This window comes from Gavia stellata, chromosome 11 (genome assembly GCF_030936135.1).
Source record: "Gavia stellata isolate bGavSte3 chromosome 11, bGavSte3.hap2, whole genome shotgun sequence".
NCBI classification, from domain to species: domain Eukaryota; kingdom Metazoa; phylum Chordata; class Aves; order Gaviiformes; family Gaviidae; genus Gavia; species Gavia stellata.
The window spans coordinates 3637399-3895725 of NC_082604.1; the positions used below are offsets into that span (position 1 = coordinate 3637399).

The 258327-nt window shown below is 50.4% G+C and overlaps 9 protein-coding genes and 60 non-coding genes across 72 annotated transcripts; 6 read left to right on the forward strand and 63 right to left on the reverse strand.

Moving 5' to 3' along the window:
- The first annotated feature begins 13510 nt into the window (after positions 1-13510).
- On the forward strand, positions 13511-21016 carry SLC35G2 (solute carrier family 35 member G2). Of its 2 annotated transcripts, none has more exons than XM_059822737.1 (2): positions 13511-13524; positions 19223-21016. In XM_059822737.1, exon 2 carries the CDS (start codon positions 19245-19247, stop codon positions 20478-20480), a length of 1236 nt encoding a protein of 411 aa, XP_059678720.1. In that variant the 5' UTR covers positions 13511-13524; positions 19223-19244; the 3' UTR covers positions 20481-21016. The 2 variants fall into 2 exon arrangements, with proteins under 2 accessions (XP_059678720.1, XP_009806924.1); XM_009808622.2 differs by lacking the exon at positions 13511-13524 and adding an exon at positions 17989-18022.
- Positions 21017-21644: 628 nt separating this feature from the next.
- On the reverse strand, positions 21645-26669 carry SCLY (selenocysteine lyase). The gene is made up of 12 exons (XM_059822713.1): positions 26620-26669; positions 26429-26541; positions 26239-26339; positions 25937-26093; positions 25465-25592; positions 25190-25354; positions 24734-24840; positions 24353-24389; positions 23881-23964; positions 23612-23714; positions 23353-23428; positions 21645-22691 (listed from the first exon to the last, which is right to left on the reverse strand). The coding sequence occupies exons 1-12, from the start codon at positions 26667-26669 to the stop codon at positions 22532-22534; spliced, it is 1281 nt and encodes a 426-aa protein (XP_059678696.1). The 3' UTR covers positions 21645-22531.
- A 717-nt stretch (positions 26670-27386) lies between these two features.
- Positions 27387-30225, forward strand: LOC104261709 (uncharacterized). Its single transcript, XM_059822795.1, has 2 exons — positions 27387-27475; positions 28576-30225. The coding sequence occupies exon 2, from the start codon at positions 28609-28611 to the stop codon at positions 29455-29457; it is 849 nt and encodes a 282-aa protein (XP_059678778.1). The 5' UTR covers positions 27387-27475; positions 28576-28608; the 3' UTR covers positions 29458-30225.
- Positions 30226-35134: 4909 nt separating this feature from the next.
- Positions 35135-38228, forward strand: AIRE (autoimmune regulator). Its single transcript, XM_059822834.1, is given in 11 exon segments — positions 35135-35275; positions 35374-35548; positions 35657-35809; positions 35915-35986; positions 36328-36388; positions 36584-36692; positions 37028-37143; positions 37217-37426; positions 37520-37616; positions 37858-37974; positions 38148-38228. Coding segments are annotated over 11 exon segments (1332 nt in total).
- A 422-nt stretch (positions 38229-38650) lies between these two features.
- Positions 38651-38769, reverse strand: LOC132317776 (5S ribosomal RNA). The gene has a single exon (XR_009484177.1). It is a non-coding gene; the product is annotated as a 5S ribosomal RNA (ribosomal RNA).
- Positions 38770-38976: 207 nt separating this feature from the next.
- Positions 38977-39095, reverse strand: LOC132317767 (5S ribosomal RNA). Its single transcript, XR_009484168.1, has one exon. It is a non-coding gene; the product is annotated as a 5S ribosomal RNA (ribosomal RNA).
- Positions 39096-39773: 678 nt separating this feature from the next.
- On the reverse strand, positions 39774-39892 carry LOC132317801 (5S ribosomal RNA). Its single transcript, XR_009484201.1, has one exon. It is a non-coding gene; the product is annotated as a 5S ribosomal RNA (ribosomal RNA).
- Positions 39893-40570: 678 nt separating this feature from the next.
- LOC132317812 (5S ribosomal RNA) lies at positions 40571-40689 on the reverse strand. The gene has a single exon (XR_009484212.1). It is a non-coding gene; the product is annotated as a 5S ribosomal RNA (ribosomal RNA).
- A 518-nt stretch (positions 40690-41207) lies between these two features.
- LOC132317823 (5S ribosomal RNA) lies at positions 41208-41326 on the reverse strand. Its single transcript, XR_009484223.1, has one exon. It is a non-coding gene; the product is annotated as a 5S ribosomal RNA (ribosomal RNA).
- Positions 41327-42004: 678 nt separating this feature from the next.
- LOC132317834 (5S ribosomal RNA) lies at positions 42005-42123 on the reverse strand. Its single transcript, XR_009484234.1, has one exon. It is a non-coding gene; the product is annotated as a 5S ribosomal RNA (ribosomal RNA).
- Positions 42124-42641: 518 nt separating this feature from the next.
- Positions 42642-42760, reverse strand: LOC132317773 (5S ribosomal RNA). The gene has a single exon (XR_009484174.1). It is a non-coding gene; the product is annotated as a 5S ribosomal RNA (ribosomal RNA).
- A 677-nt stretch (positions 42761-43437) lies between these two features.
- LOC132317784 (5S ribosomal RNA) lies at positions 43438-43556 on the reverse strand. Its single transcript, XR_009484185.1, has one exon. It is a non-coding gene; the product is annotated as a 5S ribosomal RNA (ribosomal RNA).
- A 680-nt stretch (positions 43557-44236) lies between these two features.
- On the reverse strand, positions 44237-44355 carry LOC132317793 (5S ribosomal RNA). Its single transcript, XR_009484193.1, has one exon. It is a non-coding gene; the product is annotated as a 5S ribosomal RNA (ribosomal RNA).
- A 518-nt stretch (positions 44356-44873) lies between these two features.
- Positions 44874-44992, reverse strand: LOC132317794 (5S ribosomal RNA). The gene has a single exon (XR_009484194.1). It is a non-coding gene; the product is annotated as a 5S ribosomal RNA (ribosomal RNA).
- A 677-nt stretch (positions 44993-45669) lies between these two features.
- LOC132317795 (5S ribosomal RNA) lies at positions 45670-45788 on the reverse strand. Its single transcript, XR_009484195.1, has one exon. It is a non-coding gene; the product is annotated as a 5S ribosomal RNA (ribosomal RNA).
- A 678-nt stretch (positions 45789-46466) lies between these two features.
- On the reverse strand, positions 46467-46585 carry LOC132317796 (5S ribosomal RNA). Its single transcript, XR_009484196.1, has one exon. It is a non-coding gene; the product is annotated as a 5S ribosomal RNA (ribosomal RNA).
- A 518-nt stretch (positions 46586-47103) lies between these two features.
- Positions 47104-47222, reverse strand: LOC132317797 (5S ribosomal RNA). Its single transcript, XR_009484197.1, has one exon. It is a non-coding gene; the product is annotated as a 5S ribosomal RNA (ribosomal RNA).
- Positions 47223-47899: 677 nt separating this feature from the next.
- On the reverse strand, positions 47900-48018 carry LOC132317798 (5S ribosomal RNA). Its single transcript, XR_009484198.1, has one exon. It is a non-coding gene; the product is annotated as a 5S ribosomal RNA (ribosomal RNA).
- Positions 48019-48696: 678 nt separating this feature from the next.
- LOC132317799 (5S ribosomal RNA) lies at positions 48697-48815 on the reverse strand. Its single transcript, XR_009484199.1, has one exon. It is a non-coding gene; the product is annotated as a 5S ribosomal RNA (ribosomal RNA).
- Positions 48816-49493: 678 nt separating this feature from the next.
- On the reverse strand, positions 49494-49612 carry LOC132317800 (5S ribosomal RNA). The gene has a single exon (XR_009484200.1). It is a non-coding gene; the product is annotated as a 5S ribosomal RNA (ribosomal RNA).
- A 678-nt stretch (positions 49613-50290) lies between these two features.
- Positions 50291-50409, reverse strand: LOC132317802 (5S ribosomal RNA). Its single transcript, XR_009484202.1, has one exon. It is a non-coding gene; the product is annotated as a 5S ribosomal RNA (ribosomal RNA).
- Positions 50410-51087: 678 nt separating this feature from the next.
- On the reverse strand, positions 51088-51206 carry LOC132317803 (5S ribosomal RNA). The gene has a single exon (XR_009484203.1). It is a non-coding gene; the product is annotated as a 5S ribosomal RNA (ribosomal RNA).
- A 677-nt stretch (positions 51207-51883) lies between these two features.
- LOC132317804 (5S ribosomal RNA) lies at positions 51884-52002 on the reverse strand. The gene has a single exon (XR_009484204.1). It is a non-coding gene; the product is annotated as a 5S ribosomal RNA (ribosomal RNA).
- Positions 52003-52680: 678 nt separating this feature from the next.
- Positions 52681-52799, reverse strand: LOC132317805 (5S ribosomal RNA). The gene has a single exon (XR_009484205.1). It is a non-coding gene; the product is annotated as a 5S ribosomal RNA (ribosomal RNA).
- A 518-nt stretch (positions 52800-53317) lies between these two features.
- Positions 53318-53436, reverse strand: LOC132317806 (5S ribosomal RNA). Its single transcript, XR_009484206.1, has one exon. It is a non-coding gene; the product is annotated as a 5S ribosomal RNA (ribosomal RNA).
- Positions 53437-54114: 678 nt separating this feature from the next.
- LOC132317807 (5S ribosomal RNA) lies at positions 54115-54233 on the reverse strand. The gene has a single exon (XR_009484207.1). It is a non-coding gene; the product is annotated as a 5S ribosomal RNA (ribosomal RNA).
- Positions 54234-54911: 678 nt separating this feature from the next.
- On the reverse strand, positions 54912-55030 carry LOC132317808 (5S ribosomal RNA). Its single transcript, XR_009484208.1, has one exon. It is a non-coding gene; the product is annotated as a 5S ribosomal RNA (ribosomal RNA).
- A 678-nt stretch (positions 55031-55708) lies between these two features.
- Positions 55709-55827, reverse strand: LOC132317809 (5S ribosomal RNA). The gene has a single exon (XR_009484209.1). It is a non-coding gene; the product is annotated as a 5S ribosomal RNA (ribosomal RNA).
- Positions 55828-56499: 672 nt separating this feature from the next.
- Positions 56500-56618, reverse strand: LOC132317810 (5S ribosomal RNA). The gene has a single exon (XR_009484210.1). It is a non-coding gene; the product is annotated as a 5S ribosomal RNA (ribosomal RNA).
- Positions 56619-57296: 678 nt separating this feature from the next.
- LOC132317811 (5S ribosomal RNA) lies at positions 57297-57415 on the reverse strand. The gene has a single exon (XR_009484211.1). It is a non-coding gene; the product is annotated as a 5S ribosomal RNA (ribosomal RNA).
- A 678-nt stretch (positions 57416-58093) lies between these two features.
- On the reverse strand, positions 58094-58212 carry LOC132317813 (5S ribosomal RNA). The gene has a single exon (XR_009484213.1). It is a non-coding gene; the product is annotated as a 5S ribosomal RNA (ribosomal RNA).
- Positions 58213-58730: 518 nt separating this feature from the next.
- LOC132317814 (5S ribosomal RNA) lies at positions 58731-58849 on the reverse strand. The gene has a single exon (XR_009484214.1). It is a non-coding gene; the product is annotated as a 5S ribosomal RNA (ribosomal RNA).
- A 678-nt stretch (positions 58850-59527) lies between these two features.
- LOC132317815 (5S ribosomal RNA) lies at positions 59528-59646 on the reverse strand. The gene has a single exon (XR_009484215.1). It is a non-coding gene; the product is annotated as a 5S ribosomal RNA (ribosomal RNA).
- A 678-nt stretch (positions 59647-60324) lies between these two features.
- LOC132317816 (5S ribosomal RNA) lies at positions 60325-60443 on the reverse strand. Its single transcript, XR_009484216.1, has one exon. It is a non-coding gene; the product is annotated as a 5S ribosomal RNA (ribosomal RNA).
- Positions 60444-61121: 678 nt separating this feature from the next.
- Positions 61122-61240, reverse strand: LOC132317777 (5S ribosomal RNA). Its single transcript, XR_009484178.1, has one exon. It is a non-coding gene; the product is annotated as a 5S ribosomal RNA (ribosomal RNA).
- Positions 61241-61758: 518 nt separating this feature from the next.
- On the reverse strand, positions 61759-61877 carry LOC132317817 (5S ribosomal RNA). The gene has a single exon (XR_009484217.1). It is a non-coding gene; the product is annotated as a 5S ribosomal RNA (ribosomal RNA).
- Positions 61878-62555: 678 nt separating this feature from the next.
- Positions 62556-62674, reverse strand: LOC132317818 (5S ribosomal RNA). The gene has a single exon (XR_009484218.1). It is a non-coding gene; the product is annotated as a 5S ribosomal RNA (ribosomal RNA).
- Positions 62675-63192: 518 nt separating this feature from the next.
- On the reverse strand, positions 63193-63311 carry LOC132317819 (5S ribosomal RNA). Its single transcript, XR_009484219.1, has one exon. It is a non-coding gene; the product is annotated as a 5S ribosomal RNA (ribosomal RNA).
- A 678-nt stretch (positions 63312-63989) lies between these two features.
- Positions 63990-64108, reverse strand: LOC132317820 (5S ribosomal RNA). The gene has a single exon (XR_009484220.1). It is a non-coding gene; the product is annotated as a 5S ribosomal RNA (ribosomal RNA).
- Positions 64109-64626: 518 nt separating this feature from the next.
- LOC132317821 (5S ribosomal RNA) lies at positions 64627-64745 on the reverse strand. The gene has a single exon (XR_009484221.1). It is a non-coding gene; the product is annotated as a 5S ribosomal RNA (ribosomal RNA).
- A 678-nt stretch (positions 64746-65423) lies between these two features.
- On the reverse strand, positions 65424-65542 carry LOC132317822 (5S ribosomal RNA). Its single transcript, XR_009484222.1, has one exon. It is a non-coding gene; the product is annotated as a 5S ribosomal RNA (ribosomal RNA).
- Positions 65543-66220: 678 nt separating this feature from the next.
- Positions 66221-66339, reverse strand: LOC132317824 (5S ribosomal RNA). Its single transcript, XR_009484224.1, has one exon. It is a non-coding gene; the product is annotated as a 5S ribosomal RNA (ribosomal RNA).
- Positions 66340-67014: 675 nt separating this feature from the next.
- On the reverse strand, positions 67015-67133 carry LOC132317825 (5S ribosomal RNA). The gene has a single exon (XR_009484225.1). It is a non-coding gene; the product is annotated as a 5S ribosomal RNA (ribosomal RNA).
- Positions 67134-67813: 680 nt separating this feature from the next.
- Positions 67814-67932, reverse strand: LOC132317826 (5S ribosomal RNA). Its single transcript, XR_009484226.1, has one exon. It is a non-coding gene; the product is annotated as a 5S ribosomal RNA (ribosomal RNA).
- A 679-nt stretch (positions 67933-68611) lies between these two features.
- Positions 68612-68730, reverse strand: LOC132317827 (5S ribosomal RNA). The gene has a single exon (XR_009484227.1). It is a non-coding gene; the product is annotated as a 5S ribosomal RNA (ribosomal RNA).
- Positions 68731-69408: 678 nt separating this feature from the next.
- LOC132317828 (5S ribosomal RNA) lies at positions 69409-69527 on the reverse strand. The gene has a single exon (XR_009484228.1). It is a non-coding gene; the product is annotated as a 5S ribosomal RNA (ribosomal RNA).
- A 682-nt stretch (positions 69528-70209) lies between these two features.
- Positions 70210-70328, reverse strand: LOC132317829 (5S ribosomal RNA). Its single transcript, XR_009484229.1, has one exon. It is a non-coding gene; the product is annotated as a 5S ribosomal RNA (ribosomal RNA).
- A 521-nt stretch (positions 70329-70849) lies between these two features.
- On the reverse strand, positions 70850-70968 carry LOC132317830 (5S ribosomal RNA). The gene has a single exon (XR_009484230.1). It is a non-coding gene; the product is annotated as a 5S ribosomal RNA (ribosomal RNA).
- Positions 70969-71648: 680 nt separating this feature from the next.
- On the reverse strand, positions 71649-71767 carry LOC132317775 (5S ribosomal RNA). Its single transcript, XR_009484176.1, has one exon. It is a non-coding gene; the product is annotated as a 5S ribosomal RNA (ribosomal RNA).
- A 678-nt stretch (positions 71768-72445) lies between these two features.
- LOC132317831 (5S ribosomal RNA) lies at positions 72446-72564 on the reverse strand. The gene has a single exon (XR_009484231.1). It is a non-coding gene; the product is annotated as a 5S ribosomal RNA (ribosomal RNA).
- A 678-nt stretch (positions 72565-73242) lies between these two features.
- LOC132317778 (5S ribosomal RNA) lies at positions 73243-73358 on the reverse strand. The gene has a single exon (XR_009484179.1). It is a non-coding gene; the product is annotated as a 5S ribosomal RNA (ribosomal RNA).
- A 518-nt stretch (positions 73359-73876) lies between these two features.
- On the reverse strand, positions 73877-73995 carry LOC132317832 (5S ribosomal RNA). The gene has a single exon (XR_009484232.1). It is a non-coding gene; the product is annotated as a 5S ribosomal RNA (ribosomal RNA).
- Positions 73996-74673: 678 nt separating this feature from the next.
- LOC132317833 (5S ribosomal RNA) lies at positions 74674-74792 on the reverse strand. The gene has a single exon (XR_009484233.1). It is a non-coding gene; the product is annotated as a 5S ribosomal RNA (ribosomal RNA).
- A 518-nt stretch (positions 74793-75310) lies between these two features.
- LOC132317835 (5S ribosomal RNA) lies at positions 75311-75429 on the reverse strand. The gene has a single exon (XR_009484235.1). It is a non-coding gene; the product is annotated as a 5S ribosomal RNA (ribosomal RNA).
- A 678-nt stretch (positions 75430-76107) lies between these two features.
- Positions 76108-76226, reverse strand: LOC132317836 (5S ribosomal RNA). The gene has a single exon (XR_009484236.1). It is a non-coding gene; the product is annotated as a 5S ribosomal RNA (ribosomal RNA).
- A 518-nt stretch (positions 76227-76744) lies between these two features.
- LOC132317837 (5S ribosomal RNA) lies at positions 76745-76863 on the reverse strand. The gene has a single exon (XR_009484237.1). It is a non-coding gene; the product is annotated as a 5S ribosomal RNA (ribosomal RNA).
- A 678-nt stretch (positions 76864-77541) lies between these two features.
- On the reverse strand, positions 77542-77660 carry LOC132317838 (5S ribosomal RNA). Its single transcript, XR_009484238.1, has one exon. It is a non-coding gene; the product is annotated as a 5S ribosomal RNA (ribosomal RNA).
- Positions 77661-78338: 678 nt separating this feature from the next.
- LOC132317839 (5S ribosomal RNA) lies at positions 78339-78457 on the reverse strand. The gene has a single exon (XR_009484239.1). It is a non-coding gene; the product is annotated as a 5S ribosomal RNA (ribosomal RNA).
- A 678-nt stretch (positions 78458-79135) lies between these two features.
- Positions 79136-79254, reverse strand: LOC132317768 (5S ribosomal RNA). Its single transcript, XR_009484169.1, has one exon. It is a non-coding gene; the product is annotated as a 5S ribosomal RNA (ribosomal RNA).
- A 678-nt stretch (positions 79255-79932) lies between these two features.
- LOC132317769 (5S ribosomal RNA) lies at positions 79933-80051 on the reverse strand. The gene has a single exon (XR_009484170.1). It is a non-coding gene; the product is annotated as a 5S ribosomal RNA (ribosomal RNA).
- A 678-nt stretch (positions 80052-80729) lies between these two features.
- Positions 80730-80848, reverse strand: LOC132317770 (5S ribosomal RNA). The gene has a single exon (XR_009484171.1). It is a non-coding gene; the product is annotated as a 5S ribosomal RNA (ribosomal RNA).
- A 518-nt stretch (positions 80849-81366) lies between these two features.
- On the reverse strand, positions 81367-81485 carry LOC132317771 (5S ribosomal RNA). The gene has a single exon (XR_009484172.1). It is a non-coding gene; the product is annotated as a 5S ribosomal RNA (ribosomal RNA).
- A 678-nt stretch (positions 81486-82163) lies between these two features.
- LOC132317772 (5S ribosomal RNA) lies at positions 82164-82282 on the reverse strand. The gene has a single exon (XR_009484173.1). It is a non-coding gene; the product is annotated as a 5S ribosomal RNA (ribosomal RNA).
- Positions 82283-82960: 678 nt separating this feature from the next.
- Positions 82961-83079, reverse strand: LOC132317774 (5S ribosomal RNA). The gene has a single exon (XR_009484175.1). It is a non-coding gene; the product is annotated as a 5S ribosomal RNA (ribosomal RNA).
- A 2737-nt stretch (positions 83080-85816) lies between these two features.
- EFHD1 (EF-hand domain family member D1) lies at positions 85817-102385 on the forward strand. Of its 3 annotated transcripts, none has more exons than XM_059822743.1 (5): positions 85817-85897; positions 86030-86118; positions 93918-94065; positions 99507-99641; positions 100759-102385. In XM_059822743.1, exons 1-5 carry the CDS (start codon positions 85817-85819, stop codon positions 100891-100893), a joined length of 588 nt encoding a protein of 195 aa, XP_059678726.1. In that variant the 3' UTR covers positions 100894-102385. The 3 variants fall into 3 exon arrangements, with proteins under 3 accessions (XP_059678726.1, XP_059678725.1, XP_059678724.1); XM_059822742.1 differs by having other exon boundaries at positions 85817-85894; positions 85991-86118; XM_059822741.1 differs by having other exon boundaries at positions 85817-86118.
- Positions 102386-106828: 4443 nt separating this feature from the next.
- On the forward strand, positions 106829-187070 carry GIGYF2 (GRB10 interacting GYF protein 2). The gene is made up of 28 exons (XM_059822495.1): positions 106829-106862; positions 119430-119509; positions 122144-122273; positions 124534-124629; positions 128552-128660; positions 136422-136533; positions 137091-137131; positions 157518-157697; positions 163985-164202; positions 164291-164453; positions 164537-164737; positions 165252-165442; positions 166145-166304; positions 168265-168431; positions 168812-168900; positions 169935-170042; positions 170607-170704; positions 171197-171297; positions 172092-172253; positions 177110-177268; positions 178482-178718; positions 179326-179448; positions 180080-180283; positions 180411-180616; positions 180919-181073; positions 182407-182576; positions 182964-183111; positions 185291-187070. Exons 2-28 carry the CDS (start codon positions 119469-119471, stop codon positions 185356-185358), a joined length of 3837 nt encoding a protein of 1278 aa, XP_059678478.1. The 5' UTR covers positions 106829-106862; positions 119430-119468; the 3' UTR covers positions 185359-187070.
- Positions 142985-151391, reverse strand: KCNJ13 (potassium inwardly rectifying channel subfamily J member 13). The gene is given in 4 exon segments (XM_059822496.1): positions 142985-143607; positions 144484-144964; positions 151217-151360; positions 151362-151391. Coding segments are annotated over 4 exon segments (1278 nt in total).
- A 2532-nt stretch (positions 187071-189602) lies between the features above and the next one.
- Positions 189603-199407, forward strand: SNORC (secondary ossification center associated regulator of chondrocyte maturation). Its single transcript, XM_059822691.1, has 3 exons — positions 189603-189687; positions 198418-198603; positions 199298-199407. The coding sequence occupies exons 1-3, from the start codon at positions 189615-189617 to the stop codon at positions 199405-199407; spliced, it is 369 nt and encodes a 122-aa protein (XP_059678674.1). The 5' UTR covers positions 189603-189614.
- Positions 199408-202570: 3163 nt separating this feature from the next.
- On the reverse strand, positions 202571-241953 carry NGEF (neuronal guanine nucleotide exchange factor). The gene is made up of 15 exons (XM_059822793.1): positions 241664-241953; positions 238096-238210; positions 227774-227962; positions 227544-227653; positions 222510-222784; positions 215192-215352; positions 214818-214970; positions 212672-212801; positions 211826-211900; positions 209790-209879; positions 207932-208095; positions 206722-206877; positions 203957-204036; positions 203397-203501; positions 202571-202743 (listed from the first exon to the last, which is right to left on the reverse strand). The coding sequence occupies exons 1-15, from the start codon at positions 241929-241931 to the stop codon at positions 202571-202573; spliced, it is 2244 nt and encodes a 747-aa protein (XP_059678776.1). The 5' UTR covers positions 241932-241953.
- Positions 241954-258327: the final 16374 nt, after the last annotated feature.

Genomic DNA, 258327 nt, shown 5'->3' on the forward strand with positions numbered 1-258327 from the left:
GTTCCACGTATGCTTTCAAAAGCTTGACACTGAACAAACAAGGCAGCCTTTCTTCACTACTCTTCATGAATATTGAAGACTGCAGCTAATCAAATGACAACACAGACAACTGCATCAGCCAACAACATCAAAAAGGAAAGTCCTGATTCTCCTAGACAAGAGCAAGTAAGAAAGCCACAGCTCCTGTTTGATCAAATATCATCAGGCAAGAAACTAATAAAATGTTTATATTGTACATCTTGCTAACCACATAGGGGAAGCTGTTTTTACCAAGGGGCAAATATCGATTTGTTTCACCAGTGACAACTCTTTTCCCTGCTGGTTCCCATCCCGCTTTTCATTCCTCCATTTGTGAGAAGGATGAACATGCCTCTGCTAGTGACAGAAACCAACAGTGAATCCAGATACGCAACCAAGTACAGGCCAACGCAGAACCTCAAACACCGGGATTGTTTGCAAAGCCATACATGAACTACAGACAGAAGGGTAACAGTAGAGCAATGGAGTCTTGTGAAGAGCTCCTCAAAATAAATAAATGCAGAGCAATCCACCTAGCACAGTAAATCTTCAGCATTAAAGCAAGGTGTCCAGTTTGGAGTTCCAGGCTTCAAGATATGAACTGACAGGAGAAAAATCTACAAAGCAGTGAGCTGAATCAGAAGACAAGAAAAGATTTATGAGGAAACACTGGAAGAACCACAATATAAAGACACACAGTTTGTGTTAGAGAAGACATCAAGGGAAAAAATGATACATCAAATACATCCAGGTACATCAAAAATAGCTGGATATGACCAAATAAAAATCAAAGTTTACTGCAAATTGTGTCAGTTAAACATTAGAAAAAAACAAGCAGTAAGACTATAAAGCACTGGAATAAGCTGCTTAAGAAATGCAGTGGAATTTCCAGCAATTAAGAGATTAAACAAGCATCTGTCAAGAATATTGTAAATGATCTTCCCTCAAGACAGAGAAAGGGATTAACTCAAGGTCTCTCTTCATCCTTTTTTTGTTCAGTGTTCTTCCAGGAACAAAGAAAGCCCAGGCAGAATCACAAAAGTAAAAGTAAATAAATAACCATTCCAGTACAAGTCCATTGTTACAGTAAAAGACAAGACTGGATAGAAATCTCAGAATGCTACAGCTTTAATATCCCTTACTGGATGCAAAAGCAACATGAATTTGGATTTAGAATTATGTCACTAGGGATTCCAGCAATACACACCAAAAAAAAAAATCAGTGAAAATATTAAAATAATTAGATATAAATGCACTTTAATAGTCTCCCTAATACCAGCTATTTCATTAAATAAACTTCAACAGTAAAAATCTTTATAGTGTATATTCTCACAACACAGCATGTCCCAGTTAGCGGATGAAGACGTCGAAATGATAAAGATGCTGCAATTTTTCAAAAATAAACTACTGTTTCTAAAGGAGAAGAATTATAGGACAAAGCAATAGCATATTGCTGCTGAAAAGCCAGGTGCTAGAAGACTGCAAAGCAGATATTACATGAACCACTATTAACCACTTGAACATTTCGGGTAGTCCTCTTCAAGAAAACATACTGCAAGGTTAAATCTGTGTTGGTAACACAGGAAAATTCTTATGAGCTGAAGAGTAAGGAAAAAAGATTATAACAAACAGAATATGGAGAGGGCAGGGTGGTCTCAATTCTTCTCATCACATATGATCAGGATGTTTAGAATTAAAGGGGGGAAATATTAGAGCCACTGGGTTCCACCAGTGAGAGCACTGATACCCACACAACAAATGAAGTCACCAAACCGTTCCCCAACAGCGTAACCTCCCGCGTGGGTATTGTAGCAAAATTGAGAAGTTCTATATATGGACGCTTTTGCTCACCGTTATCATACGCTTTGAAGCACTAACAATTCTGATCTCGACATCATCAGCTAGCTTTGGGCCAGGTTAAAAACAGTTTACATTGTGCTTTTGCTTCATATTCCACTACGATACTTTAAACTGCCCAAGCACAAAAATGTTGTTATATCCTGCTAGTTTTACTAATTTTCCCATGCTGGTGTCTGTTTAAGTCCCTCTGGAAGATTTCAGCCAAAACAAATGTTCTCCCCTAAACAAAGCTAGGAAAAACATTTGCTCATTACTTGAGTTCTCAGTAACTTGCGTGCTTTGGAGGAAATGCAAATATAGCACAAAAGATAGCCCATTGGCAAGATCTGCCTTTTAGCAACTTCATGACAACAGACAAAGAATCTGAAGCCTAGTTTTCAAACCCTGGAAGTTATGCTTAAGTTAGTCTGGTGTTCAGGGAATGCCTTGTGTTTACATCCTAACAGACTGATGTCTGTCAAACTCCTGTCCTTCTCCACAAAGTTGGAAGGATATAGTGTAGGTTACTCTCACTGTGGCACAGGCAATCTGTTCCTCATGCAAAATAATGAAATCTGCTAAGTGCAGATCCACTCCGAAAAACATAGCTTGTAGTCCCTACCAAGATACCATTTGCTAGTTTGCAAACACTTATAAACTGATCAAGCTACGTGGATTTTTTTTTTTTTTTGAAGTAACAACTTACAGCTATCACACTAAAGCCACAGAACAGGTCAACTACAGGTCTTCACCCTAAAGCAGGGAAACTCACAGGAGTTTCCTACTGAAATCCTTAGAAAACTATGCTTATTTACAAAATTTTATTTGGCTGTGGTAATCTCATATTCAAGAATTAATTTGAATAATTTTTGTTGGAATACAACAAAAATAATCAATCTGCAGCTAAAAATTAATACAGGAATTTCCAGTCTGAACAGTTTGTTTGTCAGAGGCATATATTATTTGAAACAAGATTTGAATAACTGCCTAACAATACCCATCTCAACCACAGGCATGCTCGTCTGAGCCATCTATAACAATGTAATAACCACAGTTCCCCTTTAGGATTAAAAAAATCCCCAGCAGCTAAGACCCTAACTGCCTGAACTTACAGCTAAGAAAAAAATACAAACAAGGCTGTTCTGTGTCTTAAAGTTCTGGAGTTTCTTGCCATTAAAAAGGAAAGTCTGGTGAATGTAAAACAACATTCAGATCATTTCTAACCTTTTACCAACATGTTCTTCCCTTTCTTCACCACAGCCTTTTGTCTTCTTAACTTAAGCCTCCATTTCAGGGAACTCTGCCAGTAATGTCAGATGCAGGAGCTCGCAGGAAGAACAGAACGCTTCGTAAACTAACCTGAGACACACATTCTTCTTTTGAATCATCTCTGAAAGAGTCTGACACGCAAAGCGTATTAGCAATAGCTTGACCAGAGATGAAAAAGGCTAGCATTTTTTTATTTATAAAACACACTACTTCAAAGAAAAGCAGGGAGCTGCAGGAGTTGTCATTACTTTGCACGATACTTTCTCTACTAGCTGCCACCAGCATGCAATGGGAACAGTCTGGTTTGTCCACCCTGTCACCTCATTTGGTCCAAAGGGAGCCCACCGTGCAATTATGTCTTCTAGCGAGCTGCAAGCCAATGTTTTTGTACATTCCCATGTTCTTCAATTATGTCTTTGTTCCATCACTGCTTAGTTCCATAAGCTTTTCCCCATGTCACGCTCGCCTCTGCCAGCAATAGTGAACCTGCACATGCACTCAGGATTCAAACAGTATAAATAAATCTAATGGCACTTTGTAACATTTCGCAATGGTGCTACTTGCCATTTACCGGTCTTGGAGGTGAAGAGATCAGAACTGGCGAACTACAAATCACTACTGATTGTCCCACGTGCTGAATGCTTTCTGTGATTGCTGTCACAGAAAGTCATTACCTTTTAATATAAGCTTGAATGCAAACATGACTTACAAAGGAGCAACACGTTGCCTTTGGGACAGAGGCAGATACAATAGTTAAACTCTAGATATGGGTGTTATCAAAGCACGACTTCAGGTCAGGGAAGTCGTTTGAGGGAGAGACAACAAAAGAGCTGACTGCCAAAAATTTATGGGCAAGTAAGATGTGAAAGGGTTATTCTTAGCTGTGTATTTCACAATAAAATGAACTACATGAGGGACATAGCCTAGCAATACCTCAGAATTTACTACAGAAAATACTGGTGGTACATTCTGGCATTACACGGAGAGAGACTCAAGTTCTGCGCAAATACTATGGATGACACTGGTGAATGACAACATTCTTGCCAAAGGGCTGGTGCTCCTCATGGATGAAGTCCTGGCAGAAGTCTCTAAGAAAACATTCTGAAGGATTTGCAAAGGTGACACTTTCAAGTTTTAGCAGTTTTGTAACAATGCATTTGCCTAGGGAAAACAAAGCGTCTAGGAAATAACGGCAGCTACAACTGACAATTCCTCCCCCTGCCCCCAAATGTGACTTTCCTTCCCTTGATTCTTACTCCTCACTAACGCCCTTGTCTTTTCCCTCTCAACTTTCTGCCTGGACACCAACATGCTCTAAATCAACAAACAGTAATGAGAAATCAGAAAAGTAAGGCATACCAATGGAAAAAGTTTGGTTTACCAGCTTTAATGGCTATGACATTAACAAACATTTCAACTCAAAGACAAGAAATTCACAATTCAGTAGCCACCTCAGGCAACGAGAATTTACATAGGACAACCACGCACCAGTGCTTTCGGTCCCTAATGCCGATGCTCTACAGTTACAGACACCAACAGAAACAGAAGTGTGTAAAAACTTCCCTTTGCAAAGCAGCAGACAAGCAGCTTCTCTGGTTTCTTTTGGGGAGAAAACGAAGTATAACAGTACAATATTGAAACACACGTTTAAGAAAAATGCCAGAAGTGGGGCATTTCACTCCCATACCTTTTCTGACAGCCCTGGTAGCATAGGTTATACCTGAAACTTGACTAACTCTACGGCCTGTGTTCTCCCACTCACTCACAACACTGAAGAGTGAGGAAGTTTTCTGTTCCACTCTGACGGTTCCACTCGTCACACTCTAACTTTGGGGATATTTGATAGGACCCAACCGCAAGTCCGCACTGCCGGCCAACCTACCGTCCTCTCTTCCACCTCAGCAAATGGACAGCAGATTGGCCATTTTTAATGAAATAGTACGATACTACGCATGTCTCCTCCTCTTCAGGTTCTGAACGCATCCAGCACCTTGTACAATAGCATAATAATTAGTACTCAAAAATTCCCTAAAAGATTTTGAAACATGGATTCAATATCAGCTCCATCTTATCACTTTGGCAGAGAAAACTGTTCCAAATGGAGCTTACAGAAACAATACATATTAAAGAGAAAAAATCACCCATGTGACTGGGGAAGGCAAGAGATTATGCAAAAACCCACAGAAATTATGCCATTTCTTCTGACCCACTGTACCAACCCTTTTTAGAAGGATGAGAAAGGACACATTACAGGCGAATTTTACTTGATTTATGCAAATCCAAGTAGAACAATCAGCTAGTGCTAAAAGAGAAAAAGCCTCAAAGATCAGAAGAAAAATCCTGGAACTCTGGAATAGAAAGGAGATGACGAATAAACAAACCATGATCTGTAACTAAAAGGGCAGAGTACCCGAAATGTCGCAATCTTTCAGAGAAGTCCTTCAAAAGGCTTGCTAGCTATCCTTACCATTTTAATTCTCTACCTTCACTCACACTTTCATTCTCAGAGCATTATGTATGGCAGAATACAAATGTTACAGACTACTGAGCGCAGTCTGGAAGTAGTCAAAGGAAGGCAGACACTTAAACTTCAGCTCTGTAAGCAAGGATGATCTCTACAGTGGTGACTTGCACTCCCTGTACTGTATTATTTGTTTTATAGTATCACTGCAATCATGTTGTTTTGTTTGGGTTTTTTTAAGCTCAGTATCCAACAGAAACAGGCCTACACGGCTGTATTTTGTGTGCTTGTCCTTCTCTCTCCGTCCTTTTCTCTAATTCCCACTACCAATAATTGTCAGTCCCTAGACCAATTTCCACTGAACTCAGGAGAACAGAGATCCCAAAATACATAAGTTCCTCTACGTGTTTAAAAATATTCATTTCTTAGAAGAGAGATGCTTAATTCCTATCCCCCAAGCAGTGTCCTATTAAAATAAGGCTACAAGAAAAACAAATTACACACCAAAGAAGCCACGTAAGAGTGAATCAAAAGAAAACAGCCTTCAAAAAATTCTACTGCTTGAAGCAGTGCTTACTCTTAAGCACAATTTATAATTGTTTACTCTCTCACCTAACACTTTGTGATGCTACAGTCTAGTGAGCCTAACTTAGAAACTATTCTAGAAGACAGATCAGTAGACAACAGCATTTAGATGGGGAAATCAACCCCACTTTTGTACAGGAAGGTGAAATTCCAAACCTACAGGAGTTCTCTAGAAGATCTCCCTTACCCACAAACCGATGGACTCTGCTTGATAAAGTCTGCTTTTATTTCCAAGCGACATTTAACAAGATTCTTCACAAAAGGCTCTTAAAGAAATTAAGCTGCCATGGCAATAAAAGGCCTTGCATGGATAGGTTATCTGGTTAAAAGAGAGGAAACAAAGAGCAAAACAAACGGTCATTTCTGACAATAGAGTAAGGCCACCAGTGAAGTCCCACAGGAATATGAGCTGGAGCCCAAATTGTTTGAGACATTCCTACATCTGGAAAAGGAGGTGAATGGTGATGATTTGCTGATGACACCAAGTTGTTCATGGTGAGGCGGACAGGACCAGCCACAGAGAACGGAGGAACACTACAGGCTACAGACAGAAAAGCTGGCAGAGGGAATTCAGTAAAGTAAGAGAGTTACCCACAGGAATCCCAACTTTACACACACAGCCATGGGCTCCAAGCTGAACATTGCCACCCAGGGCAAGCGCACACAGCTGAGTCACTCTGAAGAAGAAAGAAGGAAGGGTCTCGAGCTCCAGAACCGTTTTTCCCCAAAACTTTCTTGCCACTGACCCTGCATCACCTCTAGCAATCTTACTCTGACGGCCTGATTCAATTCATTCACCTGGCAGAAAAACACCACTCCCAAGCAGATGGGTTTTGCCAGGTAGGGCATTCAGCTAGCTCAAGGAAAAAGGTCAAAGCAGCAGCACTAGCACAAAGGAAAGGGAAGAGCTGTGCAGCTGTGGAAAAAGAGATTCCTCTCTCAGCTGTGGCAGGCTGGCAGATCAGCTCAACCATCTTGTGCAATTCCACTGGCAAGGAACAAGTTCTTGTGGTCCTATTGAACAGATCTCAGAAAATAACAATGCAAAACTGGCATATTTATCACTCATTTAAGATGGAATTCATTACCCATTTGCAAATGAAGTTTTATTTTCCACTTATAAACACTAACACATTGGTATCTTCCTGGTCCTTGGGGATTCTAACTGTAAAAAGGAGAGAGAAAACCTCCTGCGGGGAAAAGCAAACAGATTCTCAGCTTGTCATTTGATTTTTGTTTCAAAAAAACACCACCACGTGCTATCCTCTAGTACATATTAAAAAATGCATCCAAGATTAATTGTTTTGATTTTTATTATTTTATTATAGAAAAATGTTTGACATTTGGAAACATTTCTGACGCACAGGTCTATTCCTATGTAACTCCACAAAGAAATATTTTTTTTCCCCCATGAGCTGTCAACACTGTTTTCACTCAGCTAACCTGCCAATATAATACAAGTCTGCTCTATGGAGAGTTACAGAATATAGAGTCATTAGATTTATTTATAGAATAAATAGCACATATTCTGGTGAACTCCTGCACAGCAAGGAACACAGTTGGCTGGATGTTGCCTCATGCTGCTTTCTAGTAAAACATTACTTTTGGGAATCACCTGAAACAACTTGCCTTTCAGTTGAAGGGGTAAAGACTCAAGAATTCAACCTCTTGCTCTTAATTCTGCAATAAATGATTAATAACTGTGAGACTGCAACTCAGAATGCATTCCCACATCAAGCTCTTGTGTCTAATGCTGGCAATGGTGGCTGAGAGGCCTGTCCCACCAAACAATGTCGTGCAACCAATGCCTTTTTGCATATTCTGAGTCTACAAATCCACCCCGGGCAGGACCAGCCTCATAATCATGGAACGAACAAGCATTTGGCAGTATCAAAGTTGAGTACTTGAATGCTTGGGGGGGGAACCCCCTTGTATTTGCACCAGTTGTACCAAATACGGCATTACCCGTACTTACAAATGGGCTTTTTCTTCCAAAATAAGGCGGCTTTGAGATTGCATAATATGAAAGCAGGGTTACCAAATTTATCAACTTTATTTTGAACCTACAGTTCAAAACAGGATACACGTGATACCACTTGGGCTCAGTAAAGATACCCTGACGAATCTATTGTCCAAGGCATCCCGCTATCGCAAGCATACTGTTATTATTAAAAAGCATTTTCCGAAATACTAAAATGCCTGCAGAGATGCAAATGAGGAAATGTTGCAAAACTGTCAAAACCAGAGGCATAGTTCCTTCTAATGCTAGCGAAAGGACCTGAGTTACTGGGTATTCTCTCTCGAATGATAAAAATCATCAAGTGGTGAAACTATTACCTCCATTCAGACCTTCAGAAATCAGCAAGTAGCTACAAAATCGGAACTAGGGAGAAGATTCCCTCTGCAGCTCCTTCTCTTCAGCTCTTTCAGCCAGCTGAAGGTGGTGTCTACCTTAAAAAAAAAAATTAGTGTGGACTTTCCCAAAACACCACCTTTTTTTGGAAGCATATTTTCAGACTGAAAAGTTGCAACAGAGGGTCATCATAACGTTCTCCCAACCCCTTATTTTCTAAGGAAACAAAGAAATATGTCTTCGTATTGTGATCACATACTCAAAACCCAAACCAACAAAGTGAAATCACTTTGGAAAAGCAAAATAAATAAAGCGTATCTCTAGATGCCCTGGATAGAAACGACAAAACAATTGTCTGCGGGTGAACTCAACCTTCGTATGATTTCTCTTTCTCTTCCAAGAAAGAAAACCAACTCTACTCCCTTCTATTCTTAGCCGAATGAGCGAACACAGTGGCACCGCAAGAGAAGATGGTAATTTGCAATGGGAGAGTTTCAGAGCTCCACGTGGTAAACTTCAAAAAATCTTTAAAATCATGAAGTATCTTACAGATTTCAGTTGACATTTCAAATCCCGAAGCCAGTACGTCAGATTTAGGTAAGGCACATCCTTATCTTGGCGCCAGACTTAAGTATCACCTTCTGGTTTTGACTCCAAGCGCCAGAAGCCAGAGCCTCACCCGAACAATTGGGCACCTGAAGGTGCGGAATGGGGAGCGCCAGATCTCTCAAAGGCCAACTGCCCATTCAATAGCACCGCATCCGAATTTGCTCTTTACCATTCCCGCACAACTTAAGTGGATGAGAAGACAAGTTCACTGCTTCCAGTATGTCTTGTGTGAACTACAGAACTGGCGCTTTCAGATTTTCAGCAGGGTGTTCGAATCTTTTGTGTTTTTTACCAGAAAACAGGTTACAGATGTTACGATAAAGACACGTTCTTATTACAATAAATGACTTTTCTTAGAAAGTCATCACAATTAAGCATTTCTCTCCCACTGCATCCTTACACTTCTACAGGTTCACTCGCCTACTAAAATTATATTTAAAATGCCACCTTATATCAGGGCAAATCTTTGCAACAAAGGGAAAGAAAGGAGAGAGACCAAAGTCACCAGAGCAAACTTGAGATACACATTCTTCTTTAGGAAAGCGTTCTTTCAAATCAAAAATATTCACTTGTTGAGTTTCCGAACATCCCGAGTAACCCATTTTGTCAATGCATCCAAATATTCAACGTTCATAAACATTCTCAACTACCAAAAGGTGCACTGCAGTTTCAGTAGATGTCACCTAACAATTTGCACAACACGAAGGGCAGGCTACGGGCAGAGACAGCAGCTGAAAAGCTTGGAGACCCCAGTCACAAAGCTCTAATATCAGGGTTTCAGCTGCCCTCACAACTTCTGTCCATATATCCAATATGCTTATTGGATGTGGACGTTTGGCCATAAATGCTGTCTCTCACAGTGACTTCATCGACTTCAGCACATTTGTAACATGTTAGGAACCACCAGAGACCGCGAGCTGCCAACTGCCACGTGCTCCAGTCCTTAAACGCGGGGTTTGTAGAAGAGGTACTTTGAACGTCCGCAGCGGGCGCTAACTGTTCGTTCAGCTTCAGGAAAGTACCATTTTTCACTACCCCCTCCGACTGCTGTAAATCCACCCGCGTGTCCATCAGCAGTAGCGACTGAGAATTTCAACTGAACACTCTGTGTCGAGCAGCCAGTAAAAACTACATCCTGTCAGATTAATCATAACCCTGGAGTTAGCCCCTCCGCTCCTGCTCACCAGGAAATCCTGCTGCATCACGGGCCGGCTTGTCATTTCAAAAACCTCTGCGCCCACTACGCGTGCTTTCTCAGGCTGTCCACCAAAAATTCATCACAGTTGAGTCAGAGAGAAAGAAAGAATAAACTGGCCTCTAGTTCCACAAAGGAAGAACTTCTTCCCGTAGCCAGGACACCTTTCAACAGACAAGGTATACGCTGCCTTGTGGTCCCGCGATTTCTTCATGGATTGATGGATTATACTGTAGAAACGCTCATCGAATGACCTTGCTATCTACAGATGAACAACAAAACTCACTAGATGAGGCAAAACCGCTTTGGATCCAGAAAATCTGGACTAATCCTTCTCCCATACCACCCCTATCGCTAGTGTAATAACATGGAAAAGTTAAGCAAGTCTTAAGATGTCTGAATCCAGACATTAATGTCATCCGTCATACCAAACACATGACACAATTCAAGAAGAGTTGCATTAGTGGTGTGATCTGGAGAAGGCTTTTCGTTCTGCAATAACCAAACAAACGCTATTACTAGACTAACTCTACTGAGCTACAAGTACCACAAAATTGTGGGGAACACAAGTGAAATCGATACTTACACGCAGCCGCTCAATTTAGTCTGAACTCACACTGTCTTACCAGAAACTAAGTTTTTTGACACCGATATTGGCAGTCACTTCCCTTTAAGTTGCTCTGTGGGCACTACTACTGTCTTCTTCCTCCCAAGTCACACTTCATCCCAAGAGCCGCCCGCACCCCAGGAGCGCACAGAAAGCCCCGTGTGTCTGCCCGCCACGTCCCAGTGTAGGCCAGTCACCAAGTCACCGCCACCCATGGCAAAATTCTCCCTACCAAGCAAAACCCTTCTTATTTTTGCTGTCCAACAGCTCAGGACCCCGGCTTGGTGTTTCTGTCTCTTCCCACCGCCCAGCAGCGGTCAGAGGGCATTGCCCACGCTCGGCTTCTCCCCGGTTCCCGGTTCCAGTACCACCAGAAGGTCCCACCTGCCCGCCAACCCCCCGTCCCCGGGCTCAGCACGCTGCTTCTCCCGCCCCAAAGGTCGGGGACAGACCACCGCTACACGGCACGGCTCTGCCGCCCCTCCGCAAGCCAAGGAGCGGCCTCTCGCCCCCAGGCCGGGCAGGCTGCCCGCCCCCCGCCCCGGTGCCACCGCACCAACAACTTGGGGACAAGCACCAGGAGCAGCGGGCCGGGGCGGGGGGGGGGTCCCCGCCTGCGGGGCTCCGGCCCCGCACTCCCCCCGGTTGGTGCCCACCCGACTCCGCCTGTCCCCCCCTGGACGCCAGCCAGACGCCGGCGGCGCTGGGGCGGCCCGGGCGCTCCCGCCGCCCTCCCGCGGGCCGGGCCCGGCCCAGGTGGCGGGTCGGGGCGCGCCGGGCCGGGCCGAACCGGGCAGCCCAGCAGCTCCCGCAACTTTCCCTCCCCGCGGCCGCGGCCCCAACTCCGCCGCCGCCGCTGCCTCCCGGGCCGGCCGGGGGCCGCCGCCGCCGCCGCCACCGTGCCCCGCGCGGCGGAAGCGCCACCCCCGCTCCGCCCGAGCATCCCCCGCCGCCGCCGCCCGGGCCGCCCCCGCCCCCGCGGCCCTGGGCCGCGCAGCGGGAGCGTCGCCGCCGCCCGGAGCGGGGCGCAGGCCCGGCAGCGGGAGAGGCCGCCGAGCTCGGCCCGGCGCCCCCGGCAGCCCCGGCGGGGACAATGAGATGGCGGCGAAGAGCGCCGCGCCCGGGGGACCCGTTGCTCCGGCAGGAGCCGCCCCGCCCCGCGCCGCCTCCTCTTCCCTCCCCTCCCCTTCTCCTCTCTCCTCGCACGGGCAGCGCCCGCTCCCGGCCCGGCCGCCGCGGAGACCGAGCGAGCGAGCGAGCGGCCCCGGCCCGCTGCCCCCGCCCCTCGCGCCTCCATCTTGGATCGGCGCCTCAGCGCCCTCCCTCCCCCGCGCCCCGCTCACCTCGGGCCGCGCCGCGCCGGGCCGGGCGGCACCCCGGGAGCCTGCGGAGCGGCTGGCGCGCGGGGTCCGGGCGGGTGCGGGCCGGGGCCGGGGCGGCGGCGCTGGCGGGGGCCGCGCTCACCGGAGCCGCAATCCTAAACCGCCATCTGGCGGCATTTCCGACCCGCCAATGGCGCAGCCGCCGCCGCGCGCCGGACCCCCAGCGCCCCCTGGCGCCCGCGCGCCGCCACTGCCCGCCCGCCGCCGCCGCCGCCGCCGCGCGGGGAGGCGGGGAGGGGGGAGAGCGGTGGGCGCCGCAGGTCGGGGCGGCCCCGCCCGGCGCGCGGCACGCGGGCGCCGCAAACGTCTTTCGCGCGAAAACGCCGCGCATGCGCCCCGCCGCCGCTGCCCGCGCGCGGCCGCGGGGCGGAAGGCGGCCGTTAGCGCGGCTACTGAGGGGGCGGGGCGTCGCCAGGGTGACAGGAAACCGCCCGGGGGCGGGGGGGCCACGCGCTGAGACGGGCGTCTGTCGCGACAGAACGGGGGAGGGGCGGGGCCGCGCCGCGCCGGGGGGCGGTCCCGGGCTCCGTGAGGCGGCGGGGGCGCGGCCCCGGGGCTGGGCCGGAGCGCCGTCCCAGCCGCGGCCGTGGCCGTGCGGGAGCGCTCGCCGCCGCGCTCTGCCTGCGCGCCCGCCCGGGCGGCGGAGGGGCGGCCCCTCCTCGGCGGCTCGCCTGGGCCGGGGTGGCGGCGATGCGGCCGGTGGGCTGAGGGGGGCCGGGGGCCTCCCGGCATGGGAGAGGCGGGGAGCGGCCGCTGAGGGCGCGGCGGGCTGAGGCAGCGGCGCCGGGCGGGTGTTTCGGCACCGGTAAGTGTTTCGGGGCAGGGGCGGGCGGGGGGCTGCAGAGGCGGCGGCGAGGGAAGGGCCTGGCGGGGAGGGAGCCCCAGCAGCAGCCGCAGCCCCTCGCCCGCCTCCCTCCCACCGCGCGGGGCTGCTGCTCGCCCTGGGGGGGGGTTAAGCCTTACGGCCCGTGCTGCCGCCTTCTCCCCATCGCGGGGCCCTGCCGCCGCTGCCAGGCGCCCTCCCGTTGGGGCTGCAGAGGTGATAGTTGCCATCGCAACTGGCGCCATCCTCCACGGAAAACTCCTGGGCCCCGTCTCCCGTTTTTCACCCGGCCGGCCCCGGCAGCGCTTCTGCACGCACCTCACAAGCACCGGCTTGCTGCCTCGCCAGGTTTTACGCGATGTGTTGGGAGAAGATCAAAAGCAGTAAGCTTTAAATAAATCTTAACCTGTAATCTCTTCTGGTAAACCTGCATGTCGCTTCTCGTGCTTTATTTCAGCCCACTGTAAGGTACCGGTCAAGGCCTTTCTTCTATCTAGCCAAGTTATTTTCGTATGCTGTAGGAGACTATATTTGTTGATGTCTTCTCCCTTCTTTGCCCCATGCCCGGAATTCCAATCTAAAGGGGTTTGTTCAGATTAGGGTGTTTGGAATGCGAAGTTTGCAGGCAAAGCGGCTCTTCTTCCAAAATCACTTGATGCAAGCGTTGCTGCTGCAGAGGTAGTAGTTGCAGCAGGCGACAGACACGAATGCAGAAATTAGAGGAGAGTGGTTTTTTTCATGGAACCAGACGCATTTGGAGCCCTTAGCAAGAGAACCGGTTAGTGAAAGCAAGGGAAATTAAAGGTGTCACATGTAATCCCACTGAAATCGCACGTGGCAGTTTTAGCAAGCTAGCACAAATACAGGTTGGTTTTTGGGTAGCAAAATATTATCAGGAAGGCCCTGACAATTTGTGGGGCTTAAGCGTAGGGTTTATATTTGAATTCTGTGAAGGGTGTACTGGCTCTTCACTTAGGCAGCGCTCTTGGACGTGACTCGATTAATTTGAAGACATGGGATACCGGTTTGTTGGATTGTGTATAATGTTTGCTCTTGTGCTTAAGTACTAAAAATTCCTTTCATATAATTGCTCTTTCATTTTCTTAAATACCTTTTATTATTCATTAAATTTTAATAAAGACTTGAGGTTCTTTGCATATATTTTTAATAAAATTGATTGATACAGTCAGACCATCTGGCTAAAAAGATAAGGGTGCTCTGATTTTCCAGCGTGCACCTTATCAAATAGTTTAAAAGCGTAGCAGAAATGTAGGCTGTTTCAATGATACCAACATTTAATTGCCTGCTGTTGCGCCTTATGCTGCCTTTTCTTCCCCCTCGGTTCATGTTGTGTTGCAGTAGTCAGACATCACCTGCGCGTAGATCCCTTGGCGTGTGCAGTTGCCTGAGCTATCAAGCACCGAAGAATCTCCAGCAAGGTTAAGGTGGTTTAATGGAGAGGGTGCTGAAACAGGAATTTGGGGGATTTTCCTGTACCTGATAAGGAATCAAAAGAAAAACCCGCGTTGTGAGAAGTCAGCGCACTCTACATGGAAGCGCTTAGTGAAGGTGGCACAAGTTCAGTCAGTTATGTGGGTTTGTAGGGATGGAGCGGGTCTTTCGTATATATAACGCTCAGGGAAAATTGTTAGTCTACAGTTATCCGATAGAGATTGCTTACAGCCCTCTGGTAATTGCAGTCTGACTTGGTCAGGATTCGGGGGGGTTTCCACAGAAGAGGTGAAGGAACATCCCTGCGAGGCCTGCCTTTCGGAGCATGGGGATAGCTGACTTCTCGTTTTCGACTTTGTAAGGACCGCAGTTGCCATGTCTGCAAATCTTTCGGAATAACATTTCAGTCGGATGGCTGATTTTGACCGATCTGGCAGAAGATGAGAGTATTTTTCTGTGAGTTTATTGAAAATTGGCGGTTAGAATCACCAGCCAGACCTCACAGCCTTAATTCCTTCAGACATGGCAGGGAGAGCTCAGCCTCCCACCCCACAGTAGTCAAGTGGCATATAATCACCTGTTTCTACCTTGCTAATCAGCATATGTGTAGCGACTGCAGGGGGAGGAGGGGAGTATTTGGGTTTTTTTCTTTTAAAAGAAATCATGGTGCGTATTCTAGTAATGATCTGTGACGTTTATTGAATCCATTGTGGTCATTTGTTCACCCGTGGTTCACACGTTGGTAGTCTGATTTCCATGAGCTGGTAATTTAAATGGGTGTCCCGGGTTGTCGTGTGGATTGGGAATGTTTGTTTTGTTATATAACGTGGGAATTTTGCATAGTGCTTAATCTTCAGCCTTGTATTAAACTCGATTCAAAATCAAATTATGTTTTTCATAGAAAATGCAAATGAACAGTTTTATGTTTCCAGATATGAAGAAAAATAAAAACTTCGTGTCATCTCCACAAAAGTCACTAGCAGAAAGAGAAGTAGCAAGTTTTCTGCAGAGGCTGTGCTGATTTCTGTTTATTTTAAATTTGTGTCTGGGACAAACATAATGGCTTTGGGATATGAACTAATCTCAGTCTTCATTGAAATTCTCACCGGTTACGAAAAGCAAGGTCACCAAAGAGTACAAATAAATGTACTGTGTGAGAGTTGGCGTAACATTTGTCATCTACTCAATATTTAGTAGAGAAAATTAAATTTTGGTTTAAGCACTCCTGTTATTTTTTGTTCTTTGCTACTTCTCAATTCTCATGTGTTTGCCCTTCCGCTTTCCAGACCTTCCAACTGTTAGCATTCGTAGTGCTGAGGAATACTGGAGGGAATACGGCATCCGTATAGGACAGCCATTTTGAGCTACGTGCTCATGATCTATTGTTTTCCTCCAGAGAGATCTCTGAATACATTACACAGGTCCAGTACTAAATTTGCAACTGCATTTTGTCTCTTTTCTACACCTTCTTCTATATTTGTTGGAAGAAAATGTAATCTAAACTCAAGAAGCAAGAAAGTTACCGTTGTATGCTAATGCTACAAAATTAGTTAATTTGGTTTTGTTTTCACGGACCAATAGTTGCAGCATGTACTCAGCTGTTTTTTGATGAAGTGACTGAGTTTCTACAGGCTAGATCCACCGTCACTCTAATAATAGTGCCTGTTGTGCACCTTTTGTCTTCTTTTCCTCCCAGTTATTTTATTCCCGATCCGTATATTGTGCCTTAAATCAAGAAGATCCTAATTTTTTTAAGATGTGGGGACAGCAAGGCAGGATTGTGAATTTATAACACAATGAAAATGCTTGGTAAGAAAAGCCTTGCTTGTGAAAATCACTGCCTTCCTGGACTCACTCAGTGCAGTTTGTATTTGCATAGTAAAAGAATCTAAAATTAGCAACTTATCTGAAGAAAAAGTGCAAGTAGCAGGTGAGGCTGGGGTAGATTCCTGGTAGGGTGTTTTTAAATGTTTGATGGGTTGTTTGATCTGCCCACTAGCGCAGCTGATACCCAGCTCTTACCCTCTTTATTTACCCTCCATGGCATTTCAGCTGTTCCTTCTCAAGTGTCTTGCAGTATTTAAATTGTACGTTAATGGGCACTCTGGAGTACTCCTCCACCATTTAGCGGCGTACTGGGTACGCTTTGTTTTTTCAGCTGAGCTCTGCTGAAAACGTGTTGGCAGCAGAAACGTGAACAGGAGCGGCGCTAGCACAAGGCCTCCTGCATAGACAAGGGTGTTTCTTGTCCTCAGACCCTCTAACGTCTACCGATCTCTGCTTTAGTGAGGTATCTCCGGGCTGGGAGCGTAGTCTGCCAAAGCAAGAGTAAGGTGGTGCCCCGGGATACCTCGCTTACTTGTGCAGGTCCAAACTGGCGCTGCTGCCTTCCTCCAGAGCTGGGACTGGGTGCCTGCCCCTCTCCCCACTCTCATTTATCGCGATCCCTACCAGGGATTCGCTCTGCCTTCAAGAAGTAGGCTACAGCTGAGCTTGGGTGTAGCCTGGCGTTCAATGAACACTCAGCCTGTGAGGAAAAAGGAAGAATGTCCCATTCTTATGTAAACTCTTTTTGCCGGGAGACACAGGCAGTGCTTGGCTGTCACAGATTACGGATGGCGAAAATGCAAAGGCTGAACCTGACCACGATATTTTGGAAGTATTTCTGTGAAGAGCTATTGCACCCGCTTTTACATTGCCTTTTGATCTGTGGTCTCCCTGACAAACCGCCATTGTGCCGTTCAGCCCAATTGTCCACTCGGCTGTGGTCTCGCACCTTCAGGACCCACCTGCTCTGGTGCTTGGGTACTCCCTGCGGACAAGGACTGCAGGGTTGTCCATGTTCATCCCCTGCTGACACCGCAGAGGCCAAACTGCTGCTGCCTGCAGGGCTGGGCTCCGCTCCTGGGGATGGATGACTGGATGGGGAGGATGGGTCCTCCTGGACATCCTCTCTGCAGCGCTGGAGAGGCAGGACAGCAGGCATGGGATGGTGAATTTTCTTGTTATTAAACTGCAGGAACCTTACGCTCACAAAAGCACCACTTGGTCTTTGGAATAGTTCTATCAATAATTCTGAGCGATGGCTGAGGAGTGGTTTTGGCAAGATGACACCGATTGCTTTCTCTCCATCTAAAGTTTTTTGGGTTTTGTGGTGGTGTTTTTTTCATAATGATGCACCAGGGTTGCCAGTTCCCAAGGAGCATGGCCTCAAAGGCATGCTAGCGCTTCTCAAATTTTCAACTTTGAAAAACAAGCAGAATGTTTAGTGCCTCCCTTAGGTATTACTTTCTGTGCCGAGATGATTGTAACCTTTTCTATTTGATATCTGAGAGCATCTGCTGTTTCTGTTTAGACACCCGGACAAAGATGTAGATGACCAAGAGGTGTTTTCCCCTTCTGGCTTGGGATTAAATCTCTCAGTCGCAGGTAAGGTCTGCGTGTGTTTATTTGCTGGGGCGAATAGAAGGCACGGAAGGTTGCCTTTCTCCTGCTGCAGCTTCATTTGGAAGGGCTCTGCGCAGATGGTAGAGGGCAGTGCATAAACAAAGTAATCAGTGACATCCCCGTGCCTGAATTAAACTGACCCGGTGCTGTCACACTGGGCCTGGGGACAGCGATGGCAGGCTCAGCGGAGAGCTGGAGGGAATTGAGGCCATGGGTGGGCTCCCTGTGGGCAGGCTACATGCAGCTGTGACAGCAGAAACCGAGCGGCGTTTGCGCTGGTGAAGGCCGGGTGTGTGAAGGGATTGCTTGCTTGTTTTGGGAGGCTGATGCCGCCGTTTTGACACATGCAGTGCCACGCGTGTTGCTGTGTGTGTCACGGTGGTGTGCTCAAATCAGGGGCATTGATGGGGAGAGCTTGCACCGCTTGTGTAGTGTGAAACGGACCTTCAATAGGAGACGGAAGGGTGGTCGTTTTGTTGCTGCGGTTTTTAAATGTCTGCTGCGGGAAGGTCTGGTTAGTAGCCTGGATCAGCCCTTCTAAATTGCCCCCGTTTAAAAGAAGAAATCAGATTTGAAGAACAAATCTGTTGCAAAATCACTGGAAATAAAAGGATGTGAAAAGAAGAAGGGATTTTTAACACTGTCAAAGTATTGTTCAAAAATGTGTTGTTTATTCATATGTTAACCATGCTGACTTGCTCAGGCATACTCCCTATTTCCCTGTCTTGCTGTCAGTTTAGAAACACGGCGATCATCTCCTCCAGACAAATTTCTTCCGTAATCTTGTAACATTAGTGAGCAATTAACAATAAGTAGAATTCATAATTACAGGGTATTTACTGTCCAAAAAGCTTAGCAAGCGAACGTTCTCATTATAATAAGAATATACTAGAATGCATTATATGTGCTATACATAATGAGAATATATGTCATTTTCAAAAACTAGTGACTAAAATGAAGTTCCACAGTTGGTTTTTAAGGAGATCCAAATGGCCTGACTATCAAAAACATTTAGCAGTAACTCACCAGAAAATTAAAGCAAACCCAAGAACAATCCAGTAGTACTTGGACTTGGTTGATAAAAATAGCTTGTAAACACTAACAGCATTTACATTCTAATGAATCTCTCACTATTCATTAAATAAAAATAACAGCGCATCTCCTTTTTTTTTTTTGCTTAAGGCCAGGACGTTTCTCTGAGGCAATGGATATGTCTTCCCAAAAATACCCAGTCAAAAAGCGAGTGAAAATTCATCCCAACACAGTAACAGTGAAATATACTTCTCATTATCCCCAGCCAGGAGAAGAGGGATATGAGGATGTTAATGAAGATACTGGAGTATTTATGGAGGACAATCCTAAGAAAAGACTACTGAATGATGGGAAAAAGAGAGAAAGGACATTTTTTGGCACAATAGACACCAAACTTCAGCCAGCACAACTGCCAAAACCCGATGAGATCGGGCAATCCCAGCATTTTTCTGAAGGAAATATACTGCAGTCGAGGAAAACATGGGTGGTCCTTTTTGGATCTGCTGTGGCTCACGGATGTGTGGCTCTAATTACAAGATTAATTTCTGATCGTTCCAAAGTGCCATCCCTAGAGTTAATTTTCATCCGTTCGGTCTTACAGGTGCTGTCCATTACTGTTGTGTGTTATCACCATGAGCCTCCCTTTGGCCCCAAAGGCTACAGGCTCCGGCTCTTCTTCTATGGGGTCTGCAATGTTATCTCTATTACCTGTGCTTATACCTCCTTCTCTATAGTTCCCCCCAGCAATGGGACCATTATGTGGAGGGCTACCACTACAGTGTTCAGCGCCATTTTGGCTTTTTTACTCCTAGATGAAGGAATGGCTTACGTCGACATAATTACTGTAGTAGGCAGTGTGTTTGGCGTTTGTCTGGTCATGATCCCCAATATTGTTAAGGAGGAAAGCTCTTTGCTGAGCACCTGGAAGGAAGCTTTTGGCTATACCATGACCGTTATGGCAGGTTTGACCACTGCTCTCTCCATGATAGTCTATAGGTCAATCAAAGATAACATCAGCATGTGGACGGCACTATTCACCTTTAGCTGGACGGGAACGGTGTGGGGAGCGTCCACCATGTTCCTACTTCAAGAGCCAATCGTCCCCCTGGATGGAGAAACCTGGAGCTATCTCCTTGCCATCTGCCTGTGCTCCACAGCAGCCTTCCTGGGGGTCTACTACGCCCTGAGCAAGTTCCACCCTGCTTTGGTCAGCACCGTACAGCACCTGGAGATAGTCATCGCCATGGTCCTGCAGCTTGTCGTGTTGCGGATCTTCCCAGGTGCTTATGATCTTGTTGGGGGAGCGGTTATTTTGGTTAGTGTTTTTTTCCTTGCGTGTTATAAACTGTCCTGGAAGAATTTAGGAAGGCAAGATTATCAGGAGATTGTGGATTCTTCCATTAAATGAATTGCGGTTTTGCTGGCCGATTCTGGCTATGTGACCAGGTGAAAGTAACATATTTCAACTCCGTGGTGTTCTAGCATAGTGGTCAGGTCCTCTCTCTACCGTTTAATTTCACAGCTGATGTAGCAATGTTGGTATTTCCAGACTTCCACGACAGGTCAATTTGTTCTAGTGCGTACAACCACCAACATTTTGTCATATGAGAAAAGCTCCAGCACGTAGGGTGCGTGAGTGGAAGCACAGGCTGGCCCACAGAAGTGCAGGCCAAGTCATAGGTATGTTCTTCCTCACCTTCCCTGCATAAGGCAATACAGAGACAGAGGGATTCACTAGTGACTCTCATTCCTGTGCAGTGTGGTAGTAGGAAAATGAACAGTAAAACCATTAAAATGGTCAACCAGAGTATTCATATCCTCTGTAACACTTCTTATGCTTTGGCTGTAATAGTCTAAATGAAGTAATGCTAATATTTCTGTGGTTAAAACTTGCATTTCCTGTGTGTATGAAGAGTAAGTCAGTAAAGCTTTTTGTGTTCTGTGGTTAAATTTCTGTCTGAATTGATGCAGGAAGCCCAGACCTCCTGCAGGGGAAAGAGAGCCCCAAAAACTGGATCTCCAGTTGTGCCACAGCTGTGAAAGAAAGGTCACCAAGAACTGTAAGGTCCATGACAGATAAAAGGTCTATCCCTGAAGCACAGCAATATTCTTTCTACAGAACCACTTTTTCTAAAAGAGGTTTCGACTATTATGCAAGGGAGGAAAAAAAAAGGAAAAAGAAAAGATTGCATTTAAGATTGAGATGTGAGCAGCGGCACTAACACTGAACAGCCCAACAGGCATCCAGTGACTTTAAGTCAGTGTGCTTGGGTCCTAACGCTTCGGTTAGAAATTATATTTATTAAAAGCCCCAGGGTTTTGTGGTTCCAAATAGTATTCCTGGCCATGCTAATGTATTGCTAGTAACGAGAAAGACCAGCATCTAAGAATCTGTGTCCATGGGCTCCATACCAACCAGGACCAGCGTGCACCTCCCTGCTCCAGCAGACTGTGCCTCTGTTCTGGGACACAATCATTTTCTGAGGGAGAAGACATTGCTCAGATGACCCCAACCAGTCCAACTTCCCCCACTGAAAACACCATGGAAAATACATTTTACTTGGGGAAAAGCCATGGCAGCAGCAATCACTTTTATTCCCATGAATACCCAGGGAGACCAGGTCCCCCGACATCAGTCAGCCCAGCCGGCAATGCTCCTAATCTGTGTGACACTTGTGTCCTCCTGTGTCAGTGATGAGAGCGACCACCTGGGCCACGCAGGGAAGACACGTTTCCTCAGGTGCTGGCAGTTATGGCTGCCCCAACAACTCTGTTTCCTTTAGGAGCACGTGGAGCTGGCAACAGGAGCTCTGCCCACTGTAGAAAGGACAGGAGGAAGGGGAGCAGGTCATGCAACACAGTGCTGGGAAAGCCGTGCCCAACACCCTCCCAGCCAAAAAAAGCCTTTAGAAGCTTAGGGCCCTGGTAGGGGCAGGCAGTTCCCAGCCCAGCATCTTGCTGTGCTTCTATCAACTCCTCGTTTCCCTCTGAGGCAGATGGTCTTTCTTCCTGTGAGGGATAAGACAGCAGGAAAGCTTCCTTTGTGGAAAACAACCAGGGCAAAAGGCTCCATCTCCTATGGCTTCCATGCCTGTTACACTCTGCAGGGAGTCGAGCTTTGAGACTCCGTCGTGCCAACACGCACGCATGTGTGCAGCCAGCTGGGTACGTGCTGGCAAGCGAGGAGCACCCAGCAGCAAGACTCCCCGAACGCCTGCACCGTGCAGTGGGGATGACAGAGTCCTGAGCAAGCTCTTGACCTGCCCCAGCCCCAAAGCAGCAAAGCCCCCTCCTCAGCACAGCTCCCTGCTGCCTCCAGCACCTGCGCTAGCTTCTCTGCTTGAGCTGCACATGCTGCAGAGCCGTGCCAGCCCCGCTGTGATCCCTGTGAGCGTAAGCCGATATACGGCTGAGCAGAGCTAAGAACCTGCGTGGTGGCCGGGGAACAATTCCCAGGGTCTACTGGGCTTGGTCCTGGTCCAGCTGCGCCACAGCCTGCACGAGGTCCTGCACAACCAGGTCCACATCTGCCCGAGTGGTGTCTCGCCCCACACTCAGGCGCAACGCGTTCTGCGCGACGTCGTAGGGGATCCCGCAGCTGAGCAGAATTGAGGAGGGCCTGAAACACAGACACAGGGGTGAGCGGGTTTAACTCGAAGGCTGAAGAAGCACATGCATCACAAGAAAGCTTCACCAAGCCGTAAGAGGGAGCACATCTGCAGATGCACTCCAGGCAAACCTGTCTCCTGCACAGCACCCTGCTCACTTTCCGAAGGCACCTGCTCCCACTGGACTTGTTGCCCTATGGTGGATCTGGCTCTTCCCCTCCAAGGAAGAACCTCTTCCATGTCCCCATGGGTTGGCGGCTTTGCCACGTCTACAGGGCATTGCTCTAGACCAGGCCAAAAGCACCTGCTGTCCCCACGCACCCCCAAAGGAGCCTGCTGGAGACCCAAATTGGGCTTGAGTGGGTGAGCCAAGCATACACGAACATAAGGCAGACCGTCTTCTGGCAGTGCCAGACGTTGAAGAGTACTTCCAAGCTCAGCTGGATCACCAAAGCCAGGAGGGACAAAGTCCTTCTGAGCAGCAGTCAAGCGTTCCAGCTGTGTCTCCTGCAATAACCTCTTTTGCAGCCCTTCAGCCCCTCTGGAAAGCTCTGCACCCTCTTTGCTCCAGGTGACGCTGCCCACAGCCACCCACGGTCCCATTCCCTGTCCTATTTCCCTCCCGCTCTCCTCTGGGAAGACGCCCTTGGCCTAGCAAAGCCAGCTGCTTACCGATCCCCTTTCTCAGAGTGGCAGGCAGCCCCAACGCTGGCAAGAAGCGTCTTGCAGCAAGACAGCACCCTTCGCCCTGCAGCACACACAAGCACAGGTCTCCCAGTGCCCAGGCTCTCTCCAAGGGCCGCTGCCTGCCTCATCTCCCTGCCCAAGCCACAGCCGAGCGCCTGCCAGCCTCTAGCCACAGGGTGCTGTGCAGGGCAGGTGCTTGGGCTCCGTGGGCACCATCACAGGGCAGCGGTGGGGTGAGAGCTACCTTGAAGGCCTGGACCCAGGATGGAGAAGTTAGAGGTGTTGCAGAGTCGCTTGGAGCCCGTAAAGTGGCTGTTGAGGTGGATCCTCTGTTTCCCAAAGGAGGCCTGGAGAAATCAGAGGACTGTGAACCACTCTGGGTTCGCGAGCAGCTCTGTCCTGATGAAGAAGTGTCAGGGCCAGAAGGACACACCCACCCTGGCTCCAGGCCCTGCACTCTGCAGGCTGAGACCCCGGGAGGGGAAGAGACAAACAGGAACCAGGTCTGCTCACCTCCAGCCTGGCCTCCAGGTAATCCCGAACATCCCGCATATGAGTCTCGTAGGCCTCCCAGTTCTTGCTCACTAACTCTGCAGCCTGAGGAGAGAAAACCCAGACAGGCTCTGTCAGCGACCCCCTGACACCTCCCTCCCTGCGCGGCCCCCTGGCATGTGAGTCCAGCCCGGGAACAGCCTCTGCAATTGCCAGGTCCCCGGCATCCCCCAACAGCCTCTCGGTGCCTCTCGCCACATGAGCTGCGGGACTGCCCACTGCCAGGGCTGCAAAGCAGCTGCAAAGCAGCTCCAAAGCACCTCCTTTGACGGGCACCAGAAAGCCCCATCTCCTTTCCCGGTAGTTCACCCACCCTCCCGCACCCCGAGTTTGTCACTTCTGATGACCGGGGAGCATGGGTGGCTGGCTCCGTGCTGGCTCCGCCAGGCAGCACCCCCGGGGAACTGCTCACCCGTGACCATCACTGACTCACCTGCCCAAGGCCAGCGATCATTGGGGTGTTCTCAGTGCTGTAAGGGAAGAGGGAGCCGTGAGTTATTTCTCCAGACCAGAAACCCAGCCTCAAGGCACAGACATTCCCCGCGTGGGACCCCTCACCGCTGGTAGGGGATCCTGGACACCCCTGTGAGGTAGTTGGGAAGGGGGCAGTTCCACACCATGGTTCCTCCCGTGGCAAAGCCTGTGCACCAGGCTCCTGCACTTCCCATGCACGGATCCACCTCCCTGCGCTGGGCTGCCCACCCCAGGGCTGGCAGGTGACACAGCTGCCAGCTCAGCTCGGACTAAGTAGCCACACATGGTTTGGCCACCAGCCCGAGGCCCAGCTCTCTGAGCCACCACCCAGCCACCTTACCCTGGCCGGAAACTCCTCTCCTGTCCCCCTCCAAAGAGCATGGGGTGCAGTGGGGTGTTGGTGCCAGGGCCACGCACGTACAGCGCGCCAATCCGTGGGCCGTAGAACTGCGGGGAGAGACAGCTGTGGTGACCCTGGGGAGACTGCCAGGTGTCCCTTTCCTGTACTCCTGCCCAAATCCGAGTGCCCTCCAGTGCTGACCCCTGCCCATCTCACAGGCACAGACTGCTGCAGAGCTGTCCCCCGCCCTTGGCCTCCTCCTGCTCCCCCTTCCAGACGTCCCCCTGGCTCGCCTCGTCACCCAGCTGAAGACTGTCTTCAGAGCATCACCCAGCAGGAAAACTTTGACCGCTGATGAGTTACCAAGCTGTGGGGGGCACCCAAAGTCTTCCTGGCACCCCAACAGAGATGTCTTAGAGGGCGAACAGCAGCTGGGCCACGTGAACAGGGCCATACCTTGTGTCCCACGATGGTGAGGTAGTCCACCCCCAGCTCCTGCACGTCCACGCGCCCCTTGCCAATCATCTGCGCCGCGTCCGTGTGCACCAGGATCCTGGGCAGCCCCTCTGCTGCTCTCCGCTGATTGAGGGCACGGACACGCTGGCTCAGCTCCGCGACAGGCTGGTGGGAGGGAAGAGGGTCTGCATCCCAGGAACGGTCTGCTCCCCCTTATCAAGCACCTTTTTGCGAGGATGTCCCCACCCTGTCCCACTTGCTGCTCACAGACTCACCATGATGACCCCAGTCTCGTTATTGGCCAACATGATGGAAACCAGGCAGGTGGTCGGCCGGATGGCGGCAAGGACGTCGTCCACCTCAGCCCGCCCGCTTCGTGGGGACACAGGCACGAAGGTAGCTTCTGCAAGCCAAGAAACAAGCCCTGAGGTTTGCTGGGAAGCCCGACAGCACCCAGGGCTGCCTGCGCCCCGCTGAGCGGGCAGGAGAGCTGTGCAGGCAACTGGCACGCAAGCAGAGAGCACGGCGGCTCTTGGGGCCGGCCTTGGATGCCAACAGGGTAACGCACCCAGCTTGAGGGAATGGGGGCACCGTGTGGGGAGTCAGTGCCCTTTGCAGGGGGAAAGGGGACCATCACAGAGCAAGCAGGTCCCCGCTCTCCTCCACAGAAACACCAGCGGAGAAAAGCTCCCCTCGCAAACCCCAGCCTGCGGCCAGACGTCCCCAGCCTGTCCCTCTGTCGCTCACCCGCCAGGCTCTCCTTCACCAGCTGCTCCAGCGGCAGGCGGACCGAGTCGTGCTCCACGCTCGACGTCACGATGTGCGGCGTCCCCCAGCTGTCCCCCGGCCTGGCCTGGCTCTCGTGGAAGTGCCGGCGAGCGCTGTGGATCACCATGTTGTTTGCCTGAAGAGAGGAAGGCAGAGGGGAAAATGAAGGCCCAGAGGGAGCGCGGCACCCTTCCTCCCCACCCTCCTCATCGCCGCTTGCTCGAGAGGAGGCGGCGGGCAGGGGGGTCACCGCCCTGCACAGAGGTCGCGGCCGCTCCCACCTCCGTGCCCCCCGAGGTAAAGACGATGTCCTCCGGCCGGCCCCCCAACATCCTCGCCAGGCTCTCCCGGGCGCCGCCGATGAGCTCCTTCGCCTTCCTGCCTGCGGGACGAGAGGCGGCGGCTCGGCCACGGGCTCCCTCGGCCCGGCCGCAGCAGGGAGCCGGCACGGCAGCTCCCGCGGGTCCCTACCTGCCGGGTGGGAGCTGCTGGGGTTGCCCCAGGCCTGGCGCATGGCGTCCCGCACGGCCCGGGCCGCCTCGGGGGCCAGGGGGGTGGTGGCGTTGTGGTCCAGGTAGACCCTCCTGCGGGGGGCAGGCGGCAGGTGAGGGGGCGCCGGGGCGGGGGGGGCACGGACGGGGCGCGGGGGGGGGGGGTCTCACCCCTCCGACGCGTCGCGCCGCGCCTCTGCCGGCTCCGTCCCGGCGCCCATCGCTGCCGCCGCCGCCGTCCCGCCGCCCTCACACCGCGGGGCAGAGACGTGTGGGCGCCCACGGCGGGGAGCTGCCCTGCCTGCCCCCCCGCCCCGGCACCGCCAATCAGCTCCCTCCCGCCTGCCCCGCCGCCGCTGGGCCCACCAATGAGCTCCCTCCCTCCTTCCCCCATCACGGCGTTAACCAATCAGCTCCCTCTCCCCTGCCCCAGAATAATAGCACCCGTCAATCAGCACCCGCCTTCCTCCCTTCCCCGCCGCCATGACCCCCGCCCGCCCGCCAATCCGCTCCCCGCCGCCTGGGCAGCGGCCAATCAGCTCCCGTCATCCTCGCGGCCCGCACTGCGCCCGCCCATTGGCCGGGGGACCCCGAGCTCGCGGGGCTCCCATTGGCCCCCGGCAGGCGGCGCCCGCGGCGCAGCCAATCGGCTCCGCCCGGGACCCCTCCTCCCCCCAGCCAGGGGGCGCCGGCGGGACCGCCAGCGCGCGGGATGGGCGGGGGGGGTGTCGGGGCCGCGGCACCGGCGCGCGCTCACTCTCAGGCGCCGCTCCCTCCCCCCCCCCCCCCCCCCCGCGCAGCCAATCCCGCGGCCGGTACCGCCGCGCCAGGCGGAAGGGGCGGGCGCGAGGCGGCGCTCACTTCCGGCGCGCACCATCGAGACGCGAGCGGCGGGGGCGGCCCTTCCGGGAGAGGGCGGGCGGGAGCCGCCGCGGCGCTGCCCCTCTCCAAGATGGCGGCGGCAACCTCGGCCTGTTCCCCCCGCTCCTTCCTGCGCAGGCTCCGCAGACCCCCCTCTAAGATGGCGGTGAGCCCCGGGGAGGGGAGGGGCCGGGCCGGGCCGGGGGCAGGGCGCGCCAGGCTCCGCCGACCCCCGCCCGGGGCCCGCGGCCCGCTGGAGGCCTCAGGCGGGGCGGCCGGGCGGCGCCCGGGGCCCTCCCGGCACCGCGCCGTGACTCAGCGCTGCGGGGGGCCCCGGGCCGCGGCGGGGGGGGGAGGGGGGAGCGACCCCGGCCCCGCTCCCCCGGCGGCGGTCCCGCAGCCCCCGGCGCGCCCCCGCCTCCGGGAGCCGCCGGCTGAGGGGGGGCTGTGGCGGCGGGAGGCCCGCGGGCCTGCCCGGGGCCCGCGGCGGGCCCTGTTGTTCCTCGGCGGGCCCGGGCCTCGTGGCTCCGCGGGCCCCCTCGGCCGGGGCGGCGGCGGGCGGAGAGGCCGAGCCGCGGCTGAGGAGCTGCGGGCTGCGCTGCCGCTCGCCCCGGCTCCCCGCGCCGCCTGCGCGGCCAGGAAAAGTGCCAGTCATGCTGCGGGGCAGGCCGGGCCTGGGCAGGGCCGCGGCGGGCTGCCACGAGTAATGCCGGGCCGAGGCCTCGGTGCTGCGGGCCGTGGCCCGGTCGGGGGGCAGGGAGGGGGTGGCGGGCACGGCGAGGGCGAGCTGGTGTTTCCCGGCCGCTCCCGGGGAGGGGGCCAGGCGAGGGGAGCCGCGGGGGAAAGGAGCCTGTCCGTTTTAGGCAGCCCCGTACCGGCGCAGGAGAGAGCGTGCGGTGCTGCGGCGCAGCCGGTGTTGTGGCGTGCCTGCCTGCGCGTGCCGGCGTTGGAGTCCCGTGCCCTAGGCGGCCTTGATTTACTGTAATTTACAAGATGAAGCCCAAAACCCAATTAAAAACTAATTAACATAAACAAACACGCTGTATTAGGCTTTGAACCGCACGGAGGAGCGAGATAGGCTCGACGTGCAGATGTTTAAATGGGCTGGGCTAACACAGCGGCCGTCCAACAGCAACGGAGTGCGCCATAAAATCCCAGATCTTATTGGTCTGAGCGCATTTTCTCATTTGTTTATTTTTGCTGCAGAAAAAAGAAAGCTTCATTTGATGTACTCCTTTTTTCCCCCCCCCCCCCTTCATCTTTCAGATTATGTCATAACCACAAAATAAACGAGCAGTGATGGAATCACTGGACACCGAGGTGAGAGCACGGAAGACTCTGGGGACTGTTGAATATGTAGAGTCTTCAGGTTTCACCCAGGGAATACTGCCAACCAAGAAGGATGTGGTTCAGAATATGCTGTATTTATTGCAGCCCAAAAGAGCTGGCCAGGCCCAGCGGTCCAAAGAGGATGCGGCCCAGTTGCTCGCTGAGCACCTGCAAGAGCACTGGTTGGTTTGCAACTTGCACACCATCGCCACGCAAAATATAAAGAAACTAATCCTCAAAATGTACGAGGAGTTTACCAGATTGTATCAGACCAGAAAGCAGAGACAGAACCAGGCTTTTACCGAGCGAGCAGACAAATTCAATGAGAGTTCAGAGAAGCTCTTTGACGTATTTTGTACAGACACGCAGACGAGAAATAAACTGGAGGAATACAGTGGAATAAAAATGACTAGCATCGAGTGGAAATTTCTTGAAGATCAAAGAAGCGAAAGAAAAATGTACTATGAAGATTTCACAGACAAGCAAGAACTGAAGATGATGGAAAGAAGACAAAAGATACAATGTCTGGAGCACTTCAGAAAACTCGCCAAGGAGGAGAAGGAAGGAAGCAAAGCGAAGGAAATGAAATATAAAAGTGACGAGCAATCAGACGAAGGCACGAGTGTGGATGAATCCTACCCTGCGGAGGAGGAGAACGGCGGGGCTCCGGCCTTTTCGCTGCGGGGCAGGAGGAAGCGCCGGTGCACCACGACTCCTGCGAGCGCTGCCATGCCCCTGGAGTGCCAGCATATACGGATGAGCATCAGGAGAGTTAGGCCTGGGTTCTACGAGACTGTGGAGAAGGTCAAAAACTGCTAGCGCATGCCGCGGTCGGCCGGCAGGGCTGCTGGAGTATGAGGTGGCAATGCACACGTTAGGCAAGTTTGAAATCCCACCGTCAATTGGAAGTGATTGTTGTAGATCCCCAAGCCAGAGCTCAGGAACATCCTGCCTCCGGAGGAGAGCACTGGGACGACGACAACAGCGGCAAGGACTAAAACCTGTGAACTTGGAAGGCTAAGTAGTCAGCGGCTAATGACGCGAAGGCTCAGACATAGCAGATGATCTAAGGTTACGTAGCATATAAGCCTCTTCTTCCAAGGTCCTGTCTACATCAGTGGGTTTTCGGAAGTCTCTCACCATTTCTGAGCCAGTGGTGGCCTAACAGTGCGAAACAGGACTCGGATTTACTGCAGGGAAATAACTTGGACTTGTTGCTAACAGAATATGGGTGTGCTGCAAAGCCCTAACTCCTGCTGGTTTCGGTGGGAGTGAAAGGTGCTCGGCCCCTTTCAGCAGAATTTGGCATTTCTGCAAGGAAGGAAGCTGGTTTTCAGCTTGTATTACCCAGTCCCGGGGAGGCGCCCTGCGGTTTTGTGAAGGGATTGCTCTCTTGCTTGAGGAGGGGGAGAGAGAGATCAGGAGACATTTGAGTGCTTTGGCTGTAAAAGCATTGTTGATTCTGAATGTTTTATTCTAGATTCTATTTTAATGACGTTTCCTTGATCAGGAGAAACCTTACCATAATTGGATGAGTTTTAACACGAAGTCCCTAATCTAGGATCTGAGGTGTGAATCCTAAATGAAGTGGTAATGTTTTTATTTTCCGGGGGGGGGGGGGGGGGGGGGTAAGATAGGGGGAAGGATGCAAATTGCATTATTTAGTTTTAAGATGGGAAGAGTTTTATAAACTGTCATCCTGCCTTCTTAGGATCCAGGGAAGAAAAAGCCTTCCCAGGTGTGGGTAGCTGTGGGATTGACAGCAAAAGGCACCTGAATCCGGGCTTGCTTTTCCACCCCCGAGGTCTGGAGTTTGTGTGAACAAAGTGTCACCCTCTTGCCCACGTACATCCTGAGCAGTGACGTGTCTGTGATTTTTTTTTTAGATACCCGCAGTCCAAGGGTGTCTGCCGTTTTTAGTTAGAGTTGCTTTACTGGTTTTTAAAGATGAGAGACTTGAACATTCAGTGAAACCCAGTGCTGGAGATCTCTCCGGTGAGAGTCCCAAACCTTGCCAGGCTACACTGAAAATTAAAATCCCCAAGTCTCTATTTGTCCACAGAAGGTCTCTGGTAGAAAGAGTGCAAACTTGCCTGGTTTTCAAATTTACCTTTCAGTGTGAACGTTGGTTTCCCCACTCCAGTATCTCAGCTTTTCCCCGTTTCTTTCCTCTCCGTCCTGCACATCATTTTACTGACATTAACTCGTGCTGTTTCATTCTTTGGCTTTTGCTCCCTTTAACAATAAATGCATGTACGAATAATTTTGACAGTTCCTTTACTTTTGATGAATCAGTTCTTGGACTGCTTTGAAGTCCTATGCCAAAGGAGGAATGAAACGCAAATTAGCTGCTGGTCCAGTTGGGACACAGCAGAGCTAGCGAGCGCAAGAGGCGGCGGCAGCCCCGGCCTGGCTGCTCAGGCAGGCTCCGGCATACCTGCGCTCCGTCCCTCCGCCTGCGGACGGATCCGTCCGGCTCCGAGCGATGCATCGGCTTCCCAGTGACCTTGCTCGTTAGTAATTGCCGGGATCCTTGTTCTGTGTCTCTGAGAAGTTCTTCATGGTAAGTTGCTCCAAAATATTTAGTGAACTCAGTGTATTCCGCATCACTCGTAGTGTCGTTACAGGTTTAATAGCACGCACCCACCTCCTGCAACACCCTTCAGCCTCCGCTGCTTGAGAGTTCGCAGCCCTCTCTCTCCTCCTCTCTCTGATGTGCTTCACTGACTTCCCCGTGCAAATTATGTCACGTTTAAACTATTTGCCTTCCAGCCCTGAGGTGCTGGACTTGAGCCCCTCACTGGGCTTCTACACCAGCAGCTCTGTTTCAGCAGGGAATATAGCCAAGCTCGGACCTCGCCGAAGTAGAAATTTTTTTCAATAACTGCTGTAAAACCCCCTTTGTATTACAAATATAGCTGACAGTATAAACGCTCGTGTGTAAAGCAAATCCACCGGGGTTGACTCGAATACGGAACACAGCTGTATAGCGCTTTATGATTTTCAGGGATTCAGGGAATTTAAGGTTGTCGAATCTGACTTCCTGTATACCACAGGGAATTACATTTCATTCAGAAGCCCCACACTCAGCCTGCTAGTTTCGGTTTAACTGATGTGTCTTACAGAAAGTCGAGCTGAAGGCGTCAGAAGTCTGCCGTCTTCCTCAGTTACACACTTAGTGGTTTGTCACCTTTGCTGTTATAAAAAAGAAGACAAAAAAAAAAGTCTGACCATCTTCTAGGCTGTGATTCTTTTCATGACATCTTTTACAGGCTGAGCAGTGTTTATCGCATTTAAATCATATTTGTTTTTTTAACTGGGTTTGACTGTGGATAGAGCCAAAGCCTGGCTCTGTTTCTGCTGCAACAGGGGGAAAATTTCTAAATGATGTATTCTGATTACTCTTCTTTGGGACCATGGTGCCTTTTTAATCAGGACAGTAAATCTTGTCCCAGGATTCTGTACTTTTGTACGTTAACAGTTGTTGACTTTCCTTTTTTGGTGTGTCCCAAATAAATTAATATAACATACCTCTGGGCTTTTGTTTCTTCTTTCTAAAGGGGGAGGAAAGAGGAAACTGAAGCTAAAATAAATCTTCTCTACTCCAGCTCTCTCCCCCGGGCTCTTGCAGGAGCAGCCGTGAAGCGTGCCGGTGGACCTGCTCTCATCCGGACTGCGTGGGGCAGCGGTAGGGAAGCTGCTAGAAATGGGAGTCTGGGATCGGGGCCCCACCCGGAGCCCTTTTTTTACCAAAAATGCTGGAGCCTGGAGCAGCCAAAGGTAAGGGGAGAGGGGTGAAACCTCTGCGCGCAGTGGCAGCCTTTCACTTCGGCTCTCGGTGTGCTTCAGACCGAGATGGAGAGATCGGTATCGGAGACAAGGGGTAGGGGGCACCCTGCCTTCCTGGGGTGATCCTATGGGTGGGTTCCCCACTTCTGCCTGTTCTCTCCTGACTGTGATTCAGGGGCGTGTTGTACGAGATGAGCGCGGGGCAGGTGGTGTCCGAGAGACACGCAGGGCGATGGTTCGCACCACGGGACCTCGGCATGGAGGGGACATGGGAAAGGAAGAAGTTTGCTTCGACAGCTTTTTGCGGGAGGAGGGAATCAAGGTGCATCCCAGGGGCTACAAATGCTTTTGATGGATGCTGAGTTGGTGGTTTAAGTGGGCGTTTGTGAAGAAACATCTTCAGCCTTCACAGTCAGATTTGAGCTCAAACTGAGCTCACCTGCCTTGAACCTTTAGCTCTGATTTCTGCAAGGGGGGCAATAGAAAAGAGAGGGCATCCCGATACCCAAGCGTGGCCAGGCTCCTCTGCGCCCCAGCCTTGGGCCCTCGCAGCCGGGCAGGGTTCGTGCCAGCCCCAGGGAGGGTTTTACACCTCTCTGCAAGCGAAAGCTGACTTTTCGCGGCCCTTACAAGTACCTTCCAGCTGCCAAGGTCTGCTCTAAGCAAGGTCATACAGAAATACCCGTCTGATCTCCCAGGACATATGTGCCTCTTCACACGGCACCTGGCAGCTGCTGCTCTGCCCCTTGCGTAGCGTCTCAGAAAGGGGAAGGAACATGAAAAAAACCAACCCAAAATGCAAATGAATGCACTACTGAGCGGCCTGGATGTGGAAAACAATCTGTCTGTGATTCAGAGCACAGAAACAGTCACGAAGATGGAATTTAAAACAAGTCCAAGCCCAGTGCCGCAGCACACGGCTCGCGGCTGCGTTGAGCAGCACCTGCCCACGAAGGGGTTCCCGTAACCGCGGGTGGGTGGGCACGGGGAGGGGACAGCACCGGCTGTCCCTGCAGCAAGCGCTGGAGCCTTGTCCTGGAGGTGCCGGACAGCTTAACGCAGGGTGACGGTGACAAATTGTGGCTCTGCAGGTGGGACACTGGGGAAAACGGTTTTCCTGGGAAGGGTGGAGCAGACCTGTGAAACCATGTCATGAGCGTGCTCGTGCTCAGCGCCTGTGGCCAGGCTGCAGGGGATCTCCAGGAGGGAAGACGAACCTCCCGTTTCACCCGACACTCATGTTTTGTCCCCTGGGCGGGTGCATCGAACAGGCAGCGGTGAAGCCGTCCCCACCACGGCAGCACTGGGCACCGAAATCCCAGCATGGGGCACAGCAACCTGGCACGGTGCCTGCCCAACCCCTATCCCATGGCTCCCAGTGCCTCCATAGGAAAAGTCACCCCAAACCCTGAAAGGAGCTTCAGGGCGAGCGTTTCCGTGGGTAAACACATTAATTTGTTAACCAGGAATATATGAGGGTATTTCCTGCTCTGGCAGAGGGTGTTGTCTTGTTATTCTTCCCGAGTTTCTGGACAGCAGCCGCCTCCTCCTGGCACAGCTTTGGAGCCAGCAAATACTGCTCCGGTCTTTTAGGATTTACCGGTAATTGTCCCTACCCGTATCGCCTGGCTCTGTGCAACGGAGTGTCCCCTCTTGCACCCCTTTCCCATCCCGCTCAGGTTGGGTTTTGCTGTACGACGGGCATCAGGCGCTGCCCTGCGGTATGGGTACGGCTGTGCACGGCCACGGCACCCCCGGCTGAGCCTTCCGGGCAGCAGGGACATGTCTCCAGAGGGAGAGAGGCTGGAAATTAATCCTGGGGAAATCCCAACTGTTTGGGAAGAGGGGTGGGGAGCTTTGGAGCTTTCTCTTTTCTGGACGCCTGGTATGGAGCGGCCAGACCCCCAGACTTTTGTCTGCCAGATGCTCCCAAGGAGCCAGTTTCCCCCAGCTGCAAGTTTTTTACATCTGCCTACTTCCAGTGAAATCACTTGATGGCCCAATTTCCCGGAGCGGGCGATGACAGAGCCACGGGCAGCACCTGCCCAGGTAATCCCCAGGCTCGCTCGTGGGGCTGCCGTCACTCTGGCAGGCTGGAATTCAGCGGGGCGATGCTTCAAGCGGGCTGTTTGCTTGCTCAGCACCCGTAACTGTACCCAAACGCACATTCGCAGGCTCTCTTTGGTGTCAGTGCTTTCCTGCCGGCCCGCAGAAGGCAGTTTGCAGGTAGCCAGGGCAAATATTCCCGTTTTCCCCCACTGTCGAGACATTACTTCCCACGCGCTCCCGTGGCCGAGTTTCTGGATGAGAGAGGTAGGTGCTGCGGAAAGTCCAGAAATTTTGGGGCGAGGCCTGGTTGACCGCAGGGACAGGAGAGGTGGGGGCCCCCGCGCCAGCACCCCGGCTGACCCCCTCACCCCGGGGTTGGGCGCCCTTCACCAGCAGCGGCAGCTAATGTCAGGCCGGCTGTAGACGCCCCTGGCTGGGGAGCAGCCCGACCCCCAACCGGGGCTGGGGACGCTGTGGGGACAAGCCCAGCCATGGGGCAGGGACAGCTGGCAGCTGGGGGGGTGATCTCAGGTTACACGGCCCCGTACAGAAATGAGTGGGGCCGCAGGATCCTGATGAAGTTCCCGCTGTCGCCGGCCGGGGCTTATTAAGGGGAGCGTCGGGAGCGGCTGCTCGGCCCCGGCAGTGTCCCCGCAGCATGGCGGGACCAGGGGGCGAGGGGGACCTGCGGCACCTGCTGAAGCTGCACCGCACCGAGATCGCCATGGCGGTGGACGACGTCTTCCCGCTGCTGCACGGCCTGGCCGACCACGACGTTGTCCCTGAGCACGTCTTCAAGGTGAGGCCGCGGGGTGGGAGAGGATGCCCGTGCCGCAGGGACTGGGGCTGGCTGGTGGCACCGGGACGTGAGCCAACGGGCCACGGTGGCACCGACAGGAGACGCTGAGCCGGACGGAACGGGAGGGCTCCCACCGAGCTTTCCACGCGCTGCTCACCTGGCTGCTGGGCCGCGACGCTGCCGCCGTCCGCGACTTCTGGGCTGTCCTCTTCAAGGACTACAACCTGGAGCGGTACACCCGGCTCCGGCCCCTCCGCGGCACCTTCCCCAGAGGTAGGAGGGGGACGGACGGGGGGCGACCAACACCCCCGGGGGCTGCCGGCAGGCAGGGGTGACACCCGGGGCCGGCTGTGCCTGTCCCTCTCCCTGTCCCCTTTGCAGAGGTGGAGCTGGGGCGGCAGCGTCGCAGCAGGCGCCTCTCCCCCAGCCCCACGGCGCCAGCCCCGCACAGACCCCAAGGCAAGAGGAAAGCCCCCGAGGAGCGGGATGGAGCCCGAGCAGTGCAGCCCTCCCCACGGCACACCGCCAGCCCTGGTATGGAGACCTGGCGTGGGCTGGAGATGGGGTGGGGCACTGGGGGGGTCCCCAAGGCGCAGCGGGGTGCTATGCCCCCTGATGCCCACCCTCACAACCCCACAGGGCCTCTGGCAAAGGCGAGGACCGTGAAGAAGCCGGAGGGTGCGGATGCCACCCGCACCGCACGTGCTGGCGGTGAGTGCCGAACCCCCCCGGGAGCAGTGTCTGCCTGAGCACCCTGTTTGCCTGTGGTCAAGGGCAGGGGGGCTGCCCGCCCCGCTGAGCCGCCCCCCCGCCTGCAGCCCTCCAGGCAGTGGCCACCTCGGTGCAGAGAGCGGTGGCCGTGGCGGGCAGCGAGGTGCCCGTCACCCGCGGGGCCGTCGAGGGCATCCTCATCAAACACGTGCTGGAGCCCGGTAGGTGCAGCCCAGCCCTGCAGATCTGCCCAGTTCAGCCCCCAAATTCAGAAGCCGGCCCCAGGCAGCGGGGGGGTGGGGAGGGGGCCCCGCCAGAGCTGCTCTTGGCCTCTCTTGCAGGCAGCTCCAAGATGGGCAGCAAAGCCGGGGACGAGCCGTACGCCCCGGCCGCCTGCGAGGAGTCAGGGGCCAGGAGCAGGAGCCGCAGCCTGAAGCCCCCCTCCCGGCCCAAGGCATCCCAAAGCGTAAAGACCCCACCACCACCCGCTTTCACCCCCGTTTTGCAGCTGCCCAAGGCTGTGGCGGGGGGGTTGTCCCTTCCTGGCAGCACGGCCATGGCCTGGGGGTGTCCCCCAGTGCCGGGCTGCCCCAGCAGCTCCCCCTAACCCCTCTTGTCTCGTCCGCAGAGCGGGGAGCCCCGACTGCATCCCCAGGGCCGGCTGCCGGCACCCACCGTGCACAGCCAGGACCCCGCGCCCCACCAGGTGAGCCCTGGGCATGGCGCCTGGTGCACCCCTGAGAGGCACCTCGTGAGCCGGGGATGTCGGGGTGTCCCTGGCGTGTCCCGTTGGCCTGGCCGGGCACAGGCAACCCGGGGCTCAGCTGCTGCGGGTCACTGGGCTACAACCGCCCAGAAACAGGCAATTTCCCCCCCCCGAAAGGGGTTGGTGTGTCTGGTGTGGGGTGGGTGATGCAGGGGGAGAGGGTGAGGGGGTTGACAGACTATGGGGTCCTCTGCCAGCGTGAGCCCTGCCGCAGCCACGGTCACAGCCTGCTGGGTGGTGGTGGCGGTGACCCCCTGCCCTGTCCCCCGGGGCAGGAGAATGAGGACGAGTGCGCGGCGTGCGGTGACGGCGGTGAGCTCATCTGCTGCGACGGCTGCCCCAGGGCCTTCCACCTTGCCTGTCTGGTGCCACCGCTGCCCCGCGTCCCCAGGTGAGTCCCCGGGGCACCATGGGGACCCTGGTGCCCCCCGACTATCCCTCACTGCCCCGCTCCGGCTGTGCAGTGGGATGTGGCGGTGCGGCTCCTGCGTGGCGAGCGCGGACGAGCCGGGCCGGCTGCGGGAGGCCGACATGGCTGCAGAGCGACCCGCCGAGATCCCGGGGGAGGAGGCGTGCAGCACCCAGAGGGGTGGAGGTGAAGGAGGCATCTGCGGCCGCTGCTTCACCCGGATCCCTGTACCCCGACACTGCCCTGCAGCCGGTGGGGACCCCAGGTGAGCCCACCGCCATCCCCCTACACCCCAGCCTTAAATCCCCCCCCGGAGGGGGGCTGCCCTGATGGACTGTGTCACCCCCGATGGTTGTAGGGGGCTGTTGCTCTGCACGTCCTGCGCGGGCACCCCGGACACGGGCAGCCTGGAGAGCGCTGCAGCGGCCAGCGACCACCCGCTACAGGCAGCAAAGGTCGGTACAACCAGCGCCCGGCCCTGGCAGAGGGGAACGGGCCGGATGAGGTGGCAGTGCTGGGTACGAAGGGAGCGATGGGGTTGAGGAATGGTGGTTCAGGCTGGGTGAGGGACGGAGCGACTGTAGCTGGAGGCAATTAGTGAAGCTGCGCCAGAGGGGACGCAGAGCATGAGCTGAGGCGGCACCAGGTGTGGGATTGAACCTGGTCACCAGCCCTGACCCAGAGGGGTGCAGGCAGAGAGCAGGCAGGAGAGCTGGCAGGACATGTCCGTGTCTCCTTCCGCAGGCAGAGGACGGCTCCCTCGGCGGTGACCCTGCGCTGAGCAGGGACGAGCTCGACGCGCTCCTGGGTGAGGTACGGCACTCATGGGAACACCAACGGGCAGAGTCGATCCACAGGGGACCATGGCTCTGATGTGACCCACAGGGTGACATCGGGCTGTGGGTGCGGCAGGGAGAGCCGGGACAGCGCGGAGGGGGCGAGGAGTGGGATGGAAAGAGAGACCGACCCCCCGGGCTGTCCCGCAGGGCACCTGGGACGGGATCCTGCAGTGGGCGTTCCAGAGCATGGCACGGCCCCTCGCAGACACCCACGGGCTCTTGGCCTAGTGAACACTGCCGCGGCAGCAGCCCCCCAGCACAGGCGGTGTGGGAACATGAGGGTGGAGGCTGTGCGGTGGGAACGACACAGACGGTGCGGCGCCCAGAAAAAAAAGTGACATCACCAGACACAACAACACCCCAGCAGCTATACAAGCCACAGGGACACCTGAAAAATGTGGGTTACTGGTAATGAAACTTGAAAAAGCATACACACAGAAAAAATGTCCACAAATAGCAGAGAAGGAAAAAACTGGAACATTAATTAAAAGTGAAATAAAATAGGAAAAGCAAAAACAGGAAAAAAAAAAAGGCACTGCAACCACCAGCTTAACTCTCAGCAACGCTCACACAAAATGACTTCACAGATGCGAAAGCGAAGAAACACCCCAACAACAAAATAGACATCGCTGCACCGAGAAAAGAGCAAAAGCCTACAGCACCCGATATTCCCAGGCGGTCTCCCATCCAAGTACTAACCGGGCCCGACCCTGCTTAGCTTCCGAGATCAGACGAGATCGGGCGTTCTCAGGGTGGTATGGCCGTAGGCACCCCCTCCCCCGACAACAGCCCTCTCGCCACCCGCCGCCACGCTGCAGCCCACCTACGGGGCGGCGCAACATGCAACCCCGGCGCACACCTGCCCCACCACCACCACCACCCCCCCACACCTGCCCTTCCCCGAGAGCCCAGCCGCTACACCCCAACACCAAAACGGGGGCCGCCCTGGCGGCTCGCGAGCCAATAGGGGGGCAAAAGCCTACAGCACCCGGTATTCCCAGGCGGTCTCCCATCCAAGTACTAACCGGGCCCGACCCTGCTTAGCTTCCGAGATCAGACGAGATCGGGCGTTCTCAGGGTGGTATGGCCGTAGGCACCCCCTCCCCCGACAACAGCCCTCTCGCCACCCGCCGCCACGCTCCCCAGCACCCACGCCGCCACCACCGCCAAACCCCGACGCACCCCTCAGCCACGGCCAACACCCACACCAACGCCTCCGCACACCCACACCCACACAACAGCCCTCCTGCCCCGACAACGGCCCTCTCCCCCGACCCCCGCCACGCTCCCACCACGCGCTACACCCGCCACCACCCACGGGGACGGCCCCGCGACACCCTGACGCACGCCCGGCACCCCACCACCACCCACTGCAACACCCGCACATACCCCCCGCTAACAACAGCCCTCCTGCCCCGAGCCCTCGCACCTAAACGCCACCACGCTCCCACCCCGCGCTGCAGCCCCACCGACCCACGGGGGCGGCGCCAGGGGCACCCTCACGCACACCTGCCCCACCACGACGACCCACTGCAACACCCGCACATACCCCCCGCTAACAACAGCCCTCCCGCCTCAACAACAGCCCTCTCGCCTACCCGCCGCCACGCTGCAGCCCACCTACGGGGCGGCGCAACATGCAACCCCGGCGCACACCTGCCCCACCACCACCACCACCCCCCCACACCTGCCCTTCCCCGAGAGCCCAGCCGCTACACCCCAACACCAAAACGGGGGCCGCCCTGGCGGCTCGCGAGCCAATAGGGGGGCAAAAGCCTACAGCACCCGGTATTCCCAGGCGGTCTCCCATCCAAGTACTAACCGGGCCCGACCCTGCTTAGCTTCCGAGATCAGACGAGATCGGGCGTTCTCAGGGTGGTATGGCCGTAGGCACCCCCTCCCCCGACAACAGCCCTCTCGCCACCCGCCGCCACGCTCCCCAGCACCCACGCCGCCACCACCGCCAAACCCCGACGCACCCCTCAGCCACGGCCAACACCCACACCAACGCCTCCGCACACCCACACCCACACAACAGCCCTCCTGCCCCGACAACGGCCCTCTCCCCCGACCCCTGCCACGCTCCCACCACGCGCTACACCCGCCACCACCCACGGGGACGGCCCCGCGACACCCTGACGCACGCCCGGCACCCCACCACCACCCACTGCAACACCCGCACATACCCCCCGCTAACAACAGCCCTCCTGCCCCGAGCCCTCGCACCTAAACGCCACCACGCTCCCACCCCGCGCTGCAGCCCCACCGACCCACGGGGGCGGCGCCAGGGGCACCCTCACGCACACCTGCCCCACCACGACGACCCACTGCAACACCCGCACATACCCCCCGCTAACAACAGCCCTCCCGCCTCAACAACAGCCCTCTCGCCTACCCGCCGCCACGCTGCAGCCCACCTACGGGGCGGCGCAACATGCAACCCCGGCGCACACCTGCCCCACCACCACCACCACCCCCCCACACCTGCCCTTCCCCGAGAGCCCAGCCGCTACACCCCAACACCAAAACGGGGGCCGCCCTGGCGGCTCGCGAGCCAATAGGGGGGCAAAAGCCTACAGCACCCGGTATTCCCAGGCGGTCTCCCATCCAAGTACTAACCGGGCCCGACCCTGCTTAGCTTCCGAGATCAGACGAGATCGGGCGTTCTCAGGGTGGTATGGCCGTAGGCACCCCCTCCCCCGACAACAGCCCTCTCGCCACCCGCCGCCACGCTCCCCAGCACCCACGCCGCCACCACCGCCAAACCCCGACGCACCCCTCAGCCACGGCCAACACCCACACCAACGCCTCCGCACACCCACACCCACACAACAGCCCTCCTGCCCCGACAACGGCCCTCTCCCCCGACCCCCGCCACGCTCCCACCACGCGCTACACCCGCCACCACCCACGGGGACGGCCCCGCGACACCCTGACGCACGCCCGGCACCCCACCACCACCCACTGCAACACCCGCACATACCCCCCGCTAACAACAGCCCTCCCGCCTCAACAACAGCCCTCTCGCCTACCCGCCGCCACGCTGCAGCCCACCTACGGGGCGGCGCAACATGCAACCCCGGCGCACACCTGCCCCACCACCACCACCACCCCCCCACACCTGCCCTTCCCCGAGAGCCCAGCCGCTACACCCCAACACCAAAACGGGGGCCGCCCTGGCGGCTCGCGAGCCAATAGGGGGGCAAAAGCCTACAGCACCCGGTATTCCCAGGCGGTCTCCCATCCAAGTACTAACCGGGCCCGACCCTGCTTAGCTTCCGAGATCAGACGAGATCGGGCGTTCTCAGGGTGGTATGGCCGTAGGCACCCCCTCCCCCGACAACAGCCCTCTCGCCACCCGCCGCCACGCTCCCCAGCACCCACGCCGCCACCACCGCCAAACCCCGACGCACCCCTCAGCCACGGCCAACACCCACACCAACGCCTCCGCACACCCACACCCACACAACAGCCCTCCTGCCCCGACAACGGCCCTCTCCCCCGACCCCCGCCACGCTCCCACCACGCGCTACACCCGCCACCACCCACGGGGACGGCCCCGCGACACCCTGACGCACGCCCGGCACCCCACCACCACCCACTGCAACACCCGCACATACCTCCCGCTAACAACAGCCCTCCTGCCCCGAGCCCTCGCACCTAAACGCCACCACGCTCCCACCCCGCGCTGCAGCCCCACCGACCCACGGGGGTGGCGCCAGGGGCACCCTCACGCACACCTGCCCCACCACGACGACCCACTGCAACACCCGCACATACCCGCCGCTAACAACAGCCCTCCCGCCCCAACAACAGCCCTCTCGCCCACCCGACGCCACGCTGCAGCCCACCTACGGGGCGGCGCAACATGCAACCCCGGCGCACACCTGCCCCACCACCACCACCCCCCCCACACACCTGCCCTTCCCCGAGAGCCCAGCCGCTACACCCCAACACCAAAACGGGGGCCGCCCTGGCGGCTCGCGAGCCAATAGGGGGGCAAAAGCCTACAGCACCCGGTATTCCCAGGCGGTCTCCCATCCAAGTACTAACCGGGCCCGACCCTGCTTAGCTTCCGAGATCAGACGAGATCGGGCGTTCTCAGGGTGGTATGGCCGTAGGCACCCCCTCCCCCGACAACAGCCCTCTCGCCACCCGCCGCCACGCTCCCCAGCACCCACGCCGCCACCACTGCCAAACCCCGACGCACCCCTCAGCCACGTCCAACACCCACACCAACGCCTCCGCACACCCACACCCACACAACAGCCCTCCTGCCCCGACAACGGCCCTCTCCCCCGACCCCCGCCACGCTCCCACCACGCGCTACACCTGCCACCACCCACGGGGACGGCCCCGCGACACCCTGACGCACGCCCGGCACCCCACCACCACCCACTGCAACACCCGCACATACCCCCCGCTAACAACAGCCCTCCCGCCCCAACAACAGCCCTCTCGCCCACCCGACGCCACGCTGCAGCCCACCTACGGGGCGGCGCAACATGCAACCCCGGCGCACACCTGCCCCACCACCACCACCACCCCCCCACACCTGCCCTTCCCCGAGAGCCCAGCCGCTACACCCCAACACCAAAACGGGGGCCGCCCTGGCGGCTCGCGAGCCAATAGGGGGGCAAAAGCCTACAGCACCCGGTATTCCCAGGCGGTCTCCCATCCAAGTACTAACCGGGCCCGACCCTGCTTAGCTTCCGAGATCAGACGAGATCGGGCGTTCTCAGGGTGGTATGGCCGTAGGCACCCCCTCCCCCGACAACAGCCCTCTCGCCACCCGCCGCCACGCTCCCCAGCACCCACGCCGCCACCACCGCCAAACCCCGACGCACCCCTCAGCCACGGCCAACACCCACACCAACGCCTCCGCACACCCACACCCACACAACAGCCCTCCTGCCCCGACAACGGCCCTCTCCCCCGACCCCCGCCACGCTCCCACCACGCGCTACACCCGCCACCACCCACGGGGACGGCCCCGCGACACCCTGACGCACGCCCGGCACCCCACCACCACCCACTGCAACACCCGCACATACCCCCCGCTAACAACAGCCCTCCTGCCCCGAGCCCTCGCACCTAAACGCCACCACGCTCCCACCCCGCGCTGCAGCCCCACCGACCCACGGGGGCGGCGCCGGGGGCACCCTGACGCACACCTGCCCCACCACGACGACCCACTGCAACACCCGCACATACCCCCCGCTAACAACAGCCCTCCTGCCCCACAACAGCCCTCTCGCCCACCCGACGCCACGCTGCAGCCCACCTACGGGGCGGCGCAACATGCAACCCCGGCGCACACCTGCCCCACCACCACCACCACCCCCCCACACCTGCCCTTCCCCGAGAGCCCAGCCGCTACACCCCAACACCAAAACGGGGGCCGCCCTGGCGGCTTGCGAGCCAATAGGGGGGCAAAAGCCTACAGCACCCGGTATTCCCAGGCGGTCTCCCATCCAAGTACTAACCGGGCCCGACCCTGCTTAGCTTCCGAGATCAGACGAGATCGGGCGTTCTCAGGGTGGTATGGCCGTAGGCACCCCCTCCCCCGACAACAGCCCTCTCGCCACCCGCCGCCACGCTCCCCAGCACCCACGCCGCCACCACCGCCAAACCCCGACGCACCCCTCAGCCACGGCCAACACCCACACCAACGCCTCCGCACACCCACACCCACACAACAGCCCTCCTGCCCCGACAACGGCCCTCTCCCCCGACCCCCGCCACGCTCCCACCACGCGCTACACCCGCCACCACCCACGGGGACGGCCCCGCGACACCCTGACGCACGCCCGGCACCCCACCACCACCCACTGCAACACCCGCACATACCCCCCGCTAACAACAGCCCTCCTGCCCCGAGCCCTCGCACCTAAACGCCACCACGCTCCCACCCCGCGCTGCAGCCCCACCGACCCACGGGGGCGGCGCCAGGGGCACCCTCACGCACACCTGCCCCCACCACGACGACCCACTGCAACACCCGCACATACCCCCCGCTAACAACAGCCCTCCCGCCTCAACAACAGCCCTCTCGCCCACCCGCCGCCACGCTGCAGCCCACCTACGGGGCGGCGCAACATGCAACCCCGGCGCACACCTGCCCCACCACCACCACCACCCCCCCCACACCTGCCCTTCCCCGAGAGCCCAGCCGCTACACCCCAACACCAAAACGGGGGCCGCCCTGGCGGCTCGCGAGCCAATAGGGGGGCAAAAGCCTACAGCACCCGGTATTCCCAGGCGGTCTCCCATCCAAGTACTAACCGGGCCCGACCCTGCTTAGCTTCCGAGATCAGACGAGATCGGGCGTTCTCAGGGTGGTATGGCCGTAGGCACCCCCTCCCCCGACAACAGCCCTCTTGCCACCCGCCGCCACGCTCCCCAGCACCCACGCCGCCACCACCGCCAAACCCCGACGCACCCCTCAGCCACGTCCAACACCCACACCAACGCCTCCGCACACCCACACCCACACAACAGCCCTCCTGCCCCGACAACGGCCCTCTCCCCCGACCCCCGCCACGCTCCCACCACGCGCTACACCCGCCACCACCCACGGGGACGGCCCCGCGACACCCTGACGCACGCCCGGCACCCCACCACCACCCACTGCAACACCCGCACATACCCCCCGCTAACAACAGCCCTCCCGCCTCAACAACAGCCCTCTCGCCTACCCGCCGCCACGCTGCAGCCCACCTACGGGGCGGCGCAACATGCAACCCCGGCGCACACCTGCCCCACCACCACCACCACCCCCCCACACCTGCCCTTCCCCGAGAGCCCAGCCGCTACACCCCAACACCAAAACGGGGGCCGCCCTGGCGGCTCGCGAGCCAATAGGGGGGCAAAAGCCTACAGCACCCGGTATTCCCAGGCGGTCTCCCATCCAAGTACTAACCGGGCCCGACCCTGCTTAGCTTCCGAGATCAGACGAGATCGGGCGTTCTCAGGGTGGTATGGCCGTAGGCACCCCCTCCCCCGACAACAGCCCTCTCGCCACCCGCCGCCACGCTCCCCAGCACCCACGCCGCCACCACCGCCAAACCCCGACGCACCCCTCAGCCACGGCCAACACCCACACCAACGCCTCCGCACACCCACACCCACACAACAGCCCTCCTGCCCCGACAACGGCCCTCTCCCCCGACCCCCGCCACGCTCCCACCACGCGCTACACCTGCCACCACCCACGGGGACGGCCCCGCGACACCCTGACGCACGCCCGGCACCCCACCACCACCCACTGCAACACCCGCACATACCCCCCGCTAACAACAGCCCTCCTGCCCCGAGCCCTCGCACCTAAACGCCACCACGCTCCCACCCCGCGCTGCAGCCCCACCGACCCACGGGGGCGGCGCCGGGGGCACCCTGACGCACACCTGCCCCACCACGACGACCCACTGCAACACCCGCACATACCCCCCGCTAACAACAGCCCTCCTGCCCCACAACAGCCCTCTCGCCCACCCGACGCCACGCTGCAGCCCACCTACGGGGCGGCGCAACATGCAACCCCGGCGCACACCTGCCCCACCACCACCACCACCCCCCCACACCTGCCCTTCCCCGAGAGCCCAGCCGCTACACCCCAACACCAAAACGGGGGCCGCCCTGGCGGCTCGCGAGCCAATAGGGGGGCAAAAGCCTACAGCACCCGGTATTCCCAGGCGGTCTCCCATCCAAGTACTAACCGGGCCCGACCCTGCTTAGCTTCCGAGATCAGACGAGATCGGGCGTTCTCAGGGTGGTATGGCCGTAGGCACCCCCTCCCCCGACAACAGCCCTCTCGCCACCCGCCGCCACGCTCCCCAGCACCCACGCCGCCACCACCGCCAAACCCCGACGCACCCCTCAGCCACGGCCAACACCCACACCAACGCCTCCGCACACCCACACCCACACAACAGCCCTCCTGCCCCGACAACGGCCCTCTCCCCCGACCCCCGCCACGCTCCCACCACGCGCTACACCCGCCACCACCCACGGGGACGGCCCCGCGACACCCTGACGCACGCCCGGCACCCCACCACCACCCACTGCAACACCCGCACATACCTCCCGCTAACAACAGCCCTCCTGCCCCGAGCCCTCGCACCTAAACGCCACCACGCTCCCACCCCGCGCTGCAGCCCCACCGACCCACGGGGGTGGCGCCAGGGGCACCCTCACGCACACCTGCCCCACCACGACAACCCACTGCAACACCCGCACATACCCGCCGCTAACAACAGCCCTCCCGCCCCAACAACAGCCCTCTCGCCCACCCGACGCCACGCTGCAGCCCACCTACGGGGCGGCGCAACATGCAACCCCGGCGCACACCTGCCCCACCACCACCACCCCCCCCACACACCTGCCCTTCCCCGAGAGCCCAGCCGCTACACCCCAACACCAAAACGGGGGCCGCCCTGGCGGCTCGCGAGCCAATAGGGGGGCAAAAGCCTACAGCACCCGGTATTCCCAGGCGGTCTCCCATCCAAGTACTAACCGGGCCCGACCCTGCTTAGCTTCCGAGATCAGACGAGATCGGGCGTTCTCAGGGTGGTATGGCCGTAGGCACCCCCTCCCCCGACAACAGCCCTCTCGCCACCCGCCACCACGCTCCCCAGCACCCACGCCGCCACCACTGCCAAACCCCGACGCACCCCTCAGCCACGTCCAACACCCACACCAACGCCTCCGCACACCCACACCCACACAACAGCCCTCCTGCCCCGACAACGGCCCTCTCCCCCGACCCCCGCCACGCTCCCACCACGCGCTACACCTGCCACCACCCACGGGGACGGCCCCGCGACACCCTGACGCACGCCCGGCACCCCACCACCACCCACTGCAACACCCGCACATACCCCCCGCTAACAACAGCCCTCCCGCCCCAACAACAGCCCTCTCGCCCACCCGACGCCACGCTGCAGCCCACCTACGGGGCGGCGCAACATGCAACCCCGGCGCACACCTGCCCCACCACCACCACCACCCCCCCACACCTGCCCTTCCCCGAGAGCCCAGCCGCTACACCCCAACACCAAAACGGGGGCCGCCCTGGCGGCTCGCGAGCCAATAGGGGGGCAAAAGCCTACAGCACCCGGTATTCCCAGGCGGTCTCCCATCCAAGTACTAACCGGGCCCGACCCTGCTTAGCTTCCGAGATCAGACGAGATCGGGCGTTCTCAGGGTGGTATGGCCGTAGGCACCCCCTCCCCCGACAACAGCCCTCTCGCCACCCGCCGCCACGCTCCCCAGCACCCACGCCGCCACCACCGCCAAACCCCGACGCACCCCTCAGCCACGGCCAACACCCACACCAACGCCTCCGCACACCCACACCCACACAACAGCCCTCCTGCCCCGACAACGGCCCTCTCCCCCGACCCCCGCCACGCTCCCACCACGCGCTACACCCGCCACCACCCACGGGGACGGCCCCGCGACACCCTGACGCACGCCCGGCACCCCACCACCACCCACTGCAACACCCGCACATACCCCCCGCTAACAACAGCCCTCCTGCCCCGAGCCCTCGCACCTAAACGCCACCACGCTCCCACCCCGCGCTGCAGCCCCACCGACCCACGGGGGCGGCGCCGGGGGCACCCTGACGCACACCTGCCCCACCACGACGACCCACTGCAACACCCGCACATACCCCCCGCTAACAACAGCCCTCCTGCCCCACAACAGCCCTCTCGCCCACCCGACGCCACGCTGCAGCCCACCTACGGGGCGGCGCAACATGCAACCCCGGCGCACACCTGCCCCACCACCACCACCACCCCCCCACACCTGCCCTTCCCCGAGAGCCCAGCCGCTACACCCCAACACCAAAACGGGGGCCGCCCTGGCGGCTTGCGAGCCAATAGGGGGGCAAAAGCCTACAGCACCCGGTATTCCCAGGCGGTCTCCCATCCAAGTACTAACCGGGCCCGACCCTGCTTAGCTTCCGAGATCAGACGAGATCGGGCGTTCTCAGGGTGGTATGGCCGTAGGCACCCCCTCCCCCGACAACAGCCCTCTCGCCACCCGCCGCCACGCTCCCCAGCACCCACGCCGCCACCACCGCCAAACCCCGACGCACCCCTCAGCCACGGCCAACACCCACACCAACGCCTCCGCACACCCACACCCACACAACAGCCCTCCTGCCCCGACAACGGCCCTCTCCCCCGACCCCCGCCACGCTCCCACCACGCGCTACACCCGCCACCACCCACGGGGACGGCCCCGCGACACCCTGACGCACGCCCGGCACCCCACCACCACCCACTGCAACACCCGCACATACCCCCCGCTAACAACAGCCCTCCTGCCCCGAGCCCTCGCACCTAAACGCCACCACGCTCCCACCCCGCGCTGCAGCCCCACCGACCCACGGGGGCGGCGCCAGGGGCACCCTCACGCACACCTGCCCCACCACGACGACCCACTGCAACACCCGCACATACCCCCCGCTAACAACAGCCCTCCCGCCTCAACAACAGCCCTCTCGCCTACCCGCCGCCACGCTGCAGCCCACCTACGGGGCGGCGCAACATGCAACCCCGGCGCACACCTGCCCCACCACCACCACCACCCCCCCACACCTGCCCTTCCCCGAGAGCCCAGCCGCTACACCCCAACACCAAAACGGGGGCCGCCCTGGCGGCTTGCGAGCCAATAGGGGGGCAAAAGCCTACAGCACCCGGTATTCCCAGGCGGTCTCCCATCCAAGTACTAACCGGGCCCGACCCTGCTTAGCTTCCGAGATCAGACGAGATCGGGCGTTCTCAGGGTGGTATGGCCGTAGGCACCCCCTCCCCCGACAACAGCCCTCTCGCCACCCGCCGCCACGCTCCCCAGCACCCACGCCGCCACCACCGCCAAACCCCGACGCACCCCTCAGCCACGGCCAACACCCACACCAACGCCTCCGCACACCCACACCCACACAACAGCCCTCCTGCCCCGACAACGGCCCTCTCCCCCGACCCCCGCCACGCTCCCACCACGCGCTACACCCGCCACCACCCACGGGGACGGCCCCGCGACACCCTGACGCACGCCCGGCACCCCACCACCACCCACTGCAACACCCGCACATACCCCCCGCTAACAACAGCCCTCCTGCCCCGAGCCCTCGCACCTAAACGCCACCACGCTCCCACCACGCGCTGCAGCCCCACCGACCCACGGGGGCGGCGCCAGGGGCACCCTCACGCACACCTGCCCCACCACGACGACCCACTGCAACACCCGCACATACCCCCCGCTAACAACAGCCCTCCCGCCTCAACAACAGCCCTCTCGCCTACCCGCCGCCACGCTGCAGCCCACCTACGGGGCGGCGCAACATGCAACCCCGGCGCACACCTGCCCCACCACCACCACCACCCCCCCACACCTGCCCTTCCCCGAGAGCCCAGCCGCTACACCCCAACACCAAAACGGGGGCCGCCCTGGCGGCTCGCGAGCCAATAGGGGGGCAAAAGCCTACAGCACCCGGTATTCCCAGGCGGTCTCCCATCCAAGTACTAACCGGGCCCGACCCTGCTTAGCTTCCGAGATCAGACGAGATCGGGCGTTCTCAGGGTGGTATGGCCGTAGGCACCCCCTCCCCCGACAACAGCCCTCTCGCCACCCGCCGCCACGCTCCCCAGCACCCACGCCGCCACCACCGCCAAACCCCGACGCACCCCTCAGCCACGTCCAATACCCACACCAACGCCTCCGCACACCCACACCCACACAACAGCCCTCCTGCCCCGACAACGGCCCTCTCCCCCGACCCCCGCCACGCTCCCACCACGCGCTACACCCGCCACCACCCACGGGGACGGCCCCGCGACACCCTGACGCACGCCCGGCACCCCACCACCACCCACTGCAACACCCGCACATACCCCCCGCTAACAACAGCCCTCCTGCCCCGAGCCCTCGCACCTAAACGCCACCACGCTCCCACCCCGCGCTGCAGCCACACCGACCCACGGGGGCGGCGCCGGGGGCACCCTGACGCACACCTGCCCCACCACGACGACCCACTGCAACACCCGCACATACCCCCCGCTAACAACAGCCCTCCTGCCCCACAACAGCCCTCTCGCCCACCCGCCGCCACGCTGCAGCCCACCTACGGGGCGGCGCAACATGCAACCCCGGCGCACACCTGCCCCACCACCACCACCACCCCCCCCACACCTGCCCTTCCCCGAGAGCCCAGCCGCTACACCCCAACACCAAAACGGGGGCCGCCCTGGCGGCTCGCGAGCCAATAGGGGGGCAAAAGCCTACAGCACCCGGTATTCCCAGGCGGTCTCCCATCCAAGTACTAACCGGGCCCGACCCTGCTTAGCTTCCGAGATCAGACGAGATCGGGCGTTCTCAGGGTGGTATGGCCGTAGGCACCCCCTCCCCCGACAACAGCCCTCTCGCCACCCGCCGCCACGCTCCCCAGCACCCACGCCGCCACCACCGCCAAACCCCGACGCACCCCTCAGCCACGTCCAACACCCACACCAACGCCTCCGCACACCCACACCCACACAACAGCCCTCCTGCCCCGACAACGGCCCTCTCCCCCGACCCCCGCCACGCTCCCACCACGCGCTACACCCGCCACCACCCACGGGGACGGCCCCGCGACACCCTGACGCACGCCCGGCACCCCACCACCACCCACTGCAACACCCGCACATACCCCCCGCTAACAACAGCCCTCCTGCCCCGAGCCCTCGCACCTAAACGCCACCACGCTCCCACCCCGCGCTGCAGCCCCACCGACCCACGGGGGCGGCGCCAGGGGCACCCTCACGCACACCTGCCCCACCACGACGACCCACTGCAACACCCGCACATACCCCCCGCTAACAACAGCCCTCCCGCCTCAACAACAGCCCTCTCGCCTACCCGCCGCCACGCTGCAGCCCACCTACGGGGCGGCGCAACATGCAACCCCGGCGCACACCTGCCCCACCACCACCACCACCCCCCCACACCTGCCCTTCCCCGAGAGCCCAGCCGCTACACCCCAACACCAAAACGGGGGCCGCCCTGGCGGCTCGCGAGCCAATAGGGGGGCAAAAGCCTACAGCACCCGGTATTCCCAGGCGGTCTCCCATCCAAGTACTAACCGGGCCCGACCCTGCTTAGCTTCCGAGATCAGACGAGATCGGGCGTTCTCAGGGTGGTATGGCCGTAGGCACCCCCTCCCCCGACAACAGCCCTCTCGCCACCCACCGCCACGCTCCCCAGCACCCACGCCGCCACCACCGCCAAACCCCGACGCACCCCTCAGCCACGGCCAACACCCACACCAACGCCTCCGCACACCCACACCCACACAACAGCCCTCCTGCCCCGACAACGGCCCTCTCCCCCGACCCCCGCCACGCTCCCACCACGCGCTACACCCGCCACCACCCACGGGGACGGCCCCGCGACACCCTGACGCACGCCCGGCACCCCACCACCACCCACTGCAACACCCGCACATACCCCCCGCTAACAACAGCCCTCCTGCCCCGAGCCCTCGCACCTAAACGCCACCACGCTCCCACCCCGCGCTGCAGCCACACCGACCCACGGGGGCGGCGCCGGGGGCACCCTGACGCACACCTGCCCCACCACGACGACCCACTGCAACACCCGCACATACCCCCCGCTAACAACAGCCCTCCTGCCCCACAACAGCCCTCTCGCCCACCCGCCGCCACGCTGCAGCCCACCTACGGGGCGGCGCAACATGCAACCCCGGCGCACACCTGCCCCACCACCACCACCACCCCCCCACACCTGCCCTTCCCCGAGAGCCCAGCCGCTACACCCCAACACCAAAACGGGGGCCGCCCTGGCGGCTTGCGAGCCAATAGGGGGGCAAAAGCCTACAGCACCCGGTATTCCCAGGCGGTCTCCCATCCAAGTACTAACCGGGCCCGACCCTGCTTAGCTTCCGAGATCAGACGAGATCGGGCGTTCTCAGGGTGGTATGGCCGTAGGCACCCCCTCCCCCGACAACAGCCCTCTCGCCACCCGCCGCCACGCTCCCCAGCACCCACGCCGCCACCACCGCCAAACCCCGACGCACCCCTCAGCCACGGCCAACACCCACACCAACGCCTCCGCACACCCACACCCACACAACAGCCCTCCTGCCCCGACAACGGCCCTCTCCCCCGACCCCCGCCACGCTCCCACCACGCGCTACACCCGCCACCACCCACGGGGACGGCCCCGCGACACCCTGACGCACGCCCGGCACCCCACCACCACCCACTGCAACACCCGCACATACCCCCCGCTAACAACAGCCCTCCTGCCCCGAGCCCTCGCACCTAAACGCCACCACGCTCCCACCACGCGCTGCAGCCACACCGACCCACGGGGGCGGCGCCAGGGGCACCCTCACGCACACCTGCCCCACCACGACGACCCACTGCAACACCCGCACATACCCCCCGCTAACAACAGCCCTCCCGCCTCAACAACAGCCCTCTCGCCTACCCGCCGCCACGCTGCAGCCCACCTACGGGGCGGCGCAACATGCAACCCCGGCGCACACCTGCCCCACCACCACCACCACCCCCCCACACCTGCCCTTCCCCGAGAGCCCAGCCGCTACACCCCAACACCAAAACGGGGGCCGCCCTGGCGGCTTGCGAGCCAATAGGGGGGCAAAAGCCTACAGCACCCGGTATTCCCAGGCGGTCTCCCATCCAAGTACTAACCGGGCCCGACCCTGCTTAGCTTCCGAGATCAGACGAGATCGGGCGTTCTCAGGGTGGTATGGCCGTAGGCACCCCCTCCCCCGACAACAGCCCTCTCGCCACCCGCCGCCACGCTCCCCAGCACCCACGCCGTCACCACCGCCAAACCCCGACGCACCCCTCAGCCACGTCCAATACCCACACCAACGCCTCCGCACACCCACACCCACACAACAGCCCTCCTGCCCCGACAACGGCCCTCTCCCCCGACCCCCGCCACGCTCCCACCACGCGCTACACCTGCCACCACCCACGGGGACGGCCCCGCGACACCCTGACGCACGCCCGGCACCCCACCACCACCCACTGCAACACCCGCACATACCCCCCGCTAACAACAGCCCTCCCGCCCCAACAACAGCCCTCTCGCCCACCCGACGCCACGCTGCAGCCCACCTACGGGGCGGCGCAACATGCAACCCCGGCGCACACCTGCCCCACCACCACCACCACCCCCCCACACCTGCCCTTCCCCGAGAGCCCAGCCGCTACACCCCAACACCAAAACGGGGGCCGCCCTGGCGGCTCGCGAGCCAATAGGGGGGCAAAAGCCTACAGCACCCGGTATTCCCAGGCGGTCTCCCATCCAAGTACTAACCGGGCCCGACCCTGCTTAGCTTCCGAGATCAGACGAGATCGGGCGTTCTCAGGGTGGTATGGCCGTAGGCACCCCCTCCCCCGACAACAGCCCTCTCGCCACCCGCCGCCACGCTCCCCAGCACCCACGCCGCCACCACCGCCAAACCCCGACGCACCCCTCAGCCACGGCCAACACCCACACCAACGCCTCCGCACACCCACACCCACACAACAGCCCTCCTGCCCCGACAACGGCCCTCTCCCCCGACCCCCGCCACGCTCCCACCACGCGCTACACCCGCCACCACCCACGGGGACGGCCCCGCGACACCCTGACGCACGCCCGGCACCCCACCACCACCCACTGCAACACCCGCACATACCCCCCGCTAACAACAGCCCTCCTGCCCCGAGCCCTCGCACCTAAACGCCACCACGCTCCCACCCCGCGCTGCAGCCACACCGACCCACGGGGGCGGCGCCAGGGGCACCCTGACGCACACCTGCCCCACCACGACGACCCACTGCAACACCCGCACATACCCCCCGCTAACAACAGCCCTCCCGCCTCAACAACAGCCCTCTCGCCTACCCGCCGCCACGCTGCAGCCCACCTACGGGGCGGCGCAACATGCAACCCCGGCGCACACCTGCCCCACCACCACCACCACCCCCCCACACCTGCCCTTCCCCGAGAGCCCAGCCGCTACACCCCAACACCAAAACGGGGGCCGCCCTGGCGGCTCGCGAGCCAATAGGGGGGCAAAAGCCTACAGCACCCGGTATTCCCAGGCGGTCTCCCATCCAAGTACTAACCGGGCCCGACCCTGCTTAGCTTCCGAGATCAGACGAGATCGGGCGTTCTCAGGGTGGTATGGCCGTAGGCACCCCCTCCCCCGACAACAGCCCTCTCGCCACCCGCCGCCACGCTCCCCAGCACCCACGCCGCCACCACCGCCAAACCCCGACGCACCCCTCAGCCACGGCCAACACCCACACCAACGCCTCCGCACACCCACACCCACACAACAGCCCTCCTGCCCCGACAACGGCCCTCTCCCCCGACCCCCGCCACGCTCCCACCACGCGCTACACCCGCCACCACCCACGGGGACGGCCCCGCGACACCCTGACGCACGCCCGGCACCCCACCACCACCCACTGCAACACCCGCACATACCCCCCGCTAACAACAGCCCTCCTGCCCCGAGCCCTCGCACCTAAACGCCACCACGCTCCCACCCCGCGCTGCAGCCCCACCGACCCACGGGGGCGGCGCCGGGGGCACCCTGACGCACACCTGCCCCACCACGACGACCCACTGCAACACCCGCACATACCCCCCGCTAACAACAGCCCTCCCGCCTCAACAACAGCCCTCTCGCCTACCCGCCGCCACGCTGCAGCCCACCTACGGGGCGGCGCAACATGCAACCCCGGCGCACACCTGCCCCACCACCACCACCACCCCCCCACACCTGCCCTTCCCCGAGAGCCCAGCCGCTACACCCCAACACCAAAACGGGGGCCGCCCTGGCGGCTTGCGAGCCAATAGGGGGGCAAAAGCCTACAGCACCCGGTATTCCCAGGCGGTCTCCCATCCAAGTACTAACCGGGCCCGACCCTGCTTAGCTTCCGAGATCAGACGAGATCGGGCGTTCTCAGGGTGGTATGGCCGTAGGCACCCCCTCCCCCGACAACAGCCCTCTCGCCACCCGCCGCCACGCTCCCCAGCACCCACGCCGCCACCACCGCCAAACCCCGACGCACCCCTCAGCCACGGCCAACACCCACACCAACGCCTCCGCACACCCACACCCACACAACAGCCCTCCTGCCCCGACAACGGCCCTCTCCCCCGACCCCCGCCACGCTCCCACCACGCGCTACACCCGCCACCACCCACGGGGACGGCCCCGCGACACCCTGACGCACGCCCGGCACCCCACCACCACCCACTGCAACACCCGCACATACCCCCCGCTAACAACAGCCCTCCTGCCCCGAGCCCTCGCACCTAAACGCCACCACGCTCCCACCACGCGCTGCAGCCACACCGACCCACGGGGGCGGCGCCAGGGGCACCCTCACGCACACCTGCCCCACCACGACGACCCACTGCAACACCCGCACATACCCCCCGCTAACAACAGCCCTCCCGCCTCAACAACAGCCCTCTCGCCTACCCGCCGCCACGCTGCAGCCCACCTACGGGGCGGCGCAACATGCAACCCCGGCGCACACCTGCCCCACCACCACCACCACCCCCCCACACCTGCCCTTCCCCGAGAGCCCAGCCGCTACACCCCAACACCAAAACGGGGGCCGCCCTGGCGGCTCGCGAGCCAATAGGGGGGCAAAAGCCTACAGCACCCGGTATTCCCAGGCGGTCTCCCATCCAAGTACTAACCGGGCCCGACCCTGCTTAGCTTCCGAGATCAGACGAGATCGGGCGTTCTCAGGGTGGTATGGCCGTAGGCACCCCCTCCCCCGACAACAGCCCTCTCGCCACCCGCCGCCACGCTCCCCAGCACCCACGCCGCCACCACCGCCAAACCCCGACGCACCCCTCAGCCACGTCCAATACCCACACCAACGCCTCCGCACACCCACACAACAGCCCTCCTGCCCCGACAACGGCCCTCTCCCCCGACCCCCGCCACGCTCCCACCACGCGCTACACCCGCCACCACCCACGGGGACGGCCCCGCGACACCCTGACGCACGCCCGGCACCCCACCACCACCCACTGCAACACCCGCACATACCCCCCGCTAACAACACCCCTCCTGCCCCGAGCCCTCGCACCTAAACGCCACCACGCTCCCACCCCGCGCTGCAGCCACACCGACCCACGGGGGCGGCGCCGGGGGCACCCTGACGCACACCTGCCCCACCACGACGACCCACTGCAACACCCGCACATACCCCCCGCTAACAACAGCCCTCCCGCCCCAACAACAGCCCTCTCGCCCACCCGACGCCACGCTGCAGCCCACCTACGGGGCGGCGCAACATGCAACCCCGGCGCACACCTGCCCCACCACCACCACCACCCCCCCACACCTGCCCTTCCCCGAGAGCCCAGCCGCTACACCCCAACACCAAAACGGGGGCCGCCCTGGCGGCTCGCGAGCCAATAGGGGGGCAAAAGCCTACAGCACCCGGTATTCCCAGGCGGTCTCCCATCCAAGTACTAACCGGGCCCGACCCTGCTTAGCTTCCGAGATCAGACGAGATCGGGCGTTCTCAGGGTGGTATGGCCGTAGGCACCCCCTCCCCCGACAACAGCCCTCTCGCCACCCGCCGCCACGCTCCCCAGCACCCACGCCGCCACCACCGCCAAACCCCGACGCACCCCTCAGCCACGGCCAACACCCACACCAACGCCTCCGCACACCCACACCCACACAACAGCCCTCCTGCCCCGACAACGGCCCTCTCCCCCGACCCCCGCCACGCTCCCACCACGCGCTACACCCGCCACCACCCACGGGGACGGCCCCGCGACACCCTGACGCACGCCCGGCACCCCACCACCACCCACTGCAACACCCGCACATACCCCCCGCTAACAACAGCCCTCCTGCCCCGAGCCCTCGCACCTAAACGCCACCACGCTCCCACCCCGCGCTGCAGCCCCACCGACCCACGGGGGCGGCGCCAGGGGCACCCTCACGCACACCTGCCCCACCACGACGACCCACTGCAACACCCGCACATACCCCCCGCTAACAACAGCCCTCCCGCCTCAACAACAGCCCTCTCGCCTACCCGCCGCCACGCTGCAGCCCACCTACGGGGCGGCGCAACATGCAACCCCGGCGCACACCTGCCCCACCACCACCACCACCCCCCCACACCTGCCCTTCCCCGAGAGCCCAGCCGCTACACCCCAACACCAAAACGGGGGCCGCCCTGGCGGCTCGCGAGCCAATAGGGGGGCAAAAGCCTACAGCACCCGGTATTCCCAGGCGGTCTCCCATCCAAGTACTAACCGGGCCCGACCCTGCTTAGCTTCCGAGATCAGACGAGATCGGGCGTTCTCAGGGTGGTATGGCCGTAGGCACCCCCTCCCCCGACAACAGCCCTCTCGCCACCCGCCGCCACGCTCCCCAGCACCCACGCCGCCACCACCGCCAAACCCCGACGCACCCCTCAGCCACGGCCAACACCCACACCAACGCCTCCGCACACCCACACCCACACAACAGCCCTCCTGCCCCGACAACGGCCCTCTCCCCCGACCCCCGCCACGCTCCCACCACGCGCTACACCCGCCACCACCCACGGGGACGGCCCCGCGACACCCTGACGCACGCCCGGCACCCCACCACCACCCACTGCAACACCCGCACATACCCCCCGCTAACAACAGCCCTCCTGCCCCGAGCCCTCGCACCTAAACGCCACCACGCTCCCACCACGCGCTGCAGCCACACCGACCCATGGGGGCGGCGCCAGGGGCACCCTGACGCACACCTGCCCCACCACGACGACCCACTGCAACACCCGCACATACCCCCCGCTAACAACAGCCCTCCCGCCTCAACAACAGCCCTCTCGCCTACCCGCCGCCACGCTGCAGCCCACCTACGGGGCGGCGCAACATGCAACCCCGGCGCACACCTGCCCCACCACCACCACCACCCCCCCACACCTGCCCTTCCCCGAGAGCCCAGCCGCTACACCCCAACACCAAAACGGGGGCCGCCCTGGCGGCTCGCGAGCCAATAGGGGGGCAAAAGCCTACAGCACCCGGTATTCCCAGGCGGTCTCCCATCCAAGTACTAACCGGGCCCGACCCTGCTTAGCTTCCGAGATCAGACGAGATCGGGCGTTCTCAGGGTGGTATGGCCGTAGGCACCCCCTCCCCCGACAACAGCCCTCTCGCCACCCGCCGCCACGCTCCCCAGCACCCACGCCGCCACCACTGCCAAACCCCGACGCACCCCTCAGCCACGTCCAACACCCACACCAACGCCTCCGCACACCCACACCCACACAACAGCCCTCCTGCCCCGACAACGGCCCTCTCCCCCGACCCCCGCCACGCTCCCACCACGCGCTACACCCGCCACCACCCACGGGGACGGCCCCGCGACACCCTGACGCACGCCCGGCACCCCACCACCACCCACTGCAACACCTGCACATACCCCCCGCTAACAACAGCCCTCCCGCCCCAACAACAGCCCTCTTGCCCACCCGACGCCACGCTGCAGCCCACCTACGGGGCGGCGCAACATGCAACCCCGGCGCACACCTGCCCCACCACCACCACCACCCCCCCACACCTGCCCTTCCCCGAGAGCCCAGCCGCTACACCCCAACACCAAAACGGGGGCCGCCCTGGCGGCTCGCGAGCCAATAGGGGGGCAAAAGCCTACAGCACCCGGTATTCCCAGGCGGTCTCCCATCCAAGTACTAACCGGGCCCGACCCTGCTTAGCTTCCGAGATCAGACGAGATCGGGCGTTCTCAGGGTGGTATGGCCGTAGGCACCCCCTCCCCCGACAACAGCCCTCTCGCCACCCGCCGCCACGCTCCCCAGCACCCACGCCGCCACCACCGCCAAACCCCGACGCACCCCTCAGCCACGGCCAACACCCACACCAACGCCTCCGCACACCCACACCCACACAACAGCCCTCCTGCCCCGACAACGGCCCTCTCCCCCGACCCCCGCCACGCTCCCACCACGCGCTACACCCGCCACCACCCACGGGGACGGCCCCGCGACACCCTGACGCACGCCCGGCACCCCACCACCACCCACTGCAACACCCGCACATACCCCCCGCTAACAACAGCCCTCCTGCCCCGAGCCCTCGCACCTAAACGCCACCACGCTCCCACCCCGCGCTGCAGCCCCACCGACCCACGGGGGCGGCGCCAGGGGCACCCTGACGCACACCTGCCCCACCACGACGACCCACTGCAACACCCGCACATACCCCCCGCTAACAACAGCCCTCCCGCCTCAACAACAGCCCTCTCGCCTACCCGCCGCCACGCTGCAGCCCACCTACGGGGCGGCGCAACATGCAACCCCGGCGCACACCTGCCCCACCACCACCACCACCCCCCCACACCTGCCCTTCCCCGAGAGCCCAGCCGCTACACCCCAACACCAAAACGGGGGCCGCCCTGGCGGCTCGCGAGCCAATAGGGGGGCAAAAGCCTACAGCACCCGGTATTCCCAGGCGGTCTCCCATCCAAGTACTAACCGGGCCCGACCCTGCTTAGCTTCCGAGATCAGACGAGATCGGGCGTTCTCAGGGTGGTATGGCCGTAGGCACCCCCTCCCCCGACAACAGCCCTCTCGCCACCCGCCGCCACGCTCCCCAGCACCCACGCCGCCACCACCGCCAAACCCCGACGCACCCCTCAGCCACGGCCAACACCCACACCAACGCCTCCGCACACCCACACCCACACAACAGCCCTCCTGCCCCGACAACGGCCCTCTCCCCCGACCCCCGCCACGCTCCCACCACGCGCTACACCCGCCACCACCCACGGGGACGGCCCCGCGACACCCTGACGCACGCCCGGCACCCCACCACCACCCACTGCAACACCCGCACATACCCCCCGCTAACAACAGCCCTCCTGCCCCGAGCCCTCGCACCTAAACGCCACCACGCTCCCACCACGCGCTGCAGCCACACCGACCCACGGGGGCGGCGCCAGGGGCACCCTGACGCACACCTGCCCCACCACGACGACCCACTGCAACACCCGCACATACCCCCCGCTAACAACAGCCCTCCCGCCTCAACAACAGCCCTCTCGCCTACCCGCCGCCACGCTGCAGCCCACCTACGGGGCGGCGCAACATGCAACCCCGGCGCACACCTGCCCCACCACCACCACCACCCCCCCACACCTGCCCTTCCCCGAGAGCCCAGCCGCTACACCCCAACACCAAAACGGGGGCCGCCCTGGCGGCTCGCGAGCCAATAGGGGGGCAAAAGCCTACAGCACCCGGTATTCCCAGGCGGTCTCCCATCCAAGTACTAACCGGGCCCGACCCTGCTTAGCTTCCGAGATCAGACGAGATCGGGCGTTCTCAGGGTGGTATGGCCGTAGGCACCCCCTCCCCCGACAACAGCCCTCTCGCCACCCGCCGCCACGCTCCCCAGCACCCACGCCGCCACCACCGCCAAACCCCGACGCACCCCTCAGCCACGTCCAATACCCACACCAACGCCTCCGCACACCCACACCCACACAACAGCCCTCCTGCCCCGACAACGGCCCTCTCCCCCGACCCCCGCCACGCTCCCACCACGCGCTACACCTGCCACCACCCACGGGGACGGCCCCGCGACACCCTGACGCACGCCCGGCACCCCACCACCACCCACTGCAACACCCGCACATACCCCCCGCTAACAACACCCCTCCTGCCCCGAGCCCTCGCACCTAAACGCCACCACGCTCCCACCCCGCGCTGCAGCCACACCGACCCACGGGGGCGGCGCCAGGGGCACCCTCACGCACACCTGCCCCACCACGACGACCCACTGCAACACCCGCACATACCCCCCGCTAACAACAGCCCTCCCGCCTCAACAACAGCCCTCTCGCCTACCCGCCGCCACGCTGCAGCCCACCTACGGGGCGGCGCAACATGCAACCCCGGCGCACACCTGCCCCACCACCACCACCACCCCCCCACACCTGCCCTTCCCCGAGAGCCCAGCCGCTACACCCCAACACCAAAACGGGGGCCGCCCTGGCGGCTCGCGAGCCAATAGGGGGGCAAAAGCCTACAGCACCCGGTATTCCCAGGCGGTCTCCCATCCAAGTACTAACTGGGCCCGACCCTGCTTAGCTTCCGAGATCAGACGAGATCGGGCGTTCTCAGGGTGGTATGGCCGTAGGCACCCCCTCCCCCGACAACAGCCCTCTCGCCACCCGCCGCCACGCTCCCCAGCACCCACGCCGCCACCACCGCCAAACCCCGACGCACCCCTCAGCCACGTCCAATACCCACACCAACGCCTCCGCACACCCACACCCACACAACAGCCCTCCTGCCCCGACAACGGCCCTCTCCCCCGACCCCCGCCACGCTCCCACCACGCGCTACACCTGCCACCACCCACGGGGACGGCCCCGCGACACCCTGACGCACGCCCGGCACCCCACCACCACCCACTGCAACACCCGCACATACCCCCCGCTAACAACAGCCCTCCCGCCCCAACAACAGCCCTCTCGCCCACCCGACGCCACGCTGCAGCCCACCTACGGGGCGGCGCAACATGCAACCCCGGCGCACACCTGCCCCACCACCACCACCACCCCCCCACACCTGCCCTTCCCCGAGAGCCCAGCCGCTACACCCCAACACCAAAACGGGGGCCGCCCTGGCGGCTCGCGAGCCAATAGGGGGGCAAAAGCCTACAGCACCCGGTATTCCCAGGCGGTCTCCCATCCAAGTACTAACCGGGCCCGACCCTGCTTAGCTTCCGAGATCAGACGAGATCGGGCGTTCTCAGGGTGGTATGGCCGTAGGCACCCCCTCCCCCGACAACAGCCCTCTCGCCACCCGCCGCCACGCTCCCCAGCACCCACGCCGCCACCACCGCCAAACCCCGACGCACCCCTCAGCCACGGCCAACACCCACACCAACGCCTCCGCACACCCACACCCACACAACAGCCCTCCTGCCCCGACAACGGCCCTCTCCCCCGACCCCCGCCACGCTCCCACCACGCGCTACACCCGCCACCACCCACGGGGACGGCCCCGCGACACCCTGACGCACGCCCGGCACCCCACCACCACCCACTGCAACACCCGCACATACCCCCCGCTAACAACAGCCCTCCTGCCCCGAGCCCTCGCACCTAAACGCCACCACGCTCCCACCCCGCGCTGCAGCCCCACCGACCCACGGGGGCGGCGCCAGGGGCACCCTCACGCACACCTGCCCCACCACGACGACCCACTGCAACACCCGCACATACCCCCCGCTAACAACAGCCCTCCCGCCTCAACAACAGCCCTCTCGCCTACCCGCCGCCACGCTGCAGCCCACCTACGGGGCGGCGCAACATGCAACCCCGGCGCACACCTGCCCCACCACCACCACCACCCCCCCACACCTGCCCTTCCCCGAGAGCCCAGCCGCTACACCCCAACACCAAAACGGGGGCCGCCCTGGCGGCTCGCGAGCCAATAGGGGGGCAAAAGCCTACAGCACCCGGTATTCCCAGGCGGTCTCCCATCCAAGTACTAACCGGGCCCGACCCTGCTTAGCTTCCGAGATCAGACGAGATCGGGCGTTCTCAGGGTGGTATGGCCGTAGGCACCCCCTCCCCCGACAACAGCCCTCTCGCCACCCGCCGCCACGCTCCCCAGCACCCACGCCGCCACCACCGCCAAACCCCGACGCACCCCTCAGCCACGTCCAATACCCACACCAACGCCTCCGCACACCCACACCCACACAACAGCCCTCCTGCCCCGACAACGGCCCTCTCCCCCGACCCCCGCCACGCTCCCACCACGCGCTACACCTGCCACCACCCACGGGGACGGCCCCGCGACACCCTGACGCACGCCCGGCACCCCACCACCACCCACTGCAACACCCGCACATACCCCCCGCTAACAACAGCCCTCCCGCCCCAACAACAGCCCTCTCGCCCACCCGACGCCACGCTGCAGCCCACCTACGGGGCGGCGCAACATGCAACCCCGGCGCACACCTGCCCCACCACCACCACCACCCCCCCACACCTGCCCTTCCCCGAGAGCCCAGCCGCTACACCCCAACACCAAAACGGGGGCCGCCCTGGCGGCTCGCGAGCCAATAGGGGGGCAAAAGCCTACAGCACCCGGTATTCCCAGGCGGTCTCCCATCCAAGTACTAACCGGGCCCGACCCTGCTTAGCTTCCGAGATCAGACGAGATCGGGCGTTCTCAGGGTGGTATGGCCGTAGGCACCCCCTCCCCCGACAACAGCCCTCTCGCCACCCGCCGCCACGCTCCCCAGCACCCACGCCGCCACCACCGCCAAACCCCGACGCACCCCTCAGCCACGGCCAACACCCACACCAACGCCTCCGCACACCCACACCCACACAACAGCCCTCCTGCCCCGACAACGGCCCTCTCCCCCGACCCCCGCCACGCTCCCACCACGCGCTACACCCGCCACCACCCACGGGGACGGCCCCGCGACACCCTGACGCACGCCCGGCACCCCACCACCACCCACTGCAACACCCGCACATACCCCCCGCTAACAACAGCCCTCCTGCCCCGAGCCCTCGCACCTAAACGCCACCACGCTCCCACCCCGCGCTGCAGCCCCACCGACCCACGGGGGCGGCGCCAGGGGCACCCTCACGCACACCTGCCCCACCACGACGACCCACTGCAACACCCGCACATACCCCCCGCTAACAACAGCCCTCCCGCCTCAACAACAGCCCTCTCGCCTACCCGCCGCCACGCTGCAGCCCACCTACGGGGCGGCGCAACATGCAACCCCGGCGCACACCTGCCCCACCACCACCACCACCCCCCCACACCTGCCCTTCCCCGAGAGCCCAGCCGCTACACCCCAACACCAAAACGGGGGCCGCCCTGGCGGCTCGCGAGCCAATAGGGGGGCAAAAGCCTACAGCACCCGGTATTCCCAGGCGGTCTCCCATCCAAGTACTAACCGGGCCCGACCCTGCTTAGCTTCCGAGATCAGACGAGATCGGGCGTTCTCAGGGTGGTATGGCCGTAGGCACCCCCTCCCCCGACAACAGCCCTCTCGCCACCCGCCGCCACGCTCCCCAGCACCCACGCCGCCACCACCGCCAAACCCCGACGCACCCCTCAGCCACGGCCAACACCCACACCAACGCCTCCGCACACCCACACCCACACAACAGCCCTCCTGCCCCGACAACGGCCCTCTCCCCCGACCCCCGCCACGCTCCCACCACGCGCTACACCCGCCACCACCCACGGGGACGGCCCCGCGACACCCTGACGCACGCCCGGCACCCCACCACCACCCACTGCAACACCCGCACATACCCCCCGCTAACAACAGCCCTCCCGCCCCAACAACAGCCCTCTCGCCCACCCGACGCCACGCTGCAGCCCACCTACGGGGCGGCGCAACATGCAACCCCGGCGCACACCTGCCCCACCACCACCACCACCCCCCCACACCTGCCCTTCCCCGAGAGCCCAGCCGCTACACCCCAACACCAAAACGGGGGCCGCCCTGGCGGCTCGCGAGCCAATAGGGGGGCAAAAGCCTACAGCACCCGGTATTCCCAGGCGGTCTCCCATCCAAGTACTAACCGGGCCCGACCCTGCTTAGCTTCCGAGATCAGACGAGATCGGGCGTTCTCAGGGTGGTATGGCCGTAGGCACCCCCTCCCCCGACAACAGCCCTCTCGCCACCCGCCGCCACGCTCCCCAGCACCCACGCCGCCACCACCGCCAAACCCCGACGCACCCCTCAGCCACGGCCAACACCCACACCAACGCCTCCGCACACCCACACCCACACAACAGCCCTCCTGCCCCGACAACGGCCCTCTCCCCCGACCCCCGCCACGCTCCCACCACGCGCTACACCCGCCACCACCCACGGGGACGGCCCCGCGACACCCTGACGCACGCCCGGCACCCCACCACCACCCACTGCAACACCCGCACATACCCCCCGCTAACAACAGCCCTCCTGCCCCGAGCCCTCGCACCTAAACGCCACCACGCTCCCACCCCGCGCTGCAGCCCCACCGACCCACGGGGGCGGCGCCAGGGGCACCCTCACGCACACCTGCCCCACCACGACGACCCACTGCAACACCCGCACATACCCCCCGCTAACAACAGCCCTCCCGCCTCAACAACAGCCCTCTCGCCTACCCGCCGCCACGCTGCAGCCCACCTACGGGGCGGCGCAACATGCAACCCCGGCGCACACCTGCCCCACCACCACCACCACCCCCCCACACCTGCCCTTCCCCGAGAGCCCAGCCGCTACACCCCAACACCAAAACGGGGGCCGCCCTGGCGGCTCGCGAGCCAATAGGGGGGCAAAAGCCTACAGCACCCGGTATTCCCAGGCGGTCTCCCATCCAAGTACTAACCGGGCCCGACCCTGCTTAGCTTCCGAGATCAGACGAGATCGGGCGTTCTCAGGGTGGTATGGCCGTAGGCACCCCCTCCCCCGACAACAGCCCTCTCGCCACCCGCCGCCACGCTCCCCAGCACCCACGCCGCCACCACCGCCAAACCCCGACGCACCCCTCAGCCACGGCCAACACCCACACCAACGCCTCCGCACACCCACACCCACACAACAGCCCTCCTGCCCCGACAACGGCCCTCTCCCCCGACCCCCGCCACGCTCCCACCACGCGCTACACCCGCCACCACCCACGGGGACGGCCCCGCGACACCCTGACGCACGCCCGGCACCCCACCACCACCCACTGCAACACCCGCACATACCCCCCGCTAACAACAGCCCTCCTGCCCCGAGCCCTCGCACCTAAACGCCACCACGCTCCCACCACGCGCTGCAGCCACACCGACCCACGGGGGCGGCGCCAGGGGCACCCTGACGCACACCTGCCCCACCACGACGACCCACTGCAACACCCGCACATACCCCCCGCTAACAACAGCCCTCCCGCCTCAACAACAGCCCTCTCGCCTACCCGCCGCCACGCTGCAGCCCACCTACGGGGCGGCGCAACATGCAACCCCGGCGCACACCTGCCCCACCACCACCACCACCCCCCCACACCTGCCCTTCCCCGAGAGCCCAGCCGCTACACCCCAACACCAAAACGGGGGCCGCCCTGGCGGCTCGCGAGCCAATAGGGGGGCAAAAGCCTACAGCACCCGGTATTCCCAGGCGGTCTCCCATCCAAGTACTAACCGGGCCCGACCCTGCTTAGCTTCCGAGATCAGACGAGATCGGGCGTTCTCAGGGTGGTATGGCCGTAGGCACCCCCTCCCCCGACAACAGCCCTCTCGCCACCCGCCGCCACGCTCCCCAGCACCCACGCCGTCACCACCGCCAAACCCCGACGCACCCCTCAGCCACGTCAATACCCACACCAACGCCTCCGCACACCCACACCCACACAACAGCCCTCCTGCCCCGACAACGGCCCTCTCCCCCGACCCCCGCCACGCTCCCACCACGCGCTACACCCGCCACCACCCACGGGGACGGCCCCGCGACACCCTGACGCACGCCCGGCACCCCACCACCACCCACTGCAACACCCGCACATACCCCCCGCTAACAACAGTCCTCCTGCCCGAGCCCTCGCACCTAAACGCTACCACGCTCCCACCCCGCGCTGCAGCCCCACCGACCCACGGGGGTGGCGCCGGGGGCACCCTCACGCACACCTGCCCCACCACGACGACCCACTGCAACACCCGCACATACCCCCCGCTAACAACAGCCCTCCCGCCCCAACAACAGCCTCTCGCCCACCCGACGCCACGCTGCAGCCCACCTACGGGGCGGCGCAACATGCAACCCCGGCGCACACCTGCCCCACCACCACCACCACCCCCCCCACACCTGCCCTTCCCGAGAGCCCAGCCGCTACACCCCAACACCAAAACGGGGGCCGCCCTGGCGGCTCGCGAGCCAATAGGGGGGCAAAAGCCTACAGCACCCGGTATTCCCAGGCGGTCTCCCATCCAAGTACTAACCGGGCCCGACCCTGCTTAGCTTCCGAGATCAGACGAGATCGGGCGTTCTCAGGGTGGTATGGCCGTAGGCACCCCCTCCCCCGACAACAGCCCTCTCGCCACCCGCCGCCACGCTCCCAGCACCCACGCCGCCACCACCGCCAAACCCCGACGCACCCCTCAGCCACGGCCAACACCCACACCAACGCCTCCGCACACCCACACCCACACAACAGCCCTCCTGCCCCGACAACGGCCCTCTCCCCCGACCCCCGCCACGCTCCCACCACGCGCTACACCCGCCACCGACCCACGGGGACGGCCCCGCGACACCCTGACGCACGCCCGGCCCCCACCACCACCCACTGCAACACCCGCACATACCCCCCGCTAACAACAGCCCTCCTGCCCCGACCTCGCACCTAAACGCCACCACGCTCCACCCGCGCTGCAGCCCCACCGACCCACGGGGGCGGCGCCAGGGGCACCCTCACGCACACCTGCCCCACCACGACGACCCACTGCAACACCCGCACAACCGCACATACCCCCCGCTAACAACAGCCCTCCCGCCTCAACAACAGCCCTCTCGCCTACCCGCCGCCACGCTGCAGCCCACCTACGGGGCGGCGCAACATGCAACCCCGGCGCACACCTGCCCCACCACCACCACCACCCCCCCACACCTGCCCTTCCCCGAGAGCCAGCCGCTACACCCCAACACCAAAACGGGGGCCGCCCTGGCGGCTCGCGAGCCAATAGGGGGGCAAAAGCCTACAGCACCCGGTATTCCCAGGCGGTCTCCCATCCAAGTACTAACCGGGCCCGACCCTGCTTAGCTTCCGAGATCAGACGAGATCGGGCGTTCTCAGGGTGGTATGGCCGTAGGCACCCCCTCCCCCGACAACAGCCCTCTCGCCACCCGCCGCCACGCTCCCCAGCACCCACGCCGCCACCACCGCCAAACCCCGACGCACCCCTCAGCCACGGCCAACACCCACACCAACGCCTCCGCACACCCACACCCACACAACAGCCCTCCTGCCCCGACAACGGCCCTCTCCCCCGACCCCCGCCACGCTCCCACCACGCGCTACACCCGCCACCGACCCACGGGGACGGCCCCGCGACACCCTGACGCACGCCCGGCACCCCACCACCACCCACTGCAACACCCGCACATACCCCCCGCTAACAACACCCCTCCTGCCCCGAGCCCTCGCACCTAAACGCCACCACGCTCCCACCCCGCGCTGCAGCCACACCGACCCACGGGGGCGGCGCCGGGGCACCCTGACGCACACCTGCCCCACCACGACGACCCACTGCAACACCCGCACATACCCCCCGCTAACAACAGCCCTCCCGCCCCAACAACAGCCCTCTCGCCCACCCCGACGCCACGCTGCAGCCCACCTACGGGGCGGCGCAACATGCAACCCCGGCGCACACCTGCCCCACCACCACCACCACCCCCCCCACACCTGCCCTTCCCCGAGAGCCCAGCCGCTACACCCCAACACCAAAACGGGGCCGCCCTGGCGGCTCGCGAGCCAATAGGGGGGCAAAAGCCTACAGCACCCGGTATTCCCAGGCGGTCTCCCATCCAAGTACTAACCGGGCCCGACCCTGCTTAGCTTCCGAGATCAGACGAGATCGGGCGTTCTCAGGGTGGTATGGCCGTAGGCACCCCCTCCCCCGACAACAGCCCTCTCGCCACCCGCCGCCACGCTCCCCAGCACCCACGCCGCCACCACCGCCAAACCCCGACGCACCCCTCAGCCACGGCCAACACCCACACCAACGCCTCCGCACACCCACACCCACACAACAGCCCTCCTGCCCCGACAACGGCCCTCTCCCCCGACCCCCGCCACGCTCCCACCACGCGCTACACCCGCCACCACCCACGGGGACGGCCCCGCGACACCCTGACGCACGCCCGGCACCCCACCACCACCCACTGCAACACCCGCACATACCCCCCGCTAACAACAGCCCTCCTGCCCCGAGCCCTCGCACCTAAACGCCACCACGCTCCCACCCCGCGCTGCAGCCCCACCGACCCACGGGGGCGGCGCCAGGGGCACCCTCACGCACACCTGCCCCACCACGACGACCCACTGCAACACCCGCACATACCCCCCGCTAACAACAGCCCTCCCGCCTCAACAACAGCCCTCTCGCCTACCCGCCGCCACGCTGCAGCCCACCTACGGGGCGGCGCAACATGCAACCCCGGCGCACACCTGCCCCACCACCACCACCACCCCCCCACACCTGCCCTTCCCCGAGAGCCCAGCCGCTACACCCCAACACCAAAACGGGGGCCGCCCTGGCGGCTCGCGAGCCAATAGGGGGGCAAAAGCCTACAGCACCCGGTATTCCCAGGCGGTCTCCCATCCAAGTACTAACCGGGCCCGACCCTGCTTAGCTTCCGAGATCAGACGAGATCGGGCGTTCTCAGGGTGGTATGGCCGTAGGCACCCCCTCCCCCGACAACAGCCCTCTCGCCACCCGCCGCCACGCTCCCCAGCACCCACGCCGCCACCACCGCCAAACCCCGACGCACCCCTCAGCCACGGCCAACACCCACACCAACGCCTCCGCACACCCACACCCACACAACAGCCCTCCTGCCCCGACAACGGCCCTCTCCCCCGACCCCCGCCACGCTCCCACCACGCGCTACACCCGCCACCACCCACGGGGACGGCCCCGCGACACCCTGACGCACGCCCGGCACCCCACCACCACCCACTGCAACACCCGCACATACCCCCCCGCTAACAACAGCCCTCCTGCCCCGAGCCCTCGCACCTAAACGCCACCACGCTCCCACCACGCGCTGCAGCCACACCGACCCATGGGGGCGGCGCCAGGGGCACCCTGACGCACACCTGCCCCACCACGACGACCCACTGCAACACCCGCACATACCCCCCCGCTAACAAACAGCCCTCCCGCCTCAACAACAGCCCTCTCGCCTACCCGCCGCCACGCTGCAGCCCACCTACGGGGCGGCGCAACATGCAACCCCGGCGCACACCTGCCCCACCACCACCACCACCCCCCCCACACCTGCCCTTCCCCGAGAGCCCAGCCGCTACACCCCAACACCAAAACGGGGGCCGCCCTGGCGGCTCGCGAGCCAATAGGGGGGCAAAAGCCTACAGCACCCGGTATTCCCAGGCGGTCTCCCATCCAAGTACTAACCGGGCCCGACCCTGCTTAGCTTCCGAGATCAGACGAGATCGGGCGTTCTCAGGGTGGTATGGCCGTAGGCACCCCCTCCCCCGACAACAGCCCTCTCGCCACCCGCCGCCACGCTCCCCAGCACCCCACGCCGCCCACCACTGCCAAACCCCGACGCACCCCTCAGCCACGTCCAACACCCACACCAACGCCTCCGCACACCCACACCCACACAACAGCCCTCCTGCCCCGACAACGGCCCTCTCCCCCGACCCCCGCCACGCTCCCCACCACGCGCTACACCCGCCACCACCCACGGGGACGGCCCCGCGACACCCTGACGCACGCCCGGCACCCCACCACCACCCACTGCAACACCTGCACATACCCCCCGCTAACAACAGCCCTCCCGCCCCAACAACAGCCCTCTTGCCCACCCGACGCCACGCTGCAGCCCACCTACGGGCGGCGCAACATGCAACCCCGGCGCACACCTGCCCCACCACCACCACCACCCCCCCCACACCTGCCCTTCCCCGAGAGCCCAGCCGCTACACCCCAACACCAAAACGGGGGCCGCCCTGGCGGCTCGCGAGCCAATAGGGGGGCAAAAGCCTACAGCACCCGGTATTCCCAGGCGGTCTCCCATCCAAGTACTAACCGGGCCCGACCCTGCTTAGCTTCCGAGATCAGACGAGATCGGGCGTTCTCAGGGTGGTATGGCCGTAGGCACCCCCTCCCCCGACAACAGCCCTCTCGCCACCCCGCCGCCACGCTCCCCCAGCACCCACGCCGCCACCACCGCCAAACCCCGACGCACCCCTCAGCCACGGCCAACACCCACACCAACGCCTCCGCACACCCACACCCACACAACAGCCCTCCTGCCCCGACAACGGCCCTCTCCCCCGACCCCCGCCACGCTCCCACCACGCGCTACACCCGCCACCACCCACGGGGACGGCCCCGCGACACCCTGACGCACGCCCGGCACCCCACCACCACCCACTGCAACACCCGCACATACCCCCCGCTAACAACAGCCCTCCTGCCCCGAGCCCTCGCACCTAAACGCCACCACGCTCCCACCCCGCGCTGCAGCCCCACCGACCCACGGGGGCGGCGCCAGGGGCACCCTGACGCACACCTGCCCCACCACGACGACCCACTGCAACACCCGCACATACCCCCCGCTAACAACAGCCCTCCCGCCTCAACAACAGCCCTCTCGCCTACCCGCCGCCACGCTGCAGCCCACCTACGGGGCGGCGCAACATGCAACCCCGGCGCACACCTGCCCCACCACCACCACCACCCCCCCACACCTGCCCTTCCCCGAGAGCCCAGCCGCTACACCCCAACACCAAAACGGGGGCCGCCCTGGCGGCTCGCGAGCCAATAGGGGGGCAAAAGCCTACAGCACCCGGTATTCCCAGGCGGTCTCCCATCCAAGTACTAACCGGGCCCGACCCTGCTTAGCTTCCGAGATCAGACGAGATCGGGCGTTCTCAGGGTGGTATGGCTGTAGGCACCCCCTCCCCCGACAACAGCCCTCTTGCCACCCGCCGCCACGCTCCCCAGCACCCACGCCGCCACCACCGCCAAACCCCGACGCACCCCTCAGCCACGGCCAACACCCACACCAACGCCTCCGCACACCCACACCCACACAACAGCCCTCCTGCCCCGACAACGGCCCTCTCCCCCGACCCCCGCCACGCTCCCACCACGCGCTACACCCGCCACCACCCACGGGGACGGCCCCGCGACACCCTGACGCACGCCCGGCACCCCACCACCACCCACTGCAACACCCGCACATACCCCCCGCTAACAACAGCCCTCCTGCCCCGAGCCCTCGCACCTAAACGCCACCACGCTCCCACCACGCGCTGCAGCCACACCGACCCACGGGGGCGGCGCCAGGGGCACCCTGACGCACACCTGCCCCACCACGACGACCCACTGCAACACCCGCACATACCCCCCGCTAACAACAGCCCTCCCGCCTCAACAACAGCCCTCTCGCCTACCCGCCGCCACGCTGCAGCCCACCTACGGGGCGGCGCAACATGCAACCCCGGCGCACACCTGCCCCACCACCACCACCACCCCCCCACACCTGCCCTTCCCCGAGAGCCCAGCCGCTACACCCCAACACCAAAACGGGGGCCGCCCTGGCGGCTCGCGAGCCAATAGGGGGGCAAAAGCCTACAGCACCCGGTATTCCCAGGCGGTCTCCCATCCAAGTACTAACCGGGCCCGACCCTGCTTAGCTTCCGAGATCAGACGAGATCGGGCGTTCTCAGGGTGGTATGGCCGTAGGCACCCCCTCCCCCGACAACAGCCCTCTCGCCACCCGCCGCCACGCTCCCCAGCACCCACGCCGCCACCACCGCCAAACCCCGACGCACCCCTCAGCCACGTCCAATACCCACACCAACGCCTCCGCACACCCACACCCACACAACAGCCCTCCTGCCCCGACAACGGCCCTCTCCCCCGACCCCCGCCACGCTCCCACCACGCGCTACACCTGCCACCACCCACGGGGACGGCCCCGCGACACCCTGACGCACGCCCGGCACCCCACCACCACCCACTGCAACACCCGCACATACCCCCCGCTAACAACACCCCTCCTGCCCCGAGCCCTCGCACCTAAACGCCACCACGCTCCCACCCCGCGCTGCAGCCACACCGACCCACGGGGGCGGCGCCAGGGGCACCCTCACGCACACCTGCCCCACCACGACGACCCACTGCAACACCCGCACATACCCCCCGCTAACAACAGCCCTCCCGCCTCAACAACAGCCCTCTCGCCTACCCGCCGCCACGCTGCAGCCCACCTACGGGGCGGCGCAACATGCAACCCCGGCGCACACCTGCCCCACCACCACCACCACCCCCCCACACCTGCCCTTCCCCGAGAGCCCAGCCGCTACACCCCAACACCAAAACGGGGGCCGCCCTGGCGGCTCGCGAGCCAATAGGGGGGCAAAAGCCTACAGCACCCGGTATTCCCAGGCGGTCTCCCATCCAAGTACTAGGGCCCGACCCTGCTTAGCTTCCGAGATCAGACGAGATCGGGCGTTCTCAGGGTGGTATGGCCGTAGGCACCCCCTCCCCCGACAACAGCCCTCTCGCCACCCGCCGCCACGCTCCCCAGCACCCACGCCGCCACCACCGCCAAACCCCGACGCACCCCTCAGCCACGTCCAATACCCACACCAACGCCTCCGCACACCCACACCCACACAACAGCCCTCCTGCCCCGACAACGGCCCTCTCCCCCGACCCCCGCCACGCTCCCACCACGCGCTACACCTGCCACCACCCACGGGGACGGCCCCGCGACACCCTGACGCACGCCCGGCACCCCACCACCACCCACTGCAACACCCGCACATACCCCCCGCTAACAACAGCCCTCCCGCCCCAACAACAGCCCTCTCGCCCACCCGACGCCACGCTGCAGCCCACCTACGGGGCGGCGCAACATGCAACCCCGGCGCACACCTGCCCCACCACCACCACCACCCCCCCACACCTGCCCTTCCCCGAGAGCCCAGCCGCTACACCCCAACACCAAAACGGGGGCCGCCCTGGCGGCTCGCGAGCCAATAGGGGGGCAAAAGCCTACAGCACCCGGTATTCCCAGGCGGTCTCCCATCCAAGTACTAACCGGGCCCGACCCTGCTTAGCTTCCGAGATCAGACGAGATCGGGCGTTCTCAGGGTGGTATGGCCGTAGGCACCCCCTCCCCCGACAACAGCCCTCTCGCCACCCGCCGCCACGCTCCCCAGCACCCACGCCGCCACCACCGCCAAACCCCGACGCACCCCTCAGCCACGGCCAACACCCACACCAACGCCTCCGCACACCCACACCCACACAACAGCCCTCCTGCCCCGACAACGGCCCTCTCCCCCGACCCCCGCCACGCTCCCACCACGCGCTACACCCGCCACCACCCACGGGGACGGCCCCGCGACACCCTGACGCACGCCCGGCACCCCACCACCACCCACTGCAACACCCGCACATACCCCCCGCTAACAACAGCCCTCCTGCCCCGAGCCCTCGCACCTAAACGCCACCACGCTCCCACCCCGCGCTGCAGCCCCACCGACCCACGGGGGCGGCGCCAGGGGCACCCTCACGCACACCTGCCCCACCACGACGACCCACTGCAACACCCGCACATACCCCCCGCTAACAACAGCCCTCCCGCCTCAACAACAGCCCTCTCGCCTACCCGCCGCCACGCTGCAGCCCACCTACGGGGCGGCGCAACATGCAACCCCGGCGCACACCTGCCCCACCACCACCACCACCCCCCCACACCTGCCCTTCCCCGAGAGCCCAGCCGCTACACCCCAACACCAAAACGGGGGCCGCCCTGGCGGCTCGCGAGCCAATAGGGGGGCAAAAGCCTACAGCACCCGGTATTCCCAGGCGGTCTCCCATCCAAGTACTAACCGGGCCCGACCCTGCTTAGCTTCCGAGATCAGACGAGATCGGGCGTTCTCAGGGTGGTATGGCCGTAGGCACCCCCTCCCCCGACAACAGCCCTCTCGCCACCCGCCGCCACGCTCCCCAGCACCCACGCCGCCACCACCGCCAAACCCCGACGCACCCCTCAGCCACGTCCAACACCCACACCAACGCCTCCGCACACCCACACCCACACAACAGCCCTCCTGCCCCGACAACGGCCCTCTCCCCCGACCCCCGCCACGCTCCCACCACGCGCTACACCTGCCACCACCCACGGGGACGGCCCCGCGACACCCTGACGCACGCCCGGCACCCCACCACCACCCACTGCAACACCCGCACATACCCCCCGCTAACAACAGCCCTCCCGCCCCAACAACAGCCCTCTCGCCCACCCGACGCCACGCTGCAGCCCACCTACGGGGCGGCGCAACATGCAACCCCGGCGCACACCTGCCCCACCACCACCACCACCCCCCCACACCTGCCCTTCCCCGAGAGCCCAGCCGCTACACCCCAACACCAAAACGGGGGCCGCCCTGGCGGCTCGCGAGCCAATAGGGGGGCAAAAGCCTACAGCACCCGGTATTCCCAGGCGGTCTCCCATCCAAGTACTAACCGGGCCCGACCCTGCTTAGCTTCCGAGATCAGACGAGATCGGGCGTTCTCAGGGTGGTATGGCCGTAGGCACCCCCTCCCCCGACAACAGCCCTCTCGCCACCCGCCGCCACGCTCCCCAGCACCCACGCCGCCACCACCGCCAAACCCCGACGCACCCCTCAGCCACGGCCAACACCCACACCAACGCCTCCGCACACCCACACCCACACAACAGCCCTCCTGCCCCGACAACGGCCCTCTCCCCCGACCCCCGCCACGCTCCCACCACGCGCTACACCCGCCACCACCCACGGGGACGGCCCCGCGACACCCTGACGCACGCCCGGCACCCCACCACCACCCACTGCAACACCCGCACATACCCCCCGCTAACAACAGCCCTCCTGCCCCGAGCCCTCGCACCTAAACGCCACCACGCTCCCACCCCGCGCTGCAGCCCCACCGACCCACGGGGGCGGCGCCAGGGGCACCCTCACGCACACCTGCCCCACCACGACGACCCACTGCAACACCCGCACATACCCCCCGCTAACAACAGCCCTCCCGCCTCAACAACAGCCCTCTCGCCTACCCGCCGCCACGCTGCAGCCCACCTACGGGGCGGCGCAACATGCAACCCCGGCGCACACCTGCCCCACCACCACCACCACCCCCCCACACCTGCCCTTCCCCGAGAGCCCAGCCGCTACACCCCAACACCAAAACGGGGGCCGCCCTGGCGGCTCGCGAGCCAATAGGGGGGCAAAAGCCTACAGCACCCGGTATTCCCAGGCGGTCTCCCATCCAAGTACTAACCGGGCCCGACCCTGCTTAGCTTCCGAGATCAGACGAGATCGGGCGTTCTCAGGGTGGTATGGCCGTAGGCACCCCCTCCCCCGACAACAGCCCTCTCGCCACCCGCCGCCACGCTCCCCAGCACCCACGCCGCCACCACCGCCAAACCCCGACGCACCCCTCAGCCACGGCCAACACCCACACCAACGCCTCCGCACACCCACACCCACACAACAGCCCTCCTGCCCCGACAACGGCCCTCTCCCCCGACCCCCGCCACGCTCCCACCACGCGCTACACCCGCCACCACCCACGGGGACGGCCCCGCGACACCCTGACGCACGCCCGGCACCCCACCACCACCCACTGCAACACCCGCACATACCCCCCGCTAACAACAGCCCTCCCGCCCCAACAACAGCCCTCTCGCCCACCCGACGCCACGCTGCAGCCCACCTACGGGGCGGCGCAACATGCAACCCCGGCGCACACCTGCCCCACCACCACCACCACCCCCCCACACCTGCCCTTCCCCGAGAGCCCAGCCGCTACACCCCAACACCAAAACGGGGGCCGCCCTGGCGGCTCGCGAGCCAATAGGGGGGCAAAAGCCTACAGCACCCGGTATTCCCAGGCGGTCTCCCATCCAAGTACTAACCGGGCCCGACCCTGCTTAGCTTCCGAGATCAGACGAGATCGGGCGTTCTCAGGGTGGTATGGCCGTAGGCACCCCCTCCCCCGACAACAGCCCTCTCGCCACCCGCCGCCACGCTCCCCAGCACCCACGCCGCCACCACCGCCAAACCCCGACGCACCCCTCAGCCACGGCCAACACCCACACCAACGCCTCCGCACACCCACACCCACACAACAGCCCTCCTGCCCCGACAACGGCCCTCTCCCCCGACCCCCGCCACGCTCCCACCACGCGCTACACCCGCCACCACCCACGGGGACGGCCCCGCGACACCCTGACGCACGCCCGGCACCCCACCACCACCCACTGCAACACCCGCACATACCCCCCGCTAACAACAGCCCTCCTGCCCCGAGCCCTCGCACCTAAACGCCACCACGCTCCCACCCCGCGCTGCAGCCCCACCGACCCACGGGGGCGGCGCCAGGGGCACCCTCACGCACACCTGCCCCACCACGACGACCCACTGCAACACCCGCACATACCCCCCGCTAACAACAGCCCTCCCGCCTCAACAACAGCCCTCTCGCCTACCCGCCGCCACGCTGCAGCCCACCTACGGGGCGGCGCAACATGCAACCCCGGCGCACACCTGCCCCACCACCACCACCACCCCCCCACACCTGCCCTTCCCCGAGAGCCCAGCCGCTACACCCCAACACCAAAACGGGGGCCGCCCTGGCGGCTCGCGAGCCAATAGGGGGGCAAAAGCCTACAGCACCCGGTATTCCCAGGCGGTCTCCCATCCAAGTACTAACCGGGCCCGACCCTGCTTAGCTTCCGAGATCAGACGAGATCGGGCGTTCTCAGGGTGGTATGGCCGTAGGCACCCCCTCCCCCGACAACAGCCCTCTCGCCACCCGCCGCCACGCTCCCCAGCACCCACGCCGCCACCACCGCCAAACCCCGACGCACCCCTCAGCCACGGCCAACACCCACACCAACGCCTCCGCACACCCACACCCACACAACAGCCCTCCTGCCCCGACAACGGCCCTCTCCCCCGACCCCCGCCACGCTCCCACCACGCGCTACACCCGCCACCACCCACGGGGACGGCCCCGCGACACCCTGACGCACGCCCGGCACCCCACCACCACCCACTGCAACACCCGCACATACCCCCCGCTAACAACAGCCCTCCTGCCCCGAGCCCTCGCACCTAAACGCCACCACGCTCCCACCACGCGCTGCAGCCACACCGACCCACGGGGGCGGCGCCAGGGGCACCCTGACGCACACCTGCCCCACCACGACGACCCACTGCAACACCCGCACATACCCCCCGCTAACAACAGCCCTCCCGCCTCAACAACAGCCCTCTCGCCTACCCGCCGCCACGCTGCAGCCCACCTACGGGGCGGCGCAACATGCAACCCCGGCGCACACCTGCCCCACCACCACCACCACCCCCCCACACCTGCCCTTCCCCGAGAGCCCAGCCGCTACACCCCAACACCAAAACGGGGGCCGCCCTGGCGGCTCGCGAGCCAATAGGGGGGCAAAAGCCTACAGCACCCGGTATTCCCAGGCGGTCTCCCATCCAAGTACTAACCGGGCCCGACCCTGCTTAGCTTCCGAGATCAGACGAGATCGGGCGTTCTCAGGGTGGTATGGCCGTAGGCACCCCCTCCCCCGACAACAGCCCTCTCGCCACCCGCCGCCACGCTCCCCAGCACCCACGCCGCCACCACCGCCAAACCCCGACGCACCCCTCAGCCACGGCCAACACCCACACCAACGCCTCCGCACACCCACACCCACACAACAGCCCTCCTGCCCCGACAACGGCCCTCTCCCCCGACCCCCGCCACGCTCCCACCACGCGCTACACCCGCCACCACCCACGGGGACGGCCCCGCGACACCCTGACGCACGCCCGGCACCCCACCACCACCCACTGCAACACCCGCACATACCCCCCGCTAACAACAGCCCTCCTGCCCCGAGCCCTCGCACCTAAACGCCACCACGCTCCCACCCCGCGCTGCAGCCCCACCGACCCACGGGGGCGGCGCCAGGGGCACCCTCACGCACACCTGCCCCACCACGACGACCCACTGCAACACCCGCACATACCCCCCGCTAACAACAGCCCTCCCGCCTCAACAACAGCCCTCTCGCCTACCCGCCGCCACGCTGCAGCCCACCTACGGGGCGGCGCAACATGCAACCCCGGCGCACACCTGCCCCACCACCACCACCACCCCCCCACACCTGCCCTTCCCCGAGAGCCCAGCCGCTACACCCCAACACCAAAACGGGGGCCGCCCTGGCGGCTCGCGAGCCAATAGGGGGGCAAAAGCCTACAGCACCCGGTATTCCCAGGCGGTCTCCCATCCAAGTACTAACCGGGCCCGACCCTGCTTAGCTTCCGAGATCAGACGAGATCGGGCGTTCTCAGGGTGGTATGGCCGTAGGCACCCCCTCCCCCGACAACAGCCCTCTCGCCACCCGCCGCCACGCTCCCCAGCACCCACGCCGCCACCACCGCCAAACCCCGACGCACCCCTCAGCCACGGCCAACACCCACACCAACGCCTCCGCACACCCACACCCACACAACAGCCCTCCTGCCCCGACAACGGCCCTCTCCCCCGACCCCCGCCACGCTCCCACCACGCGCTACACCCGCCACCACCCACGGGGACGGCCCCGCGACACCCTGACGCACGCCCGGCACCCCACCACCACCCACTGCAACACCCGCACATACCCCCCGCTAACAACAGCCCTCCTGCCCCGAGCCCTCGCACCTAAACGCCACCACGCTCCCACCCCGCGCTGCAGCCCCACCGACCCACGGGGGTGGCGCCGGGGGCACCCTCACGCACACCTGCCCCACCACGACGACCCACTGCAACACCCGCACATACCCCCCGCTAACAACAGCCCTCCCGCCTCAACAACAGCCCTCTCGCCTACCCGCCGCCACGCTGCAGCCCACCTACGGGGCGGCGCAACATGCAACCCCGGCGCACACCTGCCCCACCACCACCACCACCCCCCCACACCTGCCCTTCCCCGAGAGCCCAGCCGCTACACCCCAACACCAAAACGGGGGCCGCCCTGGCGGCTTGCGAGCCAATAGGGGGGCAAAAGCCTACAGCACCCGGTATTCCCAGGCGGTCTCCCATCCAAGTACTAACCGGGCCCGACCCTGCTTAGCTTCCGAGATCAGACGAGATCGGGCGTTCTCAGGGTGGTATGGCCGTAGGCACCCCCTCCCCCGACAACAGCCCTCTCGCCACCCGCCGCCACGCTCCCCAGCACCCACGCCGTCACCACCGCCAAACCCCGACGCACCCCTCAGCCACGTCCAATACCCACACCAACGCCTCCGCACACCCACACCCACACAACAGCCCTCCTGCCCCGACAACGGCCCTCTCCCCCGACCCCCGCCACGCTCCCACCACGCGCTACACCTGCCACCACCCACGGGGACGGCCCCGCGACACCCTGACGCACGCCCGGCACCCCACCACCACCCACTGCAACACCCGCACATACCCCCCGCTAACAACACCCCTCCTGCCCCGAGCCCTCGCACCTAAACGCCACCACGCTCCCACCCCGCGCTGCAGCCCCACCGACCCACGGGGGCGGCGCCAGGGGCACCCTCACGCACACCTGCCCCACCACGACGACCCACTGCAACACCCGCACATACCCCCCGCTAACAACAGCCCTCCCGCCTCAACAACAGCCCTCTCGCCTACCCGCCGCCACGCTGCAGCCCACCTACGGGGCGGCGCAACATGCAACCCCGGCGCACACCTGCCCCACCACCACCACCACCCCCCCACACCTGCCCTTCCCCGAGAGCCCAGCCGCTACACCCCAACACCAAAACGGGGGCCGCCCTGGCGGCTCGCGAGCCAATAGGGGGGCAAAAGCCTACAGCACCCGGTATTCCCAGGCGGTCTCCCATCCAAGTACTAACCGGGCCCGACCCTGCTTAGCTTCCGAGATCAGACGAGATCGGGCGTTCTCAGGGTGGTATGGCCGTAGGCACCCCCTCCCCCGACAACAGCCCTCTCGCCACCCGCCGCCACGCTCCCCAGCACCCACGCCGCCACCACTGCCAAACCCCGACGCACCCCTCAGCCACGTCCAACACCCACACCAACGCCTCCGCACACCCACACCCACACAACAGCCCTCCTGCCCCGACAACGGCCCTCTCCCCCGACCCCCGCCACGCTCCCACCACGCGCTACACCTGCCACCACCCACGGGGACGGCCCCGCGACACCCTGACGCACGCCCGGCACCCCACCACCACCCACTGCAACACCCGCACATACCCCCCGCTAACAACAGCCCTCCCGCCCCAACAACAGCCCTCTCGCCCACCCGACGCCACGCTGCAGCCCACCTACGGGGCGGCGCAACATGCAACCCCGGCGCACACCTGCCCCACCACCACCACCACCCCCCCACACCTGCCCTTCCCCGAGAGCCCAGCCGCTACACCCCAACACCAAAACGGGGGCCGCCCTGGCGGCTCGCGAGCCAATAGGGGGGCAAAAGCCTACAGCACCCGGTATTCCCAGGCGGTCTCCCATCCAAGTACTAACCGGGCCCGACCCTGCTTAGCTTCCGAGATCAGACGAGATCGGGCGTTCTCAGGGTGGTATGGCCGTAGGCACCCCCTCCCCCGGCAACAGCCCTCTCGCCACCCGCCGCCACGCTCCCCAGCACCCACGCCGCCACCACCGCCAAACCCCGACGCACCCCTCAGCCACGGCCAACACCCACACCAACGCCTCCGCACACCCACACCCACACAACAGCCCTCCTGCCCCGACAACGGCCCTCTCCCCCGACCCCCGCCACGCTCCCACCACGCGCTACACCCGCCACCACCCACGGGGACGGCCCCGCGACACCCTGACGCACGCCCGGCACCCCACCACCACCCACTGCAACACCCGCACATACCCCCCGCTAACAACAGCCCTCCTGCCCCGAGCCCTCGCACCTAAACGCCACCACGCTCCCACCCCGCGCTGCAGCCCCACCGACCCACGGGGGCGGCGCCAGGGGCACCCTCACGCACACCTGCCCCACCACGACGACCCACTGCAACACCCGCACATACCCCCCGCTAACAACAGCCCTCCCGCCTCAACAACAGCCCTCTCGCCTACCCGCCGCCACGCTGCAGCCCACCTACGGGGCGGCGCAACATGCAACCCCGGCGCACACCTGCCCCACCACCACCACCACCCCCCCACACCTGCCCTTCCCCGAGAGCCCAGCCGCTACACCCCAACACCAAAACGGGGGCCGCCCTGGCGGCTCGCGAGCCAATAGGGGGGCAAAAGCCTACAGCACCCGGTATTCCCAGGCGGTCTCCCATCCAAGTACTAACCGGGCCCGACCCTGCTTAGCTTCCGAGATCAGACGAGATCGGGCGTTCTCAGGGTGGTATGGCCGTAGGCACCCCCTCCCCCGACAACAGCCCTCTCGCCACCCGCCGCCACGCTCCCCAGCACCCACGCCGCCACCACCGCCAAACCCCGACGCACCCCTCAGCCACGGCCAACACCCACACCAACGCCTCCGCACACCCACACCCACACAACAGCCCTCCTGCCCCGACAACGGCCCTCTCCCCCGACCCCCGCCACGCTCCCACCACGCGCTACACCCGCCACCACCCACGGGGACGGCCCCGCGACACCCTGACGCACGCCCGGCACCCCACCACCACCCACTGCAACACCCGCACATACCCCCCGCTAACAACACCCCTCCTGCCCCGAGCCCTCGCACCTAAACGCCACCACGCTCCCACCCCGCGCTGCAGCCCCACCGACCCACGGGGGCGGCGCCAGGGGCACCCTCACGCACACCTGCCCCACCACGACGACCCACTGCAACACCCGCACATACCCCCCGCTAACAACAGCCCTCCCGCCTCAACAACAGCCCTCTCGCCTACCCGCCGCCACGCTGCAGCCCACCTACGGGGCGGCGCAACATGCAACCCCGGCGCACACCTGCCCCACCACCACCACCACCCCCCCACACCTGCCCTTCCCCGAGAGCCCAGCCGCTACACCCCAACACCAAAACGGGGGCCGCCCTGGCGGCTCGCGAGCCAATAGGGGGGCAAAAGCCTACAGCACCCGGTATTCCCAGGCGGTCTCCCATCCAAGTACTAACCGGGCCCGACCCTGCTTAGCTTCCGAGATCAGACGAGATCGGGCGTTCTCAGGGTGGTATGGCCGTAGGCACCCCCTCCCCCGACAACAGCCCTCTCGCCACCCGCCGCCACGCTCCCCAGCACCCACGCCGCCACCACCGCCAAACCCCGACGCACCCCTCAGCCACGGCCAACACCCACACCAACGCCTCCGCACACCCACACCCACACAACAGCCCTCCTGCCCCGACAACGGCCCTCTCCCCCGACCCCCGCCACGCTCCCACCACGCGCTACACCCGCCACCACCCACGGGGACGGCCCCGCGACACCCTGACGCACGCCCGGCACCCCACCACCACCCACTGCAACACCCGCACATACCCCCCGCTAACAACAGCCCTCCTGCCCCGAGCCCTCGCACCTAAACGCCACCACGCTCCCACCCCGCGCTGCAGCCACACCGACCCACGGGGGCGGCGCCAGGGGCACCCTCACGCACACCTGCCCTGCCACCCCCCCCGACAGCAACACCTGCACCTTCCACCCCCAGAACAGCAGCCCTCCCGCCCCAACAACCGCCCTCTCGCCTACCCGCCGCCACGCTGCAGCCCACCTATGGAGCGGCGCAACCGGCGCCCTGACGCACACCTGCCCCACCACGAGGTCCCACAGCAACACCTGCACATATCTTGCCTCAAAGAAGAGACCCCCTGCCCTGCCACCAGCTCTGTCACATAGCCGATACCATGCTCCTACCCCATGCCACACCCCCACAGAGCCACAGGGCTCAGCCGCCGACAGCCCCCCTCTACACTTTCCCCACCACAACGACCCTCAGCAACACCTACATGTGCGCTTCCCCTAACGCCAGCTCCCTTGCCCCTACAACATCCCTCTCGCATAACCACCACCACACTCCCACACTGCGCTACACTGTTTCCAGCGCCTTTACTCACATTTCTACCCTGCAATGTATGCCAGCATTGTACTTCTATGCTTACACCCAAGTGCTATTCATACTCGTCACCATCGTCTGAAAGATTTCCCTATACTCATACTCCTGGTTCTTGTGCCCTCTCTCTCTGTACCCGTTATACTTTGCAGATGACTGCTGTTTTCCTCATTTCATTTACCATCCATCTCATATCCCAGAAATTTATTTCCAGCAGATGGCAACCTGGCTGTGCTGTTGCTGATTTCACCTTGGTTCTACTTAGGTCTCTGGACACCCTGGAGCAGCACAAGCAACTCTGGGCTAATGAGTGTCCAGGGTGGCCAGTGACTCTGCAGCACTTCCCAGCTCTCCTCCCCACGCCCCTCATGTGAAAGGAGTTGTTCTCCACCATGAATGTGGTACTGTCTAAGGGCAAAGCAGTGTGGGCCGAGCACATGCCATCCGTTCCACCCAGCAGCCGTGTTTTCAGGCAGTCGTGGTGCGCAACACCCGCAGTGGCCTTCTTGTGCTGACCCTGCAGCCATCCCAACCCTCACTGGGGCAGCCTCAAGCTGCCCAGGCAGCAGGTAGCAGGCAGGGTTGCTGCAAACGGCCTCAGCAGTCATTTTCTGAGGAGGTTTGGTGGGAATGAGCTTGCCCAAGAAGGTCAGCTGTAGATCACCACGTCATGGTAGGGTCAGAGAGCTCCTTACCACCCGCCTGGAGGTGTGAAACAGGCACATAACAGCTGCTGGGACAGGTTCCCCATGACACACAGGCTCGGGCACGCGGGAGCCATAAGCAGGCGGCGTGTCTGAGCTGGTGCTTTCCTCTGTCCCTCCTTCCCAGTGGGTAAATCCCATCAGTAGCCACCCTAAACCTCCCCACGCCAGCCCTAATCCCATCTCAGGGGATGCCATCAGCAACCTATCAGCCAGGCCAGGGAGCGATGGGCCCGGGAGGAACACCCCTGCGCCCTGCACAGCCCGGGGGACAGCAGGGATGGTGCCCAGGCCCGGGGAAGGGGAGCGGGGTACTGGAAAGGGGCCGCCTGTCTTCCATGCTGGCTGGAGAAGGAGGGGGAGCCCCGAGCTGAGCTGAGCTTTGTCCTGGGTTAATTTTAGCCTAAGGAGATAAGAGAGGGGAGGCGCATGGCGGGGCTTAAGGGGTCCCTCTGCCCCGGGACGGGGCAGGCCTTGCCTCTGCCGTTCCTGCAGGTGTGAGGTGGGCTGTGGGGTGCCTGGGGAGCCCGTGGTGCCCAACTGCTTTCCCCGGCTGTGGGGGGTCCCGGCCAGGCCTGGGGCTTGTCTCACCCCACGGAGTGGGGTGGTGCAGGCGGCGGCTGTGGGATGCACGTGGCCTGTGTGCCTCAGGGCCAGCCTAGGGCCCTGGTGTGGGGTGCAGGGGGGTCCCCAGGGGAAACCCTGCCCGTGGGGGGGTGCGTGGGAGGGTGGCCATGGGGTTGTACTTGAGTAGGGGGGGTTCCCCGTCTGGGGAGCTGGATGCCTGCGGGGAGATAGCCGGTGTGGGTGTACCCGAGTGGGGGTGATTCCTGTGTGGGAGAGTGTACACGTGAGGGGGTCAGCCTGTGGGGTTGCCCCCGACTGGGTGCACACCCGGGGGTACCCCCGGGAGGCAGCGCGGCCGCCCCACACCCCATCCCACGCGCGAGCGGCGCCCACCACCCCCAGGGCCGCCGCCGCCGCGCCTCCTTAAGCGCCCGCCCCGTCCCGGCCTCCCCCCGCCCCGTCCCGCCCCGTCCCGCCCCGCTCCCTCCAAGTGAGGGAATAAAGTTGCGGGCCGGGGCGGGGGGGGGGGGTGGCCCGGAGCGGAGCGCAGCGCAGCGCAGCCGAGCGGGGCGGGAGCGTGGCTGCCGGGCAGCGCCGGGCCATGGCCTCGGAGGAGCTGGCGCAGAAGCTGCAGCGGCGGCTGCAGCTGGAGGAGAGCGGGGCGGCGGCGGAGGGCGAGGCGGCGGCGGCGGCGGCCAAGGGCGAGGAGGCGGCCGGGGACGAGGCGGAGCGGAGCAGCCTGACGGCCAGCGCGGGCGCGGAGCTGAGCGCCAAGCTGTGCCGGCGGCAGGACATCAACGAGGGGGCGGCGCAGCCCCGGCGGGCCGCCGTCTTCAACCCCTACACCGAGTTCAAGGAGTTCAGCCGCCGCCAGATCAAGGACATGGAGCGCATGTTCCGCCTGTGAGTGGGGCGGGAGCGGGGGGGGGGGGTGCCCCGACCCGCGGGCTCTGTCGTCGGGTTTGGGGCTCTGCCTTCCCTCCGTAGACCCTCCCAGCGCTTTTCCCCGGGGGGACATCTGGAGAGAGGCTGCCTGCTCTTGGCGAGAGGTTTGCATTTCTCCGCGGTTTTGCGGTCGGGCTGGAAGAAGCTGCGGCCGGTTACCAGCGCATCTGATCCCCATGTCGTCCCTGTGCTTTGGGGCGGGGGGGGGGGGGCGTCGTAGGGTTCGCCTCAAACTCGGGGCTGGAGCTCAGCCTCGCACTTCACTCACGGCCTGGGGCTGCCTCTGCTCTACCTGGGTTCGGGATGACGGCTGTTTGTGGTGGCACCCACGAGCTGTGGCTTTGGGGGACGCTCCGGGTGGGGCAGGGGGCTGGGTGAGTACAGGCGCTGCTGGCCCACACCCGGGGCACCTGGTGGGTCTGTGTCCCAGGGCCTTGCAGCGACACTGGACATCTGCCTTCAACAACTGGGACCCCGAACATCCCCGGGAGCTCTGCTGGCTCTGCCTGGCAGTGCCGTAGCTCCGTCCGCGGTCCCCTTTGCCAGGCTTTGTGCTCCCTCCCATGCACCCAAACGAAGCTTCCTTCCTTTTGCTCCCTGCTTCCTGGGGGCTGGGATGGCCATCTCATCCCAGCAGGAAGGTTTGTATTAAAGTCAAGCTGCTGGTGACAATATGGAGAGCTGCTTTTGTAAGCAGAAAGGCTTGGCCCTTCCCGGGGCTGTGATCCTGCCCTTTTCTCTCCTCCTTGAGCCCTGTCCCTGCTTCTGCAGTTGGGCTGTGCCTGGGTAGCTTTGATTTTCTGTGCTCAGGTTTCCCTCTAGCACCACAAAACCCTGTGCTCTCAGCCCCAAGGAGAGGGGTCAGGCAGGCAGCTGCATGTGCCAGCTGGCCGGAGGCAGGGCTGCCGGACAGGGGGTGAGCTGCTGCTGGGCACGAGGAGGCAGGGCCGCAGAGGTGCTACGTGGGCTGTCCCAGCAAGGTGCAAAGACCTACTTGAGCTTACAGAGGTGACCACAGCAGGGTTTGTAACTTGTTAGGTCCTCCTTCTCCTACCTGAAAGCTGCCTTGGGCACCCTGGAGGCTGGGGTCATTGAGAGGAGACCAAGACCCTGGCTGAATGCTCCCAGGTCCTCGTGTTCCGGAGTGTTGCTGGCCCCAGCCGGGGCTGTTGCTGCAGGATGCCAGGCGATGGGCTTTTGTGAGCTTACCGGAGTTCTTTGTTGCATGGGCAGCGTTGCGTCGGCAGCTGGGCGCGGGAAGGGAGGTGGTTCGGGCAAGACTGCTGCTCCGCTTGCTCCTGTGCCCCTTTTGACGGTTAAAGGGGATGCCACTCTGCGGAGGACTGAGATGTGGCGCTGCGAGGGCAGGAGGACAAACAGTGCTGGCAGCTGCAGTGCTAAAAAGCTGCGGGTGAGAGCCCAGAGCGGGCAGCAGCAGCACAGCCTCAATAGGGATAAGGAAAGGAATAGCGGTGGTTTGGGAAATAAAAAGTGGAAGAGCTGAATTGCAGCCGAATTTTTCAACAATGAGCTCATTAAACGCCGGCCTTGTAAGTGGGGGAACCTAGGCTTTGCAGTTGAATGCTAATCAGCTGGTCAATGTAGCTGGAAAACATTGTGTGCCCTGTGAGGACTATTGCAGCTGAGCGCCGGCCAGCCGTGCCAAAATGGGAAGAAGCTGGGCTGCATGCTCCCCTGTGCTCCCCGGACAGGCGGACGGAAAACCCCGTCCTGGTTTTCAGTCTGTTTACAGGCACCTGGTGTTTGCAGTGGCAGAGGATCTGGTCTTTGCTCCATCTGCTGCCAGCGACCTGTTTCAAGTATTGGCCGGCACCACGTGCTCCATGAGGAGAGGAAATGTTCCCCTTAATTCCTGCCAGTCAGAGCTTGAGTTAATGTGATTAAGGCTTTTATGGCTTCTCAGCCCTGGCCACCGCAACTCAGGGTCTTTCTTACTAATGGTAAAAGTAAGTCTTTGACAGACAGGGATGTTTCTTCTCACTGCCACAGGATACCAGGTTTCCAGTATGAGACTTCCCATCCAAAAGCGTTTCCTATTAGTTTAGTGGGACTTCTAAATTTGTAATTCAGACTAAACTTAAGCCTGTGGGACCTGGACACAGTGTGGGCTGGGTCAGGGCGATCCAGCTGGGAAGAGAGAGTTGGTGGTAGTGGCTGCTCTGGTGTCTGTCTGGGCATCCCATGGTATGGCTGGTGGCTGTGACCACCCTGCGCCAGGGTGCAAGCAAAGGGCTCGTCTGAACGTGGGGCTTCCTGAAATCCAGCGCTCCATCCAGGTGCTGTGTGCTGCCTGCTGTGCTGGGACCATCCTTCCAAAGCAGAAACAATGTTCCTTGTTCCGGCTGCCATGGTTAGGCTTACTTTTCCTGCTCTTGTCCAAGCCTTCTCTTGGCAGCATCCCCCCATTCCCCCAGAGATGGGGCGCGGGTATCTGCTGTGGGTGCTGGGGCTGTGCAGCAGCACACTGGGGCTGCTGGGTTCAGGCAGCTCTTGGGTGGCTATTTTTTTTTGGCAGAGGGACCAGGAAGTCTGCAGCTCAGGCTAATTATAATGTGACCTAATTAGCTGCCTATTCTGACAATGTGTGAGGACTGTGGTAACCATGATAACCTCCCTTCTGCAACATTTTGGTAACATTGCCAGCAAACCCTCAGGAGCTCTGGAGTCTCACATCTCCCCTTGGTGCCATCTTGTCCCGGGAAATAGAAGGGAGTGTGAAAGCCAGGTTGTGCCTGGCAGGAGTGACCTTTCCGAGGGATGTAGGGGGGAGAAAAAACAGCCACCAGCTTCATTTGCAGGGTGCGAGGGAGTGGAGAAATTCCAGCCGTGCTATTGCATTTGTAGTTACGGAATTTCATGTGCTGCCCACACGTTTCACAAGTGCCTTGTGCCTGGCTGGTGGGAGAGGCTGTGATGTCCCCTTGCACTCCTGGAGCCACTTGTGAGTCCCTCGCCGGGTGCCCCTGTACTGAGGGACATGTGTGACGTGCTGCAGCAGACCTGCTCGCTCCAGGACTGCCGTGCTCCCGGTGTGACTGGCTGTCTCTGGAGTCCCAGCGGTCAGGGAGGTCATCCCCATGGGGACGCGGCCACTCAGCCTGTGCCCTGCAGGCTTCAGTGCCTCAGGGTCTTGCACAGCATCTCGGAGGAGATCTTGTTGGAGGAGACTTTCATCTCGCCCTGATGTCCCTCCAAGAGCAGGAGAGCTCCTGCTGCTGCCTGGGCTGGGGAGGACAGAGCTGCCTGTGGCTGAGCAGCCTGTTCCTGTCCCACCCTGGTATGGAGGAATTGTTTCCAAAGCTCTCGGCAACAGAATAGAATATTGCAGTTGGAAGGGACCTACAACGATAATGTTGTCTCAAACTGCCTGACCACTTCAGGGCTGACCCAAAAGTTAAAGCATGTTAAGGGCGTTGTCCAAATGCCTCTTAAACACTGACAGGCCTGGGGCATTGACCACCTCTCTAGGAAGCCTGTTCCAGTGTCTGACCACCCTCTCGGTAAAGAAATGCTTCCTCATGTCCAGTCTGATCCTCCCCTGAGGCAGCTTTGAACCATTCCCACCTGTCCCATCACTGGGTAGCAGGGAGAAGAGATCAGCACCTCCCTCTCCATGTAAGGTAAAATGCAATGCTCAGAGGGAATAAAGTACTATTTAAAAAGGATTGTGAAATATTTAAGAGGAGATTATTACTACTTCAGCACCATTACTCCAAGTGCTTTATTTCAAAGCCTGTATTGGGCCATTGCGGCATGCAGGAACTGCAGATCAAAGTACAGGTGCCTCTAGCATGTGGAGCAAGCTCAGGTACAGAGACCATGTACAGGGAGGGCAGGTTTTCTTTCCAGCCTTTCTCAAGAAGCGTGAATGTTTAGAAACTGCTCTTTGATCCTTCAGGATTGGGATTTCTCATTGAACTATCCTTTTTTTCCCTTCGGGTTTTTCAGGCAGCTGGGAGGTGACTTCAGAGTCAGTACAGGTGATGCAGTGCTTGGCATCTCCTTTCTCCTCCCTTCCTGATCCCTCTTTCTTCTGTGGTGTAACTCCCCCAGCTATGCTGTGTAACACCAGTACAATGATTGTACTGGGGCAGTAACTGTGCATAACACACTTTTAGCTCTTAAGCGAGTCTGTTCAGCAAGTATTCCCACCTTCCCCCCAAACTTCTGCTCCTGCTTTCCTCCCCCAGTGCTTCGGCAGCCGGGCATGCTCTGCAGCCCAGGTGGAAGTGAGCCAGCATGGGAATCTGGGCACATCCTTGTTGCAGCAGATTTTGGCAGCCGCTGCCTCTGTCTCATCTGCTGCCAGGAACGCTGCTGCGGCGGCACTGTGAAGCGTTATCATGCCGGCCGTGGTGCTTGTATCTGCCTGCGGCATCCCAGCCGTCACAGGTGGGGACCTGCCATGGCTGTGGCACTGACTTGCTGCTGGAGTTGCCTGCCTGTGATGCAAGAGCCCCTCTGTCCGTAATGTCTGCATGTCACTGGGGTGAGGCTTGGCTTGCGGCCCGGGGAGCTTTGAGCCTGAAGGAAGCAAAGCTCTGGTGTCATGGCAGGACAACGGGTGACGGCGGGGCTGGGAGAGCTGGGAAGGCAACCAAGTGCTGTGTACTCTTGCTGTGCCACTCCTGGAGTACAGGACAGGATGGGTCCCTGGGATGTGTTTAGGGACCAGACCTGCCATGGTGCCTTCCTCCAGCTCTGCCTGTGTTGCCCATGAGGGCTGACTGGTGTCCATCACCAGTACAGGGCTGCTGTGTAGGCAGTGAAATGGGTGAGAGTGGTATCGGGGGCTGGCTGGAGCCCTGGGCCCTGGAAGGGAGCTCTCAAAAGGCAGACAGTGAGGTTTTGGGAGCTCTCAAAAGGCAGACAGTGGGGTTTTTGGTGGGGCTGATGTGTGCCAGCAGCATCGACCGACGAACGAGGTGCAGCCCATGCCATGCCCTGTTGCGCCGAGTGCCTGTGCCTGCAGACGGGCGGCGGGGAATGAATTGCGCTGTCTCTCATGCCCTATAAATATGCCTCTCCCTAAATAGTCTGGCTGTGTGGCTCCGTGGCAGCCGAGTGGCTGTACCCAGGTCCTAAAATACTCAGGCTGTTTTAGGAGGCGAGGGGGGTGGGGAGGGAATGCAGCAGTTTGCAGGGTGATGCTGTTGCTCTGCGGGGCTGGCACCAAGTGTCCGGGGGCTTCAGCGTCCCTCTGCCTGGCTGCCTCCAACTGTAAGGGACTGGTAACCTGATTTCAGGGTGCATCTCGGCACCAGCTGTACCCCGGCCCAGCATGCTCAACACCCATTGTGTGGCTGGTACAGCGTGCTGCTTGCCGCCACAGCCCGCCACTGGCAAGACCCCATTTCTCACAATCCTGGCTTTGTGCTGCCTCTCTGCAGGGATGAGGAGCGACGAGCCCTGAAGCTGTGCCCCACGCTTAACCCTTTCGGGGCTGCGCCTTTGCCCCTGGGCTTAGTGCCGGGGCAGGCACCAAGGGACGGTATTTGCCTGCGGGTAGCGTCTGTAGCAGAAGAGTGAGATGAGCACAGCAGGTGTGGGCTGGGCATGTGCCCTCCTTTTGCTGTATCTCCATTATCCAATGCCTCTGAGAGGGGCTGGGAAGTGTCCTGACCCTGGATGGGCAGCCCTTGGTGCAGGTGTCGGTGTAGTCCTGCTTCTGCACGCAGTCAAAGGGCAGCATGAGCTTGCTGGGGCCAAAAAAATAATCCAGCCCCAATCCCAGGTGCCTCCCTGCCACGGTATGCTTTGCTGCTTTATCTGATCAAAGGCACTGCCTCTCCAGCTGCCTTACTCTGGAGGAACAGCTCCACACCCTTTCTCCCAAACTTAAAGGAAAAGCAAATTGACAATTAAATATTGCGCTTCTTATGCTTCTGTGAGATCTTGAAAGTGCGTCTCAGAGATGGGCTGGGTAACGCTGCAAACGTGTGCCTTAATTAACTGATGCCTTCCTTGCTGCGATGAACCTGCTGCTTTTCCTCCCCGTGATGTCTCAGGTCTGTGACCTGGTTTCTGCTCCAATGGAGGTTTCTTTCCTACTTTTCTAGAAAGCTGTCCAGCCTGGTGGGCTCATGGGTTTGCTGGCTCCAGAGCATGCAGACAGGTTGGTAGCAGGGCCTGCACGCCAGCCTGGTGGCGATGTCCCTGTCATTTGGGGTCTCTTGGGCCTGGGACCCTTGGAAATAGGGAGGCACAGAGAGTATAAAACCTGTTTATGGAGGGGTGTGTGTGTGGCCACGGAGGCCACCCCAGTTTGGGGGAGTAGCACCCTGTGCCCGTGCTGGTGAAGGCAGGGGCAGTGCTCTTGGCTGCAGCCCTGCCTCGCACTGCCCACACCTGCGAGCAGCTCCAGGCCAGCAGCTTTGTTCATGCCTTCCTCTGCCACAGCTTCCTCTGCGGCTGTGAGGTTTCTCAGCTGGAAAGGGCTTTCTTCCAGGGTAACCACAACTGTGCAGGTCTTGGTTTGGGATAGCTACAGTCATCATTTCTTTGGAAGAGAGCTAACTGTCCATGAAAGATGATGGGCGGGAGGATTTGATCAGCTCAGGCCAACAGGGAAAGCATCAGCACTGTGCCTATGGTTTCCTTTCTGAATGGTTGAAAGGATTTAACTCTGTTGGGGTTGAGATGGTGGCGAGGAGGGTGGGAAGCAAGGAGGCAGTGGTAGGCTGTGCACCGCAGCTGAGGCCAGCCTGCTGGGCCCTGCCCCATCCTCCCATGTGAGTCCCCAGCTCTGTGCTGGACCCTGATGGCAGGACCAGGATGAGGGAGGGCTGTTGACAGGCTGTCTGATAGCAGAGCGCCCATCCCTCCAGCCTTTGGACTTTGAAACCCAGTGATGGCCCTGATGGTTAGAAGCGCTGGTTGCTGGGTGGGCCGGATGCTTTACTCACACCTGCAGCGGATGTCAGGGGAGGAATTGGTGCACGGTCCCAGGCTGAGCACAGCATGTCACTGCTAAAGGACTCTGCCCCTTGCATGGGTGCTCTCTCCTCCTGTGGAGAGTCCTTGCCATCCATTGTGCTCCATTGGGAGTGTGGTCCTACTCCAGTCTTGCTCTGAGGTGGGCACTGGCTTTCTCTGCCAGCCTGGCCCTGTAGTGCAGCCCCTGGAACCAGCTGGGATTGCTGTGCTCCCCCAGGACTGCCTTTCTGCTCTGCCCGGGGACACTGAATAAACAGCTGCCCTGAAGCACGGTGCTTGTGTAGTACAAAACCATTTTGGAGAGGAAAGATCTTAACAGCTAGAGGGGGTGTGTTTTGCTTATAAAGAAAGACAGCCGCTTTGTGCTGGGAGGTTCTGTTTGGTCTCTGCTCTCTGTTTCTCCTCTAAATGAGCAGGAGACCTGGCAGCAGCTGGCTCTGGCATGCCTTTGCCTCACTGTGCTGGTGCATGGTGTAAGCTGTGTGTAAGTAACCTTAGTGCCAGACATGTAAGTGGGTGAGATGGAAATCCCACTGAGATAAGCTGAATTCCTCCATGCTCCTTCTGTGTGGGTGGTTTGGTCTGAGCTCCCCTGAGCACTTCTCTCTCTGAGACAGCTCTGAAAGCTGCTCGCCACTTCCCTGAGCTTAATATATCTCAGCACTGGCGTGTTGTGCAGCTTCCCTTCTCCCCCAAGCTTTGAACCATGCTGTGACTTTATCCATTTGCACAGTTCCTCTTCTGGGAAGATGGATATGGGGGATGTTGAGGGCTGACCCCCTCCGCTTTGCACCCTGCAGGTACGACTCAGGACGGGATGGGTATATCGACCTGATGGAGCTGAAGCTGATGATGGAAAAGCTGGGAGCCCCGCAGACCCACCTGGGGCTGAAGAACATGATCAAGGAGGTGGATGAAGACTTTGATGGGAAGCTCAGCTTCCGCGAGGTAAGGGTGGCTGCGGAAGCAGACAGGGATGTGGCTGCAGGATGAAGGGAGGAGTCAGCCAGGCCCTGTACTCCAGCTGTAGGTAGCACTGTCCCCTCCATGTTTCTCTAGCTGTGGGGTGCAGTGGAGAAGCAGGTGAGCTTCCCAACGCCATGGTGAGCTCAAGGTGTGGACCACTGTCAGCATCCATGTCCACGTGGCAGTAATGGTACCTGATGTCAAAGCTCTCTGACCTCTCTGCCTGCTTTGGGAGCACATTTGAGCCCTGCTGCAGCTGTCTGGGAGTGCTGACAGAGCTCCCTGCTGTAGCTGGAGATGCCGTCACTTCAGTCACAAGGTCTTGTTGGTGGGCTCCTGCAGTATGGTGGCCCAGGACTCATTTCAGGTGCAGGGAAGGGGCTCTGCTTGGAGCAGCTGATCTCACAGGGTGCAGGAGGCTTCCTCTTCCAGTTTATATTGGGTCCCTCTCTGCATCATGCAGTGACCAGCCACAGCAAGCTTCACGAGGGGTGGTCACCTCCCTGCAGTGAGGAATAAATATGGTGATGCAGCAGTTCGGTACTGCATGCTGGCTCAGCAGGGGCACACAGTGAACAAGTCTGTCTGTCACTGCTGTGCTGAGACGGCTGGGAGCAGTGTGGGCAGGCCAGGATCTGCTGCTGGGCAGAGGAAGAGAGGGAATTTGAGCAGTGACCTGCATGCACTCAAGGGTACCCAACTCAGCTCAGCAGGAAGGGGGAGCCCAGATATTAAAACCTCCTGTTACATCATCTCCTCCCAGGCTTTGATTGCTGTCTCAGTCAAAAGCGTACGTCACACTGTGGCTTTCTGAATTAACTGACAGCCCCTTAGGCAGCAGGAGGGCCAGCGCTGCTTGTGTCCTGCACCGGTTGTGAGGGTGCTGCAGTCCTGCTTCCTCCCGCCCCAGGGGGATGACTGTGGTGGGCCCCAAGCAGCTGGGCTCCCTTGTTTCTGTAGGGGCTGTGCTCTTGCCATGCCTCTTGCAGGGTGTGGGGGCTTGGTTGTGGAGAAGAGGTGCACAGCTCTCCACAGCTCAGGACATCAATTTTTTTCATCTCAGAAGTGCCGGGACCTTTGGCAGCGCCTCGGAGGGAGGATGAGTAGCCAGGGCCCATGACTAGCTGGGCTTGTTAGGGTGTGAGGGGTGACTGGCAGCTCACAGAGCTGCTGCACCGTCTCTTTGCTGGCATGTCACACCATCTCTCCCTGCTTTTGTGCCCCAAGGGTTTTGTTGCATTTTTTTCATTGCAAGAGGGCAGCAGTAGAAAACAGAGGCCAAAGACCATTGGGTTACAGGGCCTGGCCCACAGAGAGCGGGAAAGACAAGCAAATCTGGGAAGTGTGAGCCTGTCAGTTCACACCAGCAAAGCTCTAAGCCGGCAGCTCCACTGGGCAGGGAAGGAGACGTGCCTGGTCAGAGGTGAACTGGGGGTAGCAAAGAATCCAGTGGAGCAGGAAGAGCACCGTGCCCTTGGCCCCAGGTCAGACTGTGATTGCCAAATCACTGCATGGGCTGGAGGAGCCCTCTGCCTCTCTGTGTGTCCCCTGTGCCACCCTTCACCCTAGGTGAAGAGCTGGGGACAGCCTCTGGGCTTGCTGCAGGGGCTCTCTCCTGTGAAAGAGAAGTGCCTTTATTGCCAAGGCTCTGGAAGATGCCGTGGTGCAGCACAAGTGGCAGAGCAGCTCCTATTCTGCCACCACCTGTTTGGAGCACAGCCCCCTGCATGGCTGACTGTCAGCTGTGCTGCCAGCCTTTGGCAGACAGCGTGTGGCAGCTGGTGCTGTTGTAGCTTCTTGCCAGATGCAAAACGATGGTCAAGCAAATGCAAGCTTGAGTGGCACACGGGTTGGAATAAAGGAGCGTCACTGACAGAGCCAGGGGACAAATCACACAGCAGCTTTGGCATGTACCCAAAGCTTCCCATGGTAGAGAGGAGCAGGATGCTTCTTGCCTTGTTGCAGATATGCCATGTCCAGCTGCTGTGTTTGGGCAGAGGACTGGCAGGGAGGCAGGTTTCCTGGTGAGTGAGGAGGCCTGAACCAGTCTGTGGCCCTGTTCCATTCCACTTCCCGTTGGTGGTGACGAGCAAGCACATGGTGGGTGACCAAGCTGACCTGGAGTGCTCTTGACAACTCAAGGAGAAACCCTGGTTTAAATGAGTGTCCGAATTCAGCAGGGGGTAACTTGAGCACTGGAGGGTTCCTGTCTGCCTCTCCAGAGAATATAGTCGTAACATACCTGCCTGAAGATGTGCTTCTTGTGGCCTGGCCAGAGAATTGGTAAGGACCTCTCTAACTTGCAATAGGTCACCTTTTGTTGCTGCTTTGAGTAGTGTCATGTCCTCCCTTCCCATGTAAGCTGTCGCCTGGAAAGCAGGCTTGTATGGCTCTGACTTGCTGCTGATGAACTGCTGGTCCTGTTAGGAAAGCTGCCTTCTACCATTGACCTTTGAGCACCCATCAATACATCAACAATTAACTGCACAAGACTCCCTCTGTGACTGAAGTGAGGAAATTGAGGCTTAAAAAGATCGGGTACAGTGAGGGGTGGGGAGGAAAAACACCTCTGGCCATCTGGTTCCGTCATTACAAGAAACCGGAGTTAATTGCTATAATAGTAGTGTCTAATTGTAGCTGCTATCTAGAACCCGCAAAAATCCACCCACTGTCCCTGACACCCACACCAGCTTAAATGCTGACCCACGTCATGTGTTTACTAGCAGGGTTGGTGCAAACCACAGCCTTGGGTGGCACTGCTTTTCTGGCAAGCTGCTGCAAGGCTGCTGTTGCCAGTCAGTCCTGTACCTTCCCTTGCATCCCTGAGGCCAGCAAGGTGCCTGGTGGGGCTGTATAACCGCACCATTGCCCTCAGACCTGGCATTGTGGGGTTGGAGATTGGATCATGAAGGATGTGAGAGCAGATGCATCTCTTATAAGGTTAGTGGGGTGGAAAGTGTGTGTCATGTCCTCCTTGAGAGCAGGGTTTTTAAAGGTACCAACATCATTCACTTTTGTTTCTCTGACATTTCCCTGAGGCTTAGCTGCATGCAATGTGTCCTGGGCCCAGCAAGGGTGTGAGATGGGCTGGGAATGGGAACTCATCGGCAAACTGAATGCAGATTCTTAGCGTTCTCTAGTTATTGAGGACTGATGCCTCAGAGGCAAGTAACTGGTGAGGTGGGCTGCAGGCAGTGTGCTTACATGAGGAAGGGTCGCTCCTGTGGAAACCAGCATGATGCCAAATGGTCTGCCTTGCTGGGTCCTTGGGGCTGACATGCTGTGTCTGCCCCAACCGGTGGCTCAGTCCCTGGTTTCCTTGAGCTCAGCTTCCTGGCTGTGGCAGCCCATATTCCACGGGAGGATTGCTGCCCCATCCCCTAGATTTAGGATGATTCATGCCCACTTGTACTCATGCCTGGGTGTTTCCAGTCCCTCCCCAGGCGACAGCTGTACCAGACCTCAGGATTGTGCTGCCTCCGCTGGCCTTTTCCGATGCCAGGAAGTGGGACTTGCAGGGTGGAGCAGAAACTGTGAGGAGGAACCATGACTAACACCAGCTTGGCTGCCAGCCCTCTGTGTCCCATGCGTGGTGGTGGAGGAGGAGAGGAACTAGCCCAAGCCTAGCAGAACTGAGCAGAGGGAGAGGATATCTTGGGGAGGATTTGGTTTCTGAGCAGGATGTTCTGCCCATTCAGCAGAGCATCATTAAGTTTCTTACATGTGTTTGGAGGGGGAAAAATTCCCTCACCAAGCACAGCCTGCTTTCTGGCTGCTCTGTGCTGAGCACATACGGGTTATGAGGCCATTTCATGAAGCAATGCCTGGTGACACTGCCTCTACGAGAGGGCAGCCAGCGCTGCCGTCATCTCCACACCCTTCCCCGTGGGAGGCCTTCCCAAACTCTTGCATTTCCACCAGCTTCTGCAAGCAACTTGAAGCAGGCAAGTGCATTAGGGGCTGGCTCAGCACGGATGCTGGGACTCTGCTGCCCTCCTCCGGGACAGCTCGGGCTCTCTGTAGGAAGAAGCAAAGTCCCAAGCCTGGCAGTCTGAGGAGCTCAGCACTAGAGATACTTGATGATCCTGTGCAAATGGATTTCATGGCAATGCTATGTGGTATTTACAGCTCTCTGCCCTGGACTGAAGTGATGCAGTGGTGCAGCTTTGTTGCTTGTGCTCCTTTTGTACCCGAGTGACTTGTCCCCATCTCTGTTCTTTCCACACCGTGCCGAGCGTTGAGACACCTCCTGGGACGGCCAAGAATAGCAGGGAGTTACAGGACTGCTCAAATTACACGTAGAGCATCCATATCTTGACCTCGAGTTTGGTTAGCAGGTGGAAGGTGGTGCAGAGGTCTTTATTTTTAAGGAGGCAGGTCTTGTTTCTTCAGTAAAGAAGTGTGCTTTCCTGGAGGGTAATATAGCTCTTTTTTGTTCGTTTTATTTTAGAATTCACTTGCCAGTATGCGCTCTGCTGTAGTGACTCTGGATTTGTTAAACAAATGGTCCAGTGCAGGACAAAGGTTTCAAAACCAGTTGTTCTTGGGCATTTGTTCAAGCCACTCTGTCACAAGGGCACACCTCTGACCTGACCTCTGACAAGTCTTAGGGAAGATCTCCTGTATGTTATTTAATGGGCATGACAGGAATACATAGGCTTTGCTCACCTTAGTGAAACCAGCTGGGGTTCCCTGGAACAGGCAGAGGCATAGCTCCAAGAGTTGATTTAAATAACTTTTCCCATGCCCTAGACAAGGAACTGGTTGAAGTAAATATGTTCTGTTCTCCTGGTGCATTTGACCTTGATTTTGTTTTCCCCGCCCATACCGTATGGACCACAGGGCTTAGGAAGGACAGAAGGCAGGGTTCATAGCAGCTGGGCACTCCCCAAATCCCTTTCAAGTGCACATACTTGGGCTGCTGCTGTCTCTCAACAGGAAAGCCTGGGGTTCAGGTGTGAGCCAGGGCCATCTTTGCCCTGCTTTTGTTGTCATGGGATGTGATCTGAGCCCCAGAACACTGGGGAAGCTTGTGGGGGGCTTGTGAATACACCCCTAGGATGTGGGGACATAGAGGTGTATCTGGGCCCACCATATAGTTGTACTAGGCAGGTGGAGAGGTGGCCTCCTTCCTCTGGTCATGTAGCAGCCCGGGCTCAGTAGAAGCTGTGCTTCACCAGGGCTCTGCTCCTCAGAAAACCTTCTTCCTATGAGATTTCTACCTCTTAGTCCAACAGGGCTGTGTATTGGAACCAGGGCACTGGAGCACAAGTTTTATGGTGCCACTTAATTTATATAGACCTGGTTTTCTTTGCTCAGAAATGTAAATTCCAGCCCCCTCCAGATAAATGTCTGCGCTGTTTGCATTTTAAGTTGTTTGAGCCTCGGTGAAGAACTTGACTGTTTCCTCTCTGTCTTGCTAGTTCCTGCTGATTTTCCATAAAGCTGCAGCTGGGGAACTCGAGGAGGACAGCGGCCTGTTGACTCTTGCGAAGCTCTCAGAGATAGATGTCTCCATTGAGGGAGTCAAGGGAGCCAAGAACTTCTTTGAAGCTAAGGTATGGTGTGGCACAGAGGAACATGAAAAAGCTCTGTATGCAGGCCTTAATTGCCACTGAGACACTGACCCTGCTTGCTTTTCAATAGAAGATACTGGCAGATTTCTCCCTAACTAAAAGGATGCGTATTTCACGCCCGCCGCAAACTCAGCCATAGCTTTTCCCCTTCAGATTTTATGTTGGACTCTTGCTACAGCCTTCCTCTGCAGATCAGTCAACACTAGAATGGCTTAATTCACTGTCTCTGCTGTGGGTCTTACCCTGGTAGAGCTGACTGGCTGTCCTGTGTCCCTCTGGCTGAGAGCTCTATGGGATTAGCTGGCTGACCGCTTTTAAAGACAAAAGCATCCTGGAAACTAATGGGACTGAGTTTCTCATTTTGCAAAACCTCTCTCAACCTGAACCCTCCGAGTTCAGTGGTGAATGGAGTATTTTGGAGTATAGGATTTCAGACATCTCTTTCTCGAGCAGTTCTCTGTAACCTTCGGAATCAAAATTGTTCTGCAGGGTCCTGGGGTTGGCAGAAAGAGCTTTGCACCATTTGAAGCTGACAAAGCACCCTTTTTGAAAGCTCTCTTGGAGAGAAAATAATCCTGCTTGTTTATATAAGAAGTTTTTTCCCAAGAGCATAACACAGCTATTGCACAGCAGATGTACTGAGATGAAAGCTGGAAAAATAGCCAGCAAATAAACAATGTCTCTTTGATCTGCAGATTATCCGTGGTGTAGTATGATGTTCTTGGATTTGGCTGTGACTCAGAACTGTTTTCTGCGGTAGTTTCTCCCACTGTACACTCACAACTTGTGCTATGCTGCCTGCTTATGGAAAGAATGTATGTGACCCAGTACTGACAGCACTGTTTTGGTCACTTGTTAGTGACTTATTAGTAAATGACCTTTCTTTTATTGATGTTAAAGTCAAGTGAGCTAACAGGTATTGGGTGTAAATACCTAAGCACTGCAGTGTAATTAATACTTGACCCATCCTGACAGAGCTTCCCAGCAAGCGCTGTGAGGTGCAGCAAACTGTTCTGCATTGCTCATCTGGGAGTAATTCAGGCTCTGGCTCTCCCTCTGATGTGCAAGGCTTGACGCTCTTTTATTTTCTCTTGTAAAGGTTCAAGCCCTTTCTTCAGCCAGTAAATTTGAAGCAGAGATAAAAGCTGAGCAGGATGAGCGAAAGCGGGAAGAGGAGGAAAGGAAACACCGCCGAGCAGCTTTCAGGGAGTTAAAATCTGCATTTACCCAGTAACTGACCAGCCAATATGCACTCCGAGATTGCACATGACTTGGTACGTTTCCCAGATCAGGGCTCTACCTGGAGAGAACTGCCTGGATCCTGCCTAAAACTCATTACAGCTTTGCTAGCCTTCCTCTTCTGAAGATCCTCCTGAGTTTCTAAGGCCACAACTCTTGCAGTTACTACACATTTGTAACAATGTGAATTGTAAGAGCTCTGTACGTGCTGTTTGCTCTGAACTGTTGGGAGCACATCACCCTGAAGCAGAAACAGCAGGTTGCAAATCATGGTGAGCATTGACAAGTGTCGTGTTTGCCGACTTCATTCTTTCCTAGCCACCCTTTTTCTCTTAACTCCTTATTAATTCATTCCTTGCTTACAGGCAAGTAGTGAGGTCTTGTGTAAATCGGTGTACAAAGTACAGCTTGACTTCCTGTACGTTTGTACTGCTGTTGGGTGTTGTCACGCATCCTCGACTATCCCTTTTCTTCATCCTCAAAGCTCTGTGCCACAGGCACTGTGAAAACACTGTGAAGAGAGAAAGATAGTTACTAGGGTCATGGATCAAATTAATTATCATTTCCTGTAGCATTTGCTGCCACCCAGCATGTTGGAGGGTCTTCCAGTTTCTCTTTTCCGAAGTGCCATAGTAATAAACCTTTTGGTAAGAGGTGAGATTTCCCAAGACTTTGAAGGGAGGAAGCTGGCTCTCTCTTAAATGAGGAACAGAAAACTGAGTTGCCTGACCATGTATCTTCTTTCACATTCCATCACATTTAGTGTACTGTATGGCTTCACTGTATTTTCCAGCCTTAGGCAGCTGTATCTGTTTTCAAGGGATATTGCCAGCTGGATAATGCAATTGGATGGCACACTGGGGTTTTCTATTTGGAAATTTGCTCATATCCTGAATCATGAAGGTGACATTGTTTGATTTCATTAGAGCCACGACAGGTGACACCAACCCAGCATACTGAGCAATCCCTGCTCCAGAAGGGAAGAGCAGCGAGGTGAGCACATTTAGCTGAACTGAATTTGGAGGGCTTGCACTATATTATTAGCCATTTTCTTTTGCAAACACAGGAACTTGCTCACATGTTAAAATGTCCACTGCTTGTCTGGATATATATGCTGTAGGTCATGGCAGGGGAGCTGTGTTCCCTCAGAGACCTCTCTCAAAACATGGATTTGCTCAAATTCTGCCTCTGCTATTGCCCCAGTTTGTGCATTTTACTTTTTTCTTTCCGGAACAAAACTCACCAGTTGTCTTTTCACTTGTCTGTTTTGCTTCTTAAACTGTGAGCACTAAACTGTGAGCGTGGAATAATAAATAGAAAAACCTCTACTCTTTAATGTCAGGTGAAAGAATTGCTAAACAATTAAACTGTGTATATATATCTTCACAGATTATATTTTATAAATCACGCTTTTTTAGCTAAATATTTATAATTAAATGTTTTTATACTTTACAACAAAGCAGATAATTTCATCTTCAGTTATTTCTCCTGTTGCTGAAATGTACAAATAAAGCATTGTTATCTCTGGTCTTGTCTGTCGTTTATTTTTAGGTCCCTGAATATACTCTTTTCTTCACAAATTACAGTAGCAATCCGCACTCCTGAACGTGCCTGTGTTTGATCCCCAAAGTTCTTGGCATCCTGATTTGGATGAGTGGGAGAAGTGTTCAGCCCCTTCTTGATAGCACTTCCCCTTCTGTACAGCAGTTCTGGTGTAAAAAGCCCTGATGTTTGCAATTGCTCAGAAAGGGACATGGCTGTGTAAATATTTGAAATACTGTCCACTGCTAAATGTTGACATCTGAACGTTGTCAGCCTTCCCTTATCTTAAAATAGCTGCTGTGTCTCAGCCCCGGTAGTGTCCCAGCTGGGAGCTGGACAGGTTGCTTCAGCTACATTTCCCTTTGCATTTCCTCTTTCTGCCTTTATGGAAGGGAGGAAAAAAACCAAACGTGGGCATCTGAAAATGTGTCCAAATGTCTTGTTTCTGCTGTTGCTGATCTGATAAGCTTTGCTGGCATGGCCAGTTTGGGGTGGGGGGTGAGGTGTCTCAGAAGGAGGCCTAACTATGCATCGTTGCAGGTACGATCCAGTGATGAAACAGAAAACGTAAATATTTTACCTGGAGCAGCTCTGCTTTGCATGTTGTTGGCAGTCGATGCATTTGCCGTGTGTCTGTGAGCCCTCAGGTCTTGGAGGTCAGGTAAAATCAGGGTTAAGGTTCCTTAGTCTCTTATTTCCACAGGAAAATTGCAACACTGCAGCTCTTGATTTTTCTTTTTTTTTCTTCCGCAGTGTAGCAAGCACTGCTGACTCGTGCTGCTTTGCACGTGCGGCTGGGTGAGGAGCCTGGGGCAGCAGGAGGAGAGGGTGGAAAAAGGGCTTCTAGTGGTTTAACAGATTTGAGTCAACTCCAGCTGACGAGTTTCAATAAAGAAATGAGCAGTGTATCTGTAGCAGTTTTGTTCAATTCAAACAGGTGCTGTTAGTTGGGGCCTTTATTCAGTGCTGTGAACAGTAAGTGCTTTTGGATTTTGAAGTTGCAGCAATGTAAGTTTTGAAATTAGCTTTGCAAAAATTGACGTTGGGAAATTAATTGCTTTCTAAATGGTGCTGTTTTGCTGGCAACTATTGGCTTGACTAACAATATCATGTTACGCAGAATTACTAAAAAGAAATTGTCTAGCTCAATCTCCCATCTAATACTGGCTGACAATAGTTAATTTTATTTACCTATAATTAATATATTACAGTCCTTGACACTCTGTCCTCTGTTTATGCCTGATGTCACCACAGGTGGCTCTTAAAGGTCCTGGCAATGCCAGTTCTCTTTACTGATACCTGCTGGTACCTCAGTGCTGGTCTGGCACTCCTGATGTGCCCCAAGTGATTCTAAGTCAGTCTGTGATGGCAAGTAGAGAAGTCTGATGAAAACTTGTTGGTTTTGGGTAACTTCATGGTTATGGATCTTTCCCAGAAGGGATGAAGATTTGCCTCAAGTCGTTCATCTCCTAGAACAGGAACTCCAGGTAGTTCTTGATCCCTGGAGGATTTGTGTTTCAAGTTTTCCAGAGTAGATCATGTACAGTACAGGAGTCACTAATGCTTCAACCAGCACTGAAGATGGGCTCAGCCTGTCTGGATACTCAGATCACAGTGTGTTTCTCACTGATGCTTCTGTCACAGCCATCGTTGTTGGCTGTAGGGGACAGTGTGTGATGGCAGGAAGTCTTACCTAAAAAAGTGTAAACATAATCAAGAGAGAAAGGGAAACAGTAGGATCAGGTTCTTCCTGGCTTAGCGTTCAGGTTTTAGCTGCGAGGATTAAGGTGACTAAATTGAATTTTAACCTTATGGGAGTGTCCAAATAAAATCCCTTGGCAAGATAGATTGGAGTATCTGAAGTGCTTTACTGTTGCCTTTCAAACTCAGCTTGCCACATGTGGGAAGGATGTCTTAAAATAATTGGGTGTTGCAGAAGTAGCAGCGTATTTGTGGTAGTCTGTCTTTCAGCGTAAGCCATCTGAGGCGACAGATGTGTTGAAGTGACTGACTTTAAAAACTACAGTCAGATGTTCACCTGCCTGAATTGTCTGTTGTTTTTATTATTTTTAGGGTTGTGATAAATGAGGACATGGAAAACAGAGGCTGCTGAGATATTGACTCTTCTCAGACAAAATCCCTGGTATTTTGACAAACAGGGAAGCCGCTTTTCCAAATAACAAGAAGTGGAGGTGGCAAGGGGAGACGTGTCAGACCCTGCCACATCTGCTGGGCTGCTTTTGACAATTATTTGCTGTTTCAAAGCTGTGCTCTGTATTTGTAGCTCTTCTGCTGTACCAAGGGAGGCAGGCTCTTGCTTCCAAGCTAGGACAGGTGAAAGCAAAGGGTCAATAAAGAAGGTTTTTGGTTCGTTAGGGATGCCACTTCCCTGCACTTGGGTTTTTAATAGTAAAGATGAATTGGCATGGTAACACAGGGCTCTGAAGTACATCATGCCCTCGGTACCCTATTAAATGTCAGACTAGCTGCCAGGGTGATTTCACACCTAGACAGTATCAGCTGAAGTCCTGTAATTGAACCATGTAGGAATTTAATCACGCAGGTACAGTCTTGCATTTTCATGACAGTCTCCCTATTCTGCTTGAATGAGTGTTGTGGAGGATTTAAGATGCATCCGCTATTACCAAAAGAAGTAATCTGCATTTCCATTTAACAAAAATGTGAAGTTCTGCAGATGAGGCACGTTTCAGACACTCTCTTCTTGATTTTTTTTTTGTCTCAATAACATAAAGTTTGTGCTAACTGGCATAAAAAAATTTCCAGAAGTGCTAAAGTTCTCTCATCTCAGATAAAGCTTGTCTTAGAGCATGTGAAAATATTTTTCAGTGCTCAAACTCAAGTTCGGTAAGTAGAATAACAAAGCACAGCCACTTCTGCAGTGAAGTTGGAAGTTCTGACTGATGGCTTGAAATGCAGTGCTGCCTCTCTTTCTTACCATACTGTTATTAGTACTGGCTCAAGCTGTGTGACAACAACCAGGAGGATCAGATGTAGTTTATCAGAGGCCAGCCCTTTGTTCGGGAGCTTTGCTTTTGCATACCAGCTTCCTAAAGGAGAAATTTTGTTCTAAGATTTTCAGGTGAAGTAGTCCAGTCCTATGGTGCTCTCAGCTAAAAATATGTCCTAAGAATTACAGGTTTTCAACCCATTAGCTCAGAAGAATTACTTGTGTTCACTGTTGCATCATTTTTGGCTGGTGTTCAGTGCACAATGACAAGTATTTATTCACCTAGAGGAGGAGGGAGAAAGCTACATGGATTGTGGCTGAAATAGTGATTGGAGTGAAATTGTTTCAGCTGAAAACGGTTCTACCTTCAATAGTGTGCAACAGCCAAGAATAGGTTTTGAGGCTGAAGGAACCACATGGGGCTATTCTGCATCACGTACTAATTTGGGTTTTAGGACTAAAAATAAAACGGTATTCTTAGCTGAAAAAAAGTTTGCCTTGAGCTCCTGCTTTTTCCATCAGGAAATGGGGAGTCAAAGTATGTACTGCCGAATGCCCTTTCTCTGCAAGCAGCCGCAGCAGTCTCCTCTCAGGCTCTCTCCCAGAGCGGTGCATCCACGGGGCTCCTCCGGTGACCGGGCGAGAGCGGGTCTGACCCCCGGGGCACCCGTCCTGCCCTCGGTGCCAGGCCACTGCGCGTGCCCGAAAGACGGTCGCCTGTCGGGGTTAGACAGTTCCCTGTGGCCCGTTAGCGCCACCAAAACAGCTGAATTACCTACACGTATCCTAAACGGAGGGAAAGGGTAAGGCTGCGGGTGGTAACGCCTGTTCCTGAAGCGCGGACGCACAGCCCAGCAGCATTTTACCTCAGCGGCCGAGGCCCCAACCGCCGCTTTGCGCCCGGCCCTGCGCGCGCAGGCGGGAGACAGCGGCAGGAGGGTGACGCAGTAATTTAAGTGCCGGGGGGCTCAGGCTGAGGGGGACCCGCTGCTCTGGGAAAGGAAGCTGGGCGGGAGGTGCGGCGGGCTTGGCCGGGGACCCCCCAGCACCGGCCCCGTCGCCCACCCGCGCACCGGGCCGCCGGGGCCCCGCCAGCGCTCCCGCCGTCCCACAGCGCTGTGGGGGGGGGGGGAGGCTGCAGTCCGCGCGTGCCTCCAGCAGGGGGCTCCCGCGGCGGGAGTGGGGTGGAGGGACATGCGCGCGCAGCTGCTAGGGGACCGCCCCCTCCTTTCCCCGGCCCGTGTGCGCGACGCGGTGTCGTCACGCGGGTGGTGCCTGCGCGAGAGCGGGGAGGGGGGGGGAGGGGAGTGCCGTCGCCCATCCGGGTCCCGCGGCGGAGACAGGGGGCGGGGCCTGCTCTCACGTGACGTTGCGTGGCGGCGCAACCGCCATCTTGTGTTGTTGGGGCTGAGGAGTCGCTGTGGCCGTGAGGGACTCTCCGTCCGGGAGCGCAGGTAACGCCGTCCCGCCGGCTCCCTGCCCCCGCCACCGCTTCGGCCACCCCCGCTGCCTCCTCGCCGCCGCGCTCCGGCCGCCGCCGCGCTCCCCGCCTGCGGGAGCGGGCCTAGGCCGCGCTCCGAGCACCGGCCTTGCCGGCGGCTCCTGTCCGCCGCGGGTGCCGCAGCCCCGAGGCGCCCTGCGGCCTACCGGGGGGCGAGGCCGCCCCGGCCCGGCGGCGAGGGGCGCGCCCCAAGGGCCTCCCCTGCGCTCCTGGTGATGGGCTTTTACAGGGCTCGTTGGGCCTGGCCCCGCTCGGGGGTGCGGGCCTTGCCCTTTCCATGCGGCTCCTTGGCAGCAGGTCCCGGCAGGGGGAGATGGTGCCTGTCAGGCGACGGCGGGGCGCCCGGGGCTCCTCACGCCCCCCGGGGCTGGCAGCTGCGTCCCCGGCGTCGTCTCCCCTCACGCTGACCCGTGTGAACTCGCTCGTCCCCTCCCAGCCCAGAGGGAGTGGGCCTGTGTTCCGGCAGCGCCGCGGGCGGGTGCGCCCTCATTGAAGCCTATGTGTGCCCCGCTCCGAGCACGCCCAGCCCTGTCAGGTTACACAGGCTGAGGAAGGAGGGAGCTCGTCGAGCACTCGAGCCTTCCCCCCCACAGGCAGCAGGGTGTTGGGAGCAGCAATGACCAGCAGTGTTTGACTGGAGAGGCCTTGGCAGGCTGAAGAGAACATCGATCAGGATTGTGTACGTTTGGTATTGATCTAAGACAAGTAGTTTCAGTGTCAACAAAGCAGTCTCCGCTCTTTCAACTCTGTGTAATTGCACGTTGAAGTGGGACAAGTTGTAGGCTAAAAGGAGATGTTGCCAAGTAGTACTTCTGAAATAAAAGCTACGTTTTCCCCAGTAACCTTCAGCTCAACGTTCTTGGTTTGCTGTTGTAATGCTTTACTTCTTACTGTAATTCTTAAGTGTCTGTTTTCTTGGGTGGGAGGGGAAAGAACTTCTGAATTCTAATTATGTTCTTCTGTCTAACTTCTTGCTGCTCATTCTATTTTCTTGCTTCAGGAGCTGACTTGGGCAAGTTCCTGGAAAGTACGTGTGAATTTTTTTTTCCTTTTCCCATAACTCTGCTGGTTGCTTTTGTTCTTAAGAAACTTTTTAATAAACACAAATTAACTTGCTGCTTTGTGAATAGAACATTTGGTAGATGCACAGTGTGATAATTGGGAACCTTTGTAAACAAAATGGGTTGCAGTTGTCACCAGCAAAAGCTTTGTTCTGGTATTTTTGAGCTCTGTTATTGGGTGTTGGCTCCAATAGATAATAAGAGCTTTAGTATTACAAGACATCGGTATTCTTGCCATTCACTTGAATAGGCATCCTTTGAACAGTTAGCTGACGCTGAGGTAAAAATGTGTGCCCTAATCAGTCCTGGGGGTATCAACAGAAATGTTGGAGTGTCCATTGTCCCTTCTGCACCCCCTTCACTCCCCAGGCTCGTATAGGTCTGCAAGTTAACTGATGTCAACGATCATGTGTGTCAGTGTTAATTTCTTACTGAATGTGTGATTAAGAAAGAAGATTCTGTCTAATGGTCAACTGTATTAAAAAGAAGGTACAGATTTATTCATGGAAGTTGAATGTCACTTCCAGCAAGACCCACTACTTGTGTTGAGACTTTGATAGCCCCTTTCAGTATCTGACAATATTGCGTATAAATACTAGGTTTTCTTAATGATTTTAAGAGCTGCTCAGGCTCTCCCAGTCCCTGGATATATGAACATGCATGGGGGTACCTGGTCACTGCATTTTTTTCGGGACTTTTTCTGAATGGTTTCTTGAGACTGTCTTTTAAAGCAAGAGCATAGAACTAAATTGCAAAGTAGTCATGTTACAGTGATGACTTGTTTCACAGAGTGCTTACAAAAATAATTTGATACCACGGCAAAAACTTGGACTCTTGCAGAGCCTCTTTTAATCACAGATGTTGATCTTAGGAGAACTGTAAAATATCCTCAGATACTACTTTTAGTGTTTTTTCTTGCCTTCCTAAAACATACAGTAAATGAAAAATATGATCTTTATGCTGATGTAAGTGGAAAAAAAAATCTTGTAAATAGAGAATTGAGGGCTTTACAACTTAATTTTCCCAACTGTTTTAATCCTTGATTGAGGAAAAGACTTGGTGTGTAAAAGGGGAGTGCAAAGAATGTTTTGGGTTTGTTTTTTTTTTTTTTAAGGAATTCAGACTAAGCACCATTGCATCTCTTCTATGCTTGCTGTCTCCTAAGGCCAATTGTCTAAATGGAGCTCTGTCATAAACTGGGGTTTTTTATACCTGAATGTAAGAAAAAAAGCTGGCAGCTCTTTTAAGATCTATAGATACTTAATTTTAAAACAAACTAGATGTCAAAGTCACGTGGAACATCTCATTGGGGCAGCTGACTGGCTGAAGAGGTGGTTGGCTACTACATGCCTCTGCTGAAAGATCTAATTATTTAAACATGCAAGGGAAACGTTGGTTCACAGTAATGGATGAAGATGAGCTAGGTTCCTGGACCATGGTCTTCTCCTCTTCCCCCTCCTTTAAAGTAGTTCAGGCCTCCAGCTCTTTATAGATTTTTTTTTTTATTCAAAATACCAAGAATATGAAATTTGATTCTGCCTTCTTTTGTCTGCTTTTGTAAGTTCAAGTAACTGTCAAATGTATGTTTCTTATTCTTTCATTGAGGCCTTCAAAATTCCTTCTTGGGGCTTTTTAAGGTATGATGCTAAATCTTCTTATAGTCTGATTTAGGAAAAAATTCCTTTTCCTAGCATTTTTTTCTCATTTTTGTGTTCATTTTTTGTTGTTGTTATTTTCTCTGAGTGCTTCTGCTCCAAGATGAGTGGAGATAAGCTATATTTAATTCATGATTATAGATAGACTGAGCTAGGGGGCAGAGCAATAAAATTTCCACTCACAAGCATAAAAGCACAGATCTGATCTGCCTTCTCCTTCCTACATAGCTTGCTAGAGATCCATTGGATGCTTTGGTAAGGAGAAACCCATCTCCTCTTTGTTATTGAAGAAGCATTTGTCTGGAAAAGGACTCTGTTTCATTGTGTGGTTTTCTCATCAATTTATTTTAATTGAGTGGTGTTTGAAAACCTAGGTGTGTGAAATGCTGCAGGGGGGATGGTATTTGCTTTTACGGGAACAAAGTCAGTTATCAGCCAAGCTTAGCCTCTCCTTTCCTCTCTTGCAGTCAACTCCTGAATGTTCTTTGGTTGCACAAATGATCTAGCTTGAAAATTGTCAGAACTGAGAAAACTTAGCAAGTTTGCTCAAGGTGTACTTAAGTTATAAATGGAACTAAGAAGAATTAAGTGCTTTAAGTTATAAGGTCTATACAACATTGCCCCTCTTGTGGTTGTTGGTAGTGTGTGTGTATATATATATAAATAACCATATAGTTCTGATGTTTAATGCCATTTTTTTTTTATCTTTAGCTCAGATGGTAGTGGGGGATTGTAGCAGACTGAGGTCTTTGCATTGCTTTGTTAGTAGCTGAGATTGCCACAGTGTGTTGATTACAAAATGTGTCCACTTCTCTTTTTTGCTGAGGGAAGGCTGTCAGTCCATTCCCTCTAAAGGTGGTTAAATGTTCCTTGAATATAGAAACTGTAGCAATGGCTTGATGTCTGTGTGGGAAATAAGGCTGCTATTGAAATTTTCATGTCCCTCTTGCATTGTTTTAATTTATTTTTTTTGTACGGAAAGGATGCACGGAATTGTTTTGATGCGTCTGAGGTTTTTGGCAAGCATGAAATCAAAGTGTGTGTTTTCAGGAGTGAGCCTCTCCTGTAATACTTAAAGCTTGTAATATAAAGCTGGATATCTAGACCTCAGGATTGTGGAGAGAAGCCGAAGGGACAGCGGGAGCTCTGTAGAGGTAGTAGAGTGTATAGGTCAATGAGAACTTTTGATGGACATGTAGAAAATTTGTCTTAAAATACTGCCTTGTTGACAATACCTTTTGGATCACTTACTTTTTTTGATTCCCTCAGCTAATTATTAAAGCTGCACATTATAATTTTCTATCCTTTGCCTAGATTTTTGAAAACATACAGCCAAAATAAGAAAGAATGATTACTTGATGCCTTCAACAGTGGCTCTTGTATATGTAATTTGTCATTTTAAACAGATAAATGAGCTTACATATAACATGTTAGGAAAATAAACAGGTTAGAAAAATATTTTTGTATTTTAAATAGCTGTTATGGCAGTGAAAGTAAGCATGATGCATTTGCACTTTGTGAAGGTAGTATCTTACTGGGTATTTGGTCCTTTTTATTCAATAGTGAAATACTTGTTTCAAGTTGTGGTTACTATGAAATACTTTTTTTTTTGTCATCCTGTCACTGACAACAAATGGAAATACTTCGCATTCTGTTTATAGTATTTTATGATAAAGATATTGGTTTGTGTGACTGGGAGATTCAGATGCTATGGATCTACATGTGTATATCAGATTGGAGAGAAACAGGTTTGTGGTCTGCGTGTGGCAGTTTAGATTGGAAGAAACAGAAGGAAAAGGTGCGCTCTGTACATTGTGAAGATTACTTTGGGTCATGTTTTATGACGATGAATGGATAGCTGAGTTTATGTAACTTCAGACTTAAAATGTCATGTGGCAAGGAGCTGGTATGACTGGCAAGTAACGGATGTATAAGCTGATTGTTTTTGAGCCATGTATGGTAGAATCAGAGGACGATTTCGGTTGGAAGAGACCAGCCTTTGGTGGTCGTCTGCTCCAGCCTCCTGCTCAAAGCAGGGCTGACGTCAGTGTTAGCCTGTGAATAATGTGTGTGATGAAGTGAGTGAGGCTGATCATGGAAATAGCATATGGCAAGTATGGTTTTTAAGTAAAAGCATCTAATAACTTGATATAATAAGTTGGAGGCCCAGTTCAACTGCCATTAAAACCAGTGGAAGCTTTTACATTAGGCTTAGTTAATGCTGAATCATCTGTTTATGTAATTTTCTCTTTATGTTATGCTAGGCTTTAAGAGTGCTAAGGCAGGATCAGGATAACATCACAAGCCAGTTCACAAAGATATGGTTCTTTGATCAAAAGAAGTGAATATCTTCAGCAATATTAACATAAAGAGGAGAAAAGTGATAAGCTATTAAAAGGTGTTGTCATTCATGTGTAGTAACAAGTTACCTTGTGACTTCCTGGTTGATGAACATACGCAATCTGAACACATACTAATTCTCTCTTAGGATTTTTTATTAGACACTTTCTCACTGTTGAATATTCGTTTCCTGAAGTATAGGACGTCTCAGAACTGCATGCCTAGGAAACCTTAAGAAGGGGTGGGGGGAGAGAATGGCTACAAAGCCTGAAGAAGCTGCTTATGTAAATGACATTTAAAAACAAAACCAAAAAAACCCTCAACAACCCAGATCTGTTTAGTTCAATGAATGTTTTCAGTGGATGTAGTCTGAAGCTTTGTTCTACCATTTTGAATATATGTATGGGCTGCATAATATGTGTGATGAGTGGGAGAGAGGTGCTGCAGTGTGGTTTTGGTTGCATTCATGTAGTGTGGCTACTGGCCTTGCTGAGGAGCAGCTAGACAGGCTCAGCATCCTGATCTGTACATCTTGTGGAACGGCACAGACTAGATATTTACCTACCAACCAGTTTTCGATGTACAAGGTAGAGACAGATGTGGAAGGGATTTTTTTCAGCTGGAAAACAAGAGCGCTGGCAGGATTTTGGGACAGGATTTGGAATGAGAAGTGGTTTGTGTTCCAGCCAAGTGGCAGGGCCAAGGGTGTGGTCCCCTGACTTTGCTCGCAGCTTAATCGCTGGTGTCTGCCTTTGGCTGGAAGTCTTGTAATAAAGGTGGAGGTCACGCTGCTTTCTGGCTGAGGAACTGGGAAAAGCTTTCACGTTTGTTCGTGTTCGGGTGAAGCAAGAAGGGGATAGCTCTCTAACCTGCCTCAAACCACCAAGTGCACAGTAATAGGTAGGAAAGGAGGAAAATATCCGGAATTGTGATATTCAATGTTCCTTTATTTTTCTTGGGTTTTGTTAGGTGTGCTCGTCTCCTTAGTCTCTCTTGTCATCCTATCCCAGAAGAGCTTCGGTGCCTACTTTTTGTATTTGTCATTCCTGACAGCAGTGCACCATGTTGCAAGCTGCAGCACTCCATGAAGTTTTAGATACTTCTGTGTGAAGTGAGCAGAGGGTGGTCAGTTGGGTCCTGCCATTTGAGAACATCTTGGACAATTTTTGACCAGAAAACTGCTGAGGAATGGAAACATTTTTGCAATGATTTGAGACAGGAAAGTTATAAGACTTCAAGAGATCTAAAAATGTATCTGTAATAGAGGCGTAGTTTCTGGAGAAGTGGATGGTTTAGACGTTGTTCCCTTAGGAAAAACTTCCTGCTGGCATGTGGGTAGATAGGCCTTGAAAAATTCACTGCCTTTATCAGGATAAAGGCTTGGTAAGCTAGAAGGGACTACTGTGACTTGTCTGACATCTTGTGTAAGGTGAGTAATGGATTTTTTTAATTAATTTTCTGTTTAAACTAGAACATACTTTTTAGAAAAATCATTGTGTTGACCTGAAAACAACTTACTCCGTTGCTTATTTCTGAAGGCCTTGCTTCAGTCCTTTCACTGAATAAACTTGGGTCTTCAGCCTTTCTTACCTGCATGATCATTTACAGACTGAACAAGATACTTAAATTTTTCTCAAAGCTCAATAAATAGAGGTTTGGTGTGTTTTTTTTTCCCCACTGTAAGGCACATCTGTCATGTTTTATCAATTTTTGAACACCTGATTTATCAGCTTTCTTGCCTTTTGGACAACAGAACAGGACACAGTATCCCTGCAGTGACAAAATCCACTCTATATTTACTCTATATGTGTTCAGCGTTTTATGTTAGCTCTTCTAGTCAATGTTGTATCATATGTTCCTTTTCAGCTGATTAATGTCATAAATCTCAGATTTGTTTCAGACTGTGTTTTTCCAGAATAGTCTTGCATTTGTTGTATCTCACCTGTGTTTTCTGCTCATGAGTCTCTTGATTGTATGCTTGGCCTTATTAAATGCAACCTGCTATACTGGACCAAGTAATTGAATAATTCATAATGGTATTATTGATGATGTGTCATTTCCATTATTTACCATATCCGTCTTTGTCATCCTCATGTTTTAGAAGTTATGTGGGCCAATGTTACAGATTCGATAGAAGTAGAGTACAGCTTCTTACTTTTTACTCTGTTTTGAGAATATTTTGCCTTCTGAGATTGCTTGTTGTAGATTCTTTAGAAGAGAAGGTTAAAAGAAAAAAATAGGTTGTGATGATTGGAGACTTTGCATGTGGTTCTGAATGATTTTGTCCTTTTTAGCATTCTACTTAATTGAAATGTCCTGTAGAAGTTAAAATTTATTTCACCTACTTGCTTGAGCAATGAAATTTCTACTCTTACAAAAGTATATTTTTGACTGAATGTCTTCCATAAATCCATGTTGGCTGGCCATAATTATGGCAGTGTCCTTTAATCAGTGTTGTCTGCTTTAGCCAATTATTAATATAAAGCAGACTGATAGCGTAGCCACCTGAGTCATCCTGTTTACCACTGTACTTAAAAGGAAGCTTGCATATAGTTCTGGACCTTCTTTAATATTTCAAGAATGAGAGAAAATCAGCATTAATTATTCAGTCAACCTGTTATTTTTTTTTAAAAACACAGTTAACGGCACTGAAATTAGCTAGCTCTAGTAGCTGCCTGTGGAATGTTTACTTGCTTGTGGAAGGTGAAGTTTTATTGTCTTGATGTAATGTTTCTGCTGCATGGTGGAGTGCTGCTCTTAAATCCCTGTTCCACGTTTGTTTAAGGAGAACGCAATTCCTTGCTTTTAAATCTGCTCATGTTAGATTTCTGTTGTGTTCTTTGGTTCTCAAAATTTTCAGCCAATTTCTAGGTTAAAAAGGCTTTTCCAAACCTACATTAGCAACAGAACTACCTTGAAAGGAAAGAATACTTTTCTTCCTGAGCATCTCTGATAAAACAGCAGACCATTTCAAAATAAAGTAGCTGTGTAGAGGAAGGATCAGTGGTATATCCTTTTTTTTTCAAGCTTTAGGTTTCCAAAGTTAATAAAAAACCTAAGTAAGCAGCAGCCCCAAAGCTATAAATTGCAGTGACAGTCCAAATCTTTAATTTTTTTTGTCTGTAGGAAAGATTAGATGGGCAGACCTGAATGCAGTCATTGCTTAATCTGAAATCGGGATGCTAAGAATAAGTTCATCTCTACCCAAAACAGCAAAACATCTTGGTGAGACGGATTGCCATGTGGTACAAGTTGACAGAATTCTGTAATGGAAATGTAGGAATTTAACATAGCCTGAAAACCTGAACTCAAGTGCCTGTGAATAAGGGACAAACCTTATAATGGCAATTTAATGTAAATCCTGAGGTTGAGCTAAGGCTGGAAAACATGGCAGTTCAGATCTTTCAAAGTCTCTGAAAAACAGCTTTTTGCCTAGATATTTATTAGGTAGCGATATGTTTTAAAACAACAGAGCTTGTGGCCAAAATGTGCCACAGTCATTATAGACCTTCCTTAGATTTTTTTCAACTGAAATATCTTATGCATTTTAACACACAAACCTAGCTGGTAGAATCAAGTTCTGACTTGTGTCTGAAGCAGATGTTTCTGAGAGCTTTAATAGATTTGTCAGGTCCTAAATAGTGTGCTTGAAAAATAATTTAAAAAACTGCGAGCTTGCTAAAACAACTATTGTATGTAAAGCAAACCAATGAAATTAGTTGAGTGTTGCTGATAGCAGCTTCTGTACCTATAATATTACCTGTTAATTGTGAGTGAAAGCCACTTAAAGGCTTAAGGTTATTGGGTTACATTTTGTGTCTGCTCGGAGGACGGACTTCTGACTTCCAAAGTACTAAGCTGCTGACAAAATAGAAAGGATTTTTTTTCCCTTGCCAGCCCACAGGTTGGTGATGGGGTTGATGTGATTTCTTCTCTTTTCAATCCTGCATGCGGATAGGGGTCTGTGGCTGGGGTACCATCCCAGGAAAATGGGGTCTCAGTTCCAGTTTATGAAGCAATTCCATTTTTCCCCAAATATGCAGGAAAAATGCAACTGTTTGTAGGGTTGCACTGGCACCTTGATCGAGGATTGACCCAATTTGAAGAAAATCTTGGAGAAAAGGTTCCGCTTTGAAGGCGTGCTGGGAAGTCCTCAGGCAGCATTCTTGCCCAAGCAGTGGTGCTAACTGGACATGATCAAAATACGGCCTCAGTTTCTTTCTTCAACTTGAGGCTATCCTTGTGTGCTCTTTGCCCATATAATATCTGCGGTTGTGCAGATTCCTCAATCAATAGCCATTAATTTGTAGAAAATTTTGATTTACAAAACTCTGGCAGTTCAGAAAGGGGCTTTTCCCTTGTCAAATTACATCAGGGAGGAAATGTGTTAAGTGTGTATTATTTTTGTGATTTGCTATCCTTGATTAATAAGGAGGCAGTCTAGATAAAAAAAAGACCACAATTAACCTTTTAATTACTAATATTGAAGTTTAGAGCCTAAGAAAGTTATCTAGATAAAGATCTGATAAATTCATGCTTTTTCCTTGGCCAAAACATTTATGACGTGATCATTCATTCCCTTAATTCCTCACCCTTTCTCTTGCTCCACCCTGACTCTTCCCTCTCACAATGCAAGCGTCGCGTGGTCCACCCCAACTTGCCTTTCCAGTTAGTATAGCTTCTCCTTTGCGTACTGTGTGTGTTGTTCAGTCCCTGTCAGAGGTTCCTCCCCAGTTTGCCTTCCGTGCTCTTACCTTTTGGCTGCTGCTTTGTGAACTAGCAGAAGCAGCGCATGGTTTTTGCTTTCCCTGTTTTGTCTGCTGTGACATGGCTAAGTGTATTCCTCTTGTGCACTTGCTGTCTTAGCTTTCTTGAGTCTCTTTTTCCTGTTCCTCTGCCCCGCTCTTCCCAAATCATGACCTGTTTCCAGAGTGCCTGCTTTCCAAGGGTTTTCTCTCAGCTTTGCCTGTAATTTCTTTTTCATGTATGTTTTATTTCTGGGTAATGTTGCCTACTAGAGTAAATTCATCTGTTACACCTACTCAGATCATCTGCAGATCTATTTCTTGTTCTGTTTTTTTTTTCTTTCCCGTTCAGCTAAAATTTCATCTACTTACAGGTGTCTCGTTTTCAATTCCAAATTCATACAGTCAGAACTTCTAGGGACAAAGTAACTTTTCTGAACGCAACACAGAAGAGGAAGCCAGCAGAGAGTTCGCAAAACAAAGTGTTGGTGGCCAAAATGAGGGACAAGGAAAGCCGTTTTGCAGCTCAGTGGGATAAGATCAGCAGGCTTTGAGTATGCTTGTAGGTCCTAAAGTGCTTAGGAGTCTAGTAGAGAAAGATGACACAGTATCCTCAATTTTTGGGAAGGAAGCCCAGAGGCTGAAGAGAGTGGGGCCCAGTGGGTCCAAAACTAGTAAACCACTTGATCCTAACTGTTTTTTAGGGCTTTACCCTTGTATCTGATGTTTTTTCAGCTGTGTTTTCATTACAGTTTAACATTCAGTGCCAGCCTTTCTGGTATTCCTGATACTAAGCTAGCTTCAGTGTTAGGAGCTGAAGATCCGAGGTTCCTTGGTGATCCACACAGGTTTTTCTGAAAGCTCTCCCCCCCATACCCCCCAGCAGAAGAGTTACAGGCATTGCAGGAAGCGAAGGGACAGCCATCCAATTAAGGCTACTAGGAATTGTGTTAGAGGCTTGTCTCTGCCAAAGCGTGCACGATGGTTTGCTTGAATTGCCCCGCAATATTTTCACATGTGGCTGCTGTATGTCGTCTTTAGGTACTTAACCTTGTGTTCTCATTTGCAGAATGATGAATGGATATACTGTGAATGTTCTGATGAGCTGTTGACCACTTCAAAAAGGCAACCCAAATCAGACCAAAATCATCTGAAACTAGGCCTGTGAGAACAGCTGGATATATTTGTGTTAGCTTCTGGTGCATGTAGTGGGGATAATCCCATTGCATTATATGGGGTTATTGTGGAAATAAAAATATTAGGATTTGTATATAAATTATATTGTGTATGGGGGAAAAAGTTAATATGGCATGTAATAAAAATATATGAGCCAAACGTTGGTTGGTACATTTAGGCTGTGGGGAGTTTTACAACTACTTGTAATCTCATGCCCAAAAGATTTGGGTAAAATCTGCTCAAGCAGTTTTAGTATGTTTTTTTTTTTTTGGCATTTTCTAGCTTTCAGGCTGTTGATTTTTTTTTTTTAAACTTTAATATCATTATTTCAGTATCATGTATATAAGAAAAAATGTTTCCTTTGTTTGGTTTTGTCGTCTTCTTCAGTAACTAATGCCCTTTCAACTTCTATTTCCCCATATTGTGCTTTCCTTTCCCATCACATTTTCATGAAAAGTATAGACAAACTTATGAAGCTCTTTATTTAGTGCTCAGGTCTATTAAGGAACAGAGTTCTGATATGGCAAAGCTCCCTCCCTACTATCTGTCTTTATGGGTACTTGAAGTCTCATCAACAAGTTTTTGTAGGTAATGCTTCAAATCCTTTTTTGTTTGGGCTTTGGCTACAGTGTGGTGTTTGTTTTTTTTTTTAAAAAAAAAAAAACCCAAAACCCCTTCCCCTGCAGAGTTGGATTTTGCTGTTGTAGGAAGGAAAGAGGAGCTGTATTTTCTTACTGCGAAAGACATCTCTCCAGAACTGCCTGGGCTGGACTTGGCTCTGATAGAGAAAACTTCATAGCCTTCCCTTAGTCTTGTTCTTTCCCTCCAGTATGGCTTCATCTGCTGTGGTCCATACACTCTTGATATACTGGAACTTGACGTGACCTTCCCAAGTGTCTGCAGGACCTTGGCTGATGGGAATGAAAGTAGCTGAAGTCTTAAGTTATGTGTTTTTTGCTTAATAAAACCAAGAATAAGAGAAATACTGTCATATCCCTGCAGATTTAGGAGGGTGTCACAGCACTGGATGTACTCAATCTTTAGAAGGCTTATTTTTTCAAGAACAAGCAGTGGAAATTTCTTGAATACTCTGCCACTTAACTGGCAAATTTTTCTTGCTGTAATTCTAGTGGGTTTTTTATCCTCTTGTAATTGTCAGGAAGCTGCAATTCTGTTAATTAAGCATTACTGTTCTTACAGAAGAGGATTATGTATCAAATTCTCCATGTTTGGTTGTCTTGCAGTAATCACTGGTTTGAAAAGGGACTGTACAAATTATTTCTTCAGACACCCTGATCCAGTGTCCTGTTTGAGCTGTTAAGACTAATTTAGGGAAGATATCTTGGTGCAGTTACTGCTATATTAGTAAATTAATCTGTGTTGGAGAGCTGAAATGGATTCCTTAAAAAAAAAAAAAAAAATTGCACACAGTCAATTTTTTTTTACTTCTTTACACAAGCACACCTGGTCATGCATTGTGAAGAAATTTATGAAGTACTGTATTACTCCAGTTGTTTTCATATTAAACATTTTTGTTTTTCAGGTTCACGCTTTTTAAAAAAGAGGAATACAACAGGAAAAAATGGCAGCAGAAACTCAGACACTTAACTTTGGGCCTGAGTGGTAAGTTTTTCCTGTTTTGTGAGACTCTGGAACCTTGTCTAAAATTTTTAAAAAAAGCATTATGAATTTCTGACTGGGACTGAATTGATTATAAGACTGAATGGGATATAATGTCTTTGTTGTTCCATATTGCTTCACCTCAGTCCCTGGCCTGTGACTGAAAGCAATATAATAAAATTAGTCTTCACTTTGTAAATTGGCGTTGTGTATGAAATTAGTTGGGTTTCCTGTTATGGTAATGCATTACATTCACATTGCTACCAAGTATCTGAGGGAGGACTAATGTTTATGATCTTGGAGGTATACACAAAGTAAGTAAAGAAGACTTAACTTGTTTGGTTTTTCCATGTGATACATATTAATAAGGAAGTTCTTACACTGTCCTTATTGGACTTAAATCTGTAGCTAAGCAAGCTTTTTTTTCCAGTATTAAAAAACCATTTCTATATGGAATATGGTAAAAGTGTGTGTTTCATGTCATAGTCCTCCTGCATGTGCGCACTGAAAAGTGTCAGGAAAAATGAGCTATTGTGTTAAAGGGAATCCATGACATCGTATAATCTTGTGTCAGCTGTTAGTTTTCCAGCTTGTCTGACATGCATTGTCCTGGCTTTTGCTAAAGAGTAATGGCACAGGTGTGATTATTGTTCAGTATTTGTTCCAATTTCTTATTAAAGTGTTGGTGACTGCAATTACAAACAAGAATTCTGGATGGTGTGGTTTCTGAAGAGTGGTGGGATCCTTAAGCGTGTAAATGGGAGCGTGGAGTGGTTATAGGAAATAAAATTGCTACATAGCATGCATAAGACTATTACTGGAATAACGTATTCACTTTTGCTGACACATTTTTATACACAATGTACAAAAATTAGAGAGATTCAACAAAGAAGACAGACATGATTTGTGGCCTGGAAAACAATGAGAGTGCTCAGTCTATTTTGTTAGATTGAAAGAAGGTTAAAGAATGACTTTATCACTATCTATAAATACACCCACCGGGCAGATATCTTATGCTGGAGTGCTCTTCAGTGTAAGAGGCAGACATGATTAGATTCATTGATGGATTGAAGCCAAAGTTCTATTAAAAAAAAAAGAGAAGGGGGAAGGCAACTCTAAAAAAAGCACATATTTTAACAGTAACTTGATTGCTGTGTCATAGTGAGGGGACTTCATTCTCCATTTAGTTTAAAAACCAGATTAGATTATGTATGAAAGTATGTATTATACTTCAGTGAGTTACTAGATTTTTACAGGAATAATGGAATAAAATTCTAAGATTTAGAATTATTCTTTTGGGTTGCAGTATAGTCATGTCTGTCATGTATGCTGTTGTATCACTTAATAGTGAACCTCTCGGTCACGTTTGATCTGGATTGGAGTTGAACATTGGAGTTGAACATTGCGCTGAGCCATCTAATCCTTTGAATAATGCCTCCCCAGGCGTTTTTTGTTTGGAAGTGGTATGTAAAGAAACTGCCGCTGGGTGGCACCAAACTAAAAAAATAAGATAAACATTTGACTTGCAAATTACTTTTTTTCCTTTCTGTTTAAAGAACAATAAACCAAATCAAAGCATGCTTCAATAATTAGGTGAAAGGTAGCCTCTGAATCAATGTTTTGGTACAGAGCACCTTCCTTTCCAAGGATTTTTGCGATTGTTGGGGAGGAGTTTTCATTGCTTTACTTGTCTAATGCACATCAAGGAGAATGTAGGAAAATGGTTTGGGTTTTGTTTCTTGACACACATCCTTTTGTAAAACATTCCTCGAACTTAAAAATACAGGATATTTGGGTAGCTGAAGAAACGATTGTGTAGAATGAGACTAATCCACCTGTGGAGTGGGAATAATATCATACAACTGAAAGATGTTATCTGCAAGAAGTTGAGTAGCTTACCTGTATGGGATCGGACCAAACTTAACAGCATATTTATCCGTTGCAGTAAGTTAGACTACTGCTTGAAATGTCTCTGAAGTAAAGTGTGGCTGTATTTTGTACATCTTTTTTTGAGACGCTAAGCTAAATGATGTATGCGCTCTCTGAAAAATGCCATTAATTTTAAGTTTTGGAAAAGGAATCTGGAGTACAGTAGGATTCCAGCCATACAAGAAGAAACCTCATTGCAAAATTTACTGTTCTATGCTGTTTGCTAAACTTTGCGAAACATCTGAATAAACTTTTTCCTTAATGCTTGCCACACTGTCCCTCGTGTGAGAAGAATTTTTCCTGTCAAAAAGCAGCTGTTGTAATTAATAGCTATGGAAGATTACAACTGAATTTTGTGCAGCCAATGTAAATAGCTTAGTCAAGGCTTTAGGGGTGTAGCTAGCTTGCTATATAGTCAACATCAGAGAGTTCTCCAGGGGATGAGTTGAATTCCTTGATGTGCTTGTGGGATTTTTTTTTTTTTCTTTCTTTCTCCTGGCTATGGGGAAAAAGGAGGGAAGCTCCTTCACTCTTGTTGAAGCACCAAGTTTTAGCATTTTGAAGTTAAACTGTTAATGTCTTTCCTTTACTTTCAGTACTGGATTTATTTTGTTTGTGTCAAATCCATATATGTGCGGAGGGATGATTGTGTAGGTGAAGACACATTCTCCTCAATTCTGTTTTCATTGCTTTTCTGCTTTATTTTAGGCTGCGAGCTTTGTCTAGTGGTGGGAGCGTGACATCCCCTCCTCTGTCTCCGGCTTTGCCAAAGTACAAACTAGCAGACTATCGCTATGGGAGAGAAGAAATGTTGGCACTTTTTCTAAAGGATAATAAGGTGAGCAGGAAGAGGAAGGCGGCCTGATGTGTGTATTCCTAATGACAGTCTTGTGATTAGGAATAGTTAGTTGTATTTTGCGATTATGGACAAAGAAATTGTGTATCCCTTGGCAAAGAACTGAAGAGGTCCGATTGTGGGATTTTTGTGTGTGTGTGCTTATTTAATCCCACTCTAACTGCATTCATTATGCTTGATTATTTTGCCACTTTAGGGGCAACTTCCTGTACCCCTGAGAACAAAAAATCCTGATTGCCATATTCAGTCCCACTGCCACAGATGACTGAGGGTTAAAGTCTCTTTGCAGCTGTGCAGATTTGCTTGCCTCAGTAGGATTTTATTTAACATAGTGTAAAATAGTTAATTTGATTCAGCTTGAAAGTCAGGCAATAGATCATATTAGCAGATCATCTAAAAAAGGCAAGAGCTCCCCATCTATCCTGACTTAAGGCAGTTCACTTTAGCAGGTTACCAACCGAATGAGAGCAGTCCTCAAGTAGTTCACTTCTCTGGGACTCAGGACACAAATACAGTCTAGCACATGAAATACAAAAGAGCGGTGTAGAAAGTCAAGAACTTCCCTCTGGTTTAATTTCAAGTGAAGGTTCTCAGTGATACAAAAGTCACATTTCAGAGAGCATTTCAGGCAAGTGATTCATCCATTCTGTGTTTGTAAACATTAGGTTTTTCTGTAGATGGTGACAGAGGTTGGTTTACTGTTGCAGCAGGCACATAGTGACTTGCAAGTCTGAATCCCTCCTAGAGCCTTACCCTCGAGTCAGGGAGAGACTGCAAGAAATTATGTCAGGTTATGCCTTTAGCTTTGCATACCTCCATGTTCTTACCCTACCATGACTGTGCTGACATTTTCATACAGTGCTGGGAGCCCTGCATTGCTTATACATGGATTCAAGGGCGTTGAATGTAAAAGATTTTTCTAAAGCTGTTAAATGTGTTATAGCTTAAAGCCGTGCTTTAACGTGCAGAATTATCCTGCTGTACTTTGAGAAGCTGCAGTTTGAACTTTGATGTTATGCTTGAATAAGTCAGCCTGTCAGATGTCATTGTTTTTTGCAATGTGTGAATCCTATATCAGATGATGCTAAGACCTCTACAGTTGCGACTGATTCAGAACAACCTGTAATACCCTGTGTTACGGGAAGCTCTCCCATGGCTATGAATGGTCCAAAAGAGTATTTTCTCCCTGTGTGTTTGCCAGAAAGGCATTATTATTAGAGTATGTCTTGCTTTTGATATACACGTTTCCATGGTGTTGAGTAATTCTAGTTATTGAGACTGAGAGGACTCTTGACACTGTTTCTAGTCAACTACTAGATGCGATGTTTTTAAGCTGTATCTTGTACCCTAGTCCTTTTTTCACTGTGTCATCTTCAAACTTGGCTGGTTGAAGATTAGGCAAAGTTGCATCTCTGATTAAAAGATACTCTGATTGAAAGCAGGAATACTTCTGCTAGTGCATACCCAAATGAAATAAAACAGAACCCTAGGTTGCTTTTCTCCCAATTTTAATTGAAGCAGTCCTTATCTCTACTATTGTGAACTAGATATTTTTGAAACAGTTCTCTGTTGGCATAATTAAGCTCACTTGGCTGTAATTGCAGCTTCTTGTCCACATGCTCAAGGTCACATCTGCTGATGGAGCTTCCATCTGACGATGGACTGATTAAAAATTAGTGTTAAAATGTATTTCGATTTAAATCATCAGTGTTCTCTACTTAATAAATCTATACCTATAGTTTCACTTTACTTTTTTTTGTTTGTTTTACTGTCCTTGTTGGTTGTAAATTGGAAATGCTGACTTTAAATCAAATACAACCTCTGTGCTATATATTGTAGTTTTGTTAATGTATAAATAAAAATCTGGCTATAAAAGTGCATTAAAGTTAAAGCAATACTTTTTTAATTTACCAGATGAAATTTCACTTGGTACAGATTTGAGCTGCAGCCATGTGGAAGTTTGAATTCTGATGTGTATGATTTTGATACTTTACATATTACAGTTGTGGGTGGTGGATGCTTTGGGTGTTTTGTCTATAAGAGTTTATCATCTGGGGGCTGTGTGTAAATTTGCAGTGGAGTTACACCCACCCTCAGTAAATGTTATTGGAAGTACTGGTGTACCAGGTAGATGGAGACAGAGTTGGCAGGATAAAACATTTTTTGTAAATCAAAGTATGTGGCATCATCTCTGAAATGGAAATACTTGGGTATATTTGTATGCTATTTTCCTTTCATACAGATACCTTCAGACCTTCTGGATAAGGAGTTTCTGCCTATTTTACAAGAGGAGCCCCTGCCACCACTGGCACTTGTACCTTTTACAGAAGAAGAACAGGTTTGTATCCTTTTTTTTAAAAAAAAAAAATAAAGATCATTAGATTGTCATTAGTGTAAAGGCAAAATAAAGAGTACACCTCCATTAAAAAAACATAAAATTTGAGATTAGTGGATTTCAGGGAAAGAAATTATGAAAGCATACTGTGTTAGCATAAAGTTTAAGTTCCATGCATGCTCCATTATTATCTTAAATTTGAACAAATATTTTTCATATGATGTTCTGTTGATGGCAGACAGTCAACTTGTTAAATCCAGGATCATCATCTGGGAAGTATTACCTATTTTTTAAGTACACAGCATTTGCAGATTAGTGAAAATTTTTCTACAGTTTTTTTGGACCACCTTCTCTGTTGTAATAGAAGTGTCTAAGTTCCATAACTTCAGTTTTGTGGTCTCTGGAGAAGTGTTGAAGTCTTTTTGACTGTTAACATTTCTTAGAAAGTTTCAGTACTCTTAACTACTTTGTATGTAAGCAGTTGCTTGATTATTTCCTTGTTTGGTCTCTATAGGTATATAATTAATTGGTGAACAAGATAAGAGTGAGGACAGGTAGCCCACCCATTTCAGGGGTGCCTTATCTGAGTAGTTTGAAAGTCCTTGCTTTAAATTCGATTTCTAGCAGAGAAAACTGTCCCTGTCACTGTCCCTGTCACTTCCCCCCCCCCCCCCCCCCCAAATGCTTCTGACTTTTGACTATGAATTGATTCCTTCTTTATGGCTGTCAGAACTTCTGATTTTGCAGTTAGTCTCTGGTTTGTAATGTTTCTTAGCAGTTTTCTTACTTCAGAATACTGTGATTTGACTTTTTTTGTTTGTTTGTTCCTTTTCTAATAGCAAGTTGAGTATTTCTACTAACATGAGTGTAATTTGATATTTGCAGGAGTGGGGAGTGATAGTATTAGTTTTTTAAGATTTCAGAGCATCCTCCTTCCTTTGCCCCATGCTATTGTATTCTTGAATTTTTCATCATCTTTTTGTGCCTGGGTATTCTGGCATATCTTCTTCACTGCTTCTGGAATTTCTTCCTCTTCAGAGTTAATTCGTACCTCTTGTGTCTTTTTAGGATGCTATCCTTTGACATAAGATGCTAATAGTTTAGCTTTTAATCAGCAGTCATATTTAAGTTCATGTGAATACACTGTAGGCACTTCCTGTTATAGCTAGTCTTAAAAGGCAACTGAGATTGAGAATATGCTTTTATAGGAAATCTTAGCCCAGCTCCCATTCTCCAGTGGCAAAAGGAGGGATTCAGGCAGCCAGCCCAGGAAATGGTCAGCCAGACATACAGTAGCACACCAAAATATTGAACCTTGGTGTTGAATGTCTTTGGACGTATTTTTTTGCTGATGCATAGTGGAGTCCTTCAGAGAGTAAACTACAAGCCTTTTATGGTTAAAGGGGACGTTGACTTCTGGTGATTGTCAAGATACTGTCCAAGAGGAATAATGAGTTTAAGGCTATGGTATTGAAAATGTGCCGAGTAGCCTCTTGGTACAGATTGAGATGGTAAGTGCTGCTGAGCTTCAGGGATAGGTGGTCCTCTGCGGCAGTGCCCAGTGTTACATCAGTCTTAAACTTCTGAGGAGTTGGTGTGCACTGTGTCACTGTTTTTTCCTGCTCCTTTTCACCTGTAATCATACAGGAGTCTTCACGGTCAGTTTAACAGTTCTCTACAATCTCCACAAAAATCTTAATCTGAAAGAAGAGGTCCATATTCCCTTCTTAAGAAAGTCTTTCTTTTAATGTTTTCTGGGGACCCAGAGGATGTGAACAATCTGTTTTTTCCTGTCTGAAGATCTTTTTTCCCCCTTCATGACTGATTTGAGATACCAAGGGAATGGCGTTATTTAAGCTACCAGAAATTCCTGGTGTTTGTTCCCCATGACACAATAAACATTGTTCATCGTCAAGAATCATGTTCAGAAGTGATCTTGAGGTGAATGTTAATGGCTTTGCTGCTAGTTGTGGTGCAGGAAAGCTCTTTCACCAAAAGCTGATAAAAAGAGAGGCAAAGAGAGATAAAAAGAGGCACCTTTGTGCCTCCTCTGTGAATACTCAAGGTAGTATTATCCTCTCAGAACTTGAGGGAAGGAGATTTGGGAGTCCTGTAGAGGACAGGCTGATCAGAACACATGTACTTTGGGGTAGTGTTCAGCTGAAGCTGAACCTGTCAGGCTTACTCTAGGCTTGGATTCAGAGCAATTATTGCTTGCAACCTGGGAGTTACGCACCTGATAGCATTGTAGTTGTATGTGTAGTATGACCAGGAAGAACTTACCTCAAGCTGATTTAAAGATGTGTTATCTAGAGGATGATAGGTAATGTCAGCTATACGAATTTAAGCTTAAATTTGTTTAATCCTGTGGAATTTAACTAGTCAGATACGGCTACAGTATTCCCTATTACAGGACACGGATATACTTTGGACGGAATTGATGTTCCTTTTTACGTAGAACGTCACTTTCCTGGTGATAGGGCTGCCAAGCTAACCTAGAGCTCAAGTGATTCACCTTGTAGTAAGTTTTTTTTATATGACATCATAGATTTGTCTAAGATCTGTTTCCAAGGAACTGTCTTTTGAAGAAAAGAAGGTTTCTGCAGATAGCTTTAACAGAGATTTCCACCACCGACCACTGGCAATATGCAGCATATGTTCCTTTGCCTGTCCCTCCTGCCCTTACTCCTATTTGCATTAGGAAAGAATTCAGTTGTCTTAATCTTATCTGCTTGTGGAGTAAGGGAATCTCAAGCCCTAGCTGAATATAATGGAGACTTTTTTTTGTCCTCATTGATTATGTTTCTGACATTTGTTTCATGGGACATCTTCCGTTAATTGAGCCCCTGTTTGGGGACAGCTTTGCTCTTTGGTGTACATTGTCAGGGATGGATACTGAAGTAAAATATTAATCAATAATAGGGTGTTTTTTGCTTTTTTGACTTCGCTTTTTTGTTAACTTGTTGTGATCTTACCATGTGGATAATTATTACTGTGCACATTACAAGGATTGCATCTTCACCACAGCAAGCTCTACAGAGGGGAGGGAGAATTTGTTCAGAGTTTAGGCAGACAAGTCAAATAAAAAAAAAAACCAATTGGAAAAAAAGAAGTGAGACTACTCTCTTGTTCTTATTGGAAAAATAAGGCATCAAAAATTACATGAACATGCTCCTGAATTCTCTGGCCCGGTTTTCCAACTATTTGTGCTCAGAGAATGGGGCCAGAGTTGGTTATAATTATCCACTCTTTATCGAAATAGCTTTTTCTTTAGCAATTATTTCATATTAAAATGAAGTTGAATTTTACTGGTGTTTATTGCCTTACTAAAATTAGTATGACGCAAATTTCAGAAGACTTAAATACACTTAGTTTTCCCCAGAGCATGTTAGTCCTATTTAGAGGACTATTTAGAGCCCTATACATTTAGAGAAAAAAGAAGATTTATTTCTGCAAAGGAGACTGGTAAATACAATTTTATTCAAGTTCTGTTGCTCTTTATATGTTACTGCTTTGCTTAAGTAGTAAGGTTAGAATTGGTATTAATTAATGGCATCAGGTATAGGCAGGCGCTAATCTCTTTGCAAGTGAGTGGTTGTGTTTAAAGCTGCTGATGTTCTGATTACTTCGGTGCTGGAATCATCTGATAAAGGAGTAGGTGTTCACTTGCTGCCTTTAGAGCATGAGAATTTCAGGTAAGTAACTTGGAAGCACTAATATTGACCAAGATCCTTTTATAGACTACTTCAGCTACTCATGTCTCCAAGGAATCCTTTTGCTTGTTAGTGTTAGTCAGTTGTAGAGAATTTGTAATGAACATAAGGAAAGCAAAGCTGGTATTAAGCTAAATCTAGGATAATGGTAAGTGTTTCTGGTTTTGTTTTTTTAATAGAATCTCACTGTGGCTCTTTCTTCTTCTTGGCAGAGAAATTTTTCGATGTCTGTAAACAGTGCTGCTGTCCTGCGGTTGACGGGACGTGGAGGAGGAACGGTGGTAGGGGCTCCTCGAGGTCGAAGTTCCTCTAGAGGTCGAGGTGAGCTCTTAGTGGCATGTGCTGCAATGTATGCAGGTGATCCAGGTTAAAGTTTCTGAAAGATGTTAGATGGAGCTTGGGTATAGCCAGATTTTCTCAGGCCCAGTTTCTTTTCCCTTAAAGTTTTGAAACCTTTCCAATAAGGTGGTGTTAGAGAATGAATATTGTGTTTAGTGATTGTTCTGCACACCTTAGTGCACATCTGGTACCTGTGTTACGTGCCTTGGTCAGATTGGTGGGTGTGGAAAGCAAAAGGGGAAGTTAGTTTTGAGATGGAATAGGAAATTGTTTAGTGCAGAATTGTTAGAAATAACTTTCCTTATTGTCGTGGTTTAAGCCCAGCTGGCAACTAAGCACCACACAGCTGCTCGCTCACTCCCCCAAGGTGGGATGGGGGAGAGAATCGGAAGAGTAAAAGTGAGAAAGCTCATGGGTTAAGATAAAGACAGTTCAATAGGTAAAGCAAAAGCCATGCATGCAAGCAAAGCAAAACAAGGAATTCATTCACCACTTCCCATCGGCAGGCAGGTGTTCAGCCATCTCCAGGAAAGCAGGGCTCCATCACACGTAACGGTTACTTGGGAAGACAAACACCATTACTCCGAATGTCCCCCCTTCCTTCTTCTTCCCCCAGCTTTATAAGCTGAGCATGACATCATATGGTATGGAATATCCCTTTGGTCAGTTGGGGTCAGCTGTCCCGGCTGTGTCCCCTCCCAACTTCTTGTGCACCCCCAGCCTACTTGCTGGTGGGGCGGTGTGAGAAGCAGAAAAGGCCTTGACTCTGTGTAAGCACTACTCAGCAGTAACTAAAACATCCCTGCTTTATCAACACTGTTTCTAGCACAAATCCAAAACACAGCCCCATACTAGCTACTATGAAGAAAATAAAGTCTACCCCCAGCCAAAACCAGCACACCTATAAATTGGTTAATAAAGGGGAGAAGAATCCGCAAATGTATTTAAAACATTAAGATTGTAGTAGGTGGCGTTTAGTGTTCTGAAACATCATTTTTATTAACATCCTGAAAATAAACAGGAGAAGGTTAACGGAAAGACATAATTGAATTTGGGAGAAATTTGGGTCTTCACTATTTCAGTGCATCACTATAGTTGATGTCTCATCCTGGATCATTTCAACCATTTGCAAATGAATTGAGAAAATATCTTCAAGCCGTATCACTAGATTCAGAACAAATTGTTAAATCCAGAATTTATCTTAGCAGTTCCCTTTCAGTGTGCATACTGCTGCGAACATTGTTTTGGGGTTTTTGTATATAAATATGATGGGTTACATTTGGAATATGAAGAAGCTAATAACTTGGAAATATCAGCAGTAATTAGTCATGTAACCTCTGTCTTTGCAGGTGCGTAGGTGAGGTTTCTCTTAGGGTCCTTTCTAATTTAATTCTAAATGTCCTTAATTGGTGATATTTTCAATAACATCTTCAGAAATCCCTTCCATACATAATTAAATACTTTACCAGATTTTTACTCTGACTTAATTTGTTCTCTCATTTCTGTTCTCATTCCTTAATCCTGCTTTCTTCTTGACTTACATCTTTCAGATATTTGTAGATTGTTATCTGTCCTTTTGCGATGGCTTCCCAGCTAAGGCATATACATTTAAACTTTTACAAGTCTATCCCCGGATCTCCTTGTCAGTTCCCGTTCCTTATTTATCATTGTCTTTGCCCAAATGCTCAGGGCTTAATTAAAAAAAAAGTATGTGCACGTATACAGATGTGGGATGACAATTACTTATATATACCTTGTTATATTTCTGCTGTACATTTGAAAGCTGTTGCTTTTTTGTTGTGTGCTTTTAATGTGTGTATTGCATTGCTACCATCCATGTTTCACTTCTGCTAGGAATACATGTATTAGCTTTTTTTAGACGCATTAAGGCTTAATTCTGCAAATGAAATTAATGCTGCTTAAAATTGGGTGATTTGAGATCGTATGGCCACTAGTGTGCTCTCTGGTTTCAATAGCAAGATACCTTGACCATTTCTAATTTGCCAAACCCTTTATTTTTCTTTCTTTTGTCAAATTTTCCTTTCTTTTTCTTTTGTACCATTAACAATGAATGTCATCCTTATGCAGTGAGCAGTGGGTTGCTTTTTAATTGCCCCCACTAGTTTCAATGAGGTCATAGGGTTAAATGTGGCATAATATGGCTTCTAATCCCGTAATTCTATTATTGAATCTATTTGTATGCATGGAAATTTTGTTTGGCAATAAAGTTTGATTTATTACACTTTAGTGGACAGAACTTACAATTCATGCAGTATTATTAAGACTGTTTGAAAGCTTCTACTGCATATATTCCTGTTTTTTCATACTTCATTTTTAAGATACGTTAAGAAATATTAGCTCAAGAACTTAGCAAAATTCATCTTTTTCACTTATTGTTTTCATCCTCATTTGATCTTTTTTTCTTAATTTGTATGAAATGTTACATGCTGTGCTTTTTAGGCTACTCTGTCATTCTTATCTTCTGCTAAGCTGTAAAGGACACATTTCTCCACCTTACCCCATTCATTTTTCATTCTTGATACAGTTTGAAATTGTAAATTACTGAGCTTTCCCTTTTTCATTGATCCTGTTGCTGCTTGTTTCTTCCACTCTTCCCCTTTTCTTTCCATGAGCTTGGAAAAAAAAAGTCTAAAGTCTTGGGCTTTAGGCATGATGAGTCTTCCCAAAGTTTCTGTATCTTGGCAAACAAATTAGGGCTTCTGGCAGGACAAAATTTTACATTTTTTCATAATTATACACGTCATGTTCTTGTAATTCAGGACTTTGTTTCTAATAGTTATTTATGAAAAGCTCAGTGTAGGACTGTTGACATCTAACTTAGAAAAATAACATGTTGCTTGCAAGTAGCAAGCTTTAAATGCAGTTTGGTTTTTTTTCAAGTTACAGTGAAAAGGACTTGGAATTTCTTCGGAGTTTGTTCCCTGAATGAACTGCTTCACTTAACAGTTGGGAAACATTTTTCTCTATTGCATTGCAAAATTACGTGGGTTCAAAAGGTTATCTGGTGTTTTTTTTTTCATGAACTTTACATCATTGTATGCAACAAAGCTGCTGCTGATCAAATGCGGGCTTCAGCTTTACCAAAACAAGATTACTGTCTTGAAGTGACTTGCACAACAGTAACTTCAGGGAAGAATTTGCATGTACGATTAGATTTGTTAATTAAGTTCCCTCACTGAGGCACAGATCATAGAATTGTGTTCCAGCATTTGGGAGTGTGAGAAGGAATCTGTGACAGATTGGCAAAGGGAAGAATGGTTGAACTGCTGGTAAAGGAAGGTTATTGTTAGAACTCTAAATGTAACTTCCCTTACCAGTATTTAAAACTACAACATAACACTCAGTAAATATTTTCTCAGTCACCCCAAGTCTTACTGACAACGATTACGTTTAGCTGATGTGAAAACGATTACTGTGTGGAAGTTGCTTTGATTTTTTTTTTTTCTTTAAAATTTTTATGACTGTGTGCTGAAATGCAACTTGGTGTTACTGTTAAAAACCATTTGCAGCATGCAACTACCATCACTAATACTGTATGTGTCTTGTGTGGAGACATAAGTCCAAAACATTTTATTTAGTTCTGAAGTTATATTCTCTAAAGCAACCAAGTGCTTGCACGTGACCTTTTTTCTAATTGACTTGTTTTCCTGGGAGCTCCCTGTGGTGTGCAGTTAAGCCCTGTGCTTTGTGCTGGTGGGACTGGAATGTCAACATTCATGAATAAGAGCCTCAGACGAGGAGAGATTTAAATAGCCCTTGGAATGGGCTGTAGGCTTATAGACACCTTGTTTTGTAGCTGTTCTCCTTTTTGGTTAAGACCCTTATGAAGGGTACTTTGCTTCCCGTGAGAGCTGTTTCCCCTCCCACTCTCTTTCCTCTTTGTAATCTGTCTGCTGCTGTTGGAAAGTGTGTAAATGGTGTGAAAGTGGAAAGTTCTCATACCTGAACAGCAGTAGTTGACCTACAGTTATCCTGCTCTTTCCACACAGTATTATGGGTACTATTGTAGATCCTAAAGTCCAGTCATGCTGTAATTTCAAGAATTTGCTTGTTGTATTGTATTTGGGGTTTTTTGTAATGACAATTAGAATGACAGTGTGTGCTGCTGCTTGCCCTCTTGCTTGTGTCTTGTATTTTTTACTTAAATTCAGACTTGTCTGTTTTTCAGGTAAGAGACTTTTGGCTGTTGTGATTACAGTATCCAGTGGATTGAGGTCCTCATTCTGAGGTTTTGAAGGAATTACTGAAATACAAATGACACAGCTGCTTCATTCAGTTCTTAAATGGAAGGGTTTATTGCCATCTGCTGACTTTGCATTTAGTACTTTGTCTGTGCAACATCTACACTCGGAAAGTCTGCTCCTTGTATGGCAGGCATTTTTTCAGAAGTGGCATTCTATTTAAAATAAGCATGTCGTTCACAAAAAAGCCAAGAAAGCAGACACAGAATGGCAGTGTGCTTATATGTGCAGTTTTATCCTCTCTGCAAGCATTTTTCATATGCTCTGTTATCAGTGTTAGCTGTGTCCCAGTGTGCACTTTCAGGTCCGACTCATCTACGTAATACTTGCTGAATAACTGATTTTGTACACCACGGTTTTTCTTAACTAGCTACTAATCTTGTGTAGCTTGGTAGAATCTGTTTTAATGTAGTATGGTTCTCACGCAGTGGTCTCCTTGGTTTCTGCTGGAGTTGCACATACACTTTTACTGGGTACTGTTGAATGGGTACATGTTGTTACTGCACCGGCACAGTGTGCCTTGGAGAACGTGGGGAGGAGGGTGGCAACACAACCAGGGCAAAAGTGGCTTAAATAGGTCCTGTCCAGTACAGTCTGGTATTAGTACAGCTGGGAGTTAAGTGGTGTGGCCCCACAGGTAGCCTTAAACTGAATTGCCGAGATCATTTGCTTGGATCATTTGCAAGGTTATCTTTTAATTCAGACCATTTTGGTGGCTGAGCACAACTGAAATACTGATGAACCATGATGTAGAGGGGGGTAAGTGGAGAGAGCTTTCTCAGGCTGTTGTTTCACATACTTTTAAAGCTGCCGTAAGCCATGCTGCTGTTAAAACAACTCTGATTTTGTTCTTTCCCTTATACAGGACATTTGCTTTATTTGCTGATGAAATCTCCCGTATCGCCAGCCTTCTGGCTCTGCTAGTTGTGTGTCTGCTGTCAGTAATCAGTGTGCATTCATGCTTGCTCACACTGCAAGGGGAATGCTACAAATGTTGCTGTCACTCAGTGTAAAAACCAGAAAAGGACAACCAGTTTTGTTTCTGTTGGAAAAGTGTGTGCAACTTTCCACCTCCACTACCTCAGAGACACGAGATGAGTCAGTGCCTTCGTTCTGTTTTGACTCTGCCTGCCTGTGGCTTTCTCTTATGAACTGCTTTTGCTTTACTATCTCCTGTGAGAGGAAGGAAGAGAGTTTTCCTGTAGTGAAGAAACTAGGCAAAGATTGCCATTGCACAAGATGCTTAAACTTTCCTGGGCTTTATTTGTGGAGAATAACAGCTTGGAGTCCTTTTCCAGGATCTTAGGGGACCAATAATGCCTTAACTGAATAAGCACTGTGCTACTTTTGATGTTGTATCACATCTTCACTGTCTCGTACCTTTGCAACTTAGTTTGCACCCATGAGTATGGTCAACCTTGTAGTATCAGACTTGCCATAGTGAAGGTATTCATGTTTCTAGTACAGTCAAAGGTCTGATATTAATCTCTCCTCTCTTGCCTTGAGTGCTCAGTCAGCTCCTCTGTCTCCACCTGAGTTTGTGTAAGAACAGCTACGCTGAATCAGGCAAGGGCTCATTTAACTCAATAGTCTGTCTCTAGCAACAGCCAAAGGACGACACCTTGGCAAGAGAATAAGGCTTGTGTAAAAACACAAAGGTGAAGCAGCATCACATATACGCTTAGCTTCCAGTCATTTGCAGCTCAGTGTGTTTCCTGCGCCAGATGTGGTCTCTTCATTCAGTAAATCTCAGTGTTATTTATCTTTTATGAGTTTGTCCAGTCTCCACCCAAACTTAAGCATCTCCGAAACTCTGTGGTAAGGAAGTCCGCATCTCTGTGACAAGGAGGTCTGCCACTGAACTGCTTTGCTGGTGCTAGGAACAGGATAGTTTTGTCCCAAAAGGATGTTTAAATGCCGTTTCTGAAGCAGAAGGAGAAATTGTACAGACATTAACTTTGTGGCTTCCTTACACACCCTGCAGCCTGTATTGCCTGATATGGTATCAGTGTGTATTTGAGGAGCCTGACTGGATTATCTGGGGATCACTTTTCTTTTTCTCTGCCTGGAAAGCAACTGATTTTTTTTTTTTTTTCCCAAGAGATTTGGTGTAGAATAGTAGAGAAACTGTTCAACTGCCTTGATTATTTCCATTTTTTTAGAGCCTCTTCTCATAAGACACTGAAATATGGTACAGTTCCTTGATGCCTTCAGGGATATTTAGATTTTAGATGTGGGGCTTGTTATCATTACTTTCTTCAGAAGACTGCAGAGACTGGAGTCCATTCTCAAGGTGTTTATTTCCTGTTTCATTTGGTCATTCTGTCTTATTCCTCCAGATACCTGGCCTGGTTTGCACCTCATCCTTTGAGGTGTTTGTTTTCTTGAAGCCAGGAAGAGAGAAACATGAAAGGATTGAGGTTTGTGATAGTTTCACAGCCAGGAATTCCTTTCACCAAGTGCTTTTTAGGTTCTTGGACTTGAATATAGAGACTGCATGTGTATGTAGGAAAGGCATTATTCTGACAACCAGCTGATTGACGTGTTTCACTTGTTAGTCTTCTTTCCATGAGATCTTCGAAATGGTGAGTTAGCTGATAAAAACCTCGCATTTATTCTGCTGTAGCACTTTGTGAAGCAGTGTTTATCTTTTGTAGATCTGGAAACTTCACCCCAGCCATTAATCTAAGCAGTGCTGGAAGCTATCTTGAAGTTCTGGGGATGTGTGTGGGTGTTGTTTTTCTGTTGTGTGTTTTTTTTTTTTTTTTAACCAAACACCCTACGCCTACCCAAACACTGAAGATGTGCTTCAAGATGCTTTACTTGAGGTTACATCTGTAACTTTTTGGCTTGAGGCTTGATACTTTGGTAGCCACCTACAGAGAATAATTTCTTGAAAAAGTGAGGAGGATAATTTTTATTATGCAGCCTTGGGGTTCTTCGTGCTGTCCTGCCTATACCCATCCTGTGATCCTTCTTTTCTCCCCACTGCTCCTGGGGGAGATTTCTGCTGGGAATCACTAGAACTTAATAGTGGTGAAGCTTCCTTCTCACTTATTAACCTTGACAGCAGTAATTACGAGTACATCTGCAGTGCAGTACCATTATGCTGGATTCCACTGTTAAAGGCAGTCTGATTTTTATGAGTGTGAAATACACATGTACTGTATGGATGTTGCGTGAACAATGCATCCTTGTTTGGTAATTTCTGTTGGGTAAGTATCTGTTTTCTGTGTTTTTCTGCACAGTATTTATTTCAGAATTGTTTGCCTGTTCTGTCTGATCTTGTGCTTCTTGATAAGAATTTTTACATAAGACTCTTTCTTCAGTCTTTGTTCCTTTTTCCCTTTGCCCCAGATAATTTCACTGGGGCTTAAGACTGCAAGATTAGTTCACAGGGACACCAGGAAAGGGAAACCTACCTGATTCTTTCAACTTCTATTATTATTTATACAAACACTTGTGTTTTTTGTCTTTTCAGGCAGAGGCCGAGGAGAAAGCGGTTTCTACCAAAGAAGTTTTGATGAAGTGGAGGGTGGATTTGGGCGAGGAGGGGGCAGGGAAATGCACAGATCACAGAGTTGGGAGGAAAGGTAACAGAACTCTAGCCCTTGAAGTTTTTTACGTACATCTGCTCAGCTTCCATTTGTGCCTTTTGACTTCATAAAACACTTGAGGAAAGGTGATTAGGTGTATCTTGTGAGTGGAGTGTCTGAATTTCTAAGATGGAGTCAACACAGTAATGTTTCTAGAAACTCAAGAGCAAGTAAAAGCATTTTTGCAAAGAATTTTTCTACTGAGTTCCTGGGAAGAAGGAACTACTTTAAGAGAATATAAATTATGACAGTTGCAGTGGAAATGGTGAGTGAAAATATGGATTGCTGAAGGATTCGCTTCAATTTTAGTCTCAACATTGCTGACAGTACTTAGGGTGATGTTTTGAAACATACCTAATTGCCAAAGGCTGTGTGCCTGTCAGTGTTCCTGAAAATTTCAGTTGTCCCTTGGACCTTTAAAGATACTGTCCATCAAGCTCTGATTTTAAAAAAAAAAAGCCCCCTACCAAGTACAAAAGAAAAAAAAAAGCCATACCTAAAATGGATGGAGTAGTTCCAAAACCTTATTTGAAACTTCTGTTCTGCCTTTCTAGGGGAGACAGACGCTTTGAAAAACCAGGGCGAAAAGATCCAGGTATGGTTTTGTTACTGTATGGGCAGAAAATGGGAGGGAGGAGCAGGGTGTGTTTTGGGGAAGTGACCTATATGTACATAAACCTTTCTTATCTTTCTTATTGCTCCAAGTACATTGTTGATACAAGATTCATTATACTGTGCCAGGTTACCTAAATGTGTTCTCGAAGTGGTGTTTTTCTTATTTTGTGTTGTTTTCACTCTTAGACTTTTAAATGTTTTATATGAGAAAAATCTGCAGTAAGTAGGTTCTGTTTATTCAATTAAGATATGATGTCTACAGCTGAAACTAAATTCCTGTACCTCTGTGAAAGGAGTCTCTACTCATTAACAGGTGTGCTGTGGCAATGTGCCTTTTCATTGCAGCTTTTAAACATTCATGGTGTGTGCTATTTAGGTACCTAGGACTTCTGGACCATGTGAACTGTTAATTTCTTGAATGCTTGCTAGCGTGAGGTAGATCCCAGCAGCAAAATTCTGAGGTTCCCATGCTGATGGATTTACTGCCTGTCAAATTAGTTTAAGTAATTTTACAAATCTTCTGTTCATTCGGGTTATCATCTGGTCCCCCTCTCTGTCATTCCTCTCCTATTCTGTTTCTTCAGTGCTTCACACTGGCCATGTTCAGGCGTAATACTGGATCGTTAATTGCGACCCAGTGTGTCTCAACGTTCAGCTGAACTTGAGTTGGAGTGGGTTGTCGTCTTGGAGATGGAACATATCCGTTTAGGTAAAATCTGTGTTCTGATAGGGGTAAGAACATTCAAGGAAGTTCTCTATAAACTGGTTATATGGTAACTGCAGTGATTTTCTGCTTCGTGGGATCATGCATTGATTGTTCTCTGCTATGGTCTTGCTCTTTCTCTGTGGCATGTTTCCACATGCGTGTACCACAGCTGTGCTTAGTGAGAGGTTTTGTACTATTAAAAGTTTGCTGACAATGAGTCTAGTCTTTTTAGGACCCAGAGGATCTTTTGGTCTTTGAAGGAGTCTTGGCTAAATATCCTTCTTAGTGAATATATTGATAAAGCATAGGTCAGAAAAGACAATTGCAGGTTGAATTTCAAGACAAACCCAAAGAGATTCAGTTGCAATTAAAAGTTGACAGGAATGTATTTTAATCCTTGCTTAGCTGTCAGTATTTTTTCAGTGAGAGTAGCATAAGTTGCCATTTTAATAATCTTCTAGAATTACCATGGTGGCACATGCCTTAGAAGTCTTAAATTACCATGTTTGCTTTCAAAGCCCTCCCAGTCCTCTCTCCATGTAGGAATTGATTTTCATGTATTTTAAAGAGTGCTTTTATTTTTCTGCTTTTTAAGTTGAAAGTTAACACAAGACTAAGATGTTGCTTGTTTTCCTCACCGTTTTCCTTAAAAAGAGGTTACTTCTAAAAAGAATTTGAGATTGGTCTGAGATTGTCCATCTTTAAATGCCAGTAGTGAACCTTCGGACTTTCAGTATGTCTTTATATTCAGAGACCTTTTGAAAAAAAAAAGGAAATAGGAAAAAATAAGTACTACTGAGATTTCAGGACTGCATTTTTTACAAAAGACAAATGGATGTGAAAGTAATACCTACTACAGTTGATTCCATTTTATTTCTTTAGTGCCTTCCTTTTCTTGTGATAAAATTACAACACTTCCAGTTCCAGACTATAGAATGTACCACATTTCTGATTAAGACTGTGATAAAAATATTGCATATCAGTTTAGGATGAGATGTCTTTACTGAAGCTGTCTTCTGCCTGAACATGGGGGTTAGTGCTTCAGCTAGTATAGAGTGTGTCTTGTTTGTAGCAACTACTAGTGATCAGGACTTTGGAGTGCATCTTCTGTGAGCCGTTTTCTAGAGAAGATGCTGTCTCCGTGTGCTTTGGAAGTCCTGTTTCATTGTGAGGGATGATGTGCTTGTTCTCAAATCATGAAGCTTTCTGTAGTAGCAGATTGTTCCTTTTAAGTCTTTTGTTCTATTTCTCTTCTAGTTTGATCTTGTTTGGCTAAAAGCTGTGTAGCACAGTATGATAGAGGCAAGAGACCTGCAATCTTTCTTAAGTTTTAATACAAAAAAATTGTTTTAGCAATAGTAATTTATGTTTGCATATTGCTGTGTTAGATTAATGTCCCAATAATGGGAGGGACCATTCCTCTCCTCTTTACCTTCAAAGAGAAATAAGGTGGAGAGCACAAAAATGTTAACAGAAGGTGTTGGTCTGTTTTGACTCAAGCCTTGATTAATGAACAAATAGTTACTGTTATGTAAAGGCTTTCTAATGACAAAATATTTTGAGTGTGAGATAGGGATACAGATGTGCTGAAAGAAGTCCCATGTTAATACCAAGCACTAGTATACCACACAAAGCAGTGGAAGCAGAAAGTTCAAGGAGTGACTTGACATGCAGTTTATAATTCAGGCTAACAGGCTTTAGCAGATGCATATATTGGTTTCTGTTACCCTGGTTATACTCCTTAGTTTAGGATTTTATTTTCTGACTTTATTGTGCTTCAGTTTTTCATTGCTCTTTCATATGGCCTTGGATTAGCCTCAAATTACGTAATTTACTGAGTTGCCAGCTTTTTTGTATTCTTTGTTCTGGGTGATCACATAACAGAATTAATAAGAGATCAAATATTAAACTCTTCTGGGCATTCATAATGGATGACAATGCAAGAACCCCTCAAAAATAATGAGATTAAAAAAGTAATAGACCTTCAACAAAGAATTACTTCTCAGATATGATCAATATTCTGTTCTTAAAAAATTAACGATTGCTTTTTCAGTGCTCAAAACAGTTTGCAAGTTCACATTTGACTGATTCGCAACATAAACAATATTTGTACCTAGTTTCAGTATGCAAATTGAAGATGCACAAAGTATTTGCAAGTTTCTGTTGCAGATTGTCACAGTTCTGACACACTTCATTGAGAACCTAAATCACTTCTGGAAGGCTGAGGCCATTAGCAAAGAAAATGAGCAAGTTGTTTTCTTGATCATGGCTGTCTCTTAGAACTGTGCAAAAGCTGCTTAATTTTCTGTGCAGCCTCTTGACTAATACCAGCTTAGTAGCTGAGGGGATTTGATTAGTTACCAGCAATTACACACGGGTAGTAAATAACTGTAATGTAGATTAAACAAGACAGTAAGTCATTTGTGGAACCTGATTGAGTTCTGTTTAACGTGTATTTTTTGGTTAGGTTAAGGAGACTTGAATATACAAAGGGTGTTCAAGTAACTCTAAAAAGGATGTTGAATTTCTTTGAATCGCACTTTCCCTTACTCTGCCTAGCTTGTTTTTCTTCCCTACCTCGCTAGCAAGAAGTGCATCCAAAGGTTCACCACCAGCTTGCTCTTGCAATGTTAGTCAAAGTGTAGAGTGCAATTTTGTTGCATCAGAGCCCATCAGCAATTTTTCTAGGCTTGTATTCCAATTTGGGCCATGGCATATTACCAATACTTTATCAGACATTCGTGGTTCACCAGTTCCCTGGAACTGTAAAAGCAATAGGGGTGTTTTGTCTACCCCTTATTCTGTAGCTGTTCTGAAGTAACACCACAGTTGTGTTTGTTGAATTTGCTTCTGTGGTATTCTTCAGCTTTACATTCTAAAATGTAATATTTGAAGATATCATTCCTTATACTTGCTGTTGTACCCCTTTTTAAACCAAATCTATAAATAGAAAAGGATTTAAAAAACAGGACAACTTTAAAGTATCAAATCATTTAGAAACCAAACGAAACAGCCCACACTTTGATTAGATGTTAACTGAAACTAGAAATAGCTTTTTATAGCTTTGGTTCTAAATGGTGAGATTATAGTACTGTCCTGTTGGGATTATGCATCTGAGTTTTAGAAGAATTGGTTTGTCTGAGACTGGAGTATGTGATATATGGGAAAAAATAACTCACACAGAATACTGCTCTTTTTCCCAAAATGGTTATTTCAGTCTTTACCCGGGAATCTGTTCTCTGCTCTTGTACTCGTTCTTAATTTGTAAGAGTCTTCTCAATGTCTTACATTGGTAGAGAATGTGGAAATAACACTTGTAAGAAATACTTAAAAATTATTGGTACTGACACGAGGATGGAAAAGGGATCTTTAGACTGCATGTGGGTTAACAGGTAGGAAAAGTAGGGATGAAGGCAGTGTAACTTGGTAGTGTGTTGCTCTCCAAGCTCCACAGTATTCATGAATGCTTTTACATAAAAGGAAATTTTAAGAAACAGATATTGAGAGTATCTGTCATAAAACCAAATCTGTCTGAGCTCTGGAATGTGGGGAGGCAATACTTGAACAATTTTGGAACGAGAGCTGAACTGCAATGAAAACGTGGGCCTTCTGCCTCATTCCCCTTCCCTATGGGAAATGCTTCTATGGGGCTGCTTCCCATTTCCCCAGACCCTAAAACAAAATACCTTTTTGCTAATGTCTTTCGAGTTGTGAACACATTTCAGTTAACAGAGTTTTGGGTCTTGAGAAGAATTCGATAAAACAGTATCTCATCAGATAGCTTGAGACCATTTTTCCTGCTGCTGACCACTTCAGTGAAGTTAAAAGTAAGCAAATTTGGTAGTGTATTGTGCTGTTGTCAAGGAAAATTGCTATTTATGCCATCTTGGTTTCTGGGAAAAGTCTTTTACCTTTGAAAGATAACTTTTACTTTATTTTGATACGTGACTGATCAAGTATGAACACTTAATAGGCACTGCTTTTGTTGAGAGCTTGGAAATAATTAGCCATCATTCGTTTATCCTTTAGCTTTTAAATTATTTAGGAGCTTCAGAACAGTGTCTTAATTGCAATAGGTTTATGAGGCACTTAAATACAGAAGTCTCATGTATAGTTTGTTTTAATTTTTTATTTTAAAATTGATTCAGGTGTCTCTAAATATTTTTGTGCTGTGTGTACAGGCAAATACTGATGTTAAAAAGCATAAAATATAAACGGATGCAGTTCTACTTCTCGTGTATATAGTGCATCCTTCTGGGTCAGATCTACTTGAGACAAGCAGCGCAAAGGTGAGAACATGTGGAATGTATGGTCCTGTTAAAAAAAGTACATTAATTCATTTAGAATAGTCTGTTTTCCACTGCTAAATAATTTATTCAGTGTTTACAAATACGAAAAAATTTCCACTGAAGCATTTGTCATATACATCAAGATTTTTTGATAGCGTCTTCATAGACCTGTCTTGAAATGAGATGTTCTCTTATTTGGTAGAATGAAGAACTACAATTAGTATTTACAATTTTGCGTAATAAGCATAGCAGGAGTGCTTTTCACTGCCACGAGAGATTGGCAGTACTTTCTAAGAGTGAATTCAGCCATCTGAAAACTGATATAACTCTGTATCCCCAAAGAGTTAGGAGAACAGAAGAGTGAAGATCTTGGATGAACAGAGTTGCTTATCCCAGAACTACTAATATTTACTGAATGACCCCATATTACTTTTGACTGATATTTTTCTTTTGTATTGTTGTCCATTTTGTCACAAGCTGGTTAATTATGATTTTGGTCAGCTTTGGGAGTTTTGAAGGTCTCTCCTTTCAGGGTTAGTGCTGCTTTAATCATAGTCTGGTGAATTCAGCAGGTAGCTCTTTTTTAATTCCCAAGTATTAGTACTGTGATCCTTGTACCTGACTTTGCTCCTGGCTGGTTAATCCAGCCTCTCCTCAGCTTACATGGGCACACCAGTTCTTTTTACTCTGCATATCATGTTGTAATCAAAAGGATGGGAACACAAGAGAAAGATGACTAGAAAATGGCAGGGCAGGCAAGGAAGGAAGGTTGTAAAAGGAACCTGAAAGTTTAATGTAATAATAATTAAAAAAGCACAAAGTTCAAAGTCTGTTCTCTCTATTCCGTGAGGCCAGTCTCGGAGAGCTGGAAGCTGTCGGCGTGCTGTCCATTGATGCGGATCTCTTTGTCAGTCCTTTTTGGACTCTTTGAGTCGGCCGCAGCTGGGAGCTCAGGAATAGTCTTGTCAAAATTCTCCATCTTGATCTGATATTCACCTTTGGCATTGCGGGCTAGCACGGAGGCGAAGCGATGGCACAGCATGATCTCTGAGGGGAGGTAGGATGTTCTCCTTTGACACGTTTCTCCTGTGCCCTCCTGCACAGCTGACAGAAAGACAACCAGCTCAAAATGGTGAGCAGCTTCTCTTTGGAGGAGAGCAGCCAGGGGGCTGGATGGGGTGATTAAATGGTAGTAGGTCAGTGGAAAGATGAAAAAAGGACACTCTTCCGAAGTAACGCTGTCTAAGTGGAAGTCAACACTAGTTTGGTGCAGCTGCCCATTTTCTTGTTCTTGGTAAAGTATAGCAGAAATCTGGACGCTAGTCAGTGGGCTGGAGCGTGTGTTGGCTACCTGGAACATAAGGTATGGCTTCCCCTCGGTGTGTGTCACTACGGCAGAGCGGGTGAAGCGGATGGAGAATGCCCGATTCTTTGGTCGGGCGATCTTTGCCACGAAAGCACCTGCATCACGGAAAAGAACAAACTGAATACGAGCACCGTGCCTGGGTTGTTCCCTGCAGCTTCCAAGCTCTGTGAAACAGTCCAGTGGAAGAGAAACAGGCTTGGATGGACATGATCTTTCTAGCCTCAGCCTGCATGTTTGAAAACTGCTAGGCTGGCATCCCACTAACCCATTTTTGTTTGAAAAGTATAGCTTTCCTAAAACGCTTCTCTTTCTAAAGTATGTTCTCTTACTAGTATTTGGAGAGTGAACTGTAGCTATAGGAAGGAGAGCCGTTAGCTTGCCCTGATTCACTGTGATCGGTAATAATACCTGATCTTGGTGTGCTACCGCTGGAGAAGCTGTTTCTTAATACACAGTAAACTAACCTGTGTATTTTCAAAGTACTTTGAAATATTTTAAACCTGAAAATTATTTAAAATAACTTAAAATACCTTGAAATAGCTGTGACATTGTAAAAATTTTCATTACATTGGGTACTGAGGAATACTTAAACACTGAGTTGAAGATCAACAAAAATACTTCAGCTAGACAAAGGTAAACCTTAAAACAAATTCACTTAAAATATTGAAATTCCATGGAAAAAACTTGGAGAGATAATGGTATACGAAATAAGCGATTGAGAGTGATAAGTTGGGATCTGCCACAAGTATTGACCGATGAATAGTGCAACTCTTTCTATCACCTAATTTATGTCTTTTGTTAATGAAAGGTGTTTAACTTTTACTACTACGTAGTTGGAATTTCACAATCCTTGTAGTGACTGACTTAATTGTTCTTTCAGATACCAGTATGATCACTATTTATTTCTAGCTCCATTTCTTAAATCTGATTGTTACACCTGTTCCATTTAAAGATTAAATATGAAAGATTACCTGTGATGAAGGCTTCCAGCATGAGCCCCAGGACCATCTGTATTGCAAGCAGTGCAATAGCACTGGGACAGTCCCCACTTGGGAACATAGTGCCGTAACCAATTGTGAGTTGCGTCTCCAGTGAGAAGGAGAAAGCAGCTGTAAAACTGGTGATGTACTTGACACATATAGTGTGGTTGTCAGGTGGAGCATCGTGGTCCAGCTCCAGGTCCCCATTCATCTCAGCCAGCAAATACCAAAGCACTGCAAAGACTAGCCAGTGAATCACAAAAGAAGCAGAAAAGACAAGCATCATCCATCTCCAGCGCATGTCCATTAATATTCCCCATGCATCTCGGAGGTATGCCAGACCCTTTCCTTGGGCACCATCCATCTGGAATGTGCTGTGTCCATCCTTGGTCACCATCCTCAGGTATCTTTGGGTCAGGAGGGGAGCACTGGATTTGGTGTTATTGCTCTCAATCATATCTGTTGTCATCTTCTAGAAAAGAGAAAAAAGGAAAAAGTGTGATACAATGCAGCATGTTTGTATTTTGCCTAACGTTCACAGTTTTTGACACATCAGCAGGGGTTGAAATGCTGCAGCCAACAAAGGAGGGCTTATACATTGCAATCCAGAGAAGATTAAGTCAGGAGCCTGGAGAGGAATTTACCACTGTTTGTGGTAATACTTTGCTAAAAAAGATTAAGTTTAAAAATCTGACTGCTTCTCAAACTTCCCTGCTTAGTTGTTTAAATATAACTTTCATATTTTACCTTCCTAAATTTACGCTTGAGTCGTATACTTTAATTCTTCAGGGGTGAGTGGGATGGGATTAGGTATACTGTATCTGAAAAGAAACTGAATTTTGTCTGATTATATCAGGCTTTGTAACTTCTTTTTAGCAGAGTATAATAGTTTACTGATAGTATTATGAATACTATTAACAATAGCACTATGGAAATAATGTTTATTGTATTATTTCTCTAACATGTTTATGCATTTAAGGGGAATGCTGTAGTTTATCTAGTAGCCCTTTCAGACTTTCCTAGCTCAGGAAATGACTGCTGTCTGCACCCACCATGTCCAGTTAAGCAGAATTACAGTATTCAGGGCAGAGCTGCTTCTGGGAGTCTGAGGCTGTTTATGTAAGGATTGGGTCAAAAGAGAGCAGGAGACCAATACTGAAAATATACCGTGATGTAATTTGAAGTCTAGTCTGCCTAAGCAGTGTATCTTTTATTAGTGACCAAATAAGAGAATAGGACAGCAAGTGTATGGGAATTAGGGGGTGAAGGTGGAATTGCTAATGTGGGGAGCAAAATGGATACTTGTAGGTATTTGACATGTTAGGCTCCTTGGTTTACTTTTAAACCTCAAAACTTGCCAAACTTGTCAGAGGTGCGAAGTGTCTTTTGAAAAGACACTAGCCACTCAAATCCAGAAATTTTATAAATACTGAATGTTTAAAGTTCACCTGGGACAGATTACAATTAAATATGGGTTCATGTAAAATGGAGACTTCATAATGTGTATAACCTACTTAAAGAAGGTTGTGAGGAAGCTTGTTTGTAGAACAACAGAGGATTTAAAGTATATGTAAATTCTGCAAATCATAATTATACATGGTGTATTTAGTAAATTTTGTTGTTTCCCTATCAATTTTGACCTCTCTCTGAATTATGACTGTTTTAGTGTATAATACAAGTATACAAACAGGCTAGAGGAGTGGGGATTTTTTTTCCCCCCAAGAGTGCTGTCTTAGTTTTATTTTGAAACGCATTAGATTTAAGGATCTTGAACTTCAGAATGAATTTATGAAAGGTAAAAATCTTTCTTGTGATCTTTGATCCTGTAAACCAGCAGTTTTTGTGACTGTTTACTTGATCTTGATACCAATTTTTAGTAATTACAGAACATTGTCGTTTGCTTTTACTTGTGCTTAATGCATACTGAAGTATGAGAATTGACATCACAGTGAATGTTTAGCTCAATTTTCATTTTTCTTGCCTTCTGTAGGTTCTCAAAACCATCTAGCTATTTCTTCTATTCATGCTGTAGTCAAAGGAGGTAGAGTAGATGATGGCCTCAGTGGAATTTGGTGGTTTTCCCCTCATTTTTTTTTTTCCAGTTCACATCTCACAGAATCACCAAGGTTGGAAAAGACCTGTAAGATCATCAAGTACTTTGAAACCACTTCCTGTGCCAAACAATACAGTGGCCTTACTGAGATTCTCCTGGTCAGTAGTACCAGGCTACTTTTCTTGGGGGATTCTGATCATAGTCCATTCAGTTTATAGCATGACTCCCCGCCTTCATCTGAGTTTGATCTTTGGTCTACTATATAGCACTCTAAAGGACAGTTTTCAATCTTGCTGCACTGTTACAGAATTTACAATAACCTGAATACAATTTTAAATGCTTCAGGAACCGGATGATTAGTGACTTGTCTGTCGAGCAGAGTCCTTTTGCTGAGATGTAGAAGAGCCCTTCTGGATGCCTTGAAGGAGCTGGGCATCTCTGAATAGGGAAGATGATGGGGACCATGCTCAAAATGAGCTGTGCCTTGGTTTTATCATTTTAGAATAAGCAATCCTCACAAGAAGCACTCCCGTGTTTGAATAAAGGAGAACACTTACAGAACAAAATACCTCTGGGTGCATTCTTGGAAAAAAAAAAACAGCCAAAACAACAAAACACAAAACCAAAAAACAAAACTAGTGTCTTTGTGTAAATTCTTATGGTACTTTGAGGGCAGCATCTCCTTCATGGCCTCCGAGCAATTTGGGTTTGCAAAACAAATGTACGCACTGAGAATGAATCTGATTCTGACTGGTGACAGAAGGCTTTTCTCCAGTGTTATATACATTAAGAGAAAAAGGAAAAACATACTTAATGTACATTTTTCTTGGCTACTCTTCAGATCTGCCACACATCAAGGCTCAGGTAGTGTGGTTGAGCGCCACAGACTTTACTCAGAGCAAAGTGCTATCAGCATTGCAGGGTCTCAATTTTGTTGATTAAGGAGCTTCCTAGGGTAGTGATTAATCACTTAATGTTGAGTTAAAGCTCTGAAAAAATTTAGTCAGTGTTCACTGTCAGGTTGTTTGGGATCTTTTCTATGGGGGAGGATGCGTTACTGACAGATTTCGAAGGTACTTGAGAAAGAGAACCTCCATTAGCCCCCAGCAGCACATTTCGTAACAGTCCTGTGTCTCTGCTCCTTGAGACTCCCAGCAGGGGAATTTCCCTGCTGAGGTTAACCAGGTTACTGCTCTGGTCTCACTTGGTATAGGCCTCTGAGTTTTCTTGTCTAGGGCTGTTTGAAATATTAGGTATCTAATTCGATGGCAGTGATAGCATTGGAATTGTGTAAGCTTGAGTTTGAAGACTGTTTTTTTGCAGAAGCTATTGATGGCTTTAAGGGCCACAACACTTGGGGTGGGAAAAATGGGTAAGAAACTGCAAATGGGCTCTGAGAGCAATGCAGTTGGTTTAGAGGTGAAAGAACAACTGCCCTGTGAGAATAGTTTACTTGGGCTGGCGGATCAGTCCTCTGTATTCTCAAAAGCAGGTTCAACTTAAGAGTAGATGTGACTTTGAATTTATAAAGAATTACTGTCTTCTGTCTACTCCTTTCCTTGCCCACTGCAGTAAAAAATATCAATATCTTATTTCCTTGTTAGTGATAAACGAATGAAGTTGTAAAGTACAGTTTGGACCATCTGATCCCATCCCCTGCCTGGTATGGTCCTTGGTGTGTCCCCACATTAATCCCAGTTTCAAACAGTGTATGTTTTAGGAAAGGCATTCAACTTTGACTTGAAAATAAAAATTCTGCATTGTTTGTTGGAGAATACTTGTCTCCACTGCTAAATAAATACTGTGTTTCTAATCCAGATTTGTCTAATGTAATCTCTTAACCTTTATGTTATGCTGTTTGTCTGGTTTCGCTTTTCCTGGTTCCTGACTTGTGAAACTGTTGTAGCTTTGGGGTGTTCCTTCTCCTTCCATCTCCCAGCTGATAGCCCTTGACTGGAAAGACGGGAACTGTCAGAAATGACTTTTCTAAACCTCTTTTGGCATGTTGACCAGTCTTTTATCATGCATTCAGTGTGTCTAATCCTTCCTGTTTCCAGTCTATTGAAAATTAAATGGTTATCACCAACTGCGGTGTGTATGTCAGTTCTTAGCTTTTTTCAATCTCTTGACCATCACTGTCCCTCATTCTGGCTTCTTGTATACACTCTTCTAGGACAAGTCAAGGTAGGGTGAGTACTACCTTTTTAAATCAAAGTCACAGTTTCTCTTTTCCTAGCAGTTAGACAGGTTCTAAACTGACCTGGCTCGCTAATGATTTATGTGTAATAAAACCTTGCCTTACAGCTCTAGGATATTGCTTGCATTTTTGAAATTCATGATCCAGCACACTGATCTCCCACGCTTTGCCTTTTTCATCGAGATCTTCTTCCGTGTGTTGTAACAGCTCTTTGTTATATTGCTGCTTCAAGTGACTGTGTTGCTTTCCTCTTCTTTCCTCTTGCTTAGCCTTTCTCTTGACAGCAGAAGCTCAGCTGTTGAGACTCTGGTAGGATTGCAGGGGGACTCATTTGCAGCAGTGTCTTCATTTTCTTTTGGTTTGCCTTCTCATTTAAAGGCATTTAAAGTGACATTTCAGCATGTTTTCAGCTCAGTACACTAATGCACCTGCAACCCTTTTAGGAGCCTGAACGCCTTTACGTGGAGCTGTGTTCAGGGGAGACTTCTGCAGTGCTGCCCTACCTGTCCAACTTCCACTTTCAACAAAATCTGTTCTAATTGACCTTGGAAGGGATTTGAGGCAGTTTATAGTGCACTGCTTCATTATGAGAGCAAAGTAGTCAAGAGGACCTGCTGTTTCCTGGGAGTAACTGCAAAAACTGCTTACAACTGTAGCATAATTTGGAGATTTATTAGAACCCGGGTGGTGCTGGCATGCCCCTCTGGGAATGTGTACATTCCCTCTCTACTTGACCTGGGTCCACATAATCTTGTACTAGTTTCAGATTTAAACATCATCTCTGTACTCTAAGCTGTGATCATTCAGATGTGTTGCTGTCTCGGCACTTTGCAACAAGAACAAACTAAATTTATCATTATTTTAAAGGCACTTTCACGCTATTAAAATATCAGTATTGTTATTTTTTGATTGAGTAGCAATCCTTGTGGTGCTCTGACATTAATATTAGGAAATGAAGGTTTTTTCAGTATTGATGACATGACTGAATCATGTAACTTACATTATGGAACAATCTTAGAAATGTGGGAAGTAATTCAGTTAGAATAACTGCTTTGGTTGAAAGTGCTACAGCTGTTATTAGGATAGTTAAAATTTCAAAGATGTTTGTCCTTTAGGTTTTGTAGCTAATGCCTCGTTAAGATGAATGGGAGTAGTTTGTGACAAATCTATTTTTCTGAGCAGTCTGCAGAATTAAGATAACAGTTTTCAGGACTTGTTACATATATGTCAGTCTTGTAAAAATGGGAACTTCAATTTATTGAGCCCAAGTCATACTTTTCAAAGCAAGTGCCACAAATAGAGGATGTGAGAGCTCATACTTTTGACCTTCTGTTACAGTTTACTACAGAACGCACTTTAAAAAAAACCAACAAACAACCCTCCCAAAATTTTGGCAAAATGGAAGAGTATGTCTCTTTTTGTTGTACAGGAAGCAAGGCTGCTTATATACGTGACTTTTGGGGACATCTGTAATGCTTCATTTTGTGTATAATATATTTTCACATAGTACAGCATGCTGAAAATACTGTGAGGATCCATAAGAACCCTAATTCTTGATTATGAAGTAGCGTCTGAGTGGACCAGTCTGGCCACCTTTAGGGAAGCAGAAAGACTTTACCAAGACTTTGCTTAAATGTTGTTTAAGGCTTTAAAATATGCTAGTATATATTAAATGCTTATAGAGAAACTTAAATGCAAAATTAAGTATTGTTAATGGAGGAGTAAATTTATAGTTAAGAGAGAGGATTTTGTTTGATGTAAGGCTGTAGTAATAGAAGTCTGCTGCCATCCACTTTTTGTGGAACTTGCTGGTTTTGAAGAGCAGTCCTGCCCGATGTGATGCAAACTTGTCTAGAATGACCGAGTTTTCTAGGACTTCGGGGTTCATACTTGGTGCCCCTGCGAGGTTTCTGGGGCAGCGGTGCTAGCTCACAGTGTGTCCATAAGCACAGAGAATGCATTGGTTGAAAATGATTGAAGGCATGAGATATAATTAGAGATGGTAAAAGCGGGCTTGAAGAGGTGAAGCTCATTTCTTTAATTTGTGATGGAACTGAAGTTAAACGCTGAGTTAGGATGAATGCGGCAAGAAGGTGAGGATGACTTTTTCGTAACACTTGGCCAGGTGACGCCCGGCTGCCTTAGCTGGAGGCTTGCAAATGCTCCCTGTTTGCAAAGCGTTGCAGAGTCTTTCCAGCACTGTTTATCTTGAAAACTTTCTGAAAAAATATTGCATGATGACTTTGGTTTTGCTATGTATGCTGTTAGGACTACGGTCATCTGAGAGAGCATTTTCTTCTTTTTGAGGGGGGGAAAATTAGAAACCATTTTGTTTAAGGTGATACTTAATTTAGCAAGCTTTAGAAATAAAACTCTGCCCTGAAAACAACTTTGATTTCTTTGATTAAAGAATGACAGAACAATTTCTAATTGTATAATAAGAAAAAGAAAAAAAAATTGTTTTGTGTACTTACCGGTCTTCGAAGGGTTTGTGTGCCGGAGAAGAGAAATACCTGGGCTCCAGGAGAGGGACTGGGCTGGTCTTGTGTGTTGGTCCCAGCGCTGGCAAGAAACTTCCCACAAGTGGTTGGTGGAGATTGGTTTTTTTTGAAAAAAAAAAATTTTAAAAAATGGGTTTGTATGTCTCATTCCTGTGTTTATAGTGCTGGGGGGGTTTGGTTTTCATCTGAGGCTGATTTGATTGGTCATTTTGCCTGCAGGAGGGCCGGTTAGCTCTGATCATGTGGAAAAGAATGCTGGTTTGTTAGGAGTGTTTCTTTACCCGACACAAACCCTTAGCAGCCAAGGAGAAATCCTCAAACACTTACTTGGAGAAGGGGTGCCTTCCCCCTCACCTCCTTAATCAAGATAATTTTTTAGGTTTGTGTAATGTTAAAGTTTCACGTGAAAGTTCAAAAGGCCAAAATTCCTCTGGAAAAGCTGAATGGAAAAAGTTCCCGCGTTGCTGCTGAAAAACACACACTGTTCTCTGATACTTCCTCCCTAACCAGTGTCAACTACTGTTTGTTTAGGTGAAAAGAGAAACTCTTGTGTCTCGCTGCTGCTTGTCTAGTGCCACTTCTTCCTCTTCTCATCAGGTCTCGAGCTCCTGAGTGTTGGTGTTAACGGAAAGGTGGGCTGCAGCTAATGGTACAGCCTGTGGTCTCTGGAGGGTGGTGCTGAACTGTAGCTTAATGCTGGTCAGAAGATGTAGATCTGGCCACTTCTCTTCCATCTCCACATTGCTCCTTTGTGAAAACATGGAATTAATCACAGGATTTTGCTAAAGCCTAGGAATGAAACAATGCAGATTAGGTGGGTTGCTGATTCCATGCAGTAAACGAGACCACTTTCACTTAAGCTGTTTTCTCTCTCTTATCAAATGAGAAGAGTTATTTAGGGAAGATGTTTTAGCTGAACGACCGCGCAGAGTGGGCGGCATGCTGCACTACTAAACTGAACCCTGAGGACAGCTTTGTAATGCAGTACTATTTCACACTTTTTTTCCCTTGGTGAGCTGCTGATGTGAGGGCTTTGATCGAATGTCAGATGTAAGAGGATCTGAGAAACAAAGGCTGTGGTTGTTTGCAGTAAAACTACTGAAGGCCTGCTGGGAAAATTATTAATGTAGACTTTCCTGCTTAGGAAACAAAATCCTCCCTCTTTTTTTTTTTTTTTTTCCTTTAACCTTCCCCCCCAACCCTAAATTGCAAAACATTAATTCTTTGCTTCATTAGTATGGAACATTTTAATACATGTTCAGGCACAGCACCGAAAATTGTGGTAGGCATACTGCGACCTTCAGAACTAGGGTAAATAATGTAGTGCAAGGGGACTCCCACCACTGTGGCAAGCCTGTAGGACAGTGTGAATTGCTCTTCACCCTTCCCTCTATACTCCAGTAAAGTTGAACTTCCACTACAGACAGCCTCTTTTATTCACAAGTAGGATTTTTTTTTTTGCAAGCACTATGTTCTTACAAACAATATTTTTTACCGTAGAAAGCGTATCGTGTCCAGTCACAGGTTTTCTAATCTGATTCAACTGAATGGATTGAAAATCTAACACGGTTGTACAGTAGGTGAAATAGCTAAAGTACGTGACTTCCCGGGTGTATGTTATGGAATTATAAACTCTCTTGTTAATTCCTTTGAATTTACTGGTTCACCCATACTCATGACAGTGGATAATGGTCAATTTAGCAAAAAAAAAAAGAGTGATATTTGAGTGGTGTGTCTTTGAGACCTCCTGTTGAGATTGAGATTTCATGGAGAGAGAAAATGTGAAGCTAGAAATGGGCATCAGAACTTCTGATCTCTGTCACTGACTTTGGTTACAAGTGAGTCACTTCATGATGTTTGTATTTCTGTAGTGTCCCTAGCATGTCAAATATTGTCCTAATGAGAAGGTAGTCCTTTGTTGTGGCCTTAAGATGATGTTTTAGAAACACCTTCTTTAGAAACATCGCCTTAAGGCCATTTGTTTTATTCTTCTATAAAATGAGCTACAAAATTACACATTTAGGCAAAGTTTTTTTTAATTCCTTTAAAAACACTAGCTGCAAAGATTTTTCTTTCTGTCCTCTTCTTGAGGAAGTGTGTAGCATGCAGCAGAAAGAAAAGAGCAAGTCAAAGCACTTAATAGACTCTCATAGTTTTTCCCCTTCTTTAGAGGAAACAGTATTGCTGTCAATCATCGCTTTCCTGTTTATTCTTCCCAAACAGTGAGCATGTCGTAGGAAACATGGACTGACAGCACGGAGAACAGAAGTTATTTGCCATTTTTAGTAAGTCCTCTTCATAAACATGTTGCCACGGGGCTACGTCCCAGAATCCCAGTCTTGTTCTTCACAGTTAGTCTTCCTTCAACTCAGTGTTGCACAGCTGTAGACTTTTTTGGCTGGATACCACTAGGCTCTATCTGAAGTTTTCTGTAAACACCATTGCTGGCTTTGCGACAGACTTGGAACAGAGGTGCCCTTTTACTGCTCCTTCTCTTCAGGAAGTCCAGTCAATTAGTCCAAGGCAAAACCATAGATTGCATTTTAGTTTTTTTCATCCTTAAAACATTGCCAAATACTGAGTCTCTGACCTAAGTAATTTCAGCTGAAATGAGTGTTCTCAAGTCTAGGAACAGTTTGCAAAGACAATATGCTAGGACTTTGGAAGTTATGAATTTAGATGTAAGCCGTAGGAGTATTCCTGTATACAGTTTTGTCATAGTCTCTCTGTCTTTTGGGTAGCTTGATTCTTCTGATCCTTAACCTGTGACTGGTTTGTATTTGTAAAGAACTAGTGTCTTGGCTGGTCTGTCTAATGTTCAGGATCATCTAATGCCAGATCTGTTTTGACACATACCTCGCTGTCTTTAAATATTGCTTGCTGTGGTGTACCAGAAAACTCAAGTATGTCATGATATACTGCATTTTCTCTCTTAATTCCACTGAAGTGTGGCATCAGAACAGTCATCTGATGTGACATGCTGGAGTGTTGCTGTGTTTAGAAAGGTTTCGGAATTACAGGTGATAGCATCCTCAGATGAATATAATACTGCCCCCTTACAATCAATTATTTTCTTGTTTCTTAGATTTCTAATGCTGTAGAACTTAAAATCAGAGGAGGGGCAGGATCCCACTTGTGTGTGATCTTGGCAAACAGCATTTGATGTTTTGTCACCTGTAGAGATGTGTATTTCAAACCCCACAGCAGCAAATGGGGATGCCATTTTCTGCAAGTTCAGAATACAAAACCTGACTTCGATAGTTTAGTTCTTGGGAGCAAAACCAGCTGTTTTAAGGACTAAAAAAACCTGAACTGCCTTGAGTATGCCTGTAGCATGTATATATCTGCAGAGGGGCTACGAACATACAGGATATTCAGTGGCAAAGTAGACTTCACAATATTCTTTTGGTAACTTCTTTTTTCCAAATGTTTTTGGAAGAGCGGAACAGAGCCTGTGAGCTGATAGCTTGCCAGTGTTAAGGAGCAGTCTTCAGAATCTTAACTGGACTTAATAACAGTGGAAAGCAATAACATCTTTTTTCCTGAATTGGTAGAGTCTAAAATCTCTTGAATTAATGTTACTGAATGAGTGTCAGGTAATAGCTGTAAATTTTGATTAAAAGAATAGCTACATCTTTAAAAATAATATTTTTCTAGTTTCAGAATAGCAAATTGAATAACTTTCTCCTGTTGGTAACTGTTTTACTGAGGAAAAACGAGTGTCTTCTGCTGCAGAATAAAAAAAAAAAATCACATTTTTCTTCTTTCTTGTAGCATTTTAAAAATAAGTTCAGAAAGAGTGAGGCATATTTGTTATCGTCTGGGTCTTCGGCTCATCTGGTCTGTTGGATTGCAGCTCTCTCCTGGGCCACTATCTCTGTGTGTTTTACTTTCAGCTGACTTGGCTCTGTAGCTCCATCTCCTAGTTTTCTGCTATGCGAAGCCCATCCAAGGAGCAGTACTGAGAGGCTTCCCTGTGCTTCCTGTTACATTCTCCTATGTGACATTTTTCAGAGATCTAAAATGAAAAAAACCCTATTATTTCCCAGACTTAGATTTTCTGTCTAGCTTGTTGCCTGCCTTTGTTTTCCCATGCTTCACAGAAAATAGAATGTGGCTGACCTTCACCTGCAAAGACTTAATCCATTCCAGATAAGTAAATTTGTCAACATTGCACCTACCGAATGAAGGGAGTTGAGTGTCTCCAGCAATTTTGTTTTATACGGAGCCAGCATCACCAGAGACTTCCCAAAATACACTGTTTTAAAAGTTTTGTTCTCAAAGTCCAGCAAGTACAGAAGTGGTCTTCAGCCAGATGTCCCCTTCCACGCAGTAAATGTGTATGTGGCTTATAATAGGCTTCATGGCTGAGACTGCTGTTGATACTGATGATATACTTTAAATTAACCAATGTGCTCTTTATATAGAAACAACATAAGAGGAAGGTATTCCAGTTACCTTTCTACGGGCCTCAAGTCACTGGTGGTCACTCAAATAGTCATCAGGGTGGAAGAACTCTTGCATCTTAAACATTGGGGTTTTTCCTGCCTCTCCTGTCTGCTTGATAGGTCAAGGGCCCTGCCATGTTAAAAATTCTTGTAGAAACTTGTTCTTGTGACAGTGGTAAAAGGATTTCATGTGAACCTGGAGCATGGGAAACTGGAAGCATCTTGGATTTTGTACTCTGGATTGAATTCCACCTGTGCTCTTTCACTGTAGTCCCTCCCTAAAACAATATACTGTGGAAAATTTTGAGCTGGAGAAAGTTAGTTGTTGGGGTTTTTTTCCTTCAGTGTTTTGAGATGGTGGAGAAGAGATGGTTTTTTTCCTCCAAGATACATGCAAAGTCCAAAGACAGTGTGTGTTTCCTGTCTCCAGAGTGCAATATCTCTATGTAGGAAGAATTTGAGTTCTAAACGGAGATTTGATATGCCATAGAATTTCAGGTACTCTGTTTCCTCATTTTTTTCATTGACTGAAAAAGCTGCCTGCTGTGAAGAAAAGGGAGTGCAATCTCCCATCCTTCCTAAACCAGATTCTTAAAAATGTCCCTTTCCACCCCAGTGCATAGTCATGCTTTCTTTTGTTTTTCCTGTCTAAGCAAGCAGGCATACTCTACAATCTTTACCAAATATTATCTTGTATTTTTGGGTTTTAAGACTCTAAGAAGGAAAATTAAGTATACCTTTCTTTAGTACTTGAATACTTTTTTTTATAGATAACCACACAATTCAGGTTAACACTGCTTAATAGTAATCAGCGAAGAAGTGGCATCACCATGGTTCCTGTGATAATTCTGGTGCTACACAGCTAAACATATTTGAAGAAATATAAAATCCAGAAGTCCTGAAGTTAGTACTACTGTTTATTTTGGTGGTGGTGTATCCTTGTCAGAATGAGTCAACAGCGAAAGCAGCATGTATGTCTAGCCTGAGTTACTGGTGTATAATGTGGATTATTTTTATAAAAATATTTACATCATCCTTTTGTGACAGTGTTGCTGTTCATTAAGTGCTTGAGGATTTTATATGTTCTGTTTTAAATATAACTTAATGTAAATTAGGAGCGAAAAGACTATCCTATCTCTTAAACTTCTGGTAGACTCATCCTTGAGCTCGAGCAGAGTTGCTTCTGACTCTTAATACACTGACCTTGGCTCTCCAGAAGATGGATTCACAGGATAATGTTAACAGTACTATGTTTTTCTTGTTTAATCCTTAATCCTACTTTCAATTTTCAGTCTTTCCTGAAACGTTGCAAGAATGCTGTACATGGTATTTGATTAAATATATAGATCTCATATTCTTTTTATTACAGAAGTAGCAAATATGTCTGGTTTATATAAAATGTGTGTAATGTTTACAGTTTACTGAAATCCCGTTTTCCTTTAGCATGAGACTTTTCATGATACAACAGTTTATTCTTTCTGTCTGCACGCTTTGGCTTCTTTCCTTTTATGCTTCCCTATATCTCTTACACTGTCATCTTTTCCTCCTCTTGTCTTTCCTATCCATATCATAATTTCTTGTATGCTTTGCTTTTGCTTCTGTTTTTTTTCCTCAGTCTTTCCATCCCAAGGTACGTAGCGAGGTGGAAGGATTTCCTAAATCTGTCTCTGTCATATGTTTCCTTCCATGAACTTCCATTCCTCTCCTAGGTTCCTATCACCACTTCTGGTGCATTTTTGCCTCTAAGGAAGCAAGCTTTCAATCCTTTTTTTTTCTAGGTTCCTAAAGACGGGACGCATGTTCACCAGCATGTGTTTTCTTTGCAGTGAGACCAAACTTTGAGGAAGGTGGGACAGCAACAACGGGGAGGAAGCATGAGTTTATACGCTCTGAGAGCGAGAACTGGCGCATCTTCAGGGAGGAGCAAAATGGGGAAGACGATGATGGAGGCTGGCGACTGGCTGGGTCACGGAGGGATGGTGAGAGGTGGCGTCCTCACAGTCCAGGTGAGAGGAGATCTGGAGGGAAATGCAGCCTTCGTTCTAGGGAAAGGGTAGTGAGAGAATCGGGGCATGGGGAAAGCAGAGGAAAGGGAGGTGGCATAAAGTCTGGGACAAAAATAGGTAAGGTTCATGTGGTTTTGGTCATTAAATACTGTTTTGGCATACGTGGGGCTCTTTGTCACAAAATGATTAGCATAAAATTATATGCCTTTTGTTTTCTTCTTAATGTCTTAATAGCCTAATGTATTTAAGGGAACAATATTTTTCAGGTGTGTGCTTGTCCGTGTGCTCCATGTGTGAATGTGCCTGGTAAAATCAGGGTTATTTTAATAGTACTGTTTCTCTGTGGCTGTGATGCTGAGGGGAGAGAAGTTACCCGCATGAGGTAGCGTATCTACGGCTGGGGAGTGACGCTGACACTAAACCATTCAGGTTGTTGGCCTCTTTCTAGTTTACCAAATGCGTTTGCAATGTCAAGAGGCATCATTGAAAGTCTCAAAATAAGTTCCTTTATGCATCCTGTAGTTAGTTACAGGATGTCTTGTCTTGCTAAATTTCAGGCATCTGTTTGGTGTCACTCTCCCCTCCTCTGGCCTGACAAAGTCAGTCTGGTTCACTTGCTTACCAGCGTTGCATTGCTAGAGTTGCAGGAGAAATACAAAGTGAAACTTGGTATTTGAGTAGTATGGCTGAAACGTGTGTGTGTGTATGTATATATATATATATTTTTTTTTTTTGTTCTACTTGGAAAAGATCCTGCTAGCCAGTCATACTTGTTGTGGGATCTTAGTTTTGGGTGTCTTTTGGCTGCAGAAGGCTTTTGGGGAACCAAGGGAGGATTGTGGCTCCTCTACTGTTACATCTTCATAGGGATGCAAAGGAAGCATGGGACATTTTTGGGGCTGAGGCGGACAGCTTTTTTTCTTCAATTAAAAAAATTGACACTTGCTCTTGCAATGGGTCTATCACCCTTTTCAGCATCCCAAAGGACTTTCTGTACTGTAACGGTGGTGAGCAACCATTACCTCTGTTCCTAACCCTCTCCACAGCTATGTATCACTCTGCCCTCAAACAACTGCAAGCTTGTATTAAAATGTAGCAGTGAGCCCAAGGCTAGATTTATTATCAGATGTTTTCTATTTAGAGCAGGGCTAAGGGGCAAATTTTGAAGAATGTAATTTTCTTTTCCCCAATGTTTGGTCTTGATTGTTCATTAGACACTGCTGCTTTGTTACATAGTTCAGATGACACCAGGCCAGCTACGATTGTACCTCATGATGATCAGATGCAGCATGATACTCAGGAGTGGAGTGTTTTGCAAGTACAAGCCTGCATGCTTTAGCTTAAAAGGAAGCATAGACCTCAAAGTTCAGAAGTTCATTCATGTCTTGAACTTTTTTGGAAGATGTTCTGAGGAAGGTTTTGAAAATTCGTCTTACTTCCATCATAGGAAATATTACTGCTTATTTTAATTTTTGCTGCAGTAGACAACTAACTTAAGGTCACTTACAAGTTAGTTTTAGCAGGTATAATAAAAAGCCTGTTCTAAGAATTCTGTGAATCTGTGCTAATTTTCCGATAGACTGAGTTGACAGCTGTATTGTACTAGTCTCTCGGCTTTGGTCGGAGCTGTATTTGAATTCTGCTGTTAGTAGTAGCCACAGGACCATCAAAACGGTTTTAATCACATTCTTGCTTTAAACAATGAATTTAACTCAAATTTGCATGGCTTAAACTGCTTCTTTGTACTTATTCTGCTATTAGGTAATAGTACTAATCATGTGTTCTGCTAAAAATAGAGAAATGTCTTCAGAGTACTGTCGTCATTTGTTTAGCTGGACCTTCTTTGACTTGGCTCTGCATACTCCCAACTAGATTGTATGCTGCTTGTTTTTTTTTCTTTTGGGTGAGAACAGTTTAGAAGAACATAGCACTTGTCAGGCTTGAGTTTATCTTCTTCTGTTGTTAAGCAAGCAATACTTTGATTCTCAGAGACCATTGTTTTTCCAGCTTTTGAATTCCTCTTGCTCCTTCAGCTGTGTTTACTGCAGGATGGCTGACCTAAATCTGCTCGTTTTGTGCCTTTTTTAATAGGCACAAAGGATCAAGAGGATGGACTGCTTCTCCTGAAGCAGTCTTGTGCCCCTAAGTATAGTTTCCCAGATTCTGTGGTCTGGTTTGTTGTAGTAAAGTTAAATCCCTTGACAGAGCTGAAGGGATCTGTCATATGTCCATGCTGTGTTTAAACTGTTCTCCTCTCACATGGCTGTGCCTCTTATGAAGTGAGGGATCTTCTGAGTATTGTTAGTAAAGTGAAGAAGCAAATCTTTTTTTTTCCTTCTACTACTTAATTCAGAAGGTTGTAAACTTGTCTGGGTTTGCAGCATGAAAACTGTCGGGATTGCATCACCAGGTTTTTCCAGTCAGTGTTTATGGGGTTTTCTACTTTTTCTACTACTGTCTGTGCACTAGGACTAGAAGTCCGATGCGAAGAGATCTTTCCTTGGCTTACACAACAGAAAAGTTGTTTTGCTAGTTGTTCTGGGTAAATGTGGTACCACTGCTATTGTAGATGTGAAATAGGATCTTTAGACTGGGTTAACTATCTGTAGGAGGAATGTGACCATAGCTTTAAATTCACTGTCTGCTTCAAAGTTATCTTGATTTTTTTTTTTAAATTATTTTTAGCCATCTTTTTTAATGATTTAATGACTGCTTACCTAAAAAGCCCCTTCTTCCTGTTGTTCTTGCATTCATACAATGATCGCTCTTTAAATTTGCAGAGCAAGTCCATTTTATCAGATAGATATGCAAACCTTTTTTGGTCTCAGAACTAGTGAATGATGTATATAGATGGTTTTGGGTTTTGTTACCAAGTCATTCATAAGGAACAAGAATCATCTCTTCTTGCCTAAAATTTCTTTCTGATATGATTTTGTGTCTTTGCTTAAGCAGCTCTATTAAGATCTTTTTCCTGAAAAGCATTTTAGAGAGGCCTTAGTCTGTAATCTCATATAAAGATTTTTTGGTTGTTGCTTTTTTGTTTTGAAAGACTTTTCAAATTCATCTTGGTTCACTTCATTTTCAGAATTAACTGCTGTGAATTAAGTAGAATTCTTATTTTTGGGGCATTGTGTTTTGTGCTTCTTGAATATCTTGAAGCAGCTGAAGTACATTCAAAATTCTTGCTCTAAAATTGGGCAAAATAAAAACTAGTTTCATATACAATATATGCCAAAAAAGTAATATGTGTACTATTCCTTAGTCTTTTGTTTAGTATTTAGTATTGTTTAGTTTAGTATTGTTTTGGCATACATTGGAAATTTCTTTTCTGAATTAGAGAATATAACTTTTAGGAGATAAATAGCTATTAATAATTGAGACAAAAGTGTACTTGGATTTCCTGAAGCAGCCAGTAGTACTTTATTTCACCTATAATGTCACCATAAATTGCAAGGGGTAAATTTAGCTTAAAATTATTTCTTTTAACTTGGAATCTTGATTGTATAATTGGTGCCTAATGATCCTACAGGACTGAATTTAAAGCTATGCTTGTGTCCTAACTGTTGGCTAAAAAAATTTAGGTAAGAATTTAAGATTTGTCTTTACTTTTGGCTTGCTTTAAAGATTGACAGCCCTGTAGTTCACACCTGAGTTGCTCACTGTATTCTAACTAGGCTTTTACAAACTTTTGTTGTTATTAAGAAACAAGGGCAAGTGTCTGCTCCACTTAACTCTTCTTTTTGCCTGACCATCTAGCTCTGAAAATGTGTGGGCTATACAAGGAGGTTGTGTGACTAAATCTTTGCAAGCAGACCATATGGCAAACAAAATCTCTAACTTTAATTTGAACTTTGAAGATAGGTGGAATTAAGAAAATGCTTAGAATTCACCTTCAAAAACCGTGTTTCTGGGTCCTACTGTGAAGAGCCTGCGCTCCTGGTGTAGGGGTGTGAACTGTGTAAAATATAATTGAGGCTTTTCTCACTGCATGGGCTCAAGATGGCCCATTTGCATCTGTATAGAAAGTTCTTAATACCAGATTTTTTTGTCTTCTATACAGAAAAGAGCTGAAGAAGAGATGCTCAGCTATTTGCGAGGCCCAGGATAGCAAACAGGCAGAGATATTAAACTCTTCGTACAATATGGCATTGCCGGGTTCAGGCCATAGCTCTGTTCTTCCATATATTGGGAAACCTGACACGGACATTGCTGGCTGTACTGAGGAGATGTCTGTAGTTTTAATCAGAAATGCAGTCTGGTTGTCAGCAACCTCTCACACTTAAACCTTGAAAAAAGCCCTCTGATTCCAAAGGAAGTCCTGGTTTTGATGCGTTGGTATTTCTGATTAGGAGGGGGGAAGTAAACTTAACTGGTTCTGATGCCATGTCAGTGGAATTTCAGTGTCAGGCCTTTTCTTTCAGGTGACTCTGTTGTCCTGCTTAGTTGCTGATTGCTCCCAGAGATGCTTTTGTTCTTTTAAAATTGAGCAGCATTTTAATGAGCTGTTCACATGTATGACTCGCTCGAAAAGAAGGCCCTTAGAAACGTGCACCTCCTGAGTTTGCACTAAGTTGGAGGCCAGGGCACTGTGGGCAGAGGGGCATGGGGTGTGATGCAGGCATCCTCTTCCGAAGAGGATGCATGAAATGGTTATTACTTCATCGAATTGTAGAATACCAGGTTGGAAGGGACCTCAAGGATCATCTGGTCTGACCTTTCTCAGCAAAAGGACGGTCTAGACAAGATGGCCCAGCACCTTGTCCAGCTGAATCTTAAGTATCCTTGAGCTCTCTGGAGTACTTACTCCATTAGTGCATCTTCAGTGAGACTTTGTCTTTGCTTACATATTTTTGAGAAGTTATTGATGAACAAGAGGTTGACATAATAGCCCTAAGATGTTAAGAATTACTTTAAAGCAGGCAGAAAAGCTGGGATAAGTGCAAGCTTACTGTGCCTTATATCTTAATGACATTAAAAAGGTTGCCTCAGAACATTGATCTGATAGTTTTGCATACCAAAAATGTTGTTTGTTTGTTTCCAAGGCATAACTAGAAACATAGATTAAGTTATACAGTGGAATTATTTGCAAATAAGCACATATGGTATAGTGAAGGCTTTGTTAAAGTCTAACCTTTTGTGTTTCCTTGCTAAAAGATAATCTTAAAGTTCATAGTGTTTCTAGAAGGAGTTTGTTTTACTTTTCCTGTATTTGTGAGACAAAGGTGGTTTTTTTCCTGGTTAACGTTAATACTTAGGGTATTAGGGTTGATGTGGAAACATTCTTCATTCATATGAGGCAAATGGAGTAGAGGATGTTTCTCCTCTTTACTGTGATTTTTTTAGTAGCCATTTGATAAACAGTGAGACTGCACTGTTTGCACAAATTCTGAGACCAAAAAAAGAATTTTTTTTTTCTCCAGAAAAGATCATAGCCACCACTAAAAGCACTAAAAACTAAGGTGCTTTCATTTGTGCTTTGCACCATTCTGGTAAAGATAGCTTCTGTTGCATGGAAAGCTATTTACAATGCTTTCACTCCCCATTTGTTTTCCTTAGCAGCAAGTTCTTTACAGTTTAAACAGCATTATTGCAGTCAGAGGATTTTAAGCTTGGCTAAACGAAGATGTCTTCTGAATAGATTAGAAAGAAAAGTGAAATAAAATTTATACTTGAATTTGGAAAGTTTTCCCTCTTCTCTTATTATCATTCCAAGTTTCAGTATTCCATGGCTAAAAAATTACCATTCAAGAGACTTAACAGTCCTTTCAAAGGTATTTGAACAGTCGTCAGTCCATTTTCTGTGTATACGCACAAAAGTGTCTCTGAGGGCAAGAGGAAAAAAGCGTGGGTGGTTTGTTCAGGATGTGATTTTTGCATATTGCCTAAAAGAAAATACAAAGTTTATACATACAAAGATGCCAAAAAAGATTAATGTCAATGATGGCTGGTAAATTTGATCAGCACCTAGTGTTGCTTGTCTTATTTTGGTGCTCCAGCATGTTTTAGGTTATGTAGCCCAGCTTTCTTAGCCTTATGTGGTTTTTTGAATGCTCGTAATGCGATTTACAATGTGGGGATATACAGTGGACAATATTTGAAAGTCTTCTGCTTAATGGTAAGATACTCCTTTTCTTTCCATTGTCCTTTAAGACGCCTGTTCATAATACCCTGTAGGGGCTTTCTGAATTTCTGTCACTGTTTGTCATCTCTTCACCCACCCCTTCACCCTTCCAAGTAAGCTACTATCCCCGGGACTGTCTTGTAAAGCTACTTTCCCCCCACCTTAGACGGCCCTCGTTCTGCAGGCTGGCGAGAACACATGGAGCGACGGCGGAGGTTTGAATTCGATTTCCGGGAACGAGATGATGAACGGGGTTATCGACGAGTACGGTGTGGGAGTGGCAGCATGGATGACGACAGGGACAGTCTCCCTGAGTGGTGTTTAGAAGATGCAGAAGAAGAAATGGGAACATTTGACTCCTCTGGAGCGTTTCTCTCTTTAAAGGTGAAAAGTTGTCTTGGGCCCTTTGATCACTTTGGGCAATTGTTCTGTTATGTCGGGTGGATTATGGATGATTATGTTGGCTTTGTAGAAGGTGCAGAAGGAGCCAATCCCTGAGGAACAGGAGATGGACTTCCGACCTGTGGAGGAAGGGGAAGAAAGATCTGACTCTGAAGGGAGCCACAATGAAGAAGCCAAAGATCATGAAAAGACCACCAAGAAAGAGGGGGAGAAAACAGATAGAGTAGCGGCAGGTAAGGGGGACTTGTGCATCTGTTCTGTCCTGCAGTGTAGACTTTCTGTTAATTCAGTTACATAGAACCATGCAATGTTACAGAAGCAGTGGAAGAAGCAGTCCAAACATCTTCACCGGCTGCCAGGTCAGATACCCCACCGAAATCCCAGCCGCCAGAGCCACTGCAGACGAGCCTTTTTGAAAGGAAGGAAGAGTCTGTGCCAGAAAGAACAGAAAAAACAGAAGATAAAGAGACTCGAACGGAGAATATACCGCCAGCCAAAATGTCCAACAGAGGGGAAGGTAATAAACTTGGTAGATAAATTTATTAAGTTTCCATTACTTGTTGTGATTAGCCTTGGTCTCTTGAAAGAGGCAAGGACTGGATTATGGTGATGAAAAGCCGGAATTCACCATCTGGTCTATAAATACAGGATTTGTTGGATATGCCATCTCGAATGCTTGCAGTGCCCTGGTACTTCACATTGCAATGGAGTCTAGAGAAACACGAGCTGGTTGTGGATGTGCCTCATTGTGGTAGAGCAGACCAGTCTGAACAAACGTATGCAGCCAGGGAATGGGATATGCTGAAATGTGCCGAGTTCTGCGCTGTTAGAATGAAACTGTTCCTTGAAGTTAGGTTGGGTGCCTGTGCTGGAAACAGTACCCCGGTGTGCAGTCATACGTACAGGAAGATCTGAAAATACTTTTGCTTTGGTGCTAATTTTGAGCTGTTGAATGTTATCTACAGTAAGTTCTTAAAAGTAATTTTCATTTATATTAAAGATAATTAACTAATTTTAACATTTTTCTTTAGATTTGGCTTCTGTTGCTCAACCTTTGCCACAGATTTCTGCAGACACAGCTTCTCCTGCTCATCTTTCTCCTCCTGTTTCCAATTCAAATCCTGCTCTGCGGCCAGTTCAGACACCTGTCACAGCTGCTCCAGGCATGGGCAACATTCCCACTGACCCAGATGATGAAGAGGGCCTCAAACACCTAGAGCAGGTAAAATTGCTCAAATTCCTTTGTTGTTGATAATCGTGAGACTGGAGGAATGCAGAATGCAAAAAATATTTGAAGCCCATAAAAACAGAAGTGCAGCTGAAACTTTACACTCCACACTGTATGCTGAAAGCTACTCTGCTTCCCTCCATTATTTTTTTGGAGAATAATTCAAGCCTATGTAGTATTTTTCTGAATAAATGTACTATGCCCAGTGTTAAAGAGCTAGAGATCCTAGTGCTTATGACCACTGTCAAGTACCTTTACCGTTTGCCTTGAGAAACCATAAAATAGTATGCCCAATACGTTTATAGAAAACAAACAAAAAAACCCCCCCAAACACATAAATGAAGCACAGACTGTGTTCATGAAAGTTTAGTGACTGCTGGGATGTAGAACATTTTTCATGCTAGTGCTCCCATACTTGTTTTATTTTTCGCCATGATACTGTGTGGGACCTTCTTGGCAAGTTGTTTTAAAGCTTTACTTAAGCAGGTGAACCGTGCTTATTCATGATTCTGACAAGGTGGTAGACCAAGCTCAGGGTTTGTGGTGCACTTACACCAGTCCTTGAGTTGCCTTTAGTTCCTGGTACGCTCTTGAGCACTGGGTAGTACAAGGTTGTTGTATTTGGTGCGCTCATTTTCAAATCCTTATCTATCATCTAATTCATGTATTCCTTGCTGGTTTTGATGTCTCCTGCAGCAAGCGGAGAAAATGGTGGCATACCTGCAGGACAGCGCCCTTGATGATGAAAGACTAGCAGCAAAAATTCAAGAGCACAGAGCAAAGGGTTCCTCTATGCCGTTGTTCCATGAAGCCATGCAGAAGTGGTACTACAAAGATCCACAAGGAGAAATTCAGGGTAGGTCTGTGCCCTTTACACTTCCTCTTTTGTTTCACGGAACTGTTAAAGAGTTCTTCGCAAAATTACCACCAACAGATACTGATGCTTGTTTTTACAAAAGCAGTGCAGGGAATTTGACACTCGAATTAGGTTTTGAAATACAGATCTTCTACCCATCACTGCCCCCATCAGCTCAGCATCCCTGATGTCCAGAATTAGACTTTATTGTGGCTAAGGTTTGCCATCACTTCATGTTTCTGTAAATTGAGGTTAGACTAAAACCTGTTTTCCATGCCAATAGTTACTCAGATTTCCAGATAATAGTGGAAACAAAACAAGAATGTGACTGTTCAGTAGCTTGTTGAAGAAAACATGAGAAACATTGAAATCAGTTTTCTAGTCTCAGCCCGCAGACATTGAGTATTCAGGGAAGGGTAATTTGTTTAGAACCTAGAGCAAAGAGAAAACAAGTTTTCACAAGCCAGTGCTCACGCATAATCTCAATTTAAATCGTCCTTGCGGCCAGTGCATTATTAGTTCATATAGTAACAACTGTTTCATGCTTGCAGTTTTTGCTTAAGAAGTCTCAAATTTTTTGCAATGAAAGTTGGAACAGGCCTTTCGTATAGGTACTTGCATCTTTGCTTTCAGAAGGTACTTTTGGAGGTTTCAGGGCTCTGTTTTAGCAGCTGCTTAGTTGCCTCCCAAAAATGCAATTAAGCAGTAAGTTCCTTACTTGATGTACTTCACTAAGTAGTAGTTGTTAACGCTGTTTAGTGTGAATAACCTCCTCAGCTATCAACTCTAGATAGGATTTGTAGGAGTGTTATTTGTGGGATCTGTGCCAGTCTCTTGTCTGCGGGTATTACACATCTTTAGGGTTTTCTTCTCACCCCTTTACGTTTAAAAGATGTTATCCACAAAATGTTTTTCTTTGCTCAGTGTGCTTCAAACTGTATCTTAGTCGCTGCTGGGTGTTTATTGCTCAGTGATGGTCTAACAGTTTTTCACTGGAGTAAGAACTTCCTTGAATGTCACCTCCAGGAGTAAACACTGCCACATAATTTTTTCTTGGGATACTTTTTGTGGTTCCATATTCTCTGGGAGGAATTACCTTCTAAAGATACTTTTACAGAGGAGGCAAGAATTACTGAACATTTTTGCTTTTCAGAAGATACTTTTGCAAAAATTGTATTCATGTGATTCTTACTCTGTTAAATAACCTTTTTTTTAATACTGGCTTTGTGTCCATTTGGATACGTAAAATTAGTGTAGGATTTCTCCTTTGAAGGGAGTGACTGAAATCTTTCTTGGGGAAAAAGAGGAAGAGAAGAAATGTAGCTTTTTGAGAAAGGAGAAGAGAAACTGGTTTCCTCATTATCTTAAAAACTGTAATCTTGCACTCAGAGGTCGATCTGCTAAGTTTCAGAAGCAAAACTTCTATAAAACATATGAATTCCTCTGATTTGAAGGCAAGAGTTTAAACAGGCTAAGATTGTTTAATTGTATGTGTGGTATATGTGGGGAGAGTAGCACTTGTGCTTTTAGCGCCATCAGCTAGCGGATACTGCTGAGGTCCAAACTGGAAATTGCAACTGTTATCAGCCTGATGCTGAGCCTGAAGTAGTGAGCTTTGCTGGAAGGCAGGACGTGTGTTAGCTGGACCAAGCTCCACACTATGGCTGCTTGGCTTTCATCTCAGAGCTGACTCGTCTCCCTCCAATGCGTGGTAAAAGCAGTCATGCACTTTTCAAGACTATCTGGGAGAATGCTGTAGCCACTGTAAAGATCTAGATATGTGCATTGACACTCCAGCCTTGAATGTACTGTCTGTCCACACAAGTGGATGAGACAGACAGGAACGCCTGATATTAGGTACTGTGTTACTTTGACAAGCACCACACTCTTTGTTTTCAGTATGCTCAACTTGGCCTCACTTCCCCTTCCCCCCCATGTGTGTTGGTTGGTGTTATTTCAGGTCCTTTCAGTAATCAAGAGATGGCAGAGTGGTTCCAGGCTGGATACTTCACTATGTCGCTGTTGGTTAAGAGAGCCTGTGATGAGACTTTCCAGCCGCTGGGAGACATCATGAAAATGTGGGGCAGGGTTCCCTTCACTCCAGGTCCAGCACCGCTTCCACATCTGGTAAGTATGTGACAGTTACAGTATTAAAAATTGAACTATTTACATGTCAACTGCTCTGTCTTGGAATTGCAGGTGTTCCAAGCACTGAAGTTGAACCCTGTGCTAAATTACTTTAAGTGGAGAAAAGGCACTCAATTTAAAAATGTTTGGTTTTGCCATGTCTGTGGCTGGAGGGCTTGGTCCTGTGATACAAGTGCTGTGTATTTCACAGCCACCATACTACAGGCTTTGTTTGTAAATGTTGATCTCTGTCTAGGTATATTTTTATTTTCTTTGTCTTTTTGATTCTGAATGCAACTTTTACATTGCTTGCATTTGCTGTATAGTACTACTGTTATGATATATGTTATTAAAATAGAATGTTTTATTTCTAAACATAGGGCGAGCTGGACCAAGAGCGGCTGACTAGACAACAAGAGTTGGCCCTGATCCAAATGCAGCACCTCCAGTATCAGCATCTTTTAATACAGTAAGACTGCCAGTCCCAGAGATCTTCCAGTGGCTGTGTTCTGCTCTGCATTTTTAATCATCTGGGTTCAGCTTCTTGTCATTGTTTCCTTGGGCAGTGGGGCTGGGAGTGCTTCACCTCCAACAGCAATAGCCTGCTTCCACAAACACCAGAGGCTCAATAGTCTACAGGATTAGGATGGAGCGTGACTACCTCAGGCACACTTTTCAGAGTCTCTTTTGGTGTCATGCGTAGCTACTTTGGCAAGACCTGCTATATACGTAGCTGTTATGGTCAAACTGAATCCCAGCTATCCTTGTAATCTAGTTTGGATGTTTTGGAGTCAGGGGAAGGCTACAGATTTTTTGAACTGGAGATGGAGAAGGCAGAATTTATTTTTGCTCTGCTTGCTCAGTTTTTTGAAGATCAGTGGAAGGTGACTGCTGGAGAAAGCAGTTTGTCATCCGTTTTTGCTAAAGGTGTCAGTTGTTCAGTTGTGGCCAGTTCCTAACAACTTGTTTCGTAGGAGCGTGGAGAAAAGAAAGAAATCAGATAAGACTACTCATTCAAGGGGTCCTGAAAGCATGTGCCATGATTATGATTTTTGAATACTGATTGTCAGCTTACGATTTGATAAGGCGAGAGCCTCCCCCTGTACTAGGGGATACTTTGACATAGTGGGGAAGAGATTGATTTGTGTAGGTCGGCAGTCATCAAAGCCACATTAATTTGAGCAATCTCTATGTAATTTATAGAAAAAGGGAAGTAGTGTTGCACAGTTTACAAGAGAAACATTGGACAGCAATAACCATTTGACATAGTTGAGGGTGAAGAGAAATTTGGTTCTGCTCTTGTGGGCCAGTTTGTTGTATTCTTGTATTTTGATTCTTTCCAAGGCCCATTCTGTGATTTCCTCTAGTATTTAGCATGTACATTATGTAGGTCAGTGGGCATTAGTCCTGGAGGATGAATCTGTGCACAACTTCTGCAACTTGGGCATTATATAAATGAGCAAGTGAACCAAATACCAGTGATTCTCTGCTTCTCTTTTGAAGACAACAATATGCACAGGTGCTGGCTCAGCAACAAAAGGCAGCCCTCTCATCCCAGCAACAGCAGCAGCTTGCTATTCTCTTGCAACAGTTCCAGGCCCTGAAGATGAGGTGAGTTAGCCCAGACTTGAACCGAATATCATTCTTCCTATACTCTTAACTTGTATATAATGACAGTTATAATCTTGTCAGTGGTCCATCCTAGTCAATTTTGCTCATATTTGAGCATTACATATTTTAAAGATTGTGTGAATACGAAACAGTTGCAGGATGTTGAGTACTACTTTATATATGTAGCCTTCGCCTCAGAGAATGTTTATGAAAATGAGAAAGGAAAATCTTGTAGTTGAAATCCTACCTTTTGGACAGATCTGTTGTGCTGGTAACAGAGTGGCTTTGCCAATTGCGTTCTGCAATACTAGATGCTTGTTCCTCAAACTAGCCTGTAAGCAGCCAGTGCAAAACTGTAGCAGTAGCTGGCTTAGCCCTTGACTTGGTAGCAGGGATGAGATGAGCAAGAACTCTGCAAGCAAGTAGTATTGTCCACATCATATTTTTGTTTTAAATAGAGGTGTTGAAGGAAAGGAGTATGTTACAAGTTACTGAATCTCATGCGTATTCAGAGCGCTCCTCTCCCTGGAAGTGGCATGTTGACTCTTCCTGTTGGTATTACAGAATATCTGAACAGAACATGATGCCACCTGTTACAAGGTCTGTGTCAGTGCCGGACACTGGCTCAATATGGGAGCTTCAGTCAGCTTCACAACCTACAGGTAAGATGCTTAGCACATGTCAGATATGTTGAGAAAAGTTCATGGATTAAGAGCCAGCGTCTTTTGAGATGATCGCTCCCTTTTTGATGCTAGGGAAATTATTTCTGCATCAGTATTTTTTAACTGGTTCAGGCTACTTTGTCTTGCATTTTAAATTCCATTTGAGAGCTGTGAAGAATATGGTAATTTTTCCTATGGTTATAGGAAGCCTTTATCCAAAGGGACTGAGTGTTATATTATAAAGGTGTTCTGCTCTGATGAGATAAGTTTGATTAGCTGGTGTTCATGTAGAATTTTGTAGGAAACCCAGCCTTGCTTCAGTAATGGCAAGCCTTGTTCTACAGGAAGATAAAGTGGCCCTGTACGAAGACACATATTGTCATGATTTTAGTTCATAAAATATAAGTGCATACATAAGATTTTCCCCTTTCAGTTGGTTTTTGTTGATGTGCTTATTTTTGCTTGTCAATGTTTGTTTTCTTCACTATCTAGTCTGGGAAGGAAGCAGTGTCTGGGATCTCCCCATTGATACTGCAGCTCAGGGACCAGCTCTAGAACAACTTCAGCAGCTCGAGAAGGCCAAAGCTGCAAAGGTCAGAAACTGTTTTGTCCTGTAAGAAGTTGGGATTGCTGTTCTGCAATGTAACTGTGTTTCTTGAGCCAATGGAAGACTATTAGCTCTTCAATCTTCAGGCCGCTCTGTATGATTTTGATTATGATGTTTTCCATGAAAATCTAAAGAGAATATGGGTTATAGAAACCAGTTATGATATCCTTGTGGACTGCTGTTTGGAAACCATTGCTGTGGAGGTACTACTGACCTCTGAAGTAGTGTTTATATTTTTTACACTTGTGATTAAAAACTCTTCACTAGCCACCTCTGTTTTAAAATGGGAACATCGTGAGCTGTCATGCCAAACCCTGAGTTAGGTGCAGGTAGTCGTTCTCATAATCCTTGTATCTTTTCTCCAGAATTGGTTTGGGGAATCGTAAGAGTCCTGTTTGTCACACTCACTCTAGTATTAAATTATTTTTGTAAGTTTGAACCTGTATGATTCTGTACATTTCCTGAAACTGATTATTTTATGATGACTGCAACTCGCTACTAGCTTCTAAAGTCAGAGGTTATTTTAAGGAGCTGATGTAGAAAGACTGACTAGAGAACTGGCGTTTATTACAGAACAGAAATTGTCAGAAATTGTTCTAGAGTATTTCAGGAATCTGACCCCAGTAGGCAGCCAGCTGATAGGTAAAATTACAGTTAAGGGAGAGCATCTGTCAGAGGCTTCATCTGTTATGTTGTTACTATAATCTCAGCAGAGTTGCCCTAAGAAATGGTGTAGGAATACGTTACCTGCATCTGAGTATAGTTTTATGTGAATTGTAGCTAGAGCAAGAGAGGAGAGAAGTGGAAATGAGGGCCAAACGAGAGGAAGAGGAGAGGAAAAGGCAGGAGGAGCTTCGGAGGCAACAAGAAGAGCTACTTAGGAGGCAGCAGGAAGATGAGAGGAAACGACGGGAAGAAGAAGAACTGGCCCGCAGGAAGCAAGTGAGTTTCCTCAATGTAGTTAATCTCTAATTAATATTAATACTTTATAAAACTCACTTTAAGAATCCTGTGGGGTCTAATTAATCTTTGGTAGGTGTGTATGAAGACAGTTCTAATATTTTTCATGTGAGTATATGAAATTATTCTTCTTTTCTTGATTTTAAATTTAAGAGCCCAAACTGCAATCTGAGAAATGAGCTTTGATGGTTCACTTCAAGATAGGTTCCTGTTAGTGAGCTGAGAGGCTTTATTCCATGTGGAATATTCCCTCCCAACTTCTTAGTATCAATATTAGACTTTAGTTAGCTGTCCAGTTATTTTATGTTTAAACTTTATTCACCCCTTATGCAGTCTAGTGTTTTGATAAGGGTATGTTCTGGAGTAGGCTGGAGCTTGAGCAGCTGTTTCAAATGAATAAAATGTAGAGGGCTATAGTGGAAAAGAAGTGATATAACATTTAGCTTACTTTTTCCCTGCTTTTTTTTAACTTGGTAAATAATTTTTTTTAATAAATTATGTTATGTCAGAGTCTGTCAGCTTTATTTTCTTGAGTTGATATTTGGGAAAGGAAGGGATGTAGTTTGGACAAGGAGATTTGTTAAAATGAATGATGTGATCTGTGTTGCAGTAGGAGAATGAATGTAGGAGTTGTAGTATGTTCTTAATCTTGCAAGAACGTGAAATGGAGACAGTATTAGCTTGTCGTTTCTAGCATTTACTTCTGAATTCTGCATGGAAGAGAGGTTAATTGTTCCTTAAGCATTGTAGGAGGGAAAGACAGTGAAAGTTAAAGTTTTCACTTTGCATGTGAAGGATAAGGGCAAGCACATCGTTGAGCTTATTCCCTAAGGAGTTAGTCAATAAATGCCCTGTAAAGTAGCACAAGAATGATAGGTGAAAGTAATAAATAATTTTGTCCTTTATATATGTGCTTAGGTAGGCAGTGGTAAAGTGTGTTTCCTGGTTTAAGGATCAGATAGTTCTGAGGAAGCCTCTAGAATCTTTAGTTTTATTTGTAAGTTAGTCATAGACCTCAATTCACTCAGCGTTTGGGTTTTGTCACTGAAGATCTCTTTTAATAGACTGCAGTGTGATACATAGTTACCTTTCATGGTATCTTTAAGAATCAAGTCTACAAATAAATGGTTCCTTGCTTCAATATATCTGCTTTGTGTACAGTAAGTCATTATGGTGTACAGTGGAAAAGCATCCTTTGATGCTTGAGTTCAAGCTTTACTGTAGCACTAAAGCAATAATATACTCAAAAGTTTAACTTTTGAGTTAAGTTGCTTTAGATCTGTTTCAATAACTAATTTTTCAGCTGATCACCTGGTAACTCAATGTGTTTCATCCATGGTGGCTTCAAATGACCAGGCTTGGGTTGTTTCTTTTCAGACTAACAGTTTTGCTGCTGTGTATAACTTCTCAGAAATGTCCATTAAATTCCAAAGTGTTTTGTCCACTTTGGATTTGTATGGTAAACAATCTGATTCTCCCTTTCTGAGATGTCATGGGAAATAATTATTTACAAGGAGGAAGCAGAATGGGGTTGAAAAGCAGTAACAGCAAGTATCTTAGTTTATTACCAATGGAGTAATTGCCACAATGCTTAATTCTGAGCAGTAATGTCTTGAAAAGGTAACAAAAGAGTTTAAGCACTTCTCTGGAAAGAGAAAATAATATTGTATTCTGTATTTAAAAAAAAAAAAAAAAACTGGTCTAATATTTGAATCTGACTTCTGTACTGGAAGGCATTGTAGAATCAGGGATGAACTGATTTATTAGCATGGATTTATACAGAGGAGATGATGCTTAACAAATTTGATTAACTTCTTTTGAGGAGATGACAGTGAGAGCTGAGAGGGGTGAAGCAGTAGACTTAATCTGCCTGGACTTCAGGAAGGCTTTTGATGTAATACTGCATAAAAGACTAGTATATAAGGTTAGTAAATATGCTGTTGATGGTGAATTCTAAATAAAAAAAATAACTAATAGAAATTCAATTCTGTAGGATGAAATGTCGTGCCAAATGTTGAATCCGGTTCTGTTCACAGTTTTCATCAATTTACTTGCACTGTAGAATTGCAAACAGTAATGCCCAGCTTATGTAGCTCCTGTGTTTCTTTTTTGTTTCTGGTCTGATATTTTCTATTTTGTAATGATTGATCGCTTTCAGGAACAAAATTTGAGGTTTAATAATTAGCTAATAATTGTTTTCTCTGAATTATATCTTTAGTGCTCCCTTTAAAGTACCTGGTTCAAAAATGAGATCCACAAAACTAAAAGATTTGTAAGCCCTAGTAACAAAGACAAGCAAAATTGCAGGTGTTACTAACTGCAAAAAATTCTATAATACTTTATTTAAGAATCCAGAGTCTACTGAAATGAGGCTTGCTACTTCAGGATGTTATGCAATATTATGGGTATTTTAAAAGATCTTTAAGTTGTCTGTACAGCAAGATACGTGTGCTTGAAAACAATTATTAGAAAAGATGGTGAGGAATATTGCAATTCTCTTGGAGCAGGAAGCCATGAATTCGGGAGCAGCAAGAGCCAAAGGAATGAGTGTTTCCCATGCAAGTCAGTGACAGAAAGCTGGAGAGCTTTGAATGTTTTTGGTCACATGCTCAAACAAAAACATTGAATAATAGGAAGATACAGACGTAGATATTAAGACAACCTTTTCTATAGCTGTGAAGAGTAGGAAAACAGAATTACATCAGCCACGCGGTTCCCAGCTTTTCATAATCTTGCAGATTTTTTTGCTCGTGTTGGTACAACACTGTTCATCTTTAGTTCTCTAGGGGAGATAAGTCTTTTTTTTAACTGCTGTCATTCAACAGTGTCTCTCCTGGCATGCCCAAGCAAGAAAGAGATCCCTACAGTTTTATTAATGGCAATCCTAGCCTCGTTTCCCGAAGGGAAAGTAGGGCAGAGGTGTCAGCGAACTGCTGTCATATAGCAGGACTTGGTGACTTTGTTCATTTCTCTCAGATACTACACGCATGTCAATGACTAGTCCCGAGCATCCCCCCTGGCTGGCAGCTAGGCATCCTGAGCTGAGATCCTGGTGTGTGGTCTCTAGTCAAACAAACCAGACTGGCACACCTCCAGCCTTTTCAGTAGACTTTTCAGTGAAAGAAACAACAAGCAGAAATTTTTCAGCACTTGTGTGGGGGACACTTGATTACTGTGACTTGGATGCATGTGTCCAATTAATACGGTTACAGGCCCAAATTACAAAAATGGTCCAGGTGTTGTGTGTTGTGCTTGAAGCTTTTGTGAATATAGCAAATCAAGGACTTGATTAATGAGATAATGATTCACAGGCTACTTTTTTATGTCCAGCTAGTGGAAGAAAAACTTACACTTACTGCACTTACATTTTGCATTAAACCACTTAAGCGATGTACAGGAATAGGAATTACTTCTTGGCTTGGAGCCAGCAGCTATTCAGTGCCATAGGTTTGCTTATAAAAAAAAGTTCTGTCTACTGACAGTTATATTGTAGACCTCTGAAGTTAGCCATCGACAGAGAGAAACCTGGTCCAGTTGTTCAGTGAACTGTACTGCAGTTTATCTGTGCTGTGTGTATATGAAGGTTGGTCTCAGATTTAGTAAAAGGGTCTTAGATTTCAGAATTAACTTCCTTGATTTACCAGAGTTCAAAATTTATATCCATGCTGCACAATTAGCCTCCCTTCATCCTGTGAATAATGTGTTGCTTATAATAAGAGTACGATTGCATAGTATTGATCGTTCAAAAGGAAAATGTATTTATGACAGCTTAAAAAAGTTCTTGTCCAAAAAGTAGGATCTTTAGGTTGAGCTAGTAGGATAAGTCAGAAAGTGGAGAGAAGAATAGAAGGGATGAAAAGCAGGGTGGCCTTAACACAGTTGCTGGACTTCAGAGATCAGAAAAGGCAGCAAAACCCAAGGCTATTTTATGCAAGGGGAAGTCAGAACTGGGGGAAAAGTTGCGCAGATGCGCTCCTGTTTAATAATATACCAGAAACCAAAGGCTGATTGTGCCCTATTCCTCCAAAAAACAAGTAGCAGAATGGAAAAATTTCTGTTTATGTTGATCTTCAGAGCAGTAGGAAAGGGTGCTGATGTTTTATGTTTCGGTTAAGTAAAAATTAAAAAAATTAAAAAATTTTTTTTCCAGAAAGCAAAACACAATTTATTGGAAGGTATTTAAATAATTTAGGGATGGCCCAAAATCAAAGCCCTCAAGAGACCTTTTATTGCCCATAATATTTAATTAGAATAGGAATAGCCCAGTCAAAGCCCTTTCATCAAGTTCCACATCTCTGAGACTTCCAAAGGTTACAGTGTCCTTAAGTGCATTGGGCTTCTTCAGTTTATTTCTGGTGCCTGGAGATGTGGTTTGAGTTTTGCAGTGCACTTGAGTAGTCAGTGTTTAGAAACTCCTATAAGTAGGAAAAGCTTCCAACTTCTAGCTGACACCCAAAAGAAAGGAATTAATGATACCCACACATTAAAGTACATCTAAATAAGTTCAAGTACAGTTAGTACATATTGGAAAGAGGAGTCTCACCCTTTGCTTTCATTCTCAACACCATTCTTTTTAAAAACAAAGATAGGCAATGATTTCTTGTGTTTCTTTTTTCATTAAAAGAATTCATTTATGTATGAGATGCGCATTGCATCAAAAAACTTGCCAACATGTGCATCTGTAGTGTTTAATATAGTTATTTTGGTAGTGCTTAGCTTGGAGCTAAGGAGCTTTTCTAGAGGCCATTTATCTGGCCAGACCATGTTGTAGTCTGTGTTCTGATGTGGTTCATCAATAAAATGGCATTTATAGATTGACATTTTGTTCCCAACTCCAGGAGGAAGCCCTGAGGCGACAACGAGAGCAGGAAATTGCACTAAGGAGGCAGCGGGAGGAAGAGGAGCGGCAACAACAGGAGGAAGCACTTAGACGATTGGAAGAGAGAAGAAGAGAAGAGGAGGAAAGGCGGCAGCGAGAGGAGTTAATTCGTAAACAGGTGAAAAATGGCGAAGGGGACCTATTATATTTAATTATGGAGGCCGCCAGAACGAACAAGCTTTGAAACTTGCATCTGTGCCTGAGAGACCATAGGTTTTGGTGGAGGAAAGCAAAGCTTTTAGACAGTATCAAGTCAATGAAAAAATAAGTTGTTTACCTATATCCTGATTTCAGATGAAATAATCAGAATCTGATCTGCCTTTTGGAAAAGAGATTGGTGTTGAATGAGTGTTTTCCTTCATGCTTGAGCCTTAAGAATGGCTTTGCAGCATGGTACTTCTACTCCTTTTTTCAAAAGAAAGGCAGAGTACAGTACCAGAACAATAATTTGTTTTGCATTGTCACTTTCTGAGCCTTTACTATAGAATTGTTATCTTTAACGTCATCTGAGATGATCATTTTTGCAAGTGTTTCTGTACTATGCCAAGAGTATACCCACTATCAAAGTTTCAGCTTTTTTCTTCCCTTTTCTTGTCTTACTATTAACAGTTTTTTTTCCCTTAGGGTCAGCTTTAGAAGTCCATATTGGGGAACTTGAGCTTCCAGCCCCCTAATTGATACTGTCACAGTCTCTAAATCAAACTAATCTTGAAACATGATCAGCTTCACAATTAGCTTCCAGGTCCATTTCAGAATTGCCAGTTATTATTTAAAAATTATTTTTCAGGACCCGCTTTTATAAGACATTCATCACTGTTTCTGTCCCACCACACAGTCATCTCCCTTGTTTAGCAGAAGCATCTTTTCCTTTGCAACTCTAGTGTGGAGTAACAACAGTAAACATCACTGTCTGTCACCTGTTTTCTTCTTTCATGTCAAAACCTCTTCTCCCTTTATTCCTGTCAAGTTTTATTCCACTGAAAGTGTAGCAGTACTTGACTGTAAGTAGTATAAGCAGATAGAAGCTCAGGCTGAAAGGTGCATAACTCCTAGAAGGAGAGTGGTGTGAAATTTGATAGTCTGAACTAGGGAGATGTCATTCTCTTCCCAGTTCCTTGGTGGAGCAATGGGAAACTTGTATTTTTAGGGGATATAGACTATATTAGGCTTTCTTGCCTGAGAAATATGAAGGTAAACGAACAACCTAAACAGCACAGATTACAGATACAAAGGCCTTTCTCTGTTCTGTCAGAATGTCAATACCACAGAGTAGGAGTAATTTAGATTTTCTAAGCCTACTTAGACTTTACTCCTCTTTATGTCCTGGGAAGGAAGAGGAGGCTGCCAAGTGGGCACGTGAAGAGGAGGAAGCTCAACGGCGACTTGAAGAAAGTCGGCTACGCATGGAAGAGGAGGCAGCCAGACAGCGGCTGGAAGAAGAAGAACGAAAGCGCAAGGAGCTGGAACTCCAGCGCCAGAAAGAAATAATGAGACAGAGGCAGCAGCAGCAGGAGGCTTTACGACGGCTGCAACAACAGCAGCAACAGCAGCAACTTGCACAAATGAAGGTAATGTGTTTCTACAGTTTAACTTCCTCCTTCAGTTCAGTGTAGTAAGTAAAATCACAGCTGCATTCGGGGTTGTCTAGACTAGCGTGAACAGAGCAGGGGCGGATGAACTATCTGGAGAGGGAAGAGGGTAAATAGTTGACTGTGAAAGTGATGGGAGAAACAAGAGGAAGATAAGTTACAAAATAAAAAAGAAAAAGGTTCAGTCAATAGAAACGTGCTGGAAGGGGACTCGCAGATGAGTACAGATGTTTATTCTGCTGCAACGAGCAAGAGTCAGTGTGAAGTTTCTAAAGCTTGGAGTCCCTAAGGTCTTTGAAATCAAAATTGATTGCTACTTTTCAGGCAGTGATGTGTTACATTATTGTTGATACACTGTGTCTTCGACACTATGATACATCAGAGGGCAATTGAAAGAAACAGAGTTTATACTTTGTACTTTTTCATAGTTACTTATACCATTTTATACTTTCCAGTGTTTTGTTAAACTTTGAAGGTGGCCTTTCTTTTCCCCTGTGCTGTGGGCTTATACTGATTTTTCGTTATTACACTTCAGCAGTATTCCTAAAATGTTTTGTAATTCCTAATGATGTGGTTTTTGGCCCAGCTCCCTTCATCTTCAACATGGGGTCAGCAATCAAATTCAGGAGCTTGTCAATCCCAGACCACACTGTCATTGGCAGAAATACAAAAGTTAGAAGAAGAACGAGAACGGCAGCTTCGAGAAGAGGTAAATACTGACAGTAACGGAGTGTAACTTGTTAGAGTGGACTCAACTATGTGACTGCTTCACTGTCGATTAAGTTATTAGAAGGAATCGTGAGGATGAGGAATGTTTTTTGAAATTGCATAACTAGGGTAAAATCCTGTCTTTCGGGCTTAGGTTCAGTAAGTACTTGTTTGAAAGTTTTTATAGCTTCTTAATATAAGTATCTGAAAGGAGGGAAAACTGTACCCTTTTAACCCTAGGAGTATAATATGTTCACAAAACAATATAAAATTATTTCACATCTATAATATCTTTGCAGATATGCACAAGACCAGGGCAGTTTAAGGGGGGTGGTGGTGGGAAACCCTTAAACTGGTAGGAGAGAAGGTATTCCTCCAAGACCCCAAATGCTTAGCTGGCTGCAGTCATATTTGGCGAGTTTATTCTGTCCTAGGCTAATAAACAATTTGTATTTACTGGTTACTTAGTGTCTCCCTTTTTGGAGGAACTGTAATGCCTCAAAAAATAATAGGTCAGCCAGGCTCCTCCAGAAGAGAGTGAAATCAGTTTAAAACCAGTTTCCCAGCTACACTTTTGAATAGTAATGAACTTCTGAACGTACGAACACGCACTTTTGTCTTGCATGCAACAGCAAAGGCGTCAGCAGCGTGAACTAATGAAGGCCCTCCAGCAACAGCAGCAGCAACAGCAGCAAAAATTGTCAGGCTGGGGTAATGTCACCAAACCAACAGGCACCACCAAGTCCCTGCTGGAGATACAGCAGGAAGAGGCAAGGCAGATGCAGAAACAGCAGCAACAGCAGCACCAGCAGCCAAACAGAGTCAGAAATACTACGGTACGTACGGTATTTATCTATTCAGTATGTGGAGGGAAACAGCACATGACAGTTTTCCACGGCTGTTCATTACCGTTCTGCCAGGTCTGGTGCTAATAACCAGGATCTCTTTGTTATGTTTCAACAGCACTCTAACCTGCACACCAGCATTGGGAATTCAGTGTGGGGCTCCCTAAACACTAATCCCAGCAACCAGTGGGCATCTGACCTAGTCAGTAGCATCTGGAGTAATGCTGATACCAAAAACTCAAACATGGGTTTCTGGGATGATGCGGTGAAGGAAGTGGGACCTCGTAACTCGACCAATAAAAACAAAAGCAATGCCAGCCTCAGGTAGGAATTGGGGAAGGAGCTTTTGCAAAGAAAGGCTACCACTCCTGAGATGATCACTTAGCAGTTATAACATCTTCATGCGTTTTCATTTTTTCCGTGTCACTCAGGATCTGTTTTGACAACAAAAATAGCTAATAGGTGACCATTCACAATTTATTTTGTCATCTGCTTGGAAAATTAGTTGGATCTTAAACAGTGTTTGCATCTTGGAAACTAGTGAGCATTGTAACACTGTACTGTATACTGTACTGTTGATAAGTCTGGTAATCTGTAATTTATTATATGTGTTTTCTTTATCTCAGTAAATCTGTGGGTATTACAAGTAGACAAAACAAGAAGGTGGAAGAAGAGGAGAAGCTGTTGAAATTGTTCCAGGGAGTTAATAAAGCGCAGGATGGATTCACTCAGTGGTGTGAACAGATGCTTCATGCACTCAACACAGCCAACAACTTAGATGGTAAGAGGTGGGGAGGAATGTAAATGATCCACTGTGAGAAACAATATCCAGTTTGTTTCCTGACCAGATGGTTCTGAGGGAAACTAATGACATCAAAGTAATGTTTTTAATGCAGTCAGCAAAATGGCATCATTAAATAGTGGTCTGAAGAACTGGCTGCATCATCTTCTCCATGGCTTTTGTTGGGCTAACTATAGCAAATCAGTGGGGATTGGAAACAGTTTTAAAGTCTGGTACCCAGAGCTCTGCTGACGATTTTTGGGTGTCATGGCAGCATTATTAGGCAGATTGATGAAGATCCAGCTTACTTTTAAGCACGGGCCAAATTATCATATGCCCCTGTGCAAAGGATTTTTTGGTGTGAAACTGGTTGGTTTTTAATAATTCTGCTGGAGGGCTCATAGAGGAACTCCCAGTCCAAGATCACAAACTGTCTTCTAGCAAAACACTGCAGGCTTCCTACTGCCTCCAGTGTGGACTTGTGCAAATCCTTCTGCTCCAGCATCTGCACGCTGCAAAGTTGTGGTTCTGTGGGACCCTTGAACCTGAGTGACGAACGAGTGCTGCCCTGAGAGCCAGGATTATGCCTCACACACCTGCAGTGCCACAGCTTCCCTCCTCTTAGAGCACAGATACTAGAAGTAGTAACTTGTTGGCCCCATCAGTGGTACACTAACTAACTGCATCTGGTGTCTGAGGAGAGGCTCTGGCTCTGCAGTCCTGTCGTGGGTCATGCATCCACAGTGAGCTTCCGTACTTCCAAGGGTACTTTGTGCCACAGGTGGCAGCCTGTTGTCCTGGTGTCTTCCTAGCTTGTGATTTGCTTTGCCCTTCTCCATGTTAAAAAATTCAATGCCACAAAGGTATTCTAAGGAAAAAAAGATAGTAAAGAAGGCTTGCAAGCGAGCTAGCTGTTGAACTTCAGGTGCTTGCAGGTCAGGTCAGCCACTGTGCAGTGTGATCTGTTGTGCTTCAGCCAAAACGAGACTGTACTGATGACAGCTGTGAGGCGAGTATTTTCCGTTTGGGCCTGGTATTAAATTTGACCTTTAAAGCTGGCGGTGGCTAAAGCTGATGGGCTAACATAGCCTTAGGATTGTCAGTTTATTTTTCCTTCTCATCATATTAGCTGGCTGTCTTATCCTTGCCGTGACTAGAATAGATGAAGCATTGCATCGTAGGGCTTTACTGTAGGCAACTTGAAAGGGGAAGCTCTTTGCCATGGCTACTAGATTAGCAAATGTTTGAAACAGAAATCCAAAGTTTGTGTTTATTGCGTGCATGTGTTGATGGATCAACATGCATTCCCTCATGGTCTCCCTTCTATTTGCAGTTCCCACATTTGTTTCTTTCCTGAAGGAAGTGGAGTCTCCCTATGAGGTCCATGATTACATCAGAGCCTATCTTGGAGATACTCCTGAGGCCAAGGAGTTTGCCAAGCAGTTTCTTGAGCGCCGTGCCAAACAGAAAGCCAGTCAGCAGCGGCAACAGCAGCAGCAACAGGTAAATCTTACTCTCTACGCTCCTTAGGAGTGCATAGAGAGTATATTTGAGTCTTAAGAGTGCATTTCTGCTGGATGGGCAGGAGGATGAGCAGGATTTTACAGGTTGTGTGAAATGCAGAGAGTAAAGCAGACTTCAAATATTTACTGCAGAATCAAGTTTCCTTTATAACTTAACAGTTGAGGCCAACTGTAGATCAAATAGTGTCTTAGCATGCTGATCCAAGATATGCTTTAGAAAGATGAGGTAGATGTGTTGGATGGATGCATCAGGGGCTAGTGCTGCCACACATGATGTAGAAAGTGCTTTGGGCTCTCTGAATGTTACAAATATAAATAAACTAAACTTAATTGCACTTTATAATCTTGTACTTGCTTTGTTTTCTAGGATTCAGTGTGGGGGATGAACCACAGTTCGCTACATTCGGTCTTTCAGACCAATCAGAGCAACAACCAGCAATCCAATTTTGAGGCTGTGCAGAGTGGGAAGAAAAAGAAGAAACAGAAAATGGTTCGCGCAGATCCCAGCTTGTTAGGTCAGTTTTAATTTTTAGAAATTAACATTTAATTTGGGAAAAGCTTTGTGGAGTGTAGCATTCTTGTTAACCTTAAATGGAAATATTGAATTTGAGCAGAACAGGTAGTTGTTGAAGTGTCTCCAGAATTTGTTTTAGTAATATTATTTAATGATTTTAAAAATTCTATGTCAATTTCATGGAAAACTTTTGAACTTTCCCTCATGAAAAAGCCTCTTCAGTACCTTGGTTATTATCTGGAAACCTTTAAGTAGTTCAGGGATGTCAGTTACACTGCCTTTCCTCTTCTGAGTTGACCTATACCTATTTTATTGCATTAATGTTAATTCATTTTTTTAAGACAAGCACGTTTTCTGGTTTCTTCATGAGGAACAGCTTTTTGAGGCTTGCCTTTGTTCCTTCCTACCTTTTTACATGAGCTAACCACCCTAGTCAGAAAAGATGGCAAAGATCTTACAAAAACAAAGTCAAAAAGTGGTCACAAGTTTTCAGCTGGAGGCAGTGGAGATGATGACATCATTAGTACTCCTTTTTGCCCCCCTCTGTCTTAATTTTTATGTGAGGATGGTAGTTAACCAGCCCCTATAGCATTGATGGAAAGGTTTCTTTAAAGTGGCCTTTAAGATATAAGGGCATCGTGTAAGTACGTGAGTAGTGAGCATTGTGGGATGTCATGCATTGCTGTAGTATTCTTGTAGAATAAATGTGTCCACGTTTGTGCTGTGTGTGATAAAAAGGAAACTAGGGCACCACACTGGGCCAGTATTTGTGGTGCTGGTGCTACTCAGCTCATACTTGTATAAAGCAGTGTGGTGTTAACCATCTGGAAGTCACTGCCTTTTTAAGGCTCTAACAGAGCCCTGGCTTTGTTTTTTATCTGCCCTTTTTGTTCTCAAAAATCAATACTCTTCAATTAAATCAATGATTTCTGCATTGAAGTATACTGAACTCTTCAGTGGAATCCTGACTTACGCCACGCCTAGATGCTAATCCAGTGAGTCTGATCTGGGTCTTCAGTTGAATAATTTAACAACCTCCTTATGTAATTTGAAGAAGAAATCACTAAATACAATGAAGAAGTTGCAACTGTAAGAGAACTAGCACATGCAGCTTCTTAAAAAGCAGTACACACTGTTACAAGATAATTCCAAAACGTTTTAGGTAACATACTGCCACGAGAGGGAGCCAGAACAATTTTATTAAATCTGCTGAACAGAGCACTTTTTATCTGTTGAAGATAATGGCTGTGAAAAGCAGTTTGTTTTCTAGCACAGAGCAAGCCTATATAGCAGTCTCAAGACAACGAAAGGTCAGGTTTGTGTTTAGTAGTTGTGCACAGGAAAACTTTCCTTTTTCTCATACTCCATGTGGGGTTGGTACAACCACAAAAACTGGATTTCAGTAGGAAAGTTGCATATGATTTATTGGATTTTTTCCTTGTAGAAAATGTTTTTGCCTCTTCTCACACTTTTCTCATGTGCATCGTGTCCTGAGCACTTACAGTTAAAAGGTTGGGTGGAAGTTTAGGTGCATCTTGACCCATCTGCATAGCCCTGTGTAACTTTGTACATTTTTATGTTGTACTGCTGAGATAAAGATTGTTTAAAAAAAAAAAAAAGAGAGCATGGAAATACATGGAATTGCCACTAGATTTCATAGGTACGTGTATTTAGACTTTGAAGTAAGGGATAGAATTGCTCACACCCTCTGAAGTGTTGAGCATGATTCCACACTTGGATTCTGAGTTCACAAAATGTATATTTCTGCCTCCTGGACCATGTAAGTACAGTGTTGACAGGCACTTCCAAGTACCAGTTGACTCAAACATGCTCCCTTCCAAGATGTTGCTGAGCCATGTCGCTGCTGTGCCTAGATGTGCCTTGTACTAGCTCTGCAGATGACATCTTTTAAATGAAAGTTGAAACGAGTCTTCTGCTGATCTGTTTTTAAAGACCAAGTGATACTTACCTAAATATACAATTGAGCGTCTTTTGATTTATTAAGGAAAGAACCAAACAGTTTGTGTAATTATATGTCTAGCCTTACCGAATTTTTCCGAGTTTTGATTTGATACGTATTATTCACTTTCTTAAACACGCTAATGCACGTAACAGATGTATTGCATCAAAAACAATACACTACATCCAGATTTTTAACACAAGTCCTTTTTGGTTTACAGGGTTTTCAGTGAATGCCTCATCAGAGCGGCTCAATATGGGAGAAATAGAGACTTTGGAAGACTACTGAGCATGTGCAAATCAACTGGCTTTTCCTGCGTCTGTTAACCATGGATTCTCCGTTTTGGACACAGTACTCTCCACCATGCGTTCTCCTTCTTCGCCTCGCAGTGAATCACAGAACCAATCATCTCAGGCTGCTTCCTCTAGCCCCAGCAAACCCTTTCTGCCCAGGACTGCACAGGCGTTGTTCCTACTGTCAGCCCAGAGTCGAGTGGACTTTGTTCAGAGTCCTGGGAGGGTGGGAGATAGGATTCATTCACAACAAGGCTGATTTGGGCAGCAAGCTTTCACTGTGCTGTGATTTCTTCTGCTGACATACCTGGAAAAAAAAAAAATCAATTGGGATTCTGCAAACCATTGCTTCCCTCTCCTGGTTACTCTTACCACATCCAACACATGCAGTCATGGAGAGAGAGAGAGAGAGTTTGTGGTTAACAGATGTTGGTCAAAACCAAAATGCCACACAGATACTGACTTCCGCGCTCCATCAGGGCAAGAGGTGCTCTCCCAAGCCAGGAGTTGCATTCATAAGCTAACCTTAGAACTGGCAACAGCAGGAGAGGGGCGGTGGCGGGCACAGTTTAGCTTGGGTTGGTTTGAAGTTGCACACCCCCTGCCAGCCCTTCTCAGCACATTATTTTTGGAGGGAAAGCTCGAGTCTGTCTTCATTAGGTGGTGATGCTGAAGCTGGTGGAGTTCCCCGTCGGCGTACTCCAGCCTTCCTGGACAAGTGGGGACTTCTACTCTGGGGAAAAAAGGGGGGTGGCGTCTCTTCTTTCAGGTTGAATTTATCCCTTAAATGCTACCTTTGGAGGGTTAGGACCAGTTTATTTTGAGCTTTTTTCCTGCAAATTTGTCTCGTTTAAGAGACAGTAGGATCTTTACCGTGTGGATCTTTAGTCTTTGGTGAGGGTGAACACTGGCTTTCACATACGTACCCCAGCAGTCTTAGCTAGTTGTCATTTCAAGCAGTGCTTAGGTTAACAAGCAGAGATGCCCTTTTGTCATGAAGAGAGACTGTGGAGGGCGAAGTTATGTGCAATGACGGCCCTGCTTATCTTCTACTCCTTAAACTACTTCACACACCTTCACTGGGATCCATAATGTTTAAGTATTTATGGAATCATAACCTTCCCCTCTCACCGAAAGATTAACACCACCTTCCCTTCTCCACCCACCCACGTGCACACACCACAAAAGAAAGAAAACGAAAACTGCCAAATGCACTTAGTTTCAACCCCCTGGTCCCGTCTCCCATTCCCAGAGGGTTATAACCTGCCAAGGGAGATACGCTACAGTTTTGGTGGAGTTGTATAAAGGTGTCTGTCTTTCTGTCATCACTGCCTAAAGAAAACAGTTCGAGTTGCTCAAGAGCAGTTTGGCTTTGGATTTTATTTCGTTTGGTTTATTCATTTTTTGGGGTCACCTTCCCCTCCTCCTCCTCTCTCTTCCCCCTGCCCCCAAACATGTACAGTAACTATACAGAGACTGCTGCAGACTTGTATATAGTTTTTGGATCCAATAGCATGGAGAGACTTGGAACTGTTGCAAATCTGGTCTCCCTGTCTCCTTTGCTTTGTAAATTCATAAAAGGGGGAAGAGGGGTAGTTAAAATGTTTACAAAACTTTAAACTCCCTCTGAACTTTTGCCAGTGTGGGGGGGGAAAAGAGAGAACTTAAATAAAACCTGGTTGTATTATATCTGAGAGAAAACTTTCTGCTTGCTTTTGTCGAAGCTGAGTTTTGAGATAATTCCTCGTGCTAAAACTGACCCCAAACTCGACTCTCATCAGTTTTCATCAAGAAACAACAAGCAAATACACAGGATGTGGAGCAACAACTGCTGCTGTATTTCTTCCCTGGTGAGGAATACCGGTGGGTTTTTTCTACTTGATAATTTTAGAGTTCAAATAAACACCAGTAAGCTGAGATTGGAAAATTCTGACAAGAAAGCTTTAATTTTCTCCCCTTCTCTGCACAGAAACAAGTGCATTCACGCTCACGTTGTTTATGCAGGAGAGATCAAGCCGGGGCTGGTTTTCTGTTACTGCAGACACTCGGCCATGGAGTCTTTTTTTGCCACTTGGTAACCACCCTGCCCACTCCAACTCCCTTCCCTAAATGAGAGGTTTTATTTCTCCCCTCAGCGTAAAGTCCACACGGACACCTTGTAGGCTTCCCTTTTTAGACAAGATCTTATTTTTCCTTTTTTTTCTACTTGCTGCTTGTTTTTGTGTGGAAAATCCCAGTAAAAGTTGATGATAAATGTCCTACCATTCACATGCTTGCAAAGAATATGAAGTCAGTAAAGAGCTAAGATCTACAGTAGCTTTGCATTATGTTTAGCTGATGTCTTGGAGAGAACAGTACGTGTTTAGGCTGATAATTTGACTTTGTTTTAATATCTCATTTTTTTTAGTGTATAAGGTGTCTGGTTCATAAGTAATTCCTATTTTTAATGGTATGATCTAATTTCTGCAAGCCAATTTTGGACTGCTGTGCAACAAATAAGCAAAAGCCTGTTAATTTCCAGCTCAGCTGGGGAGCAGGAAAGGAACAATTCACCGATTGCTAAATGAAAACGCAGAAATGGAAGCAGGGGAAATATGCAATAATTTGTCGAACCCGAAGGACCTTGCTCGGCTGCTGAGAATTTGTAGATAATGGACTGGTGGGGAAGATCTTGCTCTTAATATTTTAATATTCTGCATTCTGTGTTTAGTACAAAGGTAAGATGCTGGCATGTTCAAATTGTATGCTCAGGTGACTGCCCCGTCACCTTCTGTGACGAACAGGGCCTGTTTCTGTAGCAAAGGTCACTTGGATCAGTAGGGATGGGAAAAACAGGAGCTACAGCTTTGTGTCTGCTGGTGGATATGTATTTATGTGCTTCCAGCTCCTTTTCAGACAGAACGTGAAGTTGGAAAGCCAATGGTGCTTTGATCCAAGTTTGACAGATGATGTTGAATTCAATGCTAGAGGTTTCTGAGGTTTCTTTTGAGCACATTTCACCAGGTTACTTCCCGACTTCTCATTTCGCTGCAGGGACAGTGCTCAGTCCTCTTTGGTTTTCCTGCTTCCCCTCGCAGCGAGGTGCCTTTGCAAAGAACTGCAGCAAGAAGAATGACTTAAAAGGACACCTGAACTGTATCTGGCTGCCTGTCAGAGAAAGCCAAAAAGCAGAGTGATCCCTTAGCTAAAAAATTTGAATCTGAAATTTAAGACAAAACTACTTGCGTCATATTTTCTGAGCATAAAGATCTGATGTTGGGGGCGTTTATGTACTTTATTACATCTTCTTCTGAACGGAAACCGTGAAGTAGTTAATCCTCACATCAACTTAAAAAAATCCTAATGAAATTCTGTCCTCTGACAGTAAGCAGGAGCGTTCCCCTTTTTATATGTTTCATCCTTTCCCAAGTCTCTACTGGTGCAAATGTGATTTGAAACAAACCTCAGTTTTCTCTGCTGTGAACTTTACATGAGCCCACTTGGAGGGGAGGGACAGAGTGGCAGAGGGTTGCAGGAGGAGGTAGTGTCTGTGCAGCTCAGATCCGAGGAGGATGCTGGCCTTGCCTGACGAAGGCGACTCTCCGGGAAGACGTACCAGATTCTAACAGGCAGTTCTGTCAGCGGAGACCACACACGGCTCCTAGTCCACCTCTGTAAGTATTACACGCAGAAAACAAGGATGCCACGGAGCCGCTCTGGCTCTGTTTCAGAGCGTTCTAGCCTCAAAAGATTGAGGCCCTTGTTCTTTCGCTGTGCCCACCCTGGAAAGACCACCACCGCCCTGCACACCGAGGAGAGAGCAAAGCCCTCGAGCACTCTGCTTGGTTTCGGGGTTAGCCGCCCCAATGGCTCCTGTGTTTTTTCCCGTGCGGCAGGATGGCCGGCCAGAGGGAAGGCATTCCAGGAGCATCCCTGCGTCCTCTGGGAAGGGCTCGCCAACAACTGCTCATGTGTGCGCTGGTCTGGCAGGGTGACGGATGCCTAAGGGCTCGGCTGCCTATGGGGTTTTAGGCACAACTTTTGGAGGGTGGAGCTGCCTTCGGGAGGAGGTGTGCTCTAGAAGTCAGAGAGAGCGAGTCTCTGCTGGGCTTTGCACTCTTTCTGTCCACTTGCTGTTGAGAAGGAAATTTCGTGTGGTTTTTTTTTTTACTTGACTGGACAAAGTTTTTCTTATACCAGTGAAATTTCCAAGTTGTTTTGTACTTTGAAGAGTTTTAAGAATTCCTGCCGACGCTTTTCCTGAGGGAAGCCATGCCCTACCACAGAGTCCTTCGTCTGGTCCTGCTAACGCTGTGCGGCATCCTGGTCCCTGCTGTGCTGACAGGTAAGGAGCTTTGTTCACATTTAAAGCCCAAAAGCATGGGACATCTTTTACTAACCTGCCTCTCTCCTTGCATACCTCCTCTCCCTCCCCTAAAAATGCCCATAAGTATTTATTGAATTATAATTGATTAATGGAAACTAGGTTTGGAATTGGTGGCTGGTGGTGAGTAAGAATATATTCTCCATCCTGAGACCATGTTTCTGTTGGGGAAAATGGAGAAACCCTTTGTCATTTCTCCTGAGGTGAACAGCACAGGAGTGCCTCCGTGAGCCTCTGTGCCTCCGTGACAGTAGATCAGCAGACAGATCTGTCAGCAGTAGATGGGGTGCTCTCAGCAGCTGATGGGACAGGTTAGCTGTCAGTTTTTAATGGTAGAAAGAAATTACAGTTGTGAAAAGAAACATTTTTTTCTGGCTAAAGCATGTGTGCCCATTTCTGGTTCCTTCTCCGCTTTCTGCTATAGCGGAGCACTTCACCACAGCTGCTGTAAGGAGAAATACGAAAGTGTCTTATGAAAACGTCTACCTCAGTCAAAATCTGAGGGGTGCAGCTAAACCGTTTGAGTTTCTGTCTAGAACGGGGTATACCGAGGCAGGCGGCAGCGCTGGGAAGGTATGTGGCTGCAACTCAAGTTCGGCGAGGTGATGGGAAAGGTTAGTGTGAGACGTACTCTGTGAGGCGCTGGTTTTTAAGGAGGTGGTAGTAATTTCAGCCTTTATTTTCTCCCGTTTTCAGCAGGGCTATGCGGGCTAAGGGGAACCAAGGGCACAGTCAGCCTCAAAGGCTGCCTGGTCTGAGATGGGTTTTACAAATGAGGGAAAACTGGCTTCCAGACCGACTCCGTAGATGGGCTCTGAGCGTACGGGTGGGAACTGTTATGGGGAACTGCTTCCCTCAAAGCCTCTTTCTTTAAGTGCGGGCAAGGCTGTGAAGGGATGGCTCAGGCCAAGATAACAGGCAAGAGCACAGTGCTTGTTTTCCTAAATTCTTGTCCTGCCGTCCAAGACCTGGAGCAAGGCTGGATCGCAGTTTCCTCCCAGTTTGTTCTGAGCATCTTGCCTAGCAGGGAGATCCTGGCCAGCCTTCTAGCAGATGAAATTATTTCTTTTTAAAGGAGCTTTCATACGGGTAGGGGAATTTATCGCTGCGCCTAGCTGGAACATGTGTTGGGTCCAAGAACAGAATTACCGTAGCTGGTATTTCCCCCCCAGATCCTCCCCTTGTAGGACACCTTGCTGGGAAACCTTTAAAGTAACTAAGAAATGAGCACTAAAATGTGGATGTTTTCCTTCTCAAACCCTGAGCTTTGATTTTTGTATAGTGGAACATTAATCACTTAAGCACAGTTCATTTGTAGCTTGCTCACGCTCCCAGAAGCAGTAGCGGTGCTCTTCCTCAAAACCAGGTAAGGTCTTTTCTTAACTGTTACAGTCTGTTTCACTCTGCAGAAATTGATTTATTTCCAGTGAAACTTTGATCTGCTTCCTCTCTGAGTTAGGATTGCTTTTACACTATTTTAAGTTTCTAATATTCGGCGCATATTTGCTCTGTCTCCTGCCTTGCCAGCTTTCCTGTGTACTTGCTCTCGGCTCGGCTTTGCAGACATGGTTTGTACCGAACTGTCACTGCCTCCCTGTGTCACTTTGCTCCTGTGAAATACCCCAGGTTCACTTGATTCCTTTACTGGGTGAGTCGCACTCACGCAGCGAGGCCAGTAGCTCTTGAAGAGCTTTGTACTGATGAATGCAATATTTGGATTCTGGGGTGCAGGAGAGACTCCGTGCTTTCTCTCAGTTGCCTTTTAGAGGGGCTTGAGCCCTGTTAAGTTCGTTTCTCTGCTACCTCAAAGCCAGGCATCGGGCAACCAGCCTGTATGGTAAGCCGTCCCCGGAGCGGAACTGTTTTCTGCTGCGTTAAGAGTGGAGAGGTACCTATCCCCAATAGAGGGGCTTTTAGTGCACAGTGGACTTCTTGCTGCTTTTCACCCCATTAGAAAAGGAAATTTCCTGCCTTGTGCAGACAAAGAAGGGAAGGGCACACAGACAGCCCTCTGGTCTCTGTGCATACACATGCAGCCCTGCCTTTCTGTAAACAAGTTTATTTAACATTCATCAGAACCGCAGAGCTCCGCGCTGTTCCACACTCCAGCTCCCAGTGCTCGCACATCACAGGCTGCCCTTTGTGCTCCCTATGAACGCCTCTTTTCATCCCTGCCCTGGCCCTGTGCCTGCTGTGGCTACCTGGGGCTGGACAGCCCGTTGCTGGCCCCAGAGTTCACCCAGCCCCTGCCCTCCCGTCTCAGCACCTCGTAGTTTCCGTAGCAAAGCCCTCCACGCTTGAGCAGAAGTGGAGTCTGCCTCGGACAGGGCTACAGGTGATGCCACCCATGCAGACCTGAGGTCCAGAATGAGTCTCCCCTTCCTCGCTGGATTTAATTTTCTCTCAGTGGTGATTCAGAGCTACCTAGTACCAAAACCCTCGGCGAAGTGCTCAGGAGTTCAGCGAGATGTGAAGGATCTCACTGGCAGTTGAGGTTCCCATCTGGGTGTAGCAGTCAGAGCACTTTTGGGGTACCGGTGGGTCATGTACCTAGATCTGGCTTCTTGCCCAGCTGGTTTCCTGGATGGTGTGGTCAGGGCTCTGCGACTGGAGAAGGTGTGAATTTCTTCTCTTTCCAATATCCCATTTGTCAGAAATCGGGAAACAACCAAGTCTTTAACCCTCTTTGTCCACATCATCTTGGTGCAACAGGTAACAGAGCCAGTTCAAGGACTTTCTGCACCCAAATCCTGTCCGCTTCCACTTTCTCCAAACCCAAGCCGCACTTAGGCCTAGAGCACAGGAGGATTGTGAAGAGTTGATTTTTATTTTTTTTCCTATCAGCAAAACCAGTTTCAATTCATATAATGGATTCAGAGCTCCAAGTGGAAGTTAGTAAAAAGCCTTTGCAAGGCCTTGGCTTCTGAATCCTCTGTGTATTTGGTATCTAAACTCTGATGTGGGCTCATGAATTTTCTTGGTTTGATCTAATGTGGAAATACATAGGGGGGAAAAAAAGCAGCAGAGCAGGAGTTGTCCTAAAGGAAAGCATACAGGAGATGTCCAAGAACATCTTTCTGTAGCAACTCGTGTGTCTTCATTCTCAACAATACGAGAATAAAAGACTATTATGAAGTTTTTAAAGTTCAAGTACTAGAATGTCAGAAGTAATAAATTGGTTTTGTCAGGCAAATTTCTTAAAAAGATGCAGTTGTTCCAACAGGTCTGTCCAGACTTACCCCAAGCCTTTGTAGACCATTACCCAACCTTGCTCTGCACCAACACTCCTTATAAATTACTGACACTGGTATCAGCTCCCAACTAAGGTTACTGGGTTGGAGGTGGAGGGTGTGCTCCAGAAAGCAGCAGGTAACCCTAACCTTTTCCCCCTCCTTGTAACGGATGTAATGGGAAGACACAAAAACTTGTGGAATAAAAGGAATAAAAGTCCTCAGGTTCTGAAAAGGACGTGAACAGCGGAGTCGGATGCCATTAAGTTGACCTGTGAACTGTTGCGACTGAAGAAACTGCATGCAATGCCCAGGTTACAGCGGGTCCCTTGCCTCTTTCCCAGGACCACCGAACATCTGTGTCCTATTGAGGCACTCATTTCTGTCACTGTGAGCATAAACTTGTCACCCAATGGAGGAGGAAAGTCTCATTGTCGTCTCCTGTTGACAGGCTGTGAGGATGATGAGATGCTGAAACCAGCTTATACGAGGAAGAGTATTGGTGACTGGTGGCTGATCCCCAGGGATGAAGATGTTAGGTGGCCACATCTGCCTGCCTTGAGGTCTTGCAGAGTCTGCCTGTGGGGAGGTTCTGGCTGTTTGGGGGTATCGTGAAGGGTCCTTCAGATTTGATCGGCTTCCTCAAGAGCTATCGCTTGTGGAGGCCTTTCCAGTCTTTCAGCCACCGAGTATCTGGGGTGTGGGCTACTGTGTCGCTGTGCTGGCAGCTTGCCCCACCTCCTTCTCACTGAGCATGGAAATAGCAGTTGTGTCAAGTTGCCTTTGGCGTCATCCCTTCTAGATCTTGCTGAAGTCCTGGTGGATCCCTGCATCCATTAAGAAAACTCATCGTGTGTTTCTTTATAGTGTTGTAACTCTGATGTTTTCTTCCCTTTCCCTGGCCTCAGTTGTAACTAACCTGTGCTGGAGGGAGGGAAGAATACGCAGCGCAGTATAGCTGTTTCCCTGAAATAAGGCAATTTGTAGTGTCAACATATGGGAAGGAAGAGGTGCCGTCCTCCACGCGGCCTGTTGCGAAACACTGTAATACCTTTAGTCCATTTTTCCCAGGTTCCACCTTTGTTCTGTAAAACCCCAATAACTAAGATTATTCCATGTCTTTCTCTTAAGTGCTCCCAAGCTGTTTTTTTTACCAAGTGGATTTCACTGGTAGTCTGTGGAGCAGCAGTTGCCCTCAGTCTGTGCTCCAGTGCTGAGACAGGGTTAATGCTGGGGGAGAGCTTGTTTGTGCCACGGGGTCAAGGTTTCTCTCCCTTCAGAGCTCCCAGCCCCGAGGCAGGAAGCCTCAGCAGTGGTGGGTTACCCACACGCGTCAGCAGCCTGGATAGTCCGTCCCTCCGTGTGCCCACCTGCCCTGCCCCTGCTGAGTTGCTATGGGGCAAACAAACCATGTGAGTGCACCAGGTGGGTTTTCCTAGAGATAGGACCGATCCTAAGACTGATGCCTACACAGCTAATGTTCAACATCTGGTCTTGTGATGGATGATGTGTTTTGAGCGTGTTTCTTGGTAGTTTTTTATTTCTACAAAGTTCTTGGGTGAACAGGAAAACTGTGCTCTAACTTGCCTTTGATATTTGGTTTCCAACCCTCGATTGCACTCGAGATTGCAATGTGTTCGGCTTTTTTATACAAGTCAAAAATGCTGTGCCCTGCCCCTAGACGGTGGAGGTCCCGTGTAACTTGTCCTTCCTCTGTGAAAGGCTGCTGCCAGGCCGGGAGCTGTCACTCGGAGACATTCGTTCAGGCACACAGACCGTGTCCTCCTCGTTGGAGTCAGGATGACAGTAACTGTGCAGGTGGGCAGGCCTGGCCGCTCTGGTGCTTCTTCTCTTGTAGATCCTATTTAGAGTCTGGGTCTCCTGCTCATGCACAGAGAAACTGAGCCCAGGAGGGAGAGGGACTTGCAGTGGTCACACAAAACGTCGGCAGCAGAGACCTGAACCTCCTGAATCGGGTTCCACGCCTGTACTTAGAGCCTGCCCAGTCAGAGTGTATCCAACAGGTGACTCGCAGAGGCCCTTATGTCTCACTTGGAGACATGTGAGTCCTTATTAATAGTGTGTGTGTTGGGTTTTGGCACCTAACACGAGCTCTGTCCTTCCGCCTCGCCTTTCTTGCTTTTACCAGAGGGCTGAAACGGGAGTGTGGCGTTTAATGCTGCTCCATTAGAGATCTGCTGCTCTCAGCCAGCGGCAGCGTGGCCAACGCTCACTGGGACTGTCGGGGTACTGCGGAGGGGAGCAGGCGTGACTTCTCCGGTTGTTTAAGAAACGCGCTGGATGTGTGGGGATAGTTGGACGGGTGGTTGGGCTTCTCGAACGGGCAGGTATGGAGGTGTGTGAGGACACGAGCTGTTAGTTTAGGAGGGAAAAATCAAAGGCGAGTCTTGGAAAGAAAAGTGCTGGTTACAAACAGGCGCTCTCCCAGGCTGCAGCAGTTTGCTTTGAGAGACCTGCCTGCTGGCAGCTTTCTCTGGAAACGTTGCTTGCGTTTGGTTTTCTCTTCCCCCGCCCCGTGTGCCTGCTGCAGGGCTCTTGGCATCTGCTGTAGCAGCATCGAGGTGCAGGAACTGAAGAGGAGACCCAGCAGAAGCCCTGGTTCTTGGTGATATTCGGATGCAGGTATTTCACTTTGTGTGTGTGCACGACTCTGCTGCTGCTTCTGAGCTGACAGCTGCCGTTAGTGAGGCACTAGACCCGACTGAAAGGAGTTGTGTTTCCCTTGGTTGAAGCGCCGTTAAGGTAAAACCGCAAGAACTTGGGACAGAAAATGCATGTTTAGCACACTCTGCCCTTTCTGTGAGGCTGAACTGAAAGCATGTTTTAATCAGATGAGGGGAATTAACAAAATACATATCTAGAAGCCATCCAGGACTCTATCCAGGTCTTAAAAAAATCACTGAGATCATAAAGAAATTAGACCGTTTCCTCTTTACTTGGCTATCAAAAATAAGCTCTGTGCCCCGCTTAGAGAGCTGCAATAAATTTTTCAGGGATTAGATGCACTGAGGACAGGAGAGACTTTCTGGGACCTGTGGGTCTGGTTAGAGAAAGAGCCTTTGCACTACAGTTGGAAGGGGTAGCGCTCCCTCCTTGTCCCTTTGAGAACAGGGAGTTGGGAAGACCCTGTCCAGGTCCTGCAGCCTCCCTGGCCGGTGCCTGCATCTGTTATAGATCATTGGAGCTGACGCCTTTCCCCTGGTCAGATGCGAGGGGTACGCCCAGCTCCTTTGGCTTCGGAGAGAAAAACATTCTTGGGAAATGCAACAACGACATCCTCCCAGCATGGTGTTCTCTTGCCAGATGGGAACGGCTGCAGTGTTGGTGCTGGCCCTGGTGGTGTTGACACAGTCAGGAAGGTCGTAGCTGGAGCGTAGCTCTTCTGTGTGGAGTTTCTCCACTTGCCAAAGCAGTCTGGAACCGGGGCTTCGAAAGCATTGTGTACGTTCTGTGCCTAAGCCAGCAGTTTCCTAATGCCACCATTGCTAACTAAATAGCCCCAGCTCTTCCCGGTTCCTTTCCCTGTTGTTTTAACTACGTTTACCCACTAAATTCTGTATTTCCTCCTGATCTGTGCCCTGGTAGCTAAACCACAGGATTTATAGAAGAGCGGTCCACTGGAAACGGCACTTTCCGGAAGAGCCTCTGGATGGGATGTGAGTCTCTAGCTCTGCTGGTTGGTTTTGCAGGACAGGTTGGGAAGGGCCCTGCACCCTCGGGTGTTCCTGGGGAGCCCTCGTGGAGCACAAACCTCTGTGTGCTTGTACTGGGGACCCGAGATGTCACTTCTGATGCAGTGACCACAGATGGACCAAGCGTGCGAGGACGTGGTATTCACTGCTGCTCCCAGCTTCTCCCCAGGGTGGGTCAGCCAGAGCATGCCGGTGTCGCTGCCTGACGGAACTGGCACAGGTCTCGAACTGGGAGCTTATTTGTCTGTTGTTGCTCATTGGGCCAGAGTTAAACCTGGCAGCTGCCTCGCTGAAAATCCTGTAGCTTTTATGGCTGTAGAAGGGACTTTCCAAAACTAGTCTAGAACCTGTTGTGTTCCTGAGTCTGCAGGCAGCCTCGAATAGCTCTGGGGACAGTGGGAGCTACTCTTTGATGTGAGCCCTGCGGTGAGCCCTAGCAGTGGGTTTGTACAGGCAGCAAGGTGAGTGTGTTGGTGTTGGCCCTCCTCCTCCTTTTGATGCAGGGCTCCTCCGGGAGAACAAAGTGTGGTGGAGCCCATCAGTGCCGATTCTTCAGCACTCTCCTCCCACAAAGTGCCGGCTGCCTGTGGGAGGCAGGGAGGGCTCCAGGTACTTACAGCTGAGGCTGGCGCTGCCAAGATGTGCTGCTGCCACCTCTCCTGCTGGGCCAAGGAGAGCCGGGGTGGTGCTGGGGCAAGTCTCTGAGTGTCCCCAGCACACCAGAGACTCCGTGCCAGAGCTGGGGTGCCTGGGGATACCTCTGTGCCTTGTCCCAGGGAGCCCAGGCTGTTTGCTCCGGCCCCTCTGCTGCCGGCCCTTTTTCCCAGCCCACATAACCATCGTGTCAGTTCAGGTGGGCCCTGGCTCTGGATGCTGTTAGGTTTCCCCCACCACTACCTCTTTTCCCCATCCCAGTGCGACATTCCCAGCGGTTTCGGCAGGGAGCTGTGGAATGTCTCCCGCTCCTGCCGGGAGCCATTCTGAACAAGACGGGCATTGACAGGGAGCGCTCGGCTCAGCCACACACAGACAGGGAAGGCTCTCTGGTTTGGTCCCCGACCCCCCAGGGGGAAGAAATAACAGGAGGTGAACAGTAACATCAAACAGAGCCCGGCCCGGCTTTCATCTCCCCGGCATGGCCTGGAGGGTGGGGCAGAGGGAAGTCGAGGCTTTGGGGTCTTATGTGGGGGAGCAGTGTCCTGCACAGTGCCAGTGCCTCCAGCATTCTACACCGCATAGGCTGGTGGTGCAGGACAGAAAGGCCCCGAGGTGCTGTGAATTTGGGCAGTGCGGGTGGCCTCTGCCAGTTGCAGCAATGTGACAGCCCCTTGCGGCCCAGTGCCACGGGCATCCACAAGCAAACTGGCCGTGGATGTTCATGCAGGGTCTGTTTGTGCATAGGCAGAGGTCGCGTGGTTGTGGGGAGCTCCCTGTTGTCCCCTGTGTGCTGCGTGTACACCAGGTTGCCACAAAAGCCTGTGGCAGCGTGGTTTCATCCCAGGGCACGGGTATTGCCTTCGGCTGCTCTGGGTGTTGGTGCTCTGCGGAGGTGGTGCCCTCTCGGAGGAGGGCCCTGCCCCACGGGGTTTCTCAGCCCTCGGGTCGTCCTCCGTTCACCCCGGGGCACTCGGCAGGCAGCTGGAGCCCAGGGTCCTGCTGAGCTGTGGCTGTCCCGAGCTGCCACTGTCACCAGGAGCCTGGCTGGGGCCACCCATGCCCATGAGTAACCGTGGGTGCTTGTCTCCCAGCAGAGTATCCACAGGGCCCGGTCCCCACCCTCTGGAACGAGCCACCAGAGCTGCCTTCCGGAGCCGGCCCCTTCGACGCTGCCACCACCACAGCCCGGCTCTCAGATGCCACCGCCTTCCCCCCGTACACCTCCGAGCTGGAACCCGAGGACACCACCCACCTGCACCGGCTGGACGCCGGGGACGGTACGTGGCTGCGTGATGGGCTGCCTGTGGGTCACTCCCGAAATGGCAAGTCCTCGCTGTGGAGTTGCTCTCAGTGGGCCTGTCACCTCCCAGGAGGTGTTTGAGCCACCAGAGGTGGCCTGTCCCCAGCCACACTGCTCTGGGGGGAGACTGCCGAGGCCTTTCCTCCTGCCCCAGGTCTGACACGTCACAGCAGGCACCAGCAAGAAGTGCCTTGAGCCCAGGTAGGCTCCAGGGCGAGAGCGTGCCTGAAGCTCTTTGAACGGGGAGCGTGAGCACCTTTGAACGGGGAGCGTGAGCACCTTCCCTGGCTCCTGAAGTACAGCAGACACCTGCTGTGATGCGGTTCTGCCACAAACAAGGCAACTCCCTCGGTGTGGGTGTAAGAGGAAAGCTGAGTGCCAAAGACCTGCTTTGTGGTAGCTGTCCTTGTCACCGGGAGCTGGCTAAGGGGCAAGTGGCTGGCTCCAGCCCCCTGCCCGAGGGCTCGATGCCACTGGGGCGCAGGACCACACCTCGGCTGTGTGGGGACATGGGAACAGGGCCACCGTGGCCAGTGCAGGGAGCTCCGGGGCAGGAATGTGCCCCGATGGCTGGGGATGTGCTGGGTGCGGGGGATGATACCTACAGCCCTTCCCCTCTGGGACCCACCGGCTCTGCTGACCTCATACCACCTCGTTCTCTGTCCCTGCAGGCTCGCTGGGGCCCGGAGCTATCGGTGCCATTGTCATCGCTTCCCTCCTGGGTACGTCTGTGCTTGTGGCCTTGGTTGTCATCACGCTGAGAAAGTTCTCAGCCTCCTGAACTCAATAAAAGTTTTTTCTGTAACACAACCAGCCTGTCTCCTGCCCTCGACGGCTCCTGCTCCCCATCTGCCCGGGGCCCCTCGGGGAGAAATGCTGTCGCGGATGTGGCAAAGGGCGCTCCAGCATCTGCACTGGGCAGCAAAGCTGCACCCCAAAGTGCTCTTTGCACAGCGTGCAGATCTCCTGGGTGCACACAGACCTGGCAGGCTCGACCACAGCAGGCAGTGTCACCCCCGCAGTCAGGAGGGACCTGTGCCGTGAGTGGCTTGCAGCTCTCTTGGTCTAGCCTGGGTGGTGGTAACGGTGTTGGGCATCACTTTGCACAGCTCTCCTTGGGAAGGGTTGTTCAGTTGGTGTAAACCACCCCAGTACTTCCCTGGTCTCACACCACCCCACGTTCATGTTCAGCCCACTTCCACCCCCTGCATTTGGGCCAGTTGTCCCCCACCTGTCACACTGGAGGGGACTGGGGAGGAGGTGAGTGGTGGGCGTGGGGGGAGGAAGAAGACGCACACATGTTGCTTTGGCGCTGGCTCGCTCAGCTATATTTCATCACACGGAAAAACGAGACAACGAGAAGTTCCCCTCAGTTCGCTGAGGCAGCCCGGAGGGGGCTGGGGGGACTCCAGCCCGTGCTTGTGGGCCCCAGGCCTGGCCCTGTACAACACTTGAGACCACTGAAACGGAGGCGTGCAGGGCTGGGTCTGAGGAAGTAACACTGGATGCCACTTGGTGCCTGAAAATGGCACAGCCTGTGCCTAGGGTTTGGAGTCCTAAAAGGTCACAACGGAGCAAGAGGGTCTGGGGCGAGTCCCAGGGCTTGGCGGTGGGTTGTGGGACAGTGCATGGCAGCCCTGGCCCCCTTTCCCCCCAGAAAAACGCAGTGAGGAACCGGTGTCCTGGCACTGGGGAACCTGGGTCAGCCCCTCCACTAGCGAAAGAGCTGTTTCTGATGGGTAAGGGAACATTTCTGTGCTATGAGAAACATCCCAGGTGGGCGTGTAGGGCTGTGGTGCCTGGGCTGGGCTGGCCGCTGGGCTGCAAAGCTGGAGGATCTGGGATGTGGCGATTTCTCAGGTAATTTTAAGACGTCTAGAGCGGGAGCTTCTCCGGGTTTTGCTGTAGAGAATTTCTGGCTGCTGCAAGGTCTGGACCCTGAGCTGGACGTTTGGTTGTACTCGGAAAGCTGACTGGGGGTGGGAATCTGACTTGGGGTCTCCCCATTAAATGAGCTCGAAGCACTGGACTGGAGGCTGTGGTCCTTTCCCGGCCCCCAGCTCTGGGCTGGGCGCTGGCAGGTGGCTGGGAGCCTCTGGTTGGTGTGAGCTGCCATGGGGCCCTTTCCCTGGGGTGCTACAGGTGGCCGGGGCAGGCACAGCGCTGCTGGCTTTTGTCACATGCTAATACGGTGGCACTGAGCTAGTCCTGAGGGGGGAACCCCTGTGCTCTCCCTTCTCTGCTGTGGCTCCCACCAGTTTGTTCCTGGGGGCTGGCTGCAGGGCTGACTCTGTGCTGGCTCTCCCAGGGCTGTGGTGACAGCACGGACAGCCCCGAGGACAGCCCCAGCTCTCCCTCAGCTGGGTCCGGCCTCACACCGCACACCCCACATGTAACCTGGGCCCCACGTGGCCCAAAGACCAGCTCCAGAGCTCCCCTCCAGCAGCTCCCTGGCGTCCTGCTTTCCCGTGCTGCCATTGGCATGGCTGTGCTCCTCCGCTCTGCGTGTGGCTGGCTTGTGGCTCTGTCGGCAGGCAGCTGCTCTCCGTCCCCTTTTCGAGCACAACCGTGGCACCGCTGGAGCATATAGCAGCGCAGACCACAGTGCCTGGAAGACTCTCCTTTGCAGTGTTATGGAAAGATGCCAAATAATTGATTTCCCTGATGGACGCTGGCCGCAGCTTGGGACCAGCCTGTAGCTAGGAAGCCCTTGGCTGCGGCCATGTGAGGGACTGTTCAGAGCGAGGCTGTTGAACAACAGGCGGCTGCCGCGGGTCCATCCCCTGGCCAGTCTTAGTGCTGTGCCCTGGGCTTCATGCGATGCTCAGTGCCACAGCTGGGAAGAGTGATGGTCCGGCTCTGCTGGCGACAGAGGATTCTCGTATATACACAGAGGTGAGCCTGTACAGGGAGCTCGTGCACGCAGGTTGTGCGCACAGCTGGGTGGTGTGGGTTACAAGCATGTAGGCAGCAATCACGGTACAACAGCTCCTGGGGTAATGTCACTTGCCTGCTGTGTGGCAGCCCGGGTCTGCTGGTGCTCCCATGGTATGTGGCGCTGTGCAGGGAGGCACTGGCACAGCCATACTGCTCTGTGCCTCTGCAGCAGGGAGTAGCGGAGACAGATCAACCGGGAAAGGCCACGGTGCCAGGCTTCTGCAGCGGCTCTGCGGAGGGATGCCGGCTGTGGAAGAGGTTGTGAGCCACGGGGCAGGGCCCAGATGTGCTTCGAGGCCATCAGGAGGGCAGAGATGTGGGTCGGAGCTGGCGAGGTTGGGCTGCTGGTGAAGCGGGGCTGGGTATGGAGCATTTCGGAGCGTTTGGAAGCAGATCAAGCGTCTGCCTGTGGGAATGGGCCCAGCAGCTTCACAGCAGGACTGGGGAGGTGGAATTCCTGGGGCTCGTCCCAGCCTGGTGCCAGTGGGCTGTGTGAGAGGCGTCAAGACAGCTCCTCTGCTTCAGTTTCTGCCCCTGTAAGGTGCTGCTTTAGGAGGGCCCCAACTCAAAAGGTAGCGATGAACTCTAAGTGCTCAAATGGGGCGACATTAATTGCTTAGTTACGTTTGTGGCCACGTGCCTTTCCCAGGCGGCCTGACCAGCCCCAGCTAGCACATGTGCAGAGAAGGGGGGTCAGCTGGCCGGCACCCGGTGGCTGTCGGGCTGTGTCCGTTTGGCTTGTACTCTTTGGGGCTTTACAGAACACCTGGAAAAGGGTTATTTTAGCCAGTTCGAAGCACTGATCTCCAGGAAAGGATCAGTGCCGCAGGGAGCATGGCGGGGAGCCCAGGAACTACAGTCTGTTTGTTCAGGGGTGCGTGTGCCTGGTCCAGCACACCAGGTCCTGCACCACGGCCCACAGCACCACCGCCACATCTTCCCAGCTGGCAGCCTCTGTCCTTTGCCCCTCTCCCAGAGGCACTCTGGACTCTTGGGGATGCCAGCAGTCATTGGCGGTTTCTGCTGCCCAGTTTCCTCCGCTGGCTGTCATCTGACTTGTGCACCCGGAAACACTCCTTCAAGTTCTGGGCTCGGATTTTGGGGTTCAGGATCTCCTCCCCCATAGAACTGGGGAACCAGCCCCTCTCCTGGTCATGAAGACGCTCCCCAAATATCCAGCCTGAGTAGAGACAGAGACAGGCATAAATGGGGAAGGACTGGCCCTTGCTCCTGCACTGGGACAGTTGTGCTGGAAAGAGCCTGCAGAGCTGGCAGTGCTTTCTGGAAGCTGCTCAGAGGCCTGTGCTGGAGCAGACCCAGTTTGTAAATCTAGCCAAGGAGGCCTGCTCGCCTGAGCAGCACTCTGTTTGGACAACTGCCTCAAGGGATGCCAGCAGAAAGCAGGCACTGCTGCCACTGAGTGCCCTCTGCTGCCCCTGATGCCACAGGAGTGGTCCCCAGCAGAGACCCAATCTCACAGAGTCCACCAGCTACAAGTGTGCCCCAGCAACCAGGACCAGGTGGCTGCGAAGCATCATCAAGGTAAGAACAGCTCTGGGTTACATCTGGGATGGCTGTGCTAGCCCTGCCGTGGCCCACAGCCGGTGCCAGGGTGGCTGTGCCAGCATTGCCACAGCTCAGGGCAGTCTGGATTTGCTGAGTGTTAGGAGGAAGCAGTAACTCCCTCCTCCTGCTGTGAGCTCCCTCGGCTGTGCTGCAGATGGTCTCTCCCTGGCCAGAGGGCCCCTCTTGTCTGCTCGGCAGCAGCCTGCCCTGAGCAAGGCCCACCCTTCCACAGGGACTCCCAGCCCAGTCCCATCCCGTCCCCCATACCGTCGTCTGTCTTGTCCAGGATGTTGAGGACGTCAGCTAGTTCTAAGGACAGCTCATCTGGCTGCTGGGCCACGTATGGGTGGACACACTGGATCTGCGGGCAGTCTGCCAGGGAACAGGGCAAGAGTGAGGAACGGACTGGGACAGAGCCCGCTGCAGGACAGCACAGCTTGGGTGGGTGTAGCACCGCGAGCTCTGCGAATGGTCCCTCTGATCTGGTAAGAAACCCCGCGGAAGCCAAGGGTGCCCCAGCCCCAGGGACCAGGGGAGCATCTCTGTGGGGAAGGAAGCTGGGGGCACATCACCACTGCAGTGCCACCTATGAGCAGCTTGGGTGGGAGGGAGAGCACTGGTGCAGCCCAGACCAGGTTGGAGGAGAGCAAGGTCAGGGCCAGGCCCAAAGACAAGTGGCTGTCGATGGTGGAAACGCAAGGGGAGCTCAGGGAGAGGGTTCAATTTCAGCAGAGGCCTCAGGCTTGGGCTTAGACTGAGATCAGGGCAGAATAAGGCGCCCTGGTGTACGGGTGAAGAGCTCCTGGCTGCTATGCTGTGTCTCTTACCAACAAGTCTGGATGTAAATGAAACGAACTTGGTTCTCCGGTTTGGGGCCAGCGAAATCATCCAGCGCTTCATTTCACTCCTGGATAGGGGAGACAAACCGAGGCCGTGAGCATGAGACAGTCGTAGGGACCCCAGCTCTTCTGCCCAGCCAGCCCTGGGCTCCTAATTCCTCCTCTCACAGCCCTTTCCTGCCTGCCCCCCCGGGGTCCTGGACTGACTAGTGATGCTGAGCCCCCCTCTTGCACACACCGGTTGGGATGTCACACATGCCACAGTGCCCTGGGCCCTGCCACACAGGCCTGGCTTGCTGCAGGGCCACGAGGCTGGCTGTCCCCACAAGCAGCAGGATCCCCCTTTGTGGAGCCACCATGGCTTCAGAGAGCCAGCAGCAGGGGGGAGGGCCTGCCATCTTCTGAGCTCTAACCAGCAAAGGCAGCTCCTGGCTGGGCTGGGTCAATAGGGGCAGTTTTTCCTGGAGAAAAGCAGTTAAAGGAACCATTTATTCCTGCAGCTGCCATGTGGGAACATTTAAAGGGCAGAGCTGATTAATTCACTTGCAGACGAACGCTGCAGCATACCAAGGGTACTGCTCACTTGGCAACAGATGAGATGAGATGGGACCCCTGTGAACATGTTGCCAGATCCAGCACGCTGTTATGCAAAACCTGGGCCTGCAGCTGGAGGGTGAAGACTTCACAGGTGCTGGAGAAGCCCCAGGCCTGGCGCTCCCTCGAGGCTTCCCTCAGCCCCGCTTGGAAACAGGGCAGTTCATCCTCACAGGCTCCAGCTCCTGCCTGGAGCAACAGCTCTGCTCCCAGCCCCGAGGGAACCAGAACTTTCTACCTTCTCAGATGGTAGTTTTAAAGCCTGAACTTGACACACATCTAAAGCCACCAGAGCGTCTTCTGGGAGGAGAGAGGCCTAAAAGGGAGACGTGAAGGACGAGTGCTAGCAGGCTGGTCTGCAGGGCTGGGAATACCTTGTGCTTGAGGGCTGAAGCGCAATGCCAAGGACCAGTGAAAACACCTGCAGCTGCAGGTCAAGTGCAGCCCCTCACGCCATGAAGACATGCAGGATGAGGGCCCTGTGCACTGAGGGGTTGGCACACAGAGATCAAACCAAGGGCCATTCTGTGCTCGTGGCCCTATCTGCAGGCTGGCCTTGCACGCAGCTCCTTGCAGAGCTCTTTGGATCCTGCCCGCAGCCCCCAGCTCCTTTCAGCCTGCAAGGGGCCCACCTGTGCTGCAGTACTGCCCCTGCGCCCAGCTGTGTCCAAATGTACTGCCAGCTCCTGGCAGAGCCCACCCGGGGCATTAGCTACAAGCTGCCACCAAGCAGGTCATCATTGCTGTATGGGTTCAGAGCTGGGCAATGCTGCAAGAGCTGTGGAACAGATGCAGCAGTCTGTTCGGCACTTGCTTATCTTTTCTAAATTTTTCTAGTTTGTGCCTGATACTGCCCCGATCATCCCTGTAGCTCTGGAACAGCAGCCTTCAGCAGTTGCAACATCACATTTCAGCGCACAAGACCTGTTGTCAAGCCGTGTGCTGGATCGCGTACTCACTGTGGCCATCTAGAAGACGGGATGCAGAAGCACAGAACTGCAATTGCCTCCCCTGAGCTGAAGCAAACCCTGGCCTGGTTTATCGTACTCTGCACAGCTAAGTCTCACAGACGTCAAATGTGCGTTTGCCCTGCATAACGTGACTGACATCTCTATTTTCAGTACAGCAAAGCTTCAGTGACGTGTCTGGGGAGAAGGTGCAATTACTCGCTGTGCTGGGGGCTCTTCTTCCTGATGCCGGTGCTGCACAGCGCTGGGGAGGTCAGGGTGCAGCCCCTGGGGCTGCAGCAGGACATGGTTCCAGGCGGGGCTGGTGTCTGTTAAGGGATATGGCTGTCGAACGCTGGCCTACTGACAGCAAAGTAACATCAAGCTGGGGGTGGGCATCATCTCTAGTAGCTGTTTTACTGGTGGGACACGTACACCTGTAATAGCACAGACACTGTGCCTAGAAAATGTGGGCCTGGTAAGGCTTGGGTCAATGAGAAAGCCATGCCCTGCCATGCCCTGAGCTCCAAAACAATCAGGTCTGTGTTAGCGTAGCTGAATCATTTGCCCAGTCTCAGCTTATTGGAATATGAAGTGAAAAATCAGTGATCCAAAAAAACCTGTATCCAGGGAGACAAGGAGGCCCTGAGCAGCAGAGAAGGGCTGCGCAAGGCTGCGGCATCGGCTGCAAAAGGCGCTGAGGAAGAGGCCTCTTCTCCACCTTTGCCTACAAGCAGGAGCCACTTTGCTTCCAGGGCTGGTCAGGCACAGCCTTGATATTTGTGAGTGAGCCAGCTGAGCTGCTGGAGAGTGCACAGCATACATCCTACTTCCTTTTACTTTCTGAATATCCTGCGGGTTGTAAGCTGTAAATCAGTTAGGGTCCTGTGCCGGGGCTGATTTCTGATCTCTCTGTCCCAGAATGCAAAGTGCCCATCCATCTTCCACCCCAGATGCTACAAATACACCGTACAGGAGAGAAACCTGCCTAGTTCATTAGCGCCTTTCAGTAGGAGATACCAAAGGTGGCCTCAGGAGAGTGTTGCTGGGCAGAGAGGTTTGTAGGGCCAGCCCAGCTGCAGCAGTGGAACCTCTGCCTGCCTGACCCTGGTACGCCCAGAGAGCTGGCCCCCATGCAGGTAGGGTGCTGCCCTTGCATGGGTGTAGGGAAAGAGCAGTGCCGAGTGCTGGCAGGGTGACTGTTGTACTCACTGGGACGATGCCTTCAGCATGTAGCTGGCCTCCCGGTCATCTGCATTCTCCAGCAGCCTCAAGATGAAGACGTTGGCCAAACTCTGCCCCTGGTCTTCTAACTCCTCTACCCGAAGAAGCCCCCGAGGAGCCGAGTCAAACACTTGGTACTTGTCCCTGGGAGAGGTTAGAGGATTAGGAAAAATTGCAGTTATCCCAGGAGGATTTGGCTTCAGCCACCCAGAACTGTACTGGAGACACAGACCGGGAACCTCTGCATGGTAGGAGGATAAAAGATGCCTTGCTGTGGGAAGGGATGAGTGGGTGGCTGTGGAAACCCACCGCAAAGCAAGAGACCCTCTCCTTGCTCTGCCTTAGGCATCCCGCATGGCCTAGAACAAGCTGCTTGCTCTGTCTGAGCTCCCCATGTACAAAACACAGACAGTGCTCCCTCAAAGGGGACTGTGAGGCTTAATTCATTCCTATTTGTAAAATGCCTCTGTGTTTTCTGGATACAAGCTGCCGCAGAAGCAAAATATTTCCAGGCACACAGACACTGCGGCGTCATGTTTATTAGAAACGTTGGACTAGCGAGATGCTCTCTACTGGTGAGTCTAGTTAATGCTACAAAGAACGTGCTGTTCTCTGGGACCCGTCTGTGCTGCTGTATTTCACTAGTGTCTAGTTGCACAAGACATAGTCCTAAGCATGATGACGTTCTCCTCCTCCTGAGGCAGGTTACACCACGTCAAATATAACCACTAGCCTCAGGACTAAATTTACACCCCTCCCTGCTGCTCAAATTTTCTAGCCTGCTTTCTTAGAAGTTTAACTGACTAAGTCTGAGCTGTTCTTCAGGCAGCGATGAGTCAAAAATCACTCCTTGACAGGAAGAGAGGCCTCCTGGGTCAGCCCACCAGCTGACGTAGCTCACTGCCACTCTGCAGAAACTGGTGGATACATGCTCGCTTACCCTGCTGGGAGACCTGGCCTGGAATCTGTTCAAGTCCTGTTTGCCATAAATTTTCAGCTGGAGAGAGCTGTGCCACCCATGAAGAGTCAACTGCGCTCAAAGGCAAGGTGACTGCTGGAGGGGGGTGCACAGGTCAGGCCAGGATGCTCTCCCTGTGCCTGGGGGATGGGAGGGGGGCACAGCATCACAGCTTGGATAAAACCAAGGGCAAATAGGACTAATGAAGTGCCCCGCATACTATCCAAATTTTGCACTCACCCAGGAATTTGCCGGCAAATTACCAGCAGATCATTGAAAAGGAACAAGTAGATTTCTCTGAAGAGTTTCTTGGTGCGAAGCGTTCGTGATGTCTTTGGACCGTTCATTTGCTGCAGTTCCCCCTGCTTCAGCAGCCAGCGGGAGTGAGAGATGATGGGCACAGACTAGAAGTGAGGAAAAGATGGCAAAGGTCAGGAGAGCAGCAAAACCCCATGGGCTTATGCAGTCAAGATGCTGAAAGCAACAGGAGATGCAGAAGGAAGGGTAGCGAGCTCCCATCACCACAACTTGCACTGCAGAGGATGGAGCAGAGCTGGACAGAGAGAGCAGTGTGCTCTACCATCCACACCACAGCCTGGCACAGAGTATAACAGAGCTCGGACAGGGACACTGCAGGGGCCCGAGAACAAACAAACACTCAAGGACAGTGATGCTGGAGTGCGAAGTGCTGAGTTTAAACACCAGGCTATGCCCTGCACAGCCTGATCTGTCTCTGCAAGATCATGTATCTCATCACCTGGGCTGAGCCTTTCTGGCCAGGAGACTGACTTTCAAAAATGTGTATTTGGCCCTTTGGTTGCAAAAAACCCAGGTTAAACAGGTTCTCACTGGTTGGGTCTGTCCCAGCTAGGAGAACTGTCCACGCAACCACAAGAGCACTTCTGCTAGAGTTTTACCACACATTGTGTTAAAAACAAGAAGCCCAGAAGAAAGCACATCTTATATTAGAAGAACACTATGCTTCCAGTTAAATGACTGAAATATTGGAAAATATCTGTGTAACTGCTACTCTTTCTTCCTTCACTCCTTCCCTGTGTTCATCACGTACATGGTGGCACAGTCTTTCTTTCCACATTCTTGCACTCTTTTCACCAGAGGAGCCCTGCCTGTGCCAGTGCCCAAGGCAGATCTGCGCCAGGGATGAACCAGCTCCTGCCTGTCATTACAGCCTCAGGGTTACAAGAGATTAAGGCAGTCCTGTGGCTACCCCAATATACTGCTGTCCTGTGGACTGTGTTCTAGCCCTGACACACTGCTAAAGTGCTCTGGAAAATCAAATTCTTGGGTGCCCGGTGTGGCTTTCCAAACAAATGGTCTCAAATTTTTTTTGCTTCGTTTGTCCAGGTATGTAAAAAGGTTGCTGGGAAGCTAAATATGCTCCTTAAAGTTTGCGAAGCAGACAGATCTGAGAAGCATCTCCATAGCACTCAAGAAAAGAATGAGCAACTCTATACTCAGCACTGGAGTTTCATGGCATGTATTAAATGAGATCTGGTCAGACACCCCTAAATATTGATTCAGTCATTCTCTGAGCGGAGCCAAAATAGATCATCAGCAGGTAATTAGAGACTGGACATAATGCATAAACGCAGGGATGAATTAAAATGGTGGGACAGTCTTCATTTTGGTATTTTCCAGCTTTGAAGCGTTTTGCTTTGTAGCTTTCATTTTCCTTTCCTGTCATTTGTAATGTGAAATAATAGTTGAAAGCTGACCTGCATTTTGAAGAGAGGTGAGAGGGAAGAGCCAGACCTGAGTGCTGGGGCAGGAGCCACCCACTGCGCACAGGCGTTTTGATGCCAGCGTGTCACATCTGTGTATGTGCACAGCACGCTGGCCTCAGTGCTGCCCCTGGCCTCTGCAGCGTGCATGCACAGAGATCACGCGCATGGATGCAGTGCCTGCAGCAGCAGCAACATCCCCTTCAAAGGCTTTGAAGGGGGACAGCATGGACCAGGCCACCACTGAACACTCATTAAAAGGAGTGCAACTAGGTTACTACTGCCATGTATGTGCGCACAACACCTGGATGCTGTTGGTTCACTGTCTGCAAAGGGTCACCAGCCTATGCTCATACCTTGATCTTGAATTCCAGTTTCTTCTGGATGCTGATCATCTGCTCTGTTCGGCTCATCTTCCTGACACCTTCATTACATGCTTTTACCACCTGGGAAAAAGAGAGTGAAAGATTTGTCTCCACTGGCCTTAAGCAGGTAAGTGATGATGGACAGCACGGAAAGGCCTGGCCGTGACAGGGTAAGGGCCCTGCCGTAACAGGAACTGACCAAGCCAAGCTCTTCTATCAGCACTGTATTTGCATGAAAAAGAAAAGAAAAAAGAAAAAAGGAAAAACCACCACCAACAACAAAAAACCCAAAACACCCAGATGTTATAGCTGGAAGCTGACTATCAGAGAACAAGTCAGATGGCTGCAGTTACTGAACCAGACGGTATTAAGCAACACTCCTGGTTGCATAGCAAAAGGAACAGCTCATTTGCCAGATCCTGACACACCACGTATCTCATCTTTCTTGTCCCGAACACTTGAAACAAGGTACACGTGCAGTATCATCTTCAGCAGTAGAATGAAGCCAAAGATCCTCATTTCAAAGATGCAAATGCTGTGGTTCTGCCAAGCAGCACCAGATGCCAAGGCTATGACATGTCCTGGGGAAAGAGACGTTCATCGTACAAAGCCCAGCTGTGTTCTGAGTGCAAACTTTTAACTGAAAACCCACAACCAACGTGCAGGCACCACCCTATTACAGGGACCTTAACCTAGATGCCACCGCCTGTTTCATAAGGAGCAACTCTCTTGTGAACTGGCTAGGTAGAAAATTTACGTTGGAGAACAAGCTCTGCTTTGTGCTCTGTTTTGGCTACTCAAAATCCACCAGAATATCAGCAACTGATAGAGTGATCAGCTCCTACCTATCAAATAGGATACCTACAAAGAAAATAAGCACCAGATGGTCTCTATTGTGATGCCTGCACCTAGCTGGACATTAGGCATCTAAACTTAAACATTTTCAGATAAGTAACCATGCGAGGGAGTTACAAAATTGATCACGTGAGTCACTGACAGCTGAATATAAAAAGACCATTTTTCCATCAGCAGTTGTAGTCATCTGCATACTATAAGAACAGCTTTCCTCAGGCTTTTGACCAATGGAAAAACAATTGGCTACCAGATACATCATGAGAGATTCTGCAAATACTAACTAATGCAGAACATTCTTCATCACCAAGGTCTCTGTCTTCATCCCTAGCAATGTCCAAAGCGTACACCTCCTAGATCAGTTCAGGGCAAATCCAAGAACCCATTTTGTTCTAGTATTCCAGTCAGAAACTGCAACCGTATCCTCAGGCTGATGTTCTAGCGCAGTTTTCAACTTCAAATATTTATATCGAACTGCAGGATTCAAGAGATCTTCCAAGCTTCTGATGGAGAAGGGTTCAAGTGCTCTGTCCTAGCCCATGTAGCTGTGAGCTACGTCCAGACCATTCAAATATGTAGCCTGGAGGTAGGATTGCCCTCTCTGACCGTATCAGGAACAGCCCAGATGGAAAACATCCCAATGCCTTCCTGGCGCTTTGTACACAGCAGTAACTAGCACGGCTGAACACCACACCTACCTACCAGTTTCAGGGAAGAGGGCTAAAAGCATGCTTGAGTACATCATTAAGAAACTGTTACTCTAGGTCAGAGGAAGAAGTGCGCTGTATTGGAGGAAACCTGACGCAGTTGTACTCTACTGCCTGTTGCAGCTAATTACGTGTCTCGGTGGGATCCATCGCCTTCAGGTATCTGCAAAAACAATTTGTATTCGTGAAGACCCCAAGGGGGTCTCTGCCCTTTCCAACAGCAGAAACATACACATCTGTTGTTAGCAAGGGATTCCTCATCACTGACATCTAAGCGCTGCTACATTAGTCCATCTTTGAGAGCAAGGAAGACTTAAGAGAAAAAAAAAAATTACTCTTGAAATACAGTGGCAGGATTCAAAGGGACAGCTCCAGGAGTGAATATAATTTGTACGTCTTTTCTGGGGGGGGGGAAATGAGCACAACGGTTTAATCTTAATGGCCTTCAGTTAGCTCATTCAAACTTACTGTTTCCAGCTCTTTATGTGCGTCCAGGGCAGTGGTTTCCCTGTCAGACTTCTCTTCCACTTTCTTCAAAATATTCTGCAGGGGAGGAAAGGCTGTGTTAACTCTGATCCCAATCTGACAGTACAGAAAAGTCTTTGCTAGCCTCAGAGTTATTTCTGGCCATCAGCCTAATTACAGGATAGGTGATAGAGTACAGCGACTCTCACCTCTTAGTTCCTCTTTTTCAGTAAAACCTGTTCCCATCTGACCTTCTATCTAAAAGAAATATAGCAGGCAGAGTCCTCTTTCATAAACATAAATAAATAAAAAGAGCTAGAGCTGGCACTAACAGACAGTGCTATTGGTAATTCCAGTGGGATAAGACCATTTGGGACTGAGCTGTTTCCCCATCCCTAGAAGAATGTCCTCTAGCACAGTGTTTAGACAAACTGGCAAAGCCCAGGGGGAAGATGGCTGACAGTCTGGTCCAAGCCACCATGATGTAGAGTATTACACATGGAACATTTCCATGTTCTGCGCTGTGCGTCTGTGTGTCAGCATCCTAACCATCAGGCAGCTGGGTTGATGGACTGCTGCTACGCCTTCTAGGAGCTCAGTGAAGTTCCTCCTCAACTCTTTTGCTCAGTAAAAGTTATCTAGCAAATTCAACGCTAATTTGGGGATGGCTTCCAAGTGACTGAAATCTTTTTTCTATAGTTCTTGAAAATGTCTGATTCTGTGGAAAGGCTTCATCCAGCTCTAGGGTTGATCGTGGCTGTATCTAAGCCTCATTCACAACTGCTGGAAAGGAAAATTCCAGGGGTGATCTGGAAGACCTTTGGGAGAGATAGAAGAGCAAAACTCTACCTGCACCAGCAGCTTGAGCCGGGTGATCCTTTGAAACGGCAGAATCAGGAAGGAAGAAAAGGACAGGCCTTTGCACTTGGGATCCAGCTCCAGCTGTGAGATCACTTCCCGGAAAGCTGGCTTGTCCTGGCTGAGAGGAGAAAGAGAAAAGGTGAGAGCTTTGAGTGCTACCCTGCCTGTGACTCTGGTATGTGGCTGATGACCCAAAAGCAGCTTGGTCCCAGAGACAGCATCTGCCTGGCCTCTCCCAATGAGAGAAAAGAGTGGAGGAGGGGACTGAATCCTTCTAGGTGTATTTTAGTTTAAATCTAGAACTATTTATAGTGTTGGGGGAGGGAAAAAATAGACTTTTAATGTACAAGTCATGGTAGTGTTCACATGTGTTAGCACATCTAGCTCAGCAGCATACGCTGTGTGCGTAGGTGTGTGTGAATGGGGTGTGTGTCCAAGTAGATGAGTCAGAGGCATAATTATATATTTTTACACAGTTGGATCTCTGTGACAAGGTGAAAGTCACACAGTTGTAAGAACAAGATAAGCCACAAAACAGCTCAAGCTTGGCTACTCCTGCCTGCTTAGCCAGAGGATGGAAATCATTATCTGGCCCGAGAAGGGCATGGGCCATGCCCAGGCCTTCCCTGATGGTGTTTGCAGCACATGAAAGCATTACTGGGCCATGGACATGGCTGCACAGAGCAACCTCACAAGCCCCAGCTGCCACAGTCAAAGACAATGCCTCCTGGCAACTGTGGGGCCCTGAGGAAGACTTACACTGCTGGAGTCCTGGCTAGCAGAAACTGCATGGATGAGAAGACATTGCTAACTATGCAAAAACCTGTCTTTACCATGTGTGACTCACAACGATCCAAGAGAAGCCATTGTGTCTCTCCCTGCTGCAGTAGATACTTGTGTGATGGTGTGACTCACCAGAGCCACAGCAGAATGGACTTGCATGTGTCTGAAGAACAGCCAAATGGGGGGGAACTGTGACACACCTCAGGCTTCGAGTTCAGCCAAGTGCTGCAAAATTCCTGTGCTAACTAGGAGCCTGTGGAAGGGAGTCTGTTCTTTTCAATTTGCTTTAGGTTCTCCTGCAGACCAAAAAAATACTGCCCTCTAAATTCATATCTAGGAATACCTCTCTCTCAAACAGGTCCTTTTCAAGCTCAAGTAATCCAGCCTATTGCTGCTTTGCTTCTGAGTGTTTAGCTAATGCCTCTAGGTAAACTGCTTATATTCTGCAGCTATACTGCTCACCTCTGACTGAAGGAAACCCTGTGGTACCCTCCTTTTAGAGAGAACACTTGGCCAAGCTCAACAGAGGTCCCTTAAAGTGGGATTTTTTTTTTCCCCTCAAAAGCTGGAGAGCAGAGAAAGGGAAGGATTAGGGCTTGTTACACTCCCCCGAACCAGCTGCTGCCATGGGGAGGAAATACAGTGCAGCATGTGCAATGGGCTGTCTTGAAAGAATCCAGGACATTGTAACTAAAGAAAAATTAATTCTCCTGCTGAAAGATAAGCTTGTAGGGCACTCTTTGTTTTCAGCTGGCGTAGGAGTATTCCTATCAGACCAAAAGATTTGCTAAACTTGAAAAATACTGCAAAAATATCTTAGATTACATCCTCAGGCCTGGGTAACGTCTGTGTGTGTAACACTAGAATGTGAAGAAAATGTGGTGGGGTTTTTTTGCTTTTAAGAAAATTCTGTTGTTCTGAAAAAAAAAAAAATCTCAACTTTGGGAAGGTCAAATGCTTTGCTGAGAACCTCAGGAAAAGGAATGGCTGTTCTTGTCATTAGAGCACTGTATTACATTCTTGGTCTTTCAATCTCTTGCCTCTACTTGCAGTTTAAAAATACATACATTTCACAAGTGTGTGTCCCCCGTGTACACCATAAGTATTTCCCACTTCTGGGAGCTGCTGGCTCTGAGCTTACTTGGTATGTTACTTGCATACTGTATCACCCCACCCTTACTATAAAGCCTTTTAATTGTGTTTTCTTTTTATAGGTGCAGTGAAAAATCAGTGAAGTGGGAAATCCTGTTTCTGTGCTATCTAGCCCTTTCTCATAAATATCAAAATTACATCTAAATCCATGGCCTATAAAATTTTGCAAAATAATTTAGCATCAAGCACTGGAACTCACAGAAGCTGCTTGTAAGCTCTCTCCTGGTAGGTCTGGTTGGAGACGTAGGTGATGTACACAGAGAAGTGATTAACTGTATGCTGGTAGACAATATCGCACACATCCGAGATCACAATATTCTCCTCTACCCGCTGCTCGAGGTCCAACAGGAAGCTAGATGAGAAACCCAGCGCTCATATTAATTGTGACCTGTCTGTCCCAGGTAGTTCCCAGAAGAAGCCCTTAGGGTTCAAAGCAATGAATGTGACCACAGGCTCTTTGAAAAGACAGTGGGTAACAGGCTGCCCCTTGTCAGCTCCTCCATCCCTCTACAAATGAGGTTAGCTAAAGCAATGCCATTCAGCTGGACAAAAATCCAGCAGCAGTTGTCTTACCGCTCACTAACAGCCATGACATCCAGGACATTGGAGAAGAGGATGTGTGCCTCAGACTGGTGTAAGATCTTTTTCAGACGTTCATTCTCCATGAAGTGAGACACCAGCAGACTCAAACTCTTGTAATACGAGGCTTCGGAAGTAACCAGCTCAAACATGGCCTGGGGGAGAATCCCAAAGAAGGAAATCAGCAGGTACCTTCTAATTCTATAGAGAGGCACACATAACGTTCATGAGAACATCTGTGTTGCACACAGTCATGGACCTTGCACCCACCCTCCAAGCCCAGAGTACGGGGAGAGGTAAGCATGCAATGGCATTTGCCATGTGTTAGACAGGATAGTGGCTTGAGCAGGGAAGATTTCCTCCCTCAACCATCAGCCCTGTCTCCTTCTGTCTCTCTCCTAAGTTGTTTGACCACATTTCCTTCCATTCAATCTCTCCAGCAGAATTATCTCTTTTTCTAATTTTGTGCACGTGCACACATAAGAGCACTTCATGAGCTCCCTCCTTCCTTCCTAGTGTTGCTCAGTCCTGACCTGAGGCTGCTCCAGGCACCGGCCCCACCTATGCCCACTTGTTCCAGTTCTGCACTTTCATCTCCCTTTCAGGGAGTTCCCCTTGGCAGCCCCCGTACACCCTCTAACCTCCTGCGGATCGTGACAGCGCTAGCGCTGGCTTGTTGCTCTGCTCGCTGTGGCTTATTGTGCTACCCAGGAGGGTCTCTGTGCACCATCTACCCTCTTTTTTTAGAAAAGCCATGGTGCAGGGGCTGGGATGTACAGCACCCAGCACACTGCAGTCCCAGTGTGCGACATATGCTCCTTGGGGCAGAGCTAATACACAGCTGTGGTGCTCCAAGCCCTTGTGTCTTCCCCAACCCAAAGGAAATACAGCTGTTACTGCCCGAATGAGGTTCCCTGGTCAGCCCTGGCCATACACTTTTCTGACCCAATTCACCAAGGGCTGGAACAAGACACAGTAGTTCCTAACTATTACCATAAGTCATAAATAATCTCCAAATTTCAGCCCTTGCTTCTCCTGTTAGAAGAGAAAACTCTGGAGCAAAGCCTGGCTTCCTCAGGCCAGGGATGTGGTCTGGGGAAGCAGAAAGACAAATTGGTGGTTTGGTTCAGAGATAAAAAACAATTTAATGAGATGAGGATATAAAGCCTTCTGCCTACAGCAGGTGCTGCAGGGACAGTCTACTATTACCATACAGAGCTCCCTTACTCTCCGGGCAAGTCTTTGTTGTCTTTGTTCAGGGGTAGATAAAAAAAGGTGATTATTTACACAACTAATGAATCTGTTAGTTGAAGTAAGATTAACTGAAGAGTCTCACAAGGGCTTCAACACAGTGAAAAATCATTAGATCCTTCAGACATCTCTTGATGAATGTGCGTCTCAGGCTCCTTGTCCTGGGGCCGGCCCATGCTGCCGCTACGGAAAGATGAACCTTTTGGTAGCTCAGTGAAAGTCTCGCTTCCTTGAACCAAAAGGTGCTTTGACCATCGAGCCCAAGCTCCCCTACTGCCCACAGCGCCTCTGCTGCACCCCAGTGAGGGTGGGAGCTGGCCAGGCAGTGCGGGTGCACGTCCCTGAGCTCTGCCAGCTCTCAGAGGCTGCAGGGGCCCAGATAGAGTCGAGGAGATCCAATGGAGCAGTAGGTACATGCAGTATTTTTTTTGGTTTGAAATTCTCCACTGATCAGTTTTTGGCCTTTTCCTGGAAATATTGCTATGCATCACAGAAGAACCTGAGGTACAGAGACCTGGGTTACATTCCCAACGCTGTGCTGCTGGCCAAGATCTGGGAGGACTGGCACAGCAACGAGGGACTGTTACTCAATCCAGAGCTGCCAAATATCAGTTGAAGTGACGTTTCAGCTCTTTATGGGGTTGGCAGGTTAGGAAATATTCCCAGTGGGCAGTTAAGTCAAACAGGTGGTCCTTTCCTGCACCAGAGAAGGCGGCTGTGCCTGCACAGCACCCAGAAGGGAGGCAGAGCAAAGAGTGTAGGTAGAAATGAATGTTCTTGGTCAGTGTATGTGGAACAGCTGGCGTTTAAGGAATAAGAGGATGTTTTATTTTTTTCAAGGCCAGATTCCCAATGAGAAAAGTTGGAGGAGTATCAGCTCGGCTTCTCCCAACAGCTTCACCAGGGCACCTGGTGAACCTGAGAGAGAACCCATCTTTCTCTCTCTGCATGACTTGCTAAGTCCTAAATGCACCTCTTACAGCTTTAACTGTACCTTTTTATTTGATAAATGAGAGGCGAAGTGGAAATAGGTAAAGATACAACAAAGAATAAGACAGGACGTGCTGGGACAGCCTGTCCCTTCCAGATATCTTGGGGATTGATACCGCCGGTCATTTTGCACTGCAGCTTTCCAGACACTCCAAGCCAGGATTTTTTTCAGCCAGGTTTCATTGCAGGATGGCTGTAAGAGCCAAGATCAAGGCCTGCCACTCCACCCCTGCCCTTAAACCCTCAGACAACTTGCTTCATCTAGAAGGTTGCTTCCTGATCTGCAGAAGCCCCTCTGCCTGTGTTTGGAGAAATTAATTTGTGTGTGTTTGCTGTTCACCTTAGTGGGGGGTGCTAGACCTGAATGGGCAGGTACAGAGTGCAAGCCATACAAAAGAAATAATGAAATCCACAGCGAATATATCAATGCACAGGGTTTTGATTTAAAGGAGACGCTAGGAAAGTAAAGAACATCTCCACTGGTCAGGAGAGGCTTCTGGAAGCATTCACGGCATATGCAAGGCACAGGTTTCTTAATTTACTTTGGAGATCCAGCTGGTCCTCTGCAGACCTAAAGTACCTACTCCAAGCAGCCCGGACTGCTGTTTCCCTTTTGAATGCTAAGTATGAGCTACAAACCTCCTAAACTGGCACCAAACATCCAACCATGTGATGCGATGATGTGATCTCTGTGGAATAACTGAACTTTGCTAGCTCTAAGCAGTCACTAGAAAAAAAAGAGCATGAGCTTCTGGTCTCAGATTTGCAAAAATAACTAGAAAAAAATTTGAACTAAATGTCAATTGATGTAATACTATCTTCCTGAGTCTATAAATAGTCTGAAACTATCTCTTGGAAACATGACCAACACTGTTCTGTCAGTTCTCTGGGTCATTAACTTCATGAAATCTCATAGTCATGTAAAAGCTATATTATCGTTTTCATTGCTTATGTTTTGGCAGAGAGACGGAGAAAGGAAAAGAGAAGTGAAGCCTAAGAAAGAAGGAAATGTAGAAGATAAAAAAGGAGAAAAATTAAGAGTCACCAAAGACGAGAGTAAGTAATCCTACAGGCTAAATTCCTATTGAGACAATATGGTGTTTTATTGCATAGATTGGAAATATCTGTTCCCAGTGGCCTTGCTCTTCATGTAAACCACCAGGTAAGAAGGGGGAATTCTGGTCTAGTCTAGGAGGGGTGTTGTTTTGATCCGATGCCACGGCATTGGCTGTGACCAGCTCTCAGACCTGGTTGCCTTCACAGGGCCAGTCTGACATCCACCTGCTAGACGTGCAGTAAGTCCAGCACGAGAGCTCTCTGGAGGTTTGAAATCTAAGGTTTGCTCAAAGAAGGAAAGAAAATTAAATATTTTCTGGACATTTTTGTGAAAATGGGACAAGAGAGAAAGACTGCCTACCTGTCAAACGCGCTCTTCCACATAGAGGCCATGTCACCAGTGTGCACAACCGGGTTCAAGTCCCTCTTTTGCTTGAGCAGAGAATATTTTCAGAGCAGCAGCTCTCTGATCTAAATTCACACCATGACACATGGTGCAGATTAGTCTGGCTCTGCCCCTTTTTCTAACACCAAAGTGACCTGAATCCAAATAATTCCTGGCAAAAACTTTATCAAAGCTTATACATCTCAGCAAAATGGTTCATTTCAAAGATTGAGAATACTTTGCTGAACTATTTTTATTAGTAAATTGTTTTGGGCGAGTTCCACTCAGCTCAGAATCTCCTAAATCATACAAGATGAACACAGTGTAGGAAAATCAATACAGTTACTAAGCAGAAAAGGACAAAATGAAGAAACTATGCAGTAAATAAAACAAGGACAAACTGAAAGGTAGAGAACTGAACTGGGAAAAAGGAATAAACCAGAGCCACTCCACAAAAAGGCTATACCAATATCTAAGGTTCATGCTGAAAGAAGTTTCACTGAATAAATGTTGTTTCTTCTAATCTCTGGATCACTACCTCTTCAGAGCCTAGTACCTTGGTGACAGAATTTGTTTTAACCTAAATCACATGTAATACAGGGAGTGTGTTTTCTCGCTAGTCCCTTGTTCCTCCTGCTACATACGTGTTGCCTGTTATTTCCTCCACATTGACTCCATGTCAGAACCCAAACAGCATTTCTTTTGGCTTGTTCTTCTTGCATCATTACATTTTCTAGATAGTTAAAAGAACGCCCTTTGTGATTCACGTTTTGCTGTGTTTGATGCTCAACAGATGTCGGGATAATTAAAACTACCCTATCAATGACTTAGTCATTTCTGATAATTATTCCAGTAGCACATAATTTTCGTATTTCCCTGACCTCTGTGGTCTGTAACATGTCTTTTGCTTTTTCTTTTGTTCTTCTTTTTTCTGCAATTGCACCCACATTTTTTGTGACACTTTCAGTTGTTTCACATCTTGCTATTCTCACATTCACTTCAGATGAAAAAGGCTGGTGTGACAGAGACCATTGCTTCTGAATTCTGTTTGAGTTCCCGGGGCTAATAGGCCATGCTGCAACATTTTTTTTCTGAAATTGCTAGGGGGTGGATGTGGGTTTTGTTTTTTTGGTCCTTGTCCTTCCTGAAACTCCATTTTCCGGCTCATTTGTTCCAATGGGAACAATGACAAATTGCCTTCCATGACAGTTTTAAGCATCCATTGCTCTTCCAGTCAAGTTTCTTGTTTTGATGCTTGAAAAACACCTGTGTCTTGTTTTCTATCTTGTATTGATAACCCACTTAGTCATTTTCCGTCATCACCAATAATGAAGACCAGCTTCCTCTTCTTGTTCTTGTCTCTTTTCATTTTGCAGATTACTGCAGATGAGCAACTTTTTCTCTGACTCTTTACGCCCTGCTCCATCACAGCTATGCTGGTGTTCCCTTCTGCAGCTGTGAACAGGGGTGTTTGCTTCAACTTTCTTTCCGTTTGTGTACTAGTGTACCTCCCTGTGGTCTAAATAACACTCTTGTTCTACCTTTCCTGGCTGAAGAGCTGCAAACTCTTCTAGTCCCCGTGTTTGCCACAGCTTTCAAGATAAAATGGGTCAGAAAGGTATGATTTTGTCCTTAAGACATTTCCTCCAGAATTTCTGCTGCCCTGTACTTCAGGTAAATTCCTCCAATTCTCCTTCATGAAGCTGAACACTTTACAATCACTTAATCAAGCCCTCATGTCTAGCTCACACTCCCAACTCATATCCAACGTGAGTACAGTTCCAGCACTGCAGAGGCAAGCAGTACTTACTTATAGCAAGGCTGAACTCAACATCATCTCTTTAATTGCCTCAGTGATTTCTCCAGCCCTCCTTGTTTTCTGTCCTTGACTCTCGTCACAAAGCAAATTCTCCACTTTATCTGTTCAATGTTCAGCCAATTTCACAGCTTTCTGGGTTTGAGCAATTTTATAATCTCTTACTGTGCTAATCCCAGAACAAACAGGAAGAAAATATCAGCTCTGATAAACTAACATCAAGGGAAAGCACAGCGCTTCTTTAAGGCAGCACTGTCCCATCTCCATCTGCTTTATTTCTCTTGTTATTTAAGCAGAGAGACTAAAATTCAGCGCACTTAATGTTGGGGTTTAGATTTTTTCCTTAAAACACCTACAGGTAATGAATGTAACTCAAGAGAAATAGCAGGTTTTGAAAACTATAATGCGAACTTTTAAGCCAATGTTTCTCTGTAAAAGACTCTCCATTTTGAAACATAAAGAAAAAGAAAAGCTTGTAATCTTTCAGATGCCAGATTGTGTTTGTAATGCTGGCAGTTAGAAGTATCGTGTTTTGCCAGGTAAACAGAACAAATCTGATTTGGAAATAACCAGTGCAGAAGAAAAACATGGAAAAGCAACAAATCATTTTAGTCACCTTCAGCCATAACCCTGACACACTAACAGCCTGTGCTTGCCAGCCCAAGCTACCCTGTATAAACACCAGTCCCTTCCACTAAGGGCGTAAGTAACACAGCCCTGCCCATCACACCCCTGCAGTTCACAAGACGAGCCTTTCCAGTGCAACAGTGAAGTTACAGCCTTGGCCAGGACTAGGGTGGCACTGCATACACAAGGGATTCAGAAATGTCGATTGTGCAAATCCAAGTAAACTTAGGGGGAACTGCTCACACCCTGAGATGTTCTTCAGCACTCTGGGTACAATCGCATGAGCCAGGGCTAAACAGATACGCTGCCACAATGGTCTCACCAAAAGCAATCCTGGCGCAGGAGTATAGCGGGACTCACAGGATCGAGCCTTCGAAGGCCCATTGCTCGTATTACAACACACACCACGCACTAAACAAGGCTTGTTCGTCTCCACTGATGGCTACAAATGCAGTGCTATGCATTGACAAAGAGCACTCACGCTTCCCAAGCTATCCAAAATAGCAACTAGTTGTAAATTGTTGTGTGACTGATGTTTTCATTAATTGCGGCAGCCACCCCCACCTACTTCTTTCACTCTTTGATGCAGCCCTATAAATTAACAGCATATGACTCTTAAACAGTGATGTCACTGCACTGTATGACTAAAATGAAAATATACCTGTCATTATTTTCTACTGTTTTGCTTAAGACTCCAAGTAACAACATTTAAAAATAAGGAAGCTTATCAATCTCCATCTCTTCCCTCTCCATTAATGCCGTCGTATTTAAAACAGATTACAGTTAACGGCTAAATTCTTCTAAGATTTCTGGTGGAAAGTATGTATCCTGCTAGTAACATCAGAAGAGGATTAATGTGCAGTGGGAACCGAAAGCTCTATTTCAAGAGCCTCTTCATTATCCCTCCCTTCCTTTGTAAATTGCTGCTAACACTGAATCAGAAAAGGGAAAAGAAGTTCTTTTTTGCTACAGAAATGTCCAGCAGCAATAGCATATAGAACAACATCTGTACTTTCAAAAAAAGAGTGGTGCTAACCAGTGCAACACAGAAAAGTACTCAGCAGGGCAAGGCTTGTCTGTGACTGCTATGAAGCTTTTCATTTTTAAATCTTGATCATTTGACTTAATCCACTCTCACTCTTTTAAGCAGCATCCAAGTTAAGAAACACTCCACCTTCCCCCATTACCTCCTGCAGCTTGATCTCATCTGGCTGGAGAATGCTGAGGACCCCACTGCTCCGGATCTCAGGAAGATCCTGCCATAAGTTGAACCTGGAGTTGGAGTTCCTCAGCAAACTGATTTGCGGTGGAGCTTTGCTTTCAGTTGTACTTGTAGGTTCTGCTTCAGATGGGGTTTCATCGCCGGGTGAACTCTCCTCAGGGTCTGTCTGTGAATCCTGCAGTCGTCTGGTTTCAATCTCCTGGCGTGTAGATTTGTCTCGATATTCCTGATACAAGAGCCCTAGGAGGCAACATTAACAGGTCTGAGAACTTACAGCTGAAGAAAAGAGTAGAAATGTATCGTGGGAAATTATTTTTGTTTTGCACTAGTTCACCTCAGCAGAGGTGAGAGAGATCGCTTCCATGCTGAACGAAAAAGCCAATTATGGCATTCCTATTTCAGCCAGAAGTGGAAACTATAAATGGAAGGCCATTTCTAAATCTCAAGTGTTGTCAACAATCTGCTCTCACAAAACATTTAGTAACACAGTCAGTTGAATCCGTGATCAATCGGAAGACCCAAAAGAAGCGGTTTGTTATTTGCCAGGCTTTTAAATGTTTCTTTTAAACCTTGATTTTGTCTGAAATATTATTATGTTACAAGTTATATAGATCGGTAGGTATGTGTAAGTGTGTGTCTGAAAAAGTAATACTGCATACATTGAAACTACTTTAAAGGAGCAATTTGATGGCCATGAAAATCCTTAAGGAGGAAACACTGAGCTGCTGTTAAGGGACTGGACAGGTGAAGCATTGGGACAACAAGTTACTTGTTTGTTTTGGTATTGACTTTGTGGTTAGCCTTGGACATGTTGCTTAATTTCCTTCTGTTTTCCTTCTCAGTTTCTATGATGATTGAAGATACGAAATTAACATTCAAAAGGTACCTGAATGCCGCAGCACTAAGGAAAAGGCTGCGAATTCACACCGTCTTGCGGCACATCAGTCACACAAGGTGTCTTCTGAGTTTCCATTACTAACTTCAGGAGCAGACGAAATTGCACAGAATTTGCCCCCATCCCTGATTTCAACTGACAGCTCGAAAAAGGTAGGAATCCTGAAATTCCTTGGCCATCTTTAGAAGACCCTTTGTTTCTCCTAGGGCTTTCTAACTGTCCCATTTCTCTTTCTGAGCCATCTGTAGGACCTAGAATATTAATTGCTTGAATATAAAATGTAATTTAGAAGATATGAAAAGACAAGAGAGCATGAGCCTGCTCTGAGTCACTCTCCTCACTTACTCAAATTGAAGGAGCACAATTTACATTATATCCCTTGGTTTATACATGAATTGCAAAGTGTAACATGAATGCATAAAGAGAAAAGTTCCTTGATGTTAAAAAAAAAATTCTACATAGATTATTTTGTCTGAATCATTAGGGGTTAAAATCTATCTGGTCACATGCATTCACAATGCTGGATCTCAGAAACAGATTCCATGTGTAATAAGGTGAGAGACAACTGGGTCAGGAGTTTGTCTAGGGAGGGCAGAAACGTAGATGTTACTGCCTATTAAATCTCTGGGCCAATTTTCACAAGGCTCTGTACCAGTCACTGTTAAAACTATACCAGAAATAAGCTGGGGAAAAGCGCAGGCACAAGGACAGCATTACCGCAGTCTGCGAGTGTATCCTGTTCTCCCTGGAAAGATGTTCAACACCGGATTAAAATAGCAATTAGGGTAGCTTAGGAAACCATACAGTCTTCTGTTAGCTTCCTACATGATAACCAGAGAGAGGAGACTTCCCCTGAAGTTTTGCATGCTGCTGCTACTTACATAATTTCTCTCTGCGTTGACTAGGCTTATATGGCTTTCCCTAGCATTTCTGCCTGTTATCAGCATCAGTGAGGGTGCTGAGGATGCAGTGGGGTAGAAAGGCTCCTTCAGGAATGAAGTGGAGAGCCTGCTAAATCAGAGCTGCTTTCAGCGGTACTGATCTGTAAGCTCAGCCTGTGCTTGAAGGCTCTGGTGTGCTAGGGTACTTTCTGCCCCACTGAACTGCGCACCAGAGAGCAGGACAGGCTGGAAGTAACACCATGCAGCAGTATGGGCAGTGCTTGACTCAAGGGAAAACATGCTGGGAAACTGAAGCATAATCTATTTTACTCATATTGGAGATAATTATACTTGCAGAGTATGATTGTGCAGCCATGTTGTGCTGGTGGGTCTGCCCTGCAAGTCAGGATATTTTGTGTAAGGGGGATTTAGTGTCCCCTGTGCAGATCGGGAGACCAGCCCCTTAAAAAAGATCCTCAAGACAAATTTCCCCCTTGCTTTCAAGGAAATAAAATCCAGATAATGAAACCTCATTTTGTTTCCAGGTTCCCTGTCTGACCAACCAAACAGATAAGCCCTACGGAGCCTTCCGTGGCAGGCAAAGGCAAATACGGACATGGGGAGATCTGATTGACTAAAGGCATCTACCACCAGAACTCATTTGGAAATGACAGCAAGGTAACTCATTTTAAGGAGGGAGCTGAAAAGAGACTGGCTGAAGCTCTACCACAGACAGCAATATGGGGAGGAAGCAGAAAGCTGATATCAGAAGAAAGACGAAAGACAGGTAGGTGTTTAGGCAGAAGAAGGGTAGGAAGAATAAAAGAGGGTTGTGCTAGCAAGGATAAAAGATATCCTTGCTATCTTGGTGTAAAAGGTCCATCCATATGCCAGTGAGGAGGTTACAATGGGTAGAGCAAAGGCTTAGATGAGAGACAGAGCGGGAGAGAAGCCATGCAAAAGCCTACTCCAGATGAAGTGGGAGATGTTCACAGCAGAGGACGGGTGATGTAACAGAGGCAAGGTCAGGGAACAGGGTTTTGACATGCTGAAAGGAGAGCCATCTGAGAACTGACTGTAGAAACAAGCTGACATCAGTACTTGAGTGTGACTCAGAAGATATGAGGATTTAGTACATGCTTACATTTAGTAAGTGAACACGTACAAAATGTCAGAGACCTGTACGAGCTCCATTCATTGCTTAACGTCCCAGCTGTCCCTGCTGTGACCTGACTAAAGGTTAACCATATGGTCAGAGCATGGGTTTGGTGTCGCCTGTTGACTTAAGTGGTTAAGGCTGATCTTCCTAAGGGGTGTTTACGTAGTTTGTATAGTACATAATAGACTTTTCCCTTTGTGTTTATTCCATTTAATTTTGCTGTCACAGTATCCTTTCCCAGCTCTCTCAAAAACTGGGAGGGGAATTGAAAAACTAGTTACTAATTGTGGAAAAGGCTTGCCGTAGAGAGTTCGCAGTCCTCTTAAAGTAAGCGTTATTACATTGAAAGCTATGTAAAATCTCAGGAGGTCCAGAGACGTTTTCTCTGAAATTCTCTGCTCCAGTTTCAGGCAAAAAGTCCATTAATGCCTCAAAGGCAGGAGGGAGGGAAGGGAGCGAGTGTGCTCCAGCCATTTTAAATGACCTCTCTGTTGGGGATTAACGTAGCATCTCTGGTTGTCAAAACCCTGTCTCCTCCATCAAGGTACAATAGACTTACTTGCAGTTACACTGACGCGTACAGAGCTATCTCACAGCTTCCCTCTGATATACAGCACATAAATATATATATGAATATAGCAACTGGGTTGCTTTCAAGTCCTGCTGGGTTTAGTATTTTTATCATGCCTCATAGTGGCACAGTCCCAGTAAACTGAGAACATATTGACACATCTGCCTTGGGAGATTGGTACCTACACAGCCAAAAGCAAGTAACAGATCTGGTAATATCCAAGCAAATTGTTCACCACTTTTCTCCAGAAGGCCCCGAACTCGGCTGTTTTGTCTGACAGACGCTGGCAGGCTGCTGCTGATTTTGCACCAGCCTCTTTCCCCAGCACTGTCCCAGTGGCATAAGGCGCTCCAAGAATCAGCCCTGCCCGCCACAACCTGACACCAAACTGCAGCCGCTCTCCTCTCCCAGAGGCTGCGTGAGAAGTCTCCTTGTTCCTGCCAGGGAGGTTCGCCTCGCTGCTCATGAGAGTTATCTATCAGATTTTCCCATGCTAAGTGCGACATTCCTGCCCTCTAGATTCAGTATCTTGCATTTCCATTTCCTGAAATTGAACACAACTGTTTAAAAATGAAGCTTCTATATCCCACCGTAAAACCTGCCTCGGGATGGGGGTTAACTTTGCAGTTGCCCAAATCTCTCTGAGGAATGTCACAATTCAGATGTGGGAAACCAAGAAACAAGCTCTGAAGGTCCTCTCCACATCCCACGGAAAAAACCCAAAACCAAAAATCAGAAATACCACAAGAGCAAAAGCGTAACAGTCCTCTCCTCCACAGCCACCCAGATAACCTCAACTCTGCCTTTACAAAGAGACCACAAAAGATAAAATAACTTACTCCTCTCTTGCAAATGCTGTGGCTGTAACAAATACACGCTGACCCGGGTGCATACAGCTAATGTCCAACAGGATAGTTGACCCAGTACTTCAGTCTTACGCCTTTTTGAGTATGCAAAATCAGATCTCAGCAGAAAGTTGGCTGTAGCCTTAACGATCAACTGCTTCGTAATTACAAGTAAGTAATCGTTATTTATGAATGGAGGTAAAGAAGCTCAGAGACAGCGTTAAACCCCCTGCCAGGCAGCGTGCAAGCCTGACGCCCCTAAAGACAGCAAAAAGCCACCGCTCAGGCCACGGTTGTAATGTTTTACACCGACAGCGAGAGGTTTTCCCAGCAAGGACAGAGTTGGGCTCCCGCGACGCTACCCCCGCCCGAGGTCCCCCCTGCCCTGTACCGCTTGGGTTTAGATCTGGTTTAGACCTGGGTTTCACTCGCTAAACGCTGCTGGTTCGGGGGGTTTAGCGGCTCGGCGGCGCTGAGGGGCCCGGCCCGCCGCGGCGGCACCTCTGGGGGCGGCCCCTCACGGGGCTGCCGTGCGGGCGCGGGGACCGGGAAAAGCGGCGAAGCTGTGGGAGAGCGCGGCCGCCGGACGCCCCGGCCGGATCCCCCCGCCGGGGAAGGGGGGGGCTGAGGCGGGGGACGGCTCCTTACCGATGTGCTCGATGAGGTTCCTCCAGGAGTCGGCCGTCATGGGGTGGGCGGGCGGCGGCGTCTCGGCGGTGGCGGCGGCGGGACTCTCCTCACCGGCCGCGGGGGGCTCCCTGTGGCAGGCGGAGGCACCCTCAGCCGCAGCGGCGGGGCAGCGGCTCGGCGCCCCCCTCCGCCCCCGGGCGCGGCCCCTCGCACCCCCCGCCCCGTACCCACCCCCCCCCCGCGCTCACCTGCCGGGCTGTCCCGCCGAGCCGTCCTGGTCGAGAGCGCAGGCGGCGCTGAGTGCCGCGGCCAGCAGCTCCATGGCCGGCGGCGGCAGGCGGCTGCCGAGCAGCTCCGGCGGCGGCAGCGGCGGCAGCGGCGCGGGGCTGGGGGAGCCCGGGCGGTTGCCACGGTAACGGGGGTAGGAAGGCAGCAGCCTGCGCGGGGAGGGAGAGGGGAGCTGCGGCCGCCCCCGGGGCGCCCCCGCAGCCCCCCGAGACCCTCTGAGCCCCCAAACCCCCTCAGAGCCTCCCCGATCCCCTCAGAGCCTCTCCTCAGACACCCCCCGGGCGTCCCTACAGGCTCTCCCCCCAAAATCTCCAGAGAGCCCCCTCAGAGCCTCCCCTCAGACCCCCCGGCAGGCCCCCCCAGGGGCTCTCCACCCAAATCCCCTCAGAGCCTGCCCAAACCTCCTCAGAACCCCCTCGGGCTCTCCCCCCAAAATCCCCACAGAGTCCCCTTAGAGCTCCCCCTCAGACCCCCCTCAGGAATCCCCACAGATTCTCCCCACAGAGACCCCTCAAAATCCCCTCGGAGCCTCCCCTTGGGCTCCCACAAGCACCCCAGAGCCCCCTAGCCCCTCGCAGTCCTTCCCCGTGTTCTCAGATCTCCGAGGCCACAGAAATCTCTGCCAAATCCCCGCGGACCCCCCTCAGCCTTCCCCAAATCCCTCCTGAGACCCCTCAGAGCCCCTCAGAGTTCCCCAACCCCTCGCCCTCAGAGCCCCCCTCAGCCCCTTCGGAGCCTCCCCAAATTCAGCCCTCAGAGCTCCCACCCAAGCCCTGAGTCCCCCCACAGCCCCTTGGAGCCCCCCTGCAGACCCTCTCAGAGCCTTCAAAATCCTTTCCGAGAATCTCAGGTTCCCCCCCCCGCCACAAACTCCCCTCTCGGAGTCCCCGACCGCCCGCAGCCCCCCACCCCGTGCCCGGCACCCCTGCCCGCGGAGACCTCCTCAGCCCCCCAGCTCCCCTCCAGCGCTCCAACGCAGGTCCCTCCTCCGCCGGGAGGCCGACTCCCTCCTCCCCAAGGGCCCCCCCAAAAGGCAGCAATCCCTGCCCCAGGGACCCCCCCACCTTCACAGGCACCCCTACCTCCATCCCCCCTGCTCTTCTGCAGAGAGGCTCCTTCCTCAGATGCAGGGAAGCCCCTTCTCCATCCCCTCCCTCCCTCCCCAGCAAGGCACCCTCCCCCAGAAAGCACCCACACACCCCATCCCACCCCATGCACCAGCCCAGGCCCCAGCCCCTCTCCTCCATGCACAGCCACCCCACAGCGGGAGGGGGGTCCTGCCCTGGCACTGACCTCTCCTCCCTCAGACCCGGGGCAGAGCGCTGCCACACATCCCCTGCACCCCTCTGCCTATGTGCAGCTTGTGCTGGCTCTGAGGGAGAAAAGGGGGTGGGAGAGGGGGGCTCTCCTGAACTGCTTCCAGATCTGGTGCATATGGTGCGTTTCTTCTCCGGGAATGAAACCCTGAGATGGAGGAATGCAACTGGGAAACTTAGCCTAATGCCTCCTGCCAGGAACTGCACCCCTGATTACCCCACAGGATTGACCGCTATCCTCCTCTCCTCCTCCGGCAGGGCTCTGCACCCGCTCGGTCATTTCCCCGTCTCCCCTTCCTTAGCGTCGCTACTTCCATAAGGATATATTGTCTCGTTTAGGCAGTAAGTATCTCAGTACTCAATGATCTATATCTGTCTTCGTTCAGGTAATTGTTTTTCCGCCTCAGGGATAAATCCTCTTGAGCTCCAGAGTACGGTTACACCCTCGGATCGGTTCGAATGCTTGCGGACAGGTTGGGTGCAGCTCTTCCCTACACGTTAGTAACCCTCAGCAAAAAAACGTCATCTGCACCACATTGCAATTGAGGAGTTAACAGTCAGAAAACGCTCAGCTATTCCTCATGTTTGCTTTCTCCCTGTTGCATAAATAACTGTGGGTTTTTTTCTGTACGTGATAACGTAATTTATGCAACAACATAAAATCCATGTGTTGGTCTATATGTGTAAAATGGTTTCCTTTTTATCATTTTTATATTGTATTTCCTAAATGATATATCAGGATAGCTTCTGATCAGCACATGCCTATACATTCAGAAAAACTCCTTCAGCTTATGTGAACTAGATCTCGATCTGGCACACTGGAGAGCTCGGTCCTTAAGTCATTAAGAGGCAGAACGGGAGAGAAAAACAGCTAGAAATGTTGCTGAGGTCTCAGAGAAGACTGTCAGTCCAGTCCAGGTCCAGTCCCGGACTGGGAGGTCAGAAGGACCAGACAACCAATAGGAAAAATTAGGGTGAGGGTGAGAGCTGGAGCCTGTCTTGCACTTAGAGAGGAGGAGAAGGACAGCCTCACAGCTGGGGCTGTACAGCGGGAGATTGTCATGGGGTAGATGGTCAATATGGGATGAAAGTGGATTACCAGCCATTAAACACTGAGACTTGGGGGTTTGGGGAGACAGGTGAGTGAGGTGGCAGCCAAAGCCTTGTAGAAGGGATAAAGCGGCAGAGACTATCTGCAGCTCTGCCTAATGACTGACGTTTTGGTGGCTTGCTGCCAGGGCAAGAATATTGTCAAGGGTTTTAGTAAGTGGGTGGGATGCTAAAAAGCTTGCTTCTTAGAAAAGTGGAGGGAGGACATTAAATGTACTGAGCCTCTTCGTTATCTTGAATTCTGGAAAAGCAGGGATGCTGTTTACTATTTTCTAAAGGGAAGGACCAAGACCAGTGGGGAGCTCTCCCTAGTATGCAAAGGGAAGCCAGTGCATGAGCTCTTACTGACACTGCTAGAGTGACTATATAGCTAAATAAAACTTTTGGGTGTATCTACTAAAAAAAAAAGATCTTTCAGAAATATGCATTAAGAGTTAAACAGATTCTAACCCCTCACATTGCTTCGCTTCCAAGGGTTAAATCTGTTGCAAATTGAAATTTCTTTTTAGAAAAAGCGTCTGGGTCATGGTATGAAAAACATTCAAAAATAGAAAGCATCTTTTTAGGATCCCATAACTGTCTGGTACTTTGATCCTGCCTGTCTTCCTTTTTCCTTCAAATTTTCCAAAACAATTTCACTTTTGGTCTGAGATGAAAACCTGAAAAATTACTAAAAGTAATAATGATAATAAAAATGTTGGAAGCTATGAAGCGGTGAGAACATCTGCTGAGGGTGAAATGCCTCCTGTGGCCATGGGAGGCCACAGCTTGTATTTTTGTGTCTCGGAGATCTGTTCCACTGTGTAGCAATGACTAATAGTCTACTTTTCCTTCCTTTAGAACTTTTTTCTTTTTTAATTGTAATTTGGTCTTTCAAAACTGTTGGAATTTCTTCTTTTCCAGGCTTATTCTCATACTTCATGTTGACATACCAAGAACGTCCATAAAAAGAACAAGTGCCTGAGAAATACTTCTTCTCCCAAGTGAGGTGACAGAGTGTTCCCAGTGCTCTGGGACCGCAGTAAAAAATGGTATTTAGCCAGGAGATATTTTTGTCCTGCAAAAATTGTCAGCATTTTCCAAAGCTTGCTTTTCTGTTTGGGGACAAAACAGGGGACAAAACAGAGAGCTTTCCAAGTTTGTCATGAAAAATGAAGGAAGGCAAACAAGCGATTCTCTCACAGTGGTCTGGTGGCTGGGATGTTCATGCTGGGTGTGGGGGATCCAGGTCGGAGTCACGGCTGTGTTATTCCCTCACATCCCACATGTTACTGCCTGTTCCAGGGCGGATCAATCTCTCCTCCCATAGCTGCTCCACTTTCTCTGGTCACTGGGAAAGGTGCCTGAACCTGGTGAATGCCTTATTCCCCAGATACCACTTTAGGTCAGTCAATACTGGACCATTTCTGCTAAGTAGAAGAGCTCCGGCATAGCTGCCTCTTCCTTCCTCCCTAGTTCCACAGTTTTTAGGTCTTTGTGTGCAGTTTAAGCTGACCCAGCTGCTCAATTCCACTTTTCATTCGACTCCCTGAGGCAGATTTCTACCTTCACTTTTATGCCAGCACTCATCCTCGTCTCGTTCTTGGTGAACAGGTTTGGGCAGCTAAACTGGTGGAAAATTATTCATATTTTTTGGTAGAACTAGCGTTGTGTGTGTCTGGATTGTCTCACTACAGGGTGAGCTCAATGGGAGTGCCAGCACAGTGGAGGTGGCAGACATGCAGATGGATGGCAGGACCATGGCAGTGCCGCCTTGGATTATTTTACACTGCTGCAGAACTGCAGAAAGTTCCTGCTCCACCTAATCTTAACTATCCGGGTAGGAGTTTGGCAGAGGTTTTCTTTTCTCTCTCTCTGTATCAACAATGAATTTGATCCGGAGCCTAAAAAGCTTCCCCCCATATCATCAAAATCAGTAAAATCTCAGGATGACAAAACAGTTTTCTGATCGAAATCCCTGTATATCAATCTAAAATTTCCTGTCTAGTTGTAGGGGGAAAGAAAGAATCTGACTGCTAGAACAACATATGTTAAATACTTAAAAATCTTACCCCAGCACCACGCAAGTGGTGCTGTGTGCCCCCATGCTCTTGTTGGTGACAGAAGTCGTGCAACACCACGACAGACTAAAGCTCAGTTTTCTCTCAGGAATTCTTAGGATCCCCAAGCACACAGGGACTGGAAATCATTCTCATGGCCATCTAATGATGGCCATGCTCTGGCGACATGGAGCATGACCATGGTTCAGCTCCTTGTTGGGCAAAGGAGAGGGGGTTTGAGCTTGCGTACGTTCTGCAAAGAAGGGGTTCATGTGGTTGCAGACTGTTCCCAGCTTCACTGTACTGCTGTTGGAAAATATTTTGAATGTTGGCTGACCTAGTCCATGGTTGCATTTAAAATGTGATAACTGGTGTGAGTTTATAATTAGTTTATTACAATTATCTCATTTAAGTTATGTTTGCAGGATGAATTTCCAATCTTGGCCTGTATTTTCAGGTGCTAGTAGTTTTGAAAAATTATTTATCATTTGAATTAAGATTTCTTATGTGCATCTAAACTCAAAAGCAATATTTAGAATAAAGCTGTGCAAAGAGCTTGTTTTCAAATGACGCTGAAATGCATTTTTTTGATGTTCTCTTATAGCAGTTTTTAGAAATTGGACCTCCTCTTCCAGAAACTAAAAAGAGAAGAGGCAGTCCAGCAGATCTTATTCATGAAAAATTCCCCAAACCCTTCTAGTCAGTGGGAGTTTCACACCAAGAAAGGCCACAAGATGAGGTAAGAAGTACTGTTTTAATCTGATCTAACCAAATTTGTGGAGAAGTGTGAAGTTAGTAATAGATTTGAATAATGTTATACCTAGTCAAGGATATTTTCATACTTCAGGTTCATTCAGGTTCTCTCTGTTCACGTGTGGGTTTTAGCAGTGTTTTTGACAATGGGTGTGTCTATGCAATTTTTATTCCTGGTTTTTGACTTTTTAGTGGGAGATAAGTGGAACTCCTCATCCCTAGTATTTTTAGATCCTAAAGGCCAAGAGCACATCTGTTCTCCTGAACCTCCTTAAGCTTTCATCAAAATACCTTAATTATATCTGTTGGGGCTGGCAGCCTTACTGATAACTAAAAATGTTCAGAACTTCCTATTATGAGATCCTCATCTTTAGGTGCTTCTAACTTTTTTATGCTCATAATCATCAGGGTTATATTTTTACTTACCGACCATCTGCCATAGACAGGTTATTTTTTATATATTAAAACCAATTAACAATTTCTTAGGCTTCAGAGAATATTATTGGATCCCTATTACAGGAAAACAGAAAACCTGTTGTTCTGTCCTTTGAGAAGCTTTGGTTTCTGTTGAAATACGAGTTGAAATTTGGGGTTTGCCAGGGCTTCGTCTTTGCCACACTTATGAAAATCCGTAGAAATTATAGTCCCTTTCCCACTCTCTGCAATACACACAAACCTTAGACTTAGACTTTAGCATCTAAAATCCCTGAGCTGCTGCCCGTGGAGAGAACGTGTGCCCTGCTCAGGGCTGAGAGAAACATTTCTGATATTGCGGCTGTAAAAACTGCCTGGGCCAGTTTTAGGCACTGTGAATAAAGGCCATTTCTGCTGTATCATCAGTGATCCTTGTGCTGGGTCCAGGCAGCACAATGAGCAAAATACTTGACTGAAAAACAGAGGGAGCAAGACTCAAGCATGGAGAGGGAGGGGTCGTCTTCTGGACCCGGAGACTGCTATGAAAAGAGGAACTCGCCCACAGCTAGGTGCTTCAGGAACTGGTGAGTTGGAAAAGGCTGTAAAATGTAGCACTGGAGCTAGGAGGAGGGATGAGGAACCAAAGGGTGAAGAGCCTGGGGAACGGCAGGACACTGAGATATGAGCCGCAGGAGGGAAGAGAGAGGAATAATGTGTCTCGGAAACAGTAGGCTGAGGAAATCGTGTGGGGAATTACAAGTTCAAGCTGATAGAAAAGGAGTGAAACAAAGAGATGGGTTGAGGACCTGAGGGTCAGGGTATGTTCAGATGAAGCAGATCAGATTGGGAAACCTGGAGGGCAAAGCCTAGACCTTGCTGGTTAATGAAACCATGACTGGGCTGAAAAACCTGATGAGCAGAGGCTGGGTGGAATAGGCGGGCAGACTGAGGTTGGCATCTCCATTGGCTGCATGCTGGAAGGATACTTAATTAGAATTGTCTATGTTATTGCTTACTATTCTGTATGATCCTGTGAAATACGAGATTTTGACAATAATAATATTTTAGTACCTACAGTTACTATTTTTACTGAAAATTTATTAGTTTTAAAATTCTCCCTGCAAATACTGTTGCTCTTAGACTTTTTAAGATTCAGATTGTAGAGAAAGAGGGATAGGAAAAAAATTATCTCTCTCTCTCTCTCTCTCTCTAAAAGAACAAAAAATTGTGTGACAAAATACAAAGGTTTCGTCAACATGTGTTTGCACCAGCTATTCCTGACTTCACCGCTTGCAAATTGAAGCACCATTGGCAGCATAGAGAAGAGGTGACTATAAGAAATTTATTTCATAAGTAGAAAGAAACTGCTCGAGTATAGGACCTTTTGCAACACAGGTCCCAGCCTCTGTAGAAGCCTTCCCCGCTTTTCTGGTTAAATCAGGTTATAAAAGCAGTGCCCTCTGCTGCCCAGGACAAATAATGCTGGGCTACGGGACGCTAACCCAAATTCACACAAGCATCCTTTGGAGTGCTACGCTATTTTATGTGTGTAGTGTTTCTTTCTAATAGATGTGTTTGCATGAATTCAAACAAGTGAGGTTCCCTCTTGCTGCTGAAGGTGACTATTTGTATTCGGTGTTGTAGTACTTCTATTCTTTGAGCTCAGATCAAATGTAATCAAATGATTTTTAGATGATCCTCATTTCTCTGAATTGGAGGTTTCATAACCAGCCTAAAGAAATAGTTTGCTCTGCACTGGTAGACCAATGACCTTGCAGTGAGCTTTGCAACATGAAATTTCAGACTGAGTATCTCTTCCACTGTATCTAGTGGCCCATAATAAAGATATATAATTTTTGGAATCTGACTCACTGGGAAATGGTAGGTAAATAATACAGTCATGCTAAAACATCTGTATTGTATTAGAACTGAAGTCAACATCCCATTAGCTGGTAATATAGGGTAGACACTGATTAGTGAATCTCCTTTCTAGGGTCTGAAATGATAAATTTGCTGGTCTCTGTGGGAGCTGCTTTCAGCTGAGGCTGACAGTTGTGGATGGACTTCTGTGATGGCTTTCCAGAATCTCAGTCTGCACAACTGCTGCTACTCTGAAAGTGGAAGGACTGATCACAGCGGGGAAGAGCAGCTTTTGTTGAGTTCAGTTCCTTCCAGGTCTTTGGCTCTGGTTACTCTGAAAAAAAAGAAGTTGTGCTAGAAGCTCAGCACTGGAATGTTCAGCACAAGTCAGCCAAATTGTCAGGAAGCGGCTCGTCATGCGAGGGGTTTGGAACTTTGTATAATGCAGAAGACTGGGAGGGAGCCACAGGATGTTTTGGAGAACTCTAGAGTGCTTAGAGGGAGCTGGGGATTGCATAGGAGAAAGGTCATGGGAAAAAAAATAATTTGAGAATAGTTAGGCATAAAAATGCTCTTAAGAAGTATCTTACGGAGGGTGTGTGGCAGATTTTGGAACACCAGCAATAATGTTTGAGGTCATCTTGTTTTCAGACATCAATGTTCTGAGATCAAGGAACTACTCGACAGCGCTTTGAATGACACATAGATTCAAGTCACCGGTGGGCTTGAAGTAGCCTGTGGTGCTTTTCCGTAATCAGAGTGTTAAAGTCCATATCCCATCTGAGTACAATGCAGGTAACGATTCCTTTTCCTGAGCGATTTACTACATTCCCCAACTGTGTTTACTTCTTGTCCTAAATTTTGTAGCATGCCTATATGTCATGTGGCATCCCTACCTGTGAAGAACCCATTTGTGCCAGACCTGCTGGTTATCTTCATGCACGGAGAAGGGATTGTGCCTGCCCAGTCCTAGCATTCATATAGATGCTGTAGGACGCTGCTGAATGTGAAAAGATGCAGCACTGATGCCCCACTTGCCCTCAGGACTGTGGTGATTCACTCCTGAGAACCTCACAGACCTTCTCAGTGCTGGGCAGAGGTGCCTGTACTGTCCTTTCTGCAGAACTGCTAGCTTCTGCTTTCAGAACAACTCTGAGCTGACAGGTACCTGTTTATTCTTTTGGGGAGAGATTAAATGCGTTTCTTGAGACCAGTGATAATATTTTAGATGTCTTATCTGCACAATCACCTGTTTTCCCAATAGAAGGGGAAGAGTAGTGATTACTGCAAATAATGGCAATATCCTTAGGCTCCTGCAGGCTTTTCACAATGCAGATTTCTAGTGGTTCTCTTATAAATTACAGCTGATCTTTTGGAGAAGGGAAGAGGAGTACATGGGCTCAGTTTGAGCTGGAACTCTGGTCTCATTCTCTATCAAATTTCTCTGCTCAGTTTCAAGATATGATGCCACTCAGCAGCATTGCCTGCTTTTAGCAGACACATGACTTAGAACCTGTACTGACCTGTCAAGCTCTGTGCACAGCAGCATCTTTGATAAAACTGACTCCCAGCACAGGCTCATTGTTTCCAGCTCCAGGGAGAATCAGAATTTGCACGTTTCAGAGCTGCCTAAGTGGTGGTGTCAGGATGTCAGAGACTGACAGTGATGATTATGCCGCAAGGAGAGAAAGACAGATGGGTTTGACATTGCAGCAGACTCTAACTGTCTAGTTTCGTATGCTCAGTTTAATGCCAAAGGGCAATCAATTTTAGCCAGGGCAATTAATTTATTTAAATCCAGTTTGAAAGTTTGGCTAAAATTTTTTTACTGGAGTCCTCTCCATAAGGAAAGGTGCCTGGAAAGGCACTGTGCATTACACCAACACAGCTGGGGTCAGTAATTAGGACCACGCAGTGCAGCACCTTTAGAGGGCAAATATGCAGCACTTTCAGCTTGATCTTCTACAGTGCGAGTAGGGACTATCGTGTTATACACAGAAGAGATGAGGAGCTAGAGAGGGAGTTTGGGAGAATACCTCACTCATATATTTGAAAATGTAAGGCTAGGTAGGTGCTCCTCTCTCTGCCTGGCTGCAGTGGCAAGAGAGCAGGGGTGAGGGTAAATTTATGGGATGTATGTGAATTTATGGGTTGTGGGATCAGGGCCTTTTGCTGGACCTAGGTCGTTGAGGGATTTAAGCCAGAAAAGGCTACCTCACTGAAAGCCTCTGTTGCCTATCAGTTCTTCAAAGTAAACAGCAAACAGAAAGTCAGAATACTTTAGAAAGCATCTTTGTAGGTAATTCTTCAGCTATAAAATCCTGGTTTCCATGTGGGGTTGTATAACAGGTTTCAGGAGAGCCCTCTGGGAAGGCCGAGAATGGGATCACCCTTACATTGGGATGTTCCGTAAGTAAATGCCCACAGGCTCTCCTTATTCTCTCAACAAGCTGCTTAAGGCAGTCTGCCTGCTTTGCTTGCACCACTGGGCGATCCTACGTCACATTCCCCTTTTTTCCATCCTCCCCACTGTCTTCTTGTTCCCCCTTCTTCCTTCCCTGTCTTCTCCAAACTCATACTGATAAGAGCCTTTATACCATGACGCTAGTACTATGCAATATATATCATTAAGACTGAAAACAGCACTACAAGTCAAAGTCAGAAGACATGGATCAGAGCTATAGCTTAGTCCAGCTGTCCTTCCCAAAACAAGCATTCTTGCTCTGACTCCACTCTGCCTATATTCTTCAGCGGAGGCATGGTGAATACCCTGCGTATGCACTTCCTTACCTTTGGATCCATAGTTCGTCTAATGTTGTCTTATCAGAGTTTACTGGAGATGGCGATCCCTTATGAGATAAAACGTTCAGAGGCTCTTTGAGGGGCTCGTTGTTTTTGAGTGAACCTGTGACATAGAGAAAGCCAAGAGGGTGTTAAAACAGTCATTTTCCTAAGGGTCATCTTTACTTTTACTGTAGGCAGTGGTTTGCTTACACCAAAGGCAACAGAAAGACCACAGACACAAAGAAGGCTACATTTTAGCTTGGATTTTCAAACAAGATTGACATGTCATCAGCTTGCATAGTCCAAGATTGTACAGCCTTTGTCACAGCTGCAAATGCAATCAGGAAAAGGTGAAGGTAGATACATGATATCTGTTCTTACGTATGCAAGAAGCACTATCAAAACTAAAAACTGGGTCCCAACTTTAGTGATTTTCATTGCAATTTTTTAGCAGAAAAAGCATAGCTGTGTGTGCCTGTGCATGCCAATATTTGGTTTCCCAACTCAGGGCTTCATTACTGCTCTGCTTTCAGGCACACAGTAGATGCTCAGTTTACTGGATAAATCAAGGATAGATTTGGGTGAGACAGGAGCTTTACTTTTAATTGCTTCTCCAGTCTCCCTCAGATGAACCTCTGATCCTTTCACAGGGAGCCAAAGTTGTATTAAGTCCATGGCTTACTACTGCAGTACTTGGCAGGAGAGGATGCATCTCACTTTTCAAATGAAACCTCCTGTTGTTTGAGGCTTGTTGATAAATGGCCTTGTTTTTTATTAGAAATATTTTGGTCTAAGTCATAATTCTGTTTGCATTTCAAACTGGTGACAGCACAGGCAGGTCAATGCTCTGACTGAAGCTGATTTCTGACGCATCCTTTTAATCAATGCTATGGATTTTCAGAGGGAAAGGGTGAAATCCAGACTTTTAAAATGCCCTAAAACAGTGCCAAGGGCTTATGAAATGCTAGTTTGAGTTATTCTCTTTGCCTTTTGAATAGTTTAAACACTTTATCCTTCTGTCAGAGGAGACTGCTTAAAAAAACAAACTCTTTTTCCAGTTAAAGGAAAGCATCTATTATGTTTTACAGCTCCTAGGCTATACGCCAAAGCTAGGCTGGTGCAAAGGTTGCCTATATAACAGCCTTTCTCTCTGCTGGATTTACATTCTTTTAAATTATTTTTTGTGTTCTCATTTCTTGAGTCTTTATTTTTCCCGTTTTGTATCCTATTCTGTATTTTCCCCTGTATCTTTCCCTCTCTTCCTTTCTTTTTTCCTTCCCCTCTCCTCCCCCTCAGTCATTCCCTAAACAAAATGAGAACAGGTTAACATTTGAGCTTGAGTCAGACTCTTGGATAGCTGCTGTTCAAATGGGTTTGAAGTCAAGATAAAAGAGCTCACCCATCCCTTGCTCCCATGCACGTCAGCAAATGCTGTCAGAAGAAGTTCCTGCTACAAATGAGGCTGGTGTAGAAGTACCCGCTGTCCAGTTTCGGGGAGAGGGGATGGAATCAGTGGAGTAGAGGGAGAGGGTAGAAGAGCTGCTTACACAATCCTAGCTGAATTTAAAAGCTGTAGCTCTGAGCTGGACTTGCTACAGTCATACTGGAGAAAGAGCTATTGCTTCTAGCCCAGGTCTTGCTGTACGGACTGGAGAAAAGAAACGTTCCCAGTGTGTCCTGCTGAACAGTTGCAGATATGGAAGAAAAAGCCCTGTTTGGAACAGATCCTGTTTTAGCAGTGGTAACACAGAGAGGGGGGTGTGGGAGAGAAGCGCAGGTCAGCTTCTGTGGATGCTCTAATGAGCTGCTAAGAGAGAAGCCCGTCTTTTAGCTTGTCCTTCCTCAATGACACTGGCTAGACAGGAGGGATGTCCTCCTGTGGCATTGTCCTGATGCCGTGACGCTGCAGATGTATGAAGAAGGTGCGTCCTTCTGTGCTGATCCTGCTGCAGTGGCACCAACAGGTAACAGGGGAGAGGGCCTCCTCGGCAGCGGTCTGAATGCTGTGACGCTCGGGGAGCGGGAGAGAGGGCGAGCCTCTTCTGTGCTTCCTCTGCAGCAGCGTGCTGGGAAGGCGGTGAAAGGACGGCTCTGCTCTGGTCCTGCTGCTGCACTGGCAGGGTGGAGAGCAGCTCTGCTCTGGCACAGGCGACACTCCGTTTATCCACAAACCTCATTGACAACAGTAGCAGAATATTAAACAGGAGCTCTTTGCTCTGCTGCTGTCTGCTTGGAAACTTGGAGAAGGGAGGGAACTTTCCTTCTGTCCACGCCATAGGGTTGAATGGGCCTTTATACTGCTGAAATAGCGTGGCTCCCTTGGCGAGGCAGGCAGGAGACACCTATTTTCCTGGGGACATTTCCCAGACCTCCTTTATTTTGGGGTGGAGGATGTCTGTTCTTTGTTTTCTTAGAGAACTTGGTCTGCTTTCAGGGGCTGAAGCAGTGTGCTTTACAACTGCGTAACAAAGCAATAGCTTTCAGTGGCTTGCACAGCACTCAAACACCAGGATTAGTGTTTTATCATTTTGACTCCTGCAGCTAGCCAAAGTTCAGAGTCCAGTGCATTGTTTCTGTTAGATTATAATCTGAAGATAGGATAGGTATCTTCACTGTGATTCCTTTTATTTACAAGGAGTTATAAAATTCAGTTTCTCTGAACACCTGGGAGATGAAGCAAAGGGCATTTTCTGTGTTCACAGTTCCAGGTCTCTCTCATTCAGCGTTCAGATTAAAAACACTTCCAGTTTTTTCTTGCAGCCCTGTTTCCAGTGCTTCCGTGTTGCAGTAGCCACTTTCCTGGCTCTCTCTTCAGCTTCTCATCTCTTTCTTTTGTTTCTTTCACAGACAGCTGCTTAGACAAGGTGCCAGCTCAGTGAAAGCCTGGCCTTGGAGTCATGCTCTGTACTGTTCATACTCAGAGAAAGCCAACTCGTTCCATTTTTACTGAAGCCATGGCTGAGTGCATGTATGTTCTGGATGGTGTTCCTGTTATTTCAGCCTCCTAGTTCAAAGGGATCTTAGGTGTTTCTTACAGCTGTATTCAATGTAAGGTGGCAGCAACTGCATTTTCAGAGAAGTCTTGCTCCCGTCTCATAATGGTACACTGCAATTTCCACAGGCTTGGTCCTTAAACGTACTGCTCTGTTTTTGCTGATTGTTTCCCCTATACACCGCTCAGCTTGCCATACAGTTACTTGTATAGATCTCACTACTTTTGAATGTGTCCTTTCTGTATGCTAAAGAAGTTCCTACTTCATTGACAGCTTCATGTCTTTCCCTGTTTGAATTATTTTTCTCTTACAGAGCAGAGGGGTGGCAGAGCAGAGTCCCACATTTGTTTAGATTCTCCACCATGAAGCATGTTTAAACATCCAACCATTTTGCATTTCCAGGCTGAGCAAAGAAGGATGGCACCACTCTGCCAGCTGTGCCATAGGGCAGGGGTGTTCTGTAATGTGCTGACCGCTGAGCCGCTTTCTACCTTCCCTGTACCTTTTCTAATCTCATCAACTCCTATAGTTCCTAATCTCACTGGAAAAGGAAGCATAATGCTGTTTGGGTCAGCACTCACCTGTAGCATGCCCCATGTGCATTGCCTCTCTTGAAGTCTTTCTTTTCTCTCTGCTCGGCAGCCTCATGGATCGGTAGTACCTGGAATTTCTTTGAATGGGGATGTAACGTGTGTGCGAGTCCCTCTCATGGGTCACCGGGTTAGCACCTTCTGACTCTTCCTCACCTTCAGAGACTGAACCTGACTCTCTCAGTACCTGCTGAGAAAGGCCCTGCTGGAGCCCACCGGCGGAGACCTTGCCGGCAGCTTCTCTCCCATGCCCATCCATGGCTTCCAGATCTTGTCTCTATGGCAACTGAGATGATGGATCAGCAGCAGAGCAGCAGAAGACAGGTAGCCTCCACAACTCCATCAGCTTCATCTGAATTAGAACTGGAGATGGACAAACAAAATACAATGAAACAGGAAAAGAGAGGACAAAGTTCTGGTCAGTTCAGAGGCTACAGTGCATTATCTATTTAGGATAATGGGGACCTTCCAGGATTTTTTGTCTGAGGTCATTCTAACATCATCACCTTACAAGCCTTATTCTAATGTCCTGAACGTTGCTTTGACGTGCTTATGGTTGTCCTGCCATGACACACTGTAGTGCTACAGATGTTACTGGAAAAATGACTGTATTTGCTCAGTTGATGACCACTCCCTTTCGTCACTTGTGAGCGGTAGATTACTAGTTGATTTAGAGTGGATACAGGTAATGGCTGTGTCCTTGTTTTTGAGGGTGAAAATGCTACGGAATAAAAAGTAAAAGCTGAAGAGAAAGCTCTGTTAATCTGTCTATTATCTGTGTACTTCTCCCTGCAATAGAAGAATTAATGCCTTTTACAGGGCTGGATGCCTTCTAACACTTATTAACAACACTCACTCCTGCGGTGCAGATAAGTGAAGAAAAATCTGTAACTGTTGAGAAGTGAGGGTAGAAGAGACAAGACTCAGTAGCAATGGAGAGCGCAGAGGCTTGATTTTGTTTCCCAGAGTTGCCCTCAGGTGCCATTGTACCCTCTCAGTGACACGGGGACTTCAGCACAGGGGTCCCACTGCTCTGTGTGTCGGTACATGGACTATGCCAGTACTCCCAAGCATTTTTTGGAGGCAAATCACTACAACAGCAAAATAGCAGTTGATCCTTCAGCCTTTGCAAGACTGGGTAAAATGTGAACTGGTGACTTAAGTGTTGGCTGCTGGCTTTGTCTTGTTGAATTCTTACAGCTGTCAAAGCCTTTCTAAGTACATAATGTGATTTTGTGACTGATGGGCCTAACAAGAATAGCAGAAAGAGATGCTGTATAGGAAATGTGAATATAAAATTGACAGTTCGCTGAGAGAAGGGCATAAAATAGTGCTATGGATTAGTCATTAGATGCTGTTTTGAGAAGTTATATGTATCACTGGTTTGTTACATTAAGATACATCCAATATACAAGATACTCTAGAGGGTAAGCATAATTTTTGTTCTGGGTCTTCTGCAATCTCTGTGAACCCATGTGTGCCACAAACCTTTTTCTTGCTTGACCCCAGGGTCACTCCAGCTGACCCTGGGACATCAGGGACATTTGGGACATCATCTGTGAATCCTCTGCTTTCCAAAATTTTTGAGGGCCCTATGTTTTATCCTTATAAAGCAATGGTCACGAAATTATGTGCTGGGCCTGAGTTGTTTTGCTTCCTGGCCCTACAGATGAGAAAGTCTGCTTTTTCCTCTCCTAACCTGAACCACAGCATGCATCTCGTAGCTGCTAAATTTGGATCCTGACTTCAATTCTGCCGAGACTTTTGGGCTGTTTGGAACTGGTGGTTGCTCTGGGACTGTTTCCAGTGTTACTGGAAGCGTATGAAGGACCCATTTGTTGGTTGTGGTGTTAAGTTTGGTTTGTAAATTACTCTGAGGTATAGAGATTCACTAAGCCTGTTTCTGTTTCTGTGGCTCAGTGGAACAGCGAAATAAAAACAGCTGCTGTTGGAGATGGCTTGAAAAGAAAGAAGGGGCTATTTCTTTTCCTGTGCCTTTTTCTCACTGTCCCAAGACTAAAGCCCCAAAGGCTTGATCCTTGCAACTGTGATGGAAGCATTTCTGTTAACTGGACCACAATTAATATTACACCTATAATCTTTCCTAACCCTAAACTCTAACAATCGCTTATTTTTTATTTATTTCTCTTCTATAAACTGTTTTATGCCTTGCCGCTAGAGGAGATGAAACTGTAACAATCTCCTCTATATCAAAGTTCCTACGTGCTTCAAGTGCCACCCCTTGTCCATGTTACTCAGACTGGGTCAGAGACCCATCTCTCTTTTGTGGCCTTTGCAATGCCAACATAGTTTGCAATGCTTAGCAAATTGCTGCTGTTGTTTTCTTGAAAAATGAGTTAAAGTTTTCACAGGAGCTGCTCACCAGTCAGGAGTAATTTCAAAACCATGTAATCTCCAAAGGAATCATTAGGCAAATAGATGTACAGGTGTGTGGGGGGGAGTACATGCATGCATGGAGAAGATTGTTTTCCCCTTTCCCTCTTGAATAATGAGAGTACATGGATGTCGTTGAGCTTTTATGAAGACACTTGGTAGAGAAGGAGCATTCTGCATGGCCAAGTGAAATTCACTCAGCTGGGTTGCCCAGAGACGTAACTATGTGTTCAGCAGCCCTGTCAAACCAGTGTAGTTATCTTTGCCAGATACACTTTTTTTGGTCCATCAGAGGAGTGAAGGGTGTCAATCCTGAACAATTAGCTTGCTGTCAGGCGACCAAACAGTCCCTAACAAACAAGGTGTTTGACCAGATGTGAATATAGCAGTGGATGAGAGAAAGACTTCCATGTTTTCTAGGAGAGGCAGGGGTGAGGGGGCACTTGTTTATTGTAGTGGCTATAAATAATAGATATTTTTTTACTTTCTTCAATGAAGAGTTCAAGAACAGAATGTATTTCTGAAGGCAATGCTTCCATTTCCAAAATTGATACTCTTAAGAAATTATTGAGAACCCATTTACTGATATGTCAATCAAATAGTCCTGGATTTTGCAGTTGCTTGAGGTGTATTAAAAACTAGGGATGAGTTTAAAGGATACATTCAAATTTAGTATTACATTATTCTGGTAGCAGTCAAGCTATTCACTGACAGAGAATGAATGATTCAAGCAGGTGTGGACCATAACTATCCCTGTCTGAGTGTAGTGAATTTTTGAAGAAGGTATTCACCTCTGATAGTCACAGATAAGTGAGTGTCAGGACTTGCGTGAGGAGTAATCCATCCCAAGTACATTCACATGCCATCTCGAGATCACATGTCTAGCTGCAGCGTCACCACCTACCTGCATGTGCTTTGCAGGCAAACATACTTCCCCGTAGTTCAAGAAGACCAAAGTAGCAGTCTGTAGGGAAAAAGAGAAAGATGACAACAGTAAAACCAGCAAGTGATGCACATACAGCAACACTAGAGATAGGCATTTTGACTCACACATAATTCAGCCTCCAGGAATTTGACTGTATAGAAATTTTACTTGCCAATGTAAAAAGATGGCATTTACCAGTAAATGCCATGAATTTGTACAAAAGCAGACGAACTTGGGGACGTTAGGTAAAATGCTAATAAAAATTGTAAAAGGGACTGAGGTTCCCAGAGCAGTGTAGACCTGGCCACGTGGATGTGTGTGGGAAACAGGGACCGCTGCTGCTTCTGGGAGGGTGGGAGTGGGTGTGTTTGCAAGGTATGGTCTGGCTGTGGATGCCAATGACTAACTGCTGGTCCCTGCTGTACAAAAAGAGTGGGCTGATAGGGATTCAAAGGGTATCAGGTGTATCAAAAGAGCAACTTCTTTTAATCAGTTAGATCTAATCAAAGATAAGAATGTTTTTAGTAGCAGAAGCTGCAGCCTGAAAGCTAAGATTGCAGCTGTGTAGACCTGCAGGTATTTCAAATGGCTTTAGTCTGGGCAGAGTTTGATCTGGGAGTCTGGAGCAGGAGGTATATTCTTGCGCCGGTTGATCATCTCTCGCTTTTTGCTCATCCAGTGACACGCCAGGCGGGCGCAGCTGCACAAGCCACAGTAGAGGCAGACTGTGTGGTCTGTCGCTGGTGGCAGCCCCGGTGGGCACTGGTAGCAGAGGGAGCTGCTGGGGGCTGCCAGCCCCGGAAAGTCAGGCTGGCTGCCTCAGCAGTTGCTGAAACAGGAGGGGTGCAAGTGGTGCCTTAGCTGCTGGGAAGAGCCACCGCCTTTCCCTGCCGAATCTGCTGCTCCACACACTGTGACCCCTCTCTCAGCAGCAGTTTTCTAAGGCTCCAGCACGGCAGAGCAGGCAGCAGGATCATGGCCACTTTGCTGCCCCTGGTAATTTGCCACCCTGGGTAATGGGCTATTTTGTTATGCCTGATGCTGGCCCTGAGCTGACAGCCTCTGTCTCGGGGAGGATTTCTTCCGCACGCTCCCTTCCACCACCATGAGGCAATCGTTGGCGTGGGACTTAGCTGGCTCCCTGCACTCAGCCTTCCCTGCGATAGAAGGGGTGTGGTGAGATGAGACTAGTGGCTCTGCTTGCTGGTGGATCCAGTGCTTCAGTAACTTCCTAATTCCCCTTTAAAATGGGGAAGTGTATTGTCTGACTGAAAAGTGTTAGGTACTGTAGTAAGAAGTTATATACTTAAAGAACGCTTAATGATTTTGAAATGCAAAATGCTCAATTTGCCAATGTTATGCAATGCTGTTGCCTAGTCTGGAAGGGTAATGAAGATTGCTTAATTAATATTAGAGACAGGCTGAATTCTCCAGCTACACAACTCAGGGATGTTTCAAAGCAGGAAGTAACAGGTATGAATACAACTTGACTGTATGGTTGTTCTGTATAGGGGCATACAGTCACAGAAGATGAATTGCCCTTGTCTGATTGTATAACGTGTCCCTACCACCATGAGGGATGAGATAACAGTATCAATGTGCCTGAGTGGCCACACAAAATATGCAAGGATTGTGTCCCACCGGAAGGCAGGCAGGTGCTTTCAGCACAGAAGGCAGTGAACCCCTATGCTGAGGTATCTAGTGGTGTGTTAGTTTTGCCGTCACCTTAAATCCATCCATGACTGGATGCCCCTTTAAATTATGTATAGCTCAATGGAAAGTTTTGGGGCTCAGTGCAGAAATAACTGTCTTGGCTGTAGGGTTTTTATGCTGTAGAAAGGCCGAAGGTCATATAATCTTTTCTTCCTTTTTATGTGTTGAAGTTGTTTCAAGTATAAGCCCTATTAATGACTCATCTGGAAGGTTTTGCATGCTGAATGTAGGGATGCATCTTTCATGTATATTTGATGAACCAAATGGAGCTCTTTTAAGACAGTATTTTGTCTTCAAGCCCTCATAGTTAACATGGCTCCTTCAATATTTCTTCTTTAAATACAATCTGAATGTACAAGCAAACGCCAATTTTGCTTCATCTTATCAATTTCTTTCTAAAATGCTTTAATTATTTTGAAAGTCTTGTGCAAACTGAAAACAAACCTCTGCCTCCCACCGCCATCCGTCCCCCATTACATCCCTGCTCAGGTATTAGGCATTGATTTTTTTCCCCTCTTCCTCGGTTTTGAGTGGAGTGGAATGTCATCTCTAAACTATTTCATTCTGCATCATAAGGAGGTGAAAACAGCTCTGTTGGGATGGGGCACAGTCCAAAATCCAGCAGCAGGCCTTACTCATCAGCTGCCATTCTTGCTCACGCGGGTGCCAATCCCTTAAGGAGTGCCACGCCACGCGCGGGTGGGCCCTGCTGAAGGCACTGGGGCTCCACACAGGCTCAGGCCTGCATTTGCATCGGGAGATATTTCTGTCTGAGTCAGGGGAATAGTAACACCCACAGACTCAGCCCTAGGCTCTGGCAGATTTAGCTCTCAGCAGATGTAGCTATGAATTCATTTAGCCTCATCAGTGGTTTAAGCTAATGCAGAGACTTGAAGCCGGTGTAAGTGAGGCACTCTCACGTGTCCTGTTGAGCCACCCCTGCTACAGGGGGACTAACTTCCAGCAGAAGGATGCACAGGCAGCTGGCATGGTAACACCTTAACCTAAAGCCAGCAGGGCCCTGAGCTGCCTGACTATACTTATATTTATGTTTTCATTGTTACTGTTGGGATAACCCTCCTTGGAACTGTTAACAGTCCTGACCCTTTCATTTAGATGGTGGCAAGAGACAGTTAAGCAAGCACATGTCCCTGTCCAAAGCAAAGGTACATGACATTTCACAAAGGAATTTGAGCTATTTAGGTGCAAGGCCACGGTATTATTTGATTAAGGCACAGGGGTGGAGAAACCAGATGGAGCATGAGGACAGACCAACCAGAAAGTGAGACACAAAAGAGGTTCACAGCAGAAGCCAGAGAAAAGTAGACAATATGTTTGGGGCTGGCTGAAAGAATATCAAATTGTTTGACCCTACATGTTTCCAGAAAACAAACATTTTGTACTTATTTTGTAAATAAGATTGAATTCTGTCACCAGTCCTAACAGAATCAAACTACAACCACTCCGATTTTGAGATAGTCTTTCAGGTGAGAAAGGTAACAGAATGGTTTTATTCCCATGATTTTGTGATGGTTCTTTATTTATAGCAAGCAAAACCAAGGTTTTTATGCAGTTCATTACACACTTGTGACAATAAAACCTTTATGTCTTGCACATATGTTACAGGGAACCTGTTTTGGAAACACTTCAGAGACTAAAAATAAATAGATTGGATTTATTTAATATAGCCTCCAAAGCCATGTCCTTTAGACACCATGAGACCAAGCGAACGGGGCTTGGAGGGAGAAACCAGTACGTTTAAAACAGCTAAAAATGACTCAAATTGCCTTGCTAGATATAAATATATTTCCAGAATTAAGTCTGGCATTGTGGGACCTTCTATGGGTAGAGGTAAGCATACATGTGTAAACATAGCCACAAAATGAGTGTATCCTATAAATGGTTACTTACACACAACAGAAAAGGATACATGCCTTCACACAATTCCTTCTGCATGAAACATGGAGTATTTATAGCAGCTACTCCATGTTAATTAACTAATATATATCAATATATACTTAATGAATAACACTAACTGCAAATTTTTCTGCTGCCAGGATGATTTATCTTTTTGACTGTTTACTGATGCTTTACAAGTCAAAAATAATGATTAAAAATACATACTTTCTTGTATACCACTAACAATTTTCACCTCTGCTCATGGATCTCAGAGTGGACCAGACCTATCCCATTGCATTCCATGCATCATCCCTGGGTCTTGTGCAGTAGACGTAGCTATGGGCTATAGCTAAGATGTTAAAGAATTCCCCCTCTGGAGCTATTCTACATATGTGTACATGTACACACATATATGCATATATAAACGCACACATGATCTCCAGCTGTGTAGGGGGAGTCAACCTAATTTTCAAAGCGTACAGAAGAGCAGAAGTGGAAATCTACAAGCCCTTCTAGTTTTCATTATAAGCTCTTAAAACTAATTAAACAAAAACCTGACCTTATTTTTATTCCTTTCCTTAAATTAGTGCACATGCAATGGTGAAAGTACATCCCTGCTTGAAGATTTTGAGAGAATCTCAAGAAGTAAAAGGTATAAAACTCATCCTGTTCCTCTGACATTGCTGACATATCTCTCTATACTAACAAGAATTCCTGCCTGTAGAAGAAGCCCCCTTTCCTTTTTCCTGCTGATTATGAAATGTTGTTGCCCCTGATGCCATCCCATTCTTTATTTCTGCTTAGAAGATACTAGTGAAATTGTTGCTAAGTAGCTGTGGTCTAAAACTCATGAGGTTTTCCAGGCTAAGTGAATAATTAAAACCAAAATCAGCGCATCTCCTAGACTGAGGGGAGTACGCGACTATCAGCTCAGGGCTAGGTGCAAATCACAGGACATAGCCTCAAAGCACAAGATACGAATGTACTATGCAAGCACACAAGAAGGCCCTCAGCAGCCTGCCAGGCGATCTCTCCTGTTTTACAGGGTTGCACATGGGAGCTGTGAGTCCTTGTTCCTTTTTGTTTGTTATCTTCTGTTTGGAACATGTGAAGCCTTCTAGCCATGGAAAGAATAGGCAACACAAAGCTTGCACATCAAAAATTAGACGCCGGTACAGAAAGTTTAGTCTGCAATGAAGTGGTTTAGTCAAGAATACAGTATGAGAAATAATGTCCTGGGCATAATGCTTTGCTGAAAGCAGAGAGGTTTAGTAATGCCAGGATACTTAGAAGAGGAGGTTAGCAGATGTCTTGGCTGAAGCTTTTCAAGACAGACTTGTTAGTAAGCAGACAGGCCCAGTGTCCCTGGGGCAGGCAACACCTGAGCCGCTCGTGGAGGAAAATATAATGATATCCACTTCTATTTCTAGATTTGCTGGTTGCATATGAGACACTTGCTATGGAAGAAATGAGCATGGGTGGTTATTTGAACTGCAGAGAGGTAAGAACTCAAAGGGGGTTTTATTTGAAAGCTTCCATACAGAAGCAGGAAAGAAGAGGGCTGATTTTGTTGATCAAGGAATAGTAGAGCTCTCAGTTTTTCCTCCCTCGGTGGTTATTGGGTGGAGGGTTCAAGGAGTGCCTGTCTGGTGAATCTGCTTGCAAATTTGTAGCTGCAAGGGAGCCAGAAGTCAGTAAGACATCAGAATCCTGTTAGACTGGTTTCTGCTGGTTTGAAATGCCAGGCAGGTTTGGAGTGCCGCTGTGCCAGGCTATCCTTGTCAACTGCATCAAGCTAATTTCAGGTAATTTCAGCTAATTTCAAACCTGACATAAGCTGATACTATTCTTATAGCCTGTTACACTGATTGCACGTGTCTTTAGTAACTCAGGAAAAATACTTGAAAGACAACTCTGGAAACTGTGCAGCAAACAGCATCATGCAAACTTCCCCTCCAAAAGGGCTCTTTTTAGCCCCAGGGGAGGACCTTATCAGGAAAGGAAGATTGCAGGACAGCTGCTCCCAATGCAGAGCAGTCTCTTCTGTCCTAGGACTGAGGCACTAGCTCAGAGCTTAGGCAATCACATTCAGAAGCGCCCCCGACTTGCCTCCCGTTTGCCAGCTACAGCACTAGACAATGTTGCACTGTAGAAAAACAGGCGCACTTGCAGTGCTCTCTGCATGTGCATCCACAGTAAGTCTCCATTTTTTTTTTGTCAAACAAGTGACATGGTTTCCTCAGCTGTAACTCTGTAACTCGCTTTACCCACGTGTTGTGAAAACTGGTAAACCTTTCCCTTTCAGACCTTTCCTTCTAATCCTACTGTAACCCTCCTCTGTTGCCCTCCTCTTCATTCCCAGTTTTTAAGCACGGAAAGAGCAAGGCTGGGATGCAGGTAGTGAATCTCAACAGCCGTGGCACTGAATCGGGTCCTGTGAGAGCAGGTTTAATTTCTCAGCTTTGCTGCAGTTCCCTGGGCAATCTTGAGCACATCAGGGATTTTCCTGGGTCTTAGCTCCTCATCTCTAGACTGGGACTGGTATACTACAGTTTATGAATACTCCTGTTTTTCTCCCATAGTCTTTTTCTTCTGAGTTACTTGAGCAGGAACTCAGTGCAAGTACAAAAGCATGACATGAGTTAGCCTGATGGGTTCCAAAGAGCTCTGGACAATACTGTAATTAAAGAAAAAATGAACCACTTTGGGTATTCTCTCTTTTTTGGTTATTTTTCACTTGATATTTCCTACATTTCTGGCCCCAGGTGAAAAGCAGGCATTTTGTCCAGATGTCTTGTTCCTCAGTGTCCCTGTTGCTCTTCCTAAGTTTTATTTGAGCTGGCTGCAATTTCTCCTAAGAAGGGGTCATTGTTTCAGGAATTGCTCCCTTTTGGACCAGCGAAGTCCAAGTTTTGTGGATTGAGTAACCTGCTAGACCTGTTTTTTCATAGGCATCTGTCTCAAAGATGATTTTGGCTAGGAAAGAGAAGGCAGGGAGGAGACAAGGTTTCTAGATTGTTTTAGGTTTTACTGAGTCTTGTCAGTTTTTCTGATGTTAGATCTAATGGGGCTGCTTCCACGGCATACTGCTTGGAAACGTGAAATGCTGCCTCCAGGCACCATTGTGGTAAAAATGATGATATAATTGCCTATAGAAATCATAGAACAAGCTACTTCCAAAAGGAGAATTTGAGTGAAAACCCCAGGCATTGGCCACATACTCAGGGACAGATAATGGTAATTATGTAGTTAAAGCATTTTACATTGTCTTGCAAATGTCCTCTCCAAATTATGGCAGTGTGGGACAATGAGTTTTTTGTCTCTGGGTGCTTCTTTTCTGACAATTACTGTGGCATTTCACACATACTCCTATATTTACAGTTGGTCTTAAAGCGGATTGGATTTATCAGTCCCAATTGGAGTCTGGAGAAAATTAGACCTGAATAAAATTTCTGACCATCTCTTAAAATGAATGTCAGCCAACTAGTCCATTTTGCAAGTTCAGCAATTTTTAAAAAAAACTTTTTGTTATTTTAGTGCCATTTCCTACTTTCAGCTAGATCTGGAAGTGGCAGCTCCACTGTAACGGTTGAATCTGTCAATAGTTTAATATCTCAAGAGCTAGCTTGTTCATATGAGATTTGAGTCCCTACTTACTTTGTGCATTTAAAAATATACCTAATTGCTGGGATGGCGTTCACAGCTATGCTGGATACACAGCAATTGGTCTCCTGAGGGTGAAAGGAAAGATCAGCTAAGGGGAAGGATCAGCCTGGCATTAGGAGAAAAACAGGCTGTTTTTCATATTTCCTGTCTTTATTTTATTTATATATTTTTTTAAAGCAAGATCACGCATAAACATTTGCCAGGAAAAATCACAACTTGTCCTGCCCCTGGAAAAAGACACACAGTTTGGTTGGTTGGTTTTGGGGATGTTTGCTGTTTAGTTCGTCACATTAATGCCCGTTCTGTGCAGGCTGGGTCTCCTCTCTGACTAGGCTTCCTCCCTGCGGTGGTTTTCATGCCTGTCAAGCTGTGCCAATGGTGTCTCTCCTCTCCGTCAGCCAATATTTCAACAGTGTCACGGCTGTGCTCTGTCTGGGTTGCACAGGACTCCTTCAGTGTGACTTTGCTTGTAGAGCAAAGTCGGTTCTTTCTCGGGCACTGGATTTGTGCCTTTGTTTGTGGCCTGAGGTTTCTTCCTCAGACCGTTCCTCCTCCAGCATCCCCCCCGAATAGGATTGTACTCACCTGACAGTCTGGGGCTGAACCAGTCTCTCATTTGCCATCTGGATGAGGTACGTCCAACAAGTCTGGACTAAACTCCCCCAAGTTGTTAGAGATTTGCAATTCAGACCTGAGGCAGGTCTGTCCTACAGAAGATCCCTGTCCTTCAGTCCTTGTACCTTCTGTCAGTTCTGCTTGAGAGTGAAGTTTCCCTTAGACTTTGTTTGCTCAGTTTCCAGAGTCACAGCAAACATAATTTAAAGGAACAGCTTTCCCTTTACCCAGATAAGTTAGTACAAACATGCCCTGTATGTCCTTTGCACTGCTTGTGCCAAAGGCTTAATGACAGGGCATTGTTAAACGTCCTGTATAAATCTTTAACAACTGGATGAAACTTTGGTCCAAATCTGCAAACTCAAATAAGTGGAAACAGTAAATGGTATTTGCTTACACTTTTCAGGCCCACTGGCTGAGAAACTGCTCTTGCTTTACATTATTTACAGCCATTTCAGATGAAAAGACCTAAATGTTTATGAGTATTTTTAGGTTGCTGTTTTTTAATTTCATGTGTGTTCACATACCTGGGCACTGGGGTGGATATATAGCAGAGCCAGCCTGGTTTTATTTTAAGGCTTTTTGTATCTGTTCATCCAAATGCCTGTTATAATTTTCATCCTTGAAATATTTTGATTTCTTATTCAGATTGTGCTTACATTTGCTGTTCTCTCCACTAGGCTTGTTTGCTATTATTTGAAAGTCCCTTTTCTGCAGGCAGCTTAGGGCCCAATGCTTCAAAATAAGACAAATAAACCTGTAATTCCTGTAGGTACCTATGCACTGCTGTGCTTAGGAGAGAAGTTTTCCCTCATCCTTGGATAACTCACTTGATATTTTTAAGCCTGTAGTTTGAATGACTCTTACAAAAAGCATCATATCGCCTGCTGAAGTTGATGTTAGTCTTTCCCTTGATTTTTTTCTTTTTGAAGTTCACTGAACTTGCCAAGTGCCTTGTTCATCTCAAAATATTTTAATTGGCCACAACATTACCCTATTCCTTTTAAAATGCAGCTGTATTCCCAGCCTACTCTGTGGAAGGCCAAATGTTCATTGAGTAAAGCTTTGGTCAATATGAAGTCAGTCATCATAGCTTCATGGTCACCAGTGTCAGTGCCCCTTTACATCAGCTGCGGACCTGGCCTGGGCATAGAGGGCTGTCAGCAATTAATCCTGTAATGATTAATCAAGGTCACCATCAGACCTGTGCACTCCTGGTCTGTGAGTTAGCAGGACACAGGAAAGAGGGATGCACTGGAATTTGGGCTCCTCTCTGTTGCAATAGTTGCTCTGGGTTGAATCTACCTATTGCTCTTGCAGCTGATAAGAATAGTGACGTGATGGTTCCAAACGTGCACAAAGGCTCATTTCCTTAACTAGAATTGGAATTAAAAGAAAACGGCAGATGTTTCCTTGTCCAGTGAACCCCCTTCCCCAAAGAGCTCTGCCATTAGCATTTGCATGTTACATCCATTATTATTATTACTTTGGCTTTTTCTTGTTTTGGGTTTTTTTTTTCCCTTGACAGAGCAGACTTTCACTCAGACCCCAGGTCTGTAGGATTTACATTCTGCACAAATGATGCCATATTCCCTAATGTCTGGAGAGCAGCCCATAGTGTTTTCACTGAAAATTTGCAGAACCGTGTAATTGCTCTCTCCAGTGGCCTGACTCCATAGAAGACCTCTTGATTTTAACTATAGCTGCCCGATGACAGCTGCTACACTGTGTAGCATAGCAAAAATACTAAACTACCTGAGCCGGCCTTGCCTTTCTAATAGTGTAAGGAATCAATGGATTCAGGTTTGAACATTTCGCAAGGGAAATATACATCGATAATTTTTAATGGACTAGGTATCACCCATTAAAGGTAACCCCTCTTGCTTTCCTACTGATTTCTTTTCACATATGCTCATGAGCATTAGCATCTGAATTCTTTTTCTTAACCTTCATTTGCAGCTATTGCTATATCTTTCCTAAGAGGTGGTACCCGAAACTGAACATGGTCCTCCAAATGCAAATGCTCCATTGTTCAGTATTCTGTCGTTATATTATCTTCTGCATTATTTTTATATCCTCTTATTAATGCACCCACACACTCCATTTGCATTTTTTAACCTTTTTAAAAATGTTTTCATTACAACAATCAGATATAAGGGCAATGAAGTAAGTGTGGAACAATAGAAGTGAAGAGCTTGATTCTCCTCAGACCTGTACCCATTTTAAACTTCACTGGTGACACTGATTTTGATTTACACTGAAAGTAAAGAGGGAGAATCAAACCGAGCACGTCTACACTGAAACATCCATTTTTGATAGCTAGCAAAGAACAGTTTTGTAAAACAGTTGCAGCACACAACATGTTGTTTGGAAAAAGCACTTTTTCTTTTATCAGGAAGGAGGCTTTTTTGCAGACAGAGGACTGCGGCGTGGGCTAGTGTCTGAAGAGCAGTGCTGGAGGCCTGGATGCTGGCAGCACTTGTCAGTGGCCGTGCAGGGGAAGCACCACAGGGTGCCCATGTGTTGACTGTGTGGTTGTCCTGCACGGGCACTGGGGTTCACCCAGGTTAACCTCAGAACAGGACTAGGCAGTGCATTCTTCATTTTGGGAGTAGTTTAAGCCATTCTAGGCTCTAACCCTCTGCACAGCCATGTTTTATACCTGCCCTGGGGAGTGGGCTGAAGGCAGGGCACCCCAGCTGGCTGCAGAGGAAGGTGGGGGCCTTGCTTGGGGAGGAAGAGATGATAAGGGCGGATGGGAGATGGCCAGAGACGTGGCCGCTCTGCCATGTGTGTACATAGAGCAGGGAACCATTGCCACCACCGCAAGCCACATTTGGGACTTCCCACTCTAAGAAGAGATGGATGACCAGTTTTAAGCTGCAGCTGGGCAAGGTGATTTCTATTAAACAAATGAGCATTTATGGGTTGTCTGGCTGCAGAAGCAAAGTGTGTGATTCAGAACACCACCTGAGTAACACTGCTGTTAGCCAGGGAGCAGAAAAAAGGTGAAGAAATCCACAAAGCAATCCTTCATGTCTGGCTTTCTGGCAGACTGCACCTTAGCAGCCTCTTCACTGTCTCCCTTCCTTAATTGCTTCTGTTTTACTTGACTCTGGATTTTTTCCAGGAGTCACTGTTAAAAGTTATTATCTGGTGGATATCAATGCCATTGTCTCTGGAGGGACTTCTCCTCATGTTGACTATTGTTTGATTCCAGGTAAAGCACCGAGATGCAAATGCCCTCAGGCTTCTCTTGTGTGTCTCAGTTAAGGCAATACTTTACTTGTCCAGTTAGGCAAGGTTCATAAACATGGGGTGTGGTTTTATGATACAGATAATTTGATCTAATGGCTAGCTGCCAGTCAAAAAGGTGAGTCTGCTTCTCCTGTCAACAGCTTCATGCTCCTATTCCTACTGCAGATCCTGCTGTTTGTTTGACTCTTGCTGATGCAGTCCAGGACAATGACCTAGCAGAAAACTGTTCACTTTTTTTTTTTTTCTGGATTAGTTTTCTGCCAGACTGACATCCCCTGATGGCTTGCCAAGGTAAGATGAGCATCAGTGCTGGCACAAGAAGGGATACAGGGTTGCTCAAGAGAGAGGAAAGATAGTAATACAGAAGCGTTACATAAATTCAGTTGGTTGATTAGTTGTAAATCCACACCTATTTGGCTTGCACAGATCAACCACAACTGCCATCAAATGAGGAGACTTTTCTTTCTCCTTTTTCATTACTAGCAAGATCTGTTTGCAGGATTGTTATTTTCATTTTTTCACATCACTTCAAAGACAAGAAGCATTAATGGCTGCAATGGAAACACAGTAGAGAAGAGGGGAAAGCAAGAGAAACAATGAGGAATGGGATAGGAAAGGTTATCTCTGACAGCAGCAGCACAACATTAGATCAGTAGCACAAGGCAGTCATGAAATTGTTTGCTTGGGTACGCTAGGAGCTGCAGGTGCTGCCTCTAAGCCAGCCAGGGCACAGCTGGGAGAAGGGGTGATGCTATCCTCTTCTTCCTCAGCTGGGACCCTAGGCTCATACTCTCCCCTCCCTTCTTCTGCCTGAGTCTCCCCATTAGCTCATTGACTGCAGCTGCTGGGATGGTTTGGCCCTGCTAACACCTCCACAGAGGCTGCTGGGAGCTGCATCTGCATGCACCAGCATGTTATTCCTGTACCACTGCCTGGAGACTCCTGTGTTAACCCATTTCTTTATCTAAAAACAGCATGCTGATGGATTGGAGGTGTGTGGAGCCAGCAGAGGAATATGTCACATTATCACAGCACTGTCACCTGTTGGTTATAACCATTTTCTGGGTTCTTTTGGCAAACTTTCCCAGAGCTCAGGAGTACTCTGAGAGGAAGTGCTGGGAGTCTGCGTGCTGGGACCAGAGGAACTTTCCCCTTCTCAGCACAAGAAGACCAAGAAATAAGACAGCATGCTGAACTGTACGACCATTAGCAACAACAGCTGTTCCACAGTGCTGTGAATCCATGCAGGTACAAATATACTGTTTAATTACTATGATAATTTAAAAGTCTTTCCCTAGCGCTTGTCCAGCTCACATGGAACCTCCCCTTATATGCAAAACAGGTTTGCTATTTAAATGTCAGCTTGTGTATACTTGCCAGCTGCTAGCTTTTCTTGGGGATCTGAGACAGCTGACATTGCTGCCAATATACATAATTTTGCAGTCGGAAACTAGTTGGTAAGAGTGTGGTGAGCCTCCCTTTTATCTAATCCAATAGGAGTGCTTTTTGGTTTGTTGTGGTTTTTTTTCCCTTTGACGTGACTTCCAGGAGACACAGAGTGAAAGAGGTATTTATTTTTTTTTTCCTTTTTTTTTTTTTAAACCTTTTTTCATAACAGTGGACATCGCTAGGAACTAAAAAGGTAAATACAACATTTTGTAGGTTCAGGTAGGATGGGAGTGCAGTTTGTGTATTCCTCCACCAAACACATGCTAAGAAGAATACTGCTGCTTCATGTAGTTCCTCTCTAGTGCTAAGAAAACCTGCACTTTAAGGCACGGGAGCTACTGCCAGGCTGAGCCACAACATTTTAAAAGTGGAATTTGATTGATTGTTTAGGAAAGCATGTACTGGGGACACTGAAAATCCCCTTCTAAGTGTGGTATGAAGTTTTTACCACAAGAAAAACTTTCTGTTTCTAGTGCAGTTAAAAAGTTTAATCCAATTGGCTGCTGGATTAAAGTAATTCCAGTTTTGTGCTTTTTCAGTTTTAAGTTCTGAATATTTTAGCTTGTTTAAAGTTTATTGTTTGACAGGGCTTGCTGATAGCTCTCCTTTCTGACTTTACATTGAGGGTGATTTATTGGACTAAATAAATGTGTGCTGTCTGGCTTGTTAAGAAATCCAATAGCCTAGATGTAGTGTAGGATCTGGTCTAGGGGCATAAGAAGACTGGAGATGGAGT

Excerpts from the sequence above, each read along its gene's own strand:
- SLC35G2 (XM_059822737.1), top strand. The coding sequence starts at position 19,245 with ATGGATATGTCTTCCCAAAAATACCCAGTCAAAAAGCGAGTGAAAATT.
- SCLY (XM_059822713.1), bottom strand. The coding sequence starts at position 26,669 with ATGGGCGCCGGGACGGAGCCGGCAGAGGCGCGGCGCGACGCGTCGGAG. Across the intron at positions 26,094-26,238 it reads TTACCTCGGGGGGCACGGAG|GCAAACAACATGGTGATCCA; the intron begins GTGGGAGCGGCC and ends TCCTCTCTTCAG. Across the intron at positions 24,841-25,189 it reads TCACCATCGTGGGACACAAG|TTCTACGGCCCACGGATTGG; the intron begins GTATGGCCCTGT and ends CTCTCCCCGCAG.
- LOC104261709 (XM_059822795.1), top strand. The coding sequence starts at position 28,609 with ATGGAATCACTGGACACCGAGGTGAGAGCACGGAAGACTCTGGGGACT.
- EFHD1 (XM_059822741.1), top strand. The coding sequence starts at position 85,817 with ATGGCCTCGGAGGAGCTGGCGCAGAAGCTGCAGCGGCGGCTGCAGCTG. Across the intron at positions 86,119-93,917 it reads ATGGAGCGCATGTTCCGCCT|GTACGACTCAGGACGGGATG; the intron begins GTGAGTGGGGCG and ends TGCACCCTGCAG. Across the intron at positions 99,642-100,758 it reads AGAACTTCTTTGAAGCTAAG|GTTCAAGCCCTTTCTTCAGC; the intron begins GTATGGTGTGGC and ends TCTCTTGTAAAG.
- GIGYF2 (XM_059822495.1), top strand. The coding sequence starts at position 119,469 with ATGGCAGCAGAAACTCAGACACTTAACTTTGGGCCTGAGTG. Across the intron at positions 164,738-165,251 it reads AATGTCCAACAGAGGGGAAG|ATTTGGCTTCTGTTGCTCAA; the intron begins GTAATAAACTTG and ends ATTTTTCTTTAG. Across the intron at positions 170,705-171,196 it reads GTCAGCTTCACAACCTACAG|TCTGGGAAGGAAGCAGTGTC; the intron begins GTAAGATGCTTA and ends TTCACTATCTAG.
- SNORC (XM_059822691.1), top strand. The coding sequence starts at position 189,615 with ATGCCCTACCACAGAGTCCTTCGTCTGGTCCTGCTAACGCTGTGCGGC. Across the intron at positions 189,688-198,417 it reads GGTCCCTGCTGTGCTGACAG|CAGAGTATCCACAGGGCCCG; the intron begins GTAAGGAGCTTT and ends CTTGTCTCCCAG. Across the intron at positions 198,604-199,297 it reads CCGGCTGGACGCCGGGGACG|GCTCGCTGGGGCCCGGAGCT; the intron begins GTACGTGGCTGC and ends CTGTCCCTGCAG.
- NGEF (XM_059822793.1), bottom strand. The coding sequence starts at position 241,931 with ATGGATGGGCATGGGAGAGAAGCTGCCGGCAAGGTCTCCGCCGGTGGG. Across the intron at positions 238,211-241,663 it reads GCACATGGGGCATGCTACAG|GTTCACTCAAAAACAACGAG; the intron begins GTGAGTGCTGAC and ends TCTATGTCACAG. Across the intron at positions 214,971-215,191 it reads GTCATGGCTGTTAGTGAGCG|CTTCCTGTTGGACCTCGAGC; the intron begins GTAAGACAACTG and ends TTTCTCATCTAG.